Source organism: Gastrolobium bilobum, unplaced genomic scaffold (assembly GCF_033153095.1).
Source record: "Gastrolobium bilobum isolate Gb01-03AN ecotype WA unplaced genomic scaffold, APGP_CSIRO_Gbil_v1 utg1530, whole genome shotgun sequence".
Classification (NCBI taxonomy): Eukaryota; Viridiplantae; Streptophyta; class Magnoliopsida; order Fabales; family Fabaceae; genus Gastrolobium; species Gastrolobium bilobum.
The window spans coordinates 79,663-282,685 of record NW_026898965.1 but is presented as its reverse complement, the minus strand read 5'-3'; the positions used below and the strand labels follow the sequence as shown (position 1 = coordinate 282,685).

Below are 203,023 nucleotides of genomic sequence, written 5' to 3'. Positions count from 1 at the left end.
AAGTTTATTAATATAAGATAATTAAATAAATTATTTAAAATTAACATTTTCAGACTTAAATGTATAGATAAGTCAAGATAATACAGGTCAAGAATCCATCTGAATAATTTATCAACTCGAATTATAGTTAACCCATGACCCACTACGGATCAACCTAAATTTGTGCCAGTTCATAAGGGGCCAAAACAAATGGGTTGGGCTCCACACCAAAAATAAAAAATAAAAAATGGGTTGGGCTAGTCTTAATTGACATATTTTATAAATACATATTTAGATATAGTAAAATGAACAATAACTATATATATATATATATATATAGAAAAAGGAAATTTTAGAAACTAAAATATTTAGTTCAAATTTATAATTCATTTTATATGTAATAATCTCAATGTGTAAACTGTGACAAAATCGCTATCACACTGAGTACTATCTTATCATAATAGCTTTAGTATTATTAATAATTAAATTGTATTTTAGTATTTTTCTACAATGACATTTAGACAGATTCCTTCCCAATCACAATAACTTTAGTATTGTCCACATCAACTTTATTAGTATTATAGACTTGTTTAATATATCTATTAGTATTATAGACATTTTTTTAATAACCTTTAATAATATCACGTATCACTCATTTCTATGTGCTAATTAATAATTTTTTTCTAGTACAATATGTATCCAAGTATTTTTTTTAGTTTCTATTAGCTTTCTAGTTTGGAGAACACGATTTTCACACAATATTTTCAAGATATAAAGTTAAGTTATGAAAGAAAACCAAATGCCAAAGCTCCTTCTGTAGAGTTTTCCTTCGAGATTACAGAAATGGGTTCTCTAATAACATAGTAGCAAGGTTTTATTTATAAGGATGAAGTGACACTTCTTACAAGAAAATATAGACATGCATGCACCTCAAGTTAACAAAGGGAGATATCCAATTTAATGCAATATTCCTCACCTGATCCCAATTACAAAAATGCACCACCTTCACTATAAATCAAACCAAGCATGTGGATCACATGCACAATGCTTGAACTCTCGCAATCCGTTTGGGAAGCAGGGAGGCCACCTGGAGCGGCGGATGGGGACGATGACAGTGATCTGTGGACTCTTGCGGTTTAGCGTTTTTACCTTTTAGGGGTTTAGGGAGGTTTCACTTCTTAACTCCATCCTTGTTCATTGCAAGACTTCTGGGGAAGCCTTTTTATGCACTTATCCATCGTGTTACTGGTAGTTTGATCATTGATTTTGAGCTAGTCAAGCCTTATGAAGTTCCCATGACAGCAGCAGGTGCCTTGCAATCTTACAAGCTTGCTGCAAAAGCAATTACCCGATCGCAATCTTACAAGCTTGCTGCAAAAGCAATTACTCTATGCTAGTCAATTGTAGAAGATGTTACATTTTATATATCAGAGCACAGAGGTTCGGGTAAATAAAAGACTTAAATTAGATGTTACTTGATATTTTATCATAGGTCATGCATATTTTGAATTATTAGTATTGAGCCTGGTCAACTCACTACCATGAAACAATATATGTAGATCCATGGCAGATACAAGGTAATTAGGTAATTAAAAGTTATTCCGAAATATAGATTAGAAGCCATGTTTAAATTTTAAGGACAAAATTTTATATAGGGGAGAAGAAATGTAATATTTTTCTAAATAATAATAATAATAATAATAATAATATATAAAATATCTTAGATATTTAGAATAAAATATCTTAGATATTTAAGAAAGGTAATGATTAGTTTTAAGATTTTTATAAATGTATTACCCATTTGGTACAACCCTAGTTGAACATAATTGAAACCAACAGAAAAGATACAAACTTTTAACTACGAGGAAAGTAAATTCTATAAAAAAAACACACACACAATAGAATCATTTATGGACTTACAGTGAGAAGGCCTCTGTAAAATGGGTAATATTTTCACGCCTTCGCCTTCACAAATTTCTATGTGCATTTTAATAAAAAAAATTTCCAGTACAACATATATCCAAGTATTTCTTTAGTTTCTATTAGCTTTATATTTTGGAGAACACAATTTTCACAAAACATTTTCAAGAGATAAAGTTGAAAATGAGTTATGAAAGAAAATCAAATGCCAAAGCTCCTTATGTAGAGTTTTCCTTCGAGGTTACAAAAATGGATTCTCTTACAACATAGTAGCAAGGTTTTATTTATAAGGATGAAGCGACACTTCTTACAAGAAAATATAACAATTGCCCCAGTTTCCTTCTTATTTTGTCATTTATCTGTCAGTAGCATGGTCCTAGAGTTCCTTTTTTTGAAAGCCTGCCACTGTTGACTGGTCCTATTTGGAACTGATGATAACTTGTTGGATAATATTTTCCTATTCTATGGCCATTTATAGTTTGGGCAGATTGACAATGCTACTTAATCCTTTGTTATGTTGACCTGTCTTTCAAAATGCTTCTCTAAATGTTCATGATTTGTATTTTAGTATCTAATTATGTTATTTCTTTTTTCCCTTTTGTTGATTTATTGGATAAGTAGTCAGAATGTGAATGAGAAGAGTGGTTCGGAGATCACTTCAACATCACTACAAATGGGGAAAAAATCATCGGATGCTGCTGTTGGAGAACTTGTGCACATGCTTAGGACTGCACCTTCTTTGCGCCAAGATCCAAGTTGCTATTCATCCTATTCCCTAAAGGCTGAACTTGAGGGAGGAGTTGGTATTGCTTCTGGATTCTTCATGCCTAGAAAGACAGCTGATGCACTTGAAGAGCTTAGGAGTTATAGAAAAATGAGAGACTTTCTTCTTTCCAAGAGTGGGACTCGGATTGTGAACACAGATGAATCTTCTTAAGCATGCTTGAAATATAAAATAGTTGAGGCAGTTGATGCTGACTAAAGAGTAGTACTAAACTACTAATTTCAGTTATATAGAAAAAGCACGTCATTTGGGAAACAAAATGATCTGATTGATTTGTGTACATATACTGACTGAATGTTGGCTAGAAACACCAAAGTTATTTTATAACAGCCAAATACTTCTAATATGCTCTCAATCTTTATAAACATTATAGTTGTGACATGAGGAACTTGCTTGCCTGGTGTATATGCCAATGACAAAGGAGGGAGGATGCTTGAAGTCTCGCCACCTGGAGCTGCGGATGGGAGACGCTTGAAGTCCGTTTGGGAAGCAGGGAGGATGCTTGAAGTCTCTCCACCTGGAGCTGCGGATAGGAGCTGCTTGAAGCTTGAAGTCTGTTTGGGAAGCAGGATGAGGACGATGACATATTCAGCTGATCACATGGGAAGTAATCGGATTGGAATCAATTAATATAACCAGCTTCACGAAAATGGAATTGTAATATTTGTAATTGTGGTAGTTATTTCACACTTCAAATTTCAAACAGTGAAGATCAGTTTAATTTTATAGCGTATATTTTATTCTTGCTGAGGACTTTCTGAGGACTTTCAACAAACACTTGCTTATATATATATATATATATATATATATATATATATATATATATATATATATTTTGTATACAAAAAAAAAAATTTGCTTACATATTGATCAGCATTTCGAGAACATGATTGTGGCTTGTGGCCATGGCCTATGTGGATATACAGTGCGAAAGTTTAACTTCAATTAAAAAATATAAAACCCTAGTTCAAGTTTGTTCCCATCAGAAATTGTGAGACCCACAAAGCAATGTGGACATACAGTGTGCAAAATAAATAATTTAGAAAAGAAAATGCGAAGGAAGCATACCAGGTGAATTTGAGGAACGAGAGCAAGCTTATCTCCTCTGCTGTGTTTCTAAAATGCAAAGGAAGCATGTATGTGAAGTTTACCGAGGAACAAATATGTGATAAATAAAGTTGAGCTTTTAATTCTATTTAATTAATAAAATAAAATTACATATTGATTTTTTAATATTTTATTTAACCTGTAATTAGTTTTATTTAAATTAGATGTCTAATTTAATTATTAAATTTTCAAACCAAATGATATTGTATTTTTATTTTATTTTTTGGATACACTTATGCTATTGTATTTTAAGACTTACTTGAAAATAATTTAGATATTTTAAACGTTAATTGATACTTTTAAATAAATCAAAGATTAAATTGTGTATGAAGTTTATTTTCAACAATCAAATTCTCTTTAATGAAAGGGAAATGATATACTTACCACCAAAAAAGTTTACCACCTTTACAACCAACCTAATCACCATTGATTTTCGTCAATCTAACGATTATAATTTGTTAGAAATTATTTGATCGCATTTATTTATTAATTATTAATTCAGAATAAATTCAATAAATTATAATCGTTAAATTGACGAAAATTAATGATAATTAGGTTGATTGTAAATGTGGTAAAAAAATTTTGTGGTAAGTACATCATGCTTCTGAATGAATATGTAAGTTTTTGCTTGTTCTAATTTTCCACTACACTTTTAAAAATTAAAAATTATACTTACATAAAAAATTAAATCTGTCAGCCAATGAATACATTTTTAAATTAAATTTATATATTAGTAAATAGTGATTTTAAAATTATTCTATCAGCTTATATAAATTATAGACATGTTTAAAATACTTATTAAAATAACAAAGATCAATTAATATAACAAATTTTATAAATTATAATTTTAAGGGTATGTTTAGCGCGGGAATGAATCCCATATATTTCTTTCAACATGAAAAGAAAAAATATCTTTTATTGTTTTTCCTATTAGTAGAGATAAAATTATATTCAACATCCTCAAAATTATATCATTTAAAGGGTTGAATGTAAAGATGCCAACAATGGATTGTAGTGCATTTATCAGTAAATAATTTACATTTCGATCAAATAATGAGCATTAAAAATAATTTTGGCCAATGAATCTAGTCAATATTTTCTCAATCTATATTTGTCATTCTATCCGAAATATATGTAGATATTACTTGATATTTTGTCATAGATCATGCATATTTTGAATTATTAGTATTGAGTCTGACCAACTCACTACCATGAAACAATATATGTAGATGTATGGCAGATACAAGGTAATTAGGTAATTAAAAGTTATTCCAAAATATAGATTAGAAGCCATGTTTAAATTTTGAGGACAAAATTTAATATAGGGGAGAAGAAATGTAATATTTTTAAAAATAATAATAATAATAAGAAATGCTTCTAAACAGGTTGGTCTGTTCTATGGCAATTTATAGTTTGGGCAGATTGACAATGCTACTTACTAAGAAATGCTTCTAAACAGGTTGGGCTGAAAGAAGAAGCCGTGAATCTTGCCTCTCCAAATGGTATCTCTTCGGTTCAGTGGATGCAGTCAGCAATAGTTGTACAAAGAAATCAACTACTGACATGGCATAAGGTAAAACTAAAGAGATACCATGCGTGCAGATTAAACAGGTTGGGTTATAATATGTGTGCATGAAGACCTCTTAAGCATAATGGAATAAATATTTTGATGATGACAAAGGGTTTACAAGAAGTCTCAAATTGAAGAGGGAGTTTGAAGATACAAGTGGTTAGGTATTTTTAGATATTTTGTTAAACACAATATTATATCATATAATATCTTCCTAAGCTCCAATGCATATCATTGCATTTCATGCATTTAATTACATTTTAAAAATCTGTTTTAATAAAAAAAAGAGAGAAGAGATAAGTATATTAAAAATTTGTTTTAATAAAAACCAAAAATAAAAGTAATATATAAATAACGAAACAAATCTAATCTACAGCGTTCTTTTTGTTACGTTAATTGGTTTTATACATATATACAAACTTTTGCTTTTAAAATATAAAATAGCTATTGAATTGTAAAGAAATATGCATATAGCTTTAAAATGTTACGAGGGTTTTAACTTTTGGAAAACAAAATAATAATAAAATAATAAAAAGTAAACTTTCACATTTCAAAAAGAAAAGTTACGTGAGTCAGTTTCTAAAGCTATATAATAATAATATAAAAAGGCAAACTTCACTTTTTCCATCTTCATATATACACAACGTTTTTTGTAACCGAGAGAAAAGAAAAGTTTTCACTAAATCGTCGTCTTCGTTTGTAGAAAAACAGAGCGTTTGTTTCTACTCTGCATTTTCAAGATTTGTTTGTCACTTTTCTTCTTGCAAATAAGATCGAGTTTTCTTAAGTGAATCTCCTTGAGTGAAGAAAGAAAAATGCTCTGGATTTTTTTTTCAAGATTGTGAACCCTAACCTCATTTTCTCATTTACATTACTGAAAATTTGAGATCTGTTGAGGTCATATCTTAAACCTTGTTTTGAGCATCCTTTGGTATATTCTTGAGACTTGATATTATTGAATTTATTTTCAGTTTTCTTGTTGATATATTGTGAGCATTCTGATTTTTCTGTTTTGATTTTAAGTGAATATTTTAGAAATCTTGATGCTCTTTGTGTAAGATTAGTGTTTCTAATTTTTGTGAAATATTGATGAAAAATATTAAATCTGAATTTATTTTTATACCTTGTTATACATTGTGTTAATTCAGATTTTTGTTTGGGATTTATTGTTTAGAAACCTAATCTTGAATTGTTCTATAAATTTTATTGTTGGAATATTAAATCTGAATTTTCTGTTTTAATTGAATTATATTGTGATTAAAATTCAGATTTCTTTTGGTTTATTATTAAAATATTTATCTAGAACTAATTCTGAATTTTATGTGAAATTTTGAGATAAATTTCAAATCTGATTTTTCTGGTTATAATTGTGATATTCTTTTTAAATCAGATTTCTAGGTGTCCATTGATTAGAAAAATAATTGTGTAATATCCAAGCTCCTTTGTGCATTAATTTTAGAGATTTTAATACATATGTCATTGGATTAATTTTCTGCATATGGCATAAATTTGTGGAGCTTAGTTTGATATTACTGTGATATATTTGGTGTGATAGGACACTGCAATTTTGGTTTATTTCACTTGTTACAATTCTGAAAATTCTGTATTGATTGTTAAAGTGGAGTAGTTGCGTGCTGTAAATCTGTCCTAGGTGTGTGGGTGCAACCGAGTGGGTTGGCGACCTTGTGCTTGGCTTGAGAGTGTGTCTCAAGACCTGGAGCCTCAAGAATCCACTAGGGAGAGTGGAGGTCTTGTGTGAGAGGAGTTGGTGAACTCCTTAGGTTCAGCTTGAGAGTATTCTCAGAGCTTGGAGTAGTGTAGGCACTAGGAAGATTTTTGATATTTTGTTTGATTGCCTGTGTGACGCGTGTTTGTAAAACTGGTACACTTGTGATAAATAAAATATCTGCAGCTACTTCAGTCTGGACGTAGCACCCTACTTAGGCTTAGTGGGTTTGAACCAGGATATATCATGTGTCCATTGTCTCTCTGATTTAATTTCTGAATATTTTGTTTAGAGACTGACAGTTACACTAATTCTATTGTAATTGCTGCGTTTATACTCTATAAATTGCTAAGGTACGCTTTCTGTTACTACATTGTTCTTAGCATTGCGAAAAACTATTTTGGGCATATAGGGATTGAAGAAAAATTGTGTAATTGTTTACTGAATTTAAAAAGATTTTGAAAAAGTTTAGAACACCTATTCACCCCCCCTAGGTGTTCCGTAAGCGTCCTGCGTAAGAAGCCACTTGCCCAACAGTGCAGACTTAATTTTATAGCTTATATTTTATTCTTGAGGAGGACTTTCAACAAACACTAAGCAGGTGAAGTTTACCGAGGAACAGATATGTGATAAATAAAGCCAAGCTTTTAATTCTAAGCTTTTGAGGAACGAGGCACTTTATGTGAAGTTTCAATATTTTATTTAACCTGTAATTAGTTTTATTTAAATTAGATGTCTAATTTAATTATTAAATTTTCAAACTAAATGGTTGCATTTCTAAGTAGTTTATAAATTATTAAATTATTTCCTTCTCTAGTTTCAAAATTAGATGTCTTATAGAGAGTCTAATTTTTTTTCTGTGTATCCTTTTTCGTTGCATTTCTATTACATACATTTAAATAGATTAATGCATATCTAGTAGATATGCGGTATGTCATAACACTGCAATGTAAGACATTTTAACAAGGGCTTTATACCTCGAAGAAAAACAGTGACCTGGTACAAGTGAGCTAAAATCTGGAGAAGCACAAAAGCAAAAGCTGGAGAAGCACAACTGCCAATCGCAAGAACTGTTGAAAAATAAGAGCTGGAGAAGCACAACTGCCAATCGCATAAAGAATAAATTAAATGAAAAATAAGAAATATTAAAAAATAAAAATATACCTGGAGAAGTACAAAAGCCAATAGCCAACAGCCAATCGCCAAGTAAAGAAGAAAAGCAATAAAGAAGAGAATGAGGATGCTGCTAGGGTTGCAATTGGATCCTCTTTTTTATAAGCTAGAAGCTACTTATAAGCATAAGCTAGGCCAAACAGGTTTTGGGAAAAGCTCTTATAACGAAAAGCTCTTTTTTTTATAATGAGAAAAAAAGATGAAAACTAAAAGCTCCTAGGAGGAGCTTTTTTTAAGTTCTTATCTGTTTTTCTTGAATTGTGTGCTTTTTTTAAAATGAAGAGTGATAAAGATAGATAGAGAGATAATTTTCTTGAAATGTGTGCTTTTAAGCTAATTTTTTTATGTAATTTCCAAACAGCTTTTATCTTATTTTTTTTAGCTTTAGCTTATAAGTAGCTTCTAGCTTAAAAATAAGAGATCCAAACAGGCTTTAAGCAAGTGAAGTTTACCGAGGAACAGATATGTGATAAATAAAGCCAAGCTTTTAATTCTAAGATTTTGAGGAACGAGGCGCTTTATGTGAAGTTTCAATATTTTATTTAACCTGTAATTAGTTTTATTTAAATTAGATGTCTAATTTAATTATTAAATTTTCAAACTAAATGGTTGCATTTCTAATGAGTTTATAAATTATTAAATTATTTCCTTCTCTAGTTTCAAAATTAGATGTCTTATAGAGAGTCTATTTTCTTCTGTGTATCTTTTTTCGTTGCATTTCTATTATATACATTTAAAGAGACTAATGCATATCTAATAGATATGCAGTACGTCATAACAGTGCAATATAAGACACATTTTAGCAAAGGCTTTATACCTCGAAGAAAAACAGTGACCTAGTACAAATGTCATTATTTCCCAAAAGTTCAGACAGTCTATAACATCTCATATTTCTAAAACGTATAATTATATATGAAAATATAGATTTAAGGGTAGGATTAGTGAAAATCCCGAAATTAAGGCCAAAATACAAAAGAAGGGTAAAACAGTAATTAGTCAAACACGTAACCCTAGGAAGGTAAAATTGAGTAGGAGGTCTCAAATGTGAAAACTAATCTTGGAAATGAATTCAGAACAAAAAATTGAGTGGTTAGACAAGTTTCTGAAAATTTGGTGAATAGTGTTTTTAGCGGGTAAAAATATCGCGGTACAGTTGCACCGTAAAACGTGCCAAATGAATTTTGAGCTCTAGGTTTTGATATAAGTTATAAATGGTATATAGGATTAGGAAATATGATTTCTGGCGAATGAATTTTGAGCTCTAAGGCTTTATTATTATTTTTTATTGTTATTATTATTATATTTTAGAAAAATATTACATTTCTTCTCTCCTATATAAAATTTTTGTCCTCAAAATTTAGACATAGCTTCTAAAATATATTTCTCCCCTAGATCGATTCAAATGCTGTTAGGAAGACTTGTGTTTATTTAGGTTTCCATGTTTGGTCATGAATGGTGGTCCAGTTTGGTGAGTAAATAAGAGTAGTAGGAATATCCAATAGTATATTGGACGATATGACCAATATATACCCAAAATTCTTGTCAGAGTGTCGTAGGCCATGGCCACTGGCCACAATCATGTTCATGAAATGCTGATCAATATGTAAGCAAATGTTTGTTGGAAGTCTTCAGAAAGTAAGTATCCTCCTTTGTTTCAGATTTCACTGGTGAAAATGGAGTAGACACTGAAGTTCTGCTGGCATAGATGGGTTTTGGGATATTGGGTTTGTTAAGAACGATCTGATTTGAGGCTTCAAGTTTCAATGGTTTGTCCCCATCTCAGTCTCCCAAGTATTTGCTTCGTCTCTCTCTCTCACAAACCCATCTTGGGTTGTGAGAACAGAGTCGAATGTTCGGAAGAAAAGAAGAAAGAAGTCGGATCCACAATTTTACTTATAAGGACTAGATTTTAACCATATGTAATTTTATGTAGATCACTACCATATACACCTCTTGGTAGAACAAGCAATGGTAGATTGTAGCCATCTACCATGCTGACATCATAGTAGTCTTGTTGGGTTGCCATGACCAAGTGTTATATCAAACAGTGAGGTAGGTGGAGTTCCACCATTTTCATCACGTTCTAGCCTTCCAACACAGTCACCTGTTTGGCAATTACCAATTCATGTTGAATCAAATATGCAACCAGTCCTTGGCCATATTCTACCAGACCATCTTGGAACACTTGTAACTTTGGCACTTAGGCTTGAGTCCAGTTGGAATCCAGCGGTTAGAAGTGCAAGTGTGCCTTCACCTGAAAGTGTGCCAGGCCATATAGTATAGTGGCAATTGTTGGTTATGATGAAATTGCAAGAGAAAGAGCAAGATAATAAAGGTAACAGAATAAGAAGGAAACTAGAGAACAAGCCAGCATCTAAATCTTAATTATTACTTTTATAAAAATCTTAAAATTAATCATTACCTTTCTTAAATACCTAAGATATTTTTTTTCTAAATATCTAAGATATTTTATATTTTATTTATTTTTTATTATTATTATTATTTTTATTATTATTATTTATTTATTTAAAAAATATTACATTTCTTCTCCCTTATATAAAATTTTATCCTCAAAATTTAGACATACCTTCTAAAATATATTTCGGAATAACTTTTAATTATCTTTTATCTGTCATAGATCCACATATATTATTTCATGGAAGTGAGTTGGCCAGGCTCAATACTAATAATTCAAAATATGTATGACCTATGATAAAATATCAAGCAACATCTAATTTAAGTCGTTTATTTACCTGAACCTTAGTGCTCTCATACCATATAATATAACATCCTCTACAATTGACTAGCATAGAGGATATCACATTAATTCTTAATTCTTATTCTAAATAGGAGAACGAGAATTATAATGAAATTCTAACGCAACTGATATGAAACAAGGCATATGACAAAATATTCTTAAAATTTAATTATACAGAAATCAAGTTCACTATTACATCATAAATACACCATAATCTAAACTGAAAAAAAAATATTTTTTTTATTAATTGCTCCACTGAACTCCATATTGTATTCAAAGTCTTTAACCATAGAGCTTTACCTTACTCCAAAGCTACACATACTAACCTGTTTACTTTGGAAAAGTTTGCATAAAAACAAACACACGTGAGATAAATCTCAGTAATATTGAGGTTTTCGAACTATAACCAATCCAACCACTTTAGTGGAAAATATCATTCTCACAGAATAAATTTATAATAAGAAAATAATATCATAAACAATAAATATAAGCTCAGACCTTTGTGGGTTCTTCATTCAGCCATACCCAAACATTTATGTGTTCTACCCAAACTTTGTGAGTTTCTGTATAAAAACATATATAGGAACGTGTAATCTTTAACTGAAATGACTAATGCTCAATTATGCGAGCGCTCAAATTCTGTGGGTTCTGTATGTGAAAGGTTCTGTATGTTGAAGCTCAAGTCATGATAAGGCGTCCCTTACCCTATAACAATTTTGATATCCTTGTGGGTCAGTCACATCAGAATCATTCAGTAAAGGATTACATATTCCATTAGTATTCATTTAGTACCAAAGAAATTCTTTAATTTCTATAAACTTGATTCAAGATCATTCTCATATCTAATATAAGTAAATTCATCAAATTTACAAACCCAAATATATAAAATAAATTAAAAGAGTATAAATAATTCATAAAATAATTTTGACAGAGTAATGACATGTTCACAACTTTTAAAAAAATAACTTTAAAATACCAACTTTCAATATGACATAGATAAAAACAGAACCAATATAGTTTTCTAAAATATCTAAAAATCAACTTTAAAAATAAAGGAGAGAATGAGTTGTTTACTCCCTATATTACCTTTTCTTTTTTCTTATTTATTTCTCTCTCTTTCCTTATTTCTCTCTCTCTCCTTCCTTGCTTAAGTTTCTTTAGGGGGGTTTTATATAGAATTTCAAAAAAAAAATGTAATCATTACTTTTAATAAAAATTTGAAGAATTTAATATTACCTTGGTAAATATCTAAGGAATCTAATTATTACTTTTAGAAATATCTAAGGAATCTTAATCATTACATTTATAAAAATCTTAAAACTAATCGTTACTTTTCTTAAATATCTAAGATATTTTATTCTAAATATCTAAGATATTTTATATTTTATTCATTATTATTATTATTTATTTATTTAAAAAATATTACACTCAGCTTCAACTCTAACTTTCTATTTGAAGTGCACTGAAGGTTAACTATGTCAATCTACAACTTAATGTGATTGGCTTCGTTCAGGCTCAGTCTTTTCCGGCCGCCTCATCCTACTTACTCCACTCGCTATGTTTTGCTGCCAAACAGACTCTCTCAGAGGTTTTCCCGTGGATGTAATGCTTAGCAACCCATGCGCCCCTACCCGAGAGGTAAGTTTGGCAGCGCGAGTGATGTGGTAACAAGCCGAATCCAAAGTACATTGACATAAATGAAAAAAAGAAATATAAGAAGCGCCTATCCACTCATCAAGTAAAGAAAGACATTGATACATGGAGGACCAGGGTAGTAAAGTGGGGAAGGTGGACAGTAAGTTAGTCATTGCGTTAAGAACAAGTAGTAGAAGGGCGTGAATGTGTACTTTCTTTTCGGTTGTTGGGTATTTTATTAGTGGCAAGCCGATAGATAGGGTCATGAAGAGCCCAACGAATGGAGGACCAGAACTGCTTTGCTAAACACGCATATAGTTCAGTTCCCTCAATTCAACTCCAATATGCTTGATTCCAATCTCGAGGGGCTGAATCTGCTCCTAGAGAATAAAGCTTGTTGGCTATACCAGTATCCATCTATAGCCGTTAGTTCATTGGTGTCGGGGGAGTTTGGCCCCAACCTATTGTCCCTTTCCTCGTGGGGTGGGCTCCTCTGATAGGGTTTAGGGAAATCTACCTCTTTTCTTTCTTTTTCATTTTCGCTCCTTTTTCTTTTTCGTTCATTCCTTAGGTCTGTCTCATTCGGCGAATCTTGGGACTCTTTTTACTGGCTTCGGGCTTTGATCTTTCTCTTATCTGGTGTGGCGTCCTGCTTTATCTTTAGGTGTCCTTATTGGTCTCTATTCGCCACTGCGTAGCTCCTTAACTTCCCCTCTCCCCAGCAGTAGTCGGAGCTCACACAACCCTCATTTTCTTTCTCTGCACTTTAAGTCATCACCCTCTGCAGCATTTTTTTATTGGAAGCTCCTTATTGTAAGCTCTCTTCTTCTTCATCGTTTAATTATTCTTCCTGTGACGGTTGAGGTTATGAGAGAGCGCATTGGTTTTCTTCGCAATTTGGGGCTTACAAATGAAGACATTAACACTGTCGTCTGATCAGGTATGCCTCGAAGACTTCTTCAACTTTCTCTCTTGAAAATGTTGTGCAAAAATTGTGTTCTCCTAAATATAAAGCTAATAGAAACTAAAGAAATACTTGGATACCTATTGTACTGGGAATTTTTTTTTATTAATTGGCACATAAAAATGTGTGATACGTGATAGTATCAAAGGTTATTAAGAAAATATTAAAAGCAGGTATATGAAACAAGTCTATAATACAGTTGACATAGACAATACTAAACTCATCATGATTTGGGAAGGAATTCGTCTAAAAGTCATGCTAGAAAAATACTAAAATATAATTTAATTATTAGCAATACTGAAGCTATTATGATAAGATAGTACTCATGATATTTTTTAAAGTATGATAGTAATTTTGTCACAGTTTACATATTAAGATTAATACATATAAAATGAGTTATAAATTTGAACTAAATATTTTAGTTTCTAATTTATTTTTTCTGTATATAGTTGTTGTTTATTTTACTATATCTAAATATGTATTTATAAGATATGTCAATTAAGGCTAGCCGAACCGATTTGTGTTGGCCCACTATAAAGTGGCACAAATTTAGGTTGATATGTAGTGGGTCGTGGGTCAACTATAGTTCGAATTGACAAATTATTCAGATGGATCCTTGGCCTGTATTATTTTGACTTTGCTATACATTTATGTCTGAAAATGTTAATTTTAAATAATTTATTGAATTATCTTATATTAATAAACTTAAATTATTTTCATTAAAATATTTAAAATAAACTATCACTTAAAACATATGAATATTTATTTTAAAATAATATTTCGATAAACTTTAAAAAGGAATTATGATAATTTCGGGCTTTTGACTTTGCCCACGTCAAGTTGGGTCAAATTGGAGAGGACAAAATTGGTCCATTTTTTTTTTAAAAATAAAATTATTAGCTCAGCCCCCATATTTTGTTGAGTTATTCAGATTAACCGTGCTATGTTTGTAGCTGAATATTTATTGATAAAGTTTCTTTTACTCATATGTGTTTTAAATTTTTAATTATTTTAATAGCACTGTCAAATTAAAAGAGTTGAGTGATAGGAACTTAGAAAGTCTCCCATTTCTAAGAAGGCTTTATCTATAACTCCGAGATAGAGAATGTAATAGACAAAACAAAGATTTAATTTAGAGATATTTCAATCAATTTATTGTTTTGTGGCTAGTCTAATTTTAGGTGAATTCAAGAATTAAGGCTTTAAATTCTTCTCAAATATAATATTAATTTCGATAGAGAATGTAATAGACAAAAAAACAAACATTAAAATATTAAATCATCATCATCTACGACTATCATACAAGTAATTTTGATTTTGATTTCAACTTTAAATTTCGCAAATTAATTAATCATTTATGGCAATTTCCAATCTATGACATTTGGCTCTTTAATTTGTCCATACTCAGTAGTTAAGGAAATTCGCGACTTACCCAAAATCAAATCGGTATTGTACTCTTGGTTGAGGGAATTCATTTTTACTGATAATGTAAAAGTGCATTTCTCAATTGATGGGAAAAAATAATAATACTATGGGTAAGATGGGATTTTTGCTGATAGTGTAAAATTATACCACTTTCCGAGGGTTTTTGTCAAAATACTCGTACCAAAGATCCGACTATTGTACTATGCTGTAAATTACTCGTGTTAGTTGTTTCTTATGCCCAAAGGCAAAAGGCATAACTTATAATTAGGCCACACGTATCCTCCTCGATCCAAGCCAAACTTATAATTAATAAGTTAAGCTTGAATAAATTATTAATAGCAGATATTTATAATTTTTTATTCATTAATAAAGGTGCATTCCAACTCATTACTCATCACCAAATTTAATAAACCATCCGCGCGCTCGTGTATTATTTTAATACTTACGTAATATTTTTATCCTACAATGTTGAATCGGAGACAAGAAATTAAGTAATTAACAATCCCATTAGCCCTTAATTACGGAGTATCAGGGTGCGGATTCTTAGGGCAAGGAGTTCCCTTCACGTAACTCCTTTTCTCTATAATCGACAATCGTTTATAATCCTAATCATTGATAAACGGCTAGAATTTCAGAAATTCTCTCCAATTATTTAGTGTAAATTTAATAGTTAGTAAATATTTGAGAACTTATATTAATTATAAGAATTAATATTTCTCGTTCAAGGAGATAAAATAATTTCTTACCATTCCAAAATGAAGTTGTTGGATATTTTAATAAAATACATGATAAAAAAGAAAGCAAAATTATTAAAATATCCTGTATTTTCTTTCCAAAATTTAAATTAATATAATTTTAGAATCGTTGAAGATAACTTTATCTTTTGTTACATTAGAAATACTTTTCCCTTAAATATGTACTTAAAAAGGATAATATAACATCTTAAAGTCTTATATGATAATTGTGATAATATTCTCACATATGGAAATCAATTAGACATTTGTAGTTACATAAAATCATGATTTTATAAAAAAAAATATTATTATACATTAAAAATGATTAAATAAAGAGTTTGATATTCTTCATATTATAGAAAATAATTTTATCTCTTAAGTACACATAAAAATACATAAAAGATCTTCCGTACCTTTACGGTGTAAAAAATATTCTTATTTCCTATAACATATAAGACATTGAATCCTTAAATAAACTATGAAAAATTTAATTTTGATACACTACTTGTGTAAAAGTTATTTTAATCTCATACCATACCGTCCTTGTAAGTTGTAACAGAAAGTCAGCGAAGCAAAATCGTAAGGCAGGTTCATTGAACCTGGACACATCTGATTCTAACCCTCTTTAGTATTTATACCCCCTTTGCACTCTAACTGTTATTCCACACCAAACGGAAAACCAACCTTCAACTGACACTGCCAATTTCTTCTTTTCATTTCTTTCTCTCAAATTCCATTTCATTGCAACGAAGATGATGGCGGCGGTGATCGGAATCCGCGATAGCAAGAAGAAGAAGACGGAGGGTGAAACGACGGCGTTGCAGCTGAAGAAGAGGAACGAGGAGCTGGAAGAGGAGCTGAGGCAGAGCAAAGAGAGAGAAGAGCACATGAGGCGGCAGCTCCACGCCGCATTAGAGCGTCTCCGCGTGGCGGAGGACGCCGAGGAGCGACTTTGCTCTCAGCTCGGGGAGCTTGAAGCCGAGGCGGTTGAGCAGGCGCGTGATTACCACGCTCGCATCGTGTCCCTCATGAATCAGCTCTCCCTTTCCCACACTCTCCTCAATAGTAACACCAACCTTCCCTCCATTTCCCTCTCTTCATCATCCTGAATCATCTTCAGTTCCCTTCTTCTTTCTTCTTTTCTTTTCTTTCTTTTCGGTTTGAAGTGCTCTGTACAATTTTTCTGTTGTTAACAAAAAAAAAAAAAAAAGGTTCAGTGTTAATTTACAAGTTGGCTTTAGTGGTTTGTTTTGCTGCTAGGACTATATGGTTTTTAATTTTATTGAGAGATCTCAATTTCGTGGTCTAAGACATTGGTTATATCATCCAACACGGAAGAATCTATGCAATTCTTTTTATAGAGTGTTGATTAATTTTTTTTTTTTGGATGTATGATTGCTAAAAATTGACGTTTGATTGTGTGGGTTTAATTTAGACTGTAAAAAAAAAAAAAGTAAGGACGTTTTAAAAATAAAATATGCTAAAATATAACTTTCTACTAAATGATATAAAAAATAGAGGGAGCCCTAAACCCTAAATGATATAAAAAAATAGAGGGAGGATGTAATATATATATATATATATATATATATATATATATATATATATATATATATATAGGCTTTAATGTTTCTAAAGTGAATGTAGATAAATTATCTACATTCGTTCTCAAAACGACGTCGTTTTGGATTGAAAAATTAAAAAATTATAACGAAATAGACTATTATAACCCTGAAATAAATTATAATTACAAAAATATATTGATTTATATCTCAAAACGACGTCGTTTTGAATTCACGGTAGATAAGTTATCTACATTGAAAAAACGAATCCATATATATATATATATAGAGGAGGTTATATTTGTTACCATTTTTTTTATCACATTTTATTATTAATTTTGTTATCGTTGGATCAAAATTAAATTAAAGGCTTTTATTTATATTATTTTATAACTGTTGATTTGATTTTAATATAACGATAACAAAATTGATAATAAGAAGTGGTAAGAAAAATTATCACTAAAATATATACATATCGCTTCTCAATTTTAATCAATTATCCCTAAAACTTCAAAGCATGATAAAAAAAACAAAGAAAGGAGAGAGAGAGAGAACCGATGAGAGTTAAAGTAGACACAAAATCATCGTCGTCGTTTTTTTCACGAAGACAAATAAAAATGCTTTTTCCTTATTTGGTAGTGCACGTATGTATTTGGCATTTGCTTTTAAGGGTGTTCAACGTCCATCTGGATTTGGCCTCAAACCTAGTGTTGGCCGTTGGGTCACGCGGGTATGAATATCAATATCATATAATATTTTCAAAATTAAGAATTTTAATCTTTAGTAAACAGATTTTTCTGACAAAAAAATGGTATTTTGTATATAATATGTAAAATATATTTAATATTAATATAATTTGTATTTATCGACCAATTCAACTATCAAAATATTGAGTATTAAGTTCACTTATAATATTTTATCGTCCCGACTTAGGTTCATGATGCACCTCTTATAGCGGTGACTTAAAATTTGTTTATTAAGTTCACTTATAAAATTTTATCATATAACAAAAGTTTTCAATGGGCTAAGATACCCTGACGGTTTTTTTAAAAAAAATTGCAAATGATCCTAATGTCAACAAATGAGGCAAGGGCTTTAGGTCTCGTCCACATAAAAGATATATGGACAACATTGCAAGTTGTTTATGACTTTATTCTTTGGACCCAAATATTTAATAGATGCTCATGACATCTTTGGAAAACATGGTTGGTTGGTTGGTTGTGCAGTATCCAATAATATCACGAGTGCAGAAGTGGTCCAGCATGAACATATATAGCTATAACGACAAAAGCATGTCATGCTAGACTAACAGAAAACAAGTATTCAAATCCTCCCTTCTCTCCATCTATAACATCTTATTCGCCAATAAACTGATAAAAGATAGTGTTAAGTAAGAAATATTATCATAAATTATACCATTATCACATCATTACTATTAAGATGAAACATTATTATTTTTAGCCTTCTTACCTGATAAGTGAATTAATAATCCTTCGCGAGGATTACACAAAAATATGTACCCCTATTGTGTTTAACTGCTTTTTGTTTGATCCTAGTGAGCCAAGGGTTAATTTTGAATATTGGTTGTACTTGTGTTATCTTTGATTTAAATTGACCAGATTCCTTCTATCCTTAGTTCACTAAATTTCTGCAGAAAATTTAGCTTAAGATATATCATTTGAGAGAATAACTTTGTAGATTCTTATATTCCTGGTTGCATAGCAAATTATTACTGTTTTCTTCCTCCAAAGAATTTTTTGCAGGATTTACAAGTTATCTCTGGAGGGCAGTAGGTAAACTGAAATTAGTACTAGGTGCTGCTTAGCAGATATATAGCACCATTGGTTCTTAATCAGCTCCCAACATATTGGAGCTTTGGAAGAGTAATTTCTGTATTAATTTGTTTCCTTTGGATTCTTCATGTGTTTCCATTTCCATCTCCTTGTCTAGCTAGGCCTTTTTTTTTTTTTTTTCCCTGTCCTCCTTTCATGAAACATTTATGGGATTCTCTTCTGGCATTGTTTCATATAAGTGACCAGGCCCTTACTACAAATACAGAGATAGTGGCAACCAAGAGAAAGATTGTCACTCGAAAGGGCAAGAGAATATCTGAAGAAGAATTGACTTGCTGAACCCTCTCATAGGGCAGTCCAGTTGATGCTGGTGGTGGAGGAGGAAATGCACCATTTGGTGTTCCAATCCTGTGTTGTTGTAGTGTAAAATGTTGGTTAAGTCTTAGTATTTTGTTTGCAAATATGTAGCAATAAATTGAAAGAGAATGAAAATACTAATCAGAATTGAGGTAGAAAATAATCAAAATATATACCTATTGCTGTTGGGACAGAAAACAAGGTCATATTCATAAGCTTTGCAAGTGAAAGTGCTGGTGCCATCATCAAATGCATAACTATAAGCTCTTGGACAAGCCCGCTTGAAAATGGTGGAATAATAGGAGGGCTTGCATGTTGTTGGGTTTGCAAATTCTCCACTGCAGCAATACTGATCCGATCCAAATGCCTCGCAAGCACTCTTACACCCAACTACATCCCCTTGGTATGCATCTTCACCAACTACTTGCAGTTCTTTTGGGCAACCTATAAAATTGCATTTTTTTATTGTAAAAGTTAGCCCTGTCATTCTAGCATATGTAATGGCTTGAAATGTTTTTAGTACTTATTTTTTTATTTGGTTTCTGTACATAATAAATTTCAATTTAGTCCCAATACATAATTATTTCAATTTGGTCCTCATATTTTACGGTAACTCTGCAGATCTTTTTGTGTTATATGGCAACAAACGATAAGGATGAAATTAACAACAATTTCTTCTAAGGAGTAATTTTAACCATACATAATTATATGTAGAACCTAATGAACCGTGTTATAGTTTACTGCTTCATTGTGTTATAGTTTACTGCTTCATTTTTAAATTAAAACTCTTACCTATGTTGATATCAGTCACACAACCTGTGGCATTACAGGCACCACTACCATATACACCTCTTGGTAGAACAAGCAATGGTAGATTGTAGCCATCTACCATGCTGACATCATAGTAGTCTTGTTGGTAGTCTTTACCAAGTGTTATCTCAAACAGTGAGGTAGGTGGAGTTGCACCATTTCCATCACATTCTAACCTTCCACCACAATCACCTGTTTGGCAATTACCAATTCCTGTTGTATCAAATGTGCAACCAGTCCTTGCCCATATTCTACCTGACCATTCTGGAACACTTGTAACTTTGGCACTTTGGCCTGAGTCTAGTTGGAATCCGGTGGTTGGAAGTGCAGGTGTGCCTGCACCTGAAAGTGTGCCAGGCCATATAGTATAGGGGCAATTGTTGGTTATGATGAAAATACAAGAGAAAGAGCAAGATAATAAATTTAACAAAATAAGAAGGAAACTAGGGAACTTCCAGGATGCCACTATTGGCATTTTTCAATAATTCTTGTTGGCGTTATTGGGGTGTGTCCCTGGGGGAACTAGAGGGGATTGGATGAGCCAGGAATGGCCAATCCTCCCCATATTTGTAAGTTAAGGATTTTTAGCTTTATGGGTTTAGTATTTCTTTTATTGTGGATGGCCTATTTTAGAAGCAATTCTTTGCCTTTGCTGTTTCATGGGAAATTGTTCAAATAAGGAAATCTATGTTACCTCTATGACCGGAGAATCATGATTTTACTTCAAAGAATCGTGTCAGGGACTGGGATTCGACCGTGTGGGAAGTTGCATAGGATGATCCTATAAAGAAGTGACCTAGGATTCCTCCTACATAGAGGAACATTAACTAGGTAATACGTTAGAGGGAAACTTCGGTAAGCACATTTCCCTTGGTAGTTCACACCAAACTACAACCCTTGACTTCTAAACAGTGGCTTCAGAACATTGAAATAACCAACTACTGATGTTTCAAACGAGGAAAAGAACAACTTTTCAACAGTAAAATTGACCACAACCTCCTTCAAAGATATGCTAATAATTATTATCAATGGGAACACACCGTTGGGAGACTAACCCCACCCCACCTACCTGATAATTATACTCACAAAACTTCAGGTGTAAAGTTCGTAGTTTAAACAACTGTAAGCAATAAAAATAAGAGTAAACATTCTTTTTGATCTCTGACAATATCTACGAAATCTTTTTTAGTCTCTAGCAATAAAAAAGGACCAAATTGGTCCCTAAAATTATGAAAAAAGGGCCGCGTTAGTCCTTATGTCAACTCTTCCATCACTAACGTGACCCTTTTTACACACTGTTAGGGACCAATTTGGTCCTTTTTTATTGCCAGGGACCAAAAAAGATGTTTATTCTAAAAATAATTAAAAAAAATCATAATTTCGTGGAAAACAAAATTGTAACTTCTCAGCACGTTTTTCTTTTTAAAATCCCATATTTTGGAGAAAGAATAGAAATTTCTCTCTGCCTGTATTGTAACCGAAAAGACTATATAAATTTAAGTAAAATTATCCTATATCATATCAATTTTTATAAAATCATCATTACCGATAAAATTTTAACCCTATTTATTACTGTACTATTCAATGAAAAGCGGGTAAAGTAATTGGCGTAAAAAAAATCCACTAATAAGAAAGCTACATGAAAATTAACAGTTCCGAATTTCATTGATCGGATAACTTGGCATAAGCCATAAATAAGGATACCAAAAGTTGGAAAAAAAAAAGTTATATTACAAACCTCTAGCTTCACAAAAATCACAGAATAAATTTTTACATAGCTTATAATATAACAGAAGTATAAAATTTAGCAGTATTCGTTAACAGGGCAATTCGTAGAATTTACTTTCAAAACCAGGTTATTAATTCCAACCCTCCACTGAATAGAAGATTAATATGCAGGTTTGACAGATTGATGGTGATGATGATGATGCTAAGTATCCCTGGTAAATGTTAAGCCTCCTTTTATTTGCTCAATGTCATGTCACCTCACCGTCTACAAGAAATAGACCACATGTTCGAAGACAAACACAATGGGTCTGAAATTTCAATTTAAATTAATATTTAAGATTGGGCATCCCTGCTTTTTCAGCTTTCCATACTGTGTCTCTGTATCACCCCTGAACAGTATCATAACAGTTCTTGTCTCAATTCTATTGACATTCTGTAGTGTCAGGCAGGATCACCTGCTTAGTCTTTTTAACTTTTTACAGCGAAACTAATGTTGGCTTCTCCAAACTTCAGCAAAGACAGACTCAAACATAAGTTGCAATGCCTGTGCCTACATTAAGAAAAGAAGACATTTATCAATATTTCATGTTATAACATAGCGCAATCTATATCATAAGAATTTATCACAGTATTGCAAAACAAATGTTTTGAACCCTCCTTCCTAGCACATGCTCCAAAACCTGCACAAGTTACGCTAACCTCAGACAGCCAACTGTCAATCAAATCACAGAAAGAAAAGAAAACAGAAAAACAATTAAGATATATGAAACTGTGAACTAGATTATCTCCCTTGAGCCTGTAATAGAAATAGGAAGAGTAGTTAAGCAGCTAAACCAATATCAGTTTTCACCAGATAACATACCAACAACTTTGTTCATATGAAGAAGAACTGGAGATAACCTGAGCTTGCAGAAGTCAAGGTTATCAATATAACCCTAAATAGGTTTATCAGCAGGGACAAAATTAATAATTGTGTGCTATTCTAACATAATTAAGGAAAACTAAAGTGAAAGTGAAACAATACAACTCATGAGAGTAGTATTAGTAATGAGTACACTAATACTAGAATAAGGCTGCTTTGTGATTACAGATACACTAGAAACTTAACAGTCGGTTAGAAAAGGGTTATGGTTAAGTACATTGCTCATGCATACAACATTCAGGTCCAAATCAAATTTAACCATCGTAAATGCCAGAATACATCGTGCAGTCAGCTATAATAGTTAGCTTCTCACTATGGTTAGCGAGAAATTGAAATCAATTCAAGTGTCATAAACGTGTACTTAGAGCCTGCTCAAATCCACATTCAACAGTCAAGCTACTTTAAATGCTACATTACATAAATACTAGAAATATAATGACTTCCTACAGCAGATGGGGACACATCATGTCCACCAATAACTAATCCATAATTGTTCAAGTTCTGTTATCGATACTCATCCAATAGAAAATGTAAAAAAACTTCAAAGAGACAAGAGAAATGATAAAGAGTCTTTTCAGTTATATAGTAGAATCTAGTTCATATCCATGCCATCTCCAACTTGGCTGCAGATAGGACTGACAGCTGAGAAAGATCTCTCGAAAGGAGAAGGATGGTATTGTGCATCCTTTCTACGCTTAAAACCGCAGCTATCAGTGGATGAATTCTCTGCATCAAGCTTTCTGCGAACACCTCTCACTGCTTGTTCCTCTGCTGGAGTAAGAGGAAAGATTTGACCACTTGATAGGCAAAGGGAGCTATGGTTATCATACAGAATTCTCTGGTTACAGTTTTTATCACAGATGTGAGTCAGCCCCGTTAGCTTGCAGCGATACATATTTCCACAAACATGTTCATTTTCACATTTCCAGTCGCATTTGTGAACGGGAATTGGACCATCTTGGCCTAAAATACTTGACAGATAAATAACATTTGCAGGAGCTGCAACCATAGATTTGCCATATACCTCCATTTCTTGAGTCCAAACAGAAACTTCTAAGATTCCAATCTAATACACACCAACTTCAAGGCCTTGCCTGAATTGTCTGCAGGGCCCACCACAACAACACAAATTCAGTCAAACTCAACAAAAACTGACCATTTTGGCTCTAAAGAGATATAACGACCCACACTCTCATATAACCAGCCAACCTTACCTCGTAAATTAATTTCACTTAACCTTCCTTGTAAACAATAGACTAATTTCACACTCTTCTATAACTAATTATTCCATTTCAGAAAAAAGGTTCTAACACATGCGTGTTAAATGAGAACACTGCTTCCATAAATTAGACCAATTATTCCATTAATGTAACAGCCTATGAAAATTGGACAACCAAACACAAATAACTAACAAGCTTTTGACAACCACAGACAAAAATGGAATTTTGCAGTTCAGAAAATGAGCAAATTCTCATTATAAATCTAACTCACAAAGCATAAACATGTAAATCACGTATATTTACTATCGTTCTGGCTAATAAGACAAACCACGTATATCCTAGGAGCAAAACAAATATCCACATGCGGCAGATCTAAACCAAGGCCAATCAAGATTTCAAAAACAACATACAACATGACAATTAACACAAGCACCATGAAAAATTAACAAGTCATCCATAATTAAGCACCTTAAAAACCTGAAGGTATTGAATATGTGCACGTACATAATTTTCATGCACATAATCATTCCTATAAACACCCACCCCCCAAAGCAACAAATTAACAATACTCATTCCCACACCCCCGCCATTTTAGAAACAAAAATCCTGAAAAATAATTATTTTAAAAAAATGCATTAAGAAAAGTGTCTTTACACAAACATACTGAGATTAAGATGGAAAGAACATGAAATCAGGATGAAAAATGAACCTAACTCCAGAAGAGATAAAATGAAGGAAAAAGAACTCACATGCTCTTCAACAAAGTCAAGCTCCCAAGTCTTCCTCCTCAGTACCTACAAAATGAGGAAAGAGAAACAACAAAAAAAATACCGAACAATTAAAAACACTAAACTTTCTCTCTGCAGGTCAGGTATTTATAGAAACAAGCCACTGATGGTTACACTTATTGGACACACACACACCAACGTAGGACAAAACACTAACAAACGGAAATGCACGTCAAATTTCGGGTAAATTGTGACCCAAATGTGAACATGTCATCCTCGGGTCGGGTCATGTCAGCCGGCAACTTCACCTACAATTTTGGATTAACTATCGGATCCAAGTCCAACGTTCTTGCTCAACCCATCAACCTTTTTTTATTTTTTATTTTTTTTTTCAAATTGTAAAAACAAATTAAAATATTTGTGTCTTTTTTACCGTTTGTGCACGTGTCCCCACAACGGATCTTGCACGCTCTAATGTTTAATTAACCATTCAATCTTCAAATTTTTTAAAACAAAACCGGATTAGGAGGAGAGATAAAGAAGGACGTACGACGAAGACTTTTTCCTCCTATTGGAAATCGACACGTGTGAGAACGAGCGACACTCTCGTCATATTTCAGTACTTGCTTGCAAGTTGCAACCATGCTACTGGGCCCTGGCCTGGTCCATACCGGAATTTTGGGCTTAAGGCTAAAAGCCCATGACCCGAGGTTGACCCGTCTATCGTAATCGGACCTTATCTTCTAGGGTTTTCTCTGCGTTATCAATTTCTCTTGTTTGTGTTCTGAGAATTTGGATCTTCGATTTTCGTTTTCGAGTTGAGTGAGGGAAAAGTATCATGGTGGGATTTAAAAATAGATACATGGTGATGGAGGTTTTTGTGAATCCTAATAGAGACAATGTGGGCGATGATGTTATAATTACCCAATTTAATGTCTCCAAAGCTATAAAAGACAGCATCTTGTTGAATTTTGGGGAGTGTGGTTTGGGTTCATCACTGGGATCATTCCAGGGTAAGTGGTTATATAATCTGCATCTAATTCTTCTTATCATATTTCCCTGCTGTTTATTAATTTTCTCCAGTTAAATTCGAATTCAATTTCTCTTTTAATGCAATTTTTCTTCTTTGATGATATTCACACTTTTGTGTGTGTCTCTCTCTGTGTGGGTGCAGTCAAGTATGTGAATCCAATCACGAACATGTGTATTATTAGGGCTTCAAGAGATGAGTATCAAAAAGTATGGTGTGCCATTACAATGGTCAGAAATATTGGAAACTACCCAGTGATGTTTAACTTGTTGGATTTATCTGGTAAGACCGAATACTGCATGTTTTTTTTTTTTTTTTGTGTGTGTGTGTGTAAATTCCTTCATGAAAATATTGGAATAGAAAAACATCAGTACGTTAGATAGTATCTTTAGGGGCCGTTTGGTTCGGGTTTTCTCAAGATAACCCAGGCAATACAAATTGGAAATTTACGAAGCCAACGTTTGGTTCAACTTTTTTTAAAATTTCCCCATCAAAGTGAGTTGCCTAGCTTTCACAATTCTTTGCAAAATAAAACGAGAAACACAGAGGAAGATTTCCACTTTCAATGTAGTATTGTGTGATAACCAGGCAAATAGGATACACAGAACTTCATATATGACTGAACTACCCTTCTGATAAATCAGAACAAGACTGTTGAAGGTTGCATACAGTGACTTTATAATTATTAAGGGGTTAGTTTTGTAATTTATATCATTTACCCATCAATATTTTATCCTCAACCAAACATAGACTTCAATAACTTTAATCAATTTGTCTGGTAATATTTTTTCCAACCAAACAACTTTTTTTTAACTTTCCTACCAAATTCACTTTTCAACCATTTCCCCCATTTCCCTAGTAATCACATTTCCCTAGTATTCAAAAAATTTCACCTGAACCAAACGCCCCCTTAGGGAAAAGAAGCGGAAAAAATCGAGAAATTCTGGTAATATTGCATATGTTATTGTCATTAAGTTCCAGAGTTCATTTTTCTCTTTTTAATCATCAAATCTTTACAAAATGCTACTTATTATCCTGTCATTTATCAATCAATCACAATAGCATGTGTTCATTTTTCATAACTAGTACTTTGCCCTCAAGTAGCTGTGGTTTTATCATTTATAATGAGATATATTATCAAATAACATAATACAAAAATTATGAAATGGAGGTCAATTTATCAGGGCACCTATACTGTAATAGTAAAAGCAAGAAATATGGACCTTGGAACAGACTCTAGAGGAAAAATTGAGTTTTTGGGTTTCTCGGTAATAATTGATTATCAATTCCCAAAAAATTAATTAATAATGGGTAGAGATGACAATTAAGGTGGAGGCTTGGCAAGTTGATAGAATGACATGGACTGTATTTTATCAATGGGAAAAACATATATCCTTTTAAATGATATAAGCTTATGTCATTTTAGATCCTAACCGTTGATTTTCGTCCATCAAAGGTTATAATCTATTGGGCCAAACTTAATGGGGCAAATTTATTATTAATTATTTAATAATTTTAATCCAATAAATTATAATCGTTGATGGACGAAAATCAACGGTTAGGATCTAAAATGATATAAGCTTATATCCTTTAAAATGACAGATGTTATTCCCTTTATCAATTAAGGTGAAGCTTGCTATAAAGAGGGAAGTGAGGTTTTTGGATGGAAATTGGTTCACAGGAATTTAATGGAAAATTGAGTTTTTGGGTTTCTCGGTAATAATTGATTATCAATTCCCAAAACATTAATTAATAATGGTAGAGATGACAATTAAGGTGGAGGCTTGGCAAGTTGATAGAATGACATGGACTGTATTTTATCAATTAAGGTGAAGCTTGCTATAAAGAGGGAAGTGAGGTTTTTGGATGGAAATTGGTTCACAGGAATTTAATGGCATTGTTGGAGTTGTGTGGACTGGGTGATGACCTATGATATACTGACACTTTAAAAAACTTAACGTGTTGTGTCCGACACTCTCCGACACTCCAACATGAGTTGCAGAGACTCAAAAAAGGGTTCGAAGGTTGCGTTGCGTTACTTTTTTAGTTCCAACTATTAGATTCGTTGGATTAGGATTACCATTTTATTGAGTTTAATAAATATTTGAGATATCTTATGTTTCTTTGCAAAATTGATGGGTATTATAAATTTAGTTTCATTTTTTTGTTAAATTATTGAATATTAAATATAATATACACTACACAAATTAAAAATATTATTTAATATCAAAACGTGTCGAAATCTAGCATTTTTTAGAATTAACAATTAGTCTAGTCGTGTCGTGTCCTGTGTCGTTGTCGGTGCAACATAGGTTTTGATGGTATCATGCTGTATATTAGTTTGATTTATAGAACATCATGTTTACAGTCATCGGAATGGAACTTTTTGATTTGTTTCGTCAATTTGATTACATCTTGCCGTTGGCCACATGCATGATATCTGTCATATCTTTCACTTGAAGATTTGATCATGAACATATAAATCCTGATATGAAATGTTACCTTTTGGTTCAGGAAGTATAAAGGCTTGTAAAACTGCTGCCTTGAAGTGTGAGGAATCAAAGTTTGAGCAGTACAAACTTATGGTTGGTGATCGACTCTCACCTGATGACACTCATCGCATGAATAGCTATCTAGACAGGATCAAAGTTTTGGAGCACTGAATATTTGGTCACTACCGAATGCCTCTTTGTTTCTTTGACAAATTGCCTATGATGATGTGTGAAATTTAAATCTCTGTAGTCATGGGCATAGGCTACATGTGTTATTTATGCTAGTTCAGTGCACACTCTTCACAGAAGATTGCATCTTCTGTTTAGTTTGTTCTCTGACTTACCAATTTTCCTGAAGTTTAGCTGTGGTAGTACCTACTGTATGGTATAGAGTTACAGCTTTCCTGAAGTTCACATGATTCGTTATGCTCTTATTTTTGACCCTGCAGCCAGTTTCTTCCACTTGCCTTTCACTTTAATTGTCTAGATTTATAGGAAGAACATAATCTATTTAATATTTATTGATTAGCTTTTATACTAACTGTAATGAATCTGTTGCTTGAAGAAATTGAAGCCAAGTATTGTTATCACTTATGAGATGGAACTTTTCTTCGTTTCTCACCTCTTCCCTGTAGAGAGCGTCAGCATCATTTCAGGAAATGCTTCACTTTTCTGATAAATTTGAACAATTTGTCTTTTCCGGGAATACTAGCTAATAAATGAATGTCTCTCTTATATTAAAATATCATGTGTTAGGGAGTGACCCTAACACTAGTGTGGTGGTTGTTTTTCAGCCTAAGATAGGAAATTATGAAGTTGCTTAAGCAATGGATAAGTTCCCCACCGTATCAGTACTCGCATTTTGTTAGTTTCAAGAGTTATAACATAGACTAGGAAAAATTACAATCAGACTTTATTCATTTTATGGAACACAGTCATTGTCATAGATAGCTCGTGGTACTAATATAAGTTTGTCATTTACGCTGGTTCCAATTTGGGTACTTGAGCCTTTTGAGACTTTGTTGCTCAAGAAAGAGATTTTAGCAGGGACCATTCAAATGAATGAAAACACCCCTGAATGAAAAAAGAAAAGAAAAAAAGAAGGCGATCCTATACATTGCATCCAAATGATCCAATCCACAAACACACGTGGATTCCATATATTTTTATTTTAGAAACTATCAAAATCATTTATTTACTTAGCAAATACAAAGAAGATTTTCCATTATCACATTTTTCATTATTCAATTAAAAATTCATTAACATCAATGATTCCTATGAATACCCATAATTATTTATGGATTTAGAATAATCAAAATTCAATATCGCCCTTTAATCAATAGATATAAAAGTCAAAATCTAAACTGATTCAATTGAAAGTGTTATCCATTAAGAGTGTACTTCATAATATTCTAAAAATTATTTTTTTTACTTATTTTTAGTATGGAAATAAAAATAGTTAACAATAACGCTTAATAAAACTGATTTATCATCTTACCAAAAAAAAAAAAAAACTGATTTATCATTATATTTCAGAGAATGAACTAATAGATTAGGAACACAAACTGAGAAAAATAAGAAACAAATCTTTCTTGTTTATTTTTTCCTTGTTTATTTTTTCCTTGACACCAAAAAAAAGAGAAACGAGACAAGAATCTATCACATGCATCAAATTTTATTTTGATTTTGTAGCAATTCGTAAATATTCAAAATAAATTGGAGACTTATCATTTTTTAATAGAATATAATATTAGTTATTTATACTTTAAATATTATAGATACATAATCTTATATATTATTCTCAAGCACATTTTGACATATTCCCTTGACAAAAATATTTGATATATATATTTATATAATCATTTTTTAATATTAAGATAATAATATGATATTATAAAAAATAATTTATATTTTTTAGTATTTTTCATGAGATAAAATCTTATATTTAGTTTGGATATTACTTTTTTAAATATAAAATTTTGACATTTTTGTTATAATGTCTTGTGATTTAGTCATCTTATAAGCATTGAATGATAAAAAAATAAAACTATATCTTTTTCAAAAGTAAAGAAATAAATTTATATTCTAATATTAAACATAATTATATTCCTAAAATAAAAAAAATTATATCATCAAACATATTTATCTGTCTAAATTTTTTTCCTAAGTAAAATATAAAAAAAAAAATCATTTCTCCCCCCAAAAAATATATGTACAATAACACTAAGGGCCTGTTTGGTGTGATGTATAAGGCCTGATAGTATAAACTTATACTATACGTTATGACATTTTCAGTTGTTTGGTGTGACCATCGTATAGTATAAGCTTATACAGCAGGATCCCTTTATACATCAAAATGATGTATAACTTAATCGGCCTAGGAGTGGGGGATTAGACCTGATAAAGGGTTGATGTATTAATATTGCTTACAAGTACAATTCCCAAGAACTAATATATCATTTCAATATTTATATATCAAAATAAATTTTTTTAATATATTAATTTTTAAAATATTGAAGGATATTATCTTATACAATATCATACCAAACGCTGGATAGTATTAAAATTTAATCAGGTTTTATACAATCAGGTCTTATACTATCAGGTCTTATACTATCAAGCCTTATCCTATACTATGCACCAAACATGCCCTAAGGGCCTGTTTGGTGTGATGTATAAGGCTTGATAAGCTTATACTATACGTTATGACATTTTTAGTTGTTTGGTGTGACCATCGTATAGTATAAGCTTATATAGCAGTATCTCTTTATACATCAAAATGATGTATAACTTAATCAGGCCTAGGAAGGTAGGATTAGGCCTGATAAGGGATTGATGTATTAACCAATGCAATTCTCAAGAATTAATATAGTATTTTAATATTAAAAAATGAATTTTTAAAAAAATTGAAGATTTTTATTTTTATAAAAAATAATATATTTTTTGGATACACTGATCAACAGATTTCTATAAAAATTAATATCATTTAATATATATGTGAGAATTATATAAATTCATTATTAAAAGATATTTTTGTCAAAAATATTTAATTTTATCTTATCTAATATTATACAGTGTATTATCAAACATTGAATGATATTATCTTAAACAATATATTATCTTATACAATATCATACCAAACGCTAGATAGTAGTAAAATTTAATCAGGTCTTATACAATCAGGCCTTATACTATCAGGTCTTATACTATCATGCTTTAGTCATCTTATAAGCATTGAATGATAAAAAATAAAACTATAATTTTTTCAAGAGTAAAGAAATAAATTTATATTATGATATTAAACATAATTATATTCCTAAAAGAAAAAATATTTCTGCAGTTGCTGCAGATAAATTATTTGCAATTATTTCCAAAATGACGTCGTTTGGATATTGAAATCTTAAAAAATTATAAATATAAAGATTATTATAACCCTGAAATAAATTAAAATTACAAAAACACCATGATTTGCGCCCCAAAACGACGTCGTATTAAATTTACTGCAAATAACTCAAATGCAGTAACTACACAAAAACACGAACCTTTCCTAAAAATAAAAAACAAATTATATCATCAAACGTATCTGTCTGTCTAAATTTTTTTCCCAAGTGCAAAAAAAAAATTTAAAAATTTTTCTCCCAAAAAAATAATGCACAATAACACTAAATAATGTAATCCTTATAGTGAGGCGCCGGATCCCATCTACTTTTTCTCGAAAATTACCATTATCATTTATTTAGCAAAACTGCAGGGCCAATGGATTACATAAATTTTTTTCCAATAACAGTTGGAAAAGAAAAGAAAAAAAATTTAAATGTGAATATATATACCCAAACAGTGCAAATGCTGTGTGTTTGTTTGGTGCTTACGCGTATAAAGCTCCCATCTTTTTGTTAAATGTGATTTGATCTATACACACGGCAACACCCGTGTTGCACTTGTGTTCTCTTCAATCTTTTACATAACAGATAATAAAATAGGTCACAAGAAGGAATAGAGAAAGTAGATCAGATTTTGAATCTCAGAATCCATTTTTTTTTTTTTTTTTTGGTGACAAATTTCTATTTCTCTCGAGTGTAATTTCGTTAAAACCATTGCCATAAAATGGAAAAGAAACTCCTTGATTTCATATTAGTCCCAACTGGTCTTTTTATAATGGTGGCATACCATATCTGGCTCCTCCACAGAGTGATGACGCATCCCACAAAAACTGTCATTGGCATCAACGCAATTAATCGCCGTTTGTGGGTTCAAGCTATGATGGAGGTAAAAAGTTTATTTTTTTCACACTCATTTGTATTCAAGTTTTGATTTTGATTCATGGGTTTTGATTTGATCTTACATATATATTGATTTTGTCATGTGGGGTGTGAAGGATGTGTCCAAGAATGGGGTTTTGGCAGTGCAGTCTTTGAGGAACAATATAATGGCATCGACCCTTTTGGCTTCCACTGCGATAATGCTGAGTTCCCTCATTGCGGTGTTGATGAGCAGTGGCAACAAGGAGAAAAGCGTTATGTCGGAGGTTTTAGGGGACAGGAGTGAGCTTGCTTTGTCTATAAAGTTCTTCTCCATATTGGTGTGTTTCTTGTTGGCGTTCTTGTTGAATGTGCAGTCCATAAGGTACTATAGCCATGCAAGTATCCTCATCAACGTGCCCTTCAAGAAATTGTCACCAAGCCATAGGCACCAGAAGCTCACAGCTGATTATGTTGCCAACACTGTCAACCGAGGCAGCTATTTTTGGTCCCTTGGCTTGCGTGCCTTCTACTTCTCTTTCCCTCTTTTCTTGTGGATCTTTGGTCCCATTCCCATGTTCTTTTCTTGCTTTGTCCTTATTTTCTTGTTCTACTTCTTGGACGTCACCTTTGAATGTGGATGGGATGGAGTTGGTAATACTAACACAGTTGAAGATGAAGTACAAAAGCTCCATGTTGATATGGAAATTGGAAGGGCCAATTAGAAACTAGTTTGTTGTTAGTGATACATATATAAATAACCTTTTGCTGATTAGCTCATAGGCTAGCAAAGGATGTGTAACATGGCACCTTCCAATGTATTGGATGATAGACATGAATATTCAAGTTCAACTCAAGTTGAACTAAATTTCATGTCTACTCATTTAGGACCTTATAGATGGTTAAAAATTGTGTAATAAGAGTATGTTTGTTGCAACATTATAAATTTTTCAAATCAGTTTACATAATCTCATTAAAATTCTCAGGCACGCTCCCTAATCAAGGAAAGCACAGAACACAGAGAACAAGATTTGTTTCTTTTCACTCTGCTGTATTGATTAATGGGGTTCACTTCGGCACTTTTATTAAAAAGATCGGAGTATCATACTACCTTTTATAAAATTACATGCTGAATAATGAAAATTACACACTGAGCAATAAAATACTGTTTAGCTTTATGAATCAATCTGTAACTTTTGTAAGTGCTTGTTTTTATTATTTAGTCTGCTTATAAAAATTATAATATTTTTTTTTTTTTTGAAAAGATTAATAAGTGGTTTAAGGTTGTTGAGGTGCTTTCATAAGATGCAAGCAAATTTACAATTCAATCGTGATGGTAGTAACAACAGGTAATTCAATTTCTTCCGTGGGGCGGTGCAAACCTTTGCAGTGTGGTGAGAAATATTACTGCATTGTTTATGTTCTTTTATGACTCAATGAATTATAGCTTTCACGCTGTCAAAGACCTTAGTGCATTGTCAATTGTTGATTACGAAGGACAAAATTAAATGACGCGAAGAATAGAACCTCCACCCCTGTCCTTTGTCTGTGGAGGTAAGCTCAGGCTAAAAATGGTATTTGCTTTTTTCCGTATAAGTGCAAGTTGATCTTACGCAGGCAGTGATCACATTTTTAAGGACTCGTTATGTGTATAGATCCAAAAGATATTTTAATATAAAAAGATAATGTAATAAATGATTTGCTTAAAGAATGCCGAAGTTACAATATATACTAAGTACATAATACTTGAGGTAATAGTATTTAATTATCTGATAACGAATATAGGAGTGCTTTACACTAATGCGCTATGTCTCAAGGTCAAGAATATACAGCCAACATCATAATTATTATTTTATTCCAGTGTTCCCCCATCAAGTCCTAGACCAAGAGCTTTCCAGGGCACAGCAGAAGAGAATATTCATATATGCTAATGTAAGTTTTACATAATTTTTCATACAACTTATATAACCTCAATTACTATCATTCCTTCCCCCACGCCAACCTTCTTTTTCCATTTTCTTCGTCAAAATTAAATCAGTCCCAATATGAGATGATGTGATAAAAATTTATGTAAACTGACACTTGTCATTCATATTAGAGTTTTTTTCCCTTAATTAATTCATTTTGTAGTTGGCTACACATTTCAATACAACATTGAAACAATGCATGGTACATACATGCACGAGAGAGTGAACTTTGTAAGTCTCGGCTCTGTATATTGAAAAAATGCTTGTCAACCTTGAAAAATCCCCCTGATAATTAAGAAGATATAGGTTGATGTGTGAATGACCTCTGGAATTGAGAACCTCTATTCCAGAGACATAATCTTTTTGTAATCCATCCTTTTAGTGGGTGAGATATTTGAGTGAAATTCTCTTAAGTTTTGTTTCAGATAGGAATACTTTATAGTTCTACTTTCATAATAGATGTTTTCTGGAACCTTTGATCCATTTATTTTTACTCATTATATTGAAGTTCAAAGAACTTTACACGTTAAAAATTTATGTGTCTCTTTGTCTCTTTCTACATTTCTCTCAGCCAATTTTATATCCTTCTTAATTCAAGTGCTTGCTTTTTTAATATATAAAATAAGGGCTTGGTGTTTGTCATTTTAAATGATATAAGTTATGTCATTTTAGGAGAGAGATAGACACAGAAAAAGAAAATCACGGGAGAGAGAAAGTGGGTGATTTTTTTTAATTTAAAATTTAAATAAAAAAATTTATTATGTGTATATCTCTCTCTTAAAATGACATAACTTTATGTCGTTTAAAATGACAAACATTTTTCCCATAAAATATATTCATATATGTGAATTAAATAAATTTTCATCTTTTCAGGAAATTTAGAAAACCATTGTGGCATCTATATCAAGTACCGTTTTCATCTTTGTCTAAAGCAATTAATATAGAATATGATTCTCCTGACTCCCGTATTAAAATTGTGATTGTTTGTAAAGGAATACATAAACACAACATTTTTACATAACTTTCTCATGTTAAATTTTAATATGAAAAATTTCATTCTCAGTTAATATATATTTAACATTTATTAAATCTTTATTATGCTACTACTTTTTATTGAGGGGAGTTGCTATAAGGGGGAAAGCGCTATCATTTAGAATAATCAACAAATGTAAGATAAATAACTCATAAAGTACAAGTACATAGAAAATAAAGCATGAGCATCATTGCTAAATATGTAAACAAGATCTTTATTGGAATATTTATTCTTTTTTTGTTTGGGAAGGGGGGAGTGTGTGCATAGTTTAAAAGTATGATTCTTTTAAGAAAGTGATATATGAGGGGAAAAAACTCCATTCTATGTCCCCCATATTTTGTCTCTTTCTCTCTCTTAAAAACACCTAACTTTATGTCAAAAGACACACAATTGTCCCTTTTTTTTGTGGGGGGTGGGTATTAGACATAAAAAAAAATTTAAACCTATGTCCTTCAATAAATTATGCAAATTCCTCACTATTACCTACTAATAGTTTGAATATATATTTTTTCATATGAGCACGTTGATAAGCTACAAAGTACATCGAGTAGTAAGGGTGTTCGCAGTCTGGATTGGATCGATTTTGAAAGCAAAAATCATCCGATCCAATTCCTTCGGTTTGATCATATAATCATCCATTCGGTTTGGATTTTTTTTCAAATCCGATCCGATCCAATCCAATTTTTTTCGGTTTGGATTGAATCGGTTTTCGATTTTTTGAAAATTCTAAGATTTATTTCATGATTATTGTGTAAATAACATCTTTTGTATATATTGGCTTTGTAATTTTTATTTTTATTTTGAAATACAAAAGCATTAGTAAACTATAATATAATTTTTTTATCTGGACAATGAGATATGAAGCTCTACAAAAATAAATTTTTTTTGATGAGAAGTGATTAGATTTTTTATTGGATTTAGTTGATGGGTTAATCGGTCTTGGGTTTAGAAATTTTTGGACTATGATTGAGGAAAGACCCAAGTAGATAGATGGAAATTAATATATTGGATCGGTTTGAATTGGATCGATTTTCATCAACCCATCCAAAAACCGATCCAATCCAATTAAAAATTGCGGTTTTTTTTCGGTTTTCGATTTTTCGATTTTCTGTTTATTCAGTTATCGGTTTTTCGGTTCGGTCACCGCGGTTTGAATCGGTTGATGAACACCCCTGTCGAGTAGTAGTCTAGTCCCAAAGTAATAACTCAAAAGCATATTCCATTTGTGCCGTCACATGCAAGTAGAAGACTATGGTTTTCTACGTAAGCTACTGAAAAGAAGTATTTACGTGACTCCTATATATATAAAAAAATAGTAGTAATTCAACCAAAATTGAGTGTTTTGTGGATGAGAGAAAGCGATTACAAAATAAAATATAAAAAATACCATAGTAAAACCAAAGATTTTAATCAACAAATTATAAGTAATATTAAACAATGCGAAATGTCATTAACATCTGCCAAAAGCCCAAAACACAATGACTAGTATCTTAATTCAATTTCTCTTTCTCTCTTGTGGTTCCTTTCAACTACCCACTAGTGCTTCAGGATTAATGTTCCACCAACTTGGTGGAAGTTTTTGAATTCAACATTTTTGTATTGTTAATAGATCAGCATTAGGTAATTATTCTCCAAGTTGGCCATTATTTTTTTTAACCTTTTAAACCTCAAATCCAGTAGGTCTACCGTGTCACATGCCTAGTTACAAAAACCATAATCACTGCTTTTTCCCCTGATATTACCACTAAAAAATCTTTACTAAAACAGTTGACGGGGGCAAACCCACAACTTAAGGGTCTGTTTGATTTCTGTTTTGTAAAACAGTTTTTTAGTTTTCGGAACAAAAAAACAAAAAAACTCGTTTGGTAAGACCTGTTTTGTAAAAAATATTTTGAAAACTATAACTGTTTTTTTGTTTTTAAAATCAAATTTAGAGAACATGTCTGAGTTGTTTTTGTTTTTTGTTTTGGTTTTTAACTTTCAAAAAGAAAAAAGTATAGAAAACAACTGTTTCCATAACTATTTTACAAAACAGTTTTAAGAACAAAAAACCAGAACACAATCAAACAGACCCTGAGTAGTAACTGCAAAACTGTGTTCAAAGAAAGCAAGTTTTATACATAAACTTGTCATGCTTCCTTTTTATTAATTGCTTTTTAGGGGGGCGTGGAAGCAGTTTTCTCAATTAAAGGAACCTTTTGTTAGTGTCTTCTTGAAGCGGCTGCAGAGATATTGCACCTACAACAGAGCTAAAAAGCCTAAAATAGACAGACAATAAAAACAAATTAGGTCAGTTAAGTAATCATATGACTCATAGTGGACCAAAAATAAAGGACACCTAACAAAATCTAAAAGGAGGGTCCACGTCTCAATAAAGTGAAAAGGAAACAAAAGGTAAAACACCTAAACCTTTTTCTAGTTACCATGTTTCTGAATACATGTCATTGTTCTTTCCACTAAGCAAGCACCATCAGTTGCCCATTAATTTCATTAACCGATTTGTTTGTTTTCTTTTTTTGCAGCTTCAATCCATTCTGAGAGGGAGAAAAGACCAATATATGAGTAACTTTTTCTTTATTTTGGTTTTTTGCTAGACAGTCTATGAGTTACTTAAATTGCTTTTCAGTTAATTTTATATGCATCATAAAATAAAGTGTACCTTGCACAATTAGCACACCGATTATTGGTATTGCTGATGGCATTGTAAAACTGTAGTTCTGGACACATCCGGCTAATTCAAGAAACTTAAGTTTCTGAAAGTCTCCCACCTACGTCTTCATCTCACATCAAAGGATAACGTAGCAATTTCAATACACAGTTTCCCTTTCAAGGACAAATACAAGTTAGAAAGATTTGTCAAAGTTCTAGAGAGTAAGGGATGGAGGAAGGATTATCTATAATTAGGGGAACAATACAATGCACTGGTTTCAAAAATAAAAAAATGGTAATAATAAATAAAATCTGCTTTTTAATTCTTGATGCTTCACAATTTCTACGAAAATAATGATTTTCAGGTAATAGCAAGGTCAAATTAAGTTCCCATAGTGCAGGGTTGTTACTATATTCTGCAGTTAGAAAAGAGGCAAAATATATATGATCTTGTGCACAAAGAAAACACTTACTTATTTATGACCACAGGCATAATTTCCTAACTTCTACGATCTTTGAATGTCAGTCACTTTAAGCTTCAATTTCATGTTTCCAGCTTGAACTACAATTTCTCCTTTGGATGAATCCACTTTTAAAACGGTCACTTTTTTCCCAAGGGAAGAGACATGTACCATATCACCAACCTTGGGAAGCTCAGACCTATCTGCAACATTAAAAGGGGAATGACAACTGCGTAAATACTCCTATGATATTATTCCTCATTATGAAACTAGACAGCACAACTCTAGCATGTGTTAGCATCAGGAGAAACTGCACACTTAATTAGATTCAAGAAATGAAACATGGAAGCATACTATCTCATCACACTCCCTCATGTTTCATTATCTGTGCATATACCTGATGATGATTGGTTAAGTTTTACAGCAGATGCACTTCTATCTGCAATTGTAGGTTCTTTGTTTTCTGCTGCAGTATGGCTGTTGTTGGTTGCTGATGAATGAGAACTCTTAATGGCTTTATTGTGCTGTTGAGGCTGCTTAGCTGATGCATCCAGCTCCCTCACTTTCTTGTGAAGGATGGATCTTGCCATTGCTGCAGCCTCAGATACATCTCTCATCTTTTTATATCTAAGATTAGTACTATGTTCCTTGATCTTCCTTCTGGTGACCAATAGATTACTGTAAAGTTCTTTGGAGTGCCTACAATTACAAACATATTCTCCCAATAAAAAATTTGCAGATGCTCCAAACGTATGGTGGAGTTTGTTAGTAATTACCTGCAAGCATTAATTATTACAAGCCAAGTAAAAAGAGAATTGTGGTGCACCAACGCATGAGATAACTTAATTTAGAAAATTACATCAATTATAAAGGATTTTTTGCACTAGTCATCATACTACAAGTGACAGAAAGATGCCACATTAACATTTCTTTCCACCACCTATTAACATTTCTTTCCACCACCTGCCTCATTCTTGCAATCTGGTTAGACCATACTGCAAGAATCTAAATCAGTTTATTAGGATTAATGTTCAGAATAAAATTTTATTTATGGAAAATGGATTATCTATGAGTAATATGCAGCACAGACTCTTTTATTTATTACTAATCATTATTTGTTCACTAAATATATGGTCGCTTCAATGCTCTGATAAGTGAATCCTCCCTAATTAAACAAGGTATCCATTGCACACAAAAGAGCAGGGCTAACAGCATTAAGTGAGGTGGTCAGAGTAACATGAAATACACTCCAATTATTAGAACAAGGATGGAAAGCCTTGTTGCAGGTATTGAGTATTCTGATAATGACCAAGAATAAAAAACAAGATGCAAATATGATTGCATGATCCATTTATACTTGAATGTAATAGAAATTGAATGAGCTTATTCCATTATCTGTTAGATGTAGAAATAAGTGTCTGTCTTTAAATTGTATACAAAATGCAAATATGTGGGGGATGAGGCATATTATGACTTTAACATTTTAGAAGAAAAGAGTCTCACTTCAGATGATGATGCGCTTCATCCAATAGCCCTTGGTAATCTTGTTTTAACTTTTCCATATCAGTTATTACCTACATAAAAATTAAACTACGTTGAAAGGCTACTGAAAGTTTCATAGCACATTAAAAGAATTAGATTTAATTATTTGTTGGCAAATAAATGGAACCAATGCCATGATGCTCCTGAAAAGACTAAAATAAACAGGTATTACTTGTCAATATATTTATTCCAAAAATCTACTCTAGCATCAAGTTGAGACATAATATCAATGGTCTATTCATTACTAAAATTCTAAAACAAAATATCATAAATAGAAATCTTGTTAGTTATTGAGTAACAAAAAGAGAAATTTTATTCTTTTCAACTATAAGAGGACATCATACACCACCATTAACAAATAATAAATAGAACCATGATATATTATAAATACCTCATCTATCTCTGCACTAGCAGAACCATATAACTTACGAGCAGCATCCACAACAACAGATGGTAGTCCCAACCTCTCAGCTATATTGATTGCATTTGAGCGCCCTAAAACGAAAATCTCTTTTAAGTTATATGCATTAAGTAATATGTATTACATCTGACTGTCATTTAAAATGATGCATAACATGCATTCTCATATTAAGGCAACCAAATTTAATAGATTTCTTCTCATAAAATATACCATAGAATCCCTCCTCATCAATATCCCAAAGTTTGATAGTAACTGACATGCACCGTTTCAATAAAAAAGAAAGAAAGAAAGAGCAAATGGAAATTTCGTAAATTTGCCATAAAAGTAACATTTTAAAGTCCCTCCCACAAGAACCTTCTCATTTTTTTATTTTGTTTTTTATTTTTTCAACTCTAGGCCTCACTATGGAATTATGATGAAACTTCAAAGTCCTACCCATTCTAGGGGTGAATTTCTAGAGTTAGGGATGATGCTTTGAGTAGATTGACCCTGACTACTCTTTGAAATTTATTATTCGGGCTTTTTGAGGTAAACTCATTACCCAAAAAAATTGGAAAATTAATTTATAAGCATAGATTCATTTTGGATAGGCGTAGTTTGGAACTTGAAGTAAAAACCTAAGAATTTTATTTAACCTTCTTATTACCTATTGTTCGTTTATCCTTAAATAATGTTCCAAACCCTTGCCGAAATACTTGTTTAGATCGACAAGATACTACCTGGCTTCCCCTAGAGTCAAAAGAAATGATTAAGTTCACTCTTCATGGTAGTGAGTGACTCTTCATAGTCCTTCATCTTCAACCATCTTTTGATATTGCAATATTCCAAGATTTATTTCTAGATTTTAGATACTTCAAATGAGCACAAACACACACAAAAGAAGGGAGACAAATCAAAAGACAAAACAATGAAAGAGAGTATTTAAAAACAAGCAAAAAATGCAAAAACAAACCTGTAATCATTATTATTATTCATGAGAAAGAAGAGTGCTTACCAGGTACACCCCAAAGAACCTTGTAAGTTGGCTTCAAATTCACTTCATCAAACTCCATACATGCATTTTCAAAGGCCTCGTTACTGCTCAAGAAAAAAAGTGTCAAAGCAAAACTTGTGGCAATAGTTTCATAATTTTGATAAGAGATTACAAGAAAAAAGGATAATACATCCCTTTAATGCTTTAAACCATAAAAAAGGAAAGAACACAAAAAATCAGAACGGATTTAATTTTGAATCATTGAATAGTAAAAAATTTCAAATTACCAGGGAACTATGCTATGCTACCTGTTTAAGAACAATTAAAAACTTCTATTACAAGTGAAAAACCTTAGTTACTTTAATGATGTGATATCCACTTATTTGTTGATAGTGTACAAAGTTGTGCAATGACAAGGGATCAAATTAAACTACAAAACAATAATGCACTACATTTCTTCAAGTAACCGTCCAAGAAGTATAACTCAAAATCGGGAGTTGCAATGGCATCTTTATGGGTAACCTACCCAGAATGAGTTATCAAACATCTATTGGCAGCTAGCTTCATAATAAATATTTGAAATTTTATGAAGTATAACAAACAATCAATAAACATTTGACAACTCACCTTGGATACCCATGCCCTTAAAAAATATATATGGGTACATGCAAATTTGAGAATGAATGATTTTTTTTTTTTATAACTTCCCTTCTATTTTATTTTTCTATTGTTTATCCTTTTTTTCTTTTCCAAGAGGAGATAATATCAGGTAGAACATGGCTATTTTTTTTATTTTATTTTTTATTTTTTTTATGTTTTGTTCATCATTTGTACTACCTGTATTTCAGGGTTTTCAGTTCACCGTGATGAGTTGTAGCTATAGTCAGCAAACAACCATCTTGAGCAAAAGATTCCAATAATGACATTCCCAGTGCTGCTCCTTCAAGGGGGTTTGTTCCTGCACCAACCTAACATTTGCAAACGTAGTACTATTCATCATATACTTATATGACATTACAAATTCAGACTATTAATTAAACTCATAAAATACATGCCTCATCTAGTAGCACCAGTGACTGGCTTGTTGACTGTAATTTAATATTCTGCAAGATAAAATTAAGAAGCAAATTAAGAATTTCTTATATATTTTAAGGAATTACTGTTTCTCCTGCAACATGAGATTAAGTTATCTTTTGTAATCTTAAAACGATATCGTTTTGGGGTTTGAGAAAAAAAATATAGGGTATTTTATTAATATACATGACACAAAAGCAAAGTGAAATTACTTAAATGCCCTGTATTCTTTTTATTCGATTTTGGGTTACTGGAGATACTTTATCTCCTTCTGCAGAGAAAAACTTTTTCCATATTTTAAAAATAATAAAGAAAACTATGTGTCACTCTTGATGATAAAATTGAGCTGAAATGTTTACAAGTCACTCAATTTCATTGGAGCTCAATCATTTCTTGAGGTATAAAAGATTTAGAAACTTAAAAAAACAAAAAAAGCGAATAATTGAAACAAGGAAGGTTCCTTCAGCATTTAAGTTCTACACAATCACAATATAATGTCCTTACATTTATCTGTTTCAAGTGGCCAGAGAACGTAGACAAAGACTGTGATAAGGACTGCTCATCACCAATGTCAGCAAAAACCGAATCAAACCAAGGAATTTGCACAGATTCAGAAGCAAGAACATAGAGACCTGTACCATGACACGTTAAGAGCATAAAAATCCTAGAATAAGTATTGAAACAGAGTAAGCAGAAAAATTATTTGCTGCAAGTGCTGGCTTCACTAGTCAATGCTACATAGGTTATTCATGAACGATGATGGTAGATTAAGAATGAAATGAAGATTCTATCATCCTGAATAAGTCAGTATATAATAAGAAATAACCCATGCTTGATGTGAAGCAAGCAGCTCATAATATCTTAAGAATTTTGAAGGTCCAGCAAATATCTAACAGTAAAATTATATATTAAATATTCACATAGGTCCACCGAAACCCACTAAGGATCAAAATATCTCTTAACTAATATGCAATATTTATAGAGCTACAAAATTTTTGTTTGCAAATTCTTACAAACTACACTATGTGCTACGAGTAGTACATTCTACTTAAGCATGTACTACCCGTAGTACATACTACATAGTGTAGTTTGTAAACAAAAAGTTTATAAATATAACCTACCCCATATTTATAACATCATTCGGTTATCTAATCTTTTTACTAACATTCATGATAACAGTTATAGTAAAACTGTTCAACCCTCTGCAGCCTATCCATCTCTTTCACCTCATACCACATGATGATGAGAACATTTTTTGTTAGTCTGACATAAGAAACTCTCTAACTCTCACTTTCTACCTTGATATATAATTTTAAAGCTTAACCCCACAGCAAGATTGTACAAAATATGATTTTAAAACTAGTCTGCAAAAACCAATTGGGTTCAAGAGTCGGTTTTGCACAAGGAGCGGAAACTTAACCTCACGACACCCTTAGACATCTGTCTTTAGTTAGTTACCCCTGTACATCTCTCTGACATCATTTTTTGACCTAATTTTTTTGTTTAGGTTTGGTGGGTGCAACAGGACGGTAAGTGCAGCGAACAGATATGCAACTTAACTACCGAGTCCCAACAGTTAAATATCAAAAGATTCGCCACAATCAAAAATGAAATAAAATGAATTTTTACTTGACAGAATACAATGGTTCTATTCATGAGCATGTAATAACGCTAAACATTAAGAGAGAGAGAGAGAGAGAGAGAAACAGAAACATTGAACACACCTGATTTTGCCATCATAGCAGCCAATCCTACAGTCTTCAAACATATGGTTTTACCGCCAGTATTAGGGCCAGTTATAACTACAACACGAGTTTTCTGAGATACCAAAAAATCAACTGGTACTGGCTGGGCATTGTCCAGTGCAGCAACCTGACTACCAGAAGTGTCTTGTCATGACTCTAAAATGATCTTCAAATGCATGATAAGGAGTAGACAAGAAAACCCTCAAAGTCAACTCTGATAACAACACCGTCAAGCAACATATCAAAATAAATCACTTCTCATGAAACCCCGACTTGTAAGGGTAGGGATGAGAGTACTTCTTGTACATAGCCTTACCCTTGCATTTTATGCAAAAATGTTGTTTCTTGGATTTGAACCCGTAACCTCTCGATCACAGAGAAGCAGTTTTATTACCGCTACAAGCTCACCCTCTTAATTTCAAGTAACATATCAAATATCTCAAAATCAAAAATATATTTTCTGATATACAAAGGTTTAAATGAAAGAACCCTAATGCAGCTACCTAATCCCCCAAGTTATGCTTCTCCTCTTGATGGTATGTTCATGTTGTTCAGTTTTTTCCTTGATGTTTTCCATGTGAAGAAAAATAAAAGGGTAAAGGAAGTAATAGATCATTATAAGCAACAATCAGGATTGCCTTTTTCTTTGAGCATCTCTTGATTGAAAGGAGCACGCACAGTATCAGTGACAATCAACACAACAGCCCTATTACCAAAGATAGGAGGGCCCAACCCATGAATAGCAACCACTCCCCTCTCCATCTCCAAATAAAGGGGAAAATAAGGGCAGAAAATTTATTAGTCAAGAACAAAGTAGCTATGTATCATCCGACACTTAACTGAAGTAGCAAGATTGACATTCTTTTTGGCCTTCGGCAAATGCTCCTTATGCCTCTGGAGCAGTAACGGATGATAAGCTTTCGACAGATACAACGTCCATTCCCTTCTGTTGGGTAACGGTCCATAGGAATTGTCATTCCTTGTTAAGAAGGAATCAGCAGTAGAAGAGCTATTCCTATCTGGCAGAAATATATGAGGACTTGACCCTCCAAATGAAAGACCATACGTAGCACGGGCATTAATCTGCATAATATGAACCATATTACTGACTATCTTTTGCACAATAAGCATGTCTCCACCATTTCAAATATAAACTGCCAATTGAGGTCACCTACCAAAGCAAGTGCAGCAAGTTCTTTCATTTATAGCATCTAAGATGGCACTTTGGGGGCAATAGATTGCAAATTTATACCAATACTATGGTTTATGTTTTTATATAGAAGCAAAAGATTATTTTAACGGTAATTACGTGTATAGTCAGTCTTTTTATCTCTTTTCATGCTAGACCGTATATGCAATAAAAAGTGGACCAGACACATAAATTCGGTTCAAATTCTGTATATGTATTCACCTGCCAAATTCTGTAATATATTTGCTGAGTTAATATACTCATCGCCTTACCTTATTCATCCAAGTGATTTAGTGCAAAGTGTAGATAGGGAATGGAAAATAGCAACCCAGAGCCTTGTGGGAAACTCTTGCCTTTGACATGTATAGCCATGACTTAATGAAGTTGAAAGTTTTAATCTGACAACGATACATATTTCAATTTTGCAGAGCTACAGCTAGTTATGTTAGTTGACTAAAGTACAACTTATTAAAAAGTTTTACCTAAAGCATTCCCAAAAGAGGTGACTTGTTTATAAATGAGATTTTATTCACAAAATGAAAAATAAGCAGAAGAACTGCACAAATTCAGCCAACAGCAGCAGCTGTACAAAAGACTACCCATCCTAATTCTCATGGAGGAAATGACCTTCATTAAAATGGAAACCAGTAAGTAAACTCCTTGAAAGACAACACGAGCAAATTTTACAAGTGAACCAGTATAGAGGAGGGAATACAGAGAGTGGAAACAAGAAATAGTGATCCACTTCTCTTGAAAAAGATTACAGGGTATTTACCACATCCAGTTGAACCAAACTGTTCAGTATCTTTTCAATATCATCAATGTCTACCAGCATCTGCACATGAAGTCATGAATTAGGACAACATAAGAGAAGAAAAGAATGTGGCCAAAAGAATCTTTATCAAATCATGTTTGTAACGGTAAAGAATCTCAGCCCAAACGGTTAAACTGTTAGATGAAGGTCACATTAATGGTTTTATATTATATTTATCTAATACGCCCTCTCACACAAGAGTCCATTGATCTTGAAGGGTGGACAGCATACAGGCTCACCTACCTATGCTAATAAACTACACAATATTTTAATTATTTATTAATAGAATAGGGACAGTGAGAATCGAACTCATGCCCACATGGTCACAAAGGCTCTAATACCATATAAAGAGTCATTTCAACCCAAAAGTTTAAGTTGTTAGATGAATGTCACATTAATGATTTTATATTATATTTCTCTAACAGTAACCTTTTTGGTCAATGTCAAAAGTACATCTGCCTCAGCCTTTGCTACCGAAGTTCTTGCTCGCTGCAACTCATCATTTAAGGGAACAGCAGAAAGTGGCTCTATAGTACTTCCAAGTCCTGAACCACTGCCAGTGCCAGAAAATACTATCTTTAAGGAATGGAATTTACGCCAACCTACTAGCTTTATTGACAAACAGATTATTTCATGAACAATGAATAATTGTATATTAACAAATTTTATGCACCTGGACAACAATAGACCCTTAAAACTTGTCTTCTGTCCAGAATCCACTCTTATACACCACCTGCCATCAACATTGTTCACTTCCTGGTCGAATTATAGAAAAGTCAATGGGGAAAGAAATATGCAGGACGGTAAAATACATAGACAGTCTAGTGAATCTTACGAGAATTGATGTTTCACTCTTTTCATTCCTGATTAAGCTCTCCATTAATTGTTGTACCTGAACAAAGGAAACAAATAATCCTAAATAATGCAAAGTATAAAATGAACTTTTATAAGTTAAAACAATAACATAAGTAGTATGTCTGACACATATAGATAACAATAGGAACAACCCAATAAGTCAAAACACAGGGCAGAGACGGTTTACTAAATTAGCATTTTATTTATTTAGCATTCACAAATAAAGTAAATAATACCTACAAATTAAAACAGATAATCACTCTAACTTTCGAGTATAGCTGACATTTCATGCATCTCCCCCCAATTTTAAAAACCAACAGAAATCTCCCATGATATTTGGTATGCACCACAAAAATATCCCAATTATTACTTGTCTCTAACAAAAACAGCAACTAAGCAATCAGATCTTTGTCAAACAAAATAGGTTATTCATTTGTAATGAGTACCCAGAGTTGAGTTGTATATTTGCTGAGAAATCATCCAAGTGGGGGGAAGAAATGAGTTTTGTCTGCATAGGATTTAATGATACAGTTACAGTTTTGGCCCCTTCGCATTTTTTTGAGCCAATTTATCAATTAAGTTATGGCTTCGGCCAACTTATTGTGAATTTTATCAAAATATGATAGCTCTATTTCTATTTCAATTGGATAAAAGTACAAAGTGGGTTATTTTGTACTTTGTAGTGCTCTTTCAAACTTTGAGGGAGGGGGGTTTGAAAATAAAGAACACGTTTATGTAATTTCAGACAAATCCAAGTGACGTGGCTGTGGGCATAATTTTCAAAAAAAAAAAAACAAAGTCAAAAATTTAAAATCAGGGTTTTGCCCAACCTGCAGGTAGATTGTTGTCATGTTGTGCCAACAAATTTTGTGACTGAATCCTAATCTCATTCGAGCCCTATAGGATACTCATGACAGACGTGAATGTTAATGGAAGAGATAAGAATATGTCTGCCTTTTGTTCAATTTATGTGTCGAAGTTTCATATGTCATTCACTAGATTGGTAGTTGTAAACTAAATTAAACTCTCTTAAAAACTCGTAGAATTCTGATAGAGTCAGTATGTCCAGGACCAACAAGTTGAAACATAGTAAAATAAACAGGATTTACCTTTCTCTCAACCACTTGCACTTGTTGACGTGCCTGTTTAAGGGCTGGACTCTATAACAAAGATGTTAGCTTCAGTTATACATGTGTATGATAAAAGAGAAGCAACTGATAGTCAGATGTATGGCAGCAAGAAAGGAGAGATGCATCTCTAACATATTTTCTTTCACTGAATACTATATAATGACAAATATTAAGAAAACTTAAGATGCAACACATGCCAACTCAAACCATAGAAAAAAAAAGAGTAGCTAATCACTGTCACAATATGTAGAGTTAGAAAAAGGAAACTTGTTAAAGATATGGAACAAACCGCAGAGTCCTTAATAGAGCCATCTTCATCAATAACCTGTTCTATCATTTTAACTAAAGATCGATTGATGACAAATTCCATTATCTGCAAACATGTATATGTGAGGAAAAAAGTCAGACACATAGTAATATTAATGATATGATATGTATATATTCACAATCTTATTTCACCATTTACCACTTCTGTAAGAGGCATGAACCGTTTATGCCAATGACTATCTTCCTTAATTGAAGCTTTAAGATCAACTTGCAAGGTCTCAGCACACTGCAGAAGAGTCGCAATGGCCCTTGCTTCATAGCTAGTCACCTGTACAGTTCTCCGGACATGTTGAATGGCAGTTTGCACCTACAGGAACCTTAAATCAACAACTTGGCAAGAAAGAAAACAGAAATGTGCAAAACTGTCTTGTGTTCAATTGTCTGATATCATAAAAAGAAAACATTTTTTTTTTACACTAATTACTTACTAGCATAGCATCAACGTGGCCAAAGTACAATCTGCAAGTGCCATGCTTGTGCATTTCGACAGCAGCATTGGTTTCATTGAGAAGTTTGAGACTTTCCTCGTAAGTTTGATTCAGAGACCATAACTGGTCCTGTTTCATCAAAACCCCACAAAATAACATGGAATAAAAGAAGGATAACCCAAAAACAGAGAGAGAGAGAGAGAGAGAGAGAGAGAGAGAGAGACCTTGAGGGCTTGACGGCCCAAGGAAGTGGTGGCAAAGGAAGCGACCAAGTCGCAAAGCTTGTCCCATTCGAGCACTCTGAGGCTGTCGTGGTGAATAGAAGCTGCCACGGTTCGTCCATGTCTATGTCTATGTCTATGTCTATGGTTGAATTTGTATAGTGTGTTAATGGTAATGGAGAAAGTAGACATGGTTGTGGCAAAAGATAACATTTTGATGTAATAGGTCTTACAAAAATGAGTTCTAAATATCAGGAAGTTCTTCACACTCTACCAATTACCACAACAGTTGTTGTAGCTTCAAGGATATTCATCAAGGATATTCACCATAAGTGGTTGGTTAACATGACCCTGTTTTGTGATTTTGTTATTCTCTGTGTGTGTGTGAGAGAGAGACAAGGAGAAAGTAAATAATTGTGGAAAAAGAAAATAATAATAATAATTTTCTTCATGTCTCTTTTGAACATTTTTTTATCAACTCCGTGTGTTTGATATGTGTATAATTTTGCTAGTCGTTTAAATGAACTTTGCATAGTTTTTTATTTAAGATTTTAATTAAAAAAATTTAGACACAATAATTGTAGGAAAAATATTTTTTTTTAAAAGATAATCATTTTAATTAACTCTGCATGATTTTCATTGTACAATTGCTTTTCTCCCTGTAAAAGACTGAAAAAATAGTAATTTCTACTAAAATAACACAACTCTATATCCTTTAAAAGAACAAAGACTAATATCATAATTGTATTAAGGTTTTCATTTAGATTACTCAAATTTTTCAATTTTTCATCACTAACTTGATCACAGGGGCTTGATTTTAAGTTATTTTTTTAAACCAATTCATCTCTTTGAGGCAAGTTGTATTCTCGTAAACTTTAATTTTTTTTTTGTATATATAAACTTTAATTCTTTGATCCTACTATTATGAGATTAACTCTTCTGGTGTGTGAGGAAAAAATGTGTCTTTTATTTAAGCACATTTAAAAAAAAAAAAATGCATATGTAATTAGAACAAGGTTATACTTACAATTTTTTTTTTTATAACCTGTTACAATCATATCTTATTACCTTTGATTTCTGTCAATCAACGGTTATCATTTTAGCAAATTAAACTCATTAATTAATTATTAATTCACAATAAATGATAACTGTTGATTGACAAAAATCAACGGTGATAAGATATAATTATAAGAGATTGTAAAAAAAAAAGTCGTAAGTATAACCTTAATGTCTATTTTAACGCCCCAAAAGAAGGGGGGATCTCTCTTTAAAAAAGTCAATTTGGACTGAGCGTGCTCATTGGGCCCAAACAGAAAATTGGTCCACTGGCCGGATAACATCTATATTTTGTGTCATATATATATATATATATATATATAGGTAGAATTCTTTGACACCTTATTTTATAGCCGTTAGATAAAAAAAGATTAATGGAGTCACATGCTTACAAATCAGAGTCGTTGATCTTTTTTATCTAACGGCTCTCATATGAGGTGTCAAATTTTAAATTTGACACTGGTGTCAAAGGATCCTACCTCATATATATATATATATATATATATATATATATATATATATATATATATATATATATATATATATATATCATAAAACTCATTATTTTAATTTAGTTATTTTTTTAATTCAGTTACCTTCGTGTCAATAATATTCATTTTTTAACCATCTGGTCGAGTAATTCTAAATACTGGCAAGTAATGGAATATTCAATAGCTTGTTTTTAGAATCATTAAAGTTGGATTTATAAATTAAATTTTATGTTTGGAAATTATCATAAAAAATAATATTTGAATTTATAAGTCATTTTTTTTATTTTGATCATTTTACTTTTTTATCCTTAATTAGGATAATAGGTAAATAAATAAGAATAAATTTTTTAGTTCGAACATTGAAAACTAAAATAAATCCAATTCCATCACCATACTCACTAAACTGTCTCAACCAATTTCATCTAGCTGGTTCAGCGGTAGCAATAGAATACCAATATATATATATATATATATAGGTTCACTTTTTCTGCAGTTACGGCAGATAAGTTATCTGCAGTAAGCATACGACGTTGTTTTGGGACGGAAATTATGGTGTTTTTATAATTTTAATTTATTTTAGGGTTATAATAGTCTTTATATTTATAATTTTTTAAGATTTCAATACCAAAACGATATCGTTTTGGAAATAAATGCATGCGGAAACATTTTTCCATATATAAGAAAAACAGTGTTAAATGTTAACTTGGATGGAAAAAAAAACCAAAGGGGGTAATTAATAAGAAAAACAGAATAGGGTCTAAGCAATAAAAGAGTAAACCATATGGGGTTTATAAACTTTTTCCTATTTAAAACATAGCAAGACTTAATTAAGGACAATGAAAAAAAAAATTGATATCAAAACTGGATCTTGCAAAATTTCAAAATAAATAATTTACATCTTCAACATTTTGTTAACAAATTTTCCCAATCGATGCTGTAAACTCATACCTCGATCGGCACAAAAATAAAGTGAGGTTACATTAATGGTTTTATATATTTCTAACACGTCCTCTCACACGAGATCCCATTGGACTTGAAGGGTGGTGATGCATCAGGGCTAGCTTACTTGCGCTAAGAAATTCCACAAGAATTAATTAATTAATTAATAATTAAATGGGGGCAGTGAGGATCAAACTCGTGATATGAGGCTCTGATACCATGTAAAGAACCATTTAAACCCAAAAGCTTAAGTGAGGTTACATTAATGATTTTATATAACTTTAACACGCCCCCTTACATGAGAGCTCATTTGACTTGACGGATGGATAATGCACAGGCTCACCTAACTGTGTTAAGAAACTTCACAAGAGAAAGTGGAAAGCGGTGAGTATCAAACTCAAGACCTTGTGATGAAGGAAGTTTTATACCATGTAGAGAACCAATTCAACTCAAAAGCTTAAGTTGTTGGGTGATGACCTTTTTATGATTTATATTATTCTCTATCATGGTATCAGAGCTTAATCTTTTGGGTTGAATTGATTTTTTACATAGTATCAGAGCTTTAGTGACCATAAGGTCACGAGTTCGATCTTCACCGCCCCCATTTTCTAATGGAATTAAGTAAAAACACAAGGTAAACCAAAAAATTGGGCTTGTGCAATATCCACGCTTCAAGTCCAAAGGACTCTTGCATAAGGAGGTGTGTTAGAGAATAATATAAACCATTAAAAAGGCCGTCATCCAAAAGCTTAAACTTTTGAGTTGAATTAGTTCTTTACTTGATAATTTTTTATTCATGTGACATGATAGTTATATAACCCATGCATTATATATTCATACTAGAAACCATAGTGAAAAAAGGGGTAATTTTTCAGCCTTCATATTCTTATTTTCTACGTATCAATAGAGTAAAAGAACACAAAAAATGATCCACTTTCGTGTTCACCGTTGATTTGATAGCTTGAAAGAGAGAACTACCACATATGTGCAAATTTTAGATGATACCACATCCTCTTTTAGAGTAGTGTATTTTCTGTATAATAGGAGTAGGTACTTCTGTAAGAACCCGCACCATTAAATAAGGTATTTAATTAATTAATTACGCAAAATTAGGAAATGATTTCATAATTGACCCTAATAATTATTATGGGACTCTAATAATTATAGTAAGTGATTAAGAATGCTGAAAGTCGCTTTTCGGAGGAAAAGTGCAGATACCGGTTCTGCTAGTCGGTATAAATGCGTACCAAAAAAGTATCCCGGAAAATTATAACAAGTGCATGATAATTACTAGAATATTATATAGGACTTGTAAAATGAGTTTCAAGTTAAAAAAATGAGAACTGGTGCCAGAACTGATACTGGCTATGGAAAAGTGCGTACCGGAAAGGTGCTCCGAAAAATATAATAAAAATATGATAATTCTTGTAAAATTTTGTAGTTTTAAGAATCCTGAGTTTGAGATTAAAATTCTAAGCTTAGCAATTAACGTTAATACTACGTGTTTAATGCTTAAGTGACCTATATAAGGCCATGGCACACATTTCTAGGTCAGAAATGGTGCCTCCTACGTTGGTTATTTTCTGAAGAGCTACTGCCACCCTCATTTCCTTGGTCACCTTTGCATGAGACACCTCCAAGCCACCTCTTTTATTTGATTTCTTCATACTTTCTCTTGGGAAACACTTGGGTGTGTGTTTGGTGAGGAAAAAGGAACCATCTTCTGAGTGTTTTACTGCTGTGTGGGGAGTCTTGGGGCTGTTCTCTTTGTTCTTGTGGGATGTGGCCATTTATTTGGCATTTTGATGCTCCAAGGTGTCTTCTTGTTGAGTGGAAGACCTACCTTCAAGCTCATTTTCGTTTCTCCTTGAAGTCTGAGTTTTGGAGCAGTTGAGAGAGCTCCAAGAGCATCATCTACCTCTGTTTTAGCTTGTGGTATGATCACCACCTTTGAACTTGAGTTTTATGCTTAAAAATGGAACCTTGATACATGTAATGGTTAAAAGATGATAACCTAATGTTGGGTAATGCTTAACACACATAGAAATGCATGTTTAAGTGTCTAAAATCGGTAAAAACCCAACCTTGGATGGATATCTTCGCGAAATGCAGAAACTGCATTCTGTCGCGAAATATCCGGATATTTGCCCGTGAAATATCCAGATATTGATATCCGGATATGGATATCTGGATATGGATATCCGGATATGGGGATCTGGATATCCGGATATTGATATCCGGATATTTTCAGAGAGATATCCGGATATTCTGGGATTTCGAAGAACAGTAGCTGTGCTGTGAGTACAGTAGACTATTGGGGGTTTGTGGACCCTATATTGATGAAGTTGAACTTCTGTTTTAATTGAACTAAGTCAGAATCAAGTGATTAAGGGCTTATGGCTTGGTATGGAGCCTTAAGACGTAAAACGTAGAGGAAAGGCGTTGTCTTTAAGTTGTATGCTTGTGGTGCATGTTTAATGATATATTATTGGTCCATATCATATTGTGATACTGCTGTGTTTGGACTTTGAGCTTGTGGCATTGGATAGCTAGCTTAGAGGTAAGCTTTCATGTTCTCGGTTTAGCCATGTTGTGGTTCCACCATGTCCCATGGGGGTATGATTATATGCATGCTGTGTTACGTGCTTTTGATGTTTTGGAAATGCTATTGAGCTGTTATATGCTAGTGCCTTTTTGATATGTATGTGATGTTCCACCTATACGGTAAGCCTGAGTATGTGGTACATACAATATGGTGAGGCTGTGGGTGAGGTGCAAGTGGTGTTTCTTGTACTACATGTAGGAGATAGACGTATTCCTGCATTTCTCTGGCCAGTAGAATAATATCAACACACATGTCATGAATATCTGTTGCACTGCATAATTTTGGAACTTATATTGTTATAAATTCTTTTAGCACTTATATTGCACATGTATTCCTGCATTTCTCTGGCCAGTAGAATAATATCAACACACATGTCATGAATATCTGTTGCACTGCATAGTTTTGGAACTTATATTGTTATAAATGCTTTTAGCACTTATATTGCACATGTAAGTGAGCTTGGGGTGGAAGATCCTTGAGGACCCCTTGTCTTACTGAGATTTCTGTTAGAGATCTCACCCCACGTTTGGGGCGCTTATTTCAGGTTCAGGTAATGTTGGGGTTGAGACCTCAGGCAGCAGGAGGCCGGAGCTGAGTTAAATATTGCTGATATTATATGCTTATTTGTTGGATGCTGGTTATGCATGCTGCTTTTATGCTTTTAGCTTCATTATGATTTTGGATTATCTTGTTGAGACACTGTTGATTTGGTGAACATGGGGATTGTCCATGCCACATAGACTTGTTTATATCTTGTTTTAGTTGGAGTTGTAATAATGTATATGGATTATTGTCCGGACTACGAGTTGTAGATCTGTGATGTTAGATACTCACTTTATTTATATTATGATGTATTTCAGTAGATGTCTATTGCAATTTACATACAGGCAATATTTTATGAAATTGATTAAATAATCAACTTGGCTAAGTATAATGACGTCATAATTGAAAAGAAAAAGAATATTCCGCATTTTTAATTAATCGTAGCTTAATACGATGTAATGTTAATATTCCGGATATACACGAGGTGTTACAACTTCCTTATCAAAAAGAAAAAATAAAGATATAAAAGAAAACATGCATAAAGATAAGGGTAGTATAAATATGTTACTTTTTTTCCACATTTGATAAAAGATATGCCATACATAAGTGGAAAATATTTAATATGGTCTAGGTCCATTTATGATTCAGTAGTCCATGCCAATAAAAAATGGGTATTTTTTGACTTGCTTACATAGAGGAGAGAGAAATTTTGTTTTTTTCTCCAAATGACAGCTCCTCATTCGAAGGAGTAGGTGTACCAGGACTACTATAAATACTCCGAAATAAGTGTGAATGAAAATATTTTCCTTACTATAGTCTATAAGGCAATATCTATCCAAAGACAGCTAGCATATAGGTGCAAATTTTGTTAAATAAGTATTATTATAACCTTCAGTTCTGGTTTTATTACACTTCCCTTCTTACTCTTACATTCTCCCATTGCCATCACTTTCAGTTGTCATACTATAGGCTGAGAGAAACATCCATCTTTCTCATCCAGACAAACATTTACACACAGAGAGAGAGAAAGAATCTTAGATCCCAGATAGCAACAATACCAAATTCAATTCCTTTTTGTCAAGTGGCAAATGGATTTCAATGGAGATGAAGAATCCAGTACCCAGATACAAGAAGGAAACACAAAAAATTCATCCCTTTTCAGATACAATTCACCATTTGTTCAAGTCATCCTCATTGGCCTTGTCTGCTTTTCTTGCCCTGGCATGTTCAATGCCCTTTCTGGAATGGGTGGTGGTGGCCAAGTTGATCCCACTGCATCAAACAACTCCCTCACTGCCCTCTACACCACCTTCGCCATATTTGGCATCCTTGGTGGTGGCATCTACAACATCCTCGGACCCCACCTCACCCTTTCCGTAGGTTGTTCTACCTATGTACTATACACAGGTTCCTTCCTCTACTACAACCATTACCACCACCAAGTCTTTGCCGTTGTTGCTGGTGCTTTTCTTGGTGTAGGAGCAGGGCTTATATGGGCTGCACAGGGTGCAATTATGACATCTTATCCCCCAACCAATCGGAAAGGGACTTACATTTCCATTTTCTGGAGTATCTTTAACATGGGTGGTGTCATTGGTGGTCTAATTCCTTTCATGTTGAATTATCATCGTAGTGAGGCTGCTTCTGTCAATGATGGAACCTACATTGGCTTCATGGGCTTCATGTCAGCAGGTGCCTTTTTGTCTTTGGCGATCTTGCCTGCTAGCAAGGTTGTTCGTGATGATGGTACCAAGTGCACCAATATGTTGTACACAAATGTGTCCACTGAGTGTTTGGAGATTCTTAAGTTGTTCTTCAATTGGAAAATGCTTCTCATTGTTCCTGCTGCTTGGTCCAGCAATTTCTTCTACTCCTACCAATTTAATGATGTCAACGGGGCACTGTTCAACTTGAGAACAAGAGGGTTGAACAATGTGGTCCACTGGGGTGCACAGATGCTGGGATCGGTTGGGATTGGATACATAATGGATTTCAGTTTTAAGAGCAGAAGGATGAGGGGGTTTGTGGGAATTGGAGTGGCTGCTATTCTTGGGTCTGCTATTTGGGGTGGTGGACTTGCTAATCAGCTTAGGTACTCCTCAAATGATTTGCCAGAAAAGTTGGATTTTAAGGACTCAGGGTCTCAATTTGCTGGGCCGTTTGTCTTGTATTTTTGTTTTGGGCTACTAGATGCCATCTTCCAGAGCATGGTCTACTGGGTTATTGGAGCCTTGGCTGATGACTCTCAGATTCTTAGCAGGTAATTGATACTTGATGCAGAGGCATAATCTTCTTATTCAGTTAGTTGCTTAACTATTCCTACTATTTGGACTTGATTTATTGTTAGTAGCCTTTGGTCAATGAAAAGAGGTAGTTAACTAGTTATGTTGATCACATGCTTGGAAAATGGAAATCAATTATTGTTTGCACTTACACAGGTACACTGGATTCTATAAAGGAATACAAAGTGCAGGGGCTGCAGTTGCTTGGCAAGTTGATACAAACAAGGTGTCTTTCATGTCCCAGTTGATTGTGAATTGGGTGCTCACAACAATAAGCTATCCATTACTTTTTGTTCTGGTCATGTTAGCTGTGAAAGAAGACAACAATGCTGAAGAGGATCCCGGCAAACTGTTTGCTCCATCTGATGCTAATAATGGCGTTACCCAAAAACAATATCCGGTTGTCTAGGAAAGCCAACTCTGATTTGTAATGGTTAGACATGACTTTCAGCATGTACAATAACTTCAACGAAATATTTGGTGTTATTAGGTATGATTGGGGAAATGAACTTTTCACTATTGAAAAGATTGAAACCAAGGAATTACTAATCCTCTGGGCCATGGCTAATTAATATGCTAATTCTCATGATATTTTGTGGTGTTTGGTGTTGAAGAGAAGATTTATTTTTCAAATTTAAATATTTGTTGCAATCTGAAACCATATCACAGAATTAGGAATCTTGTTAGTTTGTTAATTTGTTATTTATCTCTGTATACAAATACTCAAGTGGAGGATAAACAATGAATGAGAATTATCAAATTCTGGCATGGTATCAAACAGCGTTGTTTCTTTCCTGGGCAATCCTCTTTTGTTTTTTTAATTTTTTTTCCTTACCCACCCAAACCCAAACCCGTAACAGCACCTGAACCCAAACCTTATCACATTCGATTTTTTTTTTCTCCAGAACACTTCGATCTCAACTTTCCCAAATTCTTCTTCTCAGAAACCTTTTTTTTTTTTCGACCATGGCTGATACCCCTCCTGAAAATCAAGATATCAATGCCTCTGCACTCTCCAACCCCACTCCTCCACCAACACAAAATATCATTATCCATCAAGACCATTCTTCTCTCCCGCTAACAGTTATCCTCAACGAATCAAACTTCCCCCTTTGGTCACAACTCATGGATATGAGAATCGGAGCCCGTAACAAAACTGGTTTCCTCACCGGTGACACCCCGAAACCAAACCCCGGTGACCCCTCCCTTGAATCTTGGATCACCGACAACAAGAGAGTCAAAAGCTGGTTGATTGACTCCATGAGCCCCAATTTGATGCAACGCTTCATTCGTTTGGAGACAGCATGCGAAATTTGGGAGGCTGCTTCCAAAACATTCTACGATGGTTCAGATGAGTCGTGCCTCTTCGACCTGAACAAAAAATCATTCACCACGAAGCAACTCGGTCGTCCGCTTGCCATTTACTACAACGAACTCTTGGGCATTTTCCAAGAAATCGACCATCGCACTTCTTCCTCTGCTTCGGTTGCTGATCTGGTTCATCAACACTCAGCCCTCTCTCGCTTACGGGTCCACATCTTCCTTGCTGGTCTCGATTCTGAGTTTGATCAAATTCGTGGTGAGATACTCCGAAAAGATCCCAAACTTGACCTGGAGAATTCATATGCCTATGTCTGACGTGACTACCAGCAACGTCATACCATGAATACTGATGCAGCTGCATTCCTTGCCCATCCTCCTCGTCCCAATTTCTCCCAAAACACCAAGTCTCGCCGTGATAATGCCCCTCCTAACAAGCCTGCTCCCTTTCTCTGTTCTCATTGTGGTGAGTCTGGTCATTCCAAGCAACGCTGCTATGAGATAATTGGATATCCTGAATGGTGGGACTTCACTAAGCGACCTCGAAAGAAGATTCCTCACACAGCAAACCTCACACTTGCTGATAATGCATCTCCCACTCCACAGGCAAATGTAGTTCAGAGCAGCATCTTAGGTAAATCTCTTGTCCTTTCTGCACTTTCTATGAATACAACTTGGATAATTGATACTGGTGCTTCTGATCATATGGTTCGTGATTCATCTTTACTGACAAATTTCAAATCTTGTTCTAAACCCCTTATATCTACTACCAATGGAGGAACCTCTCCCATCTCTGGACAAGGTTCCATTTCTTTATCTCCTGCATTACACCTGTCCTCTGTTTTATGTGTACCTTCCCTGGAATTTAATCTTATATCTGTGAGTCGTTTAACATCTGATCTACATTGCTGTGTCACTGTTTTTCCTTCTTATTGTATTTTTCAGGACATCCTCCGACAGAAGATGCTTGGTTATGGCATTAAGATTGGTGATCTCTACTACTTGGATCTCAACCAAAATATCTCTTCTGCTACCTCTCGAACCTGCACTTCCCTTCCTGCATCTGAAGCTTCATCTCAAGTTTGGCTATGGCATTGTAGACTAGGACATGCATCATTTGGCTATCTTTTTAAATTGTTTCCCCATTTGTTTTCCTCAATAAAAGTGTCTCAATTTCAATGTAACACTTGCGAATTGGCTAAAAGCCACAAAACTTCTTATTTTCCAAGTATGAATAAAAGCTCAATCCCTTTTGAAGTTATTCACTCAGATATTTGGGGACCTGCAAAAATTCCCTCACTCTCAAACTCTCTCTATTATATTACATTTATCGACGAATGTACCCGTATGACATGGACTACCCTCTTGTCCCATAAAAGTGGTGCTTTTTCTGCCTTTAAGGTATTTTGCAACATGGTCCATACTCAATTTCAGTCCTCTGTTCGAACTCTTCAATTTGATAATGAGTCTGAATATATCAACTCACACTTCACAGAATATTTAACTACTCGTGGTATTAAACACCAAACCTCCTGCCCATACACTCCCCAACAAAATGGCCTTGCTGAGCGAAAAAATAGACACCTTCTCGAAGTTGTTCGTGCATCTTTATTTGGCATGGATGTCCCTAGACAATATTGGGGTGAAGCTATAATTTCTGCTACCTACCTAATTAACCGCTCTCCTTCCCGTACTCTTAATTTCCTGACCCCACAACAAAAATTAGAATCCTTCTTTTCCATTCCCCACTGCCCGAATCTAGAACCACGTGTGTTTGGATGTGTAGCCTATGTTCATGTACCCAAAGTTCTTCGAAATAAATTGGACCCGTGTGCCAAGAAATGCATCTTTGTGGGCTATTCACAAGTACAAAAAGGCTATAGATGCTATGATCCCACCCTTCGAAAAATGTATGTTACTTTGGATGTCTCTTTTCGGGAATGTGAGCCCTTCTACTCAGGGGGAGCCTTAGCTTCTTCTCCTCAGGGGGAGATTCACCATGGAGGAGAAGTTTCAATTGAAATTCCAACAACCTTACTACATACCCATGCCTCGGCCTCCAGTCCAGATCTTCATGAAGCAGAAAACGACACACAAAACTCCTCAATCTTAACTCCCATAACTGAGCAACCTTCTCCGGATGTCCAGAACAATGCAAATCACATGGAAACTGAGGTAATCCCTGATCCAAACTCTTCTACTATTGATCCCCCCATTTCTACACAACCTACCTTGGTATTAAGAAGATCAGAGAGAATCACAAAAGGTATTCCCCGGAAATTATATGAACCTAACCCACATGCCTCTGTTAAATACCCAATTGGAAATTATGTGTCAACAAAAAAATTATCCGAATCATATGCATTGGCTACTAATCAATTATCTAGCATATATATTCCTACAAATGTGCAGGAAGCAATAGCAGACCAGAATTGGAAAGAGGCTATGGAAGTAGAAATGGAAGCACTTAAAAAGAACTCTACTTGGGACATAGTTTCTCTACCTACTGGAAAACAAAGCATAGGCTGCAAATGGGTATTTACCCTGAAACTCAAGTCCGATGGCAGCCTGGATAGATACAAAGCAAGGCTTGTGGCAAAGGGATACACACAAAAGTTTGAAATTGACTATCAAGAAACATTTGCACCAGTAGCCAAACTCAACACCATCCGTATTCTTATATCCATAGCAGCCCAAAATGATTGGCCCTTGAAGCAATTCGACGTGAAGAATGCCTTTCTAAATAAAGATTTGGAGGAGGAAGTGTATATGGACCTCCCACCAGGTATGAGTTTCGGTTCCTCGAAGGAAAATACAGTGTGTAAGTTGAAGAAAGCTTTGTATGGACTAAAACAGTCACCAAGGGCCTGGTTTGGCCGATTTTCTCTTGCTATGAAGAAATTTGGATACAAGCAAAGCAACTCTGACCATACCTTGTTTGTCAAACAGAAAAACAGCAAAGTAACAATCCTAATAGTGTATGTTGATGACATAGTGCTGACTGGTAATGATACAGAAGAGATGCAAACACTAGAAGCTCAACTAGCAACCGAATTTGAGATGAAAAATCTGGGTGAGCTGAAGTATTTTCTAGGCATCGAAGTGGCCAGATCCAACCAAGGTATATGCTTATCTCAGAAAAAATATGTACTTGATTTGTTGACTGAAACTGGAATGCTAGCTTGTAAACCAGTAGACACCCCAATAGAAATGAATCATACCCTTGCGGTTTATCCTAACCAAACACAGACTGACACTGGCAAGTATCAAAGATTGGTTGGAAAATTAATATACCTAGCACACACTAGACCTAACATCTCCTATGCAGTAAGTGTTGTAAGTAGATTCATGCATTCCCCAAGTGATGATCATATGAATGCAGTATATAGGATTCTCAGATACTTGAAAGGAACTCCTGGAAAAGGACTTCTATTTACAAAAAGCCAAAATGTATCTGTTATGGGATATACTGACTCTGATTGGACTGGAGACAAAACTACAAGGCAATCTACCTCTGGATACTTTACCTTTGTAGGGGGGAATCTAGTTACTTGGAGAAGTAAGAAGCAGAAAGTAGTGGCAAGGTCAAGTGCAGAAGCAGAATTCAGAGGAATGACTCATGCTATTTGCGAACTATTATGGATAAGAAATATTCTCCAAGATATTGGGATTAACTATGATGAGCCAATGAAACTCTACTGTGATAACAAGGCAGCCATTGAAATTGCTCACAATCCCGTACAACATGATAGAACCAAACATGTGGAGGTTGACAGACATTTTATCAAGGAAAAATTGGAGAAATAGATAATACAACTTCCATTTGTTAAATCTAAAGATCAAGTTGCAGATGTGTTGACAAAAGCCATATCCAGTAGAGCCTTTGGAGAAGTAATAAACAAGTTGGGCATGATAGACATTCATGCACCAACTTGAGGAGGAGTGTTGAAGAGAAGATTTATTTTTCAAATTTAAATATTTGTTGCAATCTGAAACCATATCACAGAATTAGGAATCTTGTTAGTTTGTTAATTTGTTAATTATCTGTGTATACAAATACTCCTCAAGTGGAGGATAAACAATGAATGAGAATTATCAAATTCTGACATTTGGTAATTTGTAGTTCTTACAATACTTCAACTAGGAATCGAAAGTACAAAACCTGAAGCTGATCTGCTGGGATTTTGGGAAGGCAATTTTTTTTTTTTTTTTTATGGGTCACTTTTGGCCTTAAACCTTATTAACAACAACCCCCTTTCCAGTGCAGTTATGCATGGATCAGCAACTTAAGGTTCTTTTCTTTTAATCCAAACCAAGTTTGAATGCTGCCGTACTAATTTGTGCGACTCTCAAGAGCACCTTTTTCTCTATTTTTAATAGTCGAATTCGCTAGTTTTAATTAAGGGGAACAAGCCCTTGCCTATTTTTATCAGAAATGGATTCATGCCAAACTCCAATTACAGCTTGTATATTCAGTACTGAAATTTTAAACGATCTTAGAAACATCTCCTATGATTCATCAGTATAGGTCTAAACCAGTGTGACTCCAGAGCTCCAATTCCTTGAATTTGATGATAAGATAAGTCTTATCCAATTGCTCTCGAGATTTCATTTTCCAATGGAATGCCTAATAAACAATGTGCCGCCAAACTGTCTTTAGTTCATTTTTCTTATAGTTCATTATTCTTATTTGTCTTTTCAGCCAAGGATCGCATGCATTCTCTTATGCTAATACAGCTAAGAGAGAACCATTTGATTCATTCAATAGAATTAAAAACCACACAAGAACTATTTCAACCCAAAATCTTAGAGTGTTAGGCGAGAGTCTTTTTAATGATTTATATTATATTCTCTAATACACCCCTTCACGCAAGAGCCCTTTAGGCATGAAAGGTGGATATGGCATAAGTCCATTATTGGTCTGCCTTGTATTTTTCTTAATTTCACCTGAAAATGGAGGGCAGTAATGATCGAACTCGTGACCCCTCATGATAAAGAACCATTTCAACTCAAAATCTTAAGATATTGGATGAGGACTTTTTTAATGATTTATATTATATGCTCTAACAATTTGATACATACAAAAGCACTTGGGAAGATAAAAATAAGTGTGTATAGCCTAGTCCTTCGCTACAGTTTGCGAGTGACCAAGTTTAAGCAAGGTGAAGCTTCATGAATGGTTTTATATTTAAAATAGATTATCAAAGATCACAAATACGTAACGAAATAAAAAATAAAAGAAATTTTCTATTCTTGCATGATGCTCATAATTAAAGTCCAACAATTCTAGAATGAATATGACAAATCTCTTGTACATCACGAATTCAATCTGCACAATAATAAGATTCATTAAACTCTTGTGTTGTCAACTTGTCATCATTCACTTTGTAACAAGAGTTTCATTCTTCTGAGACAGCTGCTTCACTTGGTTTCTCAACCGGCTTCTCAGTTTCAGCAGCATCAGCAGGAGCAGGCTCAGAAGGTTTTTCTGTCTTCTCCTCTTCTTTTGGCTCAGAGAGGTCTACTAAAGGTTCCACTTTCTTCTCATCCTCAGTCTCACCTCCTTCCTTCTTGTCCTCCTGCACAAACCCACCACCAAAAAAAAAAAAAGATAACAAAAGAAGACATTTAGGATTCAAGGTTTGTGGCTAAAAATGACAAAAAAGAAAAAGAAAAGAACCTGAGCAAGAGCCTCTCCCTCAGCCTTATTTGGTGTAGGAGCCTCAGTTGGGGCATCACATTCCTTCAAGTCAAGATCCTTGGGTCTGCTAGTACATGCTCCCATGATTGGAGATGAGGAATGTTCAAACCTACTTCACCTTACAAAATGATATTTGTTTGTGAGAATGTTGAGTGTGGTAGAAGGTAATATATATAGCAATAGCAGCATCAGGCTCTGAATATTAGCAGAAAATATCTGGTTGGCAAGAGCAAAATTAGCCTGTCATTGAAGGTGATTTTGTGGCCAAATGATTCATTCACAGCGAATATTGATTCATGAATTACTAAATACGTAATGCATGTAAGGCTATAATCACGGTTTAAGAATCTCAAACATAAATATTCACTAAAAAACGCTGGAGGGTTTAAGAAAATCATGCCTCAAAAGCTTGTATATTAAGATGTTATTCAAAAATAATATATGTACTCGTACGTATTATATATTTGTGTTGATGTCAAATCTCAAGATGACACCAACACAACCAGCTGGTATAAATTGTCATCCCTAATTTCTCTCGCATCCTCCTTTTTTCTCTTGCTCTCTCTCTTTCTCCGTACGACCGTACGTGTCTATTATTATGTCAACTTTATTATTTTCCCTTTTTTACCTTCAATAGCGATTGAAAAGAAAAATTGATTAGTATTTTCAATTGGAATAAAAAAGGACATTTACCTCTATTGTACCCTCGTGATTTATTTAATGAAATGGGACAGGAGATTGTCTTGCCTTTGTTTTATTTTTCACTGCATCACCATTTTTATTTAGTTATTGCAAAAAATAACATTTTTTTTAGGGTATATAGTTTTTCATTTTGAATGAGACAAAATTATCTTATGTACAACAAATAAAATAAAATAGGTGATCCCATTAAGAAGAAAAGAAAGAAAAAAAATCAATGGATTCTATCCATTTTTGTATGTACAAGAAATATTAGTAGAATTAACTCATTTTTATATAAGTTTGGTACAAAAAAAATTTCTGCAGAAGTAAAAACATTAAACTTTATCATAAAACTATACAAATGCGTTAATTATTTGCAATATGATATATCAATTTGAAAAAAAAAATCTCGCTTACACTGGAGGCCTGTTTGGTGTGATGTATAAGGCCTGATAGTGTAAACTTATACTATATGTTATGACATTTTTAGTTGTTTAGTGTGACCATCGTATAGTATAAGTTTATACAGTATGATCCCTTTATACATCAAAATGATGTATACCTTAATCAGGCCTAGGAGGGTAGGATTAGGCCTAATAAGAAATTAATGTATTAGCCAATGCAATTCTTAAGAAATAATATATTAATTTAATATTATATACTAAAATAAAAAATATTTTTCAATATATAAAATTTTAAAATATTGGAGATTTTTATTTTTATAAAAATTAACATATTTTTTTTGACACACTGATCAACAGATTTCTATACAAATTAATATAATCTGATATATTTGGAAGAGTTATATAAATTCATTATTAAAAGGTATTTTTATCAAAAATATTTATTTTTATCCTATCTGGTATTATATAGTGCATTACCAAACATTAGATGATATTATCTTTTACAATATATTATCTTATATAATATCATGTCTAACGCTGAATAATATTAAAATTCATTTAGATCTTATACAATCAAATCTTGTACTATTAAGCCTTACCTTGTACTGTGTACCAAACAAGCCCTAGATTAATGATTACAGTAATACGTGTGCGGTGTTAAATTATAATCTTCTTACCATCCTGTCAACACAACAAAATTTATAACTTCGCGAATTTAGTGCAACAAAAATAATAGGGTTTTCAATTTATTGTTTTTTTTTTTTTTTTTTGCTACAATCACATAAACGTGAGTAAATGAATTTATTATAACTAGAAAAAGCAAAAAAATTAATAGAGTTTGGTCATTTTTATACGGATGTGACAGAAAAAAAATTATATCAAAAGCAGAAATAATTTTTCTTAAATAATAAAATTAGTATGTATGATAAATCTAGATTAATTAAAAATAAATTAAAAAAATATTTAAATTTTAAAAATATAATTTTTTAAGCTTTAAAATATTATAAAGTCATGTGCCATTTTTTAAAAGAAAAGTAAACTAAAGATTCAATTATTTCAAAAGGGAAAGGTTATAGTTACTACTTGTTTTTTAGAGTAAATATCATTTTTGGTCCTCAGCAAATTTTACGATGCCCGCTTTAGTCCCTAACAAATAAAAAGGCCCATGTGGTCCCTAAGAAATTCAAAATGAATCCATTTTAGTCATTTTAAGGACTAATATGGGTCTTTTTTGAATTTGTGAGAGACTACGATTTCAACTAAATGGGTCTATTTTGAATTTCTTAGGGGACCACAATGGGCCTTTTTATTTGCTAGGGATTAAAACGGGTATCTTGAAATTTGCTGAGGACCAAAAAAGGTATTTACTCGTTTTTTTACTTCTTGTTACTACTAAATCTTAACTGTTGATTTCCGCCAATCAAACGGTTATAATTTATTGGATCATATTTATTAATTAATTATTAATTCTAATAAATTATAACCGTTACATTGACGAAAATCAATGGTTAAGATTTGATAATAACAAGTAGTAAGAAAAATAAGTAATAACTATATCATCTCTCATTTCAAAATATATTCTAATTTAATAAATAAAAGTAGACGGGCCAGCTCAATTAGATAGACCTGTAAGTGATTATTAGATGAACATTGTTTGCTAGTTTAATATAAGAGATTAATATTTTTTATATTATAAAAGATAAATTATTTTCTACATATATATAAAAATATGTGAGGCCATGTGAAGAGCATACAAAAAAAGAAAACATGAATCCTACACTTTTATATATATTTAGGAAATAAAATTATCTTTTGTAATATAAGTAATTCTTTCTACATGAGTAAAAAGTAAGTGTATGTTCTAGGTATATTCTGTATATAAAAAATGAATTTAAGTATAAATAACTCACAATTAAGTGAGGATTAATTTAAACTTCAAAGGTACAAAAATACCTCGCGATTTTCAAAAAGATTATTAAAAATAAGAAAACTGAAACTTATCCAGTTATCCCCTTAATTTATGAGAATAGAGAGAAAAAAATAATCCGAAATATGTATAATTCATTTCAAAATTCTTATGGTATACGATTAGGTTTCAATTATTTTTCTTCCTTAACCAACTCCTAACTACCACATGCCAAATTTTTTTTTTCTTCCTCAAATATTTCTGCTTTTCTATTGTAAACTTTTATTTCTCACGAGAGACAATACAAAAAGGAATTATTTTACATACAACATAATAATTCTATTTTCGGGACCAATTCTACTTCACTTTAAGACCATTTCATTTTTTCAATTTTTTCTCTCCAAATTAGGTGTAAATTCATTTTCACCTATTTTAAGAAAAGGAAAAGAAAAGACCAATTCTCCTGCCTAACCTAGAAAAGAAACCCCCCAACTTGGTCAATTAGGGTTCAATCCAATTTCAATTTCGAAACCCTCCGATTCCCAATCTTCCAATAACCACAGCATTCGCATCCAAATTCTAAAACTTTCCTCGACTGGGCTGTCGAATTCGGTTGTCGAACTCTCAGACAACCGATCATGGCGAAATTCTCCGAAGAAGTCCCATCCATTCTTCTTCGCTTTCTCGTCATCTTCTCTCTGTGCATCATCTTCCCCGTCGTTGCAACGGCCGAACAAGAAGAATCCTCCGTCCTCCGGTTGCCGTCGCAAGGGCCGAGCCTGTGCACCCGAACGACGCCGTCGTCTTGCCCCGCCAAGTGCTTTCGGACCGATCCGGTGTGCGGCGTGGACGGCGTGACGTACTGGTGCGGTTGCGCCGAAGCCGCGTGCGCCGGCGCCGAAGTTGCGAAATTGGGTTTCTGTGAAGTTGGGAATGGGGGATCTGCACCTCTCCCTGGTCAGGCACTCCTTTTGGTACACATTGTGTGGCTCATCGTGTTAGGGTTCTCGCTGTTGTTTGGTCTTTTTTAACAATCATTGTATATCTACGAGGATGCAGTTTGTTACGTGATGGTGGTAGTGAGATTTGTGGCAACTGGGTGCATTCATTGATCTCTGTTACACGGCAATTTGAACATGTTATTTTTGTTTCTTTTGAATTTCTTTGCCCTTTCTTTTGTTAATTGACCATACAGGCCATTCTTATATTTGTATGTATAATGTTTTCATATATTGATATTCTTTGCATTATTGTTTGGAAGTTTTCAAATTTATGTCAATTAAATGTAATACTAATGGGTGACCGCCTTAATATAGCTATTTCTTATCTGGCTTTATACATATTTTGAAGTTTTTTTCCCTTGCTTTCATCCATGGGCGATGGATGGTATTGTCAGTTCATATCTTTCTTGATTGATGGTGTTGGTGTGGTTTGGTTTATAGTTAAACTACCCACAATCTACAATTTGTGTCTTCTACACCTTGGTTGATGACGTAATGGAGAAATTCCATCCTATATTTCTGGCCACGTTTTCGAAATTATCTTGTTAGAATGAAATGAATGAAGTAATTTTGTAAGGCAGAATGAATGTGAAACACACTTCAGTAGAGGGTATTCTGAGTTCTGGCATTTTTCAGTGATCTTCAGTAGAGAGCATTTTGTATTACTCTTCATGCTCTCTAATAATGCATTTAAAGCAAGTGCGGATATACTCTCTTGCAGTGACATTGAGTAGTTGAGTGTTTCCGTTTATTGTACTTGAGATGAAGCTTGCATGTAGTAAAGTGATAAAGATGATCAGCGCTAGCTACTGAAGTTAGACTAAACCCTCATGCATCCCTCCTATCCGTCTCCGAACTCAATTTTTATGGTAACATCCAGATCAAAAAAATAAAGATTAATCAATCGGAATGACATGTTTTCTAAAATCAAATACGATTGCCATGACAACCATTTTTAACTTCCACATAACAATAAGTCTCTAACTAGAGTTACAAAACAAATACTCCTGCATAGAGGCTGTGAAGTTTTTTTGGTAATATTTTTGGTTTTTATTTAGTACAGGAGGAGGGCTGAAAGCCCGGCAACACCAACAAAAGGAAAACAGAAATGGACGACAAGAACTAGGAGCTGTGGTTTATTTTTATAGATTGGCTGTGAAGCTTTTAAAGATAAAAGAGATGCGAAGGAATTTTAAATGATATAGTGATGTGAAATTTTTGTATTGATCTCTTTCATTAGTAATCTTGATAAATTGTAATTGAATCTTATTTAATGTATGTGATGAAAGGGATAAAAATAATTTCAAATCATGTAAAATTTTAATATAAAAGAATTCATTTCCAAATGCGAAAACATATGCTAAATCGCACCAATGTTCACCATCTTCTGCACAAGTTTATATGCACAAAATTACCACACATTATTTATCTAACATCTCCACAAACACACAACACTCTTAAACATTTGCTGCATTTAGAAAATCAATCCATGGTTGCAAGCCTAAGAATGACCCCTGCCTAATTATTCATAAATCACCCAGTTAATCAGCAGTAACTTCATGGCTTCACTAAAAAGTACAAGAGTATGTATTGCAAAGGCCAGAGTTGGCGCTATTATAGGGATACAAGGCAACAGGGCGAGTTCTTGGCAGCTCAGGAATGGGCTTCTCCATGTTAAGAAGAAGGTCTACCACTTGCTCCATAGAGGGTCTCCCTTTGTTCTCGTTTAGAGTGCAAAGCAAACCAATTTCCACAACACGAATTGCCTGCTCCAAGTTGATCAACGATCCCATCCTTCTGTCGACCAGCTTCACTTTCTCATCAATCTGGTGCAAGTTCCAAGCAAAATCCAATAAGTTTCTCTCTTCTGGTTTTTCCTGCTCTATCTCATCCCTTATCCTTCCAGCTATCACTTCCAACACAAGGACACCAAACTCAAACACATCCGCACCTTGACACACTGCTGACTCAAACTGTTTTGATTCTGCCCCCAAAAGCACAAACCCAAAATCACCCAACACAGCTCTGAAACTGACATCTAGAAACACACTGCTGCATTTCAAGTTCTTGTGTGCTAGTTGCTTAGTGTGGAGGAAGCTCAAGCCATCAGCTACATCTTTAATAACTTTGAATCGCCGAGTCCATGGAAGAACACCAGCCCCAAATAGCCATTTATCTAGGCTACCATTGGGGACAAACTCATAGACCACCATGATTTCATGGTTGTCTTGACACCAGCCTCTCACAGGAAGCAAATTTGGGTGGCGAACCTGGCTAATGGTCTTAATTTCCTTTAACAAACGTCTCCTATCTGATCCATGTGTGTTTAGAAACTGAGCTGAGAACCTTTTCACAGCTACCTGGCTTCCATTAGAAAGCTTTCCTCTGTAGTATACTCCTCTAGAATCACTACCAAGCAACTCTATCTCATTGTAAGATCGAGTAGAAGAGGAAAGTTCAGAAAAAGTGAAGCGGCGTGGTTTGTTGGGAGGCCTTGGCCTGTGAATCTCTGCCTCCACTGAAGTCTTTGATTTGGCAGCATTTCTTCTATGCTTACTGATAAAGTAAAAACCAAGGAAAACAGCCAGAGCCAATGCCACTACAGCCACAAAAATCAAAAAACTGCGTGGTGGTTCATCCTTAGTAGACTTCTTGGTAATTGTTTCAGTACTATTCTCAAGTAAGATCTTACCCTGGCAGGTTTCAGATGAAGGGAAGCGAAGAAAAGCTTGGCTGGTGGAAGTGAAGTTCCAAGAGAGTATGTTATGGATTTGGGTATGGTTACCTGTAGAGGCTGAGAACCCCACAAACATGTACTCATTTAGATAAGGAGAGAGATCTAAAGATTCCGAGAAGATAGGGTTGGATGGATAAACTTCTTGGTTGGCTAGTCCAAGACGAATGTCCATTCTCCTTTGAGGACCATCATAGTTGATCCAAGCACGGTGAACAAAACCATCCTTAAGGGACACTCCAACATCAGAAACATTGATAATTTTAGTGGATATTATGGTACCTAAGTTGATGCCAACATGGTTGTCATTTGGATCTCCAAATTCTGGGTTCATTCTCGTGTCAAACTCTACAGCCACTGCCTTGTAATCATCCTCACAGGCATCATTGAGCATGGCAAGCCAGGGCCCTGGCCTTCCCACAGTGAACTCATCAGGAACAATGATGAAAGTGAGGCCACTACCACCATAAGCACCTTGTTCAGAGTTGGTGGAATTGTTCAACTGAAAAGAAAAGGTTGTTTCAAAGGAAGCTGGGGTCTTTGTACTTGGATCTAACAGGCGAATTGGGAAGGAATAGATACCTCGACCTGCTTGATGTCTTATATCTGTATCTTGTGATTCATTTGGGATTTGAAGAGCACCCTTTTCATTTGAGAACTTGGAACTCCCTAGCAGCTTCACATCATGGACAAGTCTGGGGTTATTTCTTAAGCTGAAATCGGGAAAGTAAAAGTGCTTGGTCACATTAATTGGAACATCACTAGCTGAACAAATTGCAACTGGATATGGCCCAATTGAGGCCAGAATATCAAACAAGCAAAATATGAGAAAGATATAGCATAAGAAAGCCATTGCACGCGAGAAGATAAAGGGAATATCAATCATTCAGCTGGATGATAGTGTTAATAATGGTGGGGATGCTATTGCTACTACAGATAAAGCTAGGAAGATGGTTTGAATTAGGTGCTACTGATTAATAAACTAAAACAGATGAATGCAAATCTGACTAGATAATAAATTGGACTCAGCTTAAAAGACTAAAAAGCAATTGAACTTTTCTTATTTCAATTAATAGGAGGAGGAAAAAGATTAAGGTGTTCAACTTTATTTTGAGTTACTTCATTCATATAATGGAAACAAACACATAATAACAACAAAATAGATAGCATGCTCTGTGGTGTGTGGGGTATGATTCATGAGGTGCAAGATTGGTTCTAGAGAATCCATGGTCCACATACCGTTTTAGTTTTGGGGCAAAGCCTATTAATGCAGGCAACCATAGCATTTCAATAACCTAAATGAAAGCGAAATGAAAGCCAAAATTTAGAGATAAACTTTAGATCTAACACGTGTCAGAGGAATATTCTGCACTGTATTATCTTTATAATAATCGAAACATATAAATGTGGAGCAAACAATTAGTGCACCGTCTGTTTATTAATTTATGGTATCTGATTTAGTGTAGTCAATTTATAATTGAACACGAAAAGAAAAGACGACACAGAGAGTTCAATTATAGAACCTTGTCAAATCTAATTGTTGTACAAGCTGATTATGTTACAATCTTTTTATGTCCTTTATGTAAATTTCAATGCTACAAGAAAGTTAATTTGCTTTTTCTGTTGACGTTGACGGTTTAGGAACCGTACATTCTATAATAGTACAACGGCGACAATGCCACTTGTAAATCTAATGACATTTATTTAACGCACCAAAAATTAGTCAATTATCTCTTTTAACCATTCATCATATTATTTAAACGCCTATGATTTATTTAATCACATAATCATAAGTTATTAACACGAACTTGAATTTGATTAAAATTATTATGCATCTTTGGAACTTATCCCTGTCAAGTTATGGATACATGACAGTTCACAAAAGCATTAAGGATAGTTTGTTTGTGATTTTTTTAAAGTAAAATACAAATGTTTTTTACATAAAGTAAAAAATTTTATTTTTAATTGAAAGATACTTCCAAAAAATTATAATTTAATTATATGTTTTTAAAATAAAGCAAAATCATAAAAAAAAAAATAGGCAGTTCTGTTTTTTTTCAAAAATAAAAAATGAATGCGTTTGGATAAATTAAAAAAAAAGTCTTGAAATATAATTTTGTAAAAGTTACTTGTTATACTTTTAATAAGAATCTTAAAATTATATATATATATATATATATATATATATATATATTTAATTTTAAAAATAATTTTTTTTTTAAATAATTTTTTTTCTAAACAACTTAAAAAAACAGATTCAAGCTTCAAAAAGAAACTAAAAAAATATTACCAAAGAATTTATTCAAGTACATCCATAAATGTAAGATAAATATAATCAATACACTCATCAACCTCCAAAGGAATTATTACCATCCAAACAAGGAAAAGATTATCAACTGCCGTTGTGACATCATGCATAATTTATCAAAGGTGTAAATGATTTAGATTTTGGCTTAAATAAATCAAGTTTGTGTAAAGTATTTTACGCTTAGTCCGGTCTGTTAACTTTGTGTAGGCCCAAATTATAAGTCTAGTCTGCCCTATATTTTAAAAACAAAAAATTTGACTTAGACCTGTTAGTTTTCTTAATCCTATACATCCAACAATTAAAATAATATTATTTTATCATTCAAAATTATTAAAATAATAATTTTATTTAAAATAAATAATATGATATAGACCAGCTTGTAGGCTTATAGGCTCGGCATGTAAAAGAAGTCTATGGCCTACTTTTTAAATAAGCTATTTTAAAAGTCTAATCATGTTCAATTTGACTATATGTATTAAGTCGAGTCTGACCTGATGTAGACTGGGCCGTAAGCCCCTATTAAGCTGCTTGACTCATTTACATCCATAGGGTGGATTACCTCTCAACATATAAACTTTTTTCTTCTTATACCTGAACTAATTATACATTAACTTACCTTGAACATGTTTAATGGGTGCGAGTGCCCAAACACTAATAATTTATAAGATAAAACTATCATCAACATTCAACTCTTTTAGATTTTATCACTTATTCATTTAACACTGAACATACACGGTATTCCGCAAAATTGGGACCGTCAGCCATTATTATAAATTCTCATATTTTACTGTGTTAAACTAGATATTTTGAAATTTCCAACGACATATCATAAGTCACAATTGGCTATGTACAACTCAAGATATGACCGTCGCAAATTTATTGCTTCAAATCGAATTTTTCGAAACAGGGCAGCAACTCCAACATTAAACTTCAAAATGTAACTCGTTGTTAAGTATCAAAGATTGAATTCTCTTTGTACTAAAAAAAAAAAAAAAAGATTGAATTCTCACCAAACCAAAAAGAACTTGCATAACCAGATCAAAGATCAGAGAAAATATAAAAATAAAAAAGACCAAACCCGAGTACAAAGTTTGAGTTTGTAGTTTCAAAGTTTGGTTTGTGACTTTTTCTTTTCTTAACTATCTTTTTCCTTTCAATTTTCCAAGCAGTGATGGGAAAGATGCACAAGAATAAGAAACAAGTTGATGGGCTTGGACCTTCAAGAGAACATACCAATATGCAGGAGCAAGAAATGGATATAAGGAAGATTATGAAAGACGTTGAAAACTTTAGTAATTTCCATCTTCTTTTTCCACTTTGACTTTCTTTTCCCATTTCTTGACTGTTGTCTTTATATTTTCATTGAATTTGCTTTGTATTGTCAACGCGCAACAAATATATATTCAATGTAGACAATGCATAATGAATAGCGGATGATTATGTTCTTGGTTCTTAATACTATTTTGTATAATTAGGTTGGATTTCTTTTGTCTGCTCTGATGCAGCTTAATTCTTGAACAGCTATACATGCTTGGTAACTTAACTCTTTGAGTTTAGAGTGGACTTTTATGGATTATGTTGATTTATGTGGCTGGATAGATGTGATAGGGATACTGATGCTCATTTCGTAGTTTAGAAGCTTAGTGCGTCATATAAGCTTATGACATTGCATTGTTAAAGGAAGTTATGAGTTACGACTGTATGTTTCAATTCATTTTTTGATTATGGATTTGGAAGTTTATGGAGGAGTTGGAGAATTTAAAATTCATAATTCAGTAGGTCAAGGAATAAACTTTTTAATGAATATATTATCCTCCTCCTTGTAGGTTTCCTTTCCTTATAAAATTTCTTCTTTTAAATCTTGTGCGAAACATAACATTTTAACATTCTCAGTTCAAACTGTCTGGATATAAACTTCTTGTTTAGCAAGAAAAAGCTTACAGTGTTGTGTTTTAGGATAAGTGGCAATGGCTGTGATTTAGCACTGTCCTTTGATGTTCTTGAGTAACATTTAGGGTCACATGTAACATTTATTTAAGGAAAATGTTTTTCTCATGTTGCATGAGACAATTTATCTCATGCAACATACAAAAAAATGAGTGGGACCCATTAAGTAGAGGAGAGAGAAAGAAAAAAAGTGGTCCTACCCACTTTTTTATGTGTTGCATGAGATAATTTATCTCATACAACATGAGAAAAAAATATCCCTTTATTTAATTCTGTAGTAATATAGTATATAGTTTCCTTAACCTGAGTGATGTAGCAAATTGAATCATATAGTTGATTGCCTGTTATATATGTTTTCATTTTTTAGGAGTCGATTTGTTGTTGGAAATTTAAGAACAAAACTTTGAAATTTTGGAAGAATATGTGAGTTAAAATTGTGCCAATAATTGCTTTTTTTCCCTATTAAAAAAGTTCTGTTTCGTTTTTTTTTTCCTTTCAAAATGCATTGCATTATAACTTTGCAAATGAGATTTTTGAATAAGAAAATATTTGTGCCCTTCTTTATTTCATAGTAGTTAATTGAAATAGAGGGATCTTTTGAATCCCGTGTAAAATTAAAAAAATTTACTCCTTATTTTAATGGTTAATTTATGTCTCTGTAATAATTATAATTTATTGAGTTCTACTAATTAATTAATTATTAATTTTAAATAAATTATAATTATTAGATAAACGAAAATCAATTGTTGAAATAATGAGTCTTACAAGTCAAATTATATTTGAAATAATTTATGTCTTCCGTTTTTGGCAGGTTGGCGGCGGGTCAGGACGGGCCGGCCTGCTTTGCCACCTATACCTACAGTTATCAATTATAAAAAGTTATGAATGTCATCATTTGGTTACTTAAATGATTTAGAAAAGCAATTATGACTTTTTGACTTTCATGTTGTCATATTTACACGCATAATTTGCCCTCACATACCCACATAAAAACTCTCCATTATTATTCATTACTCCTTATCTTTAAGGAATACGATTCAATAAGTTCATATTAGGAGTTTGTTTAAGGAAAAAGTGTATATTCATTTTAAGAAAGGCAGATATAAATAAGTATGAGTTTTATTGGAAAAAATAAAATAAAATAAAAATATGAATCCCACCTTTTTATATCTACTTTCTCTTAAAATAACTTAAATGTATACGATTTTTCCTTTGTTTAAATACAAAATTTTTTCTTTATCTTTTGATTAATAAGAGATTTATTCTTTAAATTTTAAAAAAGGTGAAAAAAAAATTAATAGGTTTATCACTTATCAAAAGGGTTAACCAGAAAAAAAATAGATTGAGAAAATATTGACTAGATTCATTGGCCAAAATTATTTTTAATGTTTATTATTTGATCGAAATGTAAATTATTTACTGATAAATGCACTACATTCCATTATTGACATCTTTATATTCAACCCTTTAAATGATATAATTTTGAGGATGTTGAATATAATTTTATCTCTAATAATAAGAAAAACGATAAACTGATATTTTTTCTTTTCATGTTGAAAGAATTATATGGGATTCATTCCCGCGCTAAACATACCCTTAAAATTATGATTAATAAAATTTGTTATATTAATTGATCTTTGTTATTTTAATAAGTATTTTAAACATGTCTATAATTTATATAAGCTGATAGAATAATTTTAAAATCACTGTTTACTAATATATAAATTTAATTTAAAAATTTATTCATTGGCTGAGAGATTTAATTTTTTATGTAAGTATAATTTTTAATTTTTAAAAGTGTAGTGAGAAATTAGAACGAGCAAAAACTTACATATTCATTCAGGAGAATGATGTACTTACCACTAAAAAAGTTTACCACATTTACAACCAACCTAATCATTATTAATTTCCGTCAATCTAACGATTATAATTTATTGAATTTATTCTGAATTAATAATTAATTAATAAATGCAACCAAATAATTTGCAACAAATTATAATCGTTAAATTGAAGAAAATCAATGGTAATTAGGTTGGTTGTAAATGTGCTAAACTGTTTTGATGGTAAGTATATCATTTCCCATTCATTAAAGAGAATTTGATTGTTGAAAATAAACTTCATACACAATTTAATCTTTGATTTATTTAAAAGTATCAATTAACGTTTAAAATATTTAAATTATTTTCAAGTAAGTCTTAAAATACAATAGCATATCTTTCAAAAAAAAAAAAAAAAAAATACAATAGCATAAGTGTATCCAAAAAAAAAAAAAATACAATACCATTTATTTGAAAATTTAATAATTAAGTTAGACATCTAATTTAAATAAAACTAATTACAGGTTAAATAAAATATTGAAACTTCACATAAAGTGTCTCGTTCCTCAAAAGCTCAGAATTAAAAGCTTGACTTTATTTATCACATATCTGTTCCTCGGAAAACTTCACCTGCTTCCTTTGCATTTAAGAAATACAACAGAGGAGATAAGCTTCCTCTCGTTCCTCAAATTCACCTGGTATGCTTCCTTCGCATTTTCTTTTCTAAATTATTTATTTTTCACACTGTATGTACACATTGCTTTGTGGGTCTCACAATTTCTGACGGGAACAAACTTGAACTAGGGTTTTATATTTTTTAATTAAAGTTAAACTTTCGCACTGTATGTCCACATAGGCCATGGCCACTGGCCACAATCATGTTCACGAAATGCTGATCAATATGTAAGCAAATGTTTTTTTTTATACAAAAAAAATAAAAATATGTAAGCAAGTGTTTGTTCAACGTCCTCAAAAAGTCCTCAGCAAGAATAAAATATAAGCTATAAAATTAAACTGAACTTCACTGTTTGAAATTTGAAGTGTAAAATAACTACCACAATTACAAATATTACAATTCCATTTTCGTGATGCGGGTTATATCAATTGATTCCAATCCGATTACTTACCATGTGAATGAGGAAGTTTTGATTTCGAGATATGAGATTCCTACACCAGAAGAGGTACTATTTCTAAGTCTCATCTAGAGCCGTCAGCCCGGCCCGTCACGCCCTCGCCTGCGCGGGCCAGGGCCAAAAAGCCCGCATATCAAACAGCCCACACGGGCCAAAAAATCATATAACCCCATGGGTTAGGGCCAGCCCGCGGGCCAAAAATAAACTATATTTTAACAACACTTTAAGAGAAAGAAAGAAACATTAATATTGTACAAAGAAAGTAACACACCAGCACAGACACTGCTCACTGATCTCTTTACAAGTGAAATTTTTGAAGGATCTCCCCCAAGTTCCTCGAAAATAACCAACAGATTTTGAGTTGGCTTCAACCAAGATCGAGGAACATAGTACCTGAAACATTTTGTACAAAGTGTGATATAAGATATTTTGCGCCTGAGTGAGCCTTGCATATTGTATTTCACAATATGATAGCAGTTGCAGAAGCTACAATGTTAGCAATGCTTACCATCTCTGGGTTGGTAGGCCACAACCAAATTGGCACTTTGTAGGTTTAAATGAACCAGCATAGTTGCAGTAATTGCAATTGCCAGTAGCAAATGCAGTCCAGTATCTTCCAATACTCTGTCCATTAATCCATATTTGACCTTTACCCATACCCTCAATATATATGCCAATGGTTCATTTCCTTCAAGAGCATTGAAATAAGTCTGCACACATTTTACAGATAAACTTTATTTGTTTTGAAGCTAATATTTTGTTTTCAGTCAAGCGAGCACATTTCTCTTTAGTTTTACCTTATGCCATGTCAGTGGTTGATTTTTTTGTACAACTATTGCTGATTGCATCCACTGAACCGAAGAGAAATCATTTGGAGAGGCAAGATTCACGACTTCTCCTTTCAGCCCAACCTGTTTAGAAGCATTTCTTAGTAAGGCTTTCTTCTTGAAAGTAAGCCAACTTAAGCATCTCAAGTAAAAAACACTATGTAACCTGATAAGTCCATTTCTGCCAGGACAAGTCCCACTAAAATAAACTTACTTTGCACCAGAAATCCTCTAAATTCTAGAAAAGACAATAATATCAAGATCCCAGAACCAAAACTTTCTATTGCATAACATCATACGAATGCAAAGAAAAAGAAAAGAAAAAAATATCCACAGAATCATACGAATGTCAAGATCTGAGTTGTCAAGAATTTTTCCTCTTCTTTGAGTGAAAATATTACCCATTTTACAAAGGCCTCCTCACTGTAAGTCTAGAAATGATTCTATTGTGTTTTTTTTTTATAGAATTTACTTTCCTCTAGTTATGCACTCTTACACCCAACTACACCACCTTGATTTTCATATCCACCAACTACTTGCAGTTCTTTTGTGCAACCTATAAAACTGGGGAACAAGTCAGCGTCTAAATCTTAATCATTACTTTTATAAAAATCTTAAAACTAATCATTACCTTTCTTAAATATCTAAGATATTTTATATTTTATTCATTATTATTATTATTGTTATTGTTATTGTTATTGTTATTGTTATTGTTATTGTTATTATTATTAATTTTTAGAAAAATATTACATTTCTTCTCCCCTATATAAAATTTTGTCCTCAAAATTTAGACATACCTTCTAAAATATATTTCGAAATAACTTTTAATTACCTAATAACCTTGTATCTGTCATAGATCTACATATATTGTTTCATGGAATTGAGTTGGCCAGGCTCAATACTAATAATTTAAAATATGTATGACCTATGATAAAATATCAAGCAACATCTAATTTAAGTCTTTTATTTACCTGAACCTTTGTGCACTGATATCATAAAATATAATATCCTCTGCAATTTACTAGCATAGAGGATATCACATTAATTCTTAATTCTTATTCTAAATAGGAGAACGAGAATTACAGTGAAATTGTGTTAACTTTACCAAAAAATTAAAAAAAAATCAAGAAATATTTAAATCCACGCTCTCTGTATCTTTCAAAGCATTTCTCAGTATTAACTGCAACGAATGAATAGCATCCATTTCATAGTTCTTCCATGGTAAGCTCCTTACCTTCACAACTTCAAGGAAAGACTTGAATGATGATCTTGGATGCATCCTTCTACCATCATCCTTTTCACCAGGTTCATGCTTTGCACCACCCCATCGAATTTTTGCAGCAGTGTGTGAACGAAACCAGAAAACTATGTCTTTCGAAGTTATTCTAACAGCTGCCATTCCACACACAATTTCACCAAGAGGAAGAGACCCTGGGAACCCTGCATCTGACAAGCTATCTGTACTCAAACCTATGGAATCCATATGGTACTCAGAAAGCGATAAAGCTATCTCTCTTATATGGGATTCACTTGGTGTCACTCCTAATCTCCATACCTTGTTTTTATACAAGAGGGAAGCCCATCACATTTCACTAGATCCATTATATTAGGGCTCTGTGAGATAATACCTAGGGGTGCATCTGGCATTAGCATATCACACAAGGGTGTTTGGGTGCGCAAAATATTTTTCTCAATAATCTGATTTTCTAACTCTATTTCTTTGTTCACATGGATGGAAAATACTTGAGCCAGAAATTCACAAGCATACCTTAAAGGAGAGGGAACAAACCTAGGAGTAGTGTTATGGCAAACTACCAAACCCCAGAGTCTCTTTCTCTTTTGTGGCTGAACAGCATCAGAACTATCCCCATCTTCATCGTTGTCATTGACAACAATGCTTTAAAAAATGCTTTAAGAAAATTCCCCCAAACCAAAACCCTTTCAGCACCCCATTCATTTAACAGTTACACGCACACAACACAGGGTCTGCATCGCCGACGCCTTTTCTTCTTCCTAACCACGCTCTGCCTGGTGAAAATTAGAGGGAAACAGATTGCGAGACTTCAAGCATTGTGCATGTGATCCATATGCTTGGTTTGATTTATAGTAAAAGTGGTGCATTTTTGTAATTGGGGTCAGGTGAGGAATATTGTATTAAATTGGATATCTCCCTTTGTTAACTTGAGGTTCATGCATGTCTATATTTTCTTGTAAGAAGTGTCGCTTCATCCTTATAAATAAAACCTTGCTACTATGTTATTAGAGAATCTGTTTCTGTAACCTCGAAGAAAAACTCTACAGAAGGAGCTTTGGCATTTGGTTTTCTTTCATAACTCATTTTCAACTTTATCTCTTGAAAATATTGTGTGAAAATTGTGTTCTCCAAAATGTTAAGACCCAAGCAAGAGGTTAACTTTCTAGTCTTGAGCTTCAATGATGTTTCAAATAGGAACTTCTATGCATTACTAGGGGCTTTAATTGATAAATGCTTAACATCATACGAATGCAAAGAAAAAGAAAAGAAAAGAATATTCACAGAATCATACCCATCGATGATGCTGTCAAGATCTGAGTCGTCAAGAATTTTGCCTTTCCTTTGAATGAAAATATTACCCATTTTACAGAGGCCTCCTCACTGTAAGTCCAGAAATGATTCTATTGTGTTTTTTTAAAAAAAATACCTATTTAGAAAATAGGCCATAGGCTTTTTGTACATGTCTGGCCTATATTTGTTGAATGGCCGGCCTATATCATATTATTTATTTAAAATATAATAAATAAAATTAATTTTAATAATTTTGAATAATAAAATAATATTATTTTAGTTATTCTTTTAATTGTTGAATGTTTAATAGACCTAGGTCAAAGCTTTTATTTTTTAAATATAGGTCAGGCCAGACTTGTAATTTGGGGCCTACAGGCCAGGCCATACCCAATGTTTTTTTACACATACCTGACCTATTTATGCCAAAGCCTAACCTAGCCCAGCCCATTTACACCCCTACCCGCAAGGTTCTTTTTTATACAAAATAATGCTATTAATGAGTGAATGGACAAAAAGTGTCCTCCATAACACACAACGATGAATTTTTTGGGGTTGGGCCATGCATTTTCCTCCTCCATTTTGGCTTCTTCAGCACTAAATGGTAATAGATTTGCTGGGTATATTTGGGTAAGAGTTTGGTCTATATATATCTCTTAGGGGCATGAGTTCAAATTATGTTAGCTGATGTGAAGACTTTATTGGTGATTGATATATAATCTCCTGAAAATTCTTAAAGAGGTTAGAGGATCTTCCCTAACTTAAACTTTTAGCTTTAAAAAAAAAAATAGTAATAGACTCCACCAATGCATTTCTGTTTTGTTTGGGTGAATGTGTTCTGGGTTTTGGGGGAGTAAACCAATAAATTTACGAGTTTGAGGTTCTTAGCTAACTTTTCCTTCAATATTTTAAAAATCTGAAACATAAAAATGTGTGGGCTCATATGAGACCATATGAGAAGGAGAGGAAAAAAAATGGGTCTGTACGATTTTATGTATTTGTAGGAGATAATATTTATCTCATATAACATGAGAAACATTAATCCCTTTAATTATCTAATCTTGTTTATACATTATGCAAAATTATGGACCATAAATATATTCTGCCATTATTTTTTTGGTTGCTCCAAAAATTGGTTGAAGTAATTTGTGAGTCTTCTAAACTCTTCTCTCCAGCTCAGATGGTTTGGAGCCTTTTACTAGAGTGAATTTAGGGACCTAAAATCTGAAAATACACCATATAAATAGACTCTTGCCATCCTAGAGTCAATGTGCACTAATTATGGGCTTTTGTTTTTTAATGTTGTTGATTAGTGGTATTCTGATGATGACATTTGCTGAAGATAGTGGACCACAATTTTGACTCATTCTTTAGTTGGTTAACGAGAATAAAGGAAACTAGCATTCTCTTATTTGGTCCACATATCAACAAAACACATGAATTATGGCGATAAATCTTCTAATATGTGCAAGTATTATCTTTCATATTTTACACTGCATTGTATCTCAGCCTAAATAACTTACAAAATAACTCAATATTTATTTTATATCCAAACTTTATAAGGAAGAATACTCCCAATTGTATTAATAAAATATTATCATTTAAAAAATTAAAGATATAATCATAAGTTATGTTCTAGATCAGTCTTATAGGCTCAATCTACTAAACTGGCCATTATAGCACATTATGGGGCTTAAGACCCATTTGGATGAACTTTTTTTTTCCTTCAAAGAGTGCTTATTTTTAGAAAAATAAAAACACTTCTCATAAAAAATATGTTTGGATACCTGCTTTTAAAAAAGTAGTCATAAAAAAGCCAAAATCATGCTTTCTTTGGAAGATAAATTTTTTAGCTTTTAAAAAAAAGAAGTCAAAAGTCAAATATTTTTTTCAAAAAATATTTTTTTAAAAAGAATTAAATAGTTTTAACTTTTGTAAAAGCACTTTTAAAATAAGTAAGACATAAAAAATAATAATTTAGAAGCCCGTCCAAACGGGCCTTTAATCCTTGCACCTTTGAAGTGAAACAAATATTCTTTCACTATACGTGATTTCCCTTTCCTAAACACATGTGCTGCCACACTCATAGTGGAGCCCATAGGACAAAATGGTTTTTACTCACCACCATCACACTAGGGATTCTTCTACCCTTATAAATGCCAATCTCTTCCATTGAAACACATTTTTCATACTCACTCACCTATCTATTACTCTTCTTACTAGAAACATATGAGAGGCTGGGACCCATTTGCGGTATTGCAGAGCTTTGATTTATACCATTGTGTTTCTAAATCACTATTACATCGACATGTTCTATCCTTAGTGGGAAATAAATTTATTCTAACACACCAAAGATTCAAGTTTAAAAAATAAAATAAGAAAATGTATTGAACATGTGATGGAAAGATTTAAAAAAAAAATTGGTAGATATCAATTGAGGTCTAAAACCCTCACGAGCTCGACTATTCCAATTTTTATTGAGCCTTTTCACTCTTCACAGGGGTTGCAACTCTGAGGAATCGAACCCTCTATCCTTTGGATATATCAAATTTTGGGATTTAACTGAAATGTCACTAGACCAACAACTCTTGGATAAAACACCAATTTAAACTTTAAAATAAAAATGCAACACATAACAAATTAAACCAGGACACGAGACGTAAAATAAATAGTAAAAGCTCATTTTACTTCATTAACTATATAGATAGATTTCATCTCCACTATTTGTTAAATTGCTTATATTCATGTAATTAGTGGAAATAATAAGTAGTAATAAAGTAAATTTGAGTTCTCTAAAAATTTAACTGTCACTAAGGACATAACTGAGTCAAATAACCTATTAGGGACCTATGACCCGGCTTATATTAGAATGGTCTAATATATTTAGTAAAATAAAACATGCTTAGGCTTTGAAAAAAAATCTATTTAAAAAATAGGCTATAGGCCTACTTTTATAGGATTTGATCTATGAACCTACATGTCGGCTTGTATTGTATTTTTATTTTAATTAAAATACAATAAAATAATTATTTAAATAATTTTAATTAATAAAATAATATTATTTCATTATTTTTTCTTATTTTTAATAGGTATTAAAGTAGAATACCAAAAAAAAAGGTATTAAAGTATCGGTAGATTGGCTAATATGTCTTTTATTTTTTAAATATAAATAAAAAATGCGTGTAATTTAGTCTATATGAGGCTTATGGGCCAGGTCAATTCTTTTGACATGGGCCTAATTTATTTAGACAAAAAAATGCATAGCACATTTATATCTCTATTTGTCACAGAGCGAATTATTCAAAGCTTTTTATCATCAAATTTATTTTTCAAAATACAAAACAAATATTAATTATATAATATTGCGTCATCAGTTAAATCAAACATAAATATTGTAGTATTTTAAGCCTTAAACAAACTAATATAACGACAAAAATATTAATGAAATAATCTTTGGATGAATTTGAAAGAATTAGGCTGAATAATAATAATAGGAATATAGATAAAGTCCATTACTTTAAATTTTAGTAGAAAAAATGTTCCAAAAAAAAAGTTGAAAAAATTGACATTAAACTAATTAAATTAAATTTAAAATAATATTTTGAAATTTATTTTAAAAGAAATAATGTTTCATAAAGTATAGTAAAATTAATTTTAAAATATAATTATAATATATTTATTTAAAATTTTGTGATTTGTGTTCTTAATCTTTCATTTTGTTTCTTCACTTCATTAGAATTATTATTATTATTATTATAAAAATTCACATGAAACTTACATGAGATACATGAAACTTACATGAAATTTAATAACAAAGCTACCACTACATAGATACATGAAAATTACATGAAAAATTTACTATAAAAATTTACATGAGATACATGAAGCTTGCATGAGAAATTTACTATTTAATATACTAATCTCCCACCTTAGCTTCAAAGGGTTTGAATATAGTGTACATATTTTGATCATTATCATTGTCGTTATTATTATTTAATATACAGTAAAAATTTATATGAAAGTTACATGAGAAATTTACTATTTAGTATACAAATCTCTCACATATTATTATTTTTCAATATATAATAAAAATTTACATGAAATTTATATGAGATACATGATAGAAAGGATTAATATAAGAAATACTCGAACCTTACCAGTTAGACTCCATCTAATGCCTTTGGAATTCGAGAAGCAAATATTAGAAGTTCCATGGCATCTAATACAAAAAACCTAGATAGAGTAGTAAACTCCATTGGGCAAGTTGGTGGTAGAGTCACCTTAGCTCCCTCAACCAAGTCAAGCAACCAAACAATCATCAAGCAGCAACCAAGTCAAGCAACCAAACAATCATCAAGCAGCAACCAAGTCAAGCAACCAAACAATCATCAAGCAGCAAAAGGAAAGTGCATTCTCAATAAGTGTGTAATCCTAAGGAAAATATTGTGAAGTCAAAATCAATGTTATAAGACCCTGACCAGACCGGCCGGTTCAACTTGGAAACCGGTAAACCGGTCATGTGACCGGTTCGGGTACCTCAATGGATCGGAGATGCATTCCAACCGGTATGACCCATGTAATTCGGCCGGGTTTTGTTCAAACCGATGACCCGCCGGTTCACTGAGTTAGACGTTCTGACATAAACGGAGATAAAAAAAGAGAAGAAGGGGATCGTGAGCCAGCAACGAATCAGGCATGAGAATATGTTGAATGGTCTGGTCTCGTTTCAGCAATGAATCATGGCATCAAGCTCACTCTTCCTTTGCTTTGGATATTCGATTTCAAGAGCATGGGTAAGAGAAAGAGAAATAAAGTGGAGAAATGAAAAGATAAAAGAGAAAGAGGGCTATCCAGTACTTGAGCATGAGTTAGAGCAAAAAAAAATCAATAAAGCGAAAAAAAAACTAAAGCAATGAAGAGATAAAAGAGAAAGAAGAGATGAAATAATGGGTAAGAGAGAAGAGAGAGGTATGAGTGTTTTTGAAATATGTGTGATTGATGTTTCAAAGAAGGAGCGTGGGGCTCTAGGAAGTCTGCAGTTGAAAGGTTTAAAACTTTATTATTTTTTTAGTTTTGAATTTTTGAAAATAAAATTTTGTTTTTTAAAATTTTATACTTTTGTGTTTAAAAACCCGGCCCGGCCATCGACCTGGCCGAGGTCAGGGGTCACGGATTCAACCGGGAAGTCACGGGGTCACTACGCTGACCCGGTTTTATATATTAAAAAAATATAAATATATGTATCCTATATGAAAATATTAAAAAGCAAATCACCAATCATCAAAGATTCAAAATATCCTTAACATAATTCACCAATTATAACCACAAGTCAATATTACACAACATAATTATAGTATCAAGATACCAAAGTACAAAACTCATATTCTAATGATACCAAATTATCAAGATACCACAAGTCTAAGTCGTTTGGAGAGTAGAGAACGATTAAATTTAGGTTTGCAAGCATTTTTTTTTTATTTTTAATAAAACGACGTTGTTTCATGAAATTTTCTTTTTAAAAAAATGCAGTGACCCCCTTTGACCCCTTTGACCCGGGAGTCACTGAAACTCGGCCGGGTTTTGGGGGTCGGAGGGATCGATGTGCATATAGGGTCCAACTTGTGACCCCAACCCTCAGAGGGGAGGGGTCAGGGTTGACCCGGGGGGTGGGGTGGAGTTTTAAAACACTGCTTTCTAGGTGAGCCTCTATTGGTATCATTACGATGGATAATTTGAATTGGAATCAATCCAACATTTGAATTCTCTACATTTATTTATATCGTTAATTTATTTATTTGTTTACAGCTCATTCAAAAATTTAATAAAACAATTAAATAATTAATAAATATAATATATTAATTATTAAAATGTATTAAGCCATATTTGGTTTTTTTTAGAATTTTGTATAAATTATAAATATGTACACATTAATCCGGTTTAAAAGGTTGAACCAATGACCCACTGGTTGAACCAGTAACCCACTGACCCGGTACCCCGACCGAGTCATAGACCGGCCGAATTTTATAACATTGGTCAAAATGACAATATCAAAACTTTAATAAGCTAGAAAAAGCATTTAAGTGCAACTGAACTTATAGCATAACTACATAAACTTAAGTAAACATTAGACATAGAAGAACATATAATCCTCATAGGTACAATATGATACACTTATCCTTTTAAGCAATCACACACGAGTCTTGTTTGCTTTATATTGATGTAATGGATTATTTCCTTTGAATTTTTTTTGGTTAAATTGATGGATATTATCAATTTTGTTTCTTTTTTTATTAAGTTAATGAATATAAAATGTAATATACATTATATCTATATATATATATATATATTAAAAATATTATTTAATATTAAAACTCATCTCAACATGTCAAAATTTAGATTTTTTTAGAATTAATGTGTCGGAATGTCATACGGTATCATGTCATGTGTCATGTGAGGTGTTGGTGTTATATAACTATTAACCCTAATAATTTGCTGAAATACCAACATATGTACCATAAAGTAATTATTTTTATGAAAGCAAAGACAATTAGTAATATTCTCCTTAGTTCCTCACCAATCCAGATAATAAAAAAAAAACTAGACTGAAATATCATCAACAAGTGAATTTCAAACAAACTAAATACACAACCGAATGTTACTCTAAAAGAAAATGAGAATTATAAGCTCGCCCATCATTAGCTGGATTATTGTAAAAAAAGCATGATCAGGAAGAAACTGATGTGAAAAGGGCCCAAAATGCTAGTCTTTTCAAGAGCACGCCCATTGATATGAATACCATTGGGAATCCACCACTTATAACCCACAAGGGACAATGGGAAACCTAACCAAAAATTAGGGTGAACCACATACATAATCCTTACTGAATGGTACACCTAACAGAAACTAATGCATCCCATGCGTCTCCATCAGTCTCCCATGCATCTTAATTCGTCTTCCACGCGTATGCATTTCATTACCAGCTTCAAGACAATAGATAATCCTTCATCCATTTGGGTTGCGTCTTATTTCTCTTAGACTACCTGCTTTTTGGGCTAGGCCGGTAGTTGACGTACTCTTCTTGGGCCTCTTCATTAAGAGTTGGATCTTCCTCATTAATATCTTGTCCTTCAATATCTTCCATAACACCCTCTCCATGGAACGGTGCTTCGATAAGAATCTTAGCCACGGTTTCGGTGGTCGAAACAATTAAGGAAGATTTTTTTATGAGGATGTCCTCCACGCGCATGATGAGGGCAAGAAAATGGAGAACATAGGGGACAAAGATTTGGGATCCCAGATGAAAACAGTGGTGACGCAGGCAAAAAAAGCTATGCATTTTGTTCGAATTGGTCGGCATAACATTGCAAAAGTATTTTTTGAAAATTTGGGTATTACGGTCAAAGTCCCATAAAATTAATCACATATAACTAGAAAATGTCAAATCAGTTACGTACACAAAGACTATAAAGAAAAGAAAAAAATGCGATTGATTTCTAACAAATAAATAAAGCCTTGGCCCTTTAATTAATTTGACCTTAGTTCGATATACAATTGTAAGAAAAAGGTAAAAACCAAAATTGTCATTTATTTAATTAATCTTATGAAAAAAATACTAATCAAATACTCTTTTGGTTTGGTTGCAGCTCCCACGTCTTTTAGAAGAAACAAATGGATGAAGGATTATTTATTGTCTTCAAACTGGGAATGAAGACTAACGCAGACGCGTGGGATGCATTAATTTCTGTTAGGGGTACCATTCAGTACCTCTGTCCGAGGAGAGGTACCCTTCTTAACCGTAAAGGACTGTACTAAAAATTTGCAGATCTGGATCATTTCATGTAAAAATTAATTCACGTGATCACGTGAAAAATCATAATCATACAAAAGTGGATCAACGGAAATAAAGGAAGAGAGAGAAATAATGTTAAAATAGGTAGTTACAAAATTATAACTGTTAATTTACCTTTTTATGATTATAATCTTCTACATGATTATATCATATATTTTTTTCTACGATCCATTTCCAAAATCTGCTGCCATGTATTCAATTGAAAAGGGTTTTTATACAAGTCTCGCGCTCAAAACAAAAATAACGTAGAGCACAGTGATGCACCAAAATATACACTCACATAATTGTTGAGATATTCAAGTGTGATGAGTCTCACATTGGTTGGTAATGAGCTAAGTGAAGAGTATATAAGTGAAAGTACCCATGAACCCAATGCCTTAAAGTTTTGTGTTGAGACGTGGTGTCGAATCCACTTGCTACGGTTGGTGTAGCCTTAGCTCATTGGTGGTGGCTCCTCGCCACGAGCTTCTCCTGGACCAGCTTGACATTGGAGTCTGAGGGAACGAATTTCCCAACAGTGGTATCAGAGCCGGATTGGGCTCGAGCTAGCCTAGTGATTGGCTAGGAGGCGGGTCGAGTACTTTGCGCTTCGGGTACTCGATTGAGGGGGAGCATACCAATGGTGGGTTTCACACTTGAGGGAGAGATTGTTGAGATATTCAGGTGTGATGAGTCCCACATTGGTTGGTAATGAGCTAAGTGAAGAGTATATAAGTGAAAGGACCCATGAACCCAGTGCCTTAAAGTTTTGGGTTGAGACGTGGTGTCGGATCCACTTGCTACGGTTGGTGTAGCCTTAGCTCATTGGTGGTGGCTCCCCGCCACGGGCTTCCCCTGGACCCGCTTGACATTGGAATTTGAGGGAACGAATTTCCTAACAATAATTCTAATAGAAGTTGGTACCCTCAACAGAAACTAATGCATCCCACACATCTCCATTTTCAAAATTATCCAAACAGAACTGGAATCAAACCAATCTATTTTTCAAAAATCGGTTCTAAAAAAAATTTGTCTTTTACCATCCAAAATAATTCTGATATCCAATCCTAATTTGCAATTGGATATAGATAGTTACGGCATCGAACCATTTTCGTTAAATTGTCATTGGATTCGAAATTTTTATCCCGTAACTCGTGAGCATGAACCTTAACTGCCAGTCATCGTTTCTCTCTCCTGCTTACTCCTCCTTTTCAGAGACGCCCATTGACTCTCGCTTCCTTTCCGTTTTCTAGTTGACGTGTCTAATGAATTTGTGGCGGTAAGTTCCGTTTCATCACACCCTTTCGTTTATTGTTACACATGCGAGTGAGTTCCTCTTTTTGAGCATCGAAATCTCATTGAAATCGGGATTTAGAAAGTGTATTTCTTTGTGCGGATAAGATTTTTCCTAACTTAGTTTTGATGACTATGAAAAAGTTATTCATTATGAGTATTATTTTGAGCAGAATTTGTGTTATTGAGCTTGTCTATTTGATTTAATTGAATGTTGAATGGCCTTGCTTGTGAGGAGTTATTATAATGAAGGCTCTTATTTAATTGGAAAACCAATATATCTGCGTGTGTCTTTTTGTGAGCGAGATTTGGATTTGATTTTTCTGTGATTTAAAATTGGTTTTAAACTAAAACCGGTTTTGAACCGTAAATCAATTTTGGAACTAGTTTTGAAAAATCAAAAATCAATTTTTAAAAAGAAAACTGATTCCCAAATCAATTAAAATCAATTCAATTCGATTTTTATTATAAATGAAACCAAACCGCTCTATGTATACAGTATACACACCCCCATTTGCCTTCAATTTTATGTTTTTACGCGTAGTAATCTGTTATCTCTTGCAGCGTCACATCTATAGACTATCATGAACGTACAAATTCAAGATATAATTATTGACATTCTCAATGATGATCCCATACTTATATGATTTGTAGAAACTTTTATATAATAAAATTATGGGGTTTGCATTTGTCATTTAACATGACACAATAAACTTTCTTACACACACAACCTTTTGTGGGCCTCACACTTTTTGAAGAAAAAAGAAAAAGAAAAAATTATGGCACGCAAAACGAATCTCTATAACATTACACAATCACTTTACCTACAATATAAATCTTATAAAACCCTAAAATTATATTTTAGTTATTAAAAGATATACTTTTTTAATAATTTAGAGGAGTGTGTGTATATTATAGCAAGGATTGGTTTGGTGGAAATTTTGTGGTGTTTATATTTTTCGATTGTATGAGCATTTGAATGAAATTTCTCTACAATAAAAGTTTCATGAGCTCATATACAATTCGTGTAAAATTTAACAAAGAGTATTATTGAATTGTAGAATTAACAAATTTCGTGTAGAATCGGAAGTAATATAAGTAACGGTTCCTAGTATTATTAGGAAATATTTATTTAATTTCCACGTATCTCATATTTATAAAAATGTTGATGTTGATGCATTATATTAATATCATTAATATAAATAAAATAAAAACAAAAAAATATAAAAAATTATAATATTATTTAAATATTTGTTTTTTGGATCCTCTATATAAATGGTCCTTGGAGAAGTACATAAAAAACTCACGAAAAGGGAAGAAAAGGCAATAGAAATTAAAGGGTGTACATGATGATGAGTTGCAGAATTTGAAATTCATATTCTCATATCGCATTTCTTATGACTCTAACAAAAAGCTGTCTAAAGTCGATTTTCCCAAATAGTGTTATCATTAGAATTTATAAGATCAAGATTAAACGAATTTTTTAATATATAACTGAATCATATTTTTTGGATATTTTAATAATATTTATTTTATAGTAATTACATATATATATATATATATTAATCTAACTAAAAAAGAATAAACTTTGATATTTAAAAAAAAATAGAAGATATAAAAGGTCAAAGAAAAATGTAAAAATTAGAAAGATTGAAAAACATTAAAAAGGTCAAAAACCAAAAAAGTTGTTAGATAAGAAATTAAAAATTAAAGTATTGCCACGTGGCGATACTAAAAAAACTTTATATAAAGAGATAGAAACAGATCACAAAGATAAAAAAAGAGACGTGGGTTTAATTGTTTAGCCGTTTAAGAAGGTCTAATTAAAGTTTAACTTTGCGGAAACCCATAACAGATTTTAAAAAAAACAGTTAAAAATTAACTTGTGAGCTGTAAATAATTATAACGTGTAAAAGAAATTACAAATTCACTTTTCTGTATCGGTTGATTCATATAATTCTCTATTGTAGTTACCTCTTATTTATAAAAAAATAAAATAAAAATGATGTAATGCCAAATTCACACGAAAGGATTTCATGGATGCGGCATGAACAGTGTGACACTTTATCAAACAACACAAAACATAACAAATAGAAATTAAAAAGAGAAAATCACCGAAATTTAAGCCAACTAGTTATAAGCATTTTAGTGAACTGGTTTTCTTACTAATTATTTCCCATGCTAAAATAATCAATGCTATTTGCAAACTTATTTCTTTAATTAAGTAATCAAATAGTTATTTTTATTTGATTCTAACAATTTAAAATATAATTAAGTTATATGGGAGAGTCAAACTCCCTTGTTTTTCTCATCTCTCATTCTCAGCGTGGCTTTGGCTTTCTCTATATTCATGTATGTTAAGTAGCTCATAAGGGAAAATGACCAAGAAGAATGAAGAGCATGAGTTTGCATAATTTTGGATAATAGCTATAGAATGTCCAAGAAAAGGCCATGCAGATTGGGTGGCGCATGCAAGGCGATATGACAAGTGACATGACTCAGACACAACAAGTAGCTTAGGCACAAGTTAGTGATTCACTTCATATAGAGGGAGAAGATTGTTTTGGGATGGGACCATGGTAGTTCCTCTCAAAAATAGAAAAAAAAAATGGAGGAAAAAAGAAAAAGATAGAAAAAGAAGAAAAAATTTTATTTATAAAAAAAGATCACTGAATAAATGGTGAGTCTGAAGCATGCTAAATTTTTTCCAATAGAGGAGGAGCTTATTGGCTAGATTTTTCAACCTCCGCCCCAAAATAATACAATTCATTATAGCTATAACTTTATTTTAAAAAACTGCATTGGCGAACCGTGTAAGTGAGTTCTAGCCTTCTATTCTAGGACCAATTCTAGTAATTTGGGACCAATTCTTTGCTTTTCTTACTTTAGCGTTTTATAAGTAATGAATTAACCAGTGATGTGATTGATTCTGAGATCCCACTTTAAACTGGTCGGTTCAATTTCTAAAACTGTAAATTAATCTTATATGATATCACTAGAAATGTCAAATCAGTTACACAAACACTAAAAAGAAAAAAAAAAACTATTGATTTCTATCAAATTATAATTAATGGGCATTTGACCCTTTAATAGATGAATTTAATGTTTTTTTATTTATTTTTTACACAAATATAAAAGTATATGTGATTTATATGAGTTTTATATATTTCTATATATATATATATATAGAAGATAAATTTATTTCTTACAACATAAGAAATAATAAAACAATAATTGATTTGACCTTAATTCAATATACAATTGTAAGAATAGCTAAAAACCAAATATTGATTGAAATTGTCATTAATTTAATTCTACGAAAAAAAATATTTATTGCATCCATCTTCTAGAAGCAATAATATAAAAGAGATATGATTTTGTGTTCGGAACAGTGACCAAAATGTCACTGTTTATTGACTTTTTTTTCCTCTAAATGCCATGCGAATAATATTATTTCCCAATATGTCACGCAGGCAAGTTTGCTACAGTGCCCAGCGAACTTGATTTGCTGACGTGACACGTTTCTGATGGACAACAAGTTCGCTCCTCCCAGTAGCGTACTATGTTGCAATAAATGCTGAGACATTGGAGAAGTTCGCTGCCACACGCAGCGAACTAGGTGTGCCACGTGTCTGACATGCACAAAGTTCGCTGAAGGTCCAAGCGAACGTGGCACAATCTCGTTACCTGATCAGAATTAATGTACCAATCACAATTAAAAAAAGAAGAAAAATGGCTATTTAATTAATATATCAATCAAATTAATGTATCAATCATCAATCACAATTAATGTACCAATCAATAATCACAATTAATGTACCAATGAGAATAACTTTTGATTGTACCAATCACAATTAGTATATCAATCATCAATCACTTCAGAGGGCCATAACTTTTGATTCAGATATCCAAATTAGATATTTTTTAATTTATTTCATATAACTTTTCATGATTTACTCAATGACACCTCATTTGACATATTTTATCTCTCACAAACATCGTTCGAATTTGTGACAATGGTATAACAAACAATTAATGTACCAATCAAAATTAATTATGATTGGTACATTAATTGTGATTCGTGATTGGTATATTAATTATGATCAAAATTAATTGTGATTGGTGATTGATACATTAATTGTGATTAGTACATTAATTAAATGGGGCAGATTATATTTACAAACTTTTTTGTTTACAAACTCTTACAAACTACACTAAGTACGACCGGTCCTACTTTAATCATGAAGTGTACGACCGGTCGTACTTAGTGTAATTTGCAAAAAAAGTTTGTAAACGGATCATATCCCTAATTAAATAGTTATTTTTTTTCGTTTTCTTTTTTTGATTGTGATTGGTACATTAATTCCAACCGGGCAACGAGATGACACGAAGTTCGCTACCCTTGGTAGCGAACTTCGTTGAGTCAACTTTTTCTACGACAATGTGCCACGTGTCACGAAATCATTGGCTACCAAGTTTGCTACCAATGGTAGCGAACTTAAACTTGTGACAGTCAGTTTTTTCTGCAAAAGTGTGTCACGTGTCAAGAAATTAATTTGATAAATTTTACTCTTCGCGTGATATTTAAATAAAAAAGTCAGTGAAGAATGACACATTGATGACTGCTGTCTTGTGTTCAATCTCCCAAATGATTTGACTTTTACTAGGACTCTTTACCTACATTAATTTTTATTTTTTAATAAATAAAGGATGAAACATTTTAGGTACATATCGTCTAACCCCTACCAACTTACCTATCTGCACACACACCGCATGCTATGCCTTCAACTGTACACCTTTATTATTGTGCATAGTAATGTATCACACCTTACCATGTCTTTTCTATAGACCACTACGAACGTACACATTCAACACATAATTACTAAACCATTTGTTAGACATTTCCGAGAAGGATCACACACTTATGATTTGTAGAAATTTTATATAATAAAATTATATTTTAGTTATTACAAGATACACTTATTAAAATTTAATATTTTTATAAACGATATATATATAGAGAGAGAGAGAGAACGGTGTGTGTATATTATAGCAAGGACTGGTTTGATGGAAATTTTGTGGTGTTTTTATTTTTCGATAGGTATGAGCATTTAAATGAATTTTCTGTACGATAAAAGTTTCGTAAGTTCAATACAATACGTGTAAAATTTAACAAAAAAATATTGAACTGTAGAATTAACTAATTTAGTATACAATCGGAAATAATATAAGTAACGGTTCCTGATATTATTAGAAAATATTTATTTAATTACCAAGTTATCTCATATTTATAAAAATGTTGATGTTGATGCATGATGCTGTTGGAATTTATATATATATATATATAAAAATTGTATAGACAATCTATTGGTTATGAATAAGAAGTTTGATAGTGAAAAGGTGTGTCTTTTCGTCGACAAACAGATGTATCTTTTCATCTTAAACGATGTGTTGTTTCATCCTAACAGACATGTTGTTTCATCCTAACGGACATGTTGTTTCATCCTTGAATGGGTGTCTTTTCGTGTTGAATGAATGTGTCTTTTCGTGTCGAACGAATGTGTCTTTTCGTGTCGAACGAATGTGTCTTTTCGTGTCCAACGGATGTGTTGTTTCGTCGTCGAATAGGTGCCTTTTGGAACGTGACTTTACGTTGTCTATAAATAGACACTGACACCTTCAGAAAATGGATCCAATTTTTCTGCACTGAAACTCTGCCGGAATTTTTCTCCTTCCGGTTTTGCATGTTCCTTTTCATACTCCGGTGTGATTTCCTCTGGCATTTTGTTGTGTTCGTTTGGGCTGTTGACTGGTAGTGCCGCCACTCTTCAGACGAAATCCGTTCTATCCTGGGAGACAAGTGTCCATCAACCTTTGGCATCGATGAGGGGGCAAATTGTCTTAAGGAGACACGTTCTGTGGGCTCGGATTTTTATTCCTCTGATACTGCATATCATTATCATTCTGTCTCATATATCTGACAAGTAAGTCTGTTCTTATTTTATTTATAATTGCACAGTGATAATTCTGATCATCTACCCTTTCTGTTCTTTACATGGGTTCAAACCTCTAGTGATTTAATATCACTCACTGTCTTCAATAACAATCTTAAGACAATTTGGTGTTTTGAACCTGTGATGAGTATATTTTATATTTTATACTGTTTTCATTTATTGAATAATTAAAAGATTAATTTGTGTGATTGATTGGAGTTTCTGTTTGTGTAATAGAAATTCGATTTCTAATCTGTGTTGAAAAAAAAATTCTTAATTTTATATATTATTTCCTTCTCGGTAATCGTGCATTGATATTGTCATTCAATGTATTCATGAGTTCCTGTATCGATAATTGTTTTTCGATTTTTGTGTTGGAAATAATAATTTTGTTTGGATAAAAATAAAAATTAATAATAATAATACGATGCACGTATACTGATTAAGGCATAGCATGGGAAGTTTGTGTACTATGTCTGTGTAAAGGCTGTTACTTAAAAGTAACATTGGTTTGAATTTATGGTTAATAGTAACCATTGCAACATACTATTTTGTTTGGTTTTGCAATTGGAAAACGTCAAAACCTCGGTAGTTGTGCATAGAAAGTTTATATGAACCTGTCTCATCAATTGCTTGATGTTTTTCATTTGAGAAAAATGGTTATGAGGCTTCTATGGTATTTTGAATTCACGGTTACTGAGGAATGTAGAATTGTTTGTGATATATGATACAATATTCTTTTATATGAAAGCCGAACCTAGAATAAATTCAATGATGAAAGCCAACCCAAGCCATGCTTTCTTTTATATTCATTGCAAAGGTACCCATGCATTTATTGTTGTGTGCCTAATACACAGTGGCATTTTTTTTAATGCGTGCAAACACAAACTTCACTGTGACACATTAACAATTCATGTATTGTGTTTGATTTGTTTTTGAGAAAAGTACAATCCATGTAGTGTAGTTTGGTATCGTGAAATAGATTGCGTCTTTGCAAGTCTGATTTCAACAGTTGCAGACATCTCTCTTAGAAACGGTTTCTTGTTTTTTTTTTATAACCCTTAGCGGCTATTTCATTGAATTTTTTCTATAAAAAAAAAAAATACCCAGATTGGTGCGGGTTTTATTCCAATGAATGTCATTGGGCTTTTGAATATATATATTTAAGTAATGCCATCGTTTGAATAGAATGAGATTTTATGCAATGTCATATGATGAGTTTTTTGTAATGTTATATGTGAATATGGTTACTTTACATCTCGGTTTTTGTGTGATGAACACAAACCAAATGTTACTTTGCATCTCGTGTGATACATATTGCTTTTGAATATCACTTTTGTGCTGGCCGATTGTGTGTTAATGAATTGTGGCTCTCTTATAATCTACATGCTTTGATGGTTGAGCACGAATGCACATATCGGTTTTTGTTTTGGTCTTCGTGTTTCAAATTTTTATGTTCAAACACATATTTCTATTGAGTAACCATTTCCATGATCTGATGCAATGGTACATGATCGACTTGGGGAATTATATGGCATTTTATATTGAATATGTGATTAATATAAATGTGCGTTTTTGAGAATATGTATTGTCTGTACATTGTATTCAATACATGATAGTTATGTTTTGCATGGAAGAAAAATAACTTTGAGAATGCAAAATGTTAAATCTTAAAATTTTGTGTGTTTGCAAAATATTTGCATTTTGGAATTAAAGTATGATAAATTTCTTGATGACCAAAGTGGTCAAATATTTGAGTTGATTCAATTCCAAATTATATGTTTTATTTCAAATATCATAAATGATGTGATGATTGTGTATCATTTTAAAGGTTAAATTGAAATTTATTATTCGATATATGTGTTATAGTCGAATAATGTTAATTCGAAAGTTTAAAGGTATTAAGGAGCAATCGAGGGAGAGATTATGATGTCCTTTTTGAGGAATTTTGTTTAGAGTTTGGTACTATATATCAAACGATTGCTCCTTATGGTGCTGCAATTTAATGTGATTGCGTATGAAGAACCAGATATTAAATAAAATGATGTTGTTGATGTCTGGTTTATGGGGGAAAGTCATTTAATGACAAATTATATAACCAGTAAAGTACCCCACAAGAAAATTAAGAACATCCCCTATGTAATATGGAAAGGTAGGGAGCCTACCTTGAATTATCTTGAAATGTGGGGGTGTTTGACAAAGAGCATACCATACGATATATGGAAAAGAAAGAAGCCATCCCTGAAATACTTTAAAGTGTGGGGGTGTTTGGCTAAGGTTGCGGTTCCTAAACCTAAAAGGTTGAAAATCGGACCTAAAACCGTGAATTGTGTATTCATCGATTATGCACTTAATAGTAGTGCTTATCGGTTTCTAGTTTGTAAATCTGATGTCTCAGATATACATGTTAATACGGTTATTGAGTCAAGGGAAGTCACTTTCTTTGAAGACGTATTTCCGTATAAGAAAATACATGAATCAAGTGGTAATAATGATGATCAGGTTGTGATACCTAGGGATGCTACAACTGATACTGATCCTGTAAAGGATGTAGAAGATGAACCTAGACGTAGCAAGAGGCAAAGGACCGCCACATCCTTTGGACCTGATTTTATGACATATTTATTAGAAACTGAGCCTCGGACGTTTAAGGAAGCTATAATGTCCCCGGAAGGACCATTCTGGGAAGATGCTATCAATAGTGAGATAGAGTCTATCTTGTCCAACCACACTTGGGAATTGGTAAATCTTCCTCCTGGCAATAAGCCTTTAGAAAGTAAGTGGGTGTTCAAAAGAAAAATGAAAGAGAATGGCACTATTGATAAATATAAAGCAAGGCTTGTGGTAATAGGCTACAAGCAACGTGAAGGTCTCGACTATTTCGATACTTATTCACCTGTTACAAGGATCACATCCATCAGGATGTTGATCGCGGTAGCTACATTAAATTGATTAGAAATACATCAAATGGATGTTAAAATCGCCTTCTTAAATGGCGACCTGGAAGAAGAGATATATTTAGAACAACCTGAAGGTTTTGTTGTTCCAGGACAAGAACGGAAAGTTTGTCGCTTAATAAAATCCCTTTACGGGTTAAAGAAAGCTCCAAAACAATGGCATGAGAAATTTGACAAAGTTATGTTGTCAAATGGATTTCGAATTAATGAATGTGACAAATGTGTCTATGTTCGAAATACTGAAAAAGGTCTTGCCATTGTCTGTCTTTATGTAGACGACATGTTGATCATGGGTAGTAATAATCAAATGATTAAAGCTACTAAACAGTTACTTAATAGTAAGTTTGATATGAAAGATATGGGGATAGCAGACGTTATCCTAGGTATTAAAATCCATAGAACATCTGCAGGGTTGGCCTTATCACAGGCTCACTATATAGCTAAGGTTCTTGAGAAATTCAAAAGTTTGAATATAACTCCTGTGAGGAACCCTGTCGATTGTAATCTTAGTTTACTAAAGAACACTGGTAAAGCTACAGCACAAAAGCTATATGCTCAAGTGTTGGGAAGCCTGATGTATGTTATGAACTGCACCAGACCTGATATTGCTTATGCAGTAAGTCTGTTAAGTCGCTTTACCAGTAATCCAAATGAGAATCATTGGAAAGCTATGGTAAGAGTTTTGAGATACTTGAAGTATACTCAGAATTATGCTTTGCATTACGAGAAATACCCCGCGGTTATAGAAGGGTATTGTGATGCAAATTGGATCACCGGCTCTAACGACACTAGATCCACAAGTGGATATGTGTTCACCCTTGGTGGAGGTGCTGTGTCTTGGAAATCGTCCAAGCAAACCTGCATTGCAAGGTCAACCATGGAAGAAGAATTTATTGCTTTAGATAAGGCCGGTGAAGAAGCCGAATGGCTTCGTAATTTTATTGAGGATGTTCCTAATTGGCCAAGACCGGTACCATCTGTATGCATACATTGTGATAGCCAAGCAGCTATTGGAAGGGCCAAGAACGTCATGTATAACGGTAAGTCTAGACACATACGTCGAAGACATGATACCGTTAGACAACTACTCTCGAATGGAATCATTTCAATTGACTATGTTAAGTCTAAGGAGAACATAGCGGATCCGTTAACCAAAGGGATTCCGAGAGAGTTGGTTGAAAATTTGTCGAAAGGAATGGGTTTAAGGCCTATCAATTGTTGAGCATTGCGGTAAATCTACCTAGAAGAGTGGAGATCCCATGAACTAGGTTCAAAGAGACAACTAAGTGATGGTCGACTGTTTAAACACTGTGGAGTTTTTAAACTCATACTCATTCCTAAGACAAGACAGTGTATTTATGAGGGTAAGCACTTAGGCTTTTAATGATTTCTTAATCTGTTGTGTTCAGATGATGTATAAGTGAGTTACATCACAAGAAATCACCTATGTGAGTGTGAAGTGAGGGCCGCTTCTATGAGAATTTTTAAAGGCCGATTCTCTAAAACACTCGCAGAACCAGGCAGGTGTCCCACGGCCAAAATGGGCGCAACAAAGGACCAACAATGCTAGAGAAGCAATTGTGTGACTCCTATTGTCTAGGTATACACTAAAGGTTGACGGTTCAAGTCGACCTAGACCACCGATTGACCGAGTATATCCGATAGGTTTCCACTAGAGAAGGTTCAAAGGTAACTCCATCTATCTCGATGCAGTTGTTTCTCGTTGAAGAAATTACACTTTGCATTTATATTCTTGTGCATTTTTTGTCACGATGATTTGACTTCTTATCCATGTGGGGGATTGTTGGAATTTATATATATATATATATATATATATATATATATATATATATATATATGTATAGACAATCTATTGGTTATGAATAAGAAGTTTGGTAGTGAAAAGGTGTGCCTTTTCGTCGACAAACAGATGTATCTTTTCATCTTAAACGATGTGTTGTTTCATCCTAACAGACATGTTGTTTCATCCTAACGGACATGTTGTTTCATCCTTGAATGGGTGTCTTTTCGTGTTGAACGAATGTGTCTTTTCGTGTTGAACGAATGTGTCTTTTCGTGTCGAACGAATGTGTCTTTTCGTGTCCAACGGATGTGTTGTTTCGTCGTCGAATAGGTGCCTTTTGGAACGTGACTTTACGTTGTCTATAAATAGACACTGACACCTTCAGAAAATGGATCCAATTTTTCTGCACTGAAACTCTGCCGGAATTTTTCTCCTTCCGGTTTTGCATGTTCCTTTTCATACTCCGGTGTGATTTCCTCTGGCATTTTGTTGTGTTCGTTTGGGCTGTTGACTGGTAGTGCCGCCACTCTTCAGACGAAATCCGTTCTATCCTGGGAGACAAGTGTCCATCAACCTTTGGCATCGATGAGGGGGCAAATTGTCTTAAGGAGACACGTTCTGTGGGCTCGGATTTTTATTCCTCTGATACTGCATATCATTATCATTCTGTCTCATATATCTGACAAGTAAGTCTGTTCTTATTTTATTTATAATTGCACAGTGATAATTTTGATCATCTACCCCTTCTGTTCTTTACATGGGCCACTGTCTTCAATAACAGATGCATCTTATGCTAATATCACTAATATAAATTAAAATTAAAATAAAATCATAATATTATTTAAATATTTGTTTTTTAGTTCAAGTGAGGACCCACTATATAAATGGTCCTTGGAGAAGTACGCAAAAAACTCACGAAAAGGGTGTACATGACGACATGCAGAATTTGAAATTGCATATTCTAATCGCATTTCTTATAACTCAAACAAAAAGCTGTGACGGCGATTTTCCCGAACAATGTTATGCACAAGGATAGATTATTTTATCTATTTTTTTTCACCTACATTTGTCAATTATTCTCAAATATTATTAGATCAGAATCTCAATACAAAAAAGAAATGATAAAGGTAGTTGAGATTCTGATCTAATATATTGAAGAGTAGTAGACGAAAATAAGCAGAAAAAGATGTAGATAAAATATCATATCACATGTTATCATTAGAATTTATAAGATCAAGATTAAATGAATTTTTTTGAATATATAATTAAAAAAAATTTATGGATATTTTAATAATATATATTTTATAGTGAATTATATATATATATATACTTAAAAATGAATAAACTTTGATATTTGAAAAATTATAAAGATATAAAAGGTCAAAGAAATATATAAAAATTAGAATGAATGGAAAACATTAAAATAAAGAAAAAAATAATTAAAAAATAAGGTCAAAAACCAAAAAAATTGTTACGTAAGAAATTAAAAATTAAAATGTTGCCACGTGGCGATGCTTAAAAAAACTTTAGATATAAATAGAAACAAATTACGGCGATAAAAAAGAAACGTGGGTTTAATTGTCTAGCCGTTTGAGTAGGTCTAATTGAAGTTTAACTTTGCGGAAACCCATGACTGATTTACAAAAAACAGTTAAAATTTGACTTGTGAGCTGTAAATAGTTATGACGTGTAAAAGAAATTGCAAATGCAATTTTCTCTATCGGTTGATTCATATAATTCTCTACTGTAGTTACGTCTTATTTATAAAACAAATGATGTAATGCCAAATCCACACGAAAGGATTTCATGGATGCGGCATGAACAGTGTGACACTTTATCAAACAAAACAAAACAAAACATAACAAATAGAAATTAAAAAGAGAAAATCACCGAAATTTAAGCCAACTAATTATAAGCATTTTAGTGAACTGTTTTTCTCACTAATGATTTCCCATGCTAAAATGATCAATGCTATTTTCTGTTTGCAAACTTATTTCTTTAATTAAGTAATTAAATAGTTATTTTTATTTGATTCTAACAATTAAATATATAATTAAGTTATATGGGAGAGTCAAACTCCCTTGTTTTTCTGAGAGGTAGTTATCAATTGGATTGTATCTACATGAGATGGCATGGCAGTTTTTCTCTCCTCAACACATGTCAGCTACAAAAAGCTCTATTGTCTCTTTCTTGTTAAATCAAACACAACTTTGTGTTTTTTCTCTTCACTTCAAAACTCTCATACAGATATATTCATTAATTGCAGAGTCTAAAGCTATATACATTCGCAAGCAGAATCATAAGCTCCACACTCCGTTGTTCAAGGTAGCTAGCCTTCGCTTGGTTATTCTAACGTTATTTAATTTCCTTTCATTCCTGTATATATAATATTATAGATTGCTGAAGAAAGTCCTAACAAATGTTGCAGTTAAAGACATTCGCCAAGGTTTGCATTGTTGCATTTGATACCAATGGGATCTTCATGTTAGGGTCACCATAATTTCAACTCAGATTACGTACTCTGAGTGTGGCAGAAAAGGTGAATCTCTCTCCCCTCTCTATTCATATATCCTAATTCCTGTCATGCAAGTTTGTATATATAAATATATATTGGTCGTAAAGTTTTAAAACAATTTAATGTACTCAAGTACACCAAGATTAAAGAAGGAGAGAAAAATTGAAACTTAGAATTATGTTTAAAATTACAAATAAAGTTACAGATCAAGTGTTTAAAGTGTGGATTACTTGAACATTGTTTTCTTTTGGAAGCTCTCTCTATTTTTTTTTCTTTTTCTGCTTTGTTGATTTCATCCATTTCGTATGCATATTTGAAATTTTAAAAGTTTTAAATTTTATTTAGTAATTTTCATTAGCTTGTAGCGTAAAGCAAATTTTATTTAGTAATATGTTTTTTATTGCCTACTCTACCTATTCCTTTTCAATACAGTTAGATCACAATTTCAATTAATTTTCATCATTCTTCTCTTCTCTTGAGGTTGTGATTTAAAGTTGTTGAAGAAGAATAAGTAGAATGGGCGCAAAAAGAAGGTAGACATAATATCCTATATCTTTAAAAATCCCTTTATCAAATAATTGTCTTTTTGGAACTTTTTCTTTATTCTTAATTTTTCAATTAGGTTGTTCTCTTTTAATAAATGATTTAGAAATTTATCTACATATTTTGTTATAGTAAATGTTTTGGTAAGTAACTATTATAATTTATGTCCGTTTAACATGAGAGTTTTCAAAATTATAACATTTTTTAAAACATTACAAAAATATTTCATGGACTGCACGAGTTAAGCGCTAGTTCGAAGTAAATAGTACATCAAAAGGTATTACAACATGTCTTAGAGCTCGTTTGTTTGAGCTTCTAAAAAAAATAATTTTTATCTCTTCCTTATTTTAGAAGTGTTATTTATAAAAGTTAAAACCATTTATATTTTTATAAAAATATTTAGTTTTTTTTTTTTTAAATTGACTTTTGCTTTTCTTAGAAGTTAAAATTTTTAACTTCTAAAAAAAGTAAATTTTTGGTTTTTTTGTGACTTCTGCTTTTTTTTTAAACAAACATCCAAACAAACTAAAAACGAGAAGTGCTTTTTTTCTTGAAAAAAAATCAGCTTTTGAAAAAAAAAACTCATCCAAACAGGCTCTTAGTACTCATTTGGCGGGTTATTTTTTCAGTTTCTCTTTTTTCATATAATTAAAGAAAAAACTTAGTTAAACATATTTTTGTAAAAACTCTTACCATAAACGATATTTTTTTATAATGAATAAAAAAAATTAAAAGTTCGCTGGAGAAATTTGTTTTTTACGATGTATATACCAATTTTTTAGAAAAAAATACAAATTATTTTATCAAACAACTTATTTTTAGTTTGAGCTTTAAAATAATTTTTAAACTAAAAACTTTATATAATCTCCCAACAATTTTTAATTTTATTTTTTAACTTTATCTTAGAAGTAGGTTTTAACCTTTAAAAAAATCTTAGATAGCCTCTTAAACTTTTTTGCTAATAAATACTTAAATAATTAAGGTTTTTTTTTTAAAAAAAAAAAAAGAGATAAATACAATGAATTTATGAGTCATGTATAAAAGCCATCACCGCATTTGAAATAAATACTCATCTCATTCAAACATCATCTTTTGTACCAAATAATAGTAGCTGAACAATGGAGGTGAGAACATGTGTTTAATTTTTTGGAATAGTATTATAAGTTTAAAGCCTTGATCTCAAAACCCATATCGAATCGGACTAGTCGCGAAGTGATGAATCGATTAGAATATCTTCAACAACAACAACAAAAAATCATCTTCTGAAAGAACTTGTTTTTCTACAGGAATGCTATTTAACACGAAATGAAATTTACGAGCATTTATGTTTGTTATAATATGAAAAAAAAATTACCACATATTGTTAAGAAATAACTGCAGAAGTCAAGTACAAAACAAGAGAGTAACCCAAAAGCAAAATGAAAAAAGAAAAAGGAAGGAAAGTCCAAATTGCCGACTTTGGTAACTCTATCTCCATCTTGATGTCGTTACTTTCGGCCATATCAACCTATATTTGGCTCCAGAAGCCAGCAACACTTGTTGTCATCATCTTTCTCAACTTCGATGGTTTATTCAAATTTGAACTTTGCTATAAGAAATTCATTCAAATAATGACACTTCCTCATATAGAAGATATTAAAACTCTTAGTGGGAAAAGCACCAACCACGAAATGTCCCAAAACAACTGTAAACATAATGCATATCGCTACTCTTATTAATAAATCACGAATGACACAGGATAACACGTAATGGTGACAAACATGGAGACCAGTGGCAGACTGACACAGAGAGTTCACTGACATAATAGTTTTGCTCTAATTCATGGCATCTGTCACCGTTTCATCGTCCCTTCAGGTTTTCCCAAAGCTTTCCAGCATTTATTTCTACATTAATTGACTTTTTGATTTTGCATCATGAGCGTGTGTCTCAGATATATAGTTTACCTTAGCTGCTAGCATAACACCGTTTCTTTCTCCTCTCTTTATTCATGTATTTGTTTCTCTTTTGTGAGAAGAGACAAAGGCACCTATTTTAGCACCTTATTTAGCTGGTTTTGTTTTTCTCTTCCTTTAGACAGAGAGAATGGGAAACACAGAGAGAGAAGCAGAGGCAAAGAGCATGAGAACTGTGAAGGAATGGTTCATGTCTTCACAGGCTTTGCTGAGCATGTTACTTGTGCAAATTTTTGCAACTGGGATGCAGCTACTATCAAGGGTTATATTAGTTCAGGGTACTTTCATCTTTGCACTCATTACATATCGTCATGTTGTTGCTGCCATTTGTGTTGCCCCCTTTGCACTCTACTTTGAAAGGTAAGCTTTTGCGTTCTATTGACTAGTTGCTTTGTTCTTATAAGTTCTACATTTTTTGTTGAACTTCACTTTCCCCTATTGCTCTTTATGTTTAATGTTTGGTTGTTTTTCACCAACCCTTTTGTTTGTTCTATTGAATGTTGTGGTTGCAGAGGCCGCACAAAGAAGTTCAGTTGGAGAGTTTTGTTTTGGATCTTTGTTAACGCATTAGCGGGGTAAGCATTCTTTGGTTCATCTTGGAAAGTGCAACAGTGAGCTTTTTCTTACAATAAATATGAGCGTAAAGTGATAAATGACAAAAAAGAGTTTTTGCTATTAAATACCCTCATTCAAAATGAACTTCTTGTGATGTGAAAAAACAAAGGAAGATAAATAAACATCTGGTGCATCGGATAGGACATCATGCAATAAATTTTACCTATATATTCTTCAGAATACATAATTAAAATATTAAAATTATTTTTTTTCTGTTCTCTACATCAACAATTTTAATATTTTAATTATGTACTTTTGAAAGTACATAGTTAAAAAATAATTGCTGGACCAAAATCTCATTCATAAAATATGACAAGTTGATTTCGCATAAACATTTCTTGCAAAAGTGTCTATAGCCAACAAATACTGTTGGACGTGAAAGTTTCATACTTAAAAATCCTTAGTCCACGAAAATTATGATCATTGAATGTAACCTGTTATGTGGGCCCCTATTATAAACATTGAAGAAGTTCTCCTCTTGCTGGTCCATCCTTCACTTATAGAACAATTATTTGACCTGTGAATGTGACGTTTATTTTCGAAGTTTATTAGCCTTCAACTAAACCGATCCTGCATTCTATGAATTATATTGGGTACATTAGGCATGGAGAATCTGAGATTGTGGTTTAACGTGATTGGTTTGGCTGTGCTGGGAAGAAAAGTTGGTGGCGCTTTCAATTTGTAGAGTATGGAAATTACAAAAAAAATTGTACAAATCAAGTTGTTTGCATGCAGTGGTCCTGTTTGGTGTGAAGTGCGCTATCAGTTTTTATAATTATTTTTTATGGAACCCTACTTAGGTTTGCGTCCAAAGTTAATCTCCTTTCTACACTTTTAGCAAATCTATTCCTTTTTGTGCTGAAAAGTGAAAACAACCAATAAATATTATTTATGCTTTTTAGATAGTTAGACCAAAATAAAGTAGAGAATAAATGAGTGAGTTTATCCGCAACATTGCATATTTAAAATTGATCTTAACTAAATAAAAACACTCGTGTATTTCTTGTAGCGCCGAATTACTAACAACCAAATTTGCGGAATTGCAGTTATATATGCTGCAATTGTTTCTTTTTTTGGTGGATGGTAATAGGTATTTGGATTTTGGAGGCTTTCCTCACCGCAAAAATTGAAGAAGAAATTAATAATTAGATTATTTTCCCTATTAATGTTGCTCATAGTTTCAATATCAATGTGTCGGACACTTGTGTTTGTCCCTTTCTTTCAACCCCTGCGATACAAACTGAACCCTCTTCCTCAGCCATCATGTGAATTTGAAAGAAAATGCCAATTAATGTATATTACATACAGCTGGAAATAACTTTATATGAGTCAAGTAGTTTGTCTTCATTTTTCTTTCAGTCATCAAATAGAGTTCAATACTTAATTTCCTGTATAGTTGTGATATCAACACTACTGAAGTAGCAGCATTATTTATTTTGAAATGCTTAGTCCATGCTAACACTCACATGCATGCTCTGTTGCTTTTAACTTTTTTATATATATATATGCATGTAATTGTTACAAGTTTATAGAGTGACATATATATACAATAATGATGGCTTGTCCTGTTCGGTTTTTAAAATGTGATGTCATCAATTACAGGATGACTATGGCTCTAGGATTGTTCTATTATGGTCTGCGAGACACTTCAGCTACTTACTCTGTCAACTTTCTCAACTTGGTTCCAATATGCACCTTCTTTACCTCTATCATATGCAGGTATCCATAAAGACCACAGCCTATATATATAAGTAAATATGCCATATGCGTAGCATTTTTTGCATAACCAGCATTGGTTCATGAATTACTGCAGAATGGAGAAACTGGGGCTGGGAACGTGGGCTGGTAAAGCCAAGTGTGTGGGGGCAATTTTGTGTGTTGGGGGTGCTTTAGCTACAAGTCTTTACAAAGGGAAGGAATTTTATCTTGGTCATCATAGTCATCACACTCAGGCTAATGTTGTGGCACACAAAACCCACATGCTTCGTGGCACTTTCTTTTTGGTTGGAAGTTGCTTCTCATACACAGCTTGGTTTATTGTGCAAGTATGAATGAGTTGTCCCATGCTTCATTTGTCTTCTATATTGCATCTGAAGATCTCTCTGCTTTTGGCATTTTATATGTGAATATCATTTATTTATTTTTTTGGTAGTACTTGGCCTCTTTATTTTCAGGGGATTACTCTGGATTATTTTATTTTTTAAAGAATATCATATTTGGAGTTAGCTGTCAAATAATTAATATAGTTGTAAACATTTATTGTGAAATAAATAATTAATAAATATATAACAACTCACACTCAATACAGTACACATAAGTGGACCATCACAACTCCCAGCTGGTACCTATTTCTTCAGTTTTGTGAAAAATACCTTTAATGTGATTATTATGTTTCTCAAATAGCTATTTTCAATTTTAACAGGTCAAGTTGCTTAAAGTTTTTCCGCTAAGGTATTGGGCAACAATGCTAACATGCATTATGGCAGCATTTCAAGCAGCAATAGTAGGCGTATTCATGGATCACACAAAAGCTGCTTGGAGTTTAGGGTGGAATCTACAACTGATCACTATATTGTACTCGGTAAGATGTACTGAATGCTTACCTTCAAATTGAAGTTACTATACATATCGAATGGATTAAAACTATTAGGACACCTAAATTATAAATATTATTAAAATTAGACCACGTATAGCATTATTTATTGGAATATTTGAGTGCCAAGATCTTTCGTATCATTTAATATATATTTTTATAATGATTTTTATATCAAGTACTAGTAAATTCAATTTAAAAATTAGTTTAAAAAAAGTAATCAGAAATTGAACAAAATAATGCACAAGAGATTTGCTTGATTTATCTTTTTCTATTTCTAAAACTTTAAAATGATTTCTCTTAAATTTCAGGTTAAATTGTTCAATTTTCTTGTCTGATTTCTTATTATATATAAAAATTATTAAAGTCAATAGTAACATACATGCCTCTCAAATTTCATTCACAATTTATAATAGGGAGGGGTTACATTTACAAATTTTTTATTTATAAACTCTTACAAACTACATTATGTACTTTCGGAAGTACATTATTCCGGAAGTATATAGTGTAATTTGCAAAAATTTGTAAATGGACTCTTCCCCTTTATAATAATAAGGATTTAGTTATAGATTTAATTAATAATTTGAAATAGAACTAAATCATGAATCATGATGTAGCTTGGTTTCTAAATTTTGCAAACTATATCAACCGTGATAATTTAAGAGATTAAACTTTGAATGAGGACCCTGAACACTCTTTAAAAGTTATTAACAATTGGGATTTTATTTGTGTAGGGAGCACTGGCCTCGGCAGCTACATTTTGCTTAATATCTTGGGCAATTACGATCAAAGGACCTACTTATCCTCCAATGTTCAATCCACTGGCTCTTATTTTTGTGGCCTTGTCAGAAGCTATCATACTTGGTGAACCATTAAAAGTTGGAACGTATGAAAATCTTCTTTTGACACTATGCCAATTTTCTATTTTCCTTAAAATTTCGTACCTTATATATAGGCATTATGGGGTTTGAAACTGCAGCTATTAAAACAGAATCACTTGTCAACTTCACTAGCAGGAACGAACACCATTAAAGATCCAGCAGATTTGCTTTTCTCAACAAGCTTCTTTGATAATCTAGCTTTGCTATGTCCTTATATATGATACATGTTGAAATTAAAAAAATAAAATAATAATCACTAATCTAAAACCTTTTTGTAGGTTGCTGGGCATGGTTTTGATCATAATGGGATTGTACTGCTTCTTGTGGGGCAAGAAGAATGAGAAACAGCGCTTGCCTCAACCAAATGTAGCAGCTGCAGAAGTATCAACAACCATGGCTGATGATGAGCTTGCTGGGGTGCAATCAACAGCCATAGTAGTACCAAGTTCTTCACCTAATAATAGTGTAGTTTTAGAAATTGAAAAGATTGACAGAAACTGAAAAAAAAAAAAAAAAACTTTTAAGGTAGGATTGGTCTTCTGTCAACATTTGCCTTCAAAGCTGAAAAAATAAATAGCAATAATGAAAAATTGAACTAGGTAGAGAACTTTACCTCTTTTTTATCAAAATATGTTAAAGTTCAAGGTGGTGAGGAGAATGGTACTGATGGCATTAGCTAGTGATTATTACAATGTAAATGTGAGAGACAATGCTATAAATTGATAATTAGCTACTTAGCTTACTTACCCTTTCATTACACAAAAGTGAACAACATAAACTAATAAATGCTTGACATATAATATCATGAAGCTGTGATGAGTTGAGAGCAATATAACAGTAAACCAAGTCCTCCATTTCATCCCAATCATGAACTCCCACGTTGTCGATCATCTCAAGAATTGAACTTCTTATGTGGACAAAAGGGTTGGCAGAGTAAGTTACAGCACAGAAACTATTAGCAAAAGCTGTTGGGTTTGCTATTTTACTAAAGCCCAAATGGGTTATTAGTACGAGAAGAGCCCAAGGAACCTAGAGCCCAATGAGCTAGGATTTCTTAGAACCCATCTAAATAGTACCTCTTAAGTCATCAGCCTCCTAGGTCTTTTTTGTGAGAAAAAGGCAAGCTCTGAATCTAATCAGTGCCCACACACTTCTCCTTCCTCCTCGAGAGATAGTTTGGAAGATCTGCCATAGTCCAGCTTCAAGGAGGTTGTTCGTGCTGTGGCGCTGAGGTGAGCTGTTCGTGAAGAGGAATCCTACAAGGGAAGATTCTACACGAGACCTGCGCACCGAGAGGTAATTGTGAAACAAGGATGATTTGGTAAGCATACCAATGTACTAGGTCTTAAACCGCTTCCGCATAAATCTAAGATTTCCTACAAAAGCACCATTCACATCATTGGGCAGGGTAGCAGAAAAGCTTATTCTGTTCTTGCGCCCTTGTGCAATTTTTCTCTCTCTCTCTCTCTCGCTTCCATGACTAGGCATTCTCTTTTACAAAGAAAGAAGCTTCATTTTACTTCTTTCTTATACATGTATTATTATTTATTAGGAGGAGCTTGCATTATTTATTTAAGGAATGAGTGTACCATTTCTTGGAGCGTATGCAAATGAAATTCTTGTGACTATTGTTATGATATGGGCCTAAAGTTCGCACCTATACGTCTAGATTTTTAAAAATGGGCTTGAGTCTCAAAAAGTGAAACCCACTCCTGAGGGTTGCACAAAAAGAATTATTGAGACTTTAAGCCACCCATTCAGTTAAGACACCGATAGAAACTATTCACTTTTATATAAAGGCAACAGACATAATATTTTTATAGGAAAAGTAGAAATATTTTTTCTTTAATTATTATATAATATTATATAAGAAAATCAAAATGAAATATCATGGCTGCTGGAGATGGCATAGTTTCTGAAATTTATATTATTGTAAAAATATTATAATTTAAATAAATTAAACCTCTTCTTGTTGTCTTTTTTATTGATATTTTAACTTCTAGTTATATATATATATATATAAAACTTCTAGTTAATCATAATAATTTCACCTGAATTAGTTTTTCTGTTTAAAAAAAGTTTAGAATAAAATGTAATCTCTTTTAAGATCAAGATATTTTACTACTTTTAATAAATTTATAAAAATATTTACAAATAATATATTAATTAAGTATTATTAACAAACAATTCAGTGTTTACAGAAAAAAATAATTTAGTAATTAAATATTCTTATTTTTCCCTTTAGTCTTTTGAATAGTTGACACATTGAAGATGAGCATGTGGGAGTAATAGCATGTGTTCAATCCTCTCTAATATTATTTTTGGGAGAATTTAAAGCCTAAATTTTAAATTCGTCAAACAGGATTATCTTCTATAAAAAAATATCTGTGGTTTATAAAAAAAATTAAAATATTCTTATTTTACACAAGCAGAGTTTTAGGAGGAGTTATTTGTTTGTTTGATAAAACTTTTTTTTTTTTGTTCTCTAACTTTATTCCCGACATTCGCAAGCACAAGTTGAGCCAATATATCACAATTAGTTCGACTTCGAGTAACCATTTAAAACATGTGTAATTCATATAATTGTTAATCACATAAAAAGAAAATAATACGTTTAAGTGTCTCTTACCATTGCCAAATGTGCAAATCAATGTAATATACACATTTTTTAGAAAAGTTTAGGAAAAAAATGTTTTAGTTTTTACATTATTTTTTATTTTTTTTACAAAGCAACCGAAAATTTTGTAGCATTTCATTATTTTATTAAAAGATGTTTCAGGTGGTTTGGGCTCATGGGCCCACCGGAAACATTAAATCTATTTTTTGCTTTTATTAGCTGCTTCAAATCCATCAAAAAATTTAGCTGATAATTAACTCTTTAATTTTAGTGAATCTAATAATCTATACTCTTATATAAAGGGATTTTCCACTTTTGTAACCAAAAAAAGTTTTAAAAAGGAAAACATCAATTTAAAAATAGACATAATAAAAAAAAATCAGATCAAATCACTAAAAAGTAAAAGCAATTTAATTTACCTGGATTAAAATATATTCTCTTTGCTAACGAGTTTGTAACATAATTGAAATTGGTTTCAAATTTTAAGTTTGAAGTTGGATGATTAAGCGAAAATTACAAGCTTCCATAGATTCCCTTTTATCTTATAGCGTTCTCGTTTGCTAACGACTTTGTAACCTAATTTGTATTGATTTCAACTTTTCATATTGAAGTTGGACGATGATGTGAAGTATAGAATTTGTTGGGTTATGTGTTCATTAGATAAAGGTTTTTTTTTTGGCCTTTAATATATAAGAAGGGCTCAAGTAATCTTAGGATTATATTTTATCTCTGTATATATCCATTTTATCAGGTGAATAATCATTATTTTTATATAGGAACAAGTTATGTTTATAATTTTTTTTTTTGTTTATAACTCTTACAACTTCAACTATGTATTATAAGAAGTATATTTTCAAATATTTGTATTTCTCGAAATATATAGTTGAAGTTGTACGAGTTGTAAACAAAAAAATTACAAATGCAACACTTCCCTTTTATATATAATGAAAGTACCAAGATTTAACCTACGATTTTATGCAAATTATTCAAATCTCTCGTCATTAAATTAATTCTAGTAGCTTAATAATTATGTTTTTTTGAAATAAAGATAGTGCACACACATCTCTCTTTCCCCTTCCTGTGTCATAGCTTGAAAGATCTCATCGTGTTGTAGTCTTGCCTATGAAAGGATTCATCCATAGACATTTAGGTAGTGTTTGGTTCGGGAGAAATTTTTTTTTACTAGGGAAATGTAATTGATAGAAAAATGGTTGGAAAGTGAGTTTAGTAGGAAAATGTAAAAAAAGTTATTTGGTTGACCCAAATATTACCAGGAAAATTTATTTAAATATGCAAAATCTATGTTCAGGAGAAACTTTGCACCTGTTTTTTCACTTCCTCAGTTATCTCAAAATACCACATCTCAAGTGGTATTCTGTAGCAGTAAATTTTATCCAAAAATCAACACAAAAGTCATTTTCCCATCTATCCTATTTACCTGGTATTTTTTGAAAAAACCTGAACCAAACGTGGTATTTTCCAATATCCACTTACACTTTTTCATCAATCTCAAAATAAACCTTCAACCAAACACTACTAAAGAGCAAGGAAAGTTAATATCAGGCGTGCCTAAATTATAAGAGATATACATTTTTTTAAATTTATAAAATGTGATGATTCGTTAATATCCCAAACCACAATAGCTCTAGCCAATCCAATTATTCCTTCACAACTTCCCTCGATTACATTCCCCTTCATTCAATGAGTTTATATTAAAAAAAAATGTTATATTCTCTTCCTATCTTATATGTTAGCTACCCTTCAACGAAGTTTTAATTTCGTAAAGGACTTAAAAATGCAGGATAATAGAAAAGTAGTATAAGAAGATAAGAGTTTGACATGTAATTTTTTACTTTTCGCGTGACTCTACGTTGAACTGGAGCCTCCTGTATAAATTCTTACCTTTTGAACATAATTTCTAACTTAGTCATTCAGTTATAATTTGTATTAAATAGAAAAAGGGAAATATAAGAATTATGTTGTAGGAATGACACTGTTTATTCCTGCTGTCATTCCTGCAACAAGGATCCGGCAACGTATTTTGAAGATACGGTGTCGTATCCTGATTTTGGTTTGACTTTTTTTTTTAAGCGTGAGACTTACACTTAATTTGTGTGTGCAAGAAAATAATCTTGTCGTATGACATGACAAAAAACGAACCCATAGAAAAATAAGGCACCGCCGAATCCATAATGATAGCAATCCATTTGTTGGCTTCAGAAAACAGACATTGATTGGGTGTCCCGTATTTTTCTCATCTTTCTATAACTTTCGGCCTAAAGATAAAAACTCCTTCGGTGGGCCGGTTCCCACCACACTGCTCGCTCCTAAAAGATACCAAAGAGAATTTATTCTATTCCCACTACTTGTCGTTATTATTTTTTGACTTGATGAAATTATTGTAAAATAATGTTTTTCTGGACATTTAAATATATACAAGTTTTGGTGCTAATATTGTATACGTACGATTTTATCAAGAATAGTCGACACTACTTTTGATAGTGTGCAAAATCTTATTCATTTGATGTAGGTTATAAGATGCTTGTATATGTGAGAGAATATAAAATGAGATTCACGGATAAGTAAATAATGTTTTAATCATGTTTTCCCCACCTTATGAAACACACTTAATTTATATGACTTGATTAAGTGAAAAAATGAAGATATTAAAATCTGAAGTAAAAGTTACTTTTCACTAGTTGAATAAAATAATAACTTGAGAAGATAACAAAATTTTTAACTTATTTTAACTTTAGACTATAAGGTATTAGAAACCTTAAAAGTCACTTCAAATAAAAAATTTAGGCTTAATTGATATTGATGTATCACTCTCAACTGTGACTAAGCATATTCATCCTACATTGCTTCCTATCCGATTCTCTTTTTCTCGTTTCAAAATCATATAGATATTAGAAACATGTTGAATTTTGGTTACCTTCTCGAGAAAAAAAAAAAAGTTAAAATTGGTTTGTGGACCCTCATATATAAAAGAAAAAAGGAGACACTTTCTGTCAGTGGCTCGTGTTTATAGCTTCCAAGCTCATTCAAGTTGGTAAATGGTGGGGTTATGCGAGAGATTGTGTAAATAAATGTTATATTATGCATATAGAGTAGCATTGGTAGATTTGGACATATATACTGATATTTGAGAAAAGATAGGAGCAGTTCTAAGAACATGGGAAGAATTTCAAGGACTGCAAGTTATGCAATTGCCACTTCAATACAGGAAAACCAACAACAACCTTGTATTGCTTGCACCACTTTTAACATTCTTGCTCCCATATATAAGCGCGTCAACCATGAGGTTCTTCTTTTTCTTTTGCATTATGAGTTTCCATATTTTGCATTGGTCATTTCCTTAAATGGGGTAGTGTAAATTTGGATGCTTTTTCTTTTCTTTTCTTTTTTTCTGATTTCTGATTTGGTGGGGTGGAAGCAGGACCTGAGTTGCCGTGAAAGCGACCACAGAGTGTATTGGTTGGCCAGGAATCACAGGATATTGGATTGGTTGTTATATGAGAGATCTTCCATTATCTGTCTTCAGGTTTGCATGTTCATGGCCTTTTTGTTTGGGCTGAGTTTCAATGAATGGGCAAAATGCTAATAGTAGCATACTAACATGTTTTATTGAATACACAAGTGTTGTGCTTTCCAACTTCCCATGAAAACTTGATTTTTCTGTTCTTCTGATGAAATCTGTTTTTGATGTGTGATGGCGCTGATATGTTGGATTTGTAAAGGAATTTTGGGTTGGAAATGAAGAGCTTGTTAATTTGTATGAGAAGAGACTTGGTGATGCTGGATATATTATTTTCAAGCTTGGACGGACTAACAACCGTGGTGATGGTATGCAAGATTCTCCCTCAGTTAGAAATTACCCTTTTGGATTCTTATTTTCTTGGGTGTTTCAAGCTGATCATCTTTATTATTGATAACCGTACCTTATAGATGTAGTAAAGTTATTCATGAGCCTTCACATAAAAGCTTATGATTTCAAGAGATTTGGTCTTTTCCATTGTCCATTAAAAAAAACAAGAATGAAAAGAAAATGTCCATGGAAATTATACTCGCGCCAGTTATACAACTTTTATGGGTTACCATTTTTTCCATGGGACATTGAAGTGTCAATCCGATAGACTGGCCTATTGAAGTGGATAATGGAAACACTACCTGAGTGATAGGTTCAGAAATGTTGAAGAAGGGATCAGACATCTCTAAGATTTGTTTATATTGATGAAAAACATGTTCTATTTTTTATTTGCTAACTAATGAAACTCTTTCAGACAGCTTAAATGCTAATCAGGCTCTCATACTTTTATTTTCCATATGCATGGTTTTGTTAGCAGCTCAATTTTTATGCACAAATGCTCATATGAAGTTTTATTTGGAATCTTCAGGTCTTCTGATAGCGGTGCAAAAGGAATATTTTACAGTCCTTAATTATAAGGAGTTGCACTTCAATGATTGTGGTGATCGAGTAGCTCAATTGTTACATGTTGAGTTAGCTTTTCCATTTTCACAATGCCAAAACAGTGATATTAGGCAGGAAATTCTTATTGTCAACACTCACCTACTTTTTCCTCATGATTCGAGTCTTTGCCTTGTACGACTGCATCAGGTATGTAAGCATTTAGTTTTGGTAGCTCACTCAGACATACATTAAAATTTTCTTTTTCTACAGGTCTACAAGATACTTCAATATGTGGAATCTTATCAGAAAGAGCACCAACTTAAGCCTATGCCAATTATGCTTTGCGGGTAAACTTCAAATAGAGTTCCATTTACATTCTTTTATTTTTAAGACACTTGAATCACAATTAATGATTTGTACATAATTTTTTATTTTCCAGTGACTGGAATGGAAGCAAACGGGGACATGTTTACAAGTTCCTGAGGTCTCAGGGGTTTGTATCATCATATGATACTGCACATAAGTACACTGATGCAGATGCTCACAAGGTAACATGACTAGCACTGCTTTCAGAAATTTTCATCTAGATAATATGCTCATCACTCATATTTGTTTTATGTTGAGTCAGTGCAGTGGGTTAGCCACCGTAATCATCGGGGAAATATATGTGGTGTTGATTTTATATGGCTTCTAAATCCTGACAAATATGGTAAACTACTAAAAGCAAGTTGGAGTGAAGCAGTATTTGGCATGTTCAAGGTAATCTTTAACCATCTTTGCAAGAACTTTTAAATATTTAACATTATTTCCCGTTCAAAACTAGCACCATACCATTAATTGTATTTGTGGATTCCACTGTTGTTGTGGAACAGAATTCTGTCACTGACGATAAATTTCTCCATTTTCAGTATCTATTGCGAAGAGCTTCACTGACAGAAAGTGATGCATTTGCTTTTTTAAAGGCTGGAGACGAAGATTGTATTACCTATTCTGGTTTCTGTGAAGCACTTCAACAGGTATGGCGTAGTATTAACTATTAGATGACTGAATGTGAACTTCAAAGTTTCAGTTAGTCTGTGCACTTGTCTGAGAAGCCCTCTTGTTAATAAAGGTTTTTCCATTATGTGCAGCTTAATTTAATTGGTCATTGCCATGGGTTAAGTGTTGAAGAGACAAAGGATTTGTGGATTCAAGCAGATATAGATGGAAATGGTGTTCTTGATTATAAAGAATTTCTGGTAAAGTAGTTCAGATAAAATTAGCTGTTATTTAAATTTCTTATGAGAAGCCTCTGAAGTCTTTGACTAATTTAGACTTATGCAACCAATGACTATAAATTTAGGATAAGTTGAGAGTGTAACCTTAAAATCTAAATGCTTTTTCTCCATAGGACATGTAGTAATGCATCAATGACAGCAATTTTTCTTGGAATAGTCTATCTTATAATAAGTATTATTGATTCCATGCCATTAGACAAAAATTCATTTGAACTATGGAGTTCTGTCATATGTGCAATTCAGATAAACCATTTCTGGCATATGGGTCATAACATGTTCCTGTGCATAATATGGATAAACATTAGTATTATGTCCTACCATAGCACTGTCTCAGTATATAATCATACTTAGACTGATTAAACCATTTGGATCTTCGTCTAAAACTTTATGGGCTAAATCATGGTCATGATATTATGCGGTTTCAGCAACAAATCTGGAATCCAACTGGATCAGATCAGAGAGATGAGAACATAAATGTGAAGCAGGCTAACGAGGCAAATAATAGTGAGGAGGAGCAAACAATTGGTTTTAGTGTAAAAAATGCAGTTCTGTTCCCTCCAGAGGTGGAGAAAGGTAGATGGCCTGAAGACTACTCCCTTTCTGATCATGCAAGACTCACTGTAGTTTTCTCACCTGTAAGAATGTCATGCTCCCAAATGATTTCTTGACAATGATTGGGAGCACTCTTAGCTTAGGTTTTCAGTATTAAGACTAGTGTTAAATAATAACACATGACAAGGCATAGCACAAGAAAGCTCAAGGGGCATTTTGAAGCTAAACCATTCTAGTATTCTCTCACATACCCTGCATTACTGATGACATTTGAAGTAGTAACAATCATCACTCTGTTTTCCCCATTTATCTTTGCTGGTTGAAAGAAAAGATTGCAAGGAAAGAAAGAAGGATTGGTCTGTATAGTTGTTGCATAGGGGTCTTAAGCATCTATCGTTTTGTAGTATCGTTTTGTAGCTCGGTTAGATGCACCATGTAGAGCTTCTTGAAATAGAGGTGAGTTCATACAAATTGTTGTTATTATTATTGTTATTGTTATTGTTTTTATTATTGTTATTATTATTATTGTTGTTATTCATATTATTGTTATTATTTAATATACAATAAATATTTAAATGAAACTTACATGACACTTAATAACAAAGTTACCACTATAGAGATACATGAAACTTACATGAGAAATTTACTATTTAATATACAAATCTCTCACTTTAGCTTCAAAAAGTTTGAATAGTGTACACATTTTGAATCAATTCTGTTTTTTTTATTTGTTTTTTTTATTTTAAATTTGCATCTAAAATGGCTCAAAGAAACGAAGCATGACAGCACTTAGCAAACATGTCTGAACTTGCACAAGTTGTAGGGTCTGTTTTCTAAAAATGTCATAAGTATTCTCATAAGACAAATAAGAAAGAACAAGTTAAAAAAAAAAAAAAAAAAAAAAAACCTTCTAGCATAAATATGAAAAAAAAAAATTAAAAAATATGAAAGAAGCTATTGAATACTATTTCACCATGCTTCAATTTTTTCTTTTTTAAATGCTGTTAAGAAATAATTTATCTATGGATGCGTTTAAATTGATCAATACTTTCAAGGAGGATGAGGAGAACTTCAGCTAGGCCATCATTCAAGCTATCCTTGACAGTATTGATAGTGGAGAATGAAGATAACAAATCAGATTTTGATATATCAGAAAAGCAAAAGAAACAAAAATATGTTACAAATTGTATCTTGTCACATGTTTCTATCTAGATAGAGTTGTAACTATTTAAAGTTGAACAAAGCACAGTCAACTTTAGAGTTCCTCAAGAGATAGAACCGTGTCAACCGAAACAAAAGAATTACATAAACAGTCAAAGCAAAGCTAATAATTGATCAACTAAAATAAATTAAAATGCTTTTGAAAATAATGATATAGATATATATACAAGAATCATTAAATTACACAGATTGCATCTATACTTGTAATATTTTGTAGCTTGATTTATTCGAATTTTCAAAAAACTCGATGTTGGACAATCTAAATTTGTTAGCTGGTGTTGTAAATATATAAACATCCAATATAATGCATGAACAATGTCAAATAATAAGCATCTTATTATATATAAAATAATATATTTTTATTAATAATTATAAAAATAATACCTTATTTTCATTTAGTATCTTATTTTTAAAATTTTGTGAAGAAAATAGTTAAAACTAAAATCAAACTGTCACTACGTTTCTTGTCTTCAAATTTATTTAACAAAAGTTTAATATCAAGAATATAATAAAAAAACTTTATAATTACTAATAAAAATTTATTAGCTAAAAATTAAAACTTAAAACACATCAGGCACTTTTTTTTGTAGAAAATATTTTCTTTTCTTTTTTTGGTAAGCAAAAATATTTTCTATCTTGACTAATAGTTAAATAGTGTTGCATTATTTTCATTTTGATTCCTGTTTTCAAAAATTTGTATACGAATAACAATTGTTGTTTTCACCGTTTTATTTAGAGATCGTTAAAAATAGGAAATAAAATGAAAATAAGGTGATATATATTTACAATTATTTATAAAAGCAGAAAATAGAAAACAAAAATTCCTCTATTCAAACCAAATAGGCCTATACTTTCTCACGTTGTTTTCATTTTACTTTTTGTTTTTGAATTTCTATGAAGGAAATTGTGAAAACGTGTTCATAAATTTTTCACAAAATTTTGAAAACAAGAAGCAAAACAAAACAATGTAATATTTCCATAATTATTTATGAGAAAATTAAATAAAAATAAAATTGACAAAAGAATCCCCCGTTTTCATTGTATCACTTCTTTGACTCCCTTCTGGTGGATAAAATATTTTCAGGAACAAACAAATCATACGTATTTTTTTCTTTATTTTCCGTTATCTTTTGATCTCTTGTTCTTCGAATGTATTTCTCACAATTCTTCTTATCAGCGGAGGTGCTTGCATCAAGGAAAGTAAAAAATCTTGCAGCAATTATTGTGCTATTTTGCTTCAGCTTGTGTCAATCCACAAAGCCATGCTTTTAACCTTTATTAAAGCGCGTATTATAAAGTTGGATTTGCTTTGTACCATTTAACATTTTTTACTAAAGGTAGTGTGGACAAGAATTTTAACCGACGTATGTACCCAAAAACAAAAAGAAAGGAATTTTAACCCACGGTTTTCTTCCTCATAAATTGCACAGGATTTGAAAAAGTAAAAGTACTTAAATAAGCATAAATGTCCTTTGGTGTTGCCTTAATGGAGATTAATCCTAGTAAGTGGAGATTTGGCTAATTGCAAAGCTAGAATTTGAATATAATTTTAAGGTAACTCATCGATAAACAATATATAATCTTATTGTAAATTGTTTCCCTCCTTACACAGGGAATAATCCATTTCTTCTAATATTCTAATGGCAAGAACACTGCCATCCCATGCGATGATTACATAATATTTTTTTCAGAGCCCAGCAATGATGCACGCAAGCAAATTATGAGTTTCTCTCATATCATGATAGTGTAATGTTATCAAAGAAAATGAAAGCATTCAAATCTCATAATGTGTTTGTAACTTGAATCCTCAAGCTCACTTTTGATACAGCAATTTTCTGATTGATCACATAGATTGTCAACATCAAATTACTATTGCATCTTGTAATTATCTACCATTATACTGCGGCCATATACGACAAATGCCGCAAAGAATGCCATTTGCACCAGCATCAAATGTGATTTGTTAATCCGTAAAGGCAAGGGAAACACCTTTATCTCTTTTCTAAGTGGGTCTATATGGTTTATTTCCAAAGTCTCAGATTTGCAATAAGAAATACGTCCAAAACACAAATTCCTTTCTAAACATCAAACACTAGAATTTTAAGCTGTTTATCATTGGTAGATTACATAATTAAGTGTAGGTAGGTACACTTACATATGCATCACCTCACAATCACATTAATTAACCAATTATCAAACTCATTTAACTAATAATTTACATACCATTAACTAAAACTATTTATGGTATACTAAATCAAAATTCCTGCCACTAATCCCGTGGTTAATTATAAGTAATTTATTAGTTATATAAGTTTGATATTTGGTTAGTGAGAAGTGATGTGAAATGTGGATGTGTGCGAGAAAGTGTCCCCCGAAATCTTAGATACAACAAGGCAAATCTATCTCCAACTCCAATACTTGTGTTGTTGTGGTCAGTTGTGACCCCAAGTATTGTGTACAAAGTATTACTATATCAGTTTGAGGCTACTGACGGCTAAGGTGAACCAATTGTAAAGCAAAAGAGTCATTCGGGTTGGTTGGAATTGTAGTTTTTGACGTTTAGACTAAATGTCAATAATTTAGTAATGCAATATGGTAGTATAGCTTTAGCTTTAACTTTATCTTTAACTTCCTCACTTTTTATGTAAGTACCTTTCCTACTTTCCTTTTTTTTTTTCCTGGCTTCGCTTTTCAGGCCAGCACGTGAAGTGAGATGCTCTCATGCTCATAATAGCAGCAGACCGTGGCAGCATAGTATGCAAATTGCAAAATATAAATGGAATTAAATGGACATTCCTTTTACCAACCAAATTCAAGATGGATTCCAGGTTCACTTATTTGTAATAGCAAGGAAAAGCAAGTAAAAGATATATTATATAAAAGTACACAAGCACAGTAGAGAAAATTAAGATAATGCTAACCTCTACGAAGGGCCTTTTCTTTCAACCGAAAAATAACAAACTAAGAACATACCACCAGGAGATAGGGATAGAACTCATGATAGGTACCCTTCACTTTTCAAATATATGCCTAAGCTGGTCTCCAGGAGCTGAACATGTCACCGTGGTCCTTGTTATAACAGAGATTGCTGGAGGCCAGAAAAGAAATGTGATGCATATTAATATTCAAGCATAAAAGAAAAACGAGTAAATGTGTAACCAGATAGTAGGACAATGGGATGATTGTTAGCTAAATAACTGCATTAGCAAAAAAAGAAATCAATACAATCGCACTTATTCCATTATAACATTCACAAAATTAAAACAAAATAAGATTGTCAAAGGTAAACATCAACAAGTTTTAAAGTTTACATCATGAACAATGCATAGTAACACAAAGGATATTGTGTAAAATGTATGCCTAAAGTCAACAAAACATACTTGTGCATGACCACAAACAATGAACTTGGCTGATGCCACTTCTCATTCTTCCATCCCAGTTTGACATACATGGACTACATATTAAACTGAGATTGATCCCATTCATTTTAGGCTCTATTAAATGCCAAATACATAGAAATGTTCTTCATCCTTTTCTGGAAAGTTTTTAAAATGTAAACATGTACATATTACAAAGAGAATAAAGAATATACAAATAACGGTGAATGGAAGTTTGAGGAGAAAGAGGGAGTAAAATGGAATGGTTGTGTTTGGATTAACTTATTTTGCATTTAAAAAACCTTATAATCAAAATGCTGCATAAGAGCTTTTAGCTGAGAATGTTTTTATAAAAATAACAATTAACAACAACAATAACAATTATAATAATAAATTAAGCTAATCCAAACATGTAATTACTAAAAAGAACCTAATCACTCTGATATTGCAAAGCTTATTCATTGAGTCAACTAATGTCACATTCACAATTACACAGAATTTCAGTACTTCAAATATTATAGATGATAAGGAGATCAGTAGATCTACTTGTATGAGAGCGAATAGAAGCATACAAGAGATGGAATCTAAAACATTAGAAAACTAGACACAATACCATATCACATAAACAAGCATAAGAATTAGGATACAAACACTTCCAAATGCTTCACATGTACTCACGTAATAATTTACCTTTCCAATGGTACAGCATCGAAACATTCAGCATGAAAATCATCCAAGAGAAGATCAAAATTCTCCCCAAGTAGGCTAGTTATTGAAGTAACATACTCATTCTAATCATTATCATCATCATTGTCTTCATAATCAGAATCTGATTCATCACTCCTTGGTTGCATCAGTGAATTCATGTCAAATGAAGGTTCCATTTCCATCTCTTCCATGTCAATAGTGTCATATTCCATTCGTTGCTCAAATTTCTCATTAGAACAATTAAGCATCCATGCCAGGGAACACTTTAATCCTTTCTCAACAACCACCTTATGCCTAGGTTTTACAGTTGACTCCAGACCATAAGTGAAAAATGATGGGAAAGAAACCAAGTCTTCCAAAGGCCTTTCAATCTCCATTTGGAAGAAATCAAAGCTAAGTTTCATGATGTCAATGTTTAGAGCAAGTAGTTGGGGGCATCCAACAATCATCTTCCTCATTTGCTGCAAGGAAAACCCACAATCCTTAAGAAAATCAATATGTTTCAGCATAGGTTCATTACTGAGGCTAACTACCTGTGGCATTTTCTCAACAATTCGGCCAAAATCTTCATGATTCAAATCAAGTACAGAATTGAGTAAACTTCTCCGGTTGATAAGCTTTGGCTTTAAGTCAGCTCCAATTATGTCTGGATACTGAGCAATTATGGAGGGAAGTGATATTCGCCTAACATTAAACTCTTCAAGGTATTTGACATTTGGCTTCACCTTCTCCTCCAACCCAAATCCAAGAATATAAGGTCGTTTCTCTATCAGTCTAGCAGTGGCTAACCTTGGAATTCCCAAGTTTTCCAGGTAATCCACAAAAGGCTTGATGATTCTAGCAACACGCATCCCCAAAATCTCTGGATATCTAGTTAAGACCCCTCCAATTTCTCTTCTTCCAACACCAATTCCAACCAAATAAGCAACTGATGTGCTCATGGTTCCCTCAAGTTTGAATCCCAGCACTTCAGGGTACCTCTCAAGAACACGAGGAATATCATTGGGCTTGATATCCATCCCCTTAAGATAATTGACCACCGGTTCAAGATCTACAACCACACTAGCATGAAGCACTTGTGGGTATCTCTGCAAGAACTGAGTGAAGGTGGATTTCCTGACTCCCAATTTACCAAGGTAATCAAGCACCGGAATCATATTCTTCTTGACGCTGCAGCCAAGAACAAGTGGATAGTTGTTAATGTCTTCAATTGTAAGCCCCAAACTGTGAAGAAAATCTATGCGCTCTCTCATAACCTCAACTGTCACAGGAAGTTCAAGACCATCAAGCTCATCAGGAACAATGCCAATTCCTCGCAAGAAATCATAAACCTTTTCACGCATTGCCACTCTATCTTTCTTCATTTCTGATAAACTAGGACGAATATATAACGATGAAGAGCCTCCCCGCTTCCTATTCAATCGACCGGAGTCCGATTTAGACTCCAGCGAATCCACGGAACTAGAGGTCAATGTCCTATCAGTAACAGAATACTGAAGCTTTGTAATCAACCCCATCCTCCTAACACATTTACATGGCAAACGAAGAGCGAGGGTAGCACTCAACTTAGAATGACCAAATGTTAGAATAGGCATTTCTGTTTGGGCAACCAAAAAACTGGGTTTTGTTATGCCACCAGCAAAGGTTATTACTTTCATATTTTCAAGGGTCAAGTACCATTGAATCTGCAGAAACAAGACAGTATTACCCACTTGGTACAGCCATAGTTGAACATAATTGAAACCAACAGAAAAGATATAAATTTTTAACTACGAGGAAAGTAAATTCTATAAAATAAAAAAAAACACAATAGAATCATTGAATCCTGCGGCATAAACATCGGAAGAAAGATAGAGAGAACTTGGACTTACAGTGAGGAGATATTGGTCAGCCCTCTGTTGAAATTTCACTCCTTCAGCTGAGCTCTTCCCACAAAGGGTTTTTGAGAAAAGGATAATGGAAAATTTGCAGCGTACTAAGGTGTAGAAATTTTTTTTTGTAAAACTAACATAAAAATAAAATAAGTGAATCTCGTTATAACGAAAAGAAAAAGAAATTAATGGGATATAAAAAAAAACTTTTTATACAACAAAAGCAAAAATATTAATAATATATATATATATATATATATTAATCTCTTATAATTAAATTTTTTATGACCTCTTTTATGAATTTATTATCTTTCATAAAAAATAATTTTATCTCCTACACATATATATAAAAATATACGAGATTTATATTCTTTGTGTGTGTAAAAAATAATTTTATAAATATATTAAACTCTTTCTTTTATTTGTCATTTCTTCGAAAAATCTTCATATTGAAAAAATAGATTGATGAGCTGAGTACGCCCATTATCCTCTTTGCTTCATATCAGTGGGCTTTGATCTGCGACTGAATTTTGAATTGATGAGAAAAGCGTGAAGCCCCAGTATGAGATTATCTTTTGTACATATTCAGTAGGTACATCTGTCATTTAATAAGTGACATTTGAATAAAAAAATATTTTTCTCTCCTTTCCATACAAGCATGACAGTCTTTTCTCATTTTTATTGAATAAATGCACTGCGTGAAGGGTACAACAGCAGTACCATAGATATTTTCCCGAGTACGCTGCAAATTCAGGCGTAGATAAAAGCCCACTGACACAGAGCAAGGAGGATAATGGGCGTACTCAGCCCATCAATCTATTTTTCCAATATGAAGATTTTTCAAAGAAATGACAAATAAAAGAAAGTGTTTGATATATTGATAAAATTATTCTTTACACGCAGAGAGAAAATATAAATCTCATAAATTTTTATATATAGGTGTAGGAGATAAAATTATTTTCTATAAGAGATATTAAATTCATAAAAGAAATATATTTTTGATAGAAATAATAAATAAAAAAATAAGATAGTAAAAAATCTGATACCCGAAAAATCTATTTTGTAATCAATGCGACAATAATTTTTTTTTTATATAAATTATTTTCTATAAGAGATATTAAATTCATAAAAGAAATATATTTTTGATAGAAATAATAAATAAAAAAATAAGTTAGTGAAAAATCTGATACACGAAAAATCTATTTTGTAATCACTGCGACAATAAATTTCTTTTTTAGGAAAAATGTTTCTGCAGTTAATGCAGATAACTTATCTGCATTTATTCCCAAAACGACGTCGTTTTGGTATTGAAATCTTAAAAAATTATAAATATAAAGACTATTATAACCCTGAAATAAATTAAAATTACAAAAACACCATGATTTCCGTCCCAAAACGACGTCATATTGGACTTACTGCAGATAACTTATCTGCAGTAACTGCAGAAAAAACAAACCCTTCTTTTTTTTTATAAACACTGCGAAAATAAATTTAATTATAAGAGAACATAAAATATATGAATATATATATATATATATATGATATTAATATTTTTGCTTTCGTTGCATAAAATTTTTTTTTGCTATATTAATATAAAAATGGATGGGTTTCCATTAATTTTTTTCTCTCTTTTCATGATAACGAGATTCACTTACTTTTATTTTTATGTTACTGTTACAAAAAATAATTCTACACCATAAACAAATTTTTTTTTCATATATATATGGGCTTATCACTTCTCAAACTGACAGAGATAATTTTATCTCCGGCTAATAAATCATAACCGTACAAAGATGGATCAATGGTAATGAAGGAAGAGAGAGAAAAAGAAAATCATAACCATTTAAAGGTGAATCAAATAATATAAGGAAATAAATAAACAAAACGACGTTGTTTTAATGATGCCGGAGATAAACTTATCTCAAGTTGCCGGAGAAATATTTTTCCCTATATCTATATATATGGGTTCACTTTTTCTGCAATTACTGTAGATAGGTTGGCAAAACGGGCCAACCCGGCCCGACCCAACCCAACCTGCATTCAACCTGAAAAAAAACGAGTCGGATTAGGGTTGGCTCAGAAAAAAAAACGAGCCAGAAAACCCAACCCAACCCGAGTCGGGTTAGGGTTGGCTCGCGGGTTGGCTCAAAAATATGGCTCGTGGGTTGGCTTGAAAAAATAGCTCGCGAGTTGGCTCGAAAATTGCTCGCGGGTTGGCTCGTTTTCAGCCTATTTAAATGACCATATAGTATTAATGCACCAGCTGTGTGGCTTCCATTAACTTAAACAAGAAGTTACAAAATGAGAAATAAAAGAAAAATATTTTAGTTTTGAATTTTCTTCACAACAAATTTGCATCAATATCAAGAAACAATCAGAACCACTTGCTACCAAGTGAGTAAGATATTTGAACCAAACAGAGCCAGCACAGCCTAACAATAAAAAAATGGCAGGGATGTGAGAAGATTAGGGACTTAGGTTTAGAGAAGGAAGAAAAATGATGACAACATGTGTGGGTTTTGTCCATTTTTGTATATTAAATTTTGTGTTTTTTTATTAAAAAAAAAAAACTCAACCTGCGAGCTGGCTCGTTTGACTCGCGGGTTGGCTCGTTTGACTCGCGGGTTGGCTCGTTTTTTCACGGATTGAAACGAGCCGAGTTGGCTCGGGTTGGCAGCTCGTTTTGGCCAACCCAACCGGCTCATTTTTGGCGGGTTACGAGTCAACCTGATGGGTTGGCTCGTTTTTGCCAACACTAACTGCAGATAAGTTATCTGCAGTAAGTCCAATACGATGTTGTTTTGAGGAAGAAATCATAGTATTTTTGTAATTTTAATTTATTTAAGAATTATTATAGTCTTTATAATTATAATTTTTTAATCTTTCAATCCCAAAATGACATCGTTTTGGAAGTAAATGCAGATAATTTATCTGCATTAACTGCATAAATATATTTCTGTATATATATATATATATATATATATATATATATATATATATATGGAAAAATGTTGTCCTTTCAAATAATAGTCATTTTAGTTAAAATTAATATTTTTATTTAATATTTAAATTAAAAAAATTCTCACTTTCTCCACCATGATTTCTGTTTCTCTTAACATATAATACAATAATTCTATATTATTTAAAAAAACAAATATTAGTCTCATATATATATATATATATGTGTGTGTATTTTCATGTTCCTCACATTGTATGAGATAAATTTATCTCTTATACACACATAAAATAGTGTTATTAAACTCGACCTGGGCATCGACCCGGTCGGAGTACTGGGTTACTGGGTCACTGGTCGGACTGGTTGACCCGGATATATATAGATATATAAAAATGTGAACATATAAATTCATTTATATTATCCATATCTCAAATGAATTAAACAATGTTCATTAAATAAACTAAAAAACAAGAAGCATAAATAAATAAAAATGAATGAATGCTCTTACTATGTAAATTTAAATTGCAACTCAGAATCCTCATAAACATACCTCTCAATGACATTGAACTCATATTTTTCAAATTTAACTACATTAAAATGACATATATCACATTCTCTTAATTTATTATTCTATAAATTGCTTCAGTATTAGAAGCTAAAATTTGAGGTCATTGTAGAAGAGTATACTAGCAAATGAAATTACAAAATATTTTAAAACGAGCTCTACATTTTTTTTGACAAGATGAAACAATTTTGGTTTTTTTTGTTTTTATTTTAAATATATGACCTGACCGGGTCACTGGGTCACCGGGTTTGGCCGATTTTATCCAGGTTTGACTGGGTCGATGCGTGACCGTTCCAATGCTTAACCCGAACCAGTCCGATGACCGGTTCGCCGGGTTTTACAACTATGCATAAAAGTGTGTGATGCCCATGTGAGAAAAAGAGAGAGAAAAAAGTACGAGCACGTATATTTTTATGTGAGTGTAGAAGATAAATTTAACTCTTATAACATGAGAAACGTTAAATCTATATAGATTTAGGGTTTTATAAGAGTTATGTTGTAGGAAAAGTGATTGTGTTATGTTATAGAGATTCGTTTTGCGTGCCGATTTTTTTTTTTATTTTTGCTGCGGGCCCCACAAAATGTTGTGTGTGTAAGAAAATTTTTGTGGTCATGTTAAATGATAAATGATAAACCCATAGATTTAAGTTTTGACCAAAATTTCGATTTAGTCTAATAAAAAAATCATTTTTCATTTTTTCATTCAATATTATAATATTTACTAAATTAAATTGTCTTTTTACTTACCAAAGATAAGCTCATGCTAGGGTGTTCGTGGTCTGAATTTGATCAGTTTTGTCGTAAAAATTATTCGATCCAATTCCTTTGATTTGATTATTTAATTATCCATTCAGTTTGTATTTTATTTAAATCCAATCCAATCTAATCAAATTTTATTCGGTCTGGATTGGATCATTTTTTTGGTTTTTCAAAAAACCTAAATCTTCAGCCATACATACCACTAGTTATATCAAATAAATTTATTCAAAATCATAAATAATTGGAAAATTCAAGTCTTAAAACTAAAACAAGTCTTAAAACTCATGATGAGTTGAAATAGTTTAATAGATAACAAAAAGGGAAAAAGTATATAATGTTACTTTAGATAACTTTGTCTAATGTTCATCGAAATGACATCGTTTTGGGGATGAAAAATTAAAAAATTAGAATGATAAAGACTATTATAATCCTGAAATAAATTAAAATTATAAAAACATAATGATTTCCATCCCAAAACGACGTCGTTTTGGTGAACATTAGATAAAGTTATCTGAAGTAACTTGAGAAAAAACAAACCCTATTAAAAAATAAAAACAAGCTAGTTTGCTATCAATAACATCTAAGATTCCAAGTTTACAAAATAATAAGATTTCAAGTCACTATCTTTTAAAAATAATAAGGGAAAAAAACGTTTGTTCTTTTAAAGGATATAATTTTGTGTCATTTTAGATCGTAACCGTTGATTCCCATCAATCAGCAGTTACGATTTATTGGATTTTATTGCGAATTAATAATTAGTTAATAAATTTAACCCAATAAATCTTAACCGTTGATTGACGGAAATCAACGGCTAAGATATAAAATGACCTAAAGTTATATCCTTTAAAGGACAAACATTTTTCCCAAATAATAAATACATAATATATTTTATCAAATTAGATTGGATCGAGTTTCACCAACCAAACCGAAATTGATCCAATCCAATCAAAATATATGATTTTTTTTTTGATTTTTTTTTTGATTAATTCGATTATTGATTTTTCGGTTCAATTACAGCAATTAAATTTTGGATCAATTGATAAATACCCTAACTTCTGTATAAAGGTGGCAATTTGAGTTGAACCCGACGGGTCAATCCGTCAACCCACCAAAATGGGGCGGGTTGGATTATACTTTTCAACCCATCAACCCACCGTAACCCATCCCGCTTAATTGTGGGTCAAAACGGGTTGGCGGTGGGTCGGGACAGGTTGGCCCGCGGGTCAATTTTTTATTTTACTCCCCTAGAAAAAATAAAAAATAAAAATTTTATTTATTACAAAAGTTATCCATATATTGAGACAAAAATAAATTCCTAAAAAATATTTAACTGAATATTAGTATACATTTAGGTTTGAGATTAGAAAAAAAAACTAAAGGAATTGTGAAATGAAAATAAGAAATATTATAAAATTAATAAAATATAATTTATTTTAAATTTTTTAGGCAGATTGACCCATCAACCCACCACAAAACGGGATGGGTCGGGTCATAAAATTAATAAAATATAATTTATTTTAAATTTTTTAGACAGATTAACCCATCAACCTACCACAAAACGGGATGGGTCGGGTTAGGACAGACCGACCTATTTTACCACCTCTACTTATGTACGCTTCAGCGGTTGATGAGTCACTAAGCAAAATAGCAAATTGTACTTAAAAAATAAGTAAAAATCAAGCATGTGTAAGTCACCAACCTCTATACAACGAATGTAATTTCAAAACTAGCCCAAAAGCAAGCAAGAGTATATTCCTTTTATTCCAGAAAAAATATTATAAATTCCTTCGTTTAACATATTTTAAAGCAACTTAATGTTAAACCTTATCGCTGATTAAATAAAAAGGAAAACAACATGAACTATTGTATATACTAATCCTGTATTATAGTTCATTATACAAAGATTCTCAACTTTTTAATCATGCTTTGACATTTTAAATTTTTATATTTGTTATTTTCAAGTATTCAGATTTTAACTTTTAACATGTTATAAAATTAATATTTAATGTGTCAACTTGGTTTATTATTTTATTTGAATTCTACATAAATATCTGACAGAAAATTTCTACGTAAAAAATTCTCCAAAAATTCTACATAATTATATTAGTATTTAATATTTCTTTTTACTAATAATTATAAATGATGAAAGCTATCTACCAACTGTTATGGTAATGTAGATCATAAGATAAACTTGTCTTACGGAATACTAAATTATTAAACTGAACTTTTTTTCATATTTATATATAAGTAACTGTTCGGTGACTCAAGCTTATGCTTTTCTCATATGTCATATACTGTAGGTCATAAGTCTTCCCTCAGATGCCATGTCATCATGATCAGACACTCATTTTATTTTCTTAAAAAATGAGTGATATTAATTTATTTTTTTGTTGATAAAAAATATTATTCATTTAATTAACTAAGGATAAATAATATTAATTTATATTTTAAAATAATTTAATATTAATATAAAATTATAATTATTGAAATGCTGATTTAATTATATATCGAAGGCTTTATTAACACTATTATTAACTTTTTGTGGTACTTATAGAAAATTTATTTTGATGTTATTTTAATTAAAAGATATTAATATTAATTTTTTAGTGAATTACTATTTTATTCCTTAAAAATTATTTTACATTAATTTAAGTATTTCAAATATTTGTCACATTAAATCAATCTTTCAAAAATACAAATTAACACGAAAATGGTTTAAATTCATTTAAAATAGCATCAATTTAATTTTTAGGTAATATTATTTCAAACATTTTTACTATCACTTTATATTTTTTAAGACTAATTTGACGTCAAAAGCTTTTGAAAATTAAATTGATATCAGGTATTTTTTTTAAAGGACTAAACTAATAGTTTCATCGTATTTTTTTTCAATAACTATATGTGATCTTAAAATTAGAGGTGTTCAAAATTTTATTTAAATTAAAAAATTTCTCAAAAATATAACAAAACAGAGTCATTAAAAAAGTTGAAAACATGTCTACCAAAAATTAAAAAAGTTGAAAACATAAAAATAAAAAAGTTACCTTAGAATTTTTTATATTATCCACGATTATTTAGAAATTTCTTTACGATATCTCGTGTCAAGCTTTCTTCTCTCTTTATATAGAAAAAATATTTTTACAAAATTACTTTAGATAACATTATTTTATAAACTATAAATTTAAACTAATTCATAAGTATATGCTAAAAATTAGTTTTAAAAATATAAGTCTAAATTCTCTCTCACTCTTTATATATATGAAAAATTATTTCTAAACCACTTTATATAATATTATTTATAGCTATCTCTTTTTAACTGAGTCTAACTAGTAAGATATAGTTATAACAATAAAGCTATTTTTTTCTCGACATTGTCGGCTAACGTGACAAAGAGAGAAAATACAATTTTTATGTCTTACTGGTCAGACTTAGTTAAAAGGGATAACTGTAAACAACCTTATCTGAAGTGGTTAGAAATAATTTTTCATATATATATATATATAGAGAGAGAGTTTAGACTTATTTTTTTATTTTGACGAATTTTTTAAAACTAATTTTTAGCATATACTTATGAATTAGTTTAAATTTATAGTTTATAAAATTAGATTTACATAAGCAATTGTAACAGAAAATAAAAAATAATTCAATCTAATCAATTTAGTAATTTATAGTTTATAAAATTGATTAATTTTTACAAGACAAACAAATCAATTTTTTTTCCTTCGTGGGACGCACGCACACGTAAGAAACTAGTATCATAACAAAATAAACTAGATGGATTACCTGACTCTCTCTTTTTTCATTTTTTTTTTCTCTAAACCGATCTAGTCTAATCTGCACGCATTCGTACTTCTAAATGTTGTTGACATATTTATGTTGATTAAAGACACCTTATATTAATCATTCCAATATATTGATTGAAGTATATTTTTTTAGAGAGATTTAATTTATTTATTTTTAGGGAATGACAATGTATTTTTGACTTTATTTATTTTAAATAAGTTAAATTTATTTTGAAATAATTACGTATATTCTTTATAATTTAAATATTTTTAACTTATATTTTTAAAACAACACACATTTAATAACCTACATATAATTTATCTAGGACGTAGACAGATACAACAGGCATGTCAAAAGGAATTGTATCTTAATAAAAAGTTTAACATTAACAAATTTAATGATTTCCAAAAATGAAATTATTATTAATAGAACAACCTTTTATAGTTTTAATTTTACTTAATTTCGTGCTAAGAGAATCCAACTCGAATATGTATTAAAAGAAACAAAAATTCCAACTTGGAGAGCCATAAATATCTTATCAATTGCTTTACCTTTTAAAGGTTGGATTATAAATACATACCTTAAAATAAAAAATAAAAAACAAAATCTACTATACAAATATACAATGTACTGCACTGTAATAAGCGAAAAAGTAAAAGAAGCCATGTGATGAGAGAGAGAAACGCTGAGGTGGTTACCCGTAGATATTGTCCTTTTGCTTATGGTACATGTTCACACACGCTCCGAAGGTAACTCCCGCTTTCTTACTCAGCAAGTAATGAAAGGCTCCGATTGGTGACACGTGTCAAACATCAGCTGGGTACTATTTCCCACCAACCCCCTCGATTCAAGCGGGTCTGACACAGTGGCATTATTGTGATTTATTCGAAAGACGAGGCTAACAGGCTAATAAAATGGTATATACGAGGAATTAAAATTTTAATTAATTAAACTGTGTGCCAAGCCAATACTTGTTAGTCGTAGCCTGCACTAGCTTCTCTCTCTTTCTCTCTTTTCTCAGTTTCTCAGCGTTTTCCTTTACCTGTGTGTGTTGAGAAAAAAAGAAGAAGCTAAAATCCTCTGAATCCTCTTCTCTGATTCCCATCACAGTGTTCTTTTGTTTTTATTTTTCTATTTTATTTTTCTATTTCGTTGTCTTTCTATGTTCATTCCATTGTGATGGGTGCTGCCGTGGATTGTTATGCGCCGCCGCCGCCGCGTAGGGATGAGATCGCAGTGTTGTCTCTAAATTCGTTGCCGTTGGGTTTTCGATTCCGTCCCACCGACGAGGAGCTCGTGGATTACTATTTGCGCCAAAAGATCAATGGAAATGGAGCTGATGTTTGGGTAATTCGCGAAATTGATGTTTGCAGATGGGAGCCATGGGATTTGCCTGGTATTTTTATTTCCCCTTCTTTAAAAAGTTACAATATTTGGTTGTGAATTTCTAATAACTTGCTTAATTATTTTTGCTCAGATTGTTTTAAGTTTTTTTTTTTTTTTTGGAAAATTCTGAGTTTTATATGCATTAGACATGTAATTGCTGGAGTAGAATCACAAACATTGCTTTGGATGACAGGCTAATTTTTATTTTATTTTTTTTGATTTGGGGTTTTTGGTTTGTGTTAGATTTGTCGGTGGTAAGGAACAAGGATCCAGAGTGGTTCTTCTTCTGTCCTCAAGACCGCAAGTATCCAAATGGACACAGGTTGAACCGAGCAACGAGTCATGGTTATTGGAAGGCAACGGGCAAGGATCGTAGGATTAAGTCTGGTTCCACCTTGATTGGAATGAAGAAGACTTTAGTTTTCTACACTGGTCGTGCTCCCAAAGGGAAGAGGACCAATTGGGTTATGCATGAGTACAGGCCTACCCTCAAGGAGCTTGATGGCACCAATCCTGGACAGGTTTTATTCCCCCATCTCCTTTTTGTATTTGTTATTTTATATTTGCTTTTGATCTTTGTTTTCATGGTGTTGTGACGTTGAATCGTTGTGATTTGTAATAGGAATATATAAAATGTTAATATGGTTTTTTTTTCCCTGTTTGATGAATGATGGTTTAAGTTTGTTCTTCTTCCTACGTTTCTTAAGTGTGATAGAATGCTAATTTTACATACGAGACATTTTATAGTTTTGTTTCTTGTCTAAAATAAATAAATTGGAGGGCTGCTGTTTTCCTACTTTTACTATTTGGTAAAGCAGAAAATATTTGTTTTTTAATTTGATACTTCTCCAGGTTTTAATGTCTATGGAAAGTTTTTTTTTTTAGTGACTGAATCAGCCATGTTGACTATTGTATCTAATAACTATTTGAATTAATTCTCTACCCAGTTTTTTTGTTATTCTAAATGTTCTTGGTCATCTTGTGTTTCATTTTTATAGTTGAATTTGAATGCAGCCTTACACACATTTCCATTACCTCTAGTCCAACTCCTCATAAACCTTATGCAATACTGCCTACAGGTGTATAGATATAAGTTAACATAAAGCTACTGCAATTTATCGCTAGCTAAGCAATTATATGATGATGATGATGATATGTTGCTAACTTTTCAATTTGGTTGATTTGACTTAAACCAGAATCCATATGTTCTCTGTCGATTATTTAAGAAACAAGATGAGAGTCTTGAAGCTTCAAACTGTGACGAAGTGGAGCAGACTGCTTCAACTCCTACAACTGCCAATAACTCTCCAGAAGAAATACAATCTGATCCAACTCTCGTTCCAGTGTCTTCCTCACAGGCCACAGAAGACGATAAGCACCTAGTAGTTATCGCTGAGAACTCTGAGGAAGCAATATCCAACGTTATAACCCCAGTTGATTGCCATAGCAACGGCTGTGATGCTTATGATGCACTAAATCAAATTGTACAGCCGGCTGCAGAGGTTAAATGGGCTAACTGTGTTTTAATATTTTATTTCTTCCTTTCTTTTTCTTGTTTTCGTTCTCCCTTAATTGATTTGCAGACATTGGATTCATTAATGTAATAACTATACTTGATGTTTACTACTTCAGGAGGATCAGCTATTGAACTTGGACATATTTTATGACCTAAATGGGCAATGGGATGACAAATTATTCTCCCCACTCAACGTGATTCCACCAGAATTTTATTATCAAGCAAACAATGAATTAGATGGCTGTTGTGGGCCGCAACATCAGTATGGTACAAATGAGACTAATATTTTAGACTACTTTGATTCGGTTGTTAATTGGGATGAGTGCTCCTATGAGCGGTCCAGCTGTCTAAAGCCGAACTCAACTGTGCTTGATGTTGAGGACAATGGATCATGCATTGACTCCGATGTGGGAATGGCCAATATGAGGGTGAGTAACAGCTCTAATTCTTTTTATGTTTTGGTCGATCTAGGTTTCTGCCTTCAAAATGACATTTGTTAGTTTTGAAACACCCAGAGGAAGCTCTAACCCTTTTTTTTAATAAATGTTTTTATGCTAATTGCCCTCTAAATACACATCAAATCGCAGCATCTAACCCTTTTTGTGCCACCCGTTTATTGTTGGTAATATTGTGTGTTGCAGCTTCGACAATCATTACATGGTACTTATCCTAAGGAGGCAATTGAACAGAAGAGCGATGTAGGATTATTTCAGAACAATTCCCAGATGGCTTTGTCAACTGATGTTAGTATGGGCCAAGTGTACAATGATTACGAGCAATCAAGGAACTATGATACGGTTGACACTGGAATCAGGATAAGGAATCGACAAGGACGAAATGAACCGGATATGGTTCAAAACCCTATGATGGGGCAAGGTGATGCACCAAGAAGATTACGATTGGTTGTTGCGCATCAGCTTGATTCCAATGAGACGGCAAAAGATGGGAGTTGTACACCAGAAGACCATGATTCAAAAACCACCATTGCTGGGGTAAGAAGTTTGTTTATTTTACTTGTGTATCTGACTCGGGCATGTTACTGCATGTGTTGTGAGATTTGTGGGTTCCTCTTTTGCAGGAGAGGGAAGCTTCAGAAAACCATGCTGCTGTTGAGAATGCCTCTGATGCTGATGCTAATGATGTGGATGAACAGGAGAAGACATCTCCTCAGTCAGCTGAAACAAGAAAGATTTCTCAGCAACATGTTGCAACTGCGGAATCCATCTTTGGGTTAAAAGACTTTTTATTGGAGGAGAGAAGGGTCCGTTACACATCAAAGGCTTCCACCAATCGTGCTATGTGGTCTTCTGTTCTTGCAGTTTCCGCCATTGTACTGGTCTTACTAGTAGTCGTTGTTAATATATGCGGATATCTTAGAATTTCTACTGCGTACTAGGAGATCATTCCTCTCTGCGGAATTTGCCTCCATTGCTTTTTTGGGCCAGTTAAGGAGGCGTGTAGGGTTGACTTATTGTAAGAATATATAACATATAAATATGTGCATATGGTAGTCGTTGCAAAATCTGGTAACCTAGTCGTCATTTAGTGTTTAGACTCGCGTTGCCGCTGTTGGATTCAGTTTCACCGTTTCAATTTTGTTTTGGGATTGAATTTAGTTTATCCTCTTGGTTATGGCCTTATGGGTGATATAAGTAGGGGTGTAAACTGGCTTAGATTAGGTTGAATTTTGACTTACTAATATTTTATGTTTGGCTTGTCTATTAACTTGTGTAGATTTAAATTATAAGTCTGATTTGATTTATATTTAAAAAAAAAAAGTTTTAGCATAGGTTTGTTAGTTTAAGCTTATTAGATATATAATAATTAAAATATATTGTTTTATTATTTAAAATAATAATTTTATTTAAAATAAATAATATGATATAAGTTGGTTTATAAGTTTATCGGTTTGACATGTAAAAGAAAGTTTATATTTTGCTTTCTAAATAAGTTTTTTTAAAAGCTTGAGTATTTTCTATTTGATTATATGTAATAAGTCGAGTTTGACTTGTTGTAAGTTGGGTCATAGGTTCCAATTAAGTCGTTTGGTCCATTTACACTTCTATATATAACGATGTTACCCTCGGATTTCGATTGTCAATTTACCTTTTTTTTTTTGGCAATATTAACTGAAGGTAGTGATGTACAAAAGAATCAAAAAAATGAACTATGAAGTAAATGGAATTGCACTTAAAATAATCACTTTTGACAACTATTCATGAACCGAACTGGTTTTTAAAGAAAGAGTTCAATAACCGAATTGATTTTTTAAGATCAGTTCAAGAACCAAACCAAATCGGTTTCAAATCGAACTGAACTGTTTTATTATTTTATTTCTTTGATTTATTTTTATTTATTTTTTCTTTTCATAATAAGTTCGACCCGAATTGGTTTCAAACGAATGAGTTTCGAACTGAACCAAATCGTTTTTCAACCGAACTGAACTGTTTAAATTAATTTGGTTCAGTTCTCAAAAAAATTTGGTTCAATTCGATCCAATCACACTCTAGCGGAAGGTAGGAGGATCCCCTGCAGTAGCAGAGCATCTCAATCCTTGAAATTATTTTTCTTGTATGAAAATATTAAAGAAGCATATAATCTAGTGAATGCTGGCCTTTAGAACACAACTGAAATGCAGGAGCTGCAGTTATTTTTTCAAGTCCTGAAGATCCGGGCCCATCAACTAAGTTCATATGCATGTTATATTTTGTTAAACCGACATGTTTACACGCAGTCATATTTACTAGCGTAAGAAAAACTAAACATTTGTAAGTTTGGTATTATTCCTTTTTCGCAGAAATTGTCACCATGGTTGCTTCGAAAAACAAATGTATCTGTCCTTTAGATATCAAATATGAAAATCCTCACAAATGAACAAATTTATTAAACTGGACGGAAGAAAAGTCACAACAAAACTCCAAGCGAAGACTAGAAACAAAATAAACAATTCAGATGTACCAATCAATCAAACAATACCTGATTGGTACTACTTCTACTTATTATATTTTAATATTTTATAATAACAAAGCACTCCTTTTATTTTAAAATAATTTCCATTTAAATTTTCTACCAGCATTAAAAAGTTTTTAAATATCTTTAATTTTGTAAAATTATAAATATATTTAACCTAATTATCCTTTCATTTCATTAATATTATTTTTATTCCACTTATTAGAAATATCAACAAATTAAAAAAAATTAGTTTCTTCTTAATTTTATAAAATGACAAATAATTAAAATAAATTAAAAGTTCTGAATGAAAATTTATTAATATAGGAGCACATATTTTTTAGTAAGTGAAGGAGTACATTTTAAACGTACCCTTTAACGTATTATTAAACGTACTCAATGTATTACATAATATTAAAATATATTTAATTTTACCTGTTTGAGTATGATTAACTATTGTTGAATCAGTAAACCGTAAAGGTTCAATTATAGGTCAAGTTTAAAATATTGTTTGAAAAATTTCGAGTGTTGGCTTTGACATGTGACTCCTTCAAGATGAATCTCTTCAGACACTTTTCTATTTTATTTTATTTTATAGTTAATAGTTTATGTGAGATTAGACACATGTATTCCACTGGAGTCGGCTCCAATCTTTTTTAAATTTTTTTAAAAGAATTACATATTGCCTGCCAAGAAAATCTTTACACCGGTTTTCAATTTTTATTTTTTTTAGTTTGCATCTTTTTCTACAAGAAAAAATATGCAACTGATTCACCATATAGCTTGTCAAGATCAAATAAGTAAACTTGCCAGCTGCCATATTCCCAAGAATAGTCTATGAAAGATTTGTTTATGTTATTTTGATTTGTAAATAAGTTTATCAATTTATTTAGTAAAAAACATTTCAAAAGCTCCCATCTAAGCTACTGATTTTTTCGCAGAGAAAGAATTGGTCTGTACACGTTTCTATCGTAGTTTTGGTGAAGGGTTAACTAACAAAATGATTTTTCTAATAGTAGATCCATATCTTAGTTAGTTTCTCTCCAAAGATCACCGAAGAAGGTTATATTTATAACTTTTTTTTCGCTTACAGACTCTTACAATTAAATTTTAATTATTGATTTCTATCAATCTAACGATTATAATTTATTGAGTCATATTTATAAAAATTAATTATTAATTCACAATAAATTATAACCATTATATTAATAAAAATCAACGATTAAGATTTAATTGTACGAGTTATAAGCAAAAAGAGATTATAAATATAACTTTACTCTTTATTATCGACAAATATAAGGGTGCACCCATTAGGTATGCATCATTTTTAATTACACATTGACTTGGGCATCAGAATTCAAGTAAAACACACTCATTCGCTCTTTTGGGATTACATGTTTAGATGTCCATTCGCCCTTTTGGGATTACATGTTTAGATGTTCTCCCTGTTAGATGTGATCATTTCCTTCTTCTTCTTAGGATTTTATTGGTGTTTCGGCTATTCCTAGAGTTTAAACTTAGTTGGGGTTTCGGCCCCTCCTTATTTAAAATAAAATAAAATAAAATTGTGCTCCTCCATGGCAAAGTTAAATTGCTTCCTAATCAAAGGCGTTTTCAATTTATTATATCTTATTTATATAACATTTAGACATTATTATTATTTATTCTATCATCTAAAAAATATACAGTTCAAAAGTTAGTGTTTCCTACTTAAAGGAAACACTGAATACTACCCGCGAACAAAGATCGTATCTAAATACTACTGAAATATTAATATTACGGGAATAGGTGTTTGATTACTTAAAAAAAAAGTGAGGGTAAGGTGACATTAATCATAAATAATTGAATAAAATAAGCATAATTAAATAATTATATATATATATATATATATATATATATATATATATATATATATATATCATAAAGTATCTTTTGAGTTCTTAACAAAAATTACAAGGTCCAATTTAATCCTTAAAAAAAATATTGTGTGGTCCTTCTGAAATTTAAAATAGATTCAATTAGTCAAAATTATAATTCTTCTAAAATTTAAAGAAGACTAACTTTAATCTCTCAAAAAGACTAATATGAAATTATTTTAAATTTTAGAAGGATCGCAAATCGGTTTTTTTTCCTTAACGAAATGAATTAAATTAAAACTCTGATATTTATTGAAGACCAAAAGTATTTTACTAAAAAAAAAAACATGTAACAGTTATCAGAGGTCGTGTCTTAGTTTTTTCACTTATCTATGATTAATAAAATATATTTTATAGTGAGCACAGTCAATAGTAGTATTATTAAAATAGGACCGATCCGGCCGGGTCAATTTGGGAATCGGTAAATTGGTCATATGACCGGTCCGGTTAAAGTAACAGACCGGTCATGCAGCAAAATCGGTATGACCCGGTTTGACTCGGCCGATTTTCATAAAATCCGGTGACCTGGTTGGTTAACCGGTGACCCGACTCGGTCCAAAAAAAATTCAAATTATTTATTTTTAAAAAAAAAATCATAATAGACATATTTGAATTTTTTTTACTTATTGACTTACATAAGTTATATACCTACAACACTAATATTATCTCAATTATGCACTATTCAGAAAATTTTAATTTGATTTATAGTTAAAATATCATTTTCTGAACCTAAAACTCTGTATCACGATCATTATATTTTTGTTTGATCCTTTATTGGATAATAATATGTGTTTTATTATTTTTTATATTAAAATATTTGAAACTTTTATCATTTTTTTTTAGATATTTGAGTATGTTTATAATTTTTTAATATAAATTATAAAATTACATATAATTACCAGGTCATGTGGTTGAACCAAGGACCCACTGATTGAACCAGTACCTCAACCGGGTTAATGACCTGACCAGTTTTAATAACATTGGTCATAGACAAGAAGCCAAAAAAATGATGTTATTGAAAATTTTCCTACCGTGACTTTCTTTAATCTATTATATATAAACTACAGACAATACTTATATGAAACAAAATTGAAATGTGGATTGGTATTCCAAGGGTTGCGCTAATGCTACTACTACTACTAAGTACAAAGACCAAACAAAATATTAAATAAACCTAAGACACGACCTCTGATAATTATATGGTTTTTTTATTAAAATTTTGTTTAAATAAAATATTGCGAAAAACATTGTACCAAAATTAAAATAGTACTTAAATTACCATTTTTATGTTGCAAGTAAATACTAAGATTTAATGACTTTGACAGAAAAATATTGAATACTATTGATTTTTGAACCAAAAATAAACACAAGTTTATCTAAAATATTTGATTAAATAAGAGAGAAACTACTGACAGCAGAAATATAACTGTGAAAACAAAGCCCAATAATTGCAATATAAACTCAAACCCTCACTCAGAATAGTGTCTTTTAAGAACCAAACTTAAAACACAGTTATATCACCCTGCCTTCAGCACGGGTTTGACCAATATACTAGAAGAACTCAAATGACCGAAAGATAACGGGAAAAACAAAAAAGCAAAACTTAAAGCGATTATTCTGTCACAAGTCCAACCACAACACTCATGAACCGAAATTCCATTAACCCTCAGAACCCTTAATAACAATTCATATCCACTAGTCTCTAAGATAACAGTAACCTCGATCAGTATTTGTAGTCCTTAACATGGAGGCTCTCTGCGGCACCCTCACCAAGTTGGGCATTACCCTTGTAAGTTCCCAGAGTTGCCTCTGAATTTGCCTTGGCCCTTGTCAGAAAGGCTTCTTGAGCCTTCTTCACATTTTCTTCCTTTCCAGACCATGCCTTGAGAGTGCTCTGTTGAAGTGCCCTTCCAAAAGAGAAAGAAAGAGACCATGGCTTCTTTCCCTTGACCTGGTTTAAGGCATTGAGGTTGAGGGTAGCCTGCTCCTCACTCTGGCCACCAGACAAGAAAACCACAGCAGGAACTGCAGCAGGAACAGTTCTCTGAAGAGCTCTAACAGTGTGCTCAGCGACAACCTCAGGGGCAACCTTTGGAGAATCAGATCCTGGGGTCACCATGTTTGGCTTCAACAGAGTACCCTCAAGAAGGACATGGTGATCATTCAAAGCTTTGTAACATGCTGCAAGGACACGCTCTGTCACATCAGCACACTTGTGAATGTCATGAGGTCCATCAACCAGGATCTCAGGCTCAACAATAGGAACCAGCCCATTCTCCTGGCATATGACAGCATATCGAGCCAATCCATAGGCATTCTCATGGATAGCAAGCTCAGATGGCTCGTTGGGGCCAATTTTCAGCACAGCACGCCATTTGGCAAAGCGTGCTCCAGCTTCATAGTACTTCTGGCAGCGCTGAGCAAGGCCATCTAGACCCTGAGTGGTGGTTTCTCCATCAGTCCCAGCAAGTTCAACTGTGCCTTTGTCAACCTTGATACCAGGAAGCACACCACCTTCCTTCAAGACATCCACAAAGGGCTTGCCTGTACAAAATCCATTCATGATGTCAGTGTAAGAACAATGCCATATCATCTATCTTCATTCAAATAAGACAACAACACAGATACATGCAAATGAGAACAACCCCATCAGAAAAAAAACCACTTGACCAGGTTATTCAAAATTGGAAATAGAGAGCATTCTTGCAGGGATTTGGATTCTTGAATAACAGGATAAAAAGACACAAATTTGATCATGCAAATGATCCAACATGGTTATATTATATATAGGGTCAAGAGAAAAAAAAAAGGTAGAATGATGCATGTTCAGAGCCATTGATGCAATGCTCATCATCAACACAAGAATAAAACTATAAGATATTATAAGATCCTAAGATTGTTGAGAGTACCTGCAGCTGTGCTCTGGTACAGGGTTTCCTCAAAGAGGATCACTCCACTGAGATACTGAAGAGCTCCAGGGGTGGTGAAAAGGAGCTCCCGAAGAGCACGCCTGTTGGATTCAACATTCTCAACATTGATGCTGGATAGACGTTTACCAATGGTTCCTGTTGACTCATCAGCAGCAAGAATACCCTTTCCGGGGGTGCCAATGTAGGCAGCATTGGCAATGAGCTCATCTGCAAAGTCATTAGTTAATATCAGCACACAAATATAAACCTTACTACAACAACAAAAACGCCCAAAAAACCAAACCCAAAACAAGAACAAAATAAACGGGCAACAGGTATGTATGTTAAATTAAAAAAAAAAAAAAAAGACATTGCTTTCAGAAGCTTCATTACATTACATATAAAGCAATTTGGGACCTGACTTTCAAAATAGAGCATAAAAAAAAAAGCTGCAGGGCTTAAAAACAATTGAAGATAAAGAAAATAGCAATTCAGATGCAAAATTCTACAAGCTGAATAAAACCCCGTAAGGGATAAATATTCAGGACCAAGATTTTTATAAAATTTTCCATAGAAAACTGGATCTAAAATTTTCACTCCAACAAACCCTATAGTAGCATCAACAAGTACAGATTCACACAAAAGCACCAAATAAAAAAGCTGCATCAGCAAATACCAAACACCAAAAAAATAAAAAATAGAAATAAGTGAGATCCAAAAAGATGCAATTGATATGAGAATAGATTCAAATCCACTAAAACAAAACTTTACGAAAGGAAGAAAAAAAAGAAAAAAAAGACAAAGCAAGATCCATGTAAGGGAACAAGAGAATGGGTACTACCATGGTACTTGCTCTTGAAGTTAGACATGATCGATCAGAGAACAAAGGAAAAGAGGTTGTTGATTCGAGAGAGAGGAAGGTTAGAGGTTGGGTGAGAGTGAACTAGTAAGAGAGGAAAGTGAGGTTTTAGGTTTTTATAATAATAATGATACTTTGAGAACAAGTCAACATAAGATGACTAAGGTCACTCGCGAACCATCTGACCTCGGTTATCTGTCTCTGTGGACTGCCGTTGGATTCGCCACATCTACACCTTTATCCTAAGGTGGTTTTTGGTTTTCAAAAACCACGTCCGTCAATTCAACGGCCCTTTTTATTTATTGGGCCCAACACCATTTTCCATCTAGTCAAAGAAAGCCCATCATCATCATCATCCACTTGTCTAGTTGTACAGTGCTCTACACCAACGACAAAATGTTAAGCCATCCATTATCCGAATCTAATCATTTTATTAGCATGTAATTAGATAGATATTGTTTTATATTTATATTTTTTTAATAAATTCAACAGAATATACCATCAATAGTAGCACTAATTTTATAAAGATTAATAAATTCAATTTATATTCAAACAGCATAATATAAATTAAAATCATTCAAAAAATCTGTTTAATCAATAAAGTGGGATGAAATGAGTTGAGGAGATAGATGGTTATTATGAGTAATATAAAAAAATAAAATAAAAATTAGTATACTAGACCAACCTGGAAGGTTATAAGGCCGGACTTTTGATTTGGAGTCAGAGATCTTTTTATTAAATGAGCTTTTATATAAGTTCAAGTTCCAACAACCAATTTTACATATATAAGCTAAGGCTTTCACAAGTCGGGTCAAAGGCTTCTGGTTCATTTATCACCCCTAGTTATACCATACCCTACTCCAACAACAAAATGTTAAGCCACACATTATCCGAATTTAATCATTTTATTAGCACGTAATTAGATGGATATTGTTTTAAATTTTTTTATTATTATTTAACTGTAGTTAATTTTTATTTTGTTTTAATTTTTTACATTTTGTTTTTAATTCTGTCACTGGGTACACATGTGAAGATGGAAATTATTTTGTATTATTAAAGTGTTATATAAGATTGTACTCACTTCATTTTATATTTTGACATTTCATCTTTAATCAATGATATGGTCCTCCACTTAATTATTATTCTTTTTATTTTTATAAAAAAAAAAGTTTGAAATAATAAATACGTAATGATGTCTTTATAATTTTTAATTTTATATCCTTTTTGCGAGAAGTGTTTTTATGTTCCTGGATCACCCAATTTTTTAGGTACTTTCTCTCATATAAAAATGATATAAGAAAAAAAAAATAGAAAAACAATTTTTTATTTATAAGAGGGACCATTAAGCCTGGACCATTAAATTTTTTCTCTCATTTTTGCCTTTGCTTTTACACAAAACCACTTTGTAACTTCACTAATTTAAGTGTAAAGTGTTTTTACAAGTATGCACTATTCCGGGTGAAAACCACCAAAATGAGCAACAACAAATACTCTTATTCAAGTAATTAAGATAAATATTATAAAATATTAAATAGAAATTATAGAGTTGTTAAAAAATATAATGATATATTATCCTAATTACTCAAAACAAAATATTAAAAATAAAGTATATATAAACCCGTGACACTCTGCGGTGATGTTATACGCTCTTTTCTATAATTGAGATTTTTTATATGGAAAATAATAAATGTAATTAGTATGCATTAAATCTGGGTGAAATATTGATTTTGCCTTTAATGCAAATGAGATTCTCTATATCAAAAAACATAAAAGCATTAAATGTGAAAGAGAATATTCAATATAAAAGGAAAATATGCTAAATGTTTACTATAAGATTAATATTATAAGGGTTCGCTTTTTATGAAATAACTCGAAAACGACATCGTTTTAGAGCAGAAATTATGGTGTTTTTGTAAATTTAATTTATTTCAGGGTTATAATAGTCTTTATATTTATAATTTTTTAAGATTTCAATACTAAAATGACGTCATTTTGAGAATAAATGCAGATAACTTATATGCAGTAACTGCAGAAATATTTTTCCCAATAAATATGTATATAAAAAATGAAAAAAATGTGTATCATTTTAAAGGATGTAAAGTTGTGTCATTTTAAGTGAGAGAAAGAGATAGATAAAGGAAGAGAGAGAGTGGACAAAAAAATATAAAGATATGAGTCTCATCTCTTTGTGAAAGTGAAAGGATATAAATTATGTCATTTAAAAGGACAAACATTTCTCCCATAAATAATTCAAAGAAATGATATAGTTAAGCGAGTTGCCTCAAGGAATAAGCTATTAGGATTGAAAAGTATCTTATTTTTTTTTTTTTATAACAAAAAGTATCTTATTTAATTCCCGAGCGAAGCAACTTGTGGGTCGCTTGGTAAAGTGATAGATTTTAGATTCTCAAGAAATTCACAATTACCCATATTTGATAATTTTAAAATATTCCTAGAAAATAAGATTTCTAGAAATTAAAATTATGAATAAAAATACCATGAAATAATGCCATCAAGTGGATAGTATTCTTGGATTTTCACTTGGTGAGAAAATTTTACATAATTTATAAGACATAGATAATCTTATTTTAATATTTTTATGACTTAAGTATTCTCTTTTGTTAAAGCTCTAGCCATGATACTGCTTTATGTTCTTCTTTTTCCTTTCATGCCGCTTCAGCTCACTCAATAAATGCATAGATGCAGAGGTATGCATAGTCACTAGTTTAATGGTAAAAAATTAAAGGTACAATAACTTATTAAGGTTTAAAAGTTTTCTTCTTGTCCAAAAAAAAAAAAGTTGAAACTTTTCTATAATTTTGTTACCAACAATAATTCACCAGCTTCAGATGCTAGGAGGTTGTTTTGTGATTTTGTCGACTACTTGCAGCTGATGAACATAGAGTATACATAAATTAGAAATTTAGATAAAAGAAAAGGAAGTCTTCTCTAAAGAAGAAGAAGAAGTCCAATACTGATCGTAGATCACTAGTTAACCATACTTCTAAAGGTTAAGTTTATAAAATCAACCTTACCATCAACCAAACATAAAATTAGAAAACTTGACCCAACATTTATGGGAAAGCCTATCAAATAATTTCTTGGTAGCATTTATGGAAAATTTACTTTTTCAAATATTTTTTGGAATCATTATTAAGATGAAAAAAAAAAAATCTCATTTAACAAACGCTTAATATAAGGTACACGAAAATTTGGCAATACCAAAAAAATTGAAGATACATGAATAATAGGTCATCTTTTGAGATGCTTAATATAACAAACACCTGTAAATACAATTAATACGTGTTAAATAAAGTGGAAATTGAAAAAGATCCAAAAGTAAAGGTAAAAGGCAAAACCTATTCAAACTAATATTCGTAAGGAAAATTTACTCTTATGTTATATGTGATAAATTTCTCTCTCACACACCTTTCGATAACTGTGCCACCTTTTTTTTTCAGGTGGTGGAGCCCACAAGTTTATCTCTATGACATGAGATAAGTTATCTCTTTTAACATGATATTAATAAAATCCTATTCTAACCACGTGGGTGGACGTGATGGTTCAGCATCTCGTCCCTTAAGCAAGTGGTTGGGGGTTTGAACCCCAACTCTTGTGAATGGAAAGCATCTTTGGCCAGCTCTTTACCGCTTTGTGTGCTGACCCGGGGCGAGAGATTAGTCTCATGGCTATCTGCTGTGAGGATACCCGGATGTAATCCAAAAAAAAAAAAAATCCTATTCTTAATACGAGAAAACATAAATGTAATCCATGTGAATTTTGTGTGGATAAAAATATCAAAAACTAGATGAGAGATCAATCAAGGTCAGGCACGGACCTCTCCTAATGGGATACGCGTTAATCCTGGGATATGTTTAAGAGATTTAAGCCTTTTTTTCAATCGGACAACACATTTTAGTACTTGGCCCATTCAAGATTGCCCATTGCGGACTGAGCAAGATTTGGGCTGTAAAATATTGGCCCATCCCAGTGAAATGTGGGGGCCTTTAAAATTTTAAATTTATTTAATAAAAATTTAGTCAAATGTAAAAAAATAAATATACCATTAGGACTAATTTAAATTTAGTCAAACTCGACTTGTTGTTTGTCTCTCTAAATCTTTTGTTTGCCCATTTGCTTGGCCAGCAGCGGGTCCATTCAGAAAAAACATAAATTCTCAGACCATAGAATAAAGGGTTACACATAAATCATGCGTAAGATATTTCCCTTACCATGTCGTCATGTGTAAGATATTTCTCTTTCCTTGTCATCATGACGACAATGAATTATATTCTAAATCCATCATTCGATAATAACTCCCCTTACTTGGTGTCATGCGTAATATATTTACATAAAAATGATATAGTCTGAAAAGTTTACATCATTTTTTGTAACATGCCTTAATGTATATAAAGGCGGCGAGGGATGTGAAGAGAAATCTTACATCGTAACAAATAGTGTAAAAGAACATGGTTTTGTTGCATCTCATTATACAATGATCATAACTATAGATGACCATCTTAAAAGTGATCTTCGAGCTAAATTTGCAGTAGGCATTTGCTTCCACTTCATCCTTACCTCTCCCTTCATTTGCTTTATTTTCCTTTTCCAATCATGATTTCTTTTCTTTTTCTTGCAAATGGCAACTCAAACATTTGGAGAAATTCTTTATTATCCTCAAAACATATTGTTTAACTGAACTCCCTTCACCAGAATCATTGAAAAAATGAGTTGTTTTATCAACCAAACCCAGAAAAGAATGTTTTGAATCCAATGATATTAAAGATAACAACAAACAACAACTGTCCTATGCTGAATGAAAGTGAATCATACGAAGAATTGGAAAAGGAATCGTCGGACCCTAGACCTGAAATGGAAATTGAGGGCAAGGTGAGACAGGGGTATGCATTCATATATTTTGCAATAAAATTATTATGTTTTGTGTGCTTTTGTTACTTCTTTTCATGTATAGCAGATTGATGATGAGGGAGACATAACTATAGCAGATTGAAAGAGCTACAATCAAACAGTTTCATACTTTTTATATCTCAATTTGTAGTCTCAGGGTTTGTCTAGTTCTTCTTCTTTCTCTGGGTCTTCTCTCTTCTTCTTCTCTTACACTCATGGGCATTCTTCTTTTGCCTTTTAATGCCACTGTCACAAGAAAATTGATGTCAGTCACAAAAAATTATGATACCAATTAGTCCAAGACAGTCCAAAACACGTGAAATAGATAAAAGTTATATGTGCTTACCATTGCAAAATCTTCCATTTTATAGTACAAAACATAATGGAATACATGTACTCCACGCAATATTCTTTCCTATACAATGAAATTACTATTTATGCTTGCGAAAATTATTAGAAACAATGAAGAGAAACCATAGGATGAAGGGTTACACAGAAATAACATAAATTCTCAGACTATGGGATGAAGGGTTACCCAGAAACCATGCATAAGATATTTCCCTTACCATGTCGTCATGCGTAAGATATTTCTTTTTCTTTGTCATCATGACGACAATGAATTATATTCTAAATCCATCATTCAATAATAACCCCCTTACTTGGTGTCATGCGTACTATATTTACATAAAAATGATATCGTCTAAAAAGTTTACACCATTTTTTGTAACATGCCTACATAAAAGTGGTGAGGTATGTGAAGGGAAATTTTACATCGTAACAAATGGTGTAAAAAAGAACATGGTTTTGTTGCATCTCATTATACAGTGATCATAACTATAGATGACCATCTTAAAAGTGATCTTCAAGCTAAATTTGCAGAAGTAGGCATTCGCTTCAACTTGATCCCTACCTCTTCCTTCATTTGCTTTATTTTCCTTTTCCAATCATGATTTCATTTCTTTTTGCAAATGGCAACTCAAAACATTTGGAGAAATGCTTTATTATCCTCAAAACATATTGTTTAACTGAACTCCCTTCACCAGAATCATTGAAAAAATGAGTTGTTTTACCAACCAAACCACGAAAAGAATGTTTTAAATCCAATGATATTAAGGATAACGACAACTGTCCTATGCTGAATGGAATGGGGAAAGGAATTGTCGGGCCCTAGGCCTGAAATAGAAACTGAAGGCAAGGTGAGACAAAGATATGAATTCACATATTTTGCAATAAAATTAATATGCTTTGTGTGCTTTTGTTACTTCTTTTCATGCATAGCACATTGATGATGAGGGAGACATAACTATAGCAGATTGAAAGAGTTTCAATCAAACAGTTTCATACTTTTTAGATCTCAATTTATAGTCCCAAGGTCTGTCTGGTTCTTCATCTTTCTCTTTTCTCTCTTCTTCTTCTTCTCCCAAGCTCCTCGGCATTCTTCTTTTGCCTCTTGTTGCCAATGTAAAAAAAAAATTATGATACCAATTAGTTCAAGACAGTCCAAAACATATGAAACAGATAAAAGTTAGATGTGCTTACCATTGCAAAATCTTCCCTTTCATCGTACCATTTATGTCTCTATCTTTTACTTTTACGTGTAGGCTCTTTTCTTAAATTATATTTAATGATGCCATTTTTTATTCTTGGAAGTAGGGTTGTCCTTTTTCGGGAGCATTCACACGACTACTTAATTAATACTTGTTATTAATGCACTTGTTAGAAATAATTTTTATAAAAATATTATAATACTAAATTGTACCTCAATCTAAATTTATATATCTTACATAGCTTTACTTTTGTTCCAATTCTAACTAACCTAAAATAAAAAAGGAGATCAATTAATAAAAGGTTGGAAGTAATAATACATCGAATTAAATTTGTATCTCTTTACTTGTAATTTTGATTGTGCTCCAGCAGTCAATAGTTAACCTGGTCTTGTAATATTTTTTCCATATCTTTATCATATCGCTTTATCACGTTTGCAGGCATATCTTCCAGTTTCCTTTAATTTTTCAGCTCATTTTTATTTGCCTTGTCATTTATGCCAATACATGCCTTGAAACCATCGTCGATAGGCACTAAATCCCATAAAATCTGTATTCTCAAAAAATAAATAAATATAGATTTATATTATTTTCACATAATAGTAAATTAGACCAACTCATAATGCATAATTATTTAATCAAATGAAATACATTACCGAAAGCGTACGTATTTGAACTTTATAGTGTTATATTCCAGGAAAAATGTAACATTACAGTCAAAACCACCATAATTTTATTTTAGTTCATTGCAATTATTTTAATTAATAACAAGGACAAGATATACCTCATTTGTTGTAACAACATATGCGTCATCCCGTCTACCTTGAGTTCAGATTCTCCTATATAGTGAAATTAGAATATTATGCTTGTAAAAATTATTAGAAATAATGAAGATAAGCCATGGGATGAAGGGTTACATATAAATAACATAAATCCTCGGACCATAGGATAAAAGGTTACACATAAACCATGCGTAAGATATTTTCCTTTTCATGTCGTCATGCGTAAGATATTTCTCATTCCTTGTCGTCATGCGACAATGAATTATATTCTAAATCCATCATTCAATAATAACTCCCCTTCCTTGGCGTCATGCGTGAGATTTTTCCCCAAAAAGAATGTTTTGAATCCAATGATATTAAGGATAACGACAACTGTCCTATGCTGAATGGAAGTGAAACATCTGAAGAAGATTCATGGGGAAAGGAATTGCCGGACCCTAGGCCTGAAATAGAAACTGAGGGCAAGGTGAGACAGAGATATGCATTCATATATTTTGCAATAAAATTAATATGCTTTGTATGCTTCTTTTACTTCTCTTCATGTATAGCAGATTGGAAGTGATCGCTATGAGGAAGACATAACTATAGCAGATTGAAAGGGCTTCAATCAAACAGTTTCATACTTTTTACACCTCAATTTATTGTCCTAGGGTCTTTCTGGTTCTTATTCATTCTCTAGTTCTTCTTTCTTCTTCTTCTACACTCCTCGACAGTCCAAAACACATGAAATAGAAAAAAGATAGACGTGTTACCTTTGAAAAATCTTCCTTCCCAAAAAATTTAATGTCAGTCACAATCAGTTAGGATACCAATTTAATGCCTCTTGTTACCTTTGCAAAATCTTCCCTTTCAACCTACCAAAAATAATGGAATACGTGTCCTCCACGCAATATTCTTTCCTAATAAATGAAAGAGAGCAGAGAGAAAGTAAAAGATAGATTTTCTAATATATTAAAACTCTAATTGATCCTCTAACCGATTCACTAACAAAACAGAAAATGGTGTGCATCTAGACGCACATCTTCATTTAATACAATTATTGGCAATATATATTATTCCCTAAAGATATTAATTTTTTTGAGAAATTACAAACATAAAATCCAAATAATTAAAATAAATTGAAATACAAAATTATACCTGAACACAACACATCTTTGTCTCACCAATGTCCATTTATGTCTCTACTTTTTACTTTTACGCGTAGGCTCTTTTCTTTAATTATATTTAATAATGTCATTTTTTATTCTTGAAAGTAGGGTTGTTCTTATTTGGGAGCATCCACACCACTGCTTAATTAATACTTGTTATTAACACACTTGTTAGAAATAATTTTCATAAAAATATTATAATACTAAATTGTACCTCAATCTAAATTTGTATATTTTACATAGCTTTACTTTTGTTCCAATTCTAACTAACGTAAAATATAAAGGAGATCAATTAATCAGTGGCGGAGCCAGATCAAAAGTTTAGGTGGTGCCAAAAAATTTTAACGTATCAAATTATCAAGATATTTATCGTAATTACACAAATTAATCAAAAAAAAAATTATTATGAATTCTAGCATAGTTATCTAAATTATGTATTAAATAATATCACATAACATTGAAAATTCAAATGAACAATCGTTAATGATTATGGGTTCACTTTTTCTGTAGTCACTGCAGATAAGTTATCTGCAGTAAGCCCAATACGACGTCGTTTTGGGACGAAAATCATGATGTTTTTGTAATTTTAATTTATTATAGGGTTATTATAGTTTTTATAATTATAATTTTTTAATTTTTCAATCTCAAAACTACATCGTTTTGGGAGTAATTGCAGATAACTTATATGCATTAACTGCAGAAATATTTCTCTGAATGATTATATATCAAAGCAAACATATAAAAAGGCACTAACCTTTTCGGTAAGCATTTCAAACATAAGAATTTCACTTTCCTCCCACAACATGATAAGTAATGAACCAAGTATTGTCATAAGGATATGAAAACACACAAATATAATACTTTTCTATAAATTTCAATTTACAATTGAGATATTAACTATAAATTAAAGCATACATACAACATTTAGAGTCAAAGGTATTCTCCTTCATTATACTTTTCTATTTACAAAATATATTTTTGTTTGATTCTTCCATCTTTTCATTTCGTAAGCCATTGCTTTTTCAATTGAAGCTTCGCAGTAGCAAGCAAGTTGTGCAACAAGTCAGATGAAAAAAGGAGCCAGGCACAAGGTTGAGAGAAATCTGATTGCAATTGTAAGTCACAAATTAGGGCTTTCAAAGTGATTTTAATTTATGGGTCAGGTAAAAAGATTTGGGTATTGGGTTTTGTTTTTCTAATTGAAAACATAAATATAATTATATTTATTTAGGTGATGCCAAATTATAAATTTAATCTTTGTTGATTATAATTAATTATATACTTATATATAATAAGTAAAAAAATTTAAAACCAAGCAGGTGCCTTGGCACCTGCTGGCATAGGTATGGCTACGCCACTGCAACTAATAAAAGGGCGGAAGTAATAATACCTCGAATTGAATTTGTATTTCTTTACCTGTAATTTTGATTGTGCTGGTCTTGCAATATTTTGTCTATATCTTTATCATATCGCTTTATCACGTTTGCAGGCATATCTTCCAGTTTCCTTTAATTTTTCAGCTCATTTTTATTTGCCTTGTCATTTATGCCAATACATGCCTTGAAACCATAGGATAAAGTGTTACACAGAAATAACATAAATTCTCAGACCATGGGATAAAGAGTTACACAACAACCGTGCGTAAGATATTTTTCTTCCATTTCATCATGCGTTAGATTTTTCCCTTTCTTTGTCGTATGCCTTTGCAAAATCTTCCCTTTCAACCTACCAAAAATAATGGAATACGTGGCAATATTCTTTCTTAATAAATGAAAGAGAGCAGAGAGAAAGTAAACGATAGATCTTCTAATATATTAAAACTCTAATTGATCCTCTAACCGATTCACTAACAAAACAGAAAATGGTGTGCATCTAGACGCACATCTTCATTTAATACAATTATTGACAATATATATTATTCCCTAAAGATATTAATTTTTTTGAGAAATTACAAATATAAAATCCAAATAATTAAAATAAATTGAAATATAAAATTATACCTGAACACAACACGTCTTTGTCTCACCAGTGCCCATTTATGTCTCTTCCTTTTACTTTTACGCGTAGGCTTTTTTCTTTAGTTATATTTAATAATGCCATTTTTTATTTTTGAAAGTAGGGTTGTCCTTGTTCGGGAGCATCCACACCACTGCTTAATTAATACTTGTTATTAATGCACTTGTTAGAAATAATTTTTATAAAAATATTATAATACTAAATTGTACCTCAGTCTAAATTTGTATATTTTACATAACTTTACTTTTGTTCTAATTCTAACTAACCTAAAATAAAAAAAGGAGATCAATTAATAAAAGGGTGGAAGTAATTGTACCTCGAATTAAATTTGTATCTCCTTACCTGTAATTTTGATTGTGCTGGTCTTGCAATATTTTGTCCATATCTTTATCATACCGCTTTATCACGTTTGCAGGCATATCTTCAAGTTTGCTTTAATTTTTCAGCTCATTTTTATTTGTCTCGTCATTTATATCAATACATGCCTTGAATCCATCGTCGTCAGGCACCAAATCCCATAAAGTCTGTATTCTAAAAAAATAAATAAATATAGATTAATATTATTTTCACATAATAGTAAATTGGACCAACTCATAATTCATAATTATTTAATCAAATGAAATACATTACCGGAAGCATACGTATTTGAATTTTATAGTGTTATATTCCTGAAAAAATGTAATGTTACAATCAAAATCACCATAATTTTATTTTAGTTCATTGCAATTATTTAAATTAATAACAAGGACAAGATAGACCTCATTTGTTGTAACAACATATGCGTCATCCCGTGTACATTGAGTTCAGATTCACCTATATAGTGAAATTACAATCTTATGATTGTAAAAATTATTAGAAATAAAGAAGATAAGCCATGTGATGAAGGGTTACATATAAATAACATAAATTCTCAGACCATAGGATAAAAGGTTACACGGAAATATGCGTAAGATATTTCCTTTTTTCATGTCGTCACGCGTAAGATATTTCCCTTTCCTTGTCGTTATGCGACGATGAATTATATTCTAAATCCAACATTCAATAATAAATCTCATTCCTTGGCGTCATGCGTGGGATATTTCCCCGAAAAGAATGTTTTGAATCCAATGATATTAAGGATAACGACAATTGTCCTATGCTGAATGGAAGTGAATCATCCGAAGAAGATTCATGGGGAAGGGAATCGTCAGACCCTAGGCCTGAAACGGAAACTGAGGAAGGTGAGACAGAGATATGCATTCATATATTTTGCAATAAAATTAATATGCTTTGTGTGCCTTTGTTACTTCTTTTCATGCATAGCAGATTGATGATGAGGGAGACATAACTATAGCAGATTGAAAGAGCTTCAATCAAATAGTTTCATATTTTTTAGATCTCAACTTATAGTCCCAGGGCAGTGTTATTAAACTCGGTCCGGGCATCGACCCGGCTGGGGTACTGGATCATTGGGTCACTGGTCGGACCGGTGGGTCACTGGTCGGACCGGTTGACCCGGATATATATAGATATATAAAAATATATATAATTATGAACATATAAATTCAATTATATTCTTCATATCTAAAATGAATTAAACAAGATTCATTAAATAAGCTAAAAAACATGAAGCATAAATAAATAAAAATGCATGCTATTACTATGTCAATTTAAATTGGAACTCAAAATCCTCCTAAACATATCTCTCAATGACATTGAACTCATATTTTTCAAATTCAACTACATTAAAAATGACATATGTCACAATCTCTTAATTTATTATTCCACAAATTGCTTCAGTAGTGGAAGCTGAAATTTGAGGTCAATGTAGAAGAGTATAATAGCAAATAAGATTACAAAAAAAAAATTAAAATGAGTTCTACATTTTTTTTGACAAAAACAATTTTGGTTTTTCTTTTTAAAAAAAAAATAGATGACCCGACCGGGTCACTGAGTCACCGGGTTTGGCCGATTTTGTCCGGGTCGATGCATGACCGGTCCAATGCTTGACTCGAACCGATGACCGGGTCATCGGGTTTCGGGTCGACCCGACCGAGTCGGGCCGGATTTTACAACACTGTCAGGGTCTGTTTGGTTCCTTTTATTTCTCTGGGTCTTCTCTCTTCTTCTTATTCTCCTACACTCCTCGACATTCTTCTTTTGCCTCTTGTTGCCACTGTGAAAAAAAATTATGATACCAATTAGTTCAAGACAGTCCAAAACATATTAAATCGATAAAAGTTAGATATGCTTACCATTGCAAAATCTTCCCTTTCATCGTACCAAACATAATGGAATACATGTACTCCACGCAATATTCTTTCCTATACAATGAAATTACTATTTATGCTTGTGAAAATTATAAGAAACAATGAAGAGAAACTATAGGATGAAGGGTTACACAGAAATAACATAAATTCTCAGACCATGGAATGAAGAGTTACACAACAAGTCAACAACCATGCGTAAGATATTTCCCTTCCCTTTTCATCATGCGTAAGATATTTCCCTTCCCTTTTCATCATGCGTAAGATATTTCCCTTCCTTTGTCGTATGCCTTTGCAAAATCTTCCCTTTCAACCTACCAAAAATAATGGAATATGTTTCCTTCACGCAATATTCTTTCCTAATAAATGAAAGAGAGTAGGGAGAAAGAAAACGATAGATCTTCTAATATATTAAAACTCTAATTGATCCTCTAACCGACTCACTAACAAAACCGAAAGTGATGTGCATCTAGACTCACATATTCATTTAATAGAATTATTGCCAATACATTTTATTCCCTAAAGATATTAATTTTTTTGAGAAATTACAAATATAAAATCCGAAGAATTAAAATAAATTGAAATATAAAATTATACCTGAACACAACATGTCACTATCTCACAGATGTCCATTTATGTCTCTATCTTTTACTTTTACGTGTAGGCTCTTTTCTTTAATTATATTTAATAATGCCATTTTTTATTCTTGAAAATATGATTGTCCTTGTTCGGGAGCATCCACACCACTGCTTAATTAATACTTATTATTAATGCACTTTTTAGAAATAATTTTTATAAAAATATTATAATACTAAATTGTACTTCAATCTAAATTTGTATATCTTACCTAGCTTTACTTTTGTTCCAATTATAACTAACCTAAAATAAAAAGGAGATCAATTAATAAAAGGTTGGAAGTAATAATACCTCGAATTAAATTTATATCTCTTTACCTGTAATTTTGATTGTGCTCTTGCAATCAATGGTTAACCTGGTCTTGCAATATTTTGTCCATATTTTTATCATATCGCTTTATCACGTTTGCAGGCATATCTCCCAGTTTCCTTTAATTTTTCAGCTCATTTTTATTTGCCTTGTCATTTATGCCAATACATGCCTTGAAACCATCGCCGTCAGGCACTAAATCCCATAAAATCTGTATTCTCAAAAAATAAATAAATATAGATTAATATTATTTTCACATAATAGTAAATTAGAGACCAACTCATAATCCATAATTATTTAATCAAATGAAATACATTACCAGAAGCGTACGTATTTGAACTTTATAGTGTTATATTCCAGGAAAAATGTAACATTACAGTCAAAACCACCATAATTTTATTTTAGTTCATTGCAATTATTTAAATTAATAACAAGGACAAGATATACCTCATTTGTTGTAACAACATATGCGTCATCCCGTGTACCTTGAGTTCATATTCTCCTATATAGTGAAATTACAATCTTATGATTGGAAAAATTATTAGAAATAATGAAGATAAGCCATGGGATGAAGGGTTACATATAAATAACATAAATTCTCAGACCAAAGGATAAAAGGTTACAGAGAAACCATGCGTAAGATATTTCTCTTTCCATGTCGTCATGCGTAAGATATTTCTCATTCATTGTCGTCATGCGACAATGAATTATATTCTAAATCCATCATTCAATAATAACTCCCCTTCCTTGGCGTCATGCGTGAGATATTTCCCCGAAAAGAATGTTTTGAATCCAATGATATTAAGGATAACGACAACTGTCCTATGCTGAATGGAAGTGAAACATCCGAAGAAGATTCATGGGGAAAGGAATTGCCGGGCCCTAGGCTTGAAATAGAAACTGAGGGCAAGGTGAGACAGAGATATGCATTCATATATTTTGCAATAAAATTAATATGCTTTGTATGCTTCTGCTACTTCTCTTCATGTATAGCAGATTGGAAGTGATCGCTATGAGGGAGACATAACTATAGCAGATTGAAAGGGCTTCAATCAAATAGTTTCATACTTTTTACACCTCAATTTATTGTCCTAGGGTCTTTCTGGTTCTTATTCATTCTCTAGTTCTTCTTTCTTCTTCTTCTACACTCCTCGACATTCTTCTTTTGCCTCATTGTCACAAGGAATTTAATGTCAGTCACACAAAATTATGGTACCAATTAGTCCAAGACAGTCCAAAACGCATGAAATAGATAAAATTTAGACGTGTTTACCTTTGAAAAATCTTCCTTTTCAAAAAATTTAACGTCACTCACAAACAGTTATGATACTAATTTAATGCCTCTTGTTACCTTTGCAAAATCTTCCCTTTCAACCTACCAAAAATAATGGAATACGTTTCCTCCACGGAATATTCTTTCCTAGTAAATGAAAGAGAGCAGAGAGAGAAAGTAAACGATAGATCTTCTGATATATTAAAACTCTAATTGATCATCTAACCGACTCACTGACAAAACAAAAAGTGATGTGCATCTAGACGCACATCTTCATTTAATAGAATTATTGATAATACATATTATTCCCTAAACATATTAAATTTTTAGAGAAATTACAAATATAAAATCCGAAGAATTAAAATAAATTGAAATATAAAATTATACCTAAACACAACATGTCTCTGGCTCACCAATGTCCATTTATGTCTCTATGTTTTACTTTTACGCGTAGGCTCTTTTCTTTAATTATATTTAATAATGCCATTTTTTATTCTTGAAAATACGATTGTTCTTGTTCGGGAGCATCCACACCACTGCTTAATTAATACTTGTTATTAATGCACTTGTTAGAAATAATTTTTATAAAAATGTTATAATACTAAATTGTACCTCAATCTAAATTTGTAAATCTTACATAGCTTTACTTTTGTTCCAATTCTAATTAACCTAAAATAAAAAAGGAGATCAATTAATAAAAGGTTAGAAGTAATAATACCTCGAATTAAATTTGTATCTCTTTACCTGTAATTTTGATTGTGCTCCTGCAGTCAATGGTTAACCTGGTCTTGCAATATTTTGTCAATATCTTTATCATATCGCTTTATCACGTTTGTAGGCCAATAGCGGACCTACGTTGATTTTATTGTCTGCACTTGCAGACATAAAGTTGAGGAGAATTTTTTTTTTTACATAGAGTATGTGATTCAAGTCAAGTAAAAAAAATAAAAAAAATAGGAAGATTAAAAGGAAAAAGATAAAGAGTGGAGGAGAATCACACGGGATTTTTCATGTTTTTTACGAAACAAAACTGATCAACTTTGGATTAAATAGACATCGACAAATGTGGGTTTTTGATCGGTTAACCCATACAATTATACTATATTTTACAAATGTCTTTTTGTGGTGTTTATTTATTTTTTAATTATTATTATCGATTATTTCCTTAAAACTTTGATTGATTCACCAAAGCTTTATTTTTGAAGTGGAAGCAAAAATTGGATCATGATTATGATCTTTAAAAAAAATTCACCAAAGCACTGAGTGTGCAGACATAAAAAAAATTTCCTGGGTCCGCCACTGTTGCAGGCATATCTTCTAGTTTCTTTTAATTTTGCAGCTCATTTTTATTTACCTTGTCATTTATGCCAATACATGCCTTGAAACCATCGCCGTCAGGCACTAAATCCCATAAAATCTGTATTCTCAAAAAATAAATAAATATAGATTAATATTATTTTCACATAATAGTAAATTAGACCAACTCATAATGCATAATTATTTAATCAAATGAAATACATTACCGGAAGCGTACGTATTTGAACTTTATAGTGTTATATTCCTGGAAAAATGTAACATTACAGTCAAAACCATCATAATTTTATTTTAGTTCATTGCAATTATTTAAATTAATAACAAGGACAAGATAGACCTCATTTGTTGTAACAACATATGCGTCATCCCGTGTACCTTGAGTTTAGATTCTCCTATATAGTGAAATTTTACAATCTTATGCTTGTAAAAATTATTAGAAATAATGAAGATAAGCCATGGGATGAAGGGTTACATATAAATAACATAAATTCTCAGACCATAGGATAAAAGGTTACACAGAAATCATGCGTAAGATATTTCCCATTTTCATGTCGTGATGCGTAAGATATTTCCCTTTCCTTGTCGTCATGCGACAATGAATTATATTCTAAATCCATCATTCAATAATAACTCCCCTTCCTTGGCGTCATGCGTGAGATATTTCCCCGAAAAGAATGATTTGAATCCAATGATATTAAGGATAACGACAACTGACCTATGCTGATTGGAAGTGAATTATCCGAAGAAGATTCATGGGGAAAGGAATTGTTGGACCCTAGGCCTGAAATGGAAATTGAGGCAAGGTGAGACAGAGATATGCATTCATATATTTTGCAATAAAATTAATATGCTTTGTATGCTTCTGCTACTTCTCTTCATGTATAGCATATTGGAAGTAATCGCGATGAGGGAGACATAACTATAGCAGAATGAAAGGGCTTCAATCAAACAGTTTCATACTTTTTAGACCTCAATTTATTGTCCTAGGGTCTTTCTGGTTTTTGTTCATTCTCTAGTTCTTCTTTATTCTTCTTCTACACTCTTCAACATTTTTCTTTTTCCTATTGTTGCCACTGTTACAAAAATTTAATGTCAGTCACACAAAATTATGATACCAATTAGTCCAAGACAATCTAAAACACATGAAATAGATAAAAGTTAGACGTGTTACCTTTGAAAAATCTTCCTTTTCAAAAAATTTAATGTCATTTACAACCAGTTATGATACCAATTTAATGCCTCTTGTTACCTTTGCAAAATCTTCCCTTTCAACCTACCAAAAATAATGGAATGCGTGGCAATATTCTTTCTTAATCAATGAAAGAGAGCAGAGAGAAAGTAAACGATAGATCTTCTAATATATTAAAACCCTAATTGATCCTCTAACCGATTCACTAACAAAACAGAAAATTGTGTGCATCTAGATGCACATCTTCATTTAATACAATTATTAGCAATATATATTATTCCCTAAAGATATTAAATTTTTTGAGAAATTACAAATATAAATCCAAATAATTAAAATAAATTGAAATATAAAATTATACTTGAACACAACACGTCTTTGTCTCACCAATGTCCATTTATGTCTCTACCTTTTACTTTTACGCGTAGGCTCTTTTCTTTAATTATATTTAATAATGCCATTTTTTATTCTTGAAAGTAGGGTTGTCCTTATTCGGGAGCATCCACACCACTGTTTAATTAATACTTGTTATTAACACACTTGTTAGAAATAAATGTTATAAAAATATTATAATACTAAATTGTACCTCAATCTAAATTTGTATATTTTACATAGCTTTACTTTTGTTCCAATTCTAACTAACCTAAAATAAAAAAGGAGATCAATTAATAAAAGGGTGGAAGTAATAATACCTCGAATTAAATTCGTATCTCTTTACCTGTAATTTTGATTGTGCTGGTCTTGCAATATTTTGTCCATATCTTTATCATACCGCTTTATCACGTTTGCAGGCATATCTTCAAGTTTGCTTTAATTTTTCAGCTCATTTTTATTTGCCTTGTCATTTATGTTTATGCTTATGAGCTATGTTTATTGATATGATTGCTGGTCCAAATCAGATTGTGATTCTGCTGTACATAGCTCATATCAATCTGGTTTGGACCAGCAATCATATCAATAAACATAGCTCATAAGCATAAACATAAAGACAACGTTTCTCTTTTACGTTTTACGTTTTAAGGCTTTTCACAAAGCCACAAGCCCTTAATCCCTTGATTCTGACTTAGTTTAATTATAACAGAAGTTCAACTTCATCAATCTAGGGTCCACAAACCCCTAATAGCCTTCTGTATGAAAGTGCAGCTACTGCTCTTCGAAAACCCAGAATATCCGGATATATGTCGGGGGCATATCCGGATATCTCTCTGCCAATATCCAGATATCAATATCCGTATATCTAGATACCCATCTCCGGATATCATTATCCGGACATCCGGATATTTCGTGACAGAATGCAGTTTCTGCATTTCACGAAGATATCCATCAGAGGCCCAACTTTTACCAATTAAAAACGTTCAAGACTCCATTTTTAGGCACATACAGGTTCACATACGAGTTGGTTACTTCATATTAACAAATTACATGCCAAGACTCCAACTTTAACCCATTAAACTCATGATTAAAGGTTGCACCACTTACCCAAAGCTCAAAACAGAGAAGGGAGTGCTCTTGGAGCTCACCAAACAGCTCCAAATATTCTGTCTACCAAGGAATACGAAAATGGCACACAAAGATTAGTTCTTTGCACCCAAAGATGACTCTTTGAAGCTCAAAAAGTCATCACCAAAGGCTCTCACCACACCACTACAAAAACAGAAACAAGAACCCACCAAGGCAGTAGCAAGGACTCAGAAATGGTGACTCCTCTCCGCACACAAGCAAGCTCACACAAGACCAAGGTATTTTGTGAAGAAAACAAGAGCAAAGGTGCTCACTTTGGCTCACCAAGTGGAGAAGAAGGGTGGCAAGGGTGGCTGGAGGTGTTTCAGAAAAATAGAGGCACGTAAGGTGGTAAATCAGACCTAGGATCATGTGCCTCTTAAGTATATATAGCCACTTAAGAATAAAACACACAGTATTATCGTTAATTACTACACTTAGTATTTTAATCCTAAACTCAGGATTCTGAACCTACTCAATTTTACAAGATTTATCATATTTTTCTTATATTTTTTGCAGCACATTTTCGGTACGCGCTTTTCCATAGCCATTATCAAGTTCTGGCACCAGTTCTCATTATTTTAACTTGAAACTTGAAATCACAGTCCTACATATTATTCTAAGAATATTCATGCACTTATTATAATTTTTCGGGATACTTCATCGGTACGCATTTATACTGACTAACAGAACTGATATCTGCACTTTTCGTCAGAAAAATGACTTTCAGCATTATAAATCACTTACCATATTTATTTAAGCCTCATAATAATTATTAGGGTCAATTATAGAATTATTTTCTAATTTCACATAATTAATTAATTAACTTCCTTAATTAACGGTGCGAGTTCTTACATCAGTCACACAAAATTATAATACCAATTAGTTCAAAGACAGTCCAGAACACATTAAATAGATAGAAGTTAGGCGTGTTACCTTTCAAAATCTTTCCTTTTTGCCTTTGTTTTTACACTTTCACTAATTTAAGTGTAAAATATTTTTGCAAGTACTCATTGCTGCACTAAAGTCGGGTGAGAACTGATAACCACCAAAAAGAGCAAGAATAAATACTTTTTTTAAGTAATTAAGTAAAATATTAAATAGAAATTATAGTGTTGTTAAAAAATATAATGATATATTCTCCTAATTACTCAAAATAAAATATTAAGAATAAAGTATATATATAAGCACGTGACAATTTGCGGTGATATTATACGTTCTTGCTATAATTGAGATTTTCATTTAGAAAACATATAAATGTTATTAATATGCATTAAATCTGGGTTAAAATATTTATTTTCCTTTAAGGCAAATGAGATTCTCAATATTGAAAAACATAAATGCATTAAATGTGATATAGAATATTCAAAATAAACGAAAAATATGCTAAATCTCTATTATAAGTTTAATATTCTAAATATGCAAATAAATTATTCAAATAAGTAATAATATCGGTAAGCTGACTGTGTCATATGTCAATGAGCAGATTATCAGGATTAAAAAAAATCAGATTCGATTCCTAAACAAAGCAATTTAAGGATTGACAACAAAAATATTAGTAATGCCATTTTTTTTTGTTGCAGTACATGAATGATAAGTCATTTTTTAATATGCTTAAGATAACAAATATCTATAAATACAATTAGTATGTGTTAAATATAGTGGAAATTGAAAAAGATCCAAAGGTAAAGGTAAATGTAAAAGGCCAAATCAATTCAAATTAATATTCTTAATATGTGAAAACATAAATGTGGGTAAAAATATAAAGGAAGAAGTAGTTGTCATTTTAAATGATATAAAGTTATGTCATTTTAAAAGAGAGATATACACAAAATAATAATTTTTTATATAAAATTGATTTTAAAAAAAACCACCCACTTTCTTTCCCATGATTTTTATTCCTTGTGTCTATCTCTCTCCTAAAATGACATAACTTATGTCTTTTAAAAGGACAATAAAAGCTGAAAGAAGATGAGGAAGAAAATAAAAGAAATACATTCTTATTGATTGAGTGATTCTGATACATGAAGATCACTACTTATACATGAAAGTAATCAAGAAAGAGAAAAAGAAAGTTACAACAGAGTTAACTGAAATAACTGTAAAGGCAACTAACTAACTAACTGATATAGCTAACTATAAAGGAAAGCTAACTACTACTAATAGCCCCCCTCAAGTTGGGAGATAAATATCACACAATCCCAACTTGGAAATAAGTTCTCGAAAAGGAGCAGGGTATAGTGATTTCGTGAAAATATCAGCTAGTTGATGATGTGTTGAAATGGGAAGAAGCGAAATGAGACCCGAGTTAAGCTTTTCGCGTGTAATATGACAGTCAATCTCTATGTGTTTGCTGCGTTCATGAAAACTGGGGTTGTGAGCAAGGTAGATAGCTGCTCTATTGTCACAGTAAAGAGGAATTGGTTGAAGAAATGGCAAATGCAGATCCTTGAACAAATAAGCTAACCACTGCACCTCACATGTAGCATTAGCCAGCGCACGATATTCAGCTTCCGAAGAGGATTTGGAAACTGTGTTTTGCTTTTTAGATCTCCAAGAAATCAAGGCATCCCCCATGAATATGCATATTCCAGTGACTGACTTCCTAGTGTCAGGGCAACATGCCCAATCACTATCAGTAAAACCAGTGACCTTCAAGGAATTTGTTGCAGAAAACAGCAAACCTTTACCAGTGAGGATTTTAAGTAACGCAGTATATGTTGAGCAACAGAGAAATGTTCAGTCATGGGATTTGAAACAAACTGACTGAGCTTGTGAACAACATGTGTAATATCAGGTCTGGTAGTGGTTAAGTAGAGCAACCTGCCTATGAGTCTTCGATATGCATAAGGATCATCATAAGGTTCACCTTGAATGCGTTGAAGTTTCATTGAAGGATTAAGAGGAGTAGCTACAGGTTTGGCTGCCAATAAACCTGCATCAGCTATGAGATCAAGAGTATACTTTCTTTGGTTCAGTATTAAACCATGCTTGGACCGTGCCACTTCTAAACCCAGAAAGAATCGAAGATGGCCAAGATCTTTGATACGAATTTGACTATGGAGAGCTGATTTAACTCGTTGAATCTCACTAGCATCATTGCCAGCTAAAACAACATCATCTACATACACCAATAAAGCTGTGAAGGAGTTATCAGTATTACGAACAAATAGAGAATGATCTGCTATGGATTGAATATATCCCAAAGGTTCCAGTGAATGAGTAAGCTTAACATTCCATTGGCGACTTGCCTGCTTCAAACCATACAATGACTTTTGAAGTTTACATGCAGCATTAGGAATAGACGAAGAAATCCCAGGAGGTAGTGACATGAATATCTCTTCATGAAGCTCTCCATGTAGAAAAACATTGTCTACATCAAGTTGTTCTAGGTGCCAATTTTTGGCTACTGCAACAACCAGCAACACCCTCACCGTTGTCATCTTTGCAACCGGGGAGAAGGTTTGAAAATAATCCACACCCTCACATTGAGTATAGCCTTTAGCAACTAGGCGTGCTTTGTAGCGATTCACAGTTCCATCTGGTTTCCTTTTTATTTTATACACCCATTTGCAACCAATTGGGCGTTTATCAGATGGAAGAGATACTAAGGACCAAGTATTGTTTCTTTCTAATGCTTGAATTTCAGCATTCATAGCATCTTGCCAATGAGAATAAGAAGCAGCTTGCTTATAGGTGGTAGGTTCAGTTTCGATGGTTACATTGTGACAAAAGGTTTGGTGTGAAGGAGAACATTTTGAATATGAAAGAAAATCAGAAAGTGGATAATTGGGAAAAGAAACAGTATCTGAAGGATGATTGGTATGTGTCACACTTGATAAGCCACAATGAAAGTCAGTCAGATATTGAGGTCTTGCTTTAGTTCTTGTAGAACGGCGAATAGATGGGTCATTGTTATCATGATTGACAGAATGATGATCAATAAGATCATTTTCTGCAGTGGTAACAGAAACAGGTAATACAGTAGGAGGAGGTGCAGACATATGACCAAATTGATGAACATCATATTCAGTATTGGATTGTTGAACACGAGAACAAATGGGGTTTGATTGAATATGAGAACTAATATTATGAAAAGGAAAATGAGATTCATGAAAGATAACATTTCGTGAGACAAAGATATTGTTAGAATGAATATCAAGTACTATGTAACCTTTGGTGCCCTGTCTATACCCAAGGAAAACACATTTTCTAGCTCTAGTATCAAATTTGCTTCGATTGTGAGTGAGTGTGGAAGCAAAACATAATGAACCGAAGACTTTTAGGTGATCAAGGGATGGTGAAGTGTCAAACAACAAGTCATATGGTGATTCTCCTTTGAGATTAGGGGTAATTAATCTATTTATGATGAAAGCAGCATGACTTATACTATAACACCAATAAACTCGAGGGAGATTTGACTGAAAAAAAAGTGCACGAGCTGTGTTTAACAAGTGTTGATGTTTGCGCTCCACAATACCATTTTGTTGTGGGCATTCTACACAAGAAGTTTGGTGTGTGATACCTTTTGAACTATAGAATTCTTTCAAGTTAAATTCTGGACCATTATCTGATCGAATAGTTTTGACAACTTTGTGAAATTGAGTTTCAACAAAAGATATAAAATTGCGCAGATGGGATCTTGTTTCAGCTTTGGTCTGCATTGGCATAACCCAAGTAAACCGTGAGTGATCATCAACCAAAGTCAAAAAATATCGATAACCACGAATAGATGTTAAAGCATGAGGACCCCATATGTCTGCGTGTATAAGATCAAAACAATATAAGGATTCAGATACACTTAATGGAAAAGAAAGACGTTTCTGTTTTGAATAATGATATACATTACAAATGTTGATATGATCATTACATGGAATAAAAGGAAAAACTTTTGACATAGTATTTAAAATTGAAGATGAACAATGACCCAGCCTATGATGCCAGATTCATGAATTAGCTGTAATACTGTTGCAGCTGTTATTAGACTCGAAAATTTTATTCTGAACAGGACTTTCAAGCTGTGCTACAAGAGTGAACAAACCATTTTGTTGGTTAGCAGTACCAATCATCCTCCCTGTGTTGTTCTGCATAATAGAACAGGTTAGTGGTCGAAAAACTACTTGACAATGTGAATCATGTATAAGTTTGGTAATTGAAATAAGATTCACATGAAATTTTGAAACATACAATACATTTGATAGGGTAAGAGAAGCTGACAGATAAACATTTCCACAGTGAGTGGCAAATACTTGAGAACCATCAGGTAATTTTATGGAAATGGGATTAATTTGGCTTGGGCAAGAAAGAGAATTGAAGCAATATGTGATATGGTCAGTAGCACCAGTATCAAGTATCCATTGAAGGCTAGTGTTACCTGAGTTGGATGACACAACATTGGTTTGAACCATATTGGAATATACAGCACTTTCTTTGGGATTCTGAATTAATCCCAATAAACTTTGATATTGGTCTTTTGTAAGGTGAAACTGATCTACATTCTTTATCTCATCTGCATTTTCAGCACAGATGAAAGGATCATCATTATCTCCAGTAGCAAGATTCGCTTGTCTGTTGATGTTCATTCTGTTCTTGAAAACTGGGGGGAAACCATGCTTCTCAAAGTATGTTTCAACTGTGTGATTGGTGCGACCACAGTGGGTGCATACTTTCCCAGGATTGGATCTTCCTCTTCCATAATTCGATCTGCCCCTTCCTCTATAGGAGCTTTGGCCACGAAATTGTGATTCACGAAATTGTGATTGATCATTTACATTCAAGAATGCCTTTGCTTGAACAGTTATTTCAACTCTGATTTGCCTTTCTTGCTGAGTAACTAATGAGAAGGAACGATTAATATTCGGAAGTGGCTCCATCAACATAACTTGGGATCGAACATGTGCAAATTGATCATTTAACCCTCTCAAGAATCAAATAACACGATCCTTTTCTCTACTTTCTTTTGCATGTGACTGCATCATTATTCCACAAGCACAATTCGGAGTACATTTACACTTTGGCAATGGCTGCAACATATCAAGTTCATCCTAAAAAGTTTTAAGTTTAGTAAAATACCGAGTTACATCATTATCACCTTGAGTCAGCTGATACATGTCTTCTTGAATGTCAGCAATTCTGAAGACATCTGTTTGAGAGAAACGTTCTCTGAGATCTTTCCATACATCAGACGCAGTCTCCATCCATACCACTGAATGTATGATAGATTCTGCAATGGAATGGTGTAGCCATGACAAGACCATTGTATTGCAACGATCCCACACCAAGAACAAAGGATCGGATTCTTGAAGAGGAGCTGAGATGGTGCCATCCACAAATCCGAGCTTATTTTTCGAACGCAGCGCCATCTTCATGGAACGGGTCCATGTATGGTAGTTCTTACCATAAAAAACTAGAGACACTAGCACCAATGAGGGATTCTCATTTGGATGCAAGAAATACAGACTTTGATTATTCTGAACATCCATCAACGGGGATGTTGAAGAAGGAATTTGACTCGCAACTGGTTGAGCCATTTACTCTGATCAGAGAGCTTATTGTAATGCGGAAGCGATGGACAATGAATACCAGAGCTTTATCAAAGCTCTGGTACCATAAAAGCTGAAAGAAGATGAGGAAGAAAATAAAAGAAATACATTCTTATTGATTGAGTGATTCTGATACATGAGGATCACTACTTATACATGAAAGTAATCAAGAAAGAGAAAAAGAAAGTTAAACAGAATTAACTGAAATAACTGTAAAGACAACTAACTAACTAACTGATATAGCTAACTATAAAGGAAAGCTAACTACTGCTAATTAAAATAACTACTACTAATAGACAAACATCAAACCCAAATATAAAAAACTAGACGAGAGATTAATCTCCCAAGGACAGGTGCTGAGGCATGGGTCTCTCCTAAATGGGATACGCATGAATCCTATGATCGAAATCATGATAGCACGTTTAAGAGATCTGAGCCCCTTCGGACAACATATATTAATACTCAGCCCAATCTGGCTGGCCCATTACGTGATGGGTAGTTTTGGGCTTATAAAATATCGGCTCATCCAAGTAAAAGTGGGTTGGGGATTATTGGAATTAGCCCGTGTATTATCTTTCGCACCCGGTTGTTTGATATAGGTCGAAGTCTTGGTAAATTTATCTTTTCAAGAACATTAACATTACAATGTTAATTAAAATTCAACTTATTATTGGTGCTTCACGGATTGAATGTCCTATGCACAAGATAAATGTACAATTTTCTTCATAAAATTGCTGATTAGTTGTTATGTATGTTCTAGCCATAGAACTAGTGATTTTAGAAACGCCGCGACCCAAATCCGTGCGCCCATATGTTCATTGCACTCGTATATATATGTGATATTAATTGACCTAAAACATTGTGGAAAACTATAACTGAGTAATCATTTAAGGGTTTTATAATTCTCATGTTGAAGGAGAATTGAAATCTCATGTTGTAGAGATAAAAAACATGTAGGACCCATGTGTTAGAAAAAATTATATGTAGAACCCATGTCAACACGGAAATCGAAGGGTGTGTAGGAAAATTGTAATTCTCATGTTAAATGAGAATTATAAAACACATCATTTAATAGGCTAAATAATATACTTCACATTACAACAATACTAGGTACCTTCATAGATGAAATAATGTACTTCAGCATCTTGACTATACATCCCCTCATCTCTTTTCCTTGTTTTTGCAGTGAATGTATTGTAAAGAACTAATAAGTAAGCGGCCAGCTCTCAATAATGCTTTTATGTTCCATTAGATTCTCCAATAATGTTTCATATATTTTTCATGTAATAGTTTGATGTGTTAGTACTTGTGTGTGTTCAATATTCAATAATGCATTGCTCAATGATTTGTACCTTACCTCAATGTTTTTGGTCGTTGAGATTTCAGTCATGTAATCATACAGAAATTGGAGATCTTTGCTTCAAAAGCAATTCAAATTTCACATGGTAAAAGCTAATATAAAAAAAAAGGAAGAAGAAAGAAAACCGCCATCAAAGAACCAGCAGATGATTCTGCATGTTTAATACAAGAACATTGTTAATATAAATGACAGGCACTCAACTTTTCTTGCTTTGTGATGGATAATACAAGAACACTATAATTGTAAACCTATGGTGAGATATCTTAATGGCGATAAATACCACATAATAGCTCAGTATTCAAGTTTATAATTCATTAAATTAAAGGTTCTGATAGGGATAGACGTAAGGCATACTTAATATATATGTAGGAGTAGTTTAAATTCTAATGAAAAAAGGTAAAAAAAGTAAAAATCAAGATTTTCGTATAATTTATTAATCAAAAACTGATGGCTACAATATTCCATGATGCCCCATTAACCTTGAGGCTGCCCTTAGACCAGGTCCTACCTTTTAGTCTTCATTAATCATTCTGCTTTGTTCCTTTTAACTGAAAATAACAGAGTGGACACATGATATTTTCCCATTAGGTAACTGTTTCACAAGCTGAATAAGTGTCCACTATAAAGCAATGATTCTGATGAGCAAATGACAAGACGTCAAGAGTCTCAAAATCTTATCATAATTTCATAATGCAATTATGAATTGTGAATAGATACATAAAATTTTGTACCACCAATAAGAAAGAGAATGAGTGGTTGAGTACGTATAATTGCTTTACTGATCAAGCTAAGCAACCCTCCAGATTCTTCTTAACCGACGAAGCTAATAATAGAAAGGGCCATACCTTATTAGGATCCCTTAATCAGCTTTCCTTTCAATGTTTAGACACCCACCCACATGTTCAAAATCTACTTTCTCCCTTTATATTATATAATAGGGAGAAAGTTAATCAACTAACGTCAACTTAAATTCACTTGGGTTGTAGTCCATTTTGGCTGGACTTTGCTTTTCTTTGCATCAGGTAGGAGATGTGTTGGTTGGTGGAATTTATTAATCTTTCAACAAAACTAACCATGGGGGAGTAAAAGTAGTCTTCTTAGTGCACAAGGATGAGTCATCTCCACGTGTGTTACTATATATACCTAGTAAATTGGAGCTCCTCTTTCTTCATTCTTCCAAAAGGATGTAGTAATGAAGTCAAAAGCTTTTCTAATGAGGTATTGAGAACAACCCAGTTTAGAAAAGATTGGCTTTTAGGTTTCCTTGTAAAGGGCCTGGTTGGCTATGAGATGATTGAAGAAGAAATTAACCAATCAAAATTGTTAGCATAGTTTGGTATGGATACGACATTTAATGTTCAATGGAAAGCTTGCCCCATCACTTTTTGGTATATAGTATTTGGTTAATACATGTAATAGAGGAAGAACAGACTGATTGGTACGTAAAATAAAATAAAAAATGGAGGCATTTCATGGTCCATTCTGCAAGGTTGCAAGGAAGTGAAAAATATACATAACAAAGACAAAGCTTTGTCATAGAAACTATAAAGGTCACAAACAGCCCACGTGGAGATCAACTTTCTTGGATTAGTTTTTACACGCAAAATGAAAAGTGATTTCTCTGATCCCCATGTGTCATCCATCCCAATCATATGCCATGAAAACGAGAAATGCGTTGCTTAAGCTCTAATTCGTATAAAAGTAAATGATCAACTAATTTCATTTTAATAAATCTCAAATATCTGTGACCACAAATTCATGAAATCTTGCTTATTAACTTATACTATATGGTCAAACTCATGTATAATTCAGGGAATGTTAAATATCATTTTTCAAGTGGTAAGGTATCTCTACTTTCACTGACTACTAATTATTTGAGTAGACACATATCCCAATTCCCAAGTATAAGCCTAAGAGCCCGCTTCATTACACTTTTCAAAAAAAGTAATTTTTATTTTAGATTTTTATTTTACAAAAGTTAGAGCTATTTATATTTTTATAAAAATATTTAGTTTTTGAAAAAAATATTTGACTTCTGACTTCTGTTTTTTTTAGAAGTTAAAATTTTTAGCTTCTGCAAAAAGTAGGTTTTTGACTTTTTTTGTGACTTATACTTTTTTTTAAAAAGAGACATCCAAATGAACTAAAAATGAGGAGTGCTTTTTTTTTCATGAAAAAAAGCAGCTTTTGAAGAAAAAAAAAGCTCATCCAACCAAACGGGCCCTAAGTACGATAAATAAATATGAGCAATTTATTTTCACTTTCTCTCGCTCATTTGATTGGACGAGCTCTATTCATATTCAATGTACGTGTAATTTCTCTATAAATAAATGCTTAATCTTAATCTTATTTTCAATAAATCTTAATGGCAATTTTTCTTTCGTGAAAATATATTAATTTAAACTAGGGGTGTGCAAAATAACTAAAAAATTGAATTGAACCATAAACCAAATCGAACTGCACTTAAAATAACCGATTTTTAAAAATCAATTCATAAACCGAATCGATTTTTAAAGAACCAGTTCATGAAACGAACCGATTTTTAGAACCAGTTTAAGAACCGAACCAAATTGATTTTTATAATTTTATTTTTTAAATTTTCAAATTTTTTTATTTTTAAAATATGGTCGATCCGTATCAATTCTGAACTGAATTGAACCATTTCCAACCGAACTGGACCAGTTTTGAATCAAACCGAATCATTTAAATCAATTCAGTTTGATTTTTCAAAAAATTCGATTCCGTTTGATATATGCATATCCCTAATTTGATTAGGTAAAAGGAAGAAATTTATAATACATAAGCAAGTTATTCATGACTGATGCTTAATGGGGGAAGACTGAATGACTGATTAATCAGCAGGAAACAAGTACAAATTTTAAATAATGAACCAATAATTTAAAATGGCTGCAGTTATGCTATTAGCAGGTTAAGATTCTCAATAATATTAAATTACTCAAACGCATTCTTTAAGGGAAATAAGATAAATCTGTTCTTGGACTTATGCTAAATCGCCACTCCGAAGCTTACGCCACTCCTGTTAACTGCAGAACCAACTACCAATTTAATTTAGAGTAATCAAATAAACTGCTTAACAAGTTAAATAGTGCTACATGGTTAATTATTTTAGTTTAGGTGGTGGTGCATTGTTATTTGCTTAGAACAAATTTTTAAATTAAGCATTTATGATTATGAATTCTTTATGCAATGGATAGATATTTATTGGATATTTGAATTATTTTATTTTATTTAAAGAAAATATTATAGTCAAAATATTTTAAAGATAATGTTCAGTTAAAAGTGTTAAACATGCTTATGATTATATAAAACATAATAAAAAGATTCACATTAAAATTTAAAAATTATTAAATTCTATTTTTATTTGTTTATAATAACATTTAAATGTACTTTTTAAATTTACATAAATTACACTCTGATCATTAGAATTTATAATATTAAAATCGAAAGAATTTTTTTTATGAATTTATAAAAAAAAATTAAAAATTTAATTAATATATAATTTATAGTTATTTTAAAAATAAAAAATTTAAGAGGTTAGAAAATATAAAAATAAAAAACTATAAACTAAATTAATTATATAATAAAAAAAGTTTTAAAATTAAAAGAAAAATTGTCATATAGTATAATAACTTTTATATTGCATATAAATTACATGAGCATAGGAAACAAAAAAATAAATGCCAAGTGTAAAATTGGTTTATCATATTGAGAATAGGTGCTGACACTACAGATCCACACCTAGGTAGGTGTCCAGGTTGTCCTGATTAGGTCCTATGCTGACACATATGCCACCATGCATCTCTGACAGAATGACACTTCACCACCTTATGATTTATCTACCTGTCGGTGGAGAATGAAACTATTGTGATCTTTCTAAGTTTTTTTTTTTCTCTATCTGTCATCCTTTTTCTATCTCTCACTGTTAATCCCCCCTGTCTTTTTATAAATCTGCTTCACCCCTTTCTTTGAACATTGAAAAGAAATATTAAACTAAGAGGTTGTTGTTCTTTGTGCAGTTAGTGGCATTGCATGTGATCAGGAATCACTCATTTTAACTTTCCCACCGGCCATCTATAATACACTCCTACTCCTTCCCTTATATTATCACTCACTTCTCTCTTTAATTGTTAACTCTCTCCCTCCCCCCATCATTTGTATGTTTAAGCACTTTTTCCCATAATCACATTTGTGATTTGATATATCATTCTCCATTCATATAGCAAATGGGTGAGGAGGCAAAACAGGTGATGAAACCCTTCTCTTGGCGTTATGATATTTTTCTTACTACCTTTTGTTATAGCTGTGTCTGCATTAGTCCTAGTGCTTAACTGCTTATTGGGTTTGTTTGATTTTTTACATTGAGTAGGAACACCCCAAGGCTGAAGTCAAGCCGGAGGAGAAGAAAGAGGAAAAGCCAGCAGAGGAGAAGAAAGAAGAGCCTAAACTACCATCCCCATGTGTGTTGTTTGTGGACTTGCATTGTGGAGGATGTGCCAAGAAAATTGAGAGATACATTAAGAAAATGAGAGGTTCTAATCTGTTACACGTCTCTTTTAATTTTAGTTTCCAAATGTCATTCATGCACGTGCACTCATTTTCTTCTGTGTTTATCTTCTACCAGGAGTTGAGGGAGTGGCAACTGACATGGCTAAAAATGAAGTGACCATAAAGGGTATTGTGGAGCCTCAAGCGATTTGTAATTACATTACCAACAAAACAAAGAGAACAGCTAAAGTTATATCTCCATTGCCTGCTGCAGAAGGAGAACCTATACCACAAGTTGTTAATTCTCAGGTATCATAAATATTTTCCTCTTTTCTGGTTGAGACCAAGAAAAAAAAAGAAAAAGGAAAGCTAATTACATATTAAACAGTTAGTCAACAATGGGTGATTGTTTGTGTTTCAGGTTAGTGGACCAGAAACTGTGGAACTTAATGTAAACATGCACTGTGAGGCCTGTGCTGAGCAACTCAAGAGAAAGATACTCCAAATGAGAGGTACCATTTATCTCTTGATTTCAATATGATGGCTACATTGTTGTCGTCATTGAGAAAGGACAGGTTAGCAAAGGGAAAGAAATAGACAGCTGCTTTCTTTATGATTAAATTTTGTGGCGCCAAATGCAGTGTAGTGATTGCAACAAATTAAACCAACTTCATGAACCATTTAACAATAAATTATTACAAGGGAATCCCATAAAGCATGAATCATCACTCCGGAATTTGGGCATGTCCATCCTTTCATGCTTTGTATCCATCACATATTGCCGTGTCAGCACTTAACGTGGCATTCTTTTCTGCAAAGTAATCGGTGATTATTTGACTAGGGCTCCATGGTCCATGTCCTGCTTCAGATTGCACCTCAAAAAGAGAAAGAAATTGTCGGGGGAGTGAAGATCACTTCCATAAAGATGTTCTTGTGATGGCCAAATTTTGTCAGCTAAAAGTGATGAAACAACTTTAACTCTTACACATACAATTAAAAAAGAAACAGATTTAATAACAATTCATGACATTCATCCAACAAAATTCCTTTTCATGAAGAGGGTCGCCACTTAACTAACTAATTGTGCTTAATACATGAATGATAGCCTTGTATAAATCACGTCTCAAAAATCAAATCATCTAATTAGTCTCATCCTTTTGGCTCTGAGCTCTTCCGTATTGGACAAAACAGTGTACTACTATTTGATTCATTCCATATGTATATATTTATATGTTTGTTAATGTGAAAAACTATGTTCATTAATGTAGGAGTTCAAAAAGCAGTGACAGAGTTTATCACAGGGAAGGTTACTGTGACAGGAACCATGGATGCAAACAAGCTAGTGGATTATGTCTATAGACGCACCAAAAAGCAAGCCAAAATAATTCCCCAGCCAGAACCTGAACCAGAAAAGAAAGAAGAGAGTAAAGAAGCTGAGAAACCTGCAGCAGAAGAGGCTAAACCTGAAGAGAAGAAAGAAGAGGAGAAACCAACAGAGGAACCCAAGAAAGAAGAGGGTGGTGACAATAAGAATGAGAACAAAGAAGAAAAGAATGGTGAAGAAGAAGCCAAGAAAGAAGACAACAGGTTGGTGGTTAACATTGATGAGCAAGGCATGAAGAGGATGATGTACTATTACCAATACCCTCCACTCTATTATTCCTTTGAACGAATCCCTCCGCCTCAGCTCTTCAGTGATGAAAATCCTAATGCTTGCTGCATTTCATAAATTCATCATACGAATAAGAAATAAAGATACAGACAAGAAAGTGTTCAAAGTAATTCGCAAGTACCACCACTATGGGAATTTTTGAAGTTGAGTTGGTGAAATGGAAGGTGTTAAATGGAATCACATGATAATAAGTTAATAATATGTCGTTCTATCTTTTTATGCATGTACGATATATTATTACACTAGTCACAGCTCAAATTGTACAAATGCTTGTGAAATGTGTATCCTCATGTTCTATTTTTTTGTTTGGTTAATCTATTTGATTTTAATAATTTTTAGGGAAAACTTCATAAATCCATGAGAGTTTGCTTCTAAATTATTTATCCCGTCTAATTTTTTTATTTTTTTATTATAATTTACCCCTTGTGTTTTTATTCATAATCAATTACCTTCCTACTTGTTTTTCATCCAAATTTAACTAAAGGTGATAATGCTTATTATGCCATTTTTTTAAAAACTCATTGTTCTTTTTTTCTCCCAATTCTCTTCTCGATCTAAGGTTCTCGGTTCAGCTCATCTCCTCTTCTTTTTAGTATGTTGGGGCCAATATATCTCAATCTCCTTGTGCTTTCAATCTTCTCGCACCTCCAATCTTTTACAGGTTCTTCCCTGACGTTGATACATTATTTTTTTTTGGATACATTATTCTTCACCAATGCTACATTGTTTTGTTTCTATTTTTGTAAATATTCATTTTATTTCTCAGCTTTCACGCTTTTTCCTATGTCTTGCTTCTTCTCCATTAGACTAGTATATGTAGCTGTATCTCCTCTCCTCTGTTTTTTTTTATTATTATTATTGTGTTTTGGAATTGGAATAGATGAAATATAGCATAGGGGTCACTGATTGAATATTTCAATGTCATGGACAAATATTTAAGGTTATGTCAGAAAAAAAAAGAAGATATCTAAGTTATCTGAGTTATGTGAAAGTTTTTTTTTTTTTTTTTTTATTTTGGGAATTCTTGCAGCTTAAAGAAATGGATGTTAAAGGTAATGCACATTTAGTGAATTCATTTTTGATTCATAATGATGATGAAGGTCTTCCATCACCTCCTATTATTGGAGAGTCATCAACACAAAGGATGGCTCAAATTTGAAAAGAGAAATCACAACAATAGCTCAACCTCCTCCTAAAAGGCAAAATGTAATGGAATGATATATATGTTATTTTATTGAAAAAAACTATTCTCATGTCATATGAAGATAAGTTTTCTCTCATACACACCTTTCGATAACTGTGTCATTTTTTTTTTTCTTTTTTCTTTTTTTTTTCAGGTGGTGGAACCCACTGATTTATCTCTATGACATGAGATAACTATCTCCTTTACCATGAGAAAATAAAACTCTATTTTATTTCATTATGTTATTTATATAATTTTTAATTTTATGGTTATCTTGTATTAGCATATGGCTACAAGAGGAGAAAAATAGAATGATGCCTTTTTCGCTCATGGTGAAGGTCCATTACTCGAACAGTTTATATTGTATACCATTATCATTTTATCACCAAGCAATGTTGAAGACCATGTTAGAATCTGTTGTTTTTTGGGGGATGTTTAATTTTGAAAAGCTTTTAGATTGTAAGAAACCCAATCAAGAAGGAAAAAATTTAAATGCACGGTGACCAAACGGCAAATACTGAAGCCCCTATCCGAGATGTGGTACAGAGGAAGTGGCAGCAAATTGATAAGATAGATGGAAGATATCTTGCACCGACACTCAAGACACTTTTTGATATTTCCCCGACATATTTTAGGGATAAGTGTGTATTATTTTAAAGGATATAAAATTGTGTCATTTTAAGTGATGGAGAAAGAGAAATAGATAAAAGAGAGTTATTATTAAGTTATCCATTTGAAAGGACAAACACATTTCCCCATATTTTAATATGTATAATATTTAAAATCTTATTACATATCATAAAATATTTGATCGATGTTTTACTAAATTGATATATTAAAAATGAAAAATAGATACCAAATCAATTTTATTGGAGTGTATAAGAGATTCTTAATTTAAAAATATAATTATAAATATTTAAATCTTATGTTTTTTTTATAAATTTGATGGGTATTATAAGTTTAGTTTTATTTTTTTGTTAAATTTTTGAATATTAAATATAACATACAGTACATAAATTAAAAATATTATTTAATATCACAATATATTGAAATCTAACATTTTTTAAAATGTGTTTTTTGTTGGTGTCCGTGCAACATAGGATAGAAGTAGAGTCCCAAAATTTTAATTCATTAAAAATTGTTTAAAAAAATAAATAAAAGTGCATTTCATTTTATACATGCATCTAAATGTAGCTTTTGGAAAAAGTTAAAGTCAGTAAAAAATTTGAAATGATACTTTTTATGGAATTCAAATTAATTTTTGAAGCCTAAAAAATATATATTACTTTTTAGTTTTTACTTAAAAAAGTATTTTTTTTAATCCTTATTCAAATGTATAATAGTATCGGGTTTTAAAAAATAACAAAATAATATATTAAAAGTTTTTTAAAGCCCTTTCAAACACGCACTAAAGTTGGGCTAAGGTTGTTCAAGCTGCAATCCAATGTGGTGCAGTTAACAACGGTGATTTGCTTGGTTTAACTATTCTATAGGCCAGTTATTTTAATAAAAAGTACTTTTATTATAAGATGTGTTTGGATGTCTATTTTTTTTTTTTTTTTAAAAAAGAAGTCACAAAAAAATTAAAATCCTACTGTTTTTGGAAGCTAAAAATTTTAATTTTACAAAAAAGAAGAAGTCAAAAATTCAATATTTTCTTTTCAAAAACTAAATATTTTTTTAAAATCTATTTAATTTTTATAAAAAAATACTTCTAAAATAAATAAAATATAAAATATCTTTTTTTCACAAGCTCAATGTTGCTATGGGTGAATGATTGATGACACATGCCTGCCATTTGAATAAAATAATAAATATTGTACAAGATCTATTTGAAGTTTGCTTAAAGGGGAAATTGTGAAATTTTTAACCACAGTTTATTCTTTAAACTTTTAATAAGCCTAATTTGTCTTTGTAACTTGAGTGACATTGTTATTACTTCTACAGTTCTACTCATTTAATATTTCTAACAAATTTTATTTTTTTAATTATATTTAATTGTAAAATATTTATTCAAAAATATTTTATATAATATATATATATATATATCTGAAAAAATAGAATAAGCAAATAACACATCTCTCATCATTTCAAAAATATATTTTTGACCCAAAATTTAGATAATTATTTAAAATAACATAATGATGTATATTATTTATTAAATTATTTTACATCGTTCATTCGTTTGCATGGATAAGTCAATCCAATGTTTTCTTGAGAATAAAATAACTTCTAATTTTATAAGGACATCAGAGTTTCTCTAAAAAATACCACCTATGTGGGACCCATTTTCTAATGTGGCAAAGATTGGCAATGTTGAAGCCATGTGATTACGAACTGTCTCTAATTTGTCTCTTTTGTCCCTTACACCGTTTCGTCACCATTGTTATTAATTGCCTTCTTTGGATTCTTGAAAGTGAAAGACATTGATGAGAAAAGCTACTTAAGTTGAGGAAACAAATCAAAATTAGAAATGATTCACATCTACTTTCATGGAACTGGTTTTGTATATGTCTAAATCTCATTAAATTATTGACTAAAAATGTCGTCAATGATACACTTGCGTTTTGTCACTCGTTAAAATAAAAGTAGATCGTAGTGTGATAATTTGGATAGAGGTTTTAAAGCATGGCACAACTTTATTGACTAATTTCTTATTTAACACATACACTATATAAAACTATATTGAGATAGTTTAATAGTACTCGGGTACGAATTAAAAAAGGATAGTATATCCTTATGTTGCTTATTAAGCTTGATGTGGATGTGTTCATAGCTTATGTTTCTATGAGGAGTAATGCAATAGTACCAATACAAAAAGATAGTGAGGAATTTTATTAAGTAAATAAATAATTATAATTATAATCATTCAATTTGCAAAGAAAATTGCAAAACATGTACCAAATAATTAATGGGAAATAATACTCTCATGCCACATGAGATACTCTCATTTTCTTACACAAATTCATTTTCCGTGTCAAATAATTTTTCTTTTCTTTTTTAATATAAAATATGGGACCCACATTTAACTTCGCTCTACTTTTTTTTCTCTCTTACAATTCTACAACATAAGAAAAGTTAAACCCATAATTAATAATGTGTGTGTGATGAATGGAAATAGAGTTTGGAAAGTGTGCACTTGGTGGATCATCCTTATGAAAACCATTAGGTAGTTGCTGTTTTGAATACGGTGTGATCCCTGGTGTTGGGTCGGTTATCGGCCCAATATCCAGGTCCAAAAACAGTTAACTTCAACAAAAATAAAAAAACTTAGACCTAACATTCCATCTCGTGATGATTATAACTTATATGAGACGGGGCGTTTGGTACGCGTCATTCTTCAAGATTTTCGAGAAATTAAATTTTTTTAAATTTTAAAATTTTGAATATTATCGTAAACTGAGTGTAAAAATCATATTTTTGAAAATTGAGATTCTCGGACAAAAAAAAAAAATCTCTACTCTACCAAACGTTCCCTAAAATTTTTATAATTTTTTACAGCCTATTTTTTTACTTGATTTTCATCAATTCAACGATTATGATTTATCGGGTCACATTTATTATTAATTATTAATTTTCAATAAAATATAATCGTTGGATTGACAGAAATCAACGGTGAAAAAATAGATTATAAAAAGTTGTAAAATTTTTAGATTGTAAGAATAAAAGCAGTCCCTGAATCTTATATATAAGCCATGTAACTCTAAGAACAAATAATAAAAAATAGTTATACAAACACTAATATAATTTAAGATGGAGACAGGCATGCATGTGCAATGCTTTCTTTTATAAGTCGTTTATATGCTTATGTTTGCAATTCACCAAGGATCAAATTGAACGACACTTGCATGTGCATGGCATTAGCATCGATGATTAGTGTGTAAATTGTCCGTTCTGCATAATAAAAACTTGGAGAAGGCACAATGATGATGTCCTGCAAGGCTAAGGTTACGAGTCTTAATTAAATAATTAAGTTGTCCAAGTTCCAAACTCTTCTCAATTCAATTACTATCTTCTTTGATAAGGAAAACAACCCACATGGGGGCAAACTCCTTAACTTTCCAATTCCCTATATATGAAAGAAAAAGAGAATACAATGTATCCACTTTTCATTAACCAACGCTGAGTTGCTGACACAGATTTGCACTCATCCATGTCACACCACCCATACCCCAACATGACTTCAATTTCCTTAATCAAAGGCTATATCTTTCAAAGGCTAATTAATCCTCTAATTAATCTAAGTGAAGCAGCATAAAGATAAAATGTAAAAGAAAGAAAAAGAAGACCATTGGTTAAAGGCTTCTTTTTAAGAGAATCTAATGGATTATGAGCCTAACCATCCATGAACAAAGACTTTATATAAGGCTTGGATTTGGAGACTCGTCCATAAGAACCAGCCAAAACCATTGATTGACAATTGGATGGTGTGAGTTGGGGAAAGTCAGAATGGCCAACATGCAAATTGTCCCAGCTTGTAAGAATATTGTGGAGGCACAGTACGTTGAAATGATGGTTCCTTTGTATTCTTACGGATGCGAGAAGAAAATAAAGAAAACATTATCCAATCTTAAAGGTAAATAACAGTTTTGGTGATAGTTTTCAACATTATGCTTCCCTAGTATCTTTCTGAACTTTTAGCAAATTGTTTCTCAACTTATTATTGATAAACACACAACAATTTTTTTTTTTTTTTGGTGTGGTTATTTTCTCTGCTAAAAAATTGTTATAGATGCATGGTTGTTCTGTTCTGTGGGTCAAGTTCGCAGCTTAGATTAATTTTTGGGTCCATTGAAATCACATTACAGCCAGTGGGCTATGGGTTATGACTTATGACCGAGTGATAATTTGTTGTCTTAAATAAATTAAATTTCTAATGAAAATTGCAAGAAAAATAGTTTTTGGAGATAACCAGCAATAGGGTCTTGAATCTAACAGTAATAAACATGGAGGAGGTCCTTCAACTGCTAATCACATTGGTGTTTTAGGTAGTGCTACAAATTTTTTATTGAATTGATCCCTAAATCATAAAAGGGAAATACTTTTTTTATGTTGTAGGAAAATAATTATTTTATGTTGTAGAAATAAAATTATAAATGGAATCCACAGGTAAGAGGAGACAAAAAAAAAGAATGGTGGGATCCAATCTTTTTTTTAGTGTGTAAAAAAGTTGTCTATCTCATATAAAATGAAATAAACATAACCCATCATAAAAAGCACAAAATGAGAGCATTAAGCAATTTTATGAACTATGGCTTGCAAAGTGAAACTCACTTATTATCTGAACTGAAAATTTTGTAGGCACTAGAAACTCTACTTGAGATGATGCGATTTTTTTTTGCCTTTTATTATTTGAATTACATTTATGTACCTTCCTTTAATTTGTTCTATAAGTCGGCAATTCCTAGAGTCAAAAATAAATGGTAGCTACCCACAGGTTTTGTTAAATTTATCCTATTTGTTTACTTTCATGTATATCTCCAAAAAAATAAGAAAAAGAAATGGTGCTTGTCTACAGTGCCATTTATAGAGCAAGATATCGAATTTAAACCTAAAAAATTGTGTTCATATTACTTTTGGTGACACCATTACTGTGCATAAATAGTAAACTTCCTTCCTTTCTTTAGAAAATTTCCGCAGACCCATCAAAAAGTAAAACTTCTGATAGCTTCTTATTTTTCTTCTAATGAGTTTTTGAGCTAAATATTTTGGTAAGTGGTGACTTAATGATTATTGATGGCAGGCATATACTCGATAAACGTGGATCACTGTCAACAAAAGGTGACTGTATGGGGAATTTGCAACAAATATGATGTGCTAGAAACCATAAGAAGCAAGAGAAAAGAGGCTCGTTTTTGGAACCAAGAAGACAACGTTGTATTAGAAAATTCACAATCACCCTCATCTTCACCAACTAAACCACCACCCCTTTCTCACATGGATTTTAAGCCCTCTTTAGCTTTAACTAAGGTTAGGTCTCTAAGTTTGAAAGCGTCTCTAAGTTTGAAAGCATGGAAGAAGGTATTCGCTAGATCATATTCTTTCTAGAAAGAGCAAGCGGTTAGTGGAAGAGAGGAATAATTAAGTTGATTGTCAAAAGTGAGTGTAAATTTTGGAATGAACGTGTTCCATATCTCTCACCTGTATATATTTTATTGTTCTAGCATTTTGGCTTTTTATCCTTGCTTTGTTGCTTTTTACATGTACTTCAATCTTAATTTCTTTATTGAATCTGATATCAGTCATATCACAACATCATATTGGAACATCTACGCATTACAGCTACGCTAAAAAACTATCAATCATTATTTTCTGTTGTAGGAATAAAATTTTAATGTATTAGATGTATCGAAAATTCAATACATTTATTCAATAATTTTGTGATATGATATGTGAATAAAAAATAGAAGAAGGTTATATTTACAAATTTTTTGTTTACAAACGACACTAAGTATGATTGGTCATACTTCAATCAAGAGTGTATGACCGGTCATACTTAGTATAAAATATCATATTATTTATATTTTTAATTTAAATAATGTAATTTTTTTTATTCATGTGCCACAAAATAAATAAATAAATACATTGAGTTCATTGCATCAGATGATGCAATAAAAATTCATTCCTGTTATAGGCAAGTTATGTGCTCTCGAAGGCACTCTCTGTTCCATTGCTTTTGCCAATAGTCAATACCATTGTCCTATGTTGTAATGGGCCCATTACAGATCTATCTCCTAGACTATTCATCCTTTTTCCCACTTTTTTTTTTTTTTTTTTAACAATCCTTTTTTCAACATCATTTGCTAGAAAACTATGACCATCGTTTTTATTTTTTATTTTTTTTACAATTAAACTATGACCATTGTGATATCACATTACATTCCTTATCTGGAGCAGCTATATTTGAAATGCAAGAATTTCCATCACAAGAAATGAGTCAATTATCTCCCATTGAAGCTCTCAATTCAATTCTGCCAAACCCATGTGTAGGGAAACATGAGCTGATCCAGATCACATTTCAAAAAGAAGATAGCCAAAATCCCCCGCCTAATAATCCAATACATGCATCTACCAAACTTCAAGTTCAAAACTTACAAGCTACTCCATGTTCTCCAATGTTTTTTTTTTCCAATAGAATCAAGCCAGATCAGCTCTTCAAGAGCCATGATTAGACCACACAATGTCACACCAAAAAAAAAAAACGTGATCAAAATAAATTTGTCATTCCCATTATGATTAACATTTACGCGTAATTTAGTGAACCCGTGTTCTTTTGAACCATCACTACGGTCAAATTATTCAATCTTATTATTTAATCATTATGGTAATTACCCGGTAAAAATATGCTCATTATTATGTTCCGAATTCACACTGTACATGCACCAGAAAGTGCCAGAATTGTAATCTTTTTTGCCTAACCTCTTGTGCTTTATATAAATGTACGTACCCCACAATTCAAAAATCAATCAGAACAAGACCACACGTTGTAACTACCAAACTCGGATAGAAAGAGAGCCTTACTTATAGGATCCTCACGTTAAGGCTCCAATATATATATGTGAGAAGTTCTGAGCTTTGAAGGAAGAAGAGAAGAAAGAAAGATGATAATGGTGGTGATTATGACAGAGATATTAGGAGAGTACACGGCAGTGCTGACAAGGGTGACGGAGCGCCTCCTTCCACGACGTGGCATGAGTTTTAGCAGTCTCAGGAACATTCGTTTTCCTTCAACAACCTCTTCTTCAGATTCAGCTTCTTTTCTGGTTTACTTTTAATTATGTTAGTCAGAATGGAAACTTGGTTTCGTTTTTTTATTGTTCAGGCCATTTATTTATGGGAAATACAAGAATCAAATTGTAAGAAGAAAAAAAATTGATCATATTACAGATTATATCTATGTATTAGTACATAGTTATAATATTAAAGTTATTTTTTCTTTTTTTATCATGTCCGTCCACAATCTTCTTTTATAGCTATGGAGCACATAATTATATTTTATTGTAGGACCAAATTTCTTTATTGAAACCCCTTTGTTTATTGCTTAACAAATTCATTCTGTGATGAATATGAAATAAGAGAGGCTTTCTTCAGAGGTATAGGCCATGGTAAACTCTGTCGCATTTGATGTGTAATTATGACACAGATTTTTTTTATTTTTTATAAAAATATTAGCCCTTACAGTTTGGTTATCTGACATTCATTTAATTTTCCCTAAGTATTCTTCAGTTGCAGAAGCTTGAAGTATTCTCGGTCATTGTATTGTGAAAAATGCTAGGAACACATTCTTTATTATTTAAAGGTAAATTTCATTTGTACCTGACTAAAATTGGAGTCAGGTTATTGGTGGAACTGATAATAAAAAGTACTTTAGAAAGATTGTGTTACATGAGCATTTCCCTGTGACCTTAGCTTATTCTATTGGAAAGGTCATTCCCTTGTTATAATTCATGTATCTTTGCATAAAAGAGAAGCATAGAAAAGCAATTATGCAGTGCGGACAAACAGAGAGCCGCATAGGAAGGTTCAATTATTAAGTAATGTATGTGTCTGCGTGACTGTGACTAATGTTTATCAGAGACGGGAAATTACGAGCAAATAAAATATCATCATGTTAGATTAGTTACCCTGTTATTTCAAGTAAAGGTCCACTAACTCGATTAAGACACTTTTTAAAGCTCCTTTTACCTTGAGAAGCAGCAGATTCCTTCATTTATTATTATCTTGTCACGGACAAATCTACACAATGAAATGTCCTTATTTTGAAGATTTTTCCCCCCTTTTTTTTTTTTCTTTTAACAAAATAACGGAAGAAACAAATAAAGAAAGTGTTAGAAATTTTTATAATAATTGAGGGCTTCAATCAATTGTAGTATTTTTTATTTTAATAAAAACGGATTAAGTAATGATCCATATAAGGGTGCAGTATAAAGCCCAATTAATTAGTGATCCTTTTGATTTGGGCTTGGATATTTGTAAACTGATTAGTGTGGGTAACAATGTAGGTCTAACTCATAAGCCCATGATGGGAAGGGGATTAGGGTTAATGAGTTTGGCTAGGTCCCCTCTGCATTCACAATGTGTTAGAAAACTGTTACTCCCCAACTCGTCCCATCGACGGTTGTGATCAGGAGTGGTGTGAATTGCATAGGAAAATCCTAATCTTTCTATTGCAGGAGCATCAGAGAAAACAAGAAGTCTTCAAGAAATCAAGAATCATGTGTTCAATAAGTAAGCCTAAATCTTTTGGTATTCTAATATTATATAATCTCTTCTTGAAATTTCTTATATTTGGTATCATAGCCTAAATTATATGAGGTAGGACCCAATTTTTATTATTAAACATGATCAGGTTTTTGGGATTAGTTGTACTGTCTTCCTTTATTCTTGATTATATGATTTTTAAATCAAGTTTTTTTTTTAAATAAATCAAAATTAGATTTCCAAAACACTTTGTTAAATGTGATTTTCTAAATCCATCAATTTTTTTATAAAGTTGAATAACTTTTTGTTTAACCCAATTTTATATAGTTCAATGCTGTCGTGTATTGAATTACAAAACAACAATATCGTTTGGTGCATTCTTGAGGTGGTATTTTTTTATTTGTTTTGGGTTTTTTGTTGTTTTGTTGGTATGTTTCATGATCGTGTGTGATTTTTCTATACATGTTTTTTAAATAAATTTTATTATAATATTTATTGGGTGATTTATCTTGATAGAAATATTGTGACGCTATTTCTCTTGCATTTGAAATGATTGTTGATTATATGGCAGAGAATATAACATCAATGATACAATCATGAAATCAATTAATTATACATTTGTATTCAGATAAATTTATTATTATTATTTGATTTGACACTTTTGATGGGATTGATTGAAAGGCTCCAAGATATATTTCGTATTTGTGAGTGAATGAAAATATTTGAATAGAAATAAATACATTACGATTGGTGTTTTTATATTTAGTTTGAAATTATTTGGAATGAATAATTTAAAATAAAAGTAATTTGGTAGCCATGTGGGATATGCACATTGCATTCAACATGAATAAAAATGCATGAATCCATAATAACTTTGATGAAACTGCTTCGTTTAGAGTTAGGCATTATTAATGGATGCAATTTATTTCTCTGGTGATTGATTTGATTGTGGAGAAGAAAACTTATTTGGATCTTTTGAGTAAAGCCCATCCACAGTTTAAGGTGCATAAGGCACTTGTGAGCCCAATAATGACCTAATTTTATCAAATATTATTTGTGTTGTGTTATAATTAAATATGATTTTATGATATATTTAAAATAAATGAATAAATTGTTTTAATAAATATCATTTTTTGGAAAAATGATAAACCTTATATGCATACTCTAATATTTTTTTTTATTAAGATGCATGCTTCCGCTTGAAATATTTGAGTGCAAAATTTTGTTGGAAATGCTATTATCTTTGATTCATTATCCGTAGAGATATTGCACTTTCTTATGGACTAGGTTATGGTTTTGGGCAAGAGAAAATTAATTTCAGTGTAAGAGTTTTCATGAATTAGTACGGATAATTTCCACCAAAGTGGGTTGCTTATATTGGTTTGTGAAAATTTTTTTTGTAAAATTTGAGAAATAATTTGGGTTATTTCGTGCAATTTTCTGCCGAAAGGGAGTAACTGTGTGTTATAACTGTGAATTTGTTTGGGATGAAGTTAATGGAGGTGCATTGATCTAGGAGATCTGTCTGTCCAAATGGGACAAATCTCTGAAGTCAGTGTATGTTCACTGAGCAACTTTTGTTTGAGATTGTGGATGAAGTTATTAGAGGCTCATTGGTCTAGGGATCTATCTGCCCAAAGGGGATAGATTTTTAAACTCAATGTTGTGCTCATTGATTAACTCATCTGAGGTTCTGACCTTGGTTAAGACCTTGGTTTGTGCATTATGCCCAAAGAGAAATGTACTATTATGTTGGCCTTGTTATGACAACCTGTTGTACTAAATGATTAACTCATTCTGAGCAACTTCTTCTTGATATTGTAGATGAAGTTATTGGAGGCTCATTGGTCTAGGAATCTATCTGCCCAAAGGGGATAGATTTTCCAACCCAGTGTTGTGCTCATTGATTAACTCATCTGAGATTCTGGCCTTGGTTTAACCTTGGTTAGTGTATTCTGCCCAAAGGGGAATGTACTATTATGTTGGCCTCATTATAATATCTGGACTAAATTGAATGTGTATATTGTCCTTTAGTTTATTCTAATGCATACCTCTTTTGTCTTAATAATGAATTTCTATTTTAATTCCTTTAAATAGATTTGAAGACATGTCTGATTCATTTTGAAATTAATATTTTGAAATATTTATTTTAAGTTTTTATATACATAAATATTTATTTGAAATTATTTGCTCTCGTTCATATTTAATTTTGTGAGCTCTTATACATGTTTAATTCTGTAATAAATATTTATGTTCCTTTTTTAAATTTTAATTAATGAAAAATTGTAACATATTATCGTGATTATAATGTTAGTATTTACTCTCCCAATTTTAGTGTAGATCTTATGTGCTTTGTCAATTAAGTTTGATTAGTGAGCTAAGATATATAATTGCTGATATTGGAGATTGAAATTTATGATACAAATTATAATTTAGTAAATGAAATATGAATTTGGGAAACATATGCTATAAGATTTTTCACATTATTTAGGTATGATTATTCAAAATGTTATTTGTAAATCGTCAAGGTTCTTTATTAATAAAGATTATTATTTGCAATTATATGTCCAAAATGGTTTATTGTAGTAGTATTTTTTGAAACATACACGAAGATGAAATTTTAAATAATGTGAGATAATTGTATATTATATACTCTGCTAAAAGGGATGTTTATAATATGTTAATTATTTTGTTAAAATTGCTTGATTGCCCATAATTAATATAATTGCATTTAATGTAATAAATATACTTTTGATATGAAAGATGACAATGCCATAATAGAATTTTTGATTGGATTGAATTGTGATTAATGGAGATGAGATCTAGATTTTTATTTTATTTTTTTATGAATTTTGATATTGATAGGGCATTGTGTGTTAGCCTATAACTAATGTAGAAAACATACTTGACGTGTTTTTCTTTTTAGGGGGAGAAATATGCTTAATTTTGTGTGATCTTGAAGTTATTGTCGAGTCAGTGGGAGATAATTGCTTAGTTTTTAATATCAGGATATGAATTTATTTTGAAATGAATTTTCCATAAGGCCTTTTCCAGAAGGATTTTGAATTCTATATCCATTTTTAAATCAGCATGGATTTTATTTTGCATTAATGATGATTTGATGAGGTTGTGACTTTCTTGAGCTATGATGAAAATAATTTATGTTAGTATATTTATCATAAGGTTAGTGGGAGAAAATTTCTTTTTCTTGTATTGTATGTGAATGACTTAGTTGTTGAGAATATCGACCGACTCTCTAACCAAAGGATTTAGGCCCATGATAAATACATGTGAAGAATATGGACATTGTAAATTCCTTTGATTTAGTTGATTAGTGGGAGTTTGAATCATTTATTATTTTCTTGTCATTGAACCATTTATTTGGATATAATTGATGTTTATTTAATAGACAAATTTTATTTTGAACAACTGATAAGGATTTGAGTTTTATTATTGTATATATTGAGTACATGTATTATGTTTATCAATTGTGAGATATTTTGGAACTCAGTGTCGTTTGAACCACCATGCCTGTGGTTGACACTATATTGGAGTTTGAGACATGATTTTGGAACTCAGTGTCGTTGGGACCACCATGCCTGCGGTTGACACTATATTGGAATTTGAGGCATGATTTTGGAACTCAATGTCGTTGGAACCATCATGTCTATGGTTGACACTATATAGGAGTTTGAAACATAATAGTGTTGTTAGGACTACAGGGCCCGTAGTCGACATCATATTTGATTATATGATGGTTTTTTGATAAACCATGAAATTTCTCTGGCTTTAAGGCATTTGAGAGAAATTTGAGGACTGACAGAGAAAATAGCAGTTCGGCTGTTGTTGGATCATATTGGCATGCTATTTTCTTGCTACACTCCACACTAATGACTAGTCGACGAAGTCAAGTAATATTTGTGACCATGGAAGGTCTTATATCACTAAGGGTGTAATCACCGCCTGATTCAATGTTATTTGATTTTAGTTGGATGGAGTCATATTCAGATATCGCACCTTGGATCATGTGTTTTCTTATAATATAGCCACATTATAAGAATTAGTCCTTAGTCCGAGAGTCATTTTCAAATAACTTGTTTTCTTTTTCTCTTTTAAATTAAAATTTTACAATTGATTTTGCCCAAGTGGGAGAATGTTAGAAATTTTTATAATAATTGTGGGCTTCAATAAATTGTAGCTTTTCTTATTTTAATAAAAACGGATTAAGTTATGATCCATATAGGGGTGCAGAATAAAGCCCAGTTAATTAGTGATTCTTTTGACTTGGGCTTGAATATCTGTAAATTGATTAGTGTGGGTAACAGTGTAGGCTTAACCCATAGGCCCATGATGGGAAGGGGACTAGGGTTAATAAGTTTGACTAGGTCCCTATGCATTCACAGTGTGTTAGAAAACTGTTACTCCACAACTCGCTCCATCGACGGTTGTGATCAGGGAGTGATGTGAATTGCATAGGAAGATCATAATCTTTCCATTGCAGGAGCGTCAGAGAAAACAAGAAGTCTTCAAGAAATCAAGAATCATGTCTTCAACAAGTAAGCCTAAATCTTTTGGTGTTTAAATATCATATAATCTCTTCTTGAAATTTCTTACAGAAAGGACATCGGAAGATTGCCAAACAAAAATTTATTTCTTCTCCATTAATTTATAAAAATCATTGGCTTGAAAGACCAAAGTTTCTTAGCAAAAAAATCACGTGATATGTTCCCAAACAGAAATACTACAAGCAAATCAATTAGATTCTTGAACGTGATATACTTACAAAACTTAGCAAAATATCACGGACGAACGTTGAGTTTTACGGCAAATACTTTTTTCCACACCTTTTAGTAAACTAGGGCTGATAAGCTCCGGGTTCAGACCAATGTTGTATTTCAGGATTTTTTCGTCTTACACAAGTGTGATGGCTTTTCCACCACAAGGGGAAAAAATATTTCCATCCCATTGATAGCAATATTCGGTAGCTATTCCATGTGTAAAAGCAAAAGACAGGAAAAAAGATTTTCTAGACTCCTTTTTATTCTTCCTCCTATTAAATATGGGCAAATGATTTTTTTCCATCCCATTTTTTTGGGCAATTTTTTTTTCTCCTCCTATCAACCACCCCCTTGATAAAAAGAAAACTAGAATTTGATGGTCGGGTAAACAGCCAATTCATAACATAGCCGGCATAAGCATCATATGCACTGCATTTCCTTTTTACACGATAATTGTTTCAAGACAAAAAGTAGCATAAAAAATTGTCCACATTAAACAATTAATTGCATTTCCTTTGTGTTGACATAAATCCAATATTTATCGTTATACTAATGTCAATCATGTCATGATGTCAAGCAAGTAAATTTTTTTTTTTGAATACAATTAGAAGTAATTAAACTTGCGTGACATCATGACCTGATTGACATTAGTATAACGATAAATATTGGATTTATGTCAACACAAACATTATATTGAAAATTGAAAATTAGAAAGCATAGGGAGTTCCAGAGTCATATTCAGATTCATGTAGTTATAAACTATAATCCGCGCCGGTTTGGAGGATTAGAATCCTCAAGAAGATGCGAGTGAAGATGCAAGTGGTAAAAATTCACGAGAATCAAAGAATGATTTCTAACAAATTCATTAATTATGTGTTATTATTTTATCAAAATATTAACTGTTTACTTTTAAATTTTAATCAAGGTTATCATTTATCAATGCTACGAATAGAGTATCTTGACCCAGGGTAAATACAACCTCGATTTTCACTCTTCAATCAGGACAAATATGATTATATGAGTTAAAGTTGACGAAGTGGCCACAATAAAATCAAGCTAATTTATTATCATCCATAATGTAAAGCAACCAAAATAGAAACTGTAACGTGAAAGGTTATTTCATCATCTTTGACACGGGCTTACCAAGAAAAACTAATAGAGAGGTTAAGAACGAGAAGTATTCTTTCAAACGAGAATCTAGTAAGTATATATAACCGATAATAATAAACATTCACACAACTCTATAGTGATTCTAACATATTCATATCCAGAAACGTTACCGTCTAAATTAATTATCAAATAAAAGCATAATGTCATTGGCTTGTGCGGGAACTCGTTACTCGTTAGAATAGTCATTTTGATCTCAACCTGGTTAAAATCCATCTTGAAAATAGATACACGCCACACCTTTCTTGAACTCAAGCCCATGGTGCACCTATCACATTGGGTTGATGGTAAGTTTGGATCCCACTTATTAGGCTCCATAGTTCTTTCGACAAAATGGTCCATATAGCTGCTGACTCTCTCTCTCTCTCTCTCTCTCTATGTATAAACCAATAATTTACTTACATTGTAATAAGTGATTTTATTAGCTAACTATAAATATTTTTTTTGTTAAATTAGTTATATCGATTTTTTTTAATTATGTTCTTCTTATTTGGTTAAAAAAGTTTATAGAATGAAATAAAAAAATTTCTCACAAGCCGGACTTTTTTAATCATTCCTCCAAATTATTTGTGATGAGTTTATATTAATTATGTTTAAATAATATTTTTTTTTTGTTGCAAAATATTTTCTATATCATGTTTATATAAAAATAAGTGAATTTTATTAAAAAAAATCTCCTTCTCTTAATAACGAGATCAATTTAATTTTATTTGATTGTGACAGATAAAATTATTATAATAAAAATAAAAATATCCTTTTTTATACATAATTGATCAAGCGCAAGAGAAAAGCAGCAATTTGTCATTATATATATAAGGTCATAATCATTTTGCATTGGTATAAGTTACACTATTAATATCGACTGTTGATCCCATTTATATATCACAATTATGATTTATTAGATATTTAAGCCATTAAATGAAAATAAATCAATGACCAAAATTTGGTGTATGACTTATTATTCTTACACTAGTGTAAGAATATCTTGCACTATATATATATATATATATATATATGTATAGTGCAGGATATTGACTTTTTGACCTTTTTGTCTCTTATTAATTAATTAATAATCATTTTTCTCCTTATACAGAACTATCTACCCATATGCACCTCTTTAATCGATTAAATGGTCAAAATAGGCAAAAATAGTTGACTCGGGATTTAATCAATTAAATCTCCATGTTTAATCGATTAAACCTTCACAGCCCAAGATTCTCTTTCTCTCTCTCACACCCACCCCACCACTTCCGACAATACTAATACTACAACCACTCATTCTTATGCCTTTGGAATCGAACCCTGGGACACTTCCAATTCCATCATTTTTTCTGCTCCCCCAAATAAGCGTTCTAATAATGCAAAACAATCTCCGATGTTTTCGCTTGGAAGTCTTCAGAAATTTCCGGGGTAGACCCTGTTTTCTGTTGTCACAAGCTTGCGGTATACCCAGGAGCTAAGCCGATAGCTCAGAAGAAGAGAAAACTCAGCTCAGAATATCGGCAGGTGTTAGAAGATCATGTGAAGGAACTATTGGAAGCCGGTTTTATCAGAGAAATACAATACACTACTTGGTTTTCCAATGTGGTCATGGTTAAAAAGCCGAATGGGAAATGGAGAGTGTGCACAGATTACACCGACTTGAATAAGGTGTGCCTTAAGGACGCGTACCCGATGGCTAATATAGACCAATTGGTCGATAGGTCATCTGGATTCCAGATGTTATCCATCATGGATGCCTATTCGGGGTATAATCAAATCTCACTGCACCCAGAAGATCAAGAGAAAACTGATTTCATTGCAGAAAAGGTGAACTATTGTTACAATGTGATGCCTTTTGGGTTAAAGAACTCAGGTGTCACCTACCAAAGGATGATGAATCAAGTGTTCGCAGACCAGTTAGGAAAGAGTGTTGAGGTATACATAGACGACATGATAGTCAAGTCGTTTAATTCGGTAGTGCACATTAAAGATTTGGAGCAGACCTTTGACAAGTTAAGGCGATATAACATTCGCTTAAATCCATCCAAATGCGCTTTCGGGGTCTTTGCGGGAAAATTCCTCGATTTTATGTTAACTCACAGAGGGATTGAAGCTAATCCGGATAAGTGTAGAACCATGCTAGAAATGAAGGCTCCGGCAAGTAAGAAAGAAATACAACAGTTAACGGGGAGGTTAGCCTCGCTCACCAAGTTCTTACCCCGATCAGCAGAAACGGCACTACCCTTTTTCAAGTTACTAAGGAAGGAAGTGCGATATGGGTGGACCTCGGAATGCGAAGCCGCGTTCCAAGAAATTAAAAGGCAGCTAGCTTCTCCCCCAGTGTTAACAAAGCCAAGGGAGCAAGAACCTTTGATTGTGTATCTATCGGTGGGTGATATAGCTGTAAGCTCGGTTCTAGTACAAGAGAATGAAGAAGGGCAACAACCGATATACTTCGTAAGTCAGCTTTTGCAAGGAGCAGAGCTCAGGTACCAAAGGTTAGAAAAAGGTAGATTTTGCCCTACTAATATCGGCTCGAAGACTTAGGCCGTATTTTCAGGGACACAAAGTCGTGGTCAGGTCAGATTTGCCAATACGACAGATCCTTCATAAGCCTGACCTGGCAGGAAGGATGATGAGCTAGGCTGTGGAGCTGTCATAATTTGATATAAAATTCGAGAGCCGCAAAGCGATCAAGTCCCAAGCATTAGTAGATTTTGTCCGAGAACTCACTTCAATCCAAAACAGGGGCTCAAATAGCCTGGATACCTGGAAAGTGTTCGTCGATGGTTCTTCTAATTCTAAAGGAAGTGGAGTCGGGGTTATCATTGAGAACCCGGAAGGAATACAGTTGAATATTCTATGCAAATGGATTTCGAAACATCAAACAACCAAGCGGAATATGAGGCCTTCATAGCAGGACTTCAGCAGGCCAAAGAGCTCGGAGCGCGAAGAGTGCAGGTTTACAGTGACTCTCAGCTGGTTACCTCCCAAATTGAGGGGAGTCACCAGCCTAGAGGACCATTGTTGACAAAATATCTCGAGTACGTGAGGCAAATAATGACAAATTTCGAAAAAGTAGAGGTTAGTCATATCCCGAGGAGTGAAAATAGCAGGGCCAACATATTATCAAAACTGGCAAGTACCAAAGGGTGGGGGAACCATAGAACAGTGGTTGAACAGAATATCCCGGAACCCACATGCGTTATGCAGATATCAAAGATAGAGGAATGACGTTACCCCATCATCGAATACATAGAAAATAGGACGTTGCCTGCACAGAAAGAGGAAGCCATGAGGCTAGTTAGGGACGCAACATTATATATCATGGTAGAGGGACAACTTTACAAGAAAGGAATCTATTCCCCTTTGCTGAAATGCTTAAGTTTGGATAGGGCAAAGTATGTCCTGTCTGAAATTCACGAGGGAATCAATGGCCAGCATGTAGGAGGCAAGGCTTTAGCTCGAAAGGCGCTTAGAGCCGGTTACTTCTGGCCATCCATGAATAATGATGCGAAAGAACATGTGCAAAAGTGTGATCAATACCAGAAGCACGGGAAAAACCTACTGGCTCCCCCTAAAGAGTTAAGTTTGATCACGACCCCGTGACCGTTCTTTAAATGGGGGATGGATCTTTTGGGTCCATTTGCGGCAGCTGAAGGCCAGTTGAAATGGTTAATAGTGGCTGTTGACTACTTTACTAAATGGATAGAAGCAGAACCAGTGGCCACGATCACCTCGGCTCGAATTCAGTGCTTCTTCGAAAGAAACTTAGTTTGCAGGTTCGGGATCCCAGCCGAGGTAGTTACAGATAATGGAACCCAGTTCACAAGCAAGACCTTCCAAGAGTTAATGTCAAACCTTCATATCCGACATCGCTTTGCGTCAGTGGAGCATCCTCAAACTAACGGCCAAGCAGAAGCAGCTAATCAAGACATTATAGAAAGATTGAGGAAGAGGATAGAATAATCTGCCAAAGAAAAGTGGGTAGAAGAGTTGTACTATGTATTATGGGGGTACAGAACCACGATATAGACATCTATTGGGAAAACCCCATTCAAGTTAACATATGGATGCGAGGTTGAATTGGGAGAACCTCCGTGGAGAAGAGTCCAAGCCCTATCACAGACAGAGGAAGAAAACAACAAAAAGGTAGCAATAGAATTGGATTTGATAAATGAAGCTCGGGTCATGGCTCATTGCAAGAACTTCGCTGCAAAACAGTTGGTTGCTAACCAGTTCAATAAGAAGGTGAAACCTAGATCATTTGAGATAAAAAAGTTGGTGCTTCGAAGAGCTGACGTTGGAGGGCGAAACGCAACTGAAGGAAAGTTAGCTCCAAGATGGGAAGAACCATTAAGAATTAAAAAAAGGCTGTTAAGAGGAGCTTATATGTTGGAAACTCCGCAAGGGAAAGTATCAGAAGGACATGGAATGCGGACAAGCTGAAGAAGTACTATAGTTAAAAGATCCAATTTATTTTTTGTCTTTTGTAGCTAGAAATTCAAGTTATGAATAATTGAATAAAAAAAGAAATTCTTTTGGAAAATATGTATTTATAAGCCGAGGTATTTGAACTCGTCTTGCCCAAAGAGCACGATTGAGAGTTCTAGCCAGGCACCAAGCCGAGGTATTGCAACTCGTCTTGCCAAAAGAGCAAGATCGAGTTCTAGCCAGGTACCAAGCCGAGGTATTTGAACCTGACTTGCCAAAAGCGCAAGATTGAGAATTCTAGCCAGGAACCAAGCTGAGGTATTTGAACCCGTCTTGCCAAAAGAGCAAGATTGAGAGTTCTAGCTAGGCACCAAGCCGAGGTATTTGAACTCGTTTTGCCAAAATAGCAAGATTGAGAGTTTTAGCCAGGCATAAAACCCAAAGCTATAGAGCCTACCTTGCCAAAGCGAGGTTGATAGTTCTAGTCAAGGGTATAAGTTTAAGAGGTAAGGGGACGCCCTTAAAACCTTTTCAGATTTCGAAAATAAAAGCAGAAACACTGCTACAAGCAAGTACTATATAGTGCAGGTAACCATGATCAGGTTACTAAAAATATTAGAGTGCTAAAAAGATTAGTACTATTAGAGTGCATATCAAAAGAATAATTCCTGTAGCTAAACCAGTTCCAAGTAAATCAAAATGAAAAGCAAGTTAATACAATATAAATCGGCATCCCGGCTCTTCACTTGAATTATTGGTGGTCACCCCTCAGCATATCTTGCATTTCGGTTTCAAATTATTGTCCCGCGGCTTCAATTTTCGGATTCACTGTGACGCCTTCCCCGGCCGCCGAGTTCGGATCAACGTCAGAAGGAACAAAAACGCCACCCCGAACATAACCAAAACCATCTAGCCGGTCAGTGTTCAATGTAACTCCGGGGTTGAAATACTTAATCTAATTTATGGCGTTATTAAAAGCGGAACCAGCAGCTTTCTCCAGTACGGCTTGACTATGATCATAATCACTTTGCAAATCTTGGAGGTCCGATTTCAGCTTGTTGACCTCCAAATTTAACTCTCTATTTTTCGCTTCAGCCTCGGCTAATACGGACAACTTCTCCTTGAAATAATTAATGAGAGCATCCTTGTTAGCATCGAGGCCAAAGGAGTCTGATATAAGTTTTAAATCGGCTTGGGACTGCTGCAAAGACAATTTCAAGCCGGCAGCGGCAGTGGTCAAATTCTGATTTTCTTGCATTAACTTGTCACGATCAGTCTGAAGGGAATTTTTATCAATTTGAAGAGCATCCTTCTCAGCACAAATTTTTGAATGCTTCTCCAACAAAAGAGAGTATGGCTTCACCAAAGGGGCCACCTTGTAAATATACAGCTCGACCTTTTGCAGTTCTTCAACCTCGTCCTTTGAAGGATACCCGGTCCCAAAGAAAACAGGTGGAGAACGTGTAACTCCACGAAGCTCGGAAGTTACCCCGGTCTCCCATAGAGCCCCCCTCCTCAGACCAGCAAGGAGGGGAGTTGGTGACGGTGTACCCCGTTCCACAGACACCACAACTCGGGTTGTACCTCCGATTCCTGCAGCAGGAGGAGCTTGATTGCTGCCCGGATCCAGCCAGTTATCAGTGTCGTTGGTCAAGTCCAACACTGATACGTCAGGGTTTGTTGCCGTGTTGGAACTAGCGGCACCTGCAGAAGGACTGATGGTTTTTTGTCTCTTGTTGGTAGGAGGAGGTCGAACAGCGACCTTTCCTCGTTGAGATAACACATAATCATGTACCTTATCTGGGGCAGAATCCATTTGACGATCTACAAATCAAGCAAGTACAGTTATGATCACGAAAAGAAATCAATATTACAGAACATACATTGCAGAAATCACAAGGGCATACTAGTTTGGTCAAGATTGGTGTTGGATTTAGCAACCAAAGACGCTGCACTCAAATGGCCTTGAGCACGGACATGAGCTAACAGGATCTTAACATTGGCTTTATCTTCGGCTGACAACCTAAGTTTGAAATCAACCGACCTACGAAGATGGTGCTCTTGGGACCAGTAAAGAGGAAAATTTCCATCCCCGTCCTCTCCTACAAACCAGGGCTTTTCCCCGACTTCAGCAACTACTTTGAAGTATGAGCCCTTAAAGTCTTTAAAAGAGTCACTGTAAACTGAGAATAACTTCCTGGAGGGCTTGCTAGCACGACCGCGGATGCTGGTCCACCCCTTAAAGTGAGGAGGCTCGGAGCCGGTACGAGGGGTGTATATGTTAAAAAAATAAAGGAAAAGTGCAACTGTGCAGCTTACAGACAAGGATATGCAAAGCTGTTCAAAGGAAACGATATAGGCCCAACCATTGGGATGAATTTGCGTGGGAGCAAGGAGAAGGTGGTTCAGAAGGTGTATTTTAAAAGAGGAGAGAGGGAAGCGAATACCAATCTTGGTAATCAAGTCGCGATAAAAAAAGAAAGAGGGTGGCTCTTGAGGATTCCGGCCTGAGCAGACGGGCTCGTCTTCTGCTGGGCAGAAGGTATTGAAACCTACCGGGTTACCTATAGGGAGACCGGATATCTCTTCAGTAGTCATGGCGGATCTGAAGCTAAGAACCTCCTATGTAACCCATGGGAACTGTTTGTGGAGATTGCCGCTGACCGGTGCGGAACCTTGCTCGATGGGGCTCACGTCGGCCTCCTGTCCTTGACTAGACAAGGTAACCTCCATGTTTAACTCTGCAGAAGGGGACTCCATAAAAACCTAGAGCAACAAAATGGGAGGATTAAAAGCAGAAAAAGCACGTAGCAAAGAAAGTACGCACCTGAGCTAAACAAACTACTATGAGAAGAGCTTGAGGAGTCATTAGAGGGAATCAAAGAAGTAGGGGTATGCGAGCCAGGGTGGTGTGAACAACTGCCTAACACCAGGTCCGTCATGAAATCGTTTCCTTTTTCAACAAATTGCGCACTAAGGTAAACGCAATTGAAACAAGGATCCAGGTTC

General features: G+C 32.5%; 16 protein-coding genes and 2 pseudogenes across 22 annotated transcripts; 10 read left to right on the top strand and 8 right to left on the bottom strand.

Moving 5' to 3' along the window:
* Positions 1-16,424: 16,424 nt before the first annotated feature.
* LOC133285859 (protein RESPONSE TO LOW SULFUR 2-like) lies at positions 16,425-17,005 on the top strand. Its single transcript, XM_061483158.1, has one exon. The coding sequence runs from the start codon at positions 16,528-16,530 to the stop codon at positions 16,882-16,884; it is 357 nt and encodes a 118-aa protein (XP_061339142.1). The 5' UTR covers positions 16,425-16,527; the 3' UTR covers positions 16,885-17,005.
* Positions 17,006-19,346: 2,341 nt separating this feature from the next.
* On the bottom strand, positions 19,347-20,772 carry LOC133285857 (pathogenesis-related thaumatin-like protein 3.5). The gene is made up of 3 exons (XM_061483156.1): positions 20,280-20,772; positions 19,664-19,931; positions 19,347-19,538 (listed from the first exon to the last, which is right to left on the bottom strand). The coding sequence occupies exons 1-3, from the start codon at positions 20,770-20,772 to the stop codon at positions 19,361-19,363; spliced, it is 939 nt and encodes a 312-aa protein (XP_061339140.1). The 3' UTR covers positions 19,347-19,360.
* A 1,199-nt stretch (positions 20,773-21,971) lies between these two features.
* Positions 21,972-25,044, bottom strand: LOC133285858 (uncharacterized). Its single transcript, XM_061483157.1, has 2 exons — positions 24,917-25,044; positions 21,972-24,050 (listed from the first exon to the last, which is right to left on the bottom strand). Exon 2 carries the CDS (start codon positions 23,975-23,977, stop codon positions 23,540-23,542), a length of 438 nt encoding a protein of 145 aa, XP_061339141.1. The 5' UTR covers positions 23,978-24,050; positions 24,917-25,044; the 3' UTR covers positions 21,972-23,539.
* Positions 25,045-25,606: 562 nt separating this feature from the next.
* LOC133285910 (probable ribonuclease P/MRP protein subunit POP5) lies at positions 25,607-29,002 on the top strand. Its single transcript, XM_061483228.1, has 3 exons — positions 25,607-25,908; positions 26,070-26,207; positions 28,440-29,002. Exons 1-3 carry the CDS (start codon positions 25,734-25,736, stop codon positions 28,586-28,588), a joined length of 462 nt encoding a protein of 153 aa, XP_061339212.1. The 5' UTR covers positions 25,607-25,733; the 3' UTR covers positions 28,589-29,002.
* Positions 29,003-32,521: 3,519 nt separating this feature from the next.
* Positions 32,522-33,380, top strand: LOC133285869 (uncharacterized). Its single transcript, XM_061483169.1, has 2 exons — positions 32,522-32,683; positions 32,793-33,380. The coding sequence occupies exons 1-2, from the start codon at positions 32,522-32,524 to the stop codon at positions 33,378-33,380; spliced, it is 750 nt and encodes a 249-aa protein (XP_061339153.1).
* Positions 33,381-37,068: 3,688 nt separating this feature from the next.
* Positions 37,069-49,796, bottom strand: LOC133285881 (uncharacterized). 7 transcript variants are annotated; one of them, XM_061483185.1, is made up of 22 exons: positions 49,488-49,796; positions 49,264-49,392; positions 48,975-49,142; positions 48,798-48,881; positions 48,488-48,538; positions 47,359-47,415; positions 47,197-47,279; positions 46,953-47,076; positions 46,485-46,544; positions 45,361-45,603; positions 44,500-44,647; positions 43,280-43,407; positions 42,757-42,804; positions 42,539-42,669; positions 41,723-41,805; positions 40,699-40,802; positions 40,269-40,339; positions 39,163-39,464; positions 38,778-38,968; positions 38,315-38,478; positions 38,079-38,189; positions 37,890-37,913 (listed from the first exon to the last, which is right to left on the bottom strand). In XM_061483185.1, exons 1-19 carry the CDS (start codon positions 49,695-49,697, stop codon positions 38,811-38,813), a joined length of 2,382 nt encoding a protein of 793 aa, XP_061339169.1. In that variant the 5' UTR covers positions 49,698-49,796; the 3' UTR covers positions 37,890-37,913; positions 38,079-38,189; positions 38,315-38,478; positions 38,778-38,810. The 7 variants fall into 7 exon arrangements, with proteins under 7 accessions (XP_061339168.1, XP_061339170.1, XP_061339172.1 ...); XM_061483184.1 differs by having other exon boundaries at positions 37,069-38,189; XM_061483186.1 differs by lacking the exon at positions 38,079-38,189 and having other exon boundaries at positions 37,069-37,913.
* A 6,410-nt stretch (positions 49,797-56,206) lies between these two features.
* LOC133285868 (UNC93-like protein 1) lies at positions 56,207-57,809 on the top strand. The gene is made up of 2 exons (XM_061483168.1): positions 56,207-57,378; positions 57,557-57,809. The coding sequence occupies exons 1-2, from the start codon at positions 56,207-56,209 to the stop codon at positions 57,807-57,809; spliced, it is 1,425 nt and encodes a 474-aa protein (XP_061339152.1).
* A 10,024-nt stretch (positions 57,810-67,833) lies between these two features.
* On the top strand, positions 67,834-68,705 carry LOC133285914 (uncharacterized). Its single transcript, XM_061483232.1, has one exon. The coding sequence runs from the start codon at positions 68,051-68,053 to the stop codon at positions 68,441-68,443; it is 393 nt and encodes a 130-aa protein (XP_061339216.1). The 5' UTR covers positions 67,834-68,050; the 3' UTR covers positions 68,444-68,705.
* Positions 68,706-69,766: 1,061 nt separating this feature from the next.
* LOC133285880 (L-type lectin-domain containing receptor kinase VIII.1-like) lies at positions 69,767-72,239 on the bottom strand. Its single transcript, XM_061483183.1, has one exon. It carries the CDS (start codon positions 72,031-72,033, stop codon positions 69,982-69,984), a length of 2,052 nt encoding a protein of 683 aa, XP_061339167.1. The 5' UTR covers positions 72,034-72,239; the 3' UTR covers positions 69,767-69,981.
* Positions 72,240-78,046: 5,807 nt separating this feature from the next.
* Positions 78,047-80,033, bottom strand: LOC133285867 (beta-galactosidase 3-like; annotated as a pseudogene).
* A 269-nt stretch (positions 80,034-80,302) lies between these two features.
* Positions 80,303-88,967, bottom strand: LOC133285866 (phytochrome A-2-like; annotated as a pseudogene).
* Positions 88,968-106,736: 17,769 nt separating this feature from the next.
* Positions 106,737-111,196, top strand: LOC133285852 (WAT1-related protein At1g09380-like). The gene is made up of 7 exons (XM_061483150.1): positions 106,737-106,966; positions 107,119-107,181; positions 108,824-108,940; positions 109,035-109,266; positions 109,644-109,802; positions 110,549-110,700; positions 110,974-111,196. The coding sequence occupies exons 1-7, from the start codon at positions 106,737-106,739 to the stop codon at positions 111,194-111,196; spliced, it is 1,176 nt and encodes a 391-aa protein (XP_061339134.1).
* A 5,267-nt stretch (positions 111,197-116,463) lies between these two features.
* LOC133285913 (uncharacterized calcium-binding protein At1g02270-like) lies at positions 116,464-119,668 on the top strand. The gene is made up of 10 exons (XM_061483231.1): positions 116,464-116,616; positions 116,752-116,856; positions 117,053-117,158; positions 117,710-117,930; positions 117,994-118,070; positions 118,163-118,271; positions 118,357-118,482; positions 118,632-118,739; positions 118,854-118,961; positions 119,426-119,668. The coding sequence occupies exons 1-10, from the start codon at positions 116,488-116,490 to the stop codon at positions 119,666-119,668; spliced, it is 1,332 nt and encodes a 443-aa protein (XP_061339215.1). The 5' UTR covers positions 116,464-116,487.
* Positions 119,669-123,580: 3,912 nt separating this feature from the next.
* On the bottom strand, positions 123,581-126,849 carry LOC133285899 (transcription termination factor MTERF4, chloroplastic). Its single transcript, XM_061483216.1, has 3 exons — positions 126,730-126,849; positions 124,841-126,543; positions 123,581-123,861 (listed from the first exon to the last, which is right to left on the bottom strand). The coding sequence occupies exon 2, from the start codon at positions 126,514-126,516 to the stop codon at positions 124,942-124,944; it is 1,575 nt and encodes a 524-aa protein (XP_061339200.1). The 5' UTR covers positions 126,517-126,543; positions 126,730-126,849; the 3' UTR covers positions 123,581-123,861; positions 124,841-124,941.
* Positions 126,850-135,758: 8,909 nt separating this feature from the next.
* Positions 135,759-139,403, top strand: LOC133285886 (NAC domain-containing protein 62-like). Its single transcript, XM_061483195.1, has 6 exons — positions 135,759-136,188; positions 136,422-136,699; positions 137,375-137,680; positions 137,811-138,122; positions 138,336-138,686; positions 138,773-139,403. The coding sequence occupies exons 1-6, from the start codon at positions 135,972-135,974 to the stop codon at positions 139,088-139,090; spliced, it is 1,782 nt and encodes a 593-aa protein (XP_061339179.1). The 5' UTR covers positions 135,759-135,971; the 3' UTR covers positions 139,091-139,403.
* Positions 139,404-143,982: 4,579 nt separating this feature from the next.
* LOC133285854 (fructose-bisphosphate aldolase, cytoplasmic isozyme) lies at positions 143,983-146,433 on the bottom strand. Its single transcript, XM_061483152.1, has 3 exons — positions 146,310-146,433; positions 145,469-145,696; positions 143,983-145,103 (listed from the first exon to the last, which is right to left on the bottom strand). The coding sequence occupies exons 1-3, from the start codon at positions 146,335-146,337 to the stop codon at positions 144,283-144,285; spliced, it is 1,077 nt and encodes a 358-aa protein (XP_061339136.1). The 5' UTR covers positions 146,338-146,433; the 3' UTR covers positions 143,983-144,282.
* Positions 146,434-177,300: 30,867 nt separating this feature from the next.
* On the top strand, positions 177,301-179,326 carry LOC133285915 (heavy metal-associated isoprenylated plant protein 9-like). The gene is made up of 5 exons (XM_061483233.1): positions 177,301-177,356; positions 177,479-177,641; positions 177,734-177,906; positions 178,019-178,109; positions 178,866-179,326. The coding sequence occupies exons 1-5, from the start codon at positions 177,336-177,338 to the stop codon at positions 179,324-179,326; spliced, it is 909 nt and encodes a 302-aa protein (XP_061339217.1). The 5' UTR covers positions 177,301-177,335.
* A 5,575-nt stretch (positions 179,327-184,901) lies between these two features.
* LOC133285853 (uncharacterized) lies at positions 184,902-186,500 on the top strand. The gene is made up of 2 exons (XM_061483151.1): positions 184,902-185,028; positions 186,196-186,500. The coding sequence occupies exons 1-2, from the start codon at positions 184,902-184,904 to the stop codon at positions 186,498-186,500; spliced, it is 432 nt and encodes a 143-aa protein (XP_061339135.1).
* The last annotated feature ends 16,523 nt before the right edge of the window (positions 186,501-203,023 follow it).

Excerpts from the sequence above, each read along its gene's own strand:
- LOC133285914 (XM_061483232.1), top strand. The coding sequence starts at position 68,051 with ATGGCGAAATTCTCCGAAGAAGTCCCATCCATTCTTCTTCGCTTTCTC.
- LOC133285913 (XM_061483231.1), top strand. The coding sequence starts at position 116,488 with ATGGGAAGAATTTCAAGGACTGCAAGTTATGCAATTGCCACTTCAATA. Across the intron at positions 117,931-117,993 it reads GCCTTGTACGACTGCATCAG|GTCTACAAGATACTTCAATA; the intron begins GTATGTAAGCAT and ends CTTTTTCTACAG. Across the intron at positions 118,272-118,356 it reads CTGATGCAGATGCTCACAAG|TGGGTTAGCCACCGTAATCA; the intron begins GTAACATGACTA and ends GAGTCAGTGCAG.
- LOC133285881 (XM_061483184.1), bottom strand. The coding sequence starts at position 49,697 with ATGTTATCTTTTGCCACAACCATGTCTACTTTCTCCATTACCATTAAC. Across the intron at positions 42,670-42,756 it reads CACTGGTGCTACTAGATGAG|GTTGGTGCAGGAACAAACCC; the intron begins GCATGTATTTTA and ends TGCAAATGTTAG. Across the intron at positions 40,340-40,698 it reads CTAGTGCAGAGATAGATGAG|GTAATAACTGATATGGAAAA; the intron begins GTATTTATAATA and ends ATTTTTATGTAG.
- LOC133285858 (XM_061483157.1), bottom strand. The coding sequence starts at position 23,977 with ATGGAGGTATATGGCAAATCTATGGTTGCAGCTCCTGCAAATGTTATT.
- LOC133285868 (XM_061483168.1), top strand. The coding sequence starts at position 56,207 with ATGGATTTCAATGGAGATGAAGAATCCAGTACCCAGATACAAGAAGGA. Across the intron at positions 57,379-57,556 it reads GACTCTCAGATTCTTAGCAG|GTACACTGGATTCTATAAAG; the intron begins GTAATTGATACT and ends GCACTTACACAG.
- LOC133285886 (XM_061483195.1), top strand. The coding sequence starts at position 135,972 with ATGGGTGCTGCCGTGGATTGTTATGCGCCGCCGCCGCCGCGTAGGGAT. Across the intron at positions 136,189-136,421 it reads GGAGCCATGGGATTTGCCTG|ATTTGTCGGTGGTAAGGAAC; the intron begins GTATTTTTATTT and ends GGTTTGTGTTAG. Across the intron at positions 137,681-137,810 it reads TTGTACAGCCGGCTGCAGAG|GAGGATCAGCTATTGAACTT; the intron begins GTTAAATGGGCT and ends TTACTACTTCAG.
- LOC133285854 (XM_061483152.1), bottom strand. The coding sequence starts at position 146,337 with ATGTCTAACTTCAAGAGCAAGTACCATG. Across the intron at positions 145,697-146,309 it reads CTTCAAGAGCAAGTACCATG|ATGAGCTCATTGCCAATGCT; the intron begins GTAGTACCCATT and ends ATGACTTTGCAG. Across the intron at positions 145,104-145,468 it reads GTACCAGAGCACAGCTGCAG|GCAAGCCCTTTGTGGATGTC; the intron begins GTACTCTCAACA and ends GATTTTGTACAG.
- LOC133285859 (XM_061483158.1), top strand. The coding sequence starts at position 16,528 with ATGATGGCGGCGGTGATCGGAATCCGCGATAGCAAGAAGAAGAAGACG.
- LOC133285853 (XM_061483151.1), top strand. The coding sequence starts at position 184,902 with ATGGCCAACATGCAAATTGTCCCAGCTTGTAAGAATATTGTGGAGGCA. Across the intron at positions 185,029-186,195 it reads AACATTATCCAATCTTAAAG|GCATATACTCGATAAACGTG; the intron begins GTAAATAACAGT and ends TATTGATGGCAG.
- LOC133285899 (XM_061483216.1), bottom strand. The coding sequence starts at position 126,516 with ATGAAAGTAATAACCTTTGCTGGTGGCATAACAAAACCCAGTTTTTTG.
- LOC133285915 (XM_061483233.1), top strand. The coding sequence starts at position 177,336 with ATGGGTGAGGAGGCAAAACAG. Across the intron at positions 177,357-177,478 it reads TGGGTGAGGAGGCAAAACAG|GAACACCCCAAGGCTGAAGT; the intron begins GTGATGAAACCC and ends TACATTGAGTAG. Across the intron at positions 177,907-178,018 it reads CACAAGTTGTTAATTCTCAG|GTTAGTGGACCAGAAACTGT; the intron begins GTATCATAAATA and ends TTTGTGTTTCAG.
- LOC133285910 (XM_061483228.1), top strand. The coding sequence starts at position 25,734 with ATGGTGGGATTTAAAAATAGATACATGGTGATGGAGGTTTTTGTGAAT. Across the intron at positions 25,909-26,069 it reads ATCACTGGGATCATTCCAGG|TCAAGTATGTGAATCCAATC; the intron begins GTAAGTGGTTAT and ends GTGTGGGTGCAG. Across the intron at positions 26,208-28,439 it reads TAACTTGTTGGATTTATCTG|GAAGTATAAAGGCTTGTAAA; the intron begins GTAAGACCGAAT and ends CTTTTGGTTCAG.
- LOC133285880 (XM_061483183.1), bottom strand. The coding sequence starts at position 72,033 with ATGATTGATATTCCCTTTATCTTCTCGCGTGCAATGGCTTTCTTATGC.
- LOC133285869 (XM_061483169.1), top strand. The coding sequence starts at position 32,522 with ATGGAAAAGAAACTCCTTGATTTCATATTAGTCCCAACTGGTCTTTTT. Across the intron at positions 32,684-32,792 it reads GGGTTCAAGCTATGATGGAG|GATGTGTCCAAGAATGGGGT; the intron begins GTAAAAAGTTTA and ends TGGGGTGTGAAG.
- LOC133285852 (XM_061483150.1), top strand. The coding sequence starts at position 106,737 with ATGGGAAACACAGAGAGAGAAGCAGAGGCAAAGAGCATGAGAACTGTG. Across the intron at positions 109,267-109,643 it reads CAGCTTGGTTTATTGTGCAA|GTCAAGTTGCTTAAAGTTTT; the intron begins GTATGAATGAGT and ends CAATTTTAACAG. Across the intron at positions 109,803-110,548 it reads TGATCACTATATTGTACTCG|GGAGCACTGGCCTCGGCAGC; the intron begins GTAAGATGTACT and ends TTATTTGTGTAG.
- LOC133285857 (XM_061483156.1), bottom strand. The coding sequence starts at position 20,772 with ATGCCAATAGTGGCATCCTGGAAGTTCCCTAGTTTCCTTCTTATTTTG. Across the intron at positions 19,932-20,279 it reads TGTGACTGATATCAACATAG|GTTGCCCAAAAGAACTGCAA; the intron begins GTAAGAGTTTTA and ends GCAATTTTATAG. Across the intron at positions 19,539-19,663 it reads TTCTGTCCCAACAGCAATAG|GATTGGAACACCAAATGGTG; the intron begins GTATATATTTTG and ends ACAACAACACAG.